The sequence below is a fragment of the Barbatula barbatula genome (genome assembly GCF_947034865.1).
Source record: "Barbatula barbatula genome assembly, chromosome: 24".
Lineage (NCBI taxonomy): Eukaryota > Metazoa > Chordata > Actinopteri > Cypriniformes > Nemacheilidae > Barbatula > Barbatula barbatula.
Genome location: NC_136787.1, coordinates 3,553,094 through 3,816,815, shown reverse-complemented (window position 1 = coordinate 3,816,815; position 263,722 = coordinate 3,553,094). Strand labels below are relative to the sequence as shown.

The window sequence follows — 263,722 nt, the reverse complement described above, 5'->3', positions numbered from 1 at the left end:
GATAATTTGTTGTGGCAAGCGCTACAGACGCATCTGTTTGCGAAAATGTGCTGTCAGGCGTTTAATGTATGCGGTTTGGACAAAGAGACTGGAGGAATGCAGCGAGCGCATGTTGCTCTGTGTGTATGCGTGCGTGAGCGCGCGCGCGCGTCTGTCCCCATGGCAGGCTACTCTCAATGCGTCTGTTGGGAAAGACCCTCCTTTGTGTTTAATCATTGGTTATAGCTAAGGCTCAGACTGCAACCCATTTCTCTTTGATTATTGGACACTGGTATAATATGTGTTTTACCAAATGTTTAATCTCATCTGACATCTTTGTACCCAAATTAACTGATAAAATACACGTTACATACATATCAGGTATACTGTAGGCTATGTTATTATTCTTAAATTATAAGTAGGCTACTCTAACAAACAACTTTTGGCCTAATTCAGTATTACTATTCAGTAATTCAACTCTTCGTTAAAATAGATCACTGTTTTATAATGCTTCAAATAAACATGAAAGGTTAAAAGGCTGTTTTGTAACAATGAAAATTGTAAAAAGCGCTATTTAAATAAAGTTGACTTGACTTAAAACACGTGCATTTGAGTATAGGGTACCATGGGGCTAAAGGCACATGTCCTTTTCACTACACCCATAATATGATTGCAGAAATATATCACAGCAGCACCCGGGGAGCAGGTAGGGGTAAGGTGCCTTGCTCAAGGGCACCTCAGTCGTTTCCTGCCGGCCCTGAGGATCGAACTGGCAACTTTCTGGTCACGAGTCCAACTCTCTTACCATTAGGCCACGACTGCCCTAATGGTGAGAGGTGAGACATCCAGATGACAGCTGGAGCTCCTCAGGGCTCAGTTCTTGCTCCTCTCCTCTTTTCTATATCTACCACCTCACTGGGTCCAATAATTAAGGTACACGGGTTCTCATACCATTTTAATGCAGATAACACGCATCTTTATTTATCTTTTCAGCCCCACCGTTTCTGCCCGTGTCTCTGCCTGCCTTCTGGACATCTCTTCTTGGATGAAAGAGCAACACCTCCAACTCAACCTCTTCAAATTAGAACTCCTGGTTATTCCGGTCCAGCCATTAGTTGAACACCACCTTACCATTCAGCTCGGATCCTCAACTATAACACCCACCAAGACTGCGAGGAACCTGGGGGTGATGTTCGACGACCAGCTGAAATTTACCTCTCACATCAGAGTAACCTCTCGAACTTGCAGGTATGTGCTCTACAACGTCAAGAAAATCAGGCAATTCCTGTCGGAGCATGTCTCTCAGCTGCTAGTTGAAGCTCTGGTCATATCAAGACTGGAATACTGCAATTCCCTACGGGCCGGCCTTCCAACCAATGCAGTCAAGCCCTTGTAAATGATCCAGAATGCAGCTGCACGTATAGTTTTTATTCAGCCTAAAAGAACCCATGTAACACATGGGTTTACAGAATTACAGAACAAATACAAAATATTTAAACCATTTGGTAAGTATTATAAAATGGCGCCTCCTGCCATAGGCTATTTGTCAAAGTTTTCTGACCGCAACGTTTACTTTAGACTTTACTTTCCCACAAGTTTACTTTATAGTTTTTTTAGATATAATGTTAATAATCTGGTAATTTATTGACAGTAAATTATATTTCTGTAAAAAACGGCTTCAGAAAACAAGCTGGCAGAAAGCCAAAAGGGGTGTTGTCTGCGCATAAACACCGCCTATAGACTGAAAAATAAATTTCTTAAAAAGTATTTTGGTATTGTTTTCCAGTACAAATGTTTAAGTCAAAGTGCATTTTCTTGATTAGCAAATGACCTTAGAAAATAAGTTTTGTGTTTAGAATAAAATATCAAATATCAGTGAATTTGTATTTAATAGAAGCATTTGCCAGCGTAGCAAGAAAATTTATATTGAATTCAGTGCGTAATACAAAGATAAAACTAAATTCAAGGTTTTGTACTTACCTCATTTGCATTTTGCTTTTGTTTTAAGCACAAATTCAGCAAATATTATATATTTTTTGTCCAAAACAATAAATGTTTTCTCTGGTTTTTTTACTCATCAGTTTGGTACTGGAAAACAAGACAAAAATTCTTGGTAAGACATGATTTTTTGCTGTGTAGACTACTGAGCTGCCACGCAAGCAGGAATCAACTAGCACCATGAGTGTGAAACAAAACACTGTTTAGACTAGACTCATCGATATTAAAAAAAGGCCCAGTGGCCCAAAGCCCAATTCAAAGTCAGACCAGTCTTTGGCCCCCTGAGCTCAAAGTCTAGCTACGCCTATGCCGTGATCATGTCAAAGATCAGCTGAAAATCATGCAGAGGAAAAAAAGTGCATGTTTTGGAAGTGCTAGAATATTTATTTATTTTTGTGCCATGTAGGTTATTTATAGGGAAATAAAACCAAAGGGCCCTTTTACCCCATGGAGCACTTTGCCCCGTTTTTATTGCTAAATCATCAATTCATTTTCATTTAACATGGACTGAATACATTAAACATGCAGGTCAACAAAGGCACAAAGATAAGATTAAAAACCCATCAATGTTATGTTTTTATCTTGGCCACAAACACTGGCACATCATTGAATATAATGTTTATATTGTAATATATAATTATTTTAGGGTTCAAGTACTAGTTATTTTTTAAGCATTTCTGTTTGGATGTAGGGTCCAATTTAGATGGTTTCAAAGCAACAACATAAACAAATGCTTATGTGCATGCCAGCTTTTGAGCCCCAAACTTAACTTTCAGTAAATTAAAAAGAATATGAATAATGTGATGTGATGTGGTTGTCCAGTATAAGAAGATAGTTTCCCGTCTCCGCAGAGATGGACAGTGGCGGTGCTGGATGAAACAGCAGGTGGGATGGCCTCCAAGCCGATGCCTGTAGTGCTGTGTCACAGGGACTGCCGTTGACTAGAACCTTCCCCCCTCTTCACAATTTTGGTTGTGATGGCAATTTTAGGTGTGCTGTTTTGCAGTGGTCTGTTTCATGGGCTGCCGGGCGGTACTCTACCCGCTCGGTTAACTGGCATGGGATAGAAAAATTCCTATATGCCCCTTGTTGACCTGGGCACAGGTCACACACAATCTTTCTTGATATCCTACCATCGGGAGGTGGCTGCTTTGCGTCGTAGTGAGGCTGTGTAGTTTGAAGTTTGCTGGTTGGAGCTGGCATCAAACTAAACATCTTCTGATGTGTTCTGTCGCTGCATACCGGGCAGTAGGCCACTTTGTGTGTTAGTGGCTGTGTTGCCATTGTGTCTGGCCCACGGTGCGTTGCAGGCATCACTTTAGCATTACCCCCCTTTGTTCCTGGAAAGCTGTAAACCATGGCGTTGTGGGATTACAGGAACAAACTAGTGGATGTTGCTTGTCAGACGCAGCAAGGTTGGACATCGTGAAAGGGAGGTGGTGGGGTTGAAAAGTGGTTTTAAACATCACATGTAAACATCACTGCTTAAATGAAGCTAAATTGTAGGCGGAGCCAGTGTGGGTGTTTGCAATGCGGGCTTCATAGAAGCGATGCTTGGGTTGGGCCAAGTCAAGTCAAGTCAGCTTTATTTATATAGAGCTTTTTACAATTTTCATTGTTACAAAGCAGCTGTACAAGAAAACATTGACTATAAGTAAAACATAAAAGGTTATGGAAGTCAAAACACAGGTCAAATATCAGACACACAATAAATTCCTATATGCAGTGTTAATTAAATAAGAATATCAAATTCTAGCAGCCCCCCCGGCCAGGCAAACAGTGCAAAACAGTATGCAAACGGTGGCGAGGAACCCAAAACTCCGTTGGAGGAGAAAAAAAACCTCAGAGGGAGACCAGGCCTAACCAGGGGATTCCAGTTCCCCTCTGGCAAAAACTGCAGCCTCTGCACAAGCTCGACAGTGCTTGCACAACAAGGCAAAATAAAAAACAAAGTTAGATTTAAAATTATCATTAATAATCTAATAGCGACTGAAGTTTTGTAGAGTCGCCACGTCCTTCGTCCAGCATTTGGGCGGGTGGGTTTTTGGTAACCACCGGTTGCCACTAAAAGCCTTTGTTTTCGCTGGGTACTATGAATGTCCTCTCACCTTTACCCGCAGAGGAGCATGTTGTGTTCCTTTGTAATGACACTAGATGTCTGGAACAGGTGTTGATGCTCGACTGGCTTATTGTTTGCTATGTTTCTTTCAAAGTGATGGCGTGTGAAACTTAGCTTGGCCTACTTTAAGTCTATGCAGGTAAGAAATTGTCTGATGGAGTTTTGTGAGCCACTGTGATTTGATGGTTCAATCAGGATAGCTGACACTTGTGTTGTGATGTTTGTGGCCCTGGCTTTAGAAGTGTTGCAGTGAGACAGGCTTGTCATTTTCCACAAAACCCCTTCTCTGGGCGAGCCGTTCCTCGCTGTTGTGTCATCGACCACGTGGCTTTGTGTGCGTGGGATCAGCGGTGTTTAGGCATTGGTTGTGCAAACATCACAGGTTGGTGGCAGGTCTCTTTGATTACCTTCTGTGTTCTGATGTGAATGGAACATCGCTGGGTGGCTTGTAAAGCACAGAGCAGCTCTTGTCATCTGGGTTCTCAGATGGAACTCCATTCAGCAAGGGTAAATCAGGCATGTGGTGGAGCGCAGGTGTGTACATGGCACCGTCTTGAGCGCTCATATACATAAGTGGGCAGTTCTTGTTTTTCACGAAGGTGATGTTTTGTGTAGCCCTGGATGCAGCTAGCTTGGGGTGTGTTGTCATGTGGTTATGTGAGTGGTGCCACATGGTTGACATTAGCTCTGCATCATCGTCTTTTGTGAAGAGAAGCTTTAGCACTTGCAGTTGTAGTTGATGGCAGGTGCAGGGTGCTGTCCATCTCCTTGGAGTGGTAATCCATGCTCTTTATAAAGACATTGTTCAAAATCTTTGGTAAATGTACTCACAGTATGCACGCTGCAAAAGATGACTTATTCCGTTCAAAATAGTGTGTGCAGGTGCTACAGTGTCATTTAATCACCAGAGTGTGAAGCTCTGGGCTGGTCTAGTCCAGTAGAAAGTTCTCGCACTTGACATGGCCCCCCATGGGGCAGTGAGAGTCGCTAAAACCAGGAAGAAGCAGATTCAGCATTGGTTATTCCATTTTCAAGTTAAAAAACACAGGTGTCCTGGGCCGTGGCCGTGGGAGCGGCGTGCGCACTTGACCGAAGAGGGAATGTCTGATGCTGCTGTTGAGAGCATGTGAGCAGTGTGAGGCTGATGTCTGGGTTGTCGGCTGGTTCAACCTTGAGACTGAGTTCTTGTGACCAGTTGAGAAGTAATACATGACTTTTGTGAACTAGCACTGCATTTCAGACAGAGTTGACTGGCTGGAAAGTAGAAATTCCCGTACTTGAGCCCAATTCTATTAAAGCTCAAAGTCTCTTAGAGGCGCAAAACAATTCAGCAGGTGTTTGCTGGTGAAGAGAGAGCGTGGGTCCATCTATGATATGTACATGGGGTGTACATACTCGTGGAGCTGCTGGTCAGGTGTGTGGCAACTTCTTGTTTCAGCCATACCTCAGTTGATGGCCGTCTTTGTGTCTCGGCCTGTTCTGGGTAGTCAGCCATCTGATGAGATGCGGTTTGGGTGCCATGCTCATCTTGTGTTAGGATAACTGTATCTGTGGTCGACAAGCAGGTTGCAGAGATCTGGACGTTTTTCTCAATAGGAGGGCATTCTGAAGGGTGGTTCGTTGCCACTTGTGGCCAAAAGAGTCTGATTTGGAATTTTTCCTGGTGAGGATTTGTACTCTGTAAGCCTTATGGCTGAGTTCCGCAGATAACAGGTGATCTTGGCGGAAAAAGGCTGTAGTGCTTGACTCGCAGTGTGATGCAGATTACTGAGGGCGGAAAGTTCTGCTTTAAAGTCTGCTTCCCCTTTGGCCCGTTCTGTTGTCTGCAAAGGTTTGGGTGCTGGCTGTAGCAGAGGTGTTGTAGCCGCTGTAATCCGCTTTGACAGATTCTGATTGCTGGCGCAGGATGCTGTGGTCCTCTAGCCGGGAGGTGATCCTAAGCAGGTGATCTGTCTTGTGTGGTCACACTGGGCAATGTTCATGCCTGAGAGTTTATGTTTTGCGGGTAGGCGTGTGTTGTTGCCTCCTGCAGTGTTCAGGGTGACAGTGTTTAGTGGTGACAACTGTCATGATTCTGGCCAGCTTGCTGGGGTCTGTGGGGCCAAGCAGGGTGTGTGTCTGCAGGTTCATCTGCATGGTTCCTGCCCCCTCTGTGTTGGCTGGCTAGTGAGGTGTGAACAGTGGGCTTTCGCCCCCCTTTATGCAGCTTTGGGCTTTCAGCTAGGGGCTGGCCTGTTGGTCAGGAGAGATTCTTTGGCTTTCTCCTGTCTGCTCACATTGTAGTCTGCAAGCATTTCAGTTCATTTTGGTGCCATTGCTGAGTAATGGCTTGGACTTCAGCATGGGCTGCTTGCAGATGGCCTTTACAGGCCTTGGCCGTGGCATTGTGTTGTTGTCTGCCTGGGCCATTATGAAGAGAGCTTCTGCATGTTGGAGTCTTTCTACCAGCTCCTTTCTGGCGTCTGCTCCGACGGCTCTCTGCGCTCAAGTCTGTGTGTTGCAAAGGACTCTTGTGGCTTTTTATCTCTTCCAGTAGCTCCTTGTCTCCTTCATCCGCTGGCATTTGCAGGTTCAGTTGGTTCTCGGGGGTTCTGCCCATGCTCCGGGCTCCTCGTTGGACGATCTGGACATGGTCACCGATGATCCTGGCTGTGCACTTCAGATGAGTTTGTCGGCTTTCTGTAGTTGTAGCTCTGGGTTGGATCGTGGTCCCTCTTGCCGGTTTTGGTCGTCCGACCAACTGCTTTCAGCGCAGTTGCCGTGTGCCACTCGTGGTCCCGGGCAGGAGTCCATCGCAGCGATTGGTCTCTGGCTGGTTTAGCAGGTGACAGGACTGGATGGTCTGGACATATTGAGACACAGGGGAAAAGAGAAAAGCACAGCAAGAGCAAGATGCAAGTCTGTACAGATCTAAGAGCTAAGAATGTGGGCTATGTGTTGCACGCTTAACTGAATTGGTCAGTTAGTGACGCAAACTAATGCTCAATATCCTAGCCGTGAAGGCGGGGCAGGATAATTGGTGTGGGTGAACACAGGAAAAACTATGCAGCTATTCGGTTCATCAACATAATTACCAAAAACTTTACTGATGTTCAGACAGGTTCAGTCTCTAATAAGAAAATAAAACCCCATAAGTGAAAAGAATGGGAGGTTAAGAAGGAATAGAGTCAGAGTCAGTTCAATCAAATGAAAGAGACTGTAAGCTGTACACAAGATAACGTTTTTGCCCAATGAAAGGGAAAAGTCACGCAGAGATGACAGGAGATGTGTTAGACACTTTAAGCCAAACTGACCTCTAGCGTTAGTAGAAGGTAATACATCTTATGCCGGACTTTCCGGTTTCCACGTTCCATGTGGAATTACACTTGCATTAACGTGTGATTGCTATGGCTACTAATGCAATTTGGTCACAGGTCTAATGGCTCGTGTCAGTTTACTGAACACGGGTACATGGCTTTTCAACATACACAACCAATAACACATAACACTACACTATGTCTGACTAACGGGATTTCTTCGCCGTCATGAAAGTTATTAGTGTACTTGGTCGGAATTCTTCATCGACCGTAAACTTGGTCAATATTTTTGTACATGGCTTTTCAACATACACAAACAATAACACTACACTATATCTGACTAACAGGATTTCTTCGCCGTCATGTAAGTTATTAGTGTACTTGGTCGGAATTCTTCATCGACCGTAAACTTGATCAAGATTTTTGTACACTTCCTTTCAACGATCGTCATCTACAGTTTTTACTGTATCCTCACGCCTTCGTTTACTCAAAGAGAAAACAAAAAAGCACGCATTAGTTAGCTAGGCTAATGGTTAAACTTCGGAAGCGGTGTTGTGAATGAGAGACATTGGAACACGCAATGCATCAATCTAACTTACACAACATTCGGCCGTACATGAAATAGGAAGGAAACTCGCTTCTCTATTTCCTTCGCGCTTAAAAAGGATTTCTTCGCTTAATTTAGGGCGGTAAAATAGTACTGAGACTCACTATAAAAGATTTCTTCGTTTTATAGGGTCAATTAAACTTCGGAAGCGGTGTAGTGATTGAGAGACATTGGAACACGCAATGCATCAATCTAAATTACACAACATACATGAAATAGGAAGGAAACTCGCTTCTCTATTTCCTTCACGCTAAAAAAGATTTCTTCTCTTAATTTAGGGCGGTAAAATAGTATTGAGACTCACTATAAAAGATTTCTTCGTTATATAGGGTCAAATTTGATTATGTGGTTACGGCTATCATTAACAGTAGGCTAAACTTCACCATTCATTCCTACACTCACACACCACAAAGTGCCATTTTAAAGAGTAATTAGTTTCAATAAACACGCATAGAAACATATATGAATAGCCACTGAGTCCCTCTCACAAAACAAGGTTTAAAACCGTGCCCGCACTCTCCACCATTATATGTAGTGGTTTTAGCTGAATGTTAAAATAATGACGAGCTTAGCTCACCAAATTAATTCTATCTCTAGTTATTTAAACATCAGTACAGTCAAGGAATTAGTTTAGCTCAATGTACAATATGTATTATAATCGTTATTAAATATACATATTTTACAGTCTCTGATTAGGAATGTACAGTATAACAATATTGGTATTCATTCGTCCAGCGAATGCATCAATTATTAATACACTTTACGTTATCTCATGGCCATAAGTTACGTTACTTCACTAAACAGAGGCTGGAGCAGGGGTAGCCTGGATCTAACACGGTTGAATTGACTTTGCGTTGTGAGCATTGATCACAGAAACCCATCACAGATGAATATATGGTTGTTTATTAAACTATATCTAAATGGTACACTTAACGATCGCAAATACAAACAAACTCACAACATGAATACACATATGGAGAGAGGAGAGATAGAAATGTGAGAAGAATAGATTGTGAGAGTAGCATGGAGAGTAGCATCTGAACACCAATAAAACATCTTTAACAGAGGCACAAACTTAACGCAGCTATTCTATGAATAGGACGGAATACTTGTGAGCTCTGTGCTGTATTTGTATCCGTAGCGTTTGGAGGGATGGCAAGGTTGCAATTGGTTTCAGGATGCGATCTCGATGGAAAAGTTCTGGCCTCGTGGCTCAGTGGTAGGCCGCAGTCCATTGTTCCTTCTCCCACCCCCCGATGGGGGTGAAGGCAATCTCCGAAGAGACTCCAAGAACTGGTTTCTGGTCGACGCAAGTCCAAAGGTGAAAAACAAGGAAGAGAGTGCGAGAAGTGAAGAGAGTGATCTCTTAGTTAAGTTGTGAGGAGGTCACGCCCTGTAGCTGTGACTGACCCAATCAGACGGTGTCACCTTTGGTGGGAAAGTAACTTTTCTTTGTCTGTGGAAGGTGATGGGGTCTTCTCATAAAACTTAGCTGAAATTCTTTTGATCTTGAAAAGTTCCTCTGGACAAACTACAAATGCAAACAGAGTCTTCTCATATCTCCTTTTGCTTGCTTTGAAGCTTAGGAGTAGTAAAAACCCCACGGAGAAGCAAAAGGGTTTGCCCTTTGTTGATGGCAATCAAGTGAGGGGGGGTTATGGTATTCCTCTCAATGATCCATACACTACACCACTTAGAAACTTTAAACACTATTACTGTGTGGAAGATGACATTGTTTCTTGTTGTCTTTCTGCTTAACCTTAAAACATCCACTTGACAAGGCCAGAATTGAGTGGCAATCTGTACACAGAGTGCCCAACCACTATTGGCGTAGATATTTGCTACAAACTCAGTACCCTGCATTAAGGGGTTGCCATGGTGATATAAAAGACAGAAACATACTGTAGGTATCCCTGAACATGCTCTAAATCCATGTGTAGACAGTTTGACTGAGCCAATAGATTGTAAATGAGCCTCTAGGGAAACCAACCCAGCCTGACAATAGGAACAGTCTGTAAGTTATTCTGTACCTTATTCTCAGAACTAAATTTACAATACAAACAGAAAAAAAAACAATTTTTCATGCAGTTAATTTTGTCATAATTTCTAGGGTAATTTGTTCCCAATTTTGTTCAGACCTTAGCTTGTGTTCCTTCTCTATACATCTACCAGATTTTCTTAAACACTTAGTAACCACCAATCCTGTAACTTCCGAATTTACATAATAGCAGGAAGCTTTGCAAATGCAAGCCCCACTAAAAAAGTCCAAGTAAAAGTGAAAATTGTCAAATGTAAATGGAAGTTCAGGGTAATACATATTTGTTCTGTTTGTTGCCACCAGTAGCCTAAACATTACTTCACCTTTAACTAGGGCCGATGGTAAAGTTTAATTTACACTGGTCCAGCAAATGCCAATCAGTGTGAATCCCCTATTAGCATTTGTTGCATTAATGTGAATGTTAAAATTTGCAATGTTGGTGTTTGCGTGTGAAAGTGAAGCACGTGGAAACATCTGACATCTCCTCTGCGCTGGACTGGGCTTCTTCAATGACCCTGCTAAGTTTCCTGGCCCCTGCTGAGCAGAACCGTGAGAAACAAGATAAACACAGATCCAAATATTCCTAAATAGCACACCACTGTGACATTTGTTATTATTATTCTAACCTGTAAGCCTAACCTCAGGCAAAATAATGTGCAATTAAAGGAGATGTGTCAACATTTTTTAACTAAATTTCATCTTGAAATGTTTGAATAAAATGTCAAGAAATGTTTTTCTTTCCTATTATGCTTTGTTTAAATATTTTAAATGTTATTGTAATATATGATAACATATGATGAGAAATCAGGCAAGAAACGGATCCACATGCAGTCAGACCTTTTAATAAAACAACGTAAAAAACCACGATATCCATGCAGTAGACAGGAATAAACACAGATAACACAAAACAACATAATTCACAATCACTTCAATATCCTCCACTGCTGAAGGCCTTGGGATGACAACTGCTCTTACCGACCTCATGGGTTTGTCTACCAAACTGGAAGCCAGCCTCAAATGTCCAGGGAAGGCCTTGCAACAATCATGATGACCGGAACCTCTGGTTTGGTGTTCATGACAACCGGAGACTCTGGAGTGTCACCCAGGATACCTGGGAACACCACTGTGTCGTCCATGGTGGCTAAAGACCTTGGTTTTGCTTTCATAATGTCTTTAGACTCTGGCGTGGTGGCCATCTTGAGTGCTGATGGCGGTTCTGGCGAGGCGGCCACCGTGTTGTTTGTTTGTAGCTCGCCTTGCATGCAAGTTTCCTAATATTTAAGTTGTATATTCGCTAACTAATATCTATATACTCAGTTAATAGAATATTTGACTCATCGTGCTCCACTTTTTCTGCGATCGTCTACGTTTAAAACTTTTTTTTTGAGACTCACCCATCACATCACAACACAACAAATGCGGTAAATCATGGCTTTCTCTCCTGTTATTGTGTCCTGCACCTCCTGCACCGTTTTTTTTCTCCAATCTTATACACGTACATTTATATTGGAGTTTTTGTTTCTTGCCACCGTTACTCACTGGGAGACTGCTGACACTGGCTCTGGCCTGCCATCTCAACAGCTTATTTGGGAAAACAAACGTTATGAAAACATTGTTTTTTTGAGCGATTTATGTATTTTCAAGGTCTGATTTATGTTGGACAAATCAGCATAAAGGGAGCACTACATACCTAACTTCTTCTAGTCTCCACAACTATTCTGTGTAGTGAACGGAGCTCAGGCATTGACCGGACAAGCATTTACCCTACCTCCACTTTGTACACGTCACGCTGTGAAAGAGGCCTATTGTGCGAGCTATCTCTTTAATACCGTGTGGTTTAGTTACATATTGACATTTTTGACACACCCACCAAACAAGAGAAAACGTATTTCAAACCCTGTTGCACACCATTTCCAGGAAACATGTCGTTCAAACCGTTGCACACCGGTTTGAGCTTGGAGGTGTCCAAGGTACAATACAAAACAGGAGAGAGGCAGACAGGATCATGACAGTTGTATTGGATTTAAATTTTAAATGATACAAGAGTTTAGAAAGGTGTTTTGGTCAAGGCACTGTAACTTCATTCAATTGAACACAGTAAAAAAGCTAAAAAATAGAAAAAGATCACCAACCAAACAATCAAGTACACTGGAAAAGAACTGTAACTGTATTACAGAATTGCAGCGGTGACTCCAGTAAATTAAAGTAACTGTGTAACCAAAGAAACTTGCTTAGTAAGGGAAAGTGTGCTATTTTACTGTACATTTAGTTCAATTTCATTTACTATTTATTTATTAATTTAGGGTTCAATTCAACAATATAAGACCCTAAAACATCACATTATTGACAAATACATTGCATAAATGTATATCTCTGCTCTTGTTTTCTTGTGTCTTGTTTTCTTAGAGCTGGACGAAGGACTCTACAAAAATCCAGCCGCTATTAGATTATTAATGATAATCTTAAATCAAACTATTTTTTATTTTGCCTTCTTGTACAAGCACTGTCGAGCTTGTGCAGAGGCATCAGCTTTTGCCAGAGGGGGAACAGGAATCCCCTGGTCAGGCCTGGTTTCCCTCTGAGGTTTATTTCTCATCCAATGGAGTTTTGGGTTCCTCGTCACCGTTTGCATACTGTTTTGCACTGTTTGCCTGGCCAAGGGGGGCTGCTAGAATTTTATAGTCTTATTTAGTTAACACTTCATATAGGAATTTATAGTGTGTCTGATATTTGACCTGTGTTTTGACTTGCGTAACCTTTTATGTTTTACTTATGGTCAATGTTTTCTTGTACAGCTGCTTTGTAACAAAGAACATTGAAAAAAGCGCTATATAAATAAAGCTGACTTGACTTAAACTGTATCACCTGCTTTAGTAAGATGTTACTAAGAATAAAGCTTTTGTTTAAATGATGGATATTGCTAAAGACTAACAGGGTGGAAAGTAATATTTAAAACTATAGCTAAAAACTATGTTTTATCTAAAAAAACAAGGAATATCTCAAAATAAAAAGATTTATTTAGAAATATCCTGTCAACATATATTGTAAAAGTACAAAACAATATAACATATCATACAATATAACATATCATAGTACATAGTGGACTATATGTATTACTATCAATCCAAGGCATATCTTTATCTGTGTTTATGTTCAAAACGTTGCTGCCAATTCAAACAAATAATCATCTAGTTGATATACAACCATCTTCATCCATATTATTTTTTTCTACCATGTTGCCTAATCGGCCTTCCTCTCACACAGAACGTGTGTGCCTGCGGTGAGAGCAAGCTGATACTAAAAATAACATCAACGGAGAAGGTAGCCATGGTAACATCAAAACGGATGCAATGGCGAGAACTGATCTTCAGAAAACAGGGCTGGATTGCTTCTCCCTCTCACTCTCTCTCTCCCTCTCTCTCTCTCTCTCTCTCTCTCTCTCTCTCTCTCTCTCTCTCTCTCTCTTACTCGCTCACTTACTCACTCACACACACACACACTCTCACACACCATGAATCCCGTTTTGTCACGGTGCAGGTCTGTGTTTTATAGTTTCTGCTTTTTCACACATGACCAGACAACAAGGTCACGAGTGCCTGTAAAGACAGCGCTGCATCTTCTCTCAGAAATATAGCAGCAGTGTTCTATTATTTTCTCATCTCAACAATAAAAAGCATTTGCACAGCCAGGCATTTTGTATGAATATGTATGTTCTGACTCTGGTTAAACATGTCAACAGCAATACATAATCCTAACGCGGTTAAGATCGAGTATCACAGGCAGTTTCTGCCAATCTCATATAAATCTTTAGTGCCAATACATTAGTATTCCATACATTGTATCTTCGAAGAGTATTTAGTTTGATAAACTTTATAAAAGAGAGATACAGCTGTACGATGATTTCTGGAAAAACACAAGCTACTAGAGGTGGGACTAGTGGGGAGAGTGGGATGGAACTGCAGCACGAGCAAGGAACACATCATCACATTAATCCCTTCCTGTTTTGTACATTATGCACGTAAACACCGATTGCCAACAAAAAACAGACGTATGACTTAGTTTGACTTACCGCATGCAGTTCAGTCCAGCGTTATATATCCACCATTTATATAACATCCATCTCACTGGAATGCCGTGAACAAACAGACACACCTTAACTTCACTATATCGCAAGATAGTGCCCATCTTGGCACAGTGCAGATAATCTTGATGGTACTAGCGGGCCTCTTTCAGAAACAAGTTGGAGTGCTGGGGGAGTCTATAAAGTACAGAAATACTGCGTCATACGTCCAACTAGTTTTTTAACAAGTTGACCATGTTAAATATGAGAAGCCAGCACGTTTAACAGTGTAAAGAAGTCAGAATGCATGACATGATACCCGATCTTTAATGTTTATTATAGCACATACCAAACTCATTTGGTTGTTGCGCTGTTATGTATACTGTGCTATTTGTTTAACACATGCATTCAGTAGTCAGGTGACCCACTACCAAAATGTGAAAATGTGAATTTTGGGCTGGATTTGACCTTTAGTGTCGACAGTGACAAATAATCTAAAGTAATATCAGCTGAAATTTTGAACACGCACAAATATAACATTGGTTTCTGCAGTTTGAATAACTACACAGCACTTGAAGTAAATGTCCACTCTTCTGAGGTCATACCTGTATGATAACTGCTCTTTTGCATTTCTGTTTAAAAATAATCAGCATACCGTAAGCGAAATGCTAGTATTCCATTCCAAATGTGCTACAGAATTGAACATGTTTTTCCATGATGCAACATGTATTTTAATAAATTGTAAAAATGTATCTCTGTCTGGACATCTGGGATTTCATTATGGATATAGGATTATGTTTTTTATAGATTAGTGCAGTGGTGCATGACATCAGGTCTAACAAGTGGATAGTAAAGTAGCACCACACACACACACACACACACACACCTTTCAAAGGTAGTTAGAATAGATGAAAACACAGTCAATGTGTGTTCATATTGAAAATCCCAAAATGAAGTGCACTTTGATTACCCGGATGATGCACTTATTATGTGAAAATATGAAGTGTGGAACTCTGCACACTTTCACTTTCAAAGCGAAGCTGATGGTGACTGAGTTCATTTTGTGCAAAACAGATACAAATTACATCTAAAGTACAATGTAATTCTAATACTCTAGATGGTAGGGAGCATAGTTTATAATATGTTAAAAACTTGTAAGTCGCTTTGGATAAAAGCGTCTGCCAAATGAATAAATGTAAATGTAAATGTAAATATGTAATTTGGGACACAACTTTACATCTTAAAGGTTCTTGTTGCCGATTCAGAAGAGAAATGGAGCCATAAAACAGGATAAGGAGTAGAAGATTGGAGATACACACACGGTGCTACTGTAAGTATTCTTAGGTGAGTGACACAATGAGCATGCAGACAATCCTTATACTCAAGGAAGTATTTGAAGACTGCTAGTCAAGTCAAGACCAGACAGCTTGTTGGTGTGTGATGCAAACTTTAATGGTTGACAAGGGAGAGTGCATGGACGGTGGCTTGATTGGAAAAAAGTGCAGGTGGAAAGCCTGCAGGATTATGGGAAATGTAGTTTTTGTAATATTCATTAATACGACTAATGTTCCGTATCACGAATTCTGAATAAACATATTTCATTAATCAACGTACAATTATGTAGTTATACTTAAAGTGACATTTATATTGTATATTACGGTTTTTTACATTTTATTGTAAAAATAAAAGCCAGTAAAAATGTTTGCACATCAATACGTCATAACATGTAAATACACCAAATATTTATTTCCAGTAGGTATAACTGACGTCCATTCCAAATGCATTTATGCATTTTCTTCTCTCGGTACCTACTGGAGCCTATTTAAAGGACCCACCGATCATAAGCAAGAAAAATAATTAATATTTTCTTCTTTTGATGATCTAAGAAGAATAATTTAGATGTTTAAAAGGATTAAAGCATCAAACATGGCTTACCATATTAAATGCTAAATTCTATGGTTGTTCTTTATAGATTACAGTAAGCTTTTTGACCTACAGCATTTTAGGAGTTAATTAAATGTACCGTACATGTAATCAGATGAATTCAGTGACCCATAGAACTTTTGGCTTTACTGTTCGGTCATATGAATTACGAGATAAATCGATTTGAATCTCTTGCGCTGCATATAAAGACACTGTAAATAAAATATTGTTATACATTTGTACATTTGTTAAGTTATTTTGCTGAACTTTAGTTTTTTGTCAATGTTTGACGGATGTGCTTAAATGGCATTGCTGTCGACTGCCTTTGGTCACTAAATAGTTCCTTTTGCTGGTGCGAATGCGTTTGGGAATATAGCCTCAGGGTAAACTTAGTTCACGAATGATAGCCCTCTTTACTCGTCCCGGGACTTTGTCCCTGAACTTATCCGTTGGAAAGTGCCTAAATACAACCCAAATTTTGGAAATGTCAGGGCGTTTTTTTAGTTTAAATAAAAATAAAAATAAAACACTTTCGAATCACATGAGCCAATATTCTATTCACAATATAACATGGAGAACATAAAAATGTTACACTTTGGTCCACTAAATTAGATCATTTAAGATTTGATGCCTTTTACAGGTCTTAAGAAAGGTGGGACGGGGGGGGGGCAACAAAGCGCTAAAAAAGAAAACATACAGCTGGAAGAACATAGCAACTAATTAAGTTAATTGACATCAGGTCTGTAACATGTTTAGCTATTAAAGATATGTCTTAGAGAAGCAGAGTCTCTCAGAAGTAAAGATGGGCAGAGGCTCTCCCATCTGTGAAAGAGTGCGTAAAAAGAGTGTGGAATAGAGTGTTCTTCAAAGTTAAATTCTCTGCATATCTCATCATCTACAGTGCATAACATCATCAAAAGGTTCAGAGAAACATGAGAAATCTCTGTGTATAAGGGACAAGGCCGAATACCTTGGTGGGATGCCTGTGGTCTCCGGTCACTCAGACGCAGTGTCGTAAAGTAACGAATTACAAATACTCAAATTCCTGTACTTAAGTAGTTTTTTTCAGGAAATGTACTTTTTTTAAGTAGTTTAAAATGGTGTACTTTAACTTGAGTACATATTAATTGCTGTATCGGCACTTTTACTGTGCTATTTTTCCTCACATTGTAATCGCTACTTTATATGTAAAATATTAATGTGATTGGCTAAAGAGGATTATCAGTCCCGTCACCCCGCCACTCTAAAAATCTTTATTGTTCTTCCTAAGAAATAATGTCACATACACCTTTGATGGCTTGGTTGAGTAAGTTAGCAGCCAGCTCCTCTACGTATATGACTGTTAATGCTAATCCAATGCAATTTAGGTTACAAATGTTTTGCATGCAGTATTTTGGGCTCTTATTCATGAATTTCTGCATTGTGGGGCCTAGTACACACGAATTGCATAAAGGGTGTTAACTGGAAAACTGTCTGTCATGATAGACAGACAGACAGAACAACACACTGAATGGCTACTTTGTCTGAGTTGTATCCAGTTCTTTACTTTATCATGAAGGTAAAGATGTGTTTTGTTAAAATTGGCTATTTTCTATATAAATCTCCAAATTTGATTATTAATTATACATAATTCATTAAATAACACCGCCTGAAAACTAACAAGTAACTAGTACTCGTTTTTGAGAAGAGTAATTTTTACTTTTACTCAACTACTTTAACACCAATACTTTTACTTGTAATTGAGTACAATATCAGCAATGATACAGTACTTGTACTTAAGTACAAATTTGCAGTACTCTTTCCACAACTGCTTAGACGACACTGCATCACATTGACATTACTAAATAGGACCAGGAATACTTCCAGAAACCACTGTCGGTGAACACAATCTGCCATGCCATCTGCAGATGCCACTAGCTCTATCGTGCAAAATGGAAGCCGTATGTGAACATGGTCCAGAAGCACCGTTGTGTCCTGTGGGCTCATTTGAAATCGACTGTTTCCAGGTGGAAAAGTGTCAGACAAGTCCGAATTTGACATTGCTGTGTCCTCCGGGCTAAAGAGGAGGAAGAACTTCCTGTGTGTTATGCACATTCAGTTCGAAAGTCAAAATCTCAAATGGAGGTGCATAAGTGCATACGGTATGGACAGCTTGCATGTTTTGGAAGGCACTTTGAATGCTGAAAGGTATATAAAGATGTTAGAGCAACGTATGCTCCCAGGCAACATCTATTTCAGGGACATCAATTTCAGGGAAGGCCTTGTGTTTTTCTGCAGGACACTGCAAAACAACTTACAGCAACTATTACTGTCAGGTACAGAAGGTAAGGACTCAAAATAATGGTTTAATGGCTAGGCAGAGACAGGGTCAGACAGGGGGTAGGTCGGTCGAGGTGCGAACAGAGTCCGAGTGGGTAATCCAAAGGGTAAACAACAGTCGAGGGTCAGTTGAGGTACAAACAGAGTCCAGAGGGAGAAGGCAAACACATAATCCTAAACAGCAGATCAGTCCAAAGTAATCCACAATACACACGAATACTGGAACTGGAACTGGAACTGGAACTGGAACTGGAACTGGAACTGGAACTGGAACTGGAACTGGAACTGGAACTGGAACTGGAACTGGAACTGGAAGAACGCACAGTTACCTAATCCAACAAGGCATGATGGCTAGGGTGATGTAGTAAATACAACGCAACAGCAACGAAGGAGAGAAACAGAGAGGAATATAAAGGGAGGAAAATAATGAGCAATAAGAAACAGCTGTGCGCTGTTGCCAAGCCGCATCAGCTGTGCACATGGAAAGGCGAGTGAGAAAGTGAAGGGAGATCAAACCCGGGACCTAACAATTACAACAGCATGGTTTCGTAGTAGAAGAGTCCAGGTGCTGAATTGGCCTCCCTGCAGTCCAGATCTTTCACCTATAGAGAACATTTGGTGCGTCATTAAATGAAAAATACGTCAAAGACGAACAAAAACTCTTCAGCAGCTGGAAACCTTTAACAGGCAAGAATGGGACCAAATTAAAACGCCAAAACCCACTTGTGACCTCGATGTCTTCAAACTGTTTCATAAAGCAGAGGAGATGCTACCATGGTAAACATGCCCCCATCTCAACTATTTTTAGACCTGTAGCAGGTGTCTCAATTTGAGTTCGTTTTGTGCATAAATTCGTAAAAAATATCTGTTTAAACATGCTTGTTCTCTGTTCAATTCTGAATAAAACATTGACTCATATGATTCTTCTAGTTTTAATTGTATTAAGATTTTGTACTAATAGGTGTAAGTATTGCAGAATAGGCCTTATCTTATAAAAACATGGAGATTTGGAAAAAATAAATATTGTGTTTTGTCTGGCGTAACAAAAGTGACTGTGTGAGTGTTTGTTTGAAGAAACAGAAAAACAAAGACATAAGCCAAACCCGAATAAGAGTGACCCATATGAGATTGTGACCCTCGGGGCTCTTTTCCAGAACCTGATGAACCTTTCCAAACATGAAGAATGACTGCGCTTACACTCAACGTCTGAGGCCTGAACCGATTTATCTAATTACAGTCAGCACGTAAATTCAAGACAGCACTCCTATTAATCTTCATTATGAGAAAATTCTAAGGAGGGGAAGACATGCTTCTGACAGAGATCCGAATAAACAGCTCTGTGACTCATCAGCACAAATGAACTGTGCTCCAAAGTCCAATAATACAGTCAGCACTGAATAAAGAGAAATCTGGAGCTGTGTGCAATTTCAAAGCAAGCATAATGTTCAAAACATGCTGAACATAATGATGGTATTCAGTTGAACATAATGCACAGTTAATGGGTGTATTCAACTGATGGTAGAATATTAGCACAGCTGTGCATCTAATATCTTGGTATTTTTGGTGGATGCTTCCATTAATTGTCTAGGGAAATTATTTGTATTGTTCTATGGCGTAAATTCTGTCTATTCCTATTGGAAATAGAAATGAGTGTGCAGTTACATTACCACATTTATCCTTGGTCAAATATTCAGTCTTTGCCATAAGACTTGTAACATTGAATATTCTTTTTGTGGTAAGACTGATCTGTTGATCTTAGTGTATCATGGACATGTTTAGTGGTGAAGATCAAATAGAAAAATTTATAGTCTCTGTAATAGTGGCATTTTCAAATTCTTTGCTGGAATGCTGTATTTTCTTTAGGTTTAATTATTCCAAACACTAGTTTTATTTAAAAAAATTAAGTATTACCATGTTTCTATACCAGACGAAACATGCAATAATATAAAACCAAATATTTCAATATTTCAATACTATTAAATATTATGGAAACGATACATTTTCGAATTTGTTGCGATGCCGCACAATGTAGATGCAATTTCTGAGTCAGTTTGATTCCTTCCAAGTTTAGATGCTGAACTTAAGAAAACCGTCAAGCCATGGGAACATTTTTGTTTTAAAATAGTCATTTTAGTTAAAATTTTTGATGCAACAAATGAATTCTAGCATATAAAAGCCACGGTCAGACTTCACTTTGAGCATGCGAAGATCATTCGGACGGTGGTACGAAAATGGGCGTGCGCGATTCCTTACTTTTTAACATTTCTGTACCGAGAGGTCACGCTGTGACGTTTTGATCTTCTATTCGTCTCACACACTCAACTGACGCAAATTTGGCAGGCCAGAGTTCACCCAACTCGAACTTTGCTAGGCAGGGAAATGCGAAATACCGTTGGGCAGACTTGCGTTTCCCGTTTGTCGCATTCGAATTGAATTCAACGGAGGGAAATGTCAAATGTGACTGCGGCTTTAGTCGTTTCAACACAGTGAAAACTATTGCTGCTGATTATTTATGAAAACCCCCTCTGTTGTAATGCCAAGTTTGCTTCCACTGAAAACTATCAATTTAATATTCTTAATATAGCTCTTTTCCTTTGTGGCCCTATAGATGTTTGTCAAAAGGCATTGTGCTTTGTGTATATACCCAGGCAGACCTTTGTATAAGGCAGTCAGGTTCATGGAACCTAGTTTACCGGACAATATTTCTTCACAGGTAAACATGCATGAATCACATTGTATGTCATAGATTTCATAATCATGCATTCGAAGTGTAAGTATACTTGAACATGTTAACAACACACACCTTTGACATTTGGAACTCTGTCTGACGGAACATTGTCTGAAGAATTCAAAGGAAATCATCTCCTCAAAATGGCACATAATAGCGGCTAAAATATGCCAGAAGATGAAATGTCCACCCCAGGGGCCTAACCTGAATCTATCAATGCAAACAAGCATGAACAGTCATCCAAAGAGAAACACTTTTGTGGTATTGTGAAAACCTGACAACTACCTCTGCCAGGCTGTGTGCCCTGCAGTGTCTGCCGGCATGCATCATTGCATCATCTGCATGCGGTAATTTCAGGAGGAATTGTTGACCAGATCTACAGGCTAACTTTTTAGTTATCAGATTTTTGACTTTTGAATTACAGTATGTGATTTGATAGCATGTCCTTTGAATTTATTAGAAAAACAATGTAACAGAACTTCTGAAAATAATAGCCTACATTTATAATTTCCTATCCAAACAGATCTGGGGCACTTTTGACTACCATTGTATTTTTTTCCTAATATGGTAGTCAATGGGGGCAAAATCTGTCTGGTTATAAGCTTTCCTCCAAATTCATCAGAACAAAGAATTGTGTATTGTGAATTGTGTATTGTGTGTTATGTATACAGATTTGGAACAACTCAAAGGTGAGTAAATGATGGCAGAATTTCCATTTTGGGGTGAAGAATCCCTTAAAATCAGCAGTAAATGTAGATGAAAATGTCACATCTTCAGTCTTGTCAGTGTCATTGGGCTAGAAAAGAATTGTACCATGGTCTGAATGTTTGATTTATGGCATTGCTTTGTTTATGAGACTTCTGGTCATTTTACAACCCTGAAATATGTAGCAATTACCTGAGCTCTCAGAATGCCTATTTGGCAAAGGTCTACTGGAACTGAATTGTAGTTCAGTTGTCTCATATAATCAGAATCAAATCTTGTCAGGCGTTAAATTGTAATTGCATCATTTGGTCACGTAAATTTATTTTGCATACATACGCTACTACTGAAGGGAGAGAAGTGGAAATCTAAATGACGAAAACATGTAGTATATGTGTTTTTTCAATTCTTTTTAGTATTGTTATTAACATCAATACAAATTTAGATTTTGGTTCCAGGGATTTGGTATTCTGTATCCAGCTAATACTCAAGGTTAACTTAATTCACATTGTAGTCACCACTATCTTTGGGTTTTACTTTAACCCAGTCTTTTTGATTCCAAAGGCGTCCCTATTTCACACAAACAATCTTTGCTGTCTGCTTTAATTTGGTAATGTGTCTCTTGTGTTATATCCTTCGACCTTCCCTTGGTGTTGTGTGATTCTGTACGCTCTGTAATTACAAAGAGGAAGCTGTTTGCTGTGATGGACTAGTTTTGATACAGTATATAACACATACGTCAGCTATTGATGAGTCACGTTTCTCAGCCTTTATGAGGAGCAACGAGGGTTTTCATTGATGGATTGCTAGTCTAATTACAGTTTGCACAACGCTAACTGTACATTCCTAACTAGTGTTGTCATAGCAATAACTGCGTTGTAGTTATAAAAACAGTGTAAATATAGTATATATAGTAAACAGAATATGAACTTAAAATTAAAAAAGCACTTTTTTCTTTTTTTTGGCATGAATGTTGACTTTTTGTAAAGTGCTACCTCTAGATTTATATCAAATTAAACAAAACCATTCATCAAAAATATGGAAGAGAACTGTATCTTGAATACAAAATCCGTGTTACAAAAAAGAGACAGTAAACCACTCAACCAAATTACAAGTGATTTATGGCCCTGCTAAGGTTTCATCTGGTCTTTTTTGCCAGCCTCACATCCTTTTTATGTTCATCATTATTAATTCATTCAGGGGTTATAATTCATTGTTTATCTCATCCTCTTTGTCTATTTAAAATACAGTTATATTTGTAAGAAACTACATTTATGGTAGTGTAGATTTGATTTAAATGTTTGCATTGTAATCTGCTTGTTGATATTTGAGTTAATGTCATGATTCTGCCGCATCATGTCATGTTTCTCTTGGTTTAGTGGCAGGATCATGAAAGAATCTCATGTTTTGTGTGGAGTCTAGTCTAGTCTAGTCTAGTCTAGTCTTGATGTCATCTTTAAAGTTAATTTTAGTCTTGTTTAAGTGTAGTTAGTCTTAGTCCAGTCATGTTATGTATCCATGTTCTGTTACCCCCATGTGGGTCTTTGTTTTATTATTTATTAAATTATCTGTTAACCCCTTACCCGCTGTCTGCGCTTGGGTCCTCTGTCCGTGTCTCACCCCACGATCATGACAGTTAAGGCACGAGATTGTATTAATTCCAATATTGTCCCAGCATTGACTATGTGAAGAGTTTGGTTCCAAAATGAGAGAATTTTTCATAAATCATGTTTTAATTGCGTTTTATTGTCTTATTCAGCTGTATTTTTACTTACTATGGCTCATAACAAAACAACAGCAGTTTGATTTTTTTTAAATTGGACTGCGTATTAAAAATGAGTTATCTCATTTTGAAACCAACCTCTTCATATGTCGCCTTCATTAAGGGTTAGCAATGTAAAGAAAATCCCCCAAATTCCAACAGTAAGTGTCTTATTTAACTTCTGAAAATAACAGGTTTACTAAATGTGCCTTGGGTACAGCTAAATTGTATATATGTCCCCTCCACCCCCATTTTCCATAATGCCCCAGCTGCGGTGAGGAGTCAGGTAATTCACATCTTATCATCTGTCCTTCAAATGAATATCAAGGGATTGAGAGGCCATGAGGTCAGCACCACTGTATGGTTATTCAACCAAAGGATTGCTGTTTGGAACCTTGAAGAGTCATTATTTTTCAACTCTGTGTGGTTCATGGTACTGATGCTTTGGCTGATGGAACATAGAACAGAATAGAGTACATAACTGAAAAATGATAAGACTGAACATTGTAATTCTTTATGCTAGCACTTTGTAAACACGTTGTAGCTACATACTGTGTAATCTGAAAACTGTATGTTTGCAAACACATACAAGAATGTTTGTAACCTCATTAGCATGTTTTGTGCAGTACCAAAGAGTGAGTCTTGGTGTGTCGAAGGTTTGTTACTTTATCAACAGGTTTATCAAGCAGTGGACAAAATATTTTACATTTCTTCAAAAGCTATGAGCAAAACAAAAAAGAAGTGCAAAAAAATACACTGTGCTTTGTAATGTACAGTGTAATTTAGGCAAAAACAAGGATAAGCATGTTTTATGCCCAATGCAGTGTTATTTTTTACTTTAGCTGTTTATTGGTGGCAACCGAGAGTATAAAACCATCTAGATTCATAAGACATAAAACATTTGATCTTTTGCTTGTCTCATGTAAAAAGCCAGTCTAAGATTTCTTAAAACAATTTGATAGATCCAGCTTGGCTTTTGAATTTTACAGTAGTTCCCGATTGATCCCAAAAGAACGGATAAAGTATGTAGTCAAAGAAAGCGCTAAATCCTCAATGACTGCAAGAGTAGATAACATCAGCAAACACTTCAGGATATGTTCACTTGGATTCGATGGCCCAAGGAAATAATGCATTTATTATACAGTAATAAAGCCCATTTGGGTCATTTGCAAAAGTATTCTTCTTGTTTTAAAGCCTTGGGTAAACTGAATGCACAGTTTAACAAGGAGATCAAGGCCTTAAAAATCCAAACCAAAAAGGAACAAAGAAAGAAATATAAAATACAAGATTGATCTCAAAACACACACACACACTTTAACCATAGATAAAGCCAGTCATTTTCAGTGCCTTTTGTATGTTTAGCTTGAAATATATTATCAGCTGTTTGGACAAATCGCATAGTAATTATTAACATAACTTAGTGATCTAATAATGACAAATCACTTAGTCATGCATGGGTACGGTGTGACTGATCTGAAACATTAGAAAATAACAAAATGTGTTTTTGATTCATGTGGTGATGCAAACGTATTCTGGGTGGTTGCCAGGATATTGCTATAGAATCACTAAGGTGATATCTGGTGATTCACAGCTATGCAGTCACCAATGAATTGTAAGAGACCTAATCGAAGATAGAATAGTCATGGTGCGAAATAAACCACAAAAGGAAAAATCTATGATGCATGGTTTTTGTCCTTTCCATTTTGTCCTTTCCATTTGCCATTAAAGCTGTTTAATATGAACACTTTAAATCACAGCTCTCAAATCACAAGGGCATCATAAAAACACCAACACATGAATATTCATGACGGCACAAGACTGAAGATGTGTACTTTGACAACAGATCTTTTCTAAAGGAAAAAGGGAGAAGGGGGAAGTTTAATTTCGTCTTTAAGCAGCACAAGCAGGCTATTGAAACAGCTGAATAACTAAGCCTGGGAATGTTCACCACCAGAAGCCTCATTTCCCAGCTTTTCCGAGCGGCCAGGATATGGGAAAGTTTTATTTACTAAAATCAGAGAGATAAAGGTTATAGCACAGATAGGAAGCCAAATCTCAATGGATCATTGGGGAGGTGAATCGCATTGATCAAGCTGGAAAATAAATCAATACTCATTTTCTCATTGTGTCCTGGGATATGTGAAAGCAGAGCCAGCAGGCAGCATATCTTCCCTATGACCTAAGAAAAAGGAGTCAACTGTTTCACTATAATCGCATATCAATTTACTGTATAACAGCAATGCCGAATATTAATTACATGTAAAAAGGAAAAGTTGGTTATTCCCATGTTGCTGAATCTTGAAGTTAAAACTGTATCATAATAAATAGCGTCAAATACGTTTGGTGATTATTACATTATAGATCATGATATGATATGATTCAGATTTAATTCATGTGGATGCTATAGACCACACTAAGCAATGACATTTTCATTCGCTTATTTATTAAATATTTTAATTGATATTTTAAGAAGACTTGGAATAGCAAATATAGTATGTTGTATGGACTAATGTCATTTTCTCCTTTTGAGAGGAAAGCATCTATAGCAGACCTGCAGTAAGATTCTTTAAAAAATATATTTGTGCTAAAATAATAGTGTTTGTTTTGGAACAATATGAGGATCAGTAAATGATCGCAGACTTTTAAAAAGTTTGTTTCAACTATTAGTTTAACAATCCGAAAACCCAACAAATAGTACAAGCCATAAATCTCTCTTTCATACATGTTAAATTAAAACAATACAATCTGATCTGATGTCTATTGAAAATTGATACTGATAGACGGTACAAGCACTTTGCATAATTCAGTTTGCAGGGCCATAGTTCAAAACAATTACACTGTTTAACAATTGTTAAGTCGCATTCATTAAAACGGATGGGGGAGGCCTCCCAAGACACTTACAGGCATTTATAGACTCTTATACTAATGCTTAGAACTGTGTGTGCATATATGTTTACATCTGGCGTCTAATGATAGCCCACTTAATTGTGTAATCTGTGTACATGTTAGCTTCTGTCTAAATAATACGGTCTATGTTTGTCTGCAGACACAAGAGGTACATTCCAAAACCGTTTTTAATAGGTCCAAATACAAACGGAAAATCCAATGGGTCAACTAACAACGTAACACATTCAATACCAGACAAAGAACAAAGTAACACAATGAATATATAGTCCACTGCTGATGGGGCTGATGACTGTCGGTTGCGGGGATTGCAGCCGAGACAAAGGTGGGGGAGCATGAAGGATCGTGGGAAGTGAAGTCCTTGGTTTTCTCTTTGGAACACTAGCATATTGTTTACTTACTGAGTACTGCACATTATAAAATGTATTGCATAATGCATTCTGGACATAATGAGTAGACAGAACACATTACATGCTTCATATGTCAAACTGTATAAACATTAAGTATTTATTCTGTTATAAATGATCAACTTGCATTCATCCTACATATTTAAAAAGCTAAGATCAATTTTTTTCTATTATGCAGGCAAAATATGTTCAAATTTGTGGTCATCCTAGAAATGAAAAGGCAAGTTGGCTCTATTGTATCGTGGAATACATTGTGCATATTTACTAACATATATTTTTTACAAAAACATGCATACTATTGCATTTGTGTCATACTAAAATAATACTATAGAATAAGTAAGAACAGTATAATAGTATGCAAATAGTATTTGTGTTTGCATTCAGCCTATGAATCTAAAGGCATGTGGTATGAAGCAATGTGTAAACACACACACACACACACACACACACACATCCTCTTTATTTAATGACAATTCCTCTGTTGCATTTTCCCATCTTTGTCACCATAGCAACGGAATCTACCGGGCTGACATTCCCGTCTCTAGGGGCCTGGCCTGGTTCTCCAGTTCACATGCGACACAGCTGTTTCATCCGTCAACAAAGCAATTATCACACAGGGTCAAAACAGGAATCTTTCCTCTAAATATCAGCCTTCACACCGTGGGAATGTGTTCTTATCTGGCTTCGTATGCACTGTGGGTAACTTCAGTGTGGTGTAGACACAGTTATGACACTAACAATTAGTATTAATGAAATTAGTCAAAGGATCATACCGCATTCATTTGAAATCTGTGAAGACACAACATTTGGTAACTCCCTCCCAAATAGGAAATCAATACATAACCTTTTGTTTTCTGCACTTTAAAGGTGCTGCATAACAATTTTTTGGAGGATCTATTTCCAGAAATGCAACAACATGTACCTAACTATGTCTTTATGGGGTGATTATAGACCTTAAATAATGAAGCGTTTTGTTTTTATTACCTTAGAATGAGCTAAGGTCTCCTTGCATGGAATTCGCCATGTTATTTCTTCAGAATCCCTAAACGGACAACCACTGTACAGAGCACGTTTAATAAATACATTATTTCCTTCAGGAAAGAAGTGAAAACATGACAACATTTTTGTTCTGTATCAGCCTCCGCAGTTCTTTAAAAGGCAACAGTGAGCCGTTGATTGCAATCTGCAAGCTCACCACTAGATGCCGTTAAATTTCTTAGAACCGGGCCTTTAAGTATACTACTATGTTCCAATTTAGATATTAGTTCTTGTTTCATACTCGACATATACATTTAATTCTACTTGTACTGGGACAAAATCATTGCTTCTTTTACACCTTACAAAAATATTAAAAAACAAATTGCGTTAAAATATTTAAGCAAAACTAAAAACAAAAAGTAACTAAACTGAGTCAAAACATTTACTTATATTCCCAAAGTATATCATTACGAAAGGTTTTTGAAGATAATCCACTAACAAAGCTCCTAAAACAATTTATGATTGTTTCCGCTTGTTTCAATACCAACTTGTGTAAAAACAGATGCAGTCACCTACATAATTCATAGTATTAATACTAAAATCAAACATTTTAAACAAACATGCAATCTAAAGACTAAAATAATATTTTTTTCTGTACAATACAGAAAATAAACATACTGTATGTTGAATAAGGAACTGATCATTATCTGTTAATTATCTAATGGTCTTGTATGCTTAGGGCTATCCTTGGGGGGCCAGTAGGGGTCGCTCTCCTTGAGCCCTCTATGTTATGCTTCCTCCAGACCCGTGGATGGCGCCTACGTCATGAACTCTGGTCTCTCCACTCCGGAAGGAGGCGCCATTGCCCGTGGACCATGGTCTGCACATCACCCTGATTTCCCTATTGCTCCTGTTTGACCCTTTATAGACACCCAGCAACATGGCTGAGGTTGACACAAATGTATTACTTAATAAATGTGTCTCATCCACACAAATTTGTGAACTTAGTAATTTCACATATAATTTTCTAAAATTGAAAGAAACTCAATGCATTGACAGTCTTATTTGTAAGACTGTATCGCTTATGATAAAAGTGTCTGCTAAATTAATACATATAAATATGAATGTAATATTGAGTGTGATAGTGAAATTGTATGCATTCAAAATTTTGACAAAATGTTAGACCTAAAAAAAATTGACAAGTGTGTAGATATATCAGAAACACCTTCTTGCAGAAACTTTATTTCTATTTCACTACGGCAGTTTCCATTGTTTTTTAATGTAAACATGCGCTTGTTTAGAGTAGTAAGCTCTCTCTCCCACTCTCTCTGTTTATATAGCAGGTCGCAACCAACTGATGCATGTGTTTACACACCGTGGTTACACTGAATGTGGTGCGATGCGACATGACCAAAGACAATATAGAGTGCATTAGAACCCATTACAATAAAAAACTGTGTCCACACTGGACAGCGGCGGCAACGCAATAATCCTGTTAGAACAAGTCGTGTCGTGTCCAGTGTTGATGCGTTATATGTTTCATAAGTCCATCTTATGCTGTGTTCACACCAAACGCAAGTTAAGCAATTTGCGTGAGTAAGTTATATACAAAGTCAATGCAAAGACCTGAATAGATGCGAACATGCGGCAAGCAATGCGAGCAGATGCAAAAAATTTCAACTTGAGTGACAAATTGGAGCGAAGCGCTCATTGACAGCCACTGCCATTGAAGTCACGCAATGTTTTTTGTGTCACTTGCACGGAAAAAAAATATTGCGAAAGGATACAAGTGGTGAAGGGATTGCCATGTTGATACTGGTGGAATATTGCATGACTCTCAGCCAATCAGATTCGAGAACAAGGAAGAACTGTTGTATAAATCAAAATAACTGATTAAACTGTAGTCATTGATTTTGTGTAGTTATTGATTTAGTCATTGAACCTGTGAGCTTTTTTGCATATTAGAATAAAACGTAGGATATATATAGGATATATGCCTTTTGACAAAGAATTTTGTAACATCTTAAACAAGTTTAGTGTTTTCTCGATTTCGTACCATACACTTCCTATTTTGATACTTGAACCTATATTGTAAAGATATTCCTCTTTAGCCACAAATGTATTATCTACAACTGAGATTCAAACGTTTGATTAATTACCAGGACTTTAACACAAAATTAAAGAATATTAAACACCCTGATAGTAAATCTTCCTCTGCTATGACAACATTTTCTACTCACTATCCAATACAGGACAATGACTGCTCAACCATGTTCATTTCTACACTCCCAGCTGTCAAATCCATTGCTGTCTTCCTCAGCAATGCTGTCAGAAATGGCCGCAGGCTGATAGAGTCATAGGTATCCAAGAGCTACTGATGAAAAGAAGATACATAGATCAGGTATAGGCTCATATCAAAGACTTTAAGCAAAGACTCTAAATTAAAGGTTGCCTGCCACATTGGGAGTTTTGTCACGAATACAATCTTACATTATGCTGACTGAGAAATGGTTCTCTGTGCCATAACAGGATCAAACATTAATATTCATATTTATTTGATCAAAATAACGCTAAAGTTAAAGTGATAACCAATAATAAATAAAAAAAATTCCGCAGAACACAAAAGAAGATATTTTGAAAAAAGTTAATAACCGAACGGTGTTGCCGCACAATTCTATTGTATGGACACAACACTTCTACTGTATGAACACAAAACTTCTTATGTATGGACACAAAACCACTGCGGGTGCCAGTTATTTTTTTTTAAATATCGTATTTTGTATTCTGTGGAAGAAAGAAAGTCATACAGGTTTGAAATGACAAGACGGTGAGAAATGGATGACAGAATTTTCATGTTTAGGTGAATTATCACTTTAATAGTAAAAGTTGTGGGCAATAAGTGGGACAAAAGTGATTGTGGGCAATAACACTAATTCTTTTGGTTACCTAAAACATAAGAAACAACGGATAGACACCAAAGGCTTGTTAGTTGAATAATATGACAAAAATAAGAAATAACAGACAGTCACCAAAGGTTTGTTAGTTGGATAATATGACATGAATTATTCAGAAATGGATTCAATAAACTGCATTTCAAACAATAAATAAATAAATAAAATACAGATTTAAGAGTAGCATTAAATGTGACAAATAAAATAACAAAATATTGAAAAAAGATTCAGTGGGAGAAAATGAATTGCATGCAATTGTTTTGTGCATGCATTTTCTTATTTTCATTGCTTGCGCGCACTCAAAATGATCTAACTGATCTGGCCTGTTGGAGTGAAAAAATCCACTGCCTGCTTGTGTGAATCTGGAAAGAAACAAATGTGACAGTTGGCCCAGAGAGATGTGTCACGTTAACAGAGCAGAGGCATTCTGTCTGTTTTTTTACGAGCTGTAAACCTCCTGAGATGCACAAACAAATAACTCTCTAAGCTGAATCTCTTTAATCAGTTTTTATTGTCAACATTTAACATTTCATGTTGTTTTCAACATTGCTGAGTTTTGGCATAAATATTGTATGTTGCCACAAGCAATTAACAAGCCTGTTGTATCACTCATAAATATGATCTTAATTTGCATAATCTTAATTTGCATAAAGCAGTACCTGTAGTCATTTGACATGTCACTGGAGTATTGTGAGTGGAGGGATGAGAGCGCATGTTATTTCTTAGAAATACTGCCCTCTGCTGTGGCATTGTTGAGCTTACAATTGAAGCGACGTTTTAAACATTAAGGACATTTCTGTCAAATAGGACTGTGTCCTTAGTTGTGCCTTGTAGCCTATAAGGCTACATAATTATAATATTAGGTCAAATAAGTAGTGTTCTTTTGTCGATGGAAATTATGAATTTCCTAAATTGTGTAATGAAATGTTGAATTATATTATAATAGGCCTATAAATATTTGTATTTATTTCTTTAACATGTTGCATGTTGTGCGTTACATTTTTGTTTTCTGAGTCTTATATAAGTCTACTTAGGCTACTATTATCATATACTGTTAAAGTACTATTATGTTTTAAACATCGTGACTGAAACTTTGCATTACTTCTCATGTTTTTTGCCTTCTTAAAATGGACCGCTTTTTGTATTCCCCAACTGAATATCGCTTTGGTTGAAATCAATTTTAATAGCTTTTTTTAATGCATTTTTTCATAACAGGATCAAACATTACAAATGAAATAGTATATAGCCAAGTAACAGTACATTTATTCATTTACAATTAATGCTATCTCATTTGATTTGAAGGCCAGATGAGCGTAAATGGTGTTTTCAGGATTCTTTCGCTCCAAATAAAAGTGGGGGCATTTAGTTGTTTATTTTAAGTCTGTCAAACAGTAACACGATGTGAATTGCTCTTTTTTGCCAACAGTAGGTAGCAATTCTCCAATGACCTTACATAGATCACAGATGAAGTGACATTGTAAACTGTGACCACTGACCGGCCCCTTTACAGCAGAGGAAAAATTCCAGAAAGAGCGATCAACAAAGCTAACATTGTATCAGCGTGAGATATCTGGTGCTCTTTACATGAACGGCTTTGTGCCTTACGCCCCCATTTTGAGTTTTTTTTTCTGTGTTTTGGGCTCTGTGTGAAGGCAATTTTGTGTAATTGCTACTGTGTTGTGTTGTGATGATCAGAAACATTTAAGCTAAACGGTCTCAAGGTCTGCCAAAAACAACTTCTGCCAATCACTGCCAAAAGGTAAGGTACACATTACTGATACTCCCGGTAAATTAAAACTGGTTTCAGGATCTTCTCGTTGAGCAAACATGTGAGATAGCTAGCTGGAAACTTCTACCATCATGGAATACCAAGGGTCATGTAACATTACAGCACTCACAGATAGTGGCATATCTCCAGACCTGCAAGAAGTGAGTAGCGTCTATATTAAGCTTCTTGATCTCATTAACTTTGGTTACTTTGACCACAATGTAATCCTTGTGCTGTTTTGTTTGTAGAATCTATTAGAGACAGATTAAACTAGAGCTGGTCATTTTGGCCATTTTGTTCTCAAGGTCCAAATCTTATTATTTAAATGTAGTCCTTTTATCCAAAAAGTGAGATCCAGACATTTGCTGAAGAAGAGCTACAATAGGTTCCGAATGTCAGAAGATCCTGGGACTGGTCGTAGGAAAGTACAGCAGTAATCCGTTACTGGTTTTGGGCTGTTAAGTATTAACCTCCTGGGAAAAATAAATTGTTTTGTAAAATAAATTAAAAGAAACTCCCACAGAACTATGGTGGTTTCACAGAAGAAAAATATATCACAGATGAGATCATTTTTAAGGTCTCAGCTACATCAATTAGATTAAGTGGCTGGCAAATAGAAACTTTTGTTGCGTCTCAGATGTTTTTACTGCAAACATAGAAACAGCTCATAAATATCTCCATTAGAGTTTAAGAGATACATTTTGTTGCTCAATATTCTTAATGTATTTTAATGCTTGTCTCATGTATCTTTCCTAAGCAATTTTGGGAGAAAGAAAATTGGCAAATATCTCCCGAGCTATAATTTATAAACCATGGCATTATGGAGACTTGTGGCAGATCTTTTTGAGCTAATAAACAAACTGCTTAGTTGGCCCCAGACAGTGAGATTCAGAGCATGGTCTGAAACGGTAACAGTTATGAGCCTGGTTAAATTCGGCAAAATTACAACCTGTTCTTGGCTCGGAATTTCCACCATGTGCTAAAAGAATGCGTGCAGAGGCGTTATAGCTCAGTCTCTTGTGTTACCAAGGCAGCGTGTGACGTGTTTGTGTTTACCTTCTTAAGATTTCTGTTATCAGCCCTGCGGTGGAAATGAACCATTTACGTACCGGCTGCCATGGATCGGAGAGAGTGGAACGATTAAGCAACGAGAACGATTAGGTGCGGTGGTGAAAAAGCGCTCTAAGATATTAACATTATCACAAACATCGAAGTGTGTGACACTCAAGAATGCAGAAAGCCTCTGTCGTGAACGTGGTGGAAGAACCCAATTGCAGCCAGCGTTGGTGAAGGGGTTAACAAGACTTTAATATATACACAAAACAGAAAACAAACACCCACGATGGGGTAACAAAACAAGAACAGGGGACACGATAAACTGATAAGAACTAAACACTTGACAAGAACACTAACTACAAAAACATACAAGGACTAAACAGAATACTCACAAAGACTATACTTAAAGGATTCTCATGCCGCGGGACCAATGAACAAGGCATCTATACGTGGAAACAAGTACAACAAACGAGCACAGGACAATGAACACGAGGATGTTTTAATGGGGAAACACAGGATAATTAACAAGGGGTAGGTGTAGGTAATGAAACACTAATGGGAAGGCTAACAAGACAAAAGGGTGGAAACACAGCCGAGACACGAGAAAGCACATGGCAAGTCAAAATCAAACCAACGCCATGTCTTTCTCACACAAAACCTAAGGCTATGCCATGGCTCCGCTGCAAGACCAAGAATAAGCATGACATGATAGCGGAATCATGACAGCCTCAACACTTCAGCTCAATGTGACCTTGCTATTGTCCCTTAAAAGACCACCTCACCACACAGCATTAGAGCACTATTCATAGATGTAAAAACTAGATGGTGCATTAGCATCTGTTTCTATGGGCCGCTATACGAAGGTCGTCCACCATATTGGAATGGTGCAAGCCCTTGCATTTATAATAATATATATGTTAAACTAACACATGACAACAAAGATAGGTTATCCCATTTTTCACAGCCATGGCTGTGCAGTGTTGGGCCATTCTTGTACACTGTGAGGGAAAGAGTGGACCGCTCCAAGACGGCGAACATGTCTAGGTGCCAGGAGCGCTTGAATGTAGCATCTAGTTATATATAAAGCCACACCTTTAGTGGAACTAAAATATCACAGAAATGGTATTTTGAACTTAAAATAAAGTTTACCGTGGGTGTCAAAAGAGCAAAACAACAAAGATAAGGGCAATTACACACAAAAATAAAAAAGATAAAAAAGATTACAGTTAAACTGCATACAGTAAATGAAAAAATAGGGTGGATTAAAGGAATTAACTTGGACTATAGTCATGTCATTGTACTCCTGTTGCCTTTAGTATAATTAGTTATTGTATAATTATTATAATAACTCAATATAATAAATGTAGAATATTAGCCATAAGTATTATTGATTGCAGATTTTCTTAATTTCCAGTGACACAATGACCTAATGCCCCCACAATGATAGTGAAAGTCTCAAAGACCAACATTCAATACAAAGAGATGAAGTTTACAGTAGGTTTTGGTGTAAAGTTAGAGGTTATAACTTATAGTTTGAGTATAAAATGAATCACGTCTATGGAAATTCCTTACAATGTATAAGTTTATGTCTTCATTTTTTTTACTCGTAAGTGTTTCCAGCCTCTCTACCAACGCCAAGCGTTACTCTATGTGGCACAATTGCTCCTTTTTTAGATCAACCAAGCAATCCTCTCTGTGTCAAATCACCACGTCTGTAATGTTTCTAGCATTATAGGGGACAATGTATAGTATAAGGAAGGTCAAATTCTCGGACACTCCTGTCTTGTTTTGGTTATACCAAACAATGTTTTGGTATTACTACATGGCTACCTACATCGTTGAATCTTAAACTAGTCTTTAAAAAACATATTGTATCTTTGTCACAGGGCATGAATGTGCATATGGATTCTATACGGTACATCAATGACACATAATTAAGGTTAATTACAGGTTATACGCAGTTACAGCATGTCAGATCTGATAAAAAATGTTATTGGTGGTTTGATATGCATATCATTAATTAGAATTACAGTAATATCACAGTCTTGTTTGAAGCAATAAAGCATATCCTCTTTCAATACAATAAGATGTAAAACAAATGTGACCCTCCCTCCTGTCTCTGCTTCTCTCGCTCACTCTCTCTTTCTCCCTTTCTCTCTCTCCTCCTGCAGGCTAGGCAGAGCTGTAGCAAGCTGCAAGCCTCTACCCAGCATCCATCTGAAATCTCAGGGAAAGGTGGAGATCCGTCATTCCCAAGCCGAAACAGTATTAGCAGTTGAGAGAACCGGAGACTAGGAAGGAGAGAAGAAGAGGGAGAAGACGCAGCCATGATGGGCACACCTCTCCGGAGGAAAGCCCCGGCATATGAGTGAGTACTTCCATTTTTTCCTCACCCTCCCTCTGATGGGTTGGACATCATGAACAGGTTGCCATGGCAACGGCAGCCAGGGCAGTGAGAGGATGATGATGCTGCAGCAGCTGTTGTCTGCAGTCATGGATTCCTCCATGTGTGTGTGTGTCCGTGTGTGTGTATTTGTGTGAAAGAGAGAGAAGCGAACATGCATGTAATGTGTCACATTGTTTTCGCCAATGTTTTGTACCTATAGTAAAGGTTCACATATAGTGTTGAAGAAGACATTGAATTAGGACAGCACACAGTAATAATGTTGACAGTAGGTCTACCGTTTATTTTGGGGTGTTGGCCCCTAATTCTGCAGCAAATGCAAAACAGCCCATGCAAGTGGGCTACTATTATGTCAGAATTTGGGTGCTATATTATATCAATAATGAGTGAAGACATGTCTAATATTTTACAAATAAAAATGGCTGACTGAAAATAAAAAGCCCCATTTTGATCGCCTGGTTTCCGTGCATTGTAAGTTAGGGTGATGCAGTACAAGGGGCAAGACATGTTGAAAGCCAATTGCCTTTAGATTACAGTTTGTTACAGTCATGAACCATACTACAGTAACAGTTACATACTGTACAGCACATACCTGTGGTATGTGGAAAAAGTATGAATTGTGCAACTCCAGTCTGTGAGTGGCATCCAGTTGTCTCCTCGGAAATCCAGTTTTGATTTAAATCCAGTTTTAATGTCTAAACAATAATGATTGTAATATTAATCATATTAATAGTAGGATTTATATCTATATGTACTTGTATATACAGTATATAGGAGCTTTATAAATGTGAATGGAAGCTCAAGTTAAATGTATGTTGATAAATATGTAAGGTGTATCTTACGGTATGTTGTAGGTAATATTTTAATATTACAATATTACATAAATTTTTACAGTATTTACTATATGCAGAATGATTTCATAGTCAACATTTGCCACTAGTCAGTGATAGGTACTTTTATCTTCAAATTTCTTACAGTATCAAGGCCACATTTTTAATGTGCACATCTGCACATTTTATTTTGTTCACTTGTATACTCAAAAATACTCAAATTCCATGCGTTTATCTTTGCAAAATAAAAAAAAATTATCTTTTAAAAAGCAGTTGAATATATCAGGACCGACTGCCAGCTTTGAGCGATATTCATAACTAAAATTTAAATAATATGACATTCTGTATGTCCAATAGACTAAACGCAATAGAAACTTCACACGTCTGCTTTTTCTATTCCTGAATATCAATCCAATAAATGTTTACCATGTAAATAATTAATAAATGACATACATTCTGTTTATAAACGTATTTTCGTTTACTCTAAATCCCTAAATGTAATGTTTTTGAGGGAATTGTGTAAACACCTTCAGGTATGGTATCTCTCAGCCAAATCCAGGTTGAAGTTAAAATACCTCAAATGACTGCATTGACTGACATTGGTCAGGTTGTCATATTTGCAGGTTGTCATATTTGCGATAATGCTGCAGTCTAGTTTGAAAGCGTGATCTTGAGAATAAAGAAGACCTGAAGCCATCACACCAAAGAATGCGTTTGGAGTACTGCAGCTGTCACATTCCAGACACATGCAAAATTAGCAACACGTATAGCAGGGCAACAGGCAGTCCTGCTGGATGAACACCACGTCTCAATCCTCTCGAATAATCACCACATTCATCTTAGCTGTAATGATATATACAACAGTTGTGTTTTCCATGCATCAAGATGATCGGGACAGCTTCGATTATAAAGCCTTACAACAACCGATGTAGTTTTTTTATACATTTACACATTCAAATTCAGCTGAATCAAAGAAAGCTACTGTAGATCACATTATTTGTGCTTCGTTTATCCGTACGTTTATCCACTTTTAAGTTATGTCTCTTTATACAGTAATTTAGAACTGATTCACAGTTGAAACTATTCAGAAATGTCCTCACATGGGGTCAAGTTAAGTCCCTAGAGTTTAATATTATAACCACAATTGGCAGCACACACACATTTGAAGTGTTTGTTCGGGAAAAAAAACAGAGCTGTGAAACACTCCAGAACAAACACAGTCATAAACACTATGGAAGATGGAGCAGAGTTTCTGAACATAACTTTTTTGGCTTCAGATAAATGGATTCTTCTCAAAACAAATCAAATCATTTGGAGACTTCTATAAACAGCCCCTCGGGTTGTAACTATACTAAATGCATCCACAAAAATCAATGGTTTGTCAGAAAGGGACAAATCCATCCAATGGGTTACTCTGAGGACTCTGTCACCTGAAGACTCTGGACAGCACTTATACTCCCATGTCTTTTCACACATTTAAGCTCTCTCGGTTACACACAGGGATTTTGCGCTATCGCTCTGGTTGTACACATATATATTTATATATATATATATATATATATATATACAGTATATATACTTATCTATACATACATTTGCAGCTGGTAAGGATGCGAAATACCCTGTTGGTTATTTGATTTATTCCAAGTGGGTGGAGCCTTTGATTTATAAGTGTATGTACTGTGTATATGGACTGTATATACCTATAGTGTATTTGTTTTCGTTGTTTTTTTGTAAATATGCTGGCTCATTTTTGTGACTCTTGGACACTGTAAATCAAAGTACACCTTTGCACTAACGCGCTATTGTGGCTGAGCCATCAATTTCATTTGTGAGGGAGCCAGCTTACGACACGCTTTATCATACTGAGGAATTGTTCATATTTGGCCCAACCATGGCTTGAAACAACCCTGCATTTTAGGCTGAAGTGTTACATCCTGCGAGGTCGATTGGTTGTTATCAAAAAATAAATAAGTTATTAGTTTCTTGCAACGATAGAGTAGCAGTTTATTGGCCAATATGATTTACTCTTTTTAAAGAAGTGCAAAGTCCTGATCACCTCCGCCTTAGTAAGGCATTGCAATTTATGAACTTTTGTAGGATTTGTAAAGCTGTGTATTACTTCATTTAAGGCAGCAAAATATTTGTACAGCAAAAACAAACGTATTTTAGACAGAAGGTTTGGCACCATTTAACTATCCAATACCACGCCTACAGTGTTATTGTTGACACTTCAGGTCCAGATTACTTGTCTCGGTATAAATTCTGTCTCTTTGTAATCTTCAATTGTCACTTTTGGTACAGGCATTTATACTATTGCAAACAATAAGACCTCAATGACAAAAAATCAGTTGAATACCCAACACGAAATAAGGACATGCATATGAAGTACTAAATTATTGAACATAACTGCAAGCACTAATGAACATTATTCACACATGGTCCAGTTTGTTGCTCTGAACACCTCCTCCTAATATCTTTGACAGAGGTTTGATCGAGCATGAATTTGTATAAGTGACATCCCAACACAGCACGTCTAACATCCTTTATGAAATATGCATACATGTCTAGCAAGTGAAGATACAAGAGATTATACAATACATTGTTGAGTTTTTTTGAATGAGGCAGCCAGCCTGTGAATGGTGTATTTCACTCCAAAAGCGTGTGAAGACCATTTCGCTATGCATTTATTTGGCATTCGATTCCCAGCGTTTGGACTCCCACATCTGGAAGGTATTACTGTGCCTCGCTGGCTCATTGGATGAGGTCACTGTGCCAGAGAAACAATGTTGCTTTTGTCTGTTATGTTGACTGATGACGTTACAGCCAATGCTAGAAATGGAAAAGTAAAGCGTGTGGCGAGGGAAGACGGCATCTACAAAAGCGCAGTATATTGCACTTTTGAGAGTGCTTTTAAAGTCTGGGACAAAGTGCTTACAAATTCTTAAAGTTGTTCATCAATGGCAATGATAATGTACTGATGAAAACAGACACCACCATAGGCCAATATACTGTATAAGGTATTTGGAAGTTTAACAAATCCATTAAAAGCCATGTGTCCTTTTGTAACAAATGAAGTTCTGTAACACAATGTTCTACAAGTTCTTGCACTGTAGTGTTAACGTGGAAATGTTTCACAGGGCTCTGTCAAATGATTTTTTATAACTTTTGTGGAGCTGGTTTAGTCACAAAGCTTCTGAAGTCTGCCGTCTGCAAGTGTTCTGTGTTTCGTGGCTTTCAGCCTATTTCCAGTAGTTGCGTTAGCTTCCAGGAATTTCCTCCATCTACTAATGTTTCGTGCTGCTGTAGGTTGTGTGATCCAACCACTAACGTTTATTATTCCAAAATGTCTGTGATGCTTCCATCACTCATTTCAGTATCATGCTCCCATTGTTTCTCAGTCCAATTCTTTAACATTCTTTTCTTATTTTACAGTAAATAGACATTACATTGTTTTTATGTGCATTATTTTTGGCTCACCTGAATGGTTTATTCACTTATCTGGTGCCAGTTAGCATCTGGTAATAATATACGTATTTCTAAAAAGTATAATGAATATTTAGTATCTGATTAAAATGCTTTCTTGACATACAGAATAATGTGTTGTATTTAATGTGCCATTGCATTAAATACATTTGCAGATGCACAAGTCACCTGAGATGAACCAAATACTCAAAACACATTACATTCCGTAATGTGAATGTAATTACATTTACATTCACATTACATTTCGTTGCACTGTACTTGTATGTGTGTAATGACAATAAATTGAATCCAATCCAATTGAATCCAATTCCCTGAGATCATTCCTAAATCTGACTTTTTCTGTTCTGTGATGACTTATTTGCATTTATTTACTTGATCAGGCAGCAATAACTTTGACCAGCAGACAGTCCTGTACACACACTGACCTGTCACAACATTTAGTCATAATCTCATTCGCTGCATTTCTTACAGTTCCCATGAGCTTGCATCTTGCAAACATTACAGAGAGTGTTAGCTCAGCCTTTACTCCATATAAGGATTTTTTGTATCCTTCCACAGGAGTTGAATGAGAGGTTGGATGGGGGAAAGGCAGCCGGACCCCCTATGTTCATATTCCCTGTTGCTCACTTTGGCTTTACAGGAGGAATGAATCAGAACTCTGGATGTTTAGTACAGCCTCTCAAAGCTGCTTTCCAAAAAAGACAGAGCCATATTTGCAGAGAGTGTTTCCAAACCAGACATGGTTCCAGTCAGCAACTTTTTACAGATGGTTCTCAGTTAATTTTGTATCATCCCTTTTAAAACATAAGTTACATGCATATCGACCCAATTTTTTTCACATAAAGATCACATCATGATTCAACTATAAGAACATTCCTAAAACAGAACTCTAACATTTAGATGGCACAGTTCAGTTTTTCAAGATCTTTTATTTATTGTATTACAAACCAGTATGGATTCCTATATGTTGAACGCAAAAAGACATGCTCTGAAGCATGTTTAACCATTACATTTTAAACTGTACCAAGGTCTTGAAATTACCATTAAAGTCATCTAGATTTGTGTAATCATATTTCAGTGTATTTCATCTATTTACATATAAACGATGTGATGGCTTTGTGGGGACCTTATTAAAATGTGGTTATTGGTTGATGCTTTAGAAAATAAAAGATTATTGGAGAAACCATTTCCTTACATTTTTCATACATTTTATAAATAGGAGAACCTCATCCCGCTACAGAGAAGCTTCTATCCAACAGGAAGGTCCTGTGGATAAAGTCTTTTTTAACCAAACCATAGACCCACAACGAAACCTTTAGGAAGGAATAGAGGATGCATAAATGCTGTTGATTTCAAACAGACACAAATCTAAAGGACACATTGGCAAATAAGATCTGAGAGCAACTTTTTTACTGCCTTTTGTATCCATCTTCATTGTAGATAAAAGACTAGCTTGTCGAATCTGGAAAACATCTCCTTTTGTGCCATGTAAAAAATGTATTCTGGGATAACAGAATATTATGAAGTTCTTTTTATGCACTCATTTTGATGTTGTAGGCTACTATTCTCTTAATTCCTTAGATATTGTTAAACAATAGCGAAACAACTGGCAGATGGAAGATTGCGATTAACAATCATGGAGCAGATTTCCTCTAAGCTTGCACTTGCTCATGTCCCCAGTGTGGGGCACACCTTTGTTTTCCATCCCAGCACGTACACGCACACGCGCGCACACACACACAGAGCAGCAGCAGTCACAGATAGATGTGACAATGTTATTCCTCCCTCCATACTGGCAGCTATGTCTACACGACTGTAGCTCTCTGCTAAACACAGGGGGCGGGTTTAAGACTGTCATCTGTCCATAATGCCCTCCTCTCGGCTGCGACGAAGAGGGGGAGATAGGTAGGAGGAGAGAGAAACAGAAAGAGAGAGAGAGTCTGGCAGACACATGGCTAGAGAATGAGAAGATCTTGACCTCAGTACACTGTGTCTGCTTTAGAGGACCAGGGTTGAGTGTGTGTGTGTCTGTTATTCTGCTCATCTACCACACCACACACACACAAGAACACTTGGAATTACCAGTCTCACCGTAACTGAGAATTCTGCCTTTGTTTTTCCAGGATGGCTGAAGCTGAACTTCATAAGGAAAGGCTACAAGCCCTGGCGGTAAGTTTTTGGCTATATTCCTCTACAGACATATTCTATTCGAAAGCATTTTCCAGGAACATGACTAAAGACCTTGTTAATATGCCCATAGCTATGCTCCCCTACAGTAAGAAAATGTAGGAGTTGGTCTACGTAATAAAAATTTGGCTTACAGTAAAAGGAACAGCTGTTGTGGCACTTTTAGTTTTTTGTAATTTGTTTGTTCTCACTGAAAGAAAATCTGACACGGATGAATCATCATATGAACCAAAGGGCAAGAATTTCAAATGTGAGACTACATTTGGCTCCAGGTCAACACTTCAGCATTTGACCAGCAGTGAGCAACAGATGGAAAACTATTTTAGCCACATTGCTAACATCTTTGGGATTCCACTCAAGAGACATACACATGTAGGACCACCAACTGTTGGTCAACACTTAGAAGTGCCCTCATGTACAATCATCTCATTTAGTTCTCGAGCACCTTTTTTTCTATTTTTCTGCTTATTTTACCAATTCAAAAATACCATAATACCATTCTTGACTCATCAGCACATTCATTTATTTTACTAGGGTGTCTATGGGTACCAAGTTTATTGCCGAACCTTAATCTCTAAGTAATAGATACCTCTAATTCACACACATCTAAACAATGAACAATGTTTCTTGGCGTTATAATTGTATCTGCTAATGCCTTTTGAATGAGTTTTGCCAAATGAAAGGTAATGGTTGAGACAGAGGGCCAGCAGGGCCTGCTTCGCTCAGACGGAGGATATATAAATAATTTAGGTTAGACAGAGTCTGCCAGCATCTCAAGCATTAGGGTATGACTGGTGATCATAACAAATGGGTATAATCTAAATAATGCTGTTTACTTTGGCTTTGAAAGCAGACGTTACCCTCCAATCACTCAAATTAAAGTTATTATACTGCAGTTTTCAAGCATTTTAGCAAACGTTCAGTGCTTTTAGCCCATCTGATAGTTGTGGCCAGAATACCAAAGGAAGTGATGTGTATATTGAGTAAAGTCACGCGCGGTAGTAGCAAAAGCTTGGTTTTGTGAATCACTCTTGCAGGATCATAATGACGTCAACCACATACCTATAACTGCAAATGCATTCAAATGCTTAAAACCCAATGAATAAGATTGCTGCTGGGACTAACAACAATGGTTTTTAGTGTGCCATGTGTTCAATATCACCCCAGACCAATTTAGAATAAAATACAACTGGGTGTTTTTGTTTCAAACCATTTAACTGTTAAGTGGATATGGCTATTACAAGGCATTTACGTAAATTTGCATCAAGTTACACCAAGTAATTACTTTCTGGCCATGTTTTCCCAAACAGTCAGTCAGACAAAGCATTGCATGCACTGTTACAAGCATGTCGGGCAGCACAGACATGGGGATTTTCCATTTCTTTGAAATATAACAGGTCACATTAATGAGCTGGTAAAACTTTATTGAGCAGTGTGTAGCTCAGTGGAAAGCTATTCATTATGGTTGCATGGGAAAACGTTCTTTGAAAAATGCTTGTCTTCTTTATCCCACCATGATTTAAACACTTATTCACAATCAATGTGATACGAAATCTAACAAAATTGTTATGCATTCTGAGGAAGTTGTCAGGGTGTTGCTATGAGTGTTTTTTTGCATGCGTTGGATGATTGCTACTGTATGTAGATTGCTACTGTATGTAGATAAAGATGTAGTTACTGGCCTACAAATCTCATTTTAGTAGCTTTGGCTCTGATCCCCATTTTCAATGTAGGTCTGGGTTTTCCAGCATAGGTCCAGCATCTAATCGAGACCAAACAGTGCCACTTCCATAGCATAAATAAACCAGAAAGGCTAGGAGCTATGATATATCCATAACTCAACAACAAACACTTCCCCTCATATCATATTTGGATAAAAGCGTCTGCCAAATGAATAAATGTAAATGTAATGTAAGTATCAGCTAGTGGATACCCCTGCCCATCTAAAGGGGCACTTTCAACCAGGCTCCCAACTGGAGTTGGCGTGACAGAGAAGAAGCCCACCATGGACCAGGAAAAACTCAATGTTCTAACATAAACAAAATGACATTTTGACAATGACATCTTCAAGGAAACTGTTGTGCTGTGCTAGTCATTTAGTAATAATAAAACAGATGCCTTGTGCTACTACAATCCGGGCAGCTTGGTGAGTACTTTATGTACTGTGTCTCATTAGAAAGCATTTTATTTAGACTTGCTCTCAAGAAAGAAAGCACCACAGAAGTTTGCCCGTGGATTTACAATTTAGGGTTTCTCGTTTCACTCGATCCAAAATCTGAATTTCTCAACCACATGTCCTATCTGGGCTTCTTTTGGTTCTAAATTACTCCAAAGCAGCACATCCCGTTTAAAGTTGACCCAGGGTTGTTGCACCTATCCACAAAGCTAATCACAGAATGAGTTGCATACCATTTACTGTACATTTATGACGGTACATTATTTTTTGCCATTAGGATGTAACAATATAAAAATTTCACTGAACGGTTATACCACAGTATAAAGTCCACGGTACCGTATTTGTTGCAATATTTAAAATGACAAGTGATGACTTGGAAATGTGCCATGAGCATCCTCTTTTCTTTATCCTCTAATCATAACTGTTGCTTAGAGGTGGTCAGATTGGTCAAATGACCTGAAAATCTCTTTTATAAAAGAAAATAATTGCACCAGATGGACCTTGCCAATGGTAACATCTATTATTTTTGCAACATTCTCTATGTCAGGCCCGGGAGACTCGTTTCATACAGTCATGTGACCACGGTGATATTGAGACAGTTTTGCTATTGCGATAACACAATATCGAGTTAATAATTCTCTCCTAAACCACTCTCTCAGAGTGTTACTGGTGGCTTGATCTAGCTACTATAGCTACAGGTTTCTGGTCCATATAACACTAAACCACACACTGCTGTGGAGCTGGAAAGCTGTTCAGTCCAAATATGTGGCTTTTCTTTCAAGCTCAAATGAGAGATGAGTTAGCGGGCTGCTAATTGGTGCTGGCTAAAAATGATTGTCTGTGGGCTGAGCTTGGGAGGACAGACTTTGTGCCTGCCCTGAGCTTTGACTTGCAGTACACAAATGAAATTTGGCTTTGAGTTTGCATATTTCAGAAAGGTGGGGTTTACTTCAGGTGGGTTTGGATTCCCATAGCTCTTGGGTGTAGGGGCCCAGCTGTAATTCTACCAAAGCATTAAATACTCAAATTGCTGTAACTAAATGCCCTTTTGCTAACTGACACTACAAAAATATTAAAGCAGACACACATCACTATCCATCAGCTAGGCTATATCTCTGTATGAAAGTATTTTAACTGAGGTTAAGGTAATAGTGTCTGCTAGGATAGCCCATTGTGGGATTTGAAGCTCCACTAGTTACCAGTCAATGTGACTGGTAAAGACCAGCTATCACATGATCTGTTAGCAATAACAACACTATTCGCGGTTTCATAAAACCTGAAAGCATTAACTACAAAGAAAAAGTAAAAGTATGCTTAAACAAATGTACATTGAATTAAAATGACTCTAAGCGATGCAGACAGTTATCAGTCGTGGATTCTGACGTGTTGTCCACACAACCTGCAATGTGATCATAATGAAAGTCTGGATATTCCAGCAGGAGGGAATGGTTGCACCGAAGAACAAAAACCCCAAATAACTCATGGGCACATGAGCATAGCTATGCACTCGTACTGTGTACCATATTTCTCTGTAAATATCATTGCAATGTGCACACAGTAGTAATTTACAATTGATATTACTATTTGGAATGCATACGTTTCATTAATACAGTATGGCACCCATGGGAGCTTGAGTTTGTGTGTTTGCAGTGCTCTATAAACAGGGAGCATGCTCACCAACTATAAAACACAAATTCATGGTTACATGCTATACACTAGTAGGCAAGTAATGCACAGAATCTTAACTAAATACTTTTGGAAGCAGGCCCTATACTGACTCCATACAAGCCATTATTCAAACTTGTTCTTGTTTTTATTACATAAGATTGAACTATTCATCGAGCAAATATAAATGGGTTGCATACGCAGCAAAAACCCACCAAACATTTCAAAGGCTTCCGTTCTCAAGGAGCCTCTGGGAAAACTGTGTCCAGTCTATTTTGGTCTTTCCACTGAGAAAAACACTTGCGACTCTTGATAAAGAGCCATCACCATCAGTAAAGACTTTCAAGCCTCAGCAGATAAGACATTCAATGAATACAGATGACAGACCGTAGCAAACTGTTTATGGTCATTGACATATCATAAGCTCTCAGAGGACATTTCTATTGGACAGGGTTTGCTCAATAGTGCGATCGGAAACAGCATTTCTCGATTCTCGGTTAAATATTTAATAATTGATTCTCTTTGCTTCTCAAATGATTCAGCTAAAACCCAATAGTAGGAAGTAAAACAAACACAATTGTTGTGGACATATAACCCCAAGGAGCTTATTTTAAAATAAATGCAGATAGCATTTCAGTATCAAGTAAAGCAATACAGATATTACATTTTTGTGATTTTACTTTCCTCCTGTGATTTGATTTATCTATGTCTTTTATACTGACTGTAATAAAACAAAAGTTGACATTTAATACGATCAATTTTATAGTTTGTCTTTGTTCACTGTCAGCATTGCTCTAGTTGGAGGCGTCATTTGTAGGAGTCAACGACACATAACAGCTCAGGTCACTGGTCACAGTGCCTTTGTTGTCTGTTAAATGACCTCTTGACAAAAGTTTTGTCCATACTATCTGCTCTGACTCACTGATTCCCAATAATATTTCATTTTGCATAACAAAGTATGTAGTTCATTGGAAAATTCCCTAATTTTTAGTAGGTTGTAATACAGTTGGGGCAGTTGTGGACTAGTGGTTAGAGAGTCGCTCTTGTAACCAGAAGGTCAGCAGTTTGATTCTCAGAGCAAGGCCCCTGCCCCTAACCATTTGCTACCAGTACGCTGCAGTGATAGCTGCCCACTGCTCCTTGTGTGTCCACGTCTTGCAGTTTGTGTGTTCACTATTTACTGGATGTGTTAAATGCAGAGGTCACATTTCACCTTTCGGTTAGCATAACTTACAAATTAGTCACTTTCACTTTACATTGGAATATACTGGACTTTCATGTCATATGTGAAAATGTAATATTGCTGTGTTGATAAATGAGTCTTTATTTCTGTCAGCAATCTGTGAGATAGCTGTATATCTGTCAGGATATTGTTGTTGGGATTCAAAAGTGCATGAAAATTTGCAATAGAAATCATGGTTGACTATTTATGTCTGCTGCCATATAGGATTAATTTGCTGTGAATTACGATGAAGTCCATTATTGTTCAATGCATAAACTATTCCATTTTTTCTTCCCATTAACATCAAACCCAATAGGTTAACATTAAAGGAAGACAATGTTTACTAGACTTAATCTGTTGGTTACTCTTAACTTACTTATGACTCAGCGCAAACTCTTTTAGTATATCTCAGGAGACCTCATTTGTTAGATTTAAGTACAAATGTAGCACCAAAAGAGATAAAGAAGGTATAGCTTTACTGCCATACAGATGTTTTCCATTTGGACTGGGGAACAAATCCATATTGTTTGACGGTCCCAAGAAGCCCGACGTCACATTATATTACCTGTGATTCATGTTTAACCTATGTCCACAATTATTTACAGATGCTACTCTCTGTCTGGAAATTAGCCACGCTTGTTACTTATGACCTCTGCATGAGCAATATTTCAAGATGTACTTTGAGCTATACATTACGTCTCTGTGGTGGGTAACGTGCTTTGCTGCCGTTCTATTTCTGTATGTTACTCTAAGCTTTGCTATGTGCCAGCATACATGGTGTGAAAGAGATCTGGCTTTAGGATGAGAGGGATGAGAGGGGCGTGGTGTGTCGTGCCGTTCTGTTACTGATGATGAATGTACTGTCAGTGTAATTACAGCCTTGCAAAACCAAAACACAGGAGATATTCCTTCCAGAGTTCCAAAGTTGTGCAGCACATCACAAAAACTTTAGACTTAACTAATAAAACTATAAAAGAAATGGCATCACAGACAAAAGTAAAGGATTATGAATTAAAATGAGTATATGTTTAAATTCCCCAATAAAAGTGATATAAAGATGTAACCACATATTTGCATTTCGGGTTAGGTTAGTATTTGGGGGGATGGAAACTGCAGAATGAAAATAATTAAGACCTCATCTGGATATTTTATGAATATTTTAATATATTTAGAAAATCATATTTTCCTAATATTATTTTATTAAAGCAATTAGGTACTTGGGACTAGTGCTTTTTTGTGAATAAGTCACAGCTGGAGGGGTTGCAGCAGGCACTCCACTTGACGCCTTGCCTTACAATGCCCTTCAGCCGTGGTGACTTATTCACAACAAAGCCGAATTACTATAGTTTTGATTTGAGTTTTATTTAGTTTTATAATTTTTTTCAATTAGCATGTTCATTTTTATAAAGTTTTAGCAATGTTGGTATATGCTTTTGTCATTTTATAATTCATTTGTTAATTTTATTTGTTGCTATATAAGATTAATACATTTTAGTTTTAGTTGTATTTTAGTTTTTGTAATTGTAGTGCTTTAAACTTATTTCAGTTTACTTTTGAGGCGACATTTCAATGTTTAATTTAGTTTCATTTATTTTCAGGTCAAAATTGTATTTGATGTTAATGAACAGAAGCATTTTCAAAGATTTCATTTGTAGCAAAAAAGCACAGGCTCTCGTACATAACCCAAGTGAGTGAAAGTGAAAGTGAAGTGAAAGTGACCTATTTGTCAGTTATGGAGAACCATACCTGAAATTTGCCCTCTGCATTTAACCCATCCAGAGAGTAGTGAACACACGTACACCCGGAGCAGTGGGCAGCTATCACTGCAGAGGGCACAAGGGCACCTCAGTCGTTACCTGCCGGCCCTGAGGATCGAACTGGCAACCTTCTGGTCATGAGTCCGACTCTCTAACCATTAGGCCACGACTGTAATAGCATACATGTAATAGTTAGATATTGTAGTTGAAAATACTGGTTAGATTTAAACAAAACTTAGTTCTAGAAGTGTCAATATATATTGTATTTTCTTATATATCCTAATGAGGCTCCACTGAGCTTGCATGTAAAATTCGGTTGCATCAATTACTGACAAATTCTACAAGAGTTCTTATTGGAGGCAAATTTGCACACATCTGGATAGCATATTATTTTTTCTTCCCTTGAAGTCACATGGGAGTGCATACGTACTGCACGAGTGTTCTGTGCTGGAATGTGCTCGTGAAACTGTGTTAAAGTGAGCTTAAACGTTTGCTAAAGAAGCTGGATAACCTTCACATGAGCTGGATGACCTTTAGATGTTATTATATATCATTCTGTACGTAAACAAAAACGAGATTTCCAGTGATGAGCAGGCAATAGCATTTCTATTGCCATGTTGTTGTTTTTTTGCTTAGGTGTTCTGTGTGGGCACTGGTAGGGCACTGCTATGCAGTTGCTAGGGTGTTATGTGTGGTTGCTTTATTGACTGCACGTTAAAAGTAAGTGATTGTACAGTAATTTTCTTCTTAACAAGTTACACAATTTTAAGGTTTAATTCATGTCCGGACAGTTCACACATCAAAATAAAATGTAATAAAGGTAATGCCTGCCTTAGAAAGCTTACACAATAACGACAAACAAGAAGCTGTTTGTCAAAGGAAATTACTGAAAATGAATTGAAACAAACCTTATGCATAACATTTGTTTAATATTTAGTATTATTATTTAGTGTTAATTTATTCAAATACTGTCATTGATGTTAAACAATATTTTATCATCTTTTTAGGAAAAACGAAAAAGACAAGCTGAAATAGAAGACAAAAGACGACAACTCGATGAACTTGTTCTGCAACTTCAACATTTCAAGGTAAAACTCATTTCATATCATAGGAAAGTTCAATTGACAAATATTCACATATTTGTTTTTCTCATGTTTTTTGGATATCAACGTGTCACATCCTCTCAAAATCACTCACATGAGAAAGCCTTAATAGTTTGGTTTTGATGCCAATCTGTGTGAACAATTGTCAGGGGACCATGTCTGACTGTAACCAGCAACACTTGCGTGTGTTATCAGAGAGCCGGGAGTTTGCCTCATTTATACAGAATTACTGTTAGAATTACTCACATTTTCTGGCAGTTAGTTTACACAAAAACAATTCTCATGAAAGAGATTCGTCCAGGCCCCAGGAGAAAAGTTTGCCTGAAGAAAAAAAGATCAACCAGCTACAGACTGTATTAGCAAATACGTATCTGTCATATCTTTAAAGTCGTGTGAACATGAGGATCGTAGAGAGCACAACTCCACATGAGGAATGAGACTTGTCTGTAAAAGACAGGAATACCCAAGAAGTAAAATGTTTATTTGTTTAATCGGAATCTTAAGCAATTTCTCATCGGAAAGTACTGCCACAATGCCTGGGATATATGACTTGATTTGTCCCTCGAAGTATTTTCTCGTAGAAGGATAGCATATGATGGGGTAAAGGCCCTGTAAAAAAGTTCCATGTGAGGAAGGAAGGAGGCGGGAACCGGGGAACATAAAACAACATTTTAGTAAATAAACAAACAATAAAACAAACTTAAAATACAAATGTCCAGGCCTGGTCCTCTCTCACACGTCCCTGTTGTCGCTCCTCCGTGAGAGATGCGAGACCGCTGCATGCACCTCGCGCCTTTCCCTCACGGCTCTCGTCCCGCCCCGCTCACCACAGGCCCATTCACACCGCTATACAGATTTTAATACAGAAATCTAATATGATAACTGTATTAGCATCAACACCGTGGATAATAATGCTATATTTATTTTAAACATGCGCTGCAGACTAACAGTTTACATGAACTATACATTTAAATCAAAATGATTTGAAGCATTATGTTTTCTTGCATGTGTCTCATTTTACTAGTTAAGATAACAAGTAACATGCAACATGTTGCTAACAAGTATTTATTATATTAGATAGAAGCTGCTGTGTTGTTCAGTACTTTTCATATTTTAGATAATGTATATCAGTATAACTCATTACAGTGCATTTTACCAAATGGTAAAAAAAACGTTTACTTATTAGAAAATATTGGAATAAAAAGAGCGTGTACAAGAGACATTTAAATTAGCACAGATAGATATGTACTAAATAAAATGTGTGGGACGATAACATTTATCAGTCATTGAGCATTATATAGTTGACTTCAGGATTCCACAATTTCAGAGTAATCCAGGCAGCCCAGTAATAAACTATAATAATGCTACCCATGCTGTATGCTAATATTATTATGAGAAATAAAAAGTCATAAAGGAGCGCTGCTTAGAGACTTTTGAGGCCAAGTATGTGGGTTGACTTGAAATCTAAGACTCTGTTTTTTGCCGCATACCTTCAGCAGCATTCCTGAGTTCATGTGGCTGACCCTCACAGAGGTGATGACTAGGCATAAGGGGTCTTCAGAGACCTCTTAGCTCACATACTGAAGACAGTTAAAACACAGCTTCTCCGCTTACATTCTTAACAGCTGTTCATGTTGAACAAGTTATAAACGTATTCAAGCAAGTTTACTTGAGAATGCGGCACATGTCGTTTATATTGTCCTGTTTGAATGTCAAACAATGGACCTACAATAGCATGCTAAGGGCAGCAAGCCACGGTCCACATGATAATGAGCTTGACTGTAGGATAAACTAAAATCCAGTTTTACGTAAAGTTGCACATATTTCGGATACATGTGCGCAGCGGCAGAAGCAGTTGTTAGTGTTTGTAAATTATAAAATGTCACCTGTCTGCTGAATATCATACTGTATGAAAACTGGACACAAGACCGGTTGGAACCATTGAGATTAAAAATGATTGCATATGGCCAACCAGAACAGTTTTTTTACAGTCTAAAGCCATGAGGGAGAGATGGCTTCTACAAGGGACAGCGGGGCCTCAAGAGGAAGATGACAGCTGCAGGAAACGGGTCGAGGAAGATGAACTTCACATCAAAAAACTAGAAGATATCATTCACAGGTACAATAATGAGTTCGCTAATCTGGAATAAGGTTTTAAACCATCATATGATGAAATCTCATTGTAAGTGCTTTAATGCTCTTGTAAACGGTTGGACTCCAGCAGTCTGCTTCGCTTGCTTTACATTCACTTGCTTAAACAAGTAAATACGTTTTTCTTGGTCAACTAGGATATTTATATTAGCACATTTAAAACAGCCACAGGGCTGACCAAAGTCCTTCACAAGAGAGTAGTACAAAACAGACTAAAACAAAGAACCAGAATAAAACACTAATACAATATAAGGAAATGAATAAAATTCTAATAGGCCAATGAGAACAGATGGGTTTTTAAAAGAGACTTAAAAATGGTCACAGTAGGGCACTTTGCAATTCCACCGGCAAGTCATTCCAGAGACAAAGACCAATTACTGAGATGGCACGGCCACCTCTACTCTTAAGTCTGGAATGTGGATTTAAAAGAAGGTTCTGGTCACCAGATCAGAAGGTTTTAATCTAGCTTCAGTAGTTTTATGCTGCTTTTACAACAGTATCCAATTGGTAATACTGTATGTTTACAGTTTACACATACTGTAACATCACATCAAAAACACTTTATTATTCATGGCGGGTCAGTAAAAGGCAATGTCACTTGTACATGTAATACCTCTTTCAGGATTTATAGTTTAGACAGAGACATAACAGTATTGATTTCAGGGACTTGCATTTAGTAACCTGTTAAATGGTTTTCATTCCAGGCTCCCGAAATTACACTTTTGTTTAAATGGAAACATCCATTTTCAGTTTTTCGTTTTCAGTTGAAGACAGTGTTGCGTTCAGTAAACTGCGTATAGACACTGGTGTGATTTCCACTAGCCTATATTGGGATCTGTTTTTCAGCTCTGCTTTGCTTTTAATCGTGAGAACTTCAAAGCTTTAAAACTCATCTGGTAGATGTATTTGATGTTCTGCGCACTCCATTTTTGAGTTCCTCATATGGAATACATTGTGAAACTCATTTGCATTTCCTATTCATTGCTCTTCTGCCACTAAACCGCGGATATTACCTTTCAGAATCTGTGTATGTTGTTTGGTAAATCTTTTTAGCGAGCATTTTGATGGTTTTAGCTATTCTCTATTGTCTACAGACCATGAGCAAACTGTCAATGTTGTATACGTCATGATAAATTGGTTCAATACACATGATAGGAAAATGTATAAAGGATTTATTACTTTTACATAACTAATTTTCTACTAGAATTTTAGAAAAAGGTGCATTTATAGTAGTATTTTGAAAGCCAGAGGCACCATTTGCACCAGATGGTGTATAGTCTAAACTAAGAAATCTTGCACAAACAAGAAAAAGCTGCAAACAACAGACCAACAAAACTTCTTCATGTCTATTCAATAAATGCACATTCTTTATAATCAATATAATTTTCATTGTCCACGACAAGACAAAGCAAAACATGGTAAACAAGATTAGGGGCAGACAAGAAAACATTACAAAAGGGTTGGGGTGACATAATAAAAACAACAAACAAGGGAGGGGGAACAACAAAGTTCATGGGGGAACACATGAGTCCATGGGGGGATGTCCATAGGGATAGGGATAAGGGGGAACAGTTCTTGTCCCTGGCGCTCGGAAGCGCGTAGTCCTGGGGGACTTAGCAGGAGCGCGGAGTCCCAGAGGCTCTGGGAGGGGCCGGCTGAGGAACGTGACTTGACGCCGGCTGGAAGGCCGGCTGAGGAACGTGACTTGACGGGACCACCGGACTTGACGGGACCACCGGACTTGACGGGACCACCGGACTTGACGGGACCACCGGACTCCGAGCCGCCCTCCGTTGCCTCTTCTTCTTCAGCCGAGCCACCCGCCTGGTGGTCGGCTGCAGGAACGACGAGAAGGGGATGGGCGGCTCGGGATTGGAGGCCTCTGACGAGGACCCCCTGGATTCCCGCCTTCCCCTCTTGCCACCAACGCTGGCTGCGGGAGGGGAGAATGGATGTGATGGATTGGAGGGCGTGGCGATGCCCATAACCCCGATCTGCAGGGCACGATCCTCTGGAACTGCGGACAGCGGAGATGAATAGCCAAGTTGGCCTGAGACCCTGAGCTCAGAGCGTGCGACGGCGCACCTCCACACATCCTCAAACTCCAACGGCCTCAGCGATCTCATCTCCGCTGGCGAAAGAGGGTCCCTCAGACTGGCGTTAAAAAGCACCGCTAGCTCCTCCTCCCCACGGACCATCTCCTCTGCGACATCCAGGAACCTGCCCAAATAACTTTCCAAGTCCATGCTCCCTTGTTGGACGCCGAAGAGGAGACGAGGTTTCCGGGACCGTGTCGTCATTGCTGCCTGCTGGGTTCAATATTGGCTCGTTCGTTCTGTCGTGAACGTGGTGGAAGAACCCAATTGCAGGCAGCGTTGGTGAAGGGGTTAACACACAGACTTTAATAAACAACAAAAAACACCCTCGATGGGGGAAACACTAACAAAACTAAGATACAAAATTGAAACCAAATACTTCCCACAAGGGGGGCAAACCTAAACAACTAGAAATAACAAACAAAGACCTAGGGTATCTACATACAAAGACCAAGAACATGACCGGGGAACATGGCAGGAGACAAGTACAGGGAACATGTACAATGAACGAGCACAAGACAATAGACATGAGGGCATCTTATAGGAAGACTAACAAAGGATAATTAACAAGGGTCAGGTGCGGGTACTGAACACTCAGGGAAGGTTAACGAGACAAAAGGGCGGGAAACACTGACGAGACACGAGAAAGCACATGGCAAGTCAGAATCAAAACAAAGCAATGTCTTTCTCACACAAAACCTAAGGCTATGCCATGACTCCGCTGCAAGACCAAGAATAAACATGACATGATAGCGGAATCATGACAGTTCATATGGCTAAGACTTCAGTTCGACTTCAGTGTGAAAATTGGTACCCGTGGAAGCTAATGTGGGTTATTTGAGGTTTAGTGTATTAGCACATGTTTTTAGTTGTTTTATTTGTTGAGGCCTGCAGCTCCATCTGGTTCGCCCACAGTCTGCTATGAGGCAAAATGTTTTAAAGATTCTTGATACAGTTAACATGTTAGAAACCAGCATGAGCTATGCTAGCCCAGTCATCTCAAGAAACACAAGTGTAGTATCTGAGAACTAACTGGTTTTGTACTGTAGGCATTAATGATGTTTCAGATGTTGAATATCTGAAGTGAGCTGTGTGGGAGTTATGGGAAGGAGTGTGCCACATTTTTTTAAAAGCTTACACGATTTATATTGTTGAATCTTTTCGTACTCACAATCTATTATGTAATTTTCAGTTACATTGTGGTTGAAATGTTAGGGTGGAATTACGTTATTGTGTTTATTTGCTCTTCGGTGATGTTGTGTGGAAAATGAATGTCTCATCTATTGTTTAGGACTAAGTCTCTGGACTGTATCTCCTAGAATGTCTTTTGGTTATATCAATATTATGGTATCATGTATACAATTAAAGGGTTCCTGGACTTTCTCTGTTTAGCGAGCATATATGAGGGATGATGCCAGGTATGGACCACAACAGAGGAAAAAGGGGTCGCTGTTATGAATGTGGATGGATCTATTTACATCCTGAATGCAACATTATACAGTTTACAACTGACCAACTAATGCAGAAAGGGGAAAAGGTTCACTGACTGTGGCATACTGACCACAAACCTTTTTCTCAGTTTGGCTAAATTTAATCGGACTCAATACATTTTACTTCCAGGTCAGGAGTCATGGTTCAAAATGTTGAAGAAAGATCAAGCAATAAAGAATGATGTTACATCCCCTACACCAGGTATATGAGGTGTTGCCATCAGGGAGGAGGTTTGGGTTACCTTCTTTTAAAACAATCAGGCCGTCATTTATTCCAACTAGCAACTAGTTGATGAACAAAAAGTTACTTGCAAGGACAGCACTTTAAATAGCACCATGCACTTTCTTTCCAGCTGAACTGGCACAGTACTTACAACTACTCTTTGTTATCCCAGCCATGTGTAGTGGGATTTGTGTTTTTCTTTCTTTTTTTTGTATGAATGTTGTGAATGTGTGGGGGTGGTTGGGGAAATTGATTTGTATTCCGTTTTTGTCTTTTGTAGAAGTGTATCAGACGTGCAGAACAATTTTCCGAAAGGAAACATCACATCATATCATATTTTTAAGGTTTCTCCTTGTAAGTAACAAAATAATATATTTTAAGAAATGTGCCTATGAAATGGAAGTCTATGGAGGGCACAAGATTATTTAGCAACATTCTTCAAAAGATGTATTTTTTTATCCTGCAGATGAAAGTAATAGAGGTTTAGAATGAAATGAGTCTGAGAAAAGGATAAGGATTACATTTGTGGGTAAACTATCACTTTAAACTTTCCAAGTGACACCAAGTTTATTCTACAGCATTTGAACCATGTGGGAGAAGGCTCAACCTATTTCTGTAGATTTGTTATTTTTTGAGACAGACATTTCTATCTCTCAACATTGGACTCTATTTTAGTAAATACAAATATGCAAATGCTCTCGCTTTTGGTCACTTACAAAAGCAAACGTCCTTGGGCTGTAAACTCCCATCTGTCATTGTAAGGGTAAATTAGCCAAATGGACCGGGCGATTGCTTCGAGCATTGAGAAGCCAGACTGCTTGTGGGTGGCAGGTGATGTTTCCTGGGTTGGGGGGAGATTTTCACAGAAGTCTTTCTGTAAGGACGTAGATGAAATAAGGGAATAGACCAGCCTCTGTGGCAGAGGTCTTAGTCTAAGGGAGTGGCTGGTGGCTATTTTCGTACCCTGCAGAAATGTTTTACCTTCGAAAAGCGGGTGTAGAAGACTAAAAAAGAATGCAGTGCTGTGCAACAAAATCATATTTTTAGGTAAAATAATATGTTGCTCATATTGACACCACCTTGTGCTGTAACCAATAATGACAACAATTTAAACATGCAACTTGTTGTAAATATCATCATTTTTAAAGTAATGCATCAATAGAACCATTGGGACAAAATGTTGCATCACATTAAAATAAACACGTTTCTCTGTTGTTGGAATGTATGTATAAAGTAACCATCCATGAATTGCGGTTATCATAGAGAAAACTCCATCCGCAGGATGTTAGTCTTATTTTATACACTTAGAAAAGTAGTCCCAAAGCTAAAACTTTACAGATCTTGCAACTAACTGTCGTAAAATTAGTTTGGCCAATCAGGCAGTTATCAGCCAATACTTGTTAAAACAGTGGAAAGACTTTACTTAAAGCCTTTAGGTATAATGCAAGAAACTACTTTATTTTCTGATTTATCTACACACCTGTGCGGCCGAACTGTTGTATAGATCCAATATGGCTCTCGTAGTCGTGTATATAGTGCTCTTATATCAGCATGGCTGTGATGGAGGATTAAACAGCCCCATAACACAGCGGAGGACGATCTCCGGAAACACAATCGCCTGCCGGGGCTGTTCGTGATTCCCGCACTGCAATCTTCTCTGTCTGCTCCAGTCACGAGCTGAATGGTAATGATGTGGCCCGCTGTCATATCTTTGCGCTGTCATACCCCTCAAGGCTTGTTTATGGACGATCAAAAAATTCTCCAGAGAGAGGTTGCAAGTAGCAAAATTTGCATTTATTTTTCATGCGAGAGCCGTTTATTTCCTTTTTAAATGACAGTGCAACTCTGCTGCTGTTTAGTTACACCGGCTAATCCATCATGGCTGACAAAAATGTAACGCATATGACGGTTTAAATACAGGTTAAAGTTTTAACCCACAATTTGTTAATCTATGTTTAAAATTAAGTTGTGCAACACAATTTTAATTAAAATAAAACTAGGATCAACAAACCCTAGATTAGCTCTAAACTCTGTTTACTTTAATCCTTGTTGGTGCAACCCACCCTAAGTCTTACTCAGTTGTACAGCTGGTGGTTTAACTTAACCGCAGTGCTTCTCCTCCAAAGGCAGACCTCTTGTATAAACGTGTCATTGGACAAAACATCCCAGCCAGAGCTTAAAGTAAATCTGAAACTACTGGGCTTTCCAGGAAAAATGTGGTGTTGACATGATACTCACATGGAGCTCCATACCGTACAATACTAACACATACATTGTTTATATAGGTGTGTGAGAAGTGTTCCTAATATGGTGAGGAGAGAGAGTAAAGTCTCTTGCACTGAAGTTAAAGAGGTGACATAAAAATAAACATTACATCAGAGAAGGAGATAAGACTGTCAGGCATTATGAGAGTAAAATCTGTTAACAAAGCATGTGACTGTGCTACTGAATAACTTGTTTTAACGTTGGCGTAAGAAGAGATATGCTGCTAGGGTATTTGAGTTACCACTCTTACCCATACCACAAACAGTGCAGCATGATACTGCAAAGGCTTTATATGACTTATTTTCTAATATTTAGGGTCACTTACACTTACTTATAATTTTTTCTTTGAATTTTGTGCAAGTTCGATTTACAGTAAAATGATATAATAACACAAATGTACGGAACTGTCTCTTAAAGCCATTTGAACTTGAGATATTTGTAACCACACAGGAAGCATTAAATCTTTGCATTGTCTTTGGAATGTGGGGGCTGTGGGGTCTGAGGTCTATGTTCTTGTGGTTAATGAACTGAATTGAGAGACATTATAGTCAACTGCTATGACCTCAAACCAGTTTCAGATTGATTCAGCTTTTGAAAGAAGGTCATGAAAATAATGTCACAGCTCAAATATATATTTTGTTCAATCAGAAGGTGATATTTGGCCTGGGACTGTTTCTCAAATGGTAGCAAAATCACCAATAGCTCATTCAGTCTAACAGTATGATGCAATTGTTAACGCACATGGGCAGGATGTGCGAGACGTAATTCAGGAAACGGTGGGTGTGAAGACTATGTGAGGTCACCCAGAGGCACGGACGAAGATCAACTCTTAAAAGCTGATGTGATTTGGAAAAAGAAATTAGGAGAAAAAGTCAGATCCTATTTTTGAAAGAGTCATGTAGCCTACACCCATGATGGCTTGCGGGCCCCATGTTTATTGGCTGCAACACATGGAAATAATTATGGAACTGTATGTGACGCTTTAAAAAACCCTCTGTTCTGTGGTGAACTGAACTATGATGTGATAAAGAACTGAAAAAGAGTTGATATTTAAATAAACTGCTATATCCGGCAGTAATTTAGATCAAACCGTTCTTTCACACTACCGTACAAACTCTTATTTTTGTTACTTGCACAAGGAAGTAAAGCCTTATCTGTTATTAAAGAAAATATATGGCAGTAGGCAGGACCTCAAAACAATCAAAACCTTGTGTGCTCACGTTATAGCTCACAACTATGTTCTGTTCATAGTTATGAATGATGCTGCTGTGACAGATTTTCTGTTTGATTCATTTCCTAATTTCGTGAAGCCATGTCAACATATAAGTCTCTTGACTCAGTATGTTAAGTGATACCTTTGGGGCCAATTTAATAGAATCAGTCCTCATAGCCATTGTTAATATTGAAACATGCATCCAACACTAGATGGCATAAGAGAATCAGGCTGCAGAAACAAATGAATTGGGAGTATTCGTGCTCACATGGTGGATACCTGTGAAACCCTTTTCTTTCCTGCTCAGTTGTCAGTTGGTGTGATTGGTTGCTGGTGTGTTTCCTTCATACTGGACCGCACCCCAGCTTGGAAACATTGCCTGACCTCTGGTGGGTGAGGGTGAATAAAATACTACTTATTTATGTCCCTTTAATAGCCGGTGTACTGCCTTTAACTTACACAAGTAAATAGAAACTTGTAAAAGTTGGGAATACAAATCATGGGTTATATTCCAAGAGTTCTTAAGTGGTTCTAAAGGCCTCAAACTTTCCATTCTCACACGAAAATAGTTAATGGCTCCAGGTGGCTTGGAATATAGTCCACAGATATATACGGATCTCTTAATGCATTTATGACCATCTGTTATTTTTGTTCCCATAAATAATGTGTGTTCTTTAGTTTAAGGAATGTTAGTCAGGAATCGTGGGAAGGCTCCTTCTCTTTTGTTATTGCAGACCATGTAACTTCAGTGATCCAAACAATAGCAGGAAATTCTCATGGGCGGAGGCAAAGTGAGTTCCTCAGACGGACGCTTCCTCATTGGCTGCCAGCATTCAGATTGAGTGAGAATGGAGTCCACTGGGAATATGCATGGGTTAATTGGCACTGAAGGGATATGTCTCATTCATTGCCAGAATGCGTGCACACGACTGAAAATTCCATGCTACGATTTTTCTCAATGGGCAGCACATATGTCCGGTTGAAGGAAACCCTGCAAGAACCATACAAAAAATTTCTAAACAGGAAACTTGGTCTTATATTTTAAATACGGTTTGTCGAGAAATAAAGAGTGTTGCTTGTACATTATACACATTGGATCTTGTTAAATAACTCTGTAAACCCAAAGCTCTGCTAAGTGCAAACTGAATAAAGTTTATTATCAATTGTGTTTTTCTAGATTGGAATCAGAAATCTGTCTTTTGGAAAATGAAGAGTCCCAGATTTCAGCTAAAGAGCAGATTCTACGAGAGAAACTGAGAGAAACAGAGAGATCTATCGAAGATCTGCAGAAGGTAATTTTTCCTCAATAATGAACATGAAGTACAAAAAGTATTTGGATAGTTCATCCCCACCTGAAAAGTCCAAATGAGCATCATTGCATAAGAGTAAAATAGGAATATCAGTCACTTATTAAAGAAGGATCCCAGAACACCTAACAAGCAAATATAAAAAAAAGAGTTCCGCGATTTCATTTGCCATAGTTTGTTTTCCATCCCTTATATCGCTTATCCCAGTTGGGGTAGTCAGAGTGCTGTAGCCTATCCTAGCTAACTCGGGCCGAGTCTGGGAAATGCCCTGCACATGTGGCCAGTCCATACTTTTTAGGGCCACTATAGAGTTACCAAAAGTAAAAAATTATTTATTCAAACAAATACAGCTTCATATATTATAACAAAACAGTGTCTAATTACAATGTGTTTTTATTTTTATTTCTACAGAGTCTTCAGAGTCAAGATGGAGGTACCGTATGCAAGTCACGTGTATAACGATTGTATCATCACATCTGAAAACACCATAGACAGTGCAGGCCAAGTTCATTAGTCTCCGATAACTTTCTCCGCATGGTACCAGAGGGGTTTTAGACATGCACATGCCCTCTGCCTTACAACCCTTTTTGTCAGATAGGGGGGTCCTTCCTAGCTCCACCTAGCTCTTGGCCCATTTCGCTCATGCCTCAGCTAGACTATTGATCGCTACACATACGGCAATGACTTTGCACTTTGTTTACCTTTATCCACCTATTCACAGGGAATCCCTCTAACCCACTCCACCATTGTTTTGCTCTAATTCACTTGCGGCGCTTTTGCTGTCTAAGCAATGAGCTGCTTCACAGAAAAAAGGATGAGAGGGAGAGAAACTCAGTTTAGTGAGGGGGATTGGAAGGGGAGGGAGTAAACGTGGTGGGCTTTTGAACGCAGGAAATCAGTTTTAGCTTCTCTTCTGCTTTCCACTGGACAGATGCTGTGAATTACAACTGCTCCCAGATCCCGGATTTTCCAGAATTGAACTCACAAACTCCAGTCTCTGCTTCAGGGGATAAACAACTCCCAAGAAAATCTGGTAGGTGCTTGTTGGGCACGTGGGAGGGGCTGGGGTGGTCACGAGTTTGGGTCATGGCCAAAAGCAGGCATGTTAAAGTAGATTACAGATGGTGCAGTTCAATTTAACAGAGAATTGACAAGATGATAGATCTAGCACTTTGTACACATCAATACACATGAGTATCTGGGCATCAGTTTCAAACACATTTTCAAAGGTTTTGGTGGGGGTCCTGCCTTTATTAAGCATGTGCCCATGCAAAGTTCAGAGTAACAAGCTTATAATAAGCCTGTAATGGGACTAAAATGAGTGAAATGATCACTGCATTGAACGTGTATTATCTAAAGTACACCTCTAGGTCATGTATCACTCCATAGTTTGAAAGAAAATATATGGTATAACAAAAGGTTGCAATGAAAAAAGGGGTGGAAAAAACTGCCACTCTTTAGATGTTCATACTTGTGCTGTTACTAGAATGACATGATCCTCAAGTATAAGTACTTAATTTTTTTATCTATGGTTTTAATCAGTGGTTCTTAGATGGTGGGCTATGACTGAGAATTGGGCCACTAGTCTAAGATCTACAGTAGTAGAAAAACATTAAATGTATGTTTTCTACCAGCAAGGACAGACATTTTGGTCAGAAAGATCCACTTGGTTTACATAACGGTGGTTGTTTCAGAAACAGCTTTAGATGCTTTGTATTGTGCCAAGCAGTAGCTATTCAATGAAAGCTGTTATAAACAATCACAATGATTGCACTTTGTAGTTCACTACTATAATTACTGGATTTCCATAAAATGAAGAAAAGAGTGCTTACTAAAATCAGCAATGTCTCCTCGACTAAGCTTACATCAAACTGCGGTTACTGGCAGTGCAAAGGGTAGGTTGAATTTGTTTTTGGCTCTGATTTTAATGCCAATATATGACAATGTATTGCATTTCATGGAGTACTGCATGGACATCACTCGAAACTGTCATTAATAACAAGCATGCCACATTTCAGTAATGCATGATAAACACTGAGTTGAAATTAACCCACAATCATTTGCACTTTTCCCCAAGCATTATACGCCATGGAGATTAACGTTGAAAAGGATCGGAAGACCGGTGCCACCAAGATTCTCTCCGCCTCAGCAGTCAGTCCACAGGAAGCCCATCAACGAGGCATCAAGGTCTACGATGACGGTCGCAAAGTTATCTACGAGGTGCGTTCTGCTGGATCAGCTACAATGGAGAACGGCATGCACCCCTGGAGCCCCAATGAAGTAGACAAATTAATGCAGCAAGCAGACCAGTCCCAGCAACGAAGCGATGGTGCTCGGGTCACTGTAACACCAGCTGAGCCACATCCAATACAACCGCAATTGAGTACCAAAGAGGTTGAGCAAGAAAATAAACAAATCTCTAGCAAAGTCCAACAAGGCTACGAAAGTGAGTTGACGGAGACTCCACAGGCCTCAGCCGAAAAACCAGTGACCATGATCTTTATGGGCTACCACAGTGTAGAAAATGAGGAGGAAACCAAGAAGCTGCTTGGTTTTGATGGCACCATCAAGGCAGAGATTGTCCTTATCGATGAAGATGATGAGAAATCTCTTCGCGAGAAGACCGTTACTGATATCTCCACCATTGATGGCAATGCTGCAGACCTCGTGTCAGGCCGGCCTCCTTCTGATACCACTGAACTGTCCTCAGAGGGCAAAGATGAAAGCTCGACCAAGGAACTGCCATCTACAGGTATTGAAAAGAAAAAACGCTGCCAGTGCTGTACTATCATGTGACCTTTGTCCCACAACTTCTCTTTCCTGGAGCCTTTTACCAAGGTTCTGCCCTTCCTAAAAACAATCCTCACCCTTTTACTAACAGCACCTTCTCCTATGTGATGTGAGAGAAATACCTTTCACTGTTTTCTTGGCCTGTTTTTCACAGATTGTCTGTTTCTCTTGCTGTATGGGTTTACGACTCAAACAGAATTATTTTAGAACAAGAAGGAAATGGTCTATAGTCCAACAAACTTTGCACCCCAAAAAAATATCATTTTCTATTCAAACTATCCAAACACACTGTCATTCACATTTGTGTTTCAGCAGATTCAAGGTATTTGATATGTTTTATGGGATTAAACCCATGATTTTGGCGTTGATTTTACCTCTTATGGAAGCTACAAAAATACAGAAAACAAATGTAAAAAAATTATGTTATTGAACGAAAAAATTAATAGAGGTCATCTTTAACCTACATGTGATAAAGGGTAGATACATTTATAGCTCTTCATTTTATTTTGTAGCATAGGTTTTTAATAAATATTTCAAACATCATACAATATAATTTAACTTCAGATTAGATCCATCCAAAGGATTTTTTGCATTTATTATCTTGTCGAGTAGCTTTATTTAAGATTTCAGATATCTCAATCAACGTCACAAGCTTTAAAGGGATAGTTCACCCGAGAATTAACATTCTGTCATGAATTACTCACTCTCTACTTGTTCCACACCAGTATACATTTCTTTGTTTGGTTAAACACGGAGAAAGATATTTGGGCGAATGCTTGTAACCAAACAGTTCTTGGACCCCATTGACTACCATAGTAGGAAAAATTACAAGGATAGTCAAAAGTGCCCCAGAACTGTTTGCTGTCCTACGTTCTTCAAAATATAAAGTACATTTTCTTACCATGGGAGTCAATGTTCCAAGCGATGTTTGGTTATAAGCATTCTTTGCTATATCTTTCTCTGTGTTCATCAGAACAAATAAATGTATACAGATTTCATCTCAAAGAACATCTCAAATGTGCGTAAATGATGACATAATTGATGTCTTTTTGGATGATGTATCCTTTTAACTGTCCGTGATTCCTTGATTTCCAAGACAAGATTTCTCCTACCCACCAAGAATGAAGACAAAGTTACAAAATCTCAGCACATTGAGAGACCTTTCAGTGCCTCTTTATTCTACTGTATGGTTCTTTTCTTGGCATTTATCATTTTTTTACCTACAAAAAAGAGTAAACAGGTAAAGGTTATTTTAGCTCATCACAAGGGGAGGTACAAACTAGATTGGACTGCCATCAGACCGGCTGAATTTATCAGACAGTCAGCACATAGAGCAAACTATTTTGAATTTGTTGGTAAGCAGGTATGCTAGGAAACTGCCATCTGTGCAAATACATTTAAAAAAGAATAAAAAGCCTTGCTATGGCACAGACAGGGTTTACTTTCAATTAAACAAGGTGCTAAAAACATTGAAATATATTTGCCATTTATGAGAAAAGTAAATGGCATATGTGCACACTCCATTGGTTGAGCCTTGTAGGAATGCTCATACAAAGCAATTCATCAATGGTGCCATAAAGCCACAGTCTTTATACTGTACATTTCAACCTACACATGGTTTATACTGTATATTGAGTAGATTAAGATTAATGAGATTTTGGATTATTTTTCCCCATTGAGCTGGGATAAGTACCTGTGGAAACACTATGATAGCCTATTAAACTACTGTACATGAGAAGTGCATAATCGCAATCAAGAAAGAAGTCAGAAAGATTAAAGTCGCATATTTAATATGCTTGTAGATAAAGAATGTACATACAGTATATGACACTCAGGAGTAGTGTGATCCACATTTTTGTATTGGAGTTTAAATCATAAAGCAATTTTAGTAGATGCACATTTTTGCATATTAACCCTTAAATACCATGCAGACTTCTTAGTGTAGTCTCAAAGGAAATATTTTAATTTTAAGTATTTTCTTTCATGAATACAAGCTGCCTTTCTGTGTCTGTCAGTCTTGTTAAAGCGGTCACATTACTGTGGAACTTGATTTTGTGCCATATCATATACTGTTTGCTTAAAGTATGATGTTCAGATGGGAAAAGTTAACACCAGTTTACAAAACCTAAAGGAACAACAGACTAAATGCAACTATTACATTTTAGAAATCTTAATTTGGCTCATTGAAGTTAAAGGGAATGTGGACTAGTCAAAACTATATACAGTAAATCTATATAATGTCCTAAAATTATATATATATATATATATATATATATGATAAATGCCGGTTTGTTGAGTAAATACGTTTATCATAGCTTTTTTAATAGCAAACACTTATTCATGACATTTGTCATCATACAAAATGTTATAGATAACTTTAACCTATTTGGAATTGGTTTATTGTGTGCATTCTTTCAGACCAGACCTTTGAGTGAAAATACGTGAATCTCCCATGAGCTGGTTTCGCAAGATAGAAATTTTGTATAACCAGTGCCAAAACAACACATGAAGATGGAACAGAATGGGGAGGGGATTTTTTTATATTTCAATATCGTTTTTTTAGGTTTACCTGAATATACACGACTTGCCACTGTATTCAGATTTTAAAATAATCTGACAATCTGGGTTTGTATTTACACAAGGCAGTTAGTCAAATGAATACGAAAAGGCAGTCCATAAAATGCATCGATACAGTAACTACATGTGACTTTAACATACACATAACGTAAACAACTCACCGATTATTGCTATTGTGTTATTGTCTATCAGGAATTTCAGCCTTTTACTGCCAAACTGCTGATTCAGTTTTAAACTTTTCTTGGTGATTCTGTTCTGCCATGAAAATACTGCTGCTTTAAAATTGAGATCCTGCTGTATTTTTGTAATCTTGATGTGTAATTTTTAATTGTTCCCATTGCTTTACCTTTTTAAATGATTATAACTTTCTCTTTCTGTGTATCATCTTCTATCTCACACACTCACTCGAGTTTGGACTGCCAGCAGCAATGCTGTAACATTGGCTTTAATTCATTTCTTTTTATTTCTTTGTATATTATAATTAGTCCAATAAACAGCATTTTGTCCAACATGTCTACCCTCCTTGTCTATGCTATGGTTCTTTCTCTAACTAATTTTCCATTGGGACATTTCTACTACCACTTTCCCTATGCATACTGTCATCCCTCACACATTTCTGGGCATCACTAACTCCAACGGGTCTGTTCTGCCTGTGTCACAAGCTACTCTATCCAGACATTAATGAGATATGCTGACATAGTCTACCACACTTCACAGACTGCATGAACAGCAAGTTTAACCCTCATCAAATCTGGTTTCCTGGCTCACAACTAAAGGCTGACACCACTGAGGATTTCTGAGTTTAATGCAGGTTTGTAAGAGTCATGTTTTGACTGGGTTAGGAAACACATTCGTTTAAGGAAATGTTCACCAAATAATGAAAATTCTGTCATAATTGAACAATGAAATGGAATAATTCTTAAAGACCCAATCTGAAAAGCCAGTGGTTACTGCAGAACTTTTGCTTGATAAAATCCTACTTAGATGATTTGAGCGAAATGGGTTCATTACAAATAGAACCTCACAAGTAATTGGTCAAACTGTCTTTTGTCAAACTGGTCCATTCATTGGACAATTCAACTTGTCAGTGGCAGCAACTTAGTACATATGCACTTACACACACCACATAAAATAATAATATTTACTCCAAAGATAGCATTTATCCAAATTGGGCAGAATTGAAAAACAAATACTTTTGCTTGGCTTTGTCTTGGTGGAGATTTTAAACTGTATTAATGATACTGAAACATTAACACCCCGAGTCTCAATCCTGAACTTTTGATAGGCCAGTTAGGGCTATAATATGTTATACTCTATTTTTAATATTATACCGTTCTTTTATACTTTTTTTACATGTTTGTAGTATTTTTTGTAGTATTGTTTATTGATTCAATTTGCAACCAAGTTATATTCTGGTCTCTACTGAATTTAAAATGAAAGCTTCCTACAAAGTATAAATTATGCTGTCGCCTACTAGTTACACATCTATTTACAGATGTTTGCATCTCCATTTCATTGTTAGAAACAAATTTCTTTATCTGCTGGAAATAAAAGCAATAGGATTATTATCGACAAAACTGCCTGCTCCTAACTCTATGACCATCCACTGACCTGTTTACAAACAGCAATGAGAGAACATGATAGAAACCAGACAGAGAACATGCTGACTAAAACTCTCTAAGCCCATTCACTGCTGTTTAACACAGCCACTCCATTTACCAACATAACTACAGTATTTAGACTGATTCTCAATAACATTCTTGAGTACTTTAGAAAAACAATATTCATAGTGTAAAAATAATAAATATGGTACGGTTTGTGTGTGCGCTCATGCGTGTGTGTTCCGGAAACACTTTATAACAACTATCATAAGTAAATCCTTAACAAACATTACATAATGCTTAAAATATCATTAGTTACTATATTCAAATGTAAGATGAAACATAAGATAATGTGTTTGTTAATATTTACTAATAAACTTATCAAACATGACATAATGATTAACAGATCATTATTTAATGCAAATTTAATTGCTTACAAATGTTATTAAACTTTTCATTCATATGATAATACAGATATTGAAAACCTACAAAAGATTTGAACAGATGTCAAAATAAAATCACTTTCATTGTCACATCAATATGTAGTGCAGACAAACAGTGCAAAGACTGTACAAAAAATACAATATACATTATACACATATGCACAGAATATACACAATATACACAAGATGTTATACAAAGATTGTTATACAATGTTTGAAAGCTTTTGTTATTGTGCAACACGTTTGCTTCAGATTGAGTACTGCAAAAACATGAACAAATAATTACTGAATAATTTGCTAAAATGTAAAAATAGTAGAAGTCAAACAAAGAACAAATATATGACCTTTACGGACTGTGAATTAATAAAAAAAGCCGTTAAATGATTAGATTGTGAAGTACTTACAATTACCAAGCAAGTTTTTAACACTATTTGTAAATGTAAACGTTTTTTTCATTATATATAAAGTATATAAAATAAACTTGTAATTATTGTATAATTTGAGTGTTCATCATATGAGCACTTTCAAGTCAAGTCAGCTTTATTTATATGGTGCTTTTTACAATTTTCATTGTTACAAAGCAGCTTTCAACAAGTTGGCATGATTTATTAGGGTCTTCATGAAATGTCTGTAACATATTTTGCTTAAAAACACTTGATGGCTCATAAATGATAATGGGTTACTGCGCTCCCCACCCCCTTCCATCCGGCGTGTCAACTTAACACACGTGTAGTACTGCCATGGCAATCATTTAGTTAAATTATATTTCCTGAACTCCTCCAAAATTAATTCGTTCTGAGACTAAAAAATCTGTCACAGCAAATCCTAGTTAGCCTAGTAATGCCCTCACGTTGTGCGTGTATGCTTGCCTAAAGTTCACGGAATGCGTACTTGCTGATCTCAGGGGAATTTTAGCGCTTGTCAAGTTATACACACGATTGTGGGTAGAACTTGAATAGAATAGAATATTCCTTCAATCATACACACGCATCATACACACATGTAATTTGGGTGCATTTCGAGTGTTTAGCTAAATTGAGAGCATGTTCTGTTCGCTGTTACAGATATTTTTTGCCTAAGGATGAATTATTTGAAACATTTAAATCAAAACTAACCACACAGTTCTCCCTTGTTCATTAGTATTTTAGTATAATATTAGCTTGCCGCTATGGAGTGATTTTAGTCTCATTAATTATTCACGCATAAAACAAGATACACACATGCGTAAACAGTTTTGCATGCATAAAACCTAATTTACGTGCACATAGTATATATTTACATTTACGAAAAGCAATTCACGTGCGTAAAACAAAAGTATTTTCTCACAAGGTATGTTTCGCAAACATACAACTGCGCACAAAAGTTTCGCAAGGTTAAAATGTACACGTTTGTATTGTTATGCGAATGTCCTAATCGTGACACGCGTGTGAATTGCCTTGGACGTGTGTGTGTGTTTTTTGAGACTCTCCTGGCAACGCAACCCCTACCACTTGGGTTGTTGTACTCTTTAGCCAATCAGATTCAAGCTTACCATTCAACCAATCACAACCCGCTGAGGGCGCAGGACTCAAGGAAAACGGCTGGAGGTATAATGCGAAGAGCATAGGCCCTAAGACTGAGCCCTGTGGTACACCGTACTGGACTTTCGATTTGCGTGATACCTCATTGTTTATTGCTACATATTGAAAACGGTCGCATAAATAAGATCTAAGCCATTTCAAAGCTATTTCCTTAATACCAACATCATTTTCGAGTCTATGTAGGAGCATGCTGTGGTCAATGGTGTCGAAGTTTAACACTGGCTTTGGCTGTTCTATTTAGCCTGTGACTGACTTAGCTTCCCTTGCTATCATATGCTAATGTTATCCTCCTATATTGACAATACATTTACGTCAATTAACCTGTTGATAAATGTATATCACATCTGTAGTTTTACCTCATTAAGTTGGTCTCGGTCCCTCTTAAGGAACAACTTTGAAGCAGGAGCGGAGCCAGACATTGTAGACATTGGGGGCTTAGCCCAAATCTATGGGCATGGTCCCCCAAGGAGATTTTTTCCCCATTTATGGTAGCTACATTACTATTTTATAAGTGTTCTTTGCTTTATCATTTTGAAACCATAACATAACAAATGTTAACAATTACATTTTCTCTTCTCTTACCTGAAAACAGGCTAAATATGTCTGCTGTAAACCTGTCACTATGTTACATAAAAAAGGTAGATTAGGAATTTGAAATAAACAGTATTACTAATCTTGAATCTTGAGGCCTGTTAAGTAGTTTGCATTTCTGAATCTTAACATTTAAAAGTTTTACTGTAACCCGTTGGCTTTGTTATGTTTGCCTTCTTACATCACACTGCACAGTTAGTCATCTCCGTTCTGCAATTCAAGTATGGTTTCTATTAAGCGCCTGCCTGTCTATTGACTGAAAGTTCGATCTTCCTCAGTCTGATTGGCTGAAATTCTGCTTGGTCACTGCAATTTGATTGGCTGGAATTTGGTAAACCCTGTTTTATCTCATTTGACTGGTCAACCTTTTGACATTGACGAGCGCTAGCCGCTACCGCTGCTGCAGCTGCACTCAAAAGTGCACAGAAATCATGAGAACAGCTAGTTACATGTAGGCAAAAAATTATTACTGTTATTATTTCTTTATATCCTAACAGTGGGCCGGTCCACATTGAGCAATGGCCCGCAGGCAGACTAATCAATCAGAGTGTTAACATTATTCATTAACCGATAATCTCTGCATCAGTTAACAGTATTCACACTATAAACAGACATTTTCACAGTAATAACAAAGTCACAATAATAATAATCGGGGCTTTGGAACAAACGTTCGTGGCTTGAGTCACCCCTCTGCTTTGAAGCTAATCCTGCTTGTTCAGTCTCAGGTTGATAAAGCACTCAGGCTTGAAGTGATTCGCTCAAACAAGCAGGTTGGGAATGAGCCCTTTAATATTTTGGGAACAGATTTGTACTCAAAATTGAACAAATCTGATAAATAAGCAAACATTTCTTTGATTATGTCCTTATTTGGAAAAGCACTCGAAAAATTTAGTCTATCAATTTTTTTATAAACAAACAAGGGAGAATCTATAGTAACATTTCACCTAAATCTTTCCAATTTGTCCTGGCTAGCAAAATAAATAAAAAGGCTCACATTTGTTTGTGTGAGGACTAGGCTTGGTGAAACTAAGCGTATATTTCAATGTGTGAGAGAAAGAGCCAAAGACAGCATAGATAATTAAGATATCATATGCACCACATTATCTTGACCTCTGACCTTCAGCCAGAATGGTGTGGGCTGCATTTAAAAACACATGCACAGTTTCCCCTGCACACATCTATATCTGATCCTTACTAGCGCCTCTGTTTCTGTCACACACATATCAAGTTATTTGTCAGTACCAATCTGATAGATAAACTATCATAGAAATGCTGTAAAGATATTTCAAACAATTATGTGACCGGTTAATGCTCTGAACATTTAAGAACAGCTGTTGTTGTAAAAATAAGTCATTTAAAAATAAATATCTAATAATTTTTGTTTAACATTTAGTGATACTGTATTTAATTGAAATACAATAATTTACCCTTAGTTTCTGACCAAAAAAATAAATATCTTCAAGATTCAAGGTTTTATTTGTCACATACACAGTTATATAGAGAATATACAACAAACAGTGAAACGCAACAGGAAAATATAAATAATATAAAGTTAAAGGTGTTGTATACTGCATATAGTCAATGATAAACTGTAATTATTTACATGAGCAGGAATGTGCAAACAGATAGTACCTCAAGGTGGTTACAAAAAACAATGCAGTTAGTGCTGTGTGCGAGGAGCAATGTCACTAAATTGGATGTTAAATGTTCTTAAAGCAGCCATAACTCTGTTTCTGCATATCTCATGTGAATCTTGAGTATTTACAGAATAGTACCGCACCCTTCAAATATCCATGGAGTCTTTAGTTTGATCACATTTATAAAAGACAGATACAGCTGTACGATTATTTCCAAAAACATGCCACGCATGTGGGGGTGAGGCGGCACAAAGCACGTGCATACACATTGCCAACCAAACACAGACATCCGTTTCACTCACAGCGTGCGGTTCAAGTCCGGTGTCGTATCAAAATCTGACTCCCCATGAGATTATGATAAAATACTACATCCTATATGTCAAACTTGTTTTCTGTTGACCTTATAAAGCATGAGAAGACAACACGTTTAACATTGTAAATAAGTCAGAATGCATGAAACACCATTGCACGGTCGATGAGTACGATGAGTGAGGTCAAATGATGTTAAGAGACTGAGTTTAGGAGCCTGATGGCCTGGGGAAAAAAGCTTATCCTGCGTCTTTCTGTTTTGGCCATAAGGCTACGGAAGTGCATGTAAAAAGACAGTTACCAGGGTGGTTAAAGTCTTTTATGATTTTTGCAGCACTGCTTTTGCTGTGTTTGAGGTAGACGTCCTTGCAGGCATGGTAGAGCAGACCCTGAGAGCGAAGCAGCTGGGCTTTGCAGTCTTGGCTGGAGATGTTCCCATACCACAACGAGATACACTGAGTTAAGACAGGATTGTTGGTGAATCCCTGACTTTCCTCAGCTGTCGCAGATGGTAGTCTTTGCCTGGCTTTGCCATTGTCTGAATGTGTGAAGTCCAAGTCAGGTCCTCAGAGATGTTTACACCGAGGTACTTGTAGCTGCTAGCCCTCTCCCGGGGGGTCCCTTTGATCATAAGAGGAGTATAGTTGCACTGTACGTTCAGAGAGAGACAGTTGTCCTGGCACCAAGATGTTAAATTCTCTACCTCATCCAAGTATGCGGTCTCGTTATTGTTGGAAATAAACCACCTTATCATCAGCAAATTTGATTACAGTAGTAGCTGTGAGTAGACACACAGTCATGTGTAGAGTAGAGGACTCAGGACGCAGCCCTGTGGTGCTCCTTCGCTCAGTGTGATGGAGTTGGAGGTGAACTGGCCTACTTTCACTAGCTGAGGTCTGCCAGTGAGAAAATCTTGGAGTTTGAAAGTTAGCTTTCTGACATGCTGATCGGCAGAGTCGCACTGCCGCGATTCCATTCAAAGCGGGCGTAGAAAGAGTTTAGCTCATCAGCCAGCGACGGATCTGCTCTCTCCTCTGCAGAGGATTTAGTTCCGAAGTCACAGATGGTCTTCAGTCCCTGCCACATGCGTCGGGGGTCGTTGAGTTGAAAGTGAGACTCCACTCGTTCCCTGTAGCAGAGTTTGGCATATTTAACGAGCCTAGTCAAAAGCTGCAGCAAAAACTGCTAAACGATGCAATAATTTTGTCATGACAGTAGGTTTAAATTGTTGATTAACTAAAGTGCTTTTGCAGATGTTGATTACCCACAGACCTTTCAGTGATGTACATTAGGTGCCATCCAGGCAATCCTATAGGACATACTTGGTCCTAAGTTATCTTGACATGTTTCCACCTGGTATATGATGGCTGTTTACTTTGTGATATTCGGTTGCAGGTGGTGAGAAGGCTCGTTCTGTATTGCTGACCACAGAAAATGGACTGTATCCTGCAGCAACTTCACGGTATTCAGACGCTCTGGTAGGTCAACATGGATCACATTCACAATGTCATCTGTTACAATCGTTTTATTTCACCCTTTAACCTCATTATAGTCTTTTCCTATGCCTAGACCTGAAACCATAACCAACATCTATTAAATTGAGAAACAAAAAACTAAAATTTATTGACAAATCAGTGTTTTCCTGTGGTGGAAATGACCCAGATTTACTGGGGGGGCTCTATTTGAAGACATATTTTATGTTGTTTTAATATCATTAATGCAGAAAATCCTACTTTATATTGTGTAAATGAAATTTGCATTGTGTTTGGGGGCTATTATGAATATAAAATATGAAGATTCTTTACATTTAGAAGTGGAACACTATGTTCCCCCTTGAATTCACTCCCTGGACTCTGTCCTCCTTCACTTTGCCCCCGGCCTTGATGTTGATGTGGAAACTAAATTGGTATTAATGCATGATGTGAGCCAGAAGGTTATTTATTGATTCAAGGATGAAAAAATACATTTGTGAATAAGTTGTTTGAATGTTCCTGAGCATGCTCTTCATGCGACACCTGTCGAATGCTTTGGAGATGACTTTGTGTTTGCTAAATCATTGGTCATCTTGACAATGTTCCCAATGTTGTTTCCTACCTCATTTATCTGCCATAACCAGAATCTCACTGCTATAATGATTAGTGGGACTTATTTACGATGCAACCTATGTCAGGTATTGTGAGATGTTGTTAATGACGAATTGACGTGCTATTAAGAAGTTATACCAATGCTTAAACAATTTTTTTAGGATTACAGAGAAAAACATTAATGTCTTTGTTATATTGCTGAGGTGGTATGTTTAATTTTCCAGACATGCATGAAGACATTCTTCAGATGCCTTGAAGTTTTTTACTTTTCCTCCTGGGTCCACAGCAGGACATTGTTGCTTAATTGTTCTAGAGAATGTGCAATGCAAAAAGCCCTGGCTTTCAACATTTCAGTGTTGACCCCCCTGCGTCTGTGTTTGGTAGAGTGGAAACAAAAGCAGGATGGGGCCAGATTGAATAGGAGAGCTGTAACCCGAGCAAAGCACTGAACTCATTGTGATCAGTTCCTCGATGTACTAGAAAGGGAGAGAAACGTCCACGCAGCTCCAGTGCTGCTTTAGTCATTCATTATTCAGCGGGCGCGTGCTGAGACGCAAGCTGGACGGCAGTAGAAGCCGGCCCGTAAAAACGCTCAATGTCAAAGTTGCTGCAGCAGCGCGTGCCTCTGAACGTGCAACACTGACGCAGGTACAGACGCTTCGCTCTCACAGCTTTGGTTGGCTCGGTAGCTGTTTCATCTTATAATCTACAGCTGGAGAATTGATAAGACACTTGATGCTGTTTGCTGGTGAGAGGTAACCGTTTCTTTTTCCATCATTATTAATATATGCTTGATGCACTTGATGCAGTACACTGTATGGTCTGTGTGAAAAATGTATATTTTGCTGACACTATTGTCATATAAACATAATGGTTCCGTAGTGTGTATTTTGTCTTTGAAGAGTCATATAGTCCATTGAGAACTGCAGTGGTCATATGTTTCCTGCAGCATTTGAATGTGTGCAAGTGACCTTTGCATTGATTGCAAGACTGCACCTGTTTTATAAGGTGAATAATATTCATATATAAAAAATGATTGTATCATGCATTTAAGCTGGCATGTTATTTTCACAAGAAATGACACAAATTTAGGTCTAAGTCTTGAAACTGTATGATGTAAGTTGCACATGTCAAATGAAACATTGCAAAATACAACTGAACTTGCTGTCATGCAACACATGTCATGTACTGTAATGTGTGCAGTTGTGATACACCTGACACTGATGTGAGTGTGTCGATAAATGACACTTTAGGGATTCTCCAAAGGAGATGTTGCATGTTATGGAATCATACTTAATAGTACTGCTTTCTATAAGGGCCCGGCAAATGAAACAGAATGATTTAATATATCAATAATCTCTCCGATTTGTACATAAAATACTAAACAAGAGGAATAAATGATATGCAAATTCTCACAGTCAACAATGATCTCAAGCGTACCAGTCTAGCATCAAAATCCTGGTAATTCAGAATTTCTGCTGTTTTTAAAACAAATAGGCTACTTTGCAATAATAATTATGTTTCAGAACCTTGCTGTGAAAAGTTGGTCTAAAACTTGGTCCCCTTTAGATTTTATTCAGTTAAGACCCATCCATCTAGACAGGTTTAGTGACATATAAAATAACCAACTACAGTTTGTTTGTTTGTTTTTGTTTACATGCAAATCTTCAAATCTTGCTAATTTGAAATCAATAATTGATAATTGAATATTGAAATCAACAGTGCATAGTGGCAATTCTGTTTGGAGGTTTTAATGACTAAAAAAACATTATGAAAAGGACTTTCGCCAAAAGTGGAAAAGTAATTTCTTAGATGTACAGAATCTGTATCAGAAGTCTTAGCTACCAAACTACAGTGTGTATGTTGCATAAGGCTTGGATTTTCCAATCAAAAATTCAATGGAAACATTTTAATTACTCACAATCTAATTGGTTATTTTTTATATCTCGTGACAAACTCACATTTGACAACCAGTCATGAGACTTTGATATTGTCTATGTGTTGCAGTAATAGGATTTTAAATCTTTTTTGGTACATAAAAGTGACAGATTCTTCATGTTTCCTGAATAAAGTAATACACAGAGATACACATGATTTCTATAATATTTGTGTAATGAGCAAGGCAGGACGAGAGCCGTGAGGAGCTCCGGGAGCATAAAAGGATGAGCGACAGGAGGGTACGACGAGAGAGGACCATCCCCTCCCCATTGTCTTATGCTTCCGGAGCTCCTCCGTGAGAGATGCGAAACCGGTGCACGCGCAATTCCCTCACGGCTCTCGTCCCGCCTGGCTCATTACACAAATTTTATTTTTGCTGATTCAGGTCTTACTATTGTTCTGAGCGGAAAGTCCTTACATGGTCTCTGCACGTAACATTGTTATCTGCTATAACTAGAGATAAAATTGCTCAAGAAGAGTGAGTTGACACTACTGACAGCTAATTGCCTCTAAAAGATGTGGATGTATTGATTAAAAGTGGCCTTCACTTTAAGTAACCACGACAGTTCAACTCACTTGTTCATTACTAAATGGGAATAGAGGAAAAACACACATAACACCCTTATCCTGTTCCTGACATTAGGCTAGGCAAAAAGGACCTCAGGAAAACCCATATCCTGAAACATGCATTTAAATTGACAAAATATTAAAGAGAAAGCTCTTTCTGAACACAGAACAATGTTTGCCAAATTCCATCAACCATAAAAAAGAAAGTTGTTTATGATGACTGAAAGCCAAGAATGCAAAAACAGAATAGTTATTGGGAATTGTGAAATCTCAACTTTAAATATGCTATTCCAAGAATTATAGTACTTTTGTGGAATTTAGATCAGCTGTCATTTTGAGACACTACAAAAGTGTGGTTTGGCTTTAGACCACACAACTACATATACCAATCACAAGACTGTTTACAACTAATGATCCATCCTTATCCTGTCGCTAGTACTGTAAGTGATACAAGAAAACAGCTATCTGCATAATAATCAACAGGTGTAATGGTGTTGTGTTTAGACATTATATCTTAATGGGAAGTAGAAAGGATGTTAGCGGCTTTTCGATTTCCCTGCTGTGTAATGGAGGGCTTGTCTGATAGATGTGAGCTCAGGGGTATCATTTACTCTGCAGTTAGAAACCAGGACAGTTGAACCCATGGGGTATATTCCACTTTGTTGTCCCTGTTGTCCACTGAAGTCTGTGGAACCAGATTACATTGTGTCTGTAGCTTTTACCCATTGTCCCAAGTATAATCAAGTCTGTGGCTGTGTTGACCGCTTTATTTTTCTCTCACCTGCCACTCAGGAAAAGTGTTGCATAACACTGTGTATCAGCGCTGTCTTTTCGGTCGTTGTCATTGGCAGCTGAGCAACTCAGTATCTGTCCTAGAAAAGCACCCACCTCTTTTTAAAAGATTAAAAACATTTAGTCATTGATGCCAGACTGTGAACTTTATATTGTGATTGTCTGTCCGAGCGGTCATTCTAAAAAAAGTCTACTTTCAAGCATTTAATTGTTCCAGAGACACTAGGTTCTTACAATCTAATATTACAATCATATTTTTCCAGAATTTCTTGTTACTCTAATGCAAAATATGTGACGTTTACACAATTGACGTGAGAACTGTGAAGAAGAATAAGGATAAAACTCTGTAATTAGAATGAGACTGCGAATGTAATGAGAATGCAAGAATATTTTTCACACGGCAACGTTGGTCGGGTTTTCATGAAATTCTATTTTTGTGAAGGTTTGAAATTTAAACTTTTGCATCTTAAAGCGGATGTAACACGCTCAGTTTCTGCCAATCTCATATTCATCTTGAGTACCTGTAGGGTACTATTGCATACTTCATATCTTGGAAGAGTCTTTAGTTTGATCACATTTAGTGTTTGTTTATGTTATATATCGCTCCTAAATGCTAAGGCAGAATTGAGTGGCAGTGAAGACACACACCATCTAAATAAAGCAGGTGATCAGAGGTTGGAAATAGGATTATGTGAAGCGGTGATTAAATGCCTGTTATTTATATTACACTCACAGCTTGCCTCACATGGACATACACAACTACTTGAGAGAATGGTTATGAGAATGTTAAATATGGTTCCATTGTCGAAGGCAGCCCTTGGACAAACAGCAGCTAACTGAGTTTGTGATGCTGTTATTGAGCATTTAAAGTTAATGAAAGTAGGTCGCCATCAGGAGCTGCATTCAGAAGTCAATAGGCCAGAGTGGCTGTCACACAAATAGGATTAATCCATATATGTGGCTGTTTTAACCAGGTCATGTCTAAAGCCACGTTACATAACATTTAATGGCATTGCAGGTGCATGCTTAAAGGGACATGCTTAAAGCTGTAGAGATAGTCAACTAAATTATTCAAATTAGCATCACTCATTTGTGTGAATTGCTATATCCTACGATCTCATTGGTATGTTTTGTTATGATTTAACTTTCCCCTGTGCCGTTATGTTGAGGGGCGAGGTAAGGGGAGCCTTTTATGGCGTGTTCAGCAAAATTTGCTTTTGCGGCTGTGATTAAAGGATTTGGGGTGAAGTAAGGTGTTGGTTAGCCACATCCTAAAATATTGTGACAGGAAAAGACAGTCGTGCTGAGTGACATTAAAAAAAGGTTGTGTTCACTGACACGAAAAAAATGGGAATATTCGTGTCCATGAACACGAATGAATAGATTACAAATTTCATGTCTATGCCACGAACTGCCGTGAGACTGTTGGTGGTATATCAGCTTAACCCTTCTTTTGTGTCTTAATAGCAAACCTGTAGATGCAAGTTAGTTTGTTTGCACCTTTGATAAAGGATAAAAGTAGTAAATAGCGCAGATTTTACGCTTCACTTTTACAGTCGAGTTAAAGGAGTAGTTCACCTTCAAAATGAAAATTCTGTCATCCTTTACTCTAAAGCTAATGGTTCACAGTGATATTTTAATGGAAACTGTTAGAATTTCTGTGATGGTTTCTATCCGATTTCTATTTTTTTAGCAAGAATACTAGACAGCATAGTTAAGGATACATTTACATTTTGACAAAAGGGGCAGGGGCTTGAGTCTCCTGGCCCCTCCCCTGTGCACACCACTAATTCTACATATGAAGCAGCCCTGCATGAAACACAAAAAGCAATCCTAATTTGGAAGTGAATGGGAGACCTGGCTGGCCAATGACTCCAAAGGAGTTTTTGATGTTGTTAAGCTACAGACAGAGCACACATAATGAATTAAAATAAACGAAATATTCTTCAAATATGTGTGTTTTGGGCATTGTTCCAATATAAATAATCTGCCAGATAACATCACACCAATATAATTCATCACATACCACTAGACTTACGAATGGCATTAAACATTGATTTAATGACACATCTATATAGTACAGCCATAAAATATTAACAAAATTTAACACAAATTAAACGTGATTAGCCACTTGATTTACACTGTTTTGTTCAGGAAAATAAAAGTGAACAATACTTATTTTATATTATATAGTATTTTTATCTGCTATTTTGGTTTGATTAAATAAAAAAAATGTTAATTTTTAGTGCACTTGTTTTGACACTGAAAAAATATACTTGTTAATGTATACGGTACAGTAATAGAAGTTTATGTTGAAGTGCCCATTTTTGGTCCTTTCGGCCCCTGACACCCCCCATCCCCCCATGTAGAATATTAGAGTTTGTTCTCTTACTGTTTTGGAATTTATACTGTAAGGATTATATATTTCACTTAAAAGGCAGCAGACTGTGTAAGCAAAAAAAGCAGGTGGATCGAAATGGTTTTGTAATAGAGCTTATTTTAGGCCAGTGTTCAATGCTGATGTGTCCTGCATGAGTGAAAAAAGGCCATTGTGTGGTCTGATAGAATCACGATGGACAATCACTGTGTTTTTCACACCTGCTGTCGAGATTAAAGTGAGATTCACTGTCAGCTATTATGAAGCAGCACAGATCAAAACCATGGCAACAGACATGCAGTATATGATGAGTGAAAGAGGAAGAGGTGCTGTGCATTGTGGGAAACAAATTACAATTTTCATTAGCTCACATCAAAGGCACGACATCCATTTTCAGTTCCTACATGTGAACAGTAAAATCTGCAGCGACAAAACAAACAAAATTTTAATTTTACAATAAACAATTCACAAAAAACGTCTTAACGTTAGTGTTTAACAGGCCACTTAAACATGTATTTTATTGCTAGGAGGGTCACATGCTGAGTGCAGCAAGAACCAAAAGTCCTGAGTGTGAACTAATGAGGAATCTTCCTCCCAATTTGCCAGTCCTCCTGTATGTTTCTGAAAAAGCTTTCATCCCAGTGAATCTGTTTGTACCGAGCGCTTAAATAAATAGCTTACCAAGTAAGGGATAATGTCCAGGCAGCCGGTTGTTATCGCAGAAATGAGCCCCGACAGTGTGATCAGGAACCGACATGAAGCGATAACAGCCGGCTGCTTGTACATTATCCCACTTATTACACGGCTACCTGCCACGTGAGAAAAAAAACTAGACAGATAATGTGAATTATAAATATTTTATTAGCTCATTTTAACCGAATGCAGACCTTCCGCGAGGAAAAGTCGTCTACTTTTGGTTTTAAAGTAAGAAATGACGTGTAAACGTCACGAACAGGCAAATTGGTTTTGTGTCATTCATTTGTAAATATAATGTCAAATATGTTATTAAAGACATATTTATAATACATTTTGGTGTAATACTAAACCGCCCCTCTCAAGATGATTTGCAGCACCCGGGTTACAGGGTGTTAATAGTTTTGAGAGGTTGTTCCCATGTGCTGTTGTTGTTCTGTTTCTGTGGAGCACAAAATATTTGAAAGTGTGCGCCATATTCTGCTAAAGCTATACAGCGTGTGAACAAACTCTTTAACACTGCAAGACCGCAAAGTTACACATAAAATCAAGTTACAGTACCAACAAGTTGCATCGATGTGTGTTTAACATTCATGAGTGGATACTTTCATTCTAGGCCGGCTTGCATCTTTAGAATCTCACACACAGTCTTTCTTTTCATATCTCCCCAGCATTGAGCCTTTTGTTGAGCTGCCTGTTTATAAAGAGAGCAAGAGAGAGCGAGACCCATGTTGCCATGGCTGCTCCCAGTGTAGAGTCCATCTTAGTGCGTATCCCCTTTAAATCAACAGACCCACAAGAAAAACTGCTGTCATGGTTTCATTTTGGATGATATTTTCAGCTTTTCTGGTAGGTAATAATTTTTTACTTTGAAAGCTCATATTAAAGAACCTTTGAATTATGTGTCGGTTTGTAGAGACCAATTATGTTGCTTCATCCACCATCTTGGACGGATTTGCCCACTTTGTAAGGGGTACATGCTCTCCTGTCGATTTGGCAGCTCAAAGGTTTTGAGTTCTAGTGAACATTATTTACTCTTTGTAATTTATGAATAGTTATTTATAAAACATGCTATATAATATTTGTGTAATGTACAGAGCACATTAATAGGCTAGACCTGATTTTGCCAAGTGCTAGATGTCCTCAGTTGACCTAAGTCAACATTTAAAAAATAAAACCTAAACCCACACCAAACACTAACCCCTTAAAACCAGAGGGGAAAACAATGGTCTAGAAGCACCTAATCCTGGTTGTAAGATTAAACTTTAAATAAACTCTTAACTTATTTCTAAAATCTGATTGGTTGATGTAAATGTTGCCCTAAGGACATCAAGCACTTGGCAAAATCAGGAGAGCCACATTAATAAAGCAAGAGGGATTATAGAATGATACATTAGGTCAGTAGCCTGTACTTTATGCATTAAATATATTTCCAGGGTTTTATCAATGTCCCATAGGCTGATGACAGTTTTATTTTTATACTGACAGAAATACTACAGTAAGCCTTTGTGCTTTTTTATACCACATGTTAGGCTTTAACATTCATATAGTTTATAAAAAATGCTTACAACATCCTATTCTTACAACTAAGCTTGATCATTCTATTATGACATATATTTTAGGGGCACAAATTTAAGTTTGTCATTGTGCCTTCCCAGCTTCAATGCATTGTACAAGAAATTGAATCTCCAGCCTCTTTGGAGTTTAAATGTAATAGCATAACTGCGGTGCTATCTTTTGGACCTTGTTTGGGTTGTTCAGGCTTTGTCCTTGGAATGGTTTGAGGTTTTTCCTGTCTGGCTTGGCCTCCTGCATTGTGCTGAAAGCACAAACAAATCAGCTGCTTCCTTTTGTTGAAGTTTGTTGTCCGTTTAAAAGAGTTTAAAAAATGTCTATGTTGCATAAGGTACGGCTTGACAAATAAAGCAAATTCTTGCTAATTCTAGGCCCACCAGTGGACGGAAAATATAACACTTTGTTTTTTGCAAAAGATAGCCTGAAAGTATGAATGATATTATATTGCCTCAGATTTAAATCTGTGGTCATGTCATGTTTTGTTATCGCATGGTGCTGTTAGAGGCATTTTATTCAACACTTTTAGTCAATGTGTCATATTTGAGGGAAGGGACAAAAGACCTATACTGTCGTGTAGCTTAGAGGATAGGTTGACATAGACAGTTAAGAGAGAGATGCCTATGGTTTTAACCAATTACATTAATTGGAAAGGGCGGTCTGTATTTATAGTATGGGGAAAAAGCTAGAAATTGTGTCAAAGCTTTGCAATATGTTTCTGGGTCACAAAATTCTAAAAATGTTTGGAGCACAGGGAAGATGAGTTCATCTGGAACTTGGTTCGTGAGGAAAGTATTAGTCATAAAGGCAAAAACAATCAAATGTACACTTCTGAAGTTTTGGACGACTCATTTTTAGTAACTTTTATGTTAAACTGTTTTGTGTTTTGCCAGTACCTTGTTATTTCTGTTAGTGTTAGTGTAATATTACAGCACTTTATTTTACAGTCCTGTTTCCCATGTACATACTGTGTACTTATTATAGTAAATATTATACCTGGGTAATACTTGAACCTACCTTTAAACCAAACCTTATCCCATGTAGTTACGCAGTACTTTCTTAGCTAAATACATAGTCAGTGCACTATAGGTACACATGCTGTAAAATAATGTGCAACCCCGAAAGGTATAAATTTGTGAAAATATGTATGTGATTTTCGTATTCAGCATGTTAAACTTAGTAAAAAATCAGTAAAAATAAAGTGAAACCAACTTTTTTAGAAATGTTTTACATTGTGCAATGCTTACAGAGAAATTGAGAATTTGTTGCTGGCACAACCACAGTCTGTTGACTGATCATTTGATGCCTGCTGGATATAACACTGACAAGCACCATCAGAAATCAACAGTTCCAATCTGGTCTTCTTACATAGGACGACATGCATCTAAAACCAAAGGCAGCTCTCCTCTCTTGCTTTTTCACTGTCCCATCAGTCAATGGCTTGGTATTTAACATTTTATGTACCATATAAGGGAGGATCACTAGTCGTGTTTTTCTAAAAATGTGTAACATTTGCTTGGTTGAAAAAATTAGCAATTGGGTTTTTATAAAATAAATAATTATTTTTATTATTTCAACTGCTCACCAACTGGATTGTGGAATATTGTATATAGTAAAGGATGTGCTGCCTTCAAATATTTGCCTGAAAATAATTGCAGACATGATGTGATGCAAAGTGTGGATTCAGGCTTGCTTTTTGCTTTCCTTACTCCATTTCCTACTCACTGAGGCACTATTTTTCAGCTTTCATATTAAGTACTTTGCGAGCATACTTCTTGATCTTGTCATCATCATTCCTTTCACTTTGACAGTTATAAAGTGCACTAAAAAAAACTTCACAGGCAAATGCATATTAGCAAATGAGATCCATATAATTGCTTCTGATGCTAAGCTTGTTTTCTGATCCTAAGCCCTATGGGAGGACGTTGCTTGAATGTGCACTGCTTAGATCTGCAGTAGTGTGGAATGTTACTCCCTGTGCGCAGGCTTCGTGTTTTTATAGAGGAGGCCTTGAGCCATAATTCGAAGAGGCGTAAACATCTAATGATGGAATGCTGTAGCAGTAATTGCCATTTTATTGAGGAGTCTTGTATATCGAGGAAGCTTTGACCATGTTGAAATACACAGCACCTTGGGAAGTTCTCTGCCTCGCTTTGGAAAAGATCCCAAGGGTAAGATATCTTTATTTCAGGTACTAGACTAGTGTCTGGGTGGTGAGCATTAGAGGTGGCTGGTGCAGACATGTTTGTTATAATAGCTTGTTTTTGTCTTGTTAACTGAGTGATGAAGAAGCTACAACACACAGCAACATGTGGGAAAACTACTATTTTGTTGAAGTTAGTAAATAAGTAGGTTATAAACTTAAATAACAACTTGTTACAAGTGAGAAAGTGGGTGTGTTTTGTTATTGTTGATGTTTACAGTGTTATTACTTCCTTTTCTTTAAACTATTTGTTTAAATCTGTATTTGCTGTCATCTATACTTTTGTCAGTGTTCTGTATAACATGATTTTTATATGTTAAGCAATTTGAATATCCAATGTCTACATGTTATTGATCAGAATAATGTGTAGATGTACAATTAGGTTCAAAATGCAGACCAGCTGTTCTTTTTCTAAACAACCATTTTGAAATTGCTGAAAACAAGGTTTACCACATTGCAGCAGTTTTTTAGAGAAGATGTGCTCTATATTTATGCTCCCAGAGGGCTCAGAAAGCAGGTTAACCAAAGGTTTGAGGATCACACTGCTATCGTACAAGGTTTGGTCCCACTTCGTACTAGGCGTCCCTGCTGTGTACTTACATTAGATAAAAAACATTAAAGAATTGAAACTTTCAAAAAGCTTTAAATAGATCATATTTGTTTGGGTGCCACATTGTGGTTAGGCCTAGTCCGCATGTACATGTGTATTTTTATAACGTTTTTCCTACTTTGTTTAAAAAAAATCGCATACACATGAAAACGCTAAAACATGTTATGAAACCCGGTCATGAACATGCCAAACCAACGCTAACCATAAAGCCGTGTTGGCCAATCAGAAGCCTGGAATCGGATGCCAAACAGAGGAGATTCTAAAAATCTTCAACATGGCAGATATAAGGCTTACGGGAATGTTTACGTGTGGACGAAGGGTGGTTTTCAAAATACCCGTATTTCTGTGAACATTAGTGTGATGTGGGGACAGGGTTTATAGCATGGCACCATCAATAACACTAGCTTCACTTTTAACCCAATTATAATACTAATATTAGTTTAGGATTATAGGTGTTTCCTGGATTTGGAAGGCTGTAACTGCATTTAGAAAAAATACAGCCCTTATTAGTTTGATAAAAGTGTGTTAATTACTACTTAATCAAATGTCAAGGAGGGTTTTTTGTGACATAAGGTAGCGCAAGGTAAACATCATCAATGGGCTGGGCAATGGTAGCAGGGGCGTTCAGGATGCAATGAGACCCACGGTACGTACCTAAGGTAGTGTATTGCATTATTTCGGTTTGGTTTGATGTTGTTTCATGCCTATTTTTGAGTCACATATAAAAATATGTCAGTGTTAATATTCAACTTTTTGTGTCCTTTTAATGAAAAAAGTCATAGTCTAGTTAGGATGTCATGAGGGTCAATAAATTATAACAGAATTGTCGTTTTCATGGGAACTATTCCTTTAAAATTTTGCTGTTGTAATATTATTTAACTATGCGGTAGAAATTGACCTTTTTCACGTTTCTGGGATTTGCTATAGCAAATAGCAAAAGAAACTTTCAACAAAATAAAAAAAGACTGAACTCTGAAGTCTGATAACAGCAGCCAAAAGAGAGAATGAGGTCCAATTTACGTGACTTCCATAGACACTGTATAAGAAACACCCTCGCATTGGCATAAACTATTTTATTTGTGTAATTTGATGCAAAGGTAATATAATACTTAGTATAGTGTTATGAACGTGCATACAAATAAAAATAAGGAAACTTTGGGAGATTTACAATGCTGATGACGGCTTGTGAAAACGGTCCATCTGTTGTAGCCAGTCAGGAATGGGCATTGATCAGTGCAGAAATTTCACAAAAGAACATTCGTTATCAACCGCTCTGATCACATTCAGTAAAGGTATTCGGTGCAAAATGTTTTTCTGCCAGACATGAAACATCTACAATGCTGTTGGTGTTACATTTTACTGGAAAATTTGACTTATTTTGATGTTACTGAAATGTCATTCGAAGTCGTTTTAGAGATGTCCGTTCAAATAAACACAAGCTGTAGAATTCATTCATTGGTTGTTCTCCTTTGACCTTTTTTGTGAGGTCGCAAGCCTGTAAGGGCCAGTGCACTTGACATCCCTTGAGTAACACATTATCCTTTAAGCCAATTCAGCTTTCACTCAACAGGACTGGTGCCATTATTAATGACCCTTAAGCCAGTTTACTTTCAGAACATAAAGCCAAGTTCAGCTCTATTACTTTTTTTTTAACTTTATGTCATGTGCTAAAGCTAGTAAATAAAAAAACTATGAGCTTTACTTACTTGGTGGCAACAACACGATTGTGCTTCCCTGATGAGACCATCCTTGGTTAGTTTAGGGTGTTGATGTTTCCCAGTTTTGGGCCAATGCACTTGACAATCTCCAGATGCACCTATTCTAACTGTCTTATCTTTGCCATAGATTACAGGTCATATTTTAGGCATGGTGTTGTTGAGCACAATATCCTGCCCTCTTAAAAATAAAGGTGTTTAAAGGGTTCTTCACAGTAAGACCACTTAAGAGCCTTTTTAGGTTCCACAAAGAACCATTCAGTTAAGAAACTTCTGAAGATCTAATTCTTTTTTTAAACAGAAAGGTTCTTTGGAAATTTAAAGGTTCTTTGTAGAACCGTTTAGACAAAAAGGGTTCTTCTATGGCATCATAAAGCACCTTTATTTTTAAATTCCCAGTAAGATGCCTTGGAACTCGCAGCATTATTTGATGTGTGGACGAAATCTCAACTGAAAAATGCAGAAACCACTTTTAAAATAACCTATAGCGTTTCATTAACGGTTTCATCAGCCTGGCATTTAACAGCATGATAGCCACAGTGGTGTGAAAATCTATTGAAAAGAATAGGAAGATCAGTGATACCTGTAATGTGTCATTTGAAGCTTGTTATTTACGTTGGTGAGTGACACTGGTGTCTGTCTTCTCCTTTAGTCATCAAGGCTGCGATGTCCGATCTCTTCCATGCAGCCTTGACATTGAACGCTTATATCTTCTAAATGGATTAGCATATCAGTTTATTGACATCCTTAAGGCTAACTTATTTCTTATAAAAGGAAAAAAACTTTCATATGGATTTCACTGGGGCTTTAAGAGCGGGTTTTCATTCTCCTCCTCACCACCTTGTCTTCAGATACATTGATGTTTTCAGTCTCTGCTTAACATTGTTTTAATGCTTTCTACTTTTATAGTGTTTTTGTAGTTTAGTAGTAGAACATATATTCGCAGAAAACACACATATGAAATTCATATGATGTCAAGTCAACCTTGAAGCCAGTTGTTTTTGTAGCAAACAAAGAGGAATTCATGATCTACTGTACCCTACTCCACCAACTGATTAAAAAAACACTCTAAAGGATTTCTAAACAAATTAAGAGCTTAGTGAGAGGGAAGATTATTAAATAAATATGATCAATGATCATATCAAAAGTATGTTTTTCCCATCCAAAGCTATTCAATTGTCTGGTACATTTGAAATAAAAGGCACATATGATATAGACTTTTATAATACTTTTTGATTCTTTGCTTCCTTATTGCTGAGAAACCAGTAGTTGTACCACAGAACAATGATGTGTTTGTAACAACAATAAGACAAGTCAATTCATCACAGAATCTAAATTTTGAGTGAAATGTTAGTTTAAAAGTAAAAACTTGCAAGAACATTCCTAAAGACAATGAAACTTATTCTGGTTTATTCCTACAGGTTCCGCAAGTGTGTCTTCAACCTTAACCACAAAAATCCTTCGTTTTTTGTTAACCAGTTCTGCATGATGCCATTAAAACAAATTCAGTTTATTTTTGAAGAAGCTGTTTATCCTTTGGCAAACATGTTAAATAACTTAATGTCACGCAATTTACTTTGAGCATGGAAAAGGCAGTTTAAAGGGATCGTTCACCCAAAAATACCAAAAGTTGTGTCATAATTTTCTTACCCACTTCTCACCATTTCAAACCAGTTTGACTTTCTGTGTTCTACAAAACACAAAAGCCGATATTTTGAAGAATGTTGGTTTCAAAGCAACGGCAGTACCCATTCACTTCTATTGTTTGGACAGAAAACCAATGCAAAAGGTTTCTCCGTTGTTCAGTTACGAACATTCTTCAAAGTATTGCCTTTGTGTTCTGCAGAAGATAGAAAGTCATAGCCTACAGTTTTGAAATGACAATAGGGTGAGTAAAATGATGACCGGATTTTCATTTTGGAGTGAACTCTAGGATTTGGTTAATTTTATTATTAATGTAAAACCAACCATTCTCTATTAGTTTTTGACATGTTCTTTGGAAACATAGATTATTTTGGCATGATTTCCAAAGGCTCTTTATCGTTCTTTAAAAAACTTTTTTTGTTCTCTTTGTGGTAGTTTTTTTAGCTGGCTTTTCTTTTCTACTTTACATTTTCAACCATTGAAAAACATAGATCTTCAAGTCTTTAAGATATTCTAAAAGTAGTAATTTTCAGGTCAGTCACATTTTTATTTATTACATTTGTGCTGAAATGCAATGTTTAATGAATCACTGTTTAACTGTTTAGACAATTTTTTATGATTGTATGCATAGTTCTTAGGCATTTTGTGCCAACTTGACTAAACATTTTCTGTCTTTTTTAAGTTTTTTTTGCAAGACAAATACAAAATGTTTTCTTTTAATTATAAAAAGGTATTTATTATGAATAAATATTGTATTAATAATAATCAAGATAACTACTTATTTTAATAATAAGCTTAGAGGTTAAATCAAGAATAGTACATCAAATGTAGCTTAGCAAAAGATTGTTGCTTTTTCAACACTGCACATTGCATGATACATTTTTATTATTCTTGATCCACATCGACAGACAGATTACGGAAAAAGGATGACACGCCCCTGCCTACTGGCATCAACATCCTCAAACAAAACACACTGACATTTTAGTTAATCCTTACAGATACCTCAAAATTCCTGGGCAGAATTTACAAACGGCACATGTCATATAACGTCTTATAATACATATAATATTTTCACGTGCATATATTTTACATAGTTTGGTTCTTTACTGTTGTAAATTGTTGCATCTGATGTTCCAGAAACAAGTCAAGACAAACAGTTTTAGTCAGTCTACTGAAATTGTATTATTTAATTGACATGAAGGTTATACTGCAGTCTTTGTTTGTCTCTGAATAGAAACAAGCATGTGGTGTTATTATTGGCACAAAGCACATACAGTATCTTAAAAAACCTTGTATGACTGTGAGGCGTTTCTCTCAACTGGATCTCCTTTGCTCTTATCTGTATTTTATTGTCTTCTCATTTAAAAGGCACTTCATTGCACAAGGACATAAGTCTTACTACAATGTCCTTTCACTAGGATTTTGTCAGGGACATACTGTGTTAACTCCTATTTTGAGATTTTAAGGAAAACCATAAGTAGACATCTATTTAATCTTCTATTTATAAATTGTGATAAAACAATGTGCATCGCAAGGACTGATAAGACACAGAGACATTACACGCTAGCTTTTATGAGTGAATTCCTGAAGAAGTTAACAGACTAGATGCTAAAAGAAAGTCACTTATTTATTCACAGTCAAATATTTCTATTGTAACTTGGTGCATAAATACAGAAATCTACTGATGCGCCGTCACAAGTACTGGCTATTTGACAACTGCTTTAAATCCGTCTCTTCCAGTCCAAATAAATTATTTGGAAACTATCTGATTTATAATATCATGTTGCTCTTTTGATTCCTGTGTTTTTAAGCCGAGGAAAAAAATGTTTGACTCAGACACATTGACTCAGAACTGGCCATCAAAAAACTATTATTTAACATGAACTGTATAACTTTATTTTGGGTACATTTCAAGGAAAATAAAATAACATAATTATTGTAATTTAAGAGTAAAGAAAATGAAGACACACTATGTAAGATTTAGATTATTCCCCCACCTTGATTCAAAGGGATTCATTGTGTGTGAAATCATAGAACATGCAGATAAAAAGCAAGATATTTATTCTGGGTTTTGACTCAGAGGGGTTCCACCCAAAGGACATATCTCCACCCAAAAGTACTGCGCCTTTCCTTGTAGGGTGTCTGCCGCCCATAAAGAAGAGTTTGGAGCGTGAGTGGGAAGGAAAGAGGGCGGCCAGGGGGCCGGCTCTGACAGAGGGTCTTTGTGTAAGCATGGACGTACAACACACCCACTCCTCTATTAAACCAAACTCCCCCTTGCCCGTGACATCATAGCCAATAGCTAGACGGAGCAAGAATTTTGACTCTGGGGGACTGAGAGAAGAGAGAGAGGCATTGTAGGAGAACAGACGGAAATGGTGCGGCCAGCAGTATGGGGTGAGTAAGGCATGGTGTTCTATCAAACACATACACGAGGAAGATGAAGGGAAATGAAGAGAAGTGGCCAGGAAAGAAACTTCATTGTGGTGTCCTGGGCAGGGGTCGAAGGTGTTGGAGCAAGACATTACAGATTTATTGGTGACGACAGGACAGTGCGGTCTTGAAACTTTGTGATATATTCAAGTTCTCTTACTAATATAAAAGATCACAAATTTTTGTGACCAGTCTCATTCACAATTTTGGAAAACTATGAAAAGGTAGGAAACTCACTATAATAGCCTAAACAGGATTGGTTTATTTACAGTATATTATGAATGGTTCTTGATTCAGTTGGAGTCAGTCAGAAGTGTACTGAGTTGTTGTTTCCTTCTCGTAGCTTAAAAGGGACTTTTTGTGATGGGTTTTTTCTAAAATTCTTTCAAAAAAATTTGATGAAAAATAATAATGTTACATGCCTTTTGCTCTTATTTTTGACAAACAACTGAAGCATTCTTGAGACCTTATTACTTTTCTTTACTGCTCCCCTTGTGAGTCTTGGAATTTTTTGTCTGCAGTGTTAGAGGTAATCTTGTTTCAGTAGTCTTTCATCACTGTGGTGTGGTGTGATGGGTCTGTCTGTAATGCCTGAAATACGAGCTGGAAAAAACATTTTCTTACAGTGAGTGGCCACAAAACTTAATTTTCACATGGAAGTCATATGCATCATTGTTGTTTTTTCACTAAGCTAAATATTTTTTTTAGGTTATAAGCAGTAGTTACTGTTTAAAATAATGATAAAACGTGTCTGGTCAAAAGTTAATGTGATTTATACTTTCTCAATCATTTAAAGCAAAGCTTTCACCACCTTTCAATCTAATGCAATGACATTCCTACCTTTTTAAATACTGCATTTAAAGACAAAGTAATGACCAAATGTTGCAAATGGCTTGTGTTCATTGCATCTGCGCAGCTAACCACTTCCAGATGCTATGAAAGCAACAACACGTGGAGCGTCACGTAAATAGAGACAGCAAGGTTTAGTTCATCTCATGCCAATAAACCAGTGAAAACACCATCTATCTTGTCTTTTGTAGGATTATATTCACATTTCATGCACACTGTTTAATTACATGAGGTATAGGGCTGTGTATCCTTCATCACTTGTATTAGTTGGCCGGTGCCTGGAGGACAGCTGAGCTATGCCGGGAATGTTAGAGGGGATTCAGATCATCCGCAAAAAGAGTGTGTGTGTGTCTGTCTGCCCTTCTTAGAACCTACTGATGTTCCTCAGACCTGACCACTGAGAGGCTGAGACTCTAGGGAATACAGATTTAATGTACAGCCAATACCGAGAAAGAGAACAAAAAGAAAAGTCCAGAGAAATGTGTTATTGCTCTTGCTTTTTCCAAATTCTAGAGACATACCAAAGGCGTGCCTTTGCCTTGAGTGTTTCCTAACATTTCTAAAACAGAACGATATAGAAAGACACATTTATTGACATAAAAATCACACAGATTCTACCTTTTATAGCCCAGAAAATAAGGGCAAAACAACATTTGCTTAAGATGTGAAAATCACCATTGATCCTCTATCAAATACTATCTTTCACACTTAAGCCAAGCTTAGAGCTATGTCCAAACTATTGCAATGTTTTAGTCCTCTATTCAGTGCTTCACATGGTTGTGTCCTCAATTCCCACCTGCTATTAATTGTATATTTACTAGTTCTATATATCTTCGCTGGTTTTTACACCCAGGGCATAAGGGTGGATCAACCATGATAAACATTCGGTGATGCTGATGGGCTTTTTGCATACCTCCATTAAGTATACAAATCTGCCCTTGTCTGGTTTTAATGGCACAAGGGAAACTCACATGATTTCCTAATGTCATTTGATGAGAGTTTAGACTGAAAACTTGTAAACACACCCTGAGGGGAAGGGTGGTCTGTGTGACTGAAGAAAGGGATTTTATTAAACACATGCCACATTAAAGACACCATGTGACACAGCCTGCTACTCATACCAGCACAAATAAGAAATACGATGGTTTGATTTGATTTTTAAACATGATGTTAATTTTTAGTCGAACTTTGAAAATCCACGAGTTTGAGCGTATGAACTTTTATTAAAAGCTTGAATGTGGGCATCTGTTGACCATTGAGGATTTCAGGTGGGTCCAGCTGCAGTATTTGGAAATCCCATTTGACTCTTTACAACTTTACCTGAAAGGCTGGTTGAACACTGTCGTACTTACATATTATATTTATCAAGCATATAATAGAAATCGTTTAACTGAGATCTATTCTAAAGAGCACATGCTTTAAGAGTAACAATGTTTCAATGGTTTTACATTATTTACATTTTTATGAAATAGTTTTACGAGTTTCAATAGTTTACTTTCTATGGCCATGGGCACCTGAAATAGTACATAAAAAAGATGTTTCAAATAATTCCTCTTTTAGGCTGTTCAGTGAAATAACATCTCTGTGCTTCACTCAGAGTCCTTTTATTATGCTTTTACATTTATGGCAAGTTATAATGCTCCTGCTGTTATTTTGTATAGCTTTCTGACAGGACCTTTCAGGAACTCTAACTAACAAACAACAGCAAACAATTGAAATTGCTCAAGGTGTGCACTCTCACATCTGAAGCATAAAAGCTGAGCTCTTGAAACCCCCACCGAGTGACAGTTTAATGTAGATTATTTCTGCAAACGTGAAGGACAGCCAAAAGAATTACTTTTGTTACTTTAGAGTTTTAGGTCTTATTTTGTTTTAGTGTCCACTATTGAGACAGTGTGTTTTGTATGATATTTACATATTAAGAGAAAATGTTTGCTCTGTAAAGTTTACTTTGTGCTCTGTGGTATGTACTTTATACAAGATTTGTTCTCCAAATAAGCGTAACCATCTCCTAAATGGTTAATAGATCAATGCAAGATCAATTCAAGATCCGTGGAATGGAGGCACCTTAGAATATAGAGTAAAGACATCATGCTAGTTTGCTATCAAACCCTGATATTTAATTGACTAATTCTTCGAAGGACTCTGCTGTGAATAACGTGTGAACAAAGTCTCTTATATGTGGTTTTGTTGAGTAGCTTTTCATTAAAGCAAACTAATGAAAACTGAAATAGACCTTTTCAGGTAAAGGTGAAAAGCATTTTACCGATTCACATGGCATAATTTCAAATTGTGATATTAATTTTTTATTGTTGTCATCATTTCATTATTCTTCACTATAGTGTATGAGGGTAGTATTTAGATGATAACCCTGTGTTTTTCTTTAGTTTAACTTGATTGGTGAGAAGACTTGAAACGGGGCCTTAAATGATTAACGCTTAGTATCATATAGCAGAGGTCAGAGTTTAACAAGTCCATTATCTCCTACCTCCAATCATTGTCTTGAACAGTATCTATTACTGAATGCATGATTGTCACATACAATATTTTTTTTACGATCCGCTCTCTAATGTACCACAGATTGTGGTAATGGAAAGAAAGACAGGCTGGACACAATGTTTATCATCTAGAAGAATAACTGCAATTTGTAATTCATAACTAATGTAATTTCTGCTTTTTTCTAGAAGTCCCCAGTACTCTCAGAGGATGACAGTAAGCTGAGAACAGTAAGAAGTCCGAAGACCGTGAGTTTTTTTGATTCTGTTAGTGTGATATCTGCCGAGAACAGCATGGAGCTTGATGCTCAAGCCGAGACCCAGCAAAGCTACATGAACCAGAATAGAGTGAGACTGGACAGCGAAGTTGCCCAAGAAATCCTCTACCTAGATGAGGTCCTTGAAGCAAACTGTTGTGAATCGGGAGCTGACATGAATTTAAACGGGACACGTACCCCTGAGATTCAGGCGATTAGAATTGACGGAAGTGGATCGTCTGTTCATACTTTTGACACATCAACCTTACAAAATCATGAAATTATTTTAGAAGGGAAAAAACCGACCACTTATGTTGATGATAACTTCAACACCAAACCCAATGGCCACGCAGCAATAATGGAAAACAACTGTGTAAGTTCACATGAGTCACCTAGGACCCCAGTCAAAAAAGAGGCACGTTTTGAGCTCCGACCATTTCATGAAGAAAAGAAACCATCAAAATTATTTGACCCTCCAACAGAGAAAGAAGTTAGGGTAAAGAAGATCAGACCCTCAGAGGAAATTGCAGAGCTAGAGAGAGAAAGGCTGGAACTCATTCGAGGTCAGGCAGTTAAGAAAAACCCAGGAATTGCTGCAAAATGGTGGAACCCACCTCAGGAAAAGACACTGGAGGAGGAGTTAGAGCCAGATCAGCTTGAGTCCCATCGAAGATATGAGGAGAGGAAGCAGAGGAGACCAGAAACCAACCGTGTGACAGAAGTGCCATCCAAACAAACAATCACATTTATCCAACCTGAAATAGGAAACAAGGAGGATGTTGTCATGGAGGAGATCGACTTTTCAGCAGCACGCAAGCAGTTTCTGCAGATGGAACATGCCAAGCAGCCTACAACCTCGAAGAGAAATGTTGCACCTCAGCTTTACTCTGCCAAACCTTTCTTCAAAACTCCTGAAGTTACGCATGTAGAGAGGCTATGTGGTTCTGTCACAGTTGCCAGTCAAGAGGGGATCACGTCATATGATGAAAGTCAATTTACTACAGTCAAAGCAGAAACTATTTACTGCTGCTCTGAAGAATCCGTCATACCACCCAAGGATAAATTTGCTCACAATGAATTGCAGGAAGATGATTTCACTTGTGCTCGAGCAGTTATGACTATTGTAAAGGAAGAAGATTCAGATCTGTGTCAACGCTCGTTCAACAGCTTCTACCATACAGAAGAAATAGATTCAGGATTAGATGACCTATCCCTAAGATCTCAGGACACCACTGTCCTTGAGACACTGTCCAATGATTTCAGCATGGACAACATAAGTGATAGTGGTGCATCAATTGAAACCATGAGTGCTTATTTGGAAAACTCTCTTGGGGAGTACTCTTTTCCCTCAACTCCGATGGTTACCACCCCAATCAATGGGAATTGTGAAAGTGCTATCAAATCTCCAGGTGAACATAGTGGAACTTATCAGGAAGATGGTTTGACAGAGGAAGAGCTAGAATACCATGCCGGTTTTCTTGTCCAAAATGCTATCCAGCAAGCCATTGCCCAGCAGAATGACAAGTGGGAACCGCTTGAAGCCACACAACAGTCGTCTCCCATCCCAGCGAAAGAGGAAAGTGTTCCGTTTCAACCACAACAGTTAAAGGAGAAATCTACTGTCACGCCACCTCCTAAAGTGCCATCCACCCTGGAAGAGAAAACCATCACTCCTCAAATGACAGTAGCTCATGCTGAACCAGTTATCCCAGTTAACACTTACAAGCCACCCAGTCCCTCTCCACCACCAAGTGAAAAACCTGAATTCAGTTATTTGAGTAAATACTCTGAGGCAGCACCAGTTATCCCAGTTAACACTTACAAGCCACCCAGTCCCTCTCCACCACCAAGTGAAAAACCTGAATTCAGTTATTTCAGTAAATACTCTGAGGCAGCGGAGCTCAGGAGCACTGCAGCTGTTACTCGGGCACAGGAAGTGGAAGTGACCTCAGGGCCATTCAAACTGCGCTCACGTAAACAAAGAACCCTCTCCATGATTGAAGAGGAGATTCGAGCGGCTCAGGAACGTGAGGAAGAGTTGAAAAGACAACGGCAGGTACAAGCCCTGCACCCGCCCCGTACACAGAAGCAGAAGTCCAGCAACCAACCAAGCAAGTTGGTCCTTACTGGGAAGACGGTTCCAGGTATGCTGAATTCACATGCATGTTACAAGGCAGCTGCTATTTGCATTTTACACAAAGTTTAAATAGCAGAAGCCATTTCTTAGCGACATGCTATTTACAGTAACCAAAAATAGCTGGATTGAGTAGAAATAGAAGTTAGATGCTATTTACTTGAAAATAGTGGCAGATAACGTTACTATTTGCACCTCAGTATTGTTGTGCATTAAACATTATGCAGTTATAACAGTGTAAATCATTATATTTATACAAATATAAAGCCCTACACCTACCCCTGACCTTAATCTAAAGCAAAACTTTGTGGAAAAAAAAGAGTTTTAAGTCTTAAATCAATTTTATTAAAACAAATGCCTTATTGGTCTGCAAGGTTATTGAAAAAGGTAAAAGAGCATGTTCAGCAAGAGGTGGATTAGAACAATGGTCTCCAATGTCAAGCTATGAAGACCTTACACCTTACGCCACTGGAGCTACTCTTTGAAATGGTGTCGTTCTGACACTTTCTCTATTCCAATCACATATTGGCGGAGCTAGTGCAAATAGTCTCTGCCTACAAGGCAGGCTATTTGTTCTCAGTGTAAATAGACACATATAGTCATTCTCAATACATTTTATTTAATTAAATTTAATGCAATTTAATTGCACTATAGCAAGCAGTGCTTTTTAAAAGGGTTTGAAGTAAACTGCTGCATAGTAGCCAGTAAGTTCATCTTTTTAGTACACACTAGCATTTAGACAACTTGACTGAAATTTTGCTCATGGTTTTTAAAACGGTTTAACTGAAGGAGTATGATTGAATGTTTAAATAATGAATATATGTAAGCAGCCAGCATGGATTCTAAAAAAACAGGATGAGACCTCAAGAAGCAACTTAATAAAGTGCCAAAAGAACATCTCTGCAAATTAAAGGCAAAGGGGGGCTTTCTGAAGATGCAAAAATATCGTTATGATTTATCTCCGATTTTATAATCGCACAATTTGCTAAGATACACAAGTGTTATTCCATAGTTTATGATTAGTTAACTATAATTCTAAATGTGGGGAAAATATCACACATATGTGTTTAATTGGCTTTCAGTTATAAGAAAGCCCTACAACTTTGTTTGTCATCATAAGAACTGGAATTGTGCCCATGAAATTCACGGAAGCAATCCAATAACATTGTTAATGTTTGATTCATGTTTAGGAAAAAATTATAAATTCTTATAATGGACACACAAATAGACTTAAAAGTATTATTTAGCATGGTACTACAGATATTAGCATAACTGGACAGTATTAATGTCATCATATAATTTCAGGTTTGGCAAACTGCAGAAGTTCATGTCTGCCCTCTATTGGTGTCATGGCAACTGCATAAGGACTAATTTATCAAAAAAGGGATTTGGGCTTATCTACTAAAGGACTGTTAAAGGAGTATGTTACTTTGTGCTATCATGTGATTGACATCTCCTTAATGATGTAATTCTTTACATAAAAAAGCATTGATTTTCAAACCTTATTGTCACAGACGATTGTTTAACCAACCTGGCACCTTCTTACATCTCTGGTATTCTGTCAGTGTATACTCCATCTAGATCTCTCAGATCTGAAACCCAAAACATACTTGCTATTGTAAGAACAAACTATAAACGAAAGGGTGACAGAGCTTTGTCCCGAGCCAAACTTTTATCTGGCGAAGTGTTTGCCCTAATGTTTAAGGCCCAACTAAAAGCCCACTAATTAAACTCATCCCGGGGGTCTGTAGGATGGGATTGGCATAGCTGTCAGTTGTTGGATAGCTTTTATGATGTCTTGTTTGTTTTATGTTTTTGAATGTGAGTGTTTGCTTTGTATTATTGTGAAGCACCCTGGGCAATGACTGTTGTGGTATGTGTGCTATATAAATACAGTAAAGAAAGAAAGAAAGTTGTCTGTCTTTCTGTGTCTAAATTATTTTTATATTTTCTTGTGTCTCTAGGTAAAATCGAGAAGGTTCGTACGGTGCCTCCAGCATCACCATGCTCTTCAGATAGCGCACTGCCCTCGCCATTGTCTGATCTGGGAAGTGATGATTCTGGAGGTCAGAGACCCAAGAACTTCATGGAGACACTAATGGAGGACTATGAGACGCACAAAGTGAAGCGTAGAGAGCAAGTGGAAGACAATAGCGTAAGTTTCTTACATAGATATGACGTAATGCATTGTCAGAGAAACGTTTTAAGGAAATGAATTGGTCTACCATCTACTGCATAGTCCTAATCATACTGTATCAATCTGAATTGACACAATCAAAACATGAATCTTCCCTTTTAGCATATACATTTGAGATCGGAATATGATTTATATAGCTAAAACCCAGTTAACGTGATCTGGTTCCCTTTTCACCTCATAAAAAATGGGAAAAAGAGGGACTTTCCAGCTCATGTAGAAAAAGAAACCATAAAGACTTGTGAAAACCCACCATCAAATGTCTGTTGAGGATACAGTGTTTTACATCAACCACAATATTTCCTGTTTTGCTTTCAGATGTCAAGAACACATTTCTTCTTAAAGGAATAGTTCACCCAAAAATTTAAACTCTGTCATGAATTACTTAACCTCCAATTGTTTCAAACCTGTATACATTTCTTTGTTCTGTTTAAGATGAATAAAGATATTTATTGGGGGACCAATGTGCCTCCTAAATTTCTTATTTTGTGTTCAACAAAAGTCATACTTTTTTCGTGCCTCAGAAATCTCAGTTTTTAACATTGGTTCAAATATCTTTCTTTGGGGTGGTTTCCCGGACAGAGTTTAAGACTAGTCCCAGACTAATTTAAACGTTAGAGGTGTTAGCGGTGTCTCGAAAACAACTTGCCCTGTCTTAGCCTAAAATATACAGTAGCAGTGCCATTGTTTTGTCTCAAGAAGCACAGTTATGTTTGTTAGCAATGTTTTTAATAATGTCTTAAATATGCTAATGCAACTAAGGCCTATTTTAAAATAATCCCTGTTCCTGAAACCATCCCTTTGTGTTCAACCAAACAGAGAAATGTATACAGATTTGGAACAACTTGAGGGCGAGTATATGACAGAATATTACATTTTGTGTGAACTATCCCTTTAAAGCTATTATTGGGAGAACAAATAAGAGAGCCTGTTTCAGCTATGCTGCACTGAAAATACTTCTGTGTTTATAATTGTATTCATTGATTATATTGAAGTTTTGGGGAAACAAAAGTCTATTGTTAACCACAAATGTTCTGTTTTTGGGGAAATTTGACCAGTAACAAGACATGAAATACCATCATTTTATACCTAAGAGGAGAGCGGCTGGTAAGGGTAGGAAATTGAAACACGCTCTAAGCTATAAATTCATAATTCAAGCGTTTCTGAACTTTTTCAAAAGGAAATCCTGAAAAAAACTTAAGACACGCATAAGACATAATAGAACCCATTTAGACACCGTTCAGACACAGTTGTAACTTGTAATGATCAACGCTTAACTAATATGATGTTTTCATGTTATATGGTTTTAAATATAAAAACAACAGTCCTCATAAGCTAAGGCTTTATGGAAGGTAATCTGTTTAACAGTTTTATTGTTCACTATAGCCAATGTTTCACGTTAACAAATTTTTCCCTTTTCCCTCTGGTCAGTACGTCCGCTCAGTTACAACTGAGGTACTTGCACAATGCTTGCTTTGAATTATATTGGACCCTCTTGTGTGTTTTTGCATGGTTATTTTTTGGTTGCATTTTAGCGGTGCCAAATATTTTGACATATAAAAAGTGTTCACAAGATTACAAATTTTGTATGTGCATCAATTCATTACATCATTCAATATGTATCATGCATATATGAATCTGCACTTTATGGTGTGTTCAAAGTATTTGCACCTTATAAGGTCTTGAGACCAACTAACTCAGAAGAGTGTGAATTATAAAAGGCATAGTTCACCTAAACATAAAAATTCTGTCATCATTATGGTTCAAGAACGTCACATAAACTACGTTGACCAAAGTATTGGAACGCTCCCTTCAACAGGTTTGATTCATTTAGTTATTTCAAAGAGCACAAATCCTAATGCTACAACATAAAATTAAATAATAGAATTGTGTGCTTCTGGTTTTATAGCAAGCATTTAGGCAAGGCCCTTCTCTATTCTTATTCCATGACACTGCCCCTGTGCACAAAGCAGGTTGAAAAATAAATGATTGGTGCCGTCTTGTGTGGAAGAACTTTACTGGTCTTTACCTGAAACCAGTTGAACACATTTGAGCCAAACATCAATGACTTGTACACAGGGGTACAGTCATTTCGAAACAGAAAATGGCTCTTGTTGCAACAAAACACAATTTTATTATGTTGTTTTACAGTATAATATAGTATAGCATTTATATATGTTTTGTTTGGGATTACTGGAATATATAAAAATTACATGAATGACATGAGGGTGAGTAAATTATGAAAGAATTTTCAGTTTTGAGTGAGCTATCCACACCATGACAGTGGAACTGTGAACATAAAATGTCCAATGTCCATTTGTCTTCCATTTGTCTGACAATCCACTCCAGTCAGAATACTTAATCCCTAATGTCTGTCTGTTTATTTTAATATTTGATATATTCATAATCGTCATTATATGAATAATATGAAGTTATTTGAGATGTTTGCATTGGACATTTAGGTTCATTGAAATAAGGCACAATAGCCTCTGTGAGTGTGACACTTGATGTAAGTGACTTCTTTTAAAAAAGCATGACTGTTACCATGTCCTGTTTATTATTATCTTTTTATTTATGATATCTGCTTTTGTGCTGTGCTTGTCCGTATTGTGGAATTATAATCTCTAACTAACTTGTTTTAAAAAATCAGGGTTCTTCTTAAAGGAAAGATATATCCAAAAGGGTCATACAAATCTTCTATTACAATACATTCACTATTAGGCTTAGTATTTTCTAATGGATATTTCTAATGGCCATATTTAGTTTGACGCGAATGGAAACAAGCCTGTGAGGTATAGATGAACCCTGGCCACTTTCTTAGACGTTTTAGCATTGTTTCGTTTCATAGACTTTTTTTAATTCTTTAAACGTTCTATTGTAATGGCTAAACCAATCACCTCTGAAAATCATCACATTATTTGAAACCGAACAGTGTTTGCAAGAAAATAAGACAATGGCGTTATGATCTCGATTTGAATGTCGACCACCGTAGAATGCTGTACACCGCACTAACTGCAGCCAAGAAAGTTATTTTCAAGATTTGGTATGAACCCACATTCCCGGCTGACAAAATGTGGCTCACAGAATTAAAGAAAATATTGCACAAGAATTAACAGAGCTAAAACAATTTAAGTGTTGGAAATGTAGTGATTTGTTTATTTATTTTTAAAGGTTTTTGGGGTTTTCTTTCTTCCTTGTTATAATGCACACCCTGCTTTGTATATAGTTCCATGTATGTGGATTATGTTCTTCAATAAACAAACAATACAAAAATTGAAAGGCAATTGCGACAACTTTCATAAAATTGATTGAGGAAATGAATTATAAATCCCAGGAATCTATTGGTAATTGAATCAAAAACAGTTGTAGAACATACATTTGAATTAAGTCATCCGTTTTAGCTAGTAGAACGTCTGTGCGGCTTATAATTAAAATTGCCAAATGTTGTAGCCAATTGCCGATGACCAAGAAAATTGTATTGACTTTGGCTATCCCTTACAGCATAATATCAAATTATATAGGGTATGGCATCTGTCCATAAAGCTCCATAAAGATCATGCTTAAAGCAAAATCTTGTTAGAAAAAGCATGTTAAAAGAAAGATTATTCTGCAATTTAATTTTTTTATCTTATATTTATTCATCTTTATATAAAAAGAACAATCAACAAACATGCATTATAGCAGTTCGCCAGAGCAAACTTAGACCTAAAACTTGTGAAAATGGTTTTGCCAAATCTTTGGTGAATTTTCATAGTTATAATAACAAGCTCATAAACTAGTTATTGCAGTTAAGAAACGCACACACATTGTTAAGTGTCTTTATTTTTGTCTTCAGGTCCTGGAGGCAACACGTGTCACTCGCAGAAAAAGTAACATGGCCCTCCGTTGGGAAGCTGGTGTGTATGCCAACCAGGAAGAAGCTGAGGAAGAGTAAAACACATTTCCGATTCTGCAGAGAGAAACCAATGGGAAAATGTGCAACAGGATTAACAAAAGTATTTATTCAACCGGAACTCAACCGCAACTGCAATTTACACCTTTCTGAAGCTTTGCTCTAAAAATGGATCTCATGATTGTTTATTTGTGGCCGATTGGGCATATTTTCCCTGAACAAAGACAATGAAACAAGAGATACTACACTGCTTTCCACTATACCAAGATGTCTTTTTTGGCATTGAAAGTTTGAATTAACATAAGTTATTCAATGTGGAAGTTACACTCCATTTAGGAGTCTACTTTTGAAGAAATCAAAATGTTATTGTGTCGCTATTAGGGATGTAACAATATTATCGCTATCGTGTTATCGCAATAGCAAAACTGTCTCCATATTATCGTGGTCACATGACTGTATGAAACGATAAGTCTTCCGGGTCTAGCAAAGAGAATTTTAGAAAAATTGTAGATGTTACCTTTGGCAAGGTCGATCTGGTGCCATTATTTTATTTTATAAAAGGGATTTTCAGGTCATTTGACCAATCTCATACTATAACTTATACCTCTAAGCAACAGTTATGATTAGAGGATGAAGAAATGAGGATGCTTATGGCATTTTTCCAAGTCATCACTTGTCATATTAAATATTGCAATAAATACTGTACTGTGGACTTTATACCGAGGTATTAGCGTACAGTGAGATTTTGATATTGTTACATCCCTAGTCGCTATGGACATTAAGAATGGGATATGACTTAGTTGCCTTTTAGTACGAGGAGAAGAGTGTTACATGATCCGATCTCAGGTGATTTTGTGAGATTCTTCACATTTCAACTCTGAGTATCTGGTTTAATCAGGATAGGTGCCATTTATCTGAGGTCAAAGGTAGGCCTGGTGTTCACATGAAAGAAGAAAAAATTCCCTTTGTAATAGGCAGTCATTGTGGACCAGAATGTTATTGCTGTGTTTGGCTTACAGTACGGCATAAGATGCAGTGTTGAATATTTAAAGACATTTTATGGTTGGTTACATGACGTAGGTTAGATTCTTTATGTTGGCAGATTGTGTGTATTGTACTTGTGCTCAGGTTTGATAAGAAGGGGTATTAGATGATGTAAGAGTCATGGGGAAAATAGAGGTGAATAATCCAGAAATTTAAGGAATAAACAGAATACATTACAGTATTTTGGGGAAAGTTGAGAAGAATAACTTAAATGGACAACTATTCATCTTACCAAAGTGTTGTTTCCAATCATTTTAAGTTAAAAAGCTTAATACATTGGCATTAAGCCTTTACAAGCGGAAGAGGAATATGCAGGTTTAGTAAATTACTTATATTTTACTTTGTCATTTCATTGATATGAACACAAATGTCGGACATATGGAATTGGTTTCTTATTATTCGCATTATTTTGGCATTTTGTTCAGTCCTAACCTGTTAAAGAACAAAAATAAGCATTAAAAGTATTAGGAAACAAAGAATAAACATCCATAGACAGTCAACTCAAAAGTGATGGACACACCAAGAATCGTGGAGAGTAATTATTTTATAAAAAGAATATTTAATTTTTGATCTCTACTTTTGCCTTTGCCTTGATGCTGATTAACCAATGAAGACAATCCCAGGAGCATCATGAGACAAATGTGGCTCAGTTCTTTTTTTGTACCTTCACGTAATATATATATAGGCTAGATATATATCACTACAGTATTTACTTGACTGCTGTATTTTTGGAGTATACACAACGTTTTTATAGCCTTTGATTTAGAGTGGCACACAGTAATGCTTAGCTCTTTTAAATGATCTTTGATTGCGGGCAAAAAAGACTAGAAACTATAATAGTTGCATTATTGTAACATTTGGGTGGCGTTTGAAGTTGAAGTACACCTGCAGAATAAATGTTTCTTTATTTAATGGATCTGTATAAAACAGACAAGTGTTGTTTTGTGTGGCTGTTTTACTCAGAGCAGGATATTGGATTTTTACTTGGATACTTTGACATGAGATATGAGATATGACTAGTTGGTGAGCAAATCATTTGCATTTTATAAGGGGGAAATATTTGTATTTGAGCAGGGAAATACAAAAAATATTTGTATTTGAGCACATAAAGTGCTCCTGCGCATGGAATATAGTTTTGGAAAATGTTTAGTACTATTACTGCACATTTATTCATATATTATATACAGTGTTGTGTGTATTTGAGAGCCAAGTATGCCATACTATATGCATTTTATTGATATTCATATTGACATTTGGTTTCAGGGGCTGTAGGCAACATTGCACAAGGAACTTAAAGTATTGTCCATAATGCTAACGGTTTTTGCATCATAAACCTTGCAGCAATCGAAATTTGGTTTCCTAAAGATGCTGTCCTTTGTACTATAATGTCTGCAAGTTGGTTATTTTTCAGAGTTGCGTTTGAGTTAAAGTCTATACAATAGGATAGAGGCTGACATTTCTTGAAATAAAGATACCAGAAGAGGAACTTTTGGAATTGGCACTCACTAGTTCGCAGTTGTCCAGTTCGCAGTTGCTAATGTGTAAAAGCACCATGGCAAAATTTCGGACATCTAATGGTAGAAGATTTGTCAATAAATTGAACACTAGATTCAATAGCTTTGAACTACAACATGAACTACAGTGCTGTTGACTTTAGCAGTGAAGCATTTTTGCCCAGTCCACGTTTCGTGTGCATGCAGCGGATTTAAATAGTGCATCTGCAATAGATCTGTCATTGTGGAGAAAGAATTTTAAAATGCCTTCAATTAAATCACAAAAGTATTGTTTTTCTACAGCTTGATAGCGTCACCAGCGTTTTTATTTATTTAATTTTTTTACTCTTAAAATGACACTAAAAATGTTTGTGTTCTGCTTCTGTTGTTTAAATAGTTCTGATTGCAAATGCTTCCTTAAAACAAAGATTTTTGAGTGATGATGCAATTCAGCTTCAAATGCCCTCTGTTGACACATAAACCACTTACATGTTCATATTCTGCTTATTGTTTTATAGTAAGTGTAGGTCTTGTTCTTGCACACGTATATAATTATTTTCTCATTAAAAAGAAAACATGTAAAATCGGCATTGCTTCCTTACCTCTTGGTGTATTGTAAAACAATAAAGCATTTGGTGTATTTTAGGGGTAATGTGTGCATGCATTTCAATTGTGTCTCCTCTTCCAGTTTGCCTGGTTTGTCTGGTTACATACACACAGGTACAGATTTGCATCACCTGTCTTTCCTGAAAGACTTGCTTTCACTTTCATTTTCTAAACGTCATTACTATTTTATAGGAAATGTTTGATGTATTACTTGGAAACCATCTAACCAATCAGAGACTGCTAGATATGTTTGTGCTTTGTGTGTGCGTGTCCGAAACATGAATAACCACTGACAGTACTTCAATGTGTAACTTCCCCATACCAGAATGACACGACGGACTGCACCCAAGCGCTCCATTTGATCTGGGCTGGCGACAAGGAGGAACGAGGCTTTTGTTGATTTTTTTATATGGTTTCGTGATTTTTTTATGTTTTCGATATGTCCTGTTCGGAACACATTGTGCCCATAATCTTCTGCGCCCAAGTGGCCAGCTCGTTTTTTGACACCGCTCTCCAAATGGTTGTCAAAGAGCGAAGTGCCACCAACTCCACAGACCCAGACAGCGAGCAGAAATCCATCACCAACTTCTACATGACCTTCAATATGATCAACAAATTCATACCTATTGTGCCTGCGCTCATCTTGGCAAAGGTTGGGGACAAAGGTTACAGAAAAGTGCCGATTGTTGTCCCTCTAGTTGGATACTTTATTTCCAGGGCTTTACTTCTGTTGGATATCGTAGTGGAATGGCCTCTTAATGTGTTGTACGCGGTGCCTGTGATTCATGGGCTCTGTGGTGGGTTTGCATCATACTGGGCAGGTGTGATGGCGCTGGTGTCTTTACGCGCGATTGAAGGAAAACGCTCTTTACACATCATGAGAACCGAGCTGGTATTTGGAATCGCCGGTTTCATCGGCAGCTTAGCTTCTGGACACTTATTTAATCTTTATACCGTTGATCTAAAACACGGAGTCATTTTGTCTGGATCGAGCGTGCTTCTTTACTTTGTATGTCTGATCTACGCTGTCTTTATTCTGCGGGTTGGTCATCTCACAGCGCTTGGAGACGAACAGGAAAGACGCGAGAGTGTCGGGATCATAAACCAAGATGCCCGCGATACGACAAATATAGTTTTGCTTTTCGTGGGTGGGATTTTGTATGACATAGCAGTGGCCGGGGGGGTGGAGATGCTGGCGGCGTATGTGCTGAAAGACCCCATGAACTGGGGTGCGACAATGGTGGGTTATGGAAACGCGGTTGGGTCCATCCTCTTCATTACCAGCTTCATTGGTGTAAAGGTGTTCACTAGATGTTCTTTTAAAGATGAGAGTATGATCATGATCGGGATGGTGTCATTTGCATCTGGGATTTACTTAATGGCATATGTGACCACAACTCCAATGTACTTTTTGGGTAAGAACTACATTTTCTGTCACTTATCTGTTTATTGCGTTCTAACTTTCTGGCGAATAAAAAAAGATTTATATATTTTATGGAATGATTTTATTAAAGTTATTTTCTGTAAATGCTTTAACATTCAAATATAGTCAGACTAAACACGAATAACAGAAGCACACCAATACAATTTATACAAAGTATAAAGGACTTTATTAGTACTTTATTTCCTCTACTTTGATCCTAAAGTATAACTTTTTTCTCCGTAGCTCGCTCTCTCACACTGTTTGCTCTGATTCCAATGCCCACCATTCGCTCTCTACTCTCCAAACAGGTCAAGGGAACTTCATATGGTAGGTCTTAACTCTTCGTTCTGTCAGTAGTAGATCAAATCATCCTAAAACAGTGTGTCTGCATATGACATTGCCAATGCTGGGTTGTAAATATGGACTTTTCTTATACCTTAACCACCAGTTAACTCTGTGTATGTTGCTGTGCAGTGAAGCCAAGTTCAAGTGGAGGAAATCACGTGAGAACATCAAACAAAAACAGAGAACTGAAAAAATGTGAACCTATTTAAGGCTGGAGACCATGAAAAGTCTATTTTCTAAAAACAATTTTCCAAGAACACTTGACAGAAACATGTTTAAATGCTCACTCTATATTTAAAGAAAAAAACTCTATTTTTTCCTTCCTTCTCTAGCATTAATTTCTCTTCTCATGCAGCAAAAACTCAATAGGTCACAGATACTTTTCCACACTCACAGAATGATTGGGTTATTTCAACCCAGTGTTGTGTCAAAAAGAGATGAACCCAATCATTGGACTGCCGAAGTAAAATAAGTTGTTTAACCCATTGTTGGGTCAAATGTAAATATTGTCTGGGGTAATTTATCCCAACTGCTGGGCTTATCCCTTTTTGACCCAAAGGCACAGCAAGAGCAGGGAATTTTCAAAACGAAAACAGTGTGCAGTACAAAAGTACAAATACAGTAGCCTACATAAATTACATAGAAAGTTCAGCCTGGTAATACCAAATCTGCTACTTTGCTACTACGAAGTCAGGCTAGCACGTTGTACATCATCAGAGTAAAAGAAAGTCATGGTAATGCATTGTTAAAGGTCAGTGTGTCATTTGAGGGACGATCTATTGATAGTAATGCTATATAATATTCATAGCTATGCCTTCAGAGGTGTTCAAAGAGCTAACGCAATAAAGCGTTATGTTTTTATTATCAACATACACCGCGGGTCCCCTTGTATGTAATTCGCCATGTTCTGTCAGCTGTGATAGTGTTTCGAAAGGGAGTGAGCGGTAGGTTGCAATTTGCATCCTTGCCGCTAGATATTACTGACTGCACCTTTAAACAAAAAGCTAACTAGGCCTAGAATAGCTAGCCGATACTAAACAGATTTCTGTGTGTTTTAGCCTGAAGATTGTCTGAGCTGATTTTAGATCAAATTAGACACATTTTTTAGGAGGAGCAGCAAAAACACAGAATCAGATAAACAGCGAAAAAAGAGATGGCGACACATTAAATACTGTCAGAATGAGTATGAAGCCAAAAGGAGATACAGACGTTTAGATACATTTTTACCAGTTTAAACATATTTGTAAAAAGATGTTATACTTCTGAACACTAAGTGGCAATGTATTTTAACTCGCCAGGTACCTTCAGGGCAGAGGTGTCCAAACTCTGTCCTGGGGCAACTGTCCTACAGAGTTTAGCAGCAACCTGCCTCAACACACCTGCCTGAAAGTTTCTAGCATGCTTTGTAAGACTATGACTTTAGTTAGGTTGGAGCTTAACTGTGCAGAAAAAGGAGAGTGCTCAAGTAGAAAACAGAAAACTATAGCATTTTATTGATGTATGTCTCATTTTTCTCCTATAGGTGTTACCTTTGTCATGCTTCAGTTGTCTTTCAAAGTTGCAAGCTTGGTCACCACACCCATCTATACTAAGATCTACCAGAGCACACTGGACACCTTACCTGGGTTTGTCTTCATACTGTCCAGCACATTCACTGTGCTTTCTATAATACCCATAAGGTGAGTCCTTTGAAACTGTTTTAAATATCACTAAAGTCTTAATATTTCCAAAGAAATAACTTTATTGATTTTGGCAAAGCATTGTAGGTTGTCGCTCAGCACGGCACAGCGGATACGAGAGAATTCAAGGGAACTGAAATCATCAGAAAAATACATGCGATTATGAAATGGATCATAGTTTTGTTTTATTTTTTGTGGACACACACTGTTCCATAAGAATATGTCTAATTCAGACGTGACATAAAGAGAGTGCAGTATATGAAAGGTTAACCTGGTTTTTACCTGTGCAGATATGACTACTTCCCTGTTCTATAATTTGACAGTTTCAAGAGGTGTCATTTTATCTGTCATGTTTGTTCTCATTTCCCCATAATAATCATATAACTATACCATCGTTCTATATGAAAAGTATCATGTGTCTCTTTTTCACACCTTTGTTCAGAGAACAAGTGAGAGAGCCCATAATGCCACACCTACACCAGGCACATTATTTAAAAACAAAACAAGTTTTTGTTTGGTTATTTTATAACAGTATACATATTTTTTGGTATCTAGAGTAGTTTGTTTGAGGAATTTGAGTTCCACAGATTTATATTTTTAAATAATGTTTTTTTTCGTGCTATGGAGTTAATGTAAGTTAATTTATTAAAGCAAAGACAGAAGAATGGTTTACAAGAATTTAGTACTGTTTATTGCACTTTTTTTAACAAGTAACAACACAATCTGTTGACAAAATGTTTGGGATTTACCACTTACATTTGCTCACATTATATTGTATAAACTGTATTTTATTGTAATAAACGGAATTATTTTTTGTACATTGGATTTAATTAAACAATTTTCTAGTATCTGGTGTGTGTTGCAACGGTTAAAATAAATGTAATAACTTAAGATTTTCTGTGAATAGTATATGATAAATTGATCTCCAGCATGTTTTTCATTTTACATTGAAAACATTTACATTGTAACGACTTACAAAGAGTTCAGGGAGCAATACGCGATATGTCATAAAAGAGCAATAGTACGATAGGTGCTAATACAAAGTTACTAGATTCAAGATCTGTCATGATCTTAAAACCCTTTTTCATATGAAGGCATCTGCCTGAATGTCTCACATTAATTTAAATGAGTAGGATTTAAACGGCTTATTTCATTACAAAACAAAAGTGTTCCAGATGGAAAACATTAGACCAAATAATAAAGTAGTGAATGTAAACACAGATTAGATGGATGCTCCTCCAACCAAACTAACCTTCAAAAACCGTCTCAGGTTGAGATTTTAATAAGTGTGAAAAAACATGTTTGCAGAAGCAAAGGGTGAAATGTTACATGTTTTTTTTCTTTTAGTTTCATCAGTGTTATTCCATTTTTGAGTTTACTTAAATGTCTCAGTACATTTACATTACATTTATTCATTTGGCAGACGCTAAAGCGACTTACAAGTAGTTTTTTACAGTGGCACATTACTGCAGAGCAATCAGGGGTAAGGTGTCTTGCTCAAGGGCACTTCAGTCATGACCTGCTGGCACTGAGATTAGAACCGGCAACCTTCAGACCACAAGCCCAACGCTCTAACCATTAGCCCACAACTGACCCACTGTAAGTCATCAGTAAGTGACTTTCATTATCTGAACAGTGTGCATCACTTTATTCATTAACTTGATACACACCAAGCTTTGCTTATTGCTGGTGAGATATTCAAAAAATATTTTGAAATAACATTTTGTTAAGTTTATTAAGCAAAAATATTTAAATAAACTTGTTTTTTTTTCATTCTCAACGCCATTTCAGCATCTCAGGCTATATTCATGGTGAGAAATAGTCAATCTATACACAACTTTATATACACAATTCTAGGTAACAGGTTATAAAACATGTAAGGGATAATCCATTAAACCATTAAAAATCTTTAGATGTCAAATTTTTTTAGATGTGGCGGGCAAGAATGACACGACCCGCTTCAAACATTGATTAAACTGATAAGAACTACCTGTGTTTTAAACCGTGTTAATGCGCAACTTCCAGCCAATCAGAATCCAGTATTCAAACAGACTATGGAACAAACAAAAATATAACCTCAGTTTGGAGTAATAGCTTGCAAGAACAAATAATTTGCCATCTACGGTGACTTGCCACTTGCCAAAGGGGATGTAGTAAGTACTGAATATTCAGAGTGCCCAAATATATGCTTCAGGCTTTTTTCCTTTTATTTAGTTTGAGGTGCTAAATATGGAACTATTATATTACTATTATAAAGTATTATATAAAGATCATTTTTAACGTAATGCTATTTTAAAATTCAGGTCATCATTCATACCATCATTAATCTATTCATAATAACTGTTATTTGGACCAGGACCGGACAGACTTTTTCACATTACAGTGTGTGTATAGGAAAACAAATACACTTAAAACTATAGAAACTAGAAAACATGATTGTTTTTATAAAAATTTGGGAATTAACATTTTATTGAACTTCCATCTTTCTGGCTGTCATGTAATTTCTTAATTTAAAGGCATAAATATATGCATCTCTACATTATACAAACCACGTGGACAGTAAGCAAACATGAAACTCAGGTTATGATGATTAAATAAAAAAGAACATGGCATTGAGCACTTATTTGCAGCAACGTTTCTGTCAACACTTATGTAAACGCAATTTAATTTGTTTCAATATAAACAGTATTTTACATTTTATACAGAAGAACGTGCATTACAACAACAAAACGTGATATATATGATTTAGTCAAATAAATCCATCAAATGAAATGTTAGAGAAATATCCAATGTGTTTGACAAACGAAACTTAAAGCCAATGTGACTTCAGTAAATAAAACTTGTAATCCATTGAAAAGTCAAATACAGACTTCCTTAATATGCTTATGTTAAGATGTTTTCCTGTTTTCTGAAATGGTACCATTTGTGACCCAGTCTGAAATGCAGCTAAAGTCTTATAGAAAAATTTCTGCGAAAAATCTAACCTTGATATCTTTAATATTGAAATAATATTGACGAGTGGGGCCATGTCAAAGATTGAAATCGTATAGTGAAATTAGTGGTTGAAATCAAACTAGATGATGCTATGCTATCTTAAAATTAGATTTTGAGACTTTAGCCTGGATTTTACAGACTCTGTCTCACATTGTTTTAAGAAACAATGCTGCTGCAGTAACCAGACCTACCACAACGTGGCATCACATTTCCAATCTGTGCTCTGCAGTTACCCTTTTGCTATAGGACACACCACAAGGCAAGAAATAATAGCCTACTTTCTTCCTGGTCTATTAAACTGGACATCATTTATAATGATTGGACGACTCACTTAAAATGACCAAATAGTGTTTAGACAGGATTTCAGAAAATGAAAAGAATGACCCGTGTTTGGTTTGGCAATTAATACAATAGAAAATTCTTCATTCATTGTTTACTTCTTTTTATCTTTAAACACAAAACATTCATAATGAATTTATGCAGAATGTTTAGTTTGCTCTTTTTCATTCAGTGAAAGTGGGTCTTGGGCTGCACATGGATGGCAGCTGAAAGGCACAATTAAGTAAATGCTGTATTTGTGCGTTTTATATTTCAATTGTTTTTGTTTGTCAGGTACTTTAATAGTCAAGAGTCTATTACATTTTATTTAATGCATTTTGGTCCATGTTTATATTAATCTACTCTATATTGTCTTGTGCAAAAATGCATTCACAATGTCTCCTGTATGTCTTCTACCTATAATTGTTTTTTTAAAGATCACATTTCCTTCTATTAATTGGCTAATAACTGTTGGACTGCCGTAAAGTAATTTTGCGGTTTGATGGCATAAACACTTCCTCACTTTCAGAAAAAGTCAGCTTGGACATTCTGCATTTTTCTTATGCTCTAATGCGAAAAGTTCGGAATTAGGATGAATAAAATGAAGAATTCGTTTTTGTATAAAACAATAAAAAAGAAATGTTTGAATGTGCCAGTAGGGGTCAATAGACAGTCTGTATCACACTCAAGGCGCTCTAATTTTGCATTTAAACATTAGAGGTGATCAATCCCCCTGAGATTCTGCTGACACTATCATTTCCCATAAACCAAATCAAACTAATCCCATGAAGACACGTAGTGTACAAACCATTACAATACACATTTTATCATAAATATTTAATGAGGTCAAGTATACCTAGCAAACATCCTTCATTTCAACTCTGTGACCTTAATTTAGAATGTATTAAGGGAGCTGCCATTTTAGGCAGGTGTGATGACAATGGACTCTATGCATGCGTGACTCCAAGGTCCCTCAGCAGTTTCCGGTTGGGGAGAGAAATGGAAAGCTTTGAAAATAGTTCAATTAAGGAGATGCTGTATATTGCGGCACACCGCAATTTGTATGTTATACAACATGTAAACTTATGAAAGTATTATTTCAAATACGGCATAACTTCTGTACACTGTGGTGTGTAGAGCATCTGCTACATTTCCTATTCCTTCTATTATAGTCTCCCCAACCGAAAAACTGCAGAGGGATCTTCCCGTAAACGCTGAAGTAACGTGTGCAAATAGCCCATGTCCAAGGATTCATCAGAAAAAGCAGATGTTGAACATGAAACTTTGAACTTCAGTTTTACATCTTTGGCAAGAGTAGTGTTGGGAAACCTTCTGCACACTCTTCAACAATTCTAAATAAAAAACGGAAATGTTTGTTCATTTGAAACAGGCAGCTTTGAAACAGGCATTTACAAAAGGATTATTGGCAAACATTTTGCTAAAAACTACAAATTTGAGGACGCCATAGACTTTTCCAGATCTCTAGCGTTGCTCTCAAACAGTTAAGAGTTCCCAGAACCGTGATTCTGCTGTTCCAGCCCAGGGTGGTGATGAAAAAACATTTTATATTGTCCTCCCACAAACAGCCAGAACAAGAGGTGCGTGGGATTTAACAAATAGCAACAATTTACAAAACGTAATTCTTGTAGCTTGGCCACCCCAGTAGCGTCCCATCCTTGGTAAATGCCCATTAACGTTGTAAATGTCCAAGGGCATGGTCATGACTTCTCAGCCTCAGCATTTGCAGAGTGAACAGATTGAAATACATGCTCAGTTCGTTTCACCTCTTGCTTCCTGTTTGTCTTGCAACAACGGAATCAGGGACTCCCACGCTGCAAGGCACTGTGGGATAGAAGGCCAACCAGAATGTCATAATTAAAGCCCTGTTCGTCCAAAATAATGCATACGGTTTTACAGCTAAATTTCACTTGTAATTTGTTTTAACAACTTATACAATTATACACTACACCTTTATTTATACAGCACAGTTTAAAAACAACCGAAGTTGACCTAAGTGACAATGCTATAAGACAATAAAAAGACATGTAATAAACAGGCACAATAAAACATAAAATAGCAGGCACAATAAAACATAAAATAGCATAGACATACACAAGCTGTAAGATGAGTGGCACTCCTAAAAATCGAAATCAAAGACATGTTGTCAAGGGACATCGAAAGCCAAAGAAAATAAGTAGGTCTTGAAGGTAGATTTAAGAACAGGCAGGGTTGGGGCAGTTCTAATTTGGGGGGAGTATTCCGGAGAATTGGGCCGGCAAAAGAAAAAGCAAGGTCGCCTCGTGTTTTTAGCCTAGTCCTTGGGACATGCAGCAGGTTAGAGTTTGAAGATCTAAGTTTTATCGTGTATAAGGCTGCAAAAGTTCACAGGTGCAGAGTTGTGAAGTGACTTAAAAACAAACAAGAGTATTTTAAAAACAATTCTGTACTTCACAGGAAGCCAATGAATTGAAATTAAAACCGGCGTAATAGACTTGTATTTGCGCTATCCGCTGAGAAGTCGAGCTGCTGCATTCTGGACTAACTGCAGGTGAGAAACACAAGACAACGGAGCACCAACATACAGAGAGTTACAATAGTCAAGCCTCGATGTAACAAATGCATGTATTGCTATTTCGAACATCTTTAAAGACAAGAATGGCTTTACTTTGGAGAGAAGCCTGATATGGCAAAAAAAGACTTATCTAAGCCAAACACCCAGGTTTCTAACACAGGAGGTAGTGTGCGGTGACCGAGATAAAGTATCAAAGTCATAGTCACTACATGACATACCATATTTATATCTGGTGTGGGTATCAAAATCTTTCCATTAGATTATGACTTTCCTGTTAAGAACACTGGACTCAGCAACTTCGCTTTAGAAATGTGAACTGTTGATGGTTATGGCCAATGTTAACGTCGCGCATAAATATAAAGCTCTTGGCCGTCTACATACATAAGATGATATAAATCAAATGTGCCTGCTGGCTGGAATTTAATGTCATCATCCCAGTAGATGTTGCACTCCAACTTCTTTTTATGTTGAGAAACAAAGTTGCTTTTTACGGTCTAGGTGAGAAACTGATGCCTGTGCGGCCCCTGTAATAATTTAAACACTGCTCTTTGACATTGGTTTTAAATGACATTAAAGTTTTAAAGTCTGTTTAAAAGCTTTCCATCTAACTTAAAGGCCTTTACATGAATAAGAGCGTGATTATATACTGTAATGCTAGATAGCGATGACAGAAAAAAAACTAATGTTGTGTTAAAAGCAGAGTAGGCAATCCTGTCCAGAAACGTTTTTTTGTCATGCTGGTTGGAAGTCTCTTAAGATCCTGATAGGAATCAATAAGTAAAGTGAAACATTGGTATTTTTATAATTATATATCGTCTGTGAAAGGCGTAGGGTCAAATAACGTTGTACCAATGGGCAATGATACGCCATGTGTACATGACATCATACATCATCAGCGCGCTCATGTGGGATGAGCAGGTACCTGGAGATGTTCTTTTTTTTAGTATTGTAATTCACTTTGTACTGTAATGCTTTCTCAACAGTGAATGTGACATGACTTCACTGGAACCGATCCAACAGCTTATGGTTTGTGTGCTATTTCTATCTACATAAAGCGCGACTCTCATTGCATGGAATTTGCCATGTTTTTTCTTCAGTAGCCCTAAACAGAAAACTTCTCTACATTTCGTAAACATGTTTTTTCCTTTCGGCAAAGAAGCAAAAACGTACTGATATTATCCTGTGTCAATTGACGTAGTCTCGAACGGGAGGGGGAGTGAACCTCGACACTAGATGCCGCTAAAATCTCCACATTGCTCCTTTAAGAATGCAATTATAATTCATTCCAAATGCAGGCGTCATGGGTGTTCAAATAATAAGGTCCCTTGCAACATAAAATGTCTTCATTTTAAGGCCTTCTGATATGTTCTATTGTTTTTCATTGACTATTATTATTATTATTATTTGTATTATTATTATTATTGTTCTTGTTCTTTGGATGTTTTCAGGGTTTTGGTGCACTAGAATGTTTAAAATCCTCATGAAATTGTCATTCTAATGGAAGCACATTACTGTAGCACACATTAGTGAAGCATTAAAGCTGAACCCAGAGTGGGTCACAAAAGCTTTCGTGAGTTTTCATTTTGGGTGAACTATAACTTGAACAAAAAACAGCACCTGGCCTTCTGCTTGCTGGCTTCTTCCATTTGGCAGAAGTTTGTCTGGAATTTTGCAGCGCTGTGTCAGTGTTTGGCATGACAGCAGAACTAAAATGAGAGAATCTCTCCAACCACATCTGAACTTTTTCAGAAAAAACAGCCATCCCAGCTAAACATCCAAGGTTCTTTATATACAAACCAGATGTTATGCAATGAAACACAAATACAAATGGATATTCAAAGCTGGGATCAGCTAAATAAAGAGATTAGGATTTCCTCTTTCTGCTTAATCTTTAACTCCAGTTCGCTGTCTCTTACCTTCTCATAGTACTGGATGTTTTTGTCGGCCATGCCCGTCAGCAGCTGTCTGAAGTCTTGTCGTTTGTTGTTCTGCCAGCGGTCCCAGTCAGCCTTCAGGTCGGCATTGAAGCACTCCACGCGATCCTGACATTTCTCTACATCAGTAGGCACCTGCAAGACAAATACTGTTACTGTCCTATCACAAAGTGAAAGCGGTGTTATTTGTGTGCTTTGGGTATTGACTTTGTGATTAGATTATTTACTAATGACAAAAACTCAGGACCAGGAACAGGGTATATGTCGAATGTCAAGTGACTAAACCGGTAAACAGGTCTCATCTGCTTGTTGGTAACAGTATGAACTGTCAGCATTCTCTGTAGATTTTTAAGGTAATCAGCTAACCAAGATAGCGGTTTTTTAGCCGTTAATGCTATTTTAATCATGAAAATGTCTCTGAAAAATAATAAAACTTATATATCAATCTGTTAATGTGATGGGCATCGGTTTTGATCATCTTGGTTGCTAATGTAAAGGCATTTTAAATAAAACGGCTCTAAGTAATGAAGTGCATACAAAAGACTTAAACCGGATGCCGTGACACTTGTTTTCCAGTTTCTGCGTATGACGTTCGCCATAAAAACCCATGATAACTTAATAGCCAAACCCCCCCAAAAATCGGTGTACTTTGCGGTACTATGCAGCGTAGCAGGATAGAAAACGCCTTCTTTGCAAAGGTGCAAGATGGATATTTAGGGTTTCGAGCACGAAGTGCTGAAAACCTATTGTTTTTGTAAGGATTTTTATTCTTCTTATTAGGGTTCGAGCCCGTAGGGCTAGAACCCTATTGTATTTGTCTGTTTTATTCTTCTTCTTCTTCTTCTTCTTTGTTATTATTCTGCCCTAAAACTGAATGGGCAGCCTAAACCGTAAGGCCGACAGAGCTGAGATTCGGTCAGATGGTAGTAGTCTTGCTCGCTACTCAGATACTCGGAGCCAGCCATGTTGGACCATAGGGGGCGCTACAGCGATGCTGAGCGTGTTTGCGTTCGTAACCCCTAAACCGTTTGGCGCACACCCAAGTGTTTTATATCATTGTAATCATTGGCTCAAAACTTAAAGAACCTATATCTCCGATTTCATTTCCGGTAGGCAAATTTTCCTGCTAATTTGCATTTTATGAAAACAAAAATGAACTAGTCCTGGATTTTTGCCCGATCGGAACCAAACCAACGCTGATGAATTCTGTGGAGTGTGAATGTAAATATTCATTGAAAGAAAGTTGAAATTTCGGCGATTCCGCGTCGCTAGGGGGCTCTAAAACATAAAAACCGGAAGTAGCCTATTTCACTAAAATGACCATAACTTGTGAACCGTTTGAGCTATCTTCACGGGGCTCAGTCCGGGGTCACAATAAAAAAGACTCTGTGTTTGGCCACTAGGTGGCGCTATAATAGCAAAGAACTCGAAAAGGGCTATAACTACGCAACCGTTTGCCCGATCGACTTATTATTTAGTATGGTGTGTCTTTGTGTCATGTACCATGACTGTATAAAAGGAATGAATTTTGAGCACTCATTAGACAGGGTTAACGGGGGCCGATCGAAACGACACTAGCTGGGCTTGTTCGACTCATGGTCCTGAAGATCTGTAAGAAATATGAACTCATTCGGCCACCGGAGGGCGAAGTAACGGTTTTAGAGTGCATAAACAATTGTATATCACGTGATTTTTGACATATACTCAAACTATTGTCATCATATGATAGCTCTCCTCATTCTGAACAACTTTGCCTCTGGAAACACTTCTGTCGATTGAACGGTTCGTGAGTTATCGCTGATGATGTCAAAAACCTACTTTCGCAAACTAGTCCTTGGTTTTTCGACCGATCGGATCCAAACCAATGCAGATAACATCTCTGGAGTGTGAATGTAAATAATTAAAGAAAAAAGTCGCTTAGGGGCGTAAACATTTTAAATAGAAGGAGCCTATTACATAAAAATGCCCATAACTCGAGCACTATTAGAGATATCATCATGGGGCTTGGAACAAATGTGTAGACCATCACTCCGAGATGACTTACAAAATACCGCGGCGTTTGGACACTAGGTGGCGCTATAACAGTAAAAATGGCAAAATTGACACATCTTTTGTTGCCTTAACAATTGTGTATCACGTGACATTTGACATTTACACAAACTATCGATATCATATGAAAGCTCTCATAATTCCAAACAAATTTGGCTCTTGAACCATTGATGTCGATCCAACAGTTTGTGAGTTATCTGTGATGATGTTAAGAAGCTGCTTTTGCGAACTTGTCCTAGGTTTTTCAAGCGTTTTCAAAATTTCCACCACCGTACAATTCTCTGGACTGTCTAGATCAATAACTATCAAAAACATGTTCAACTTTTTCATTTGCGTGACCATTACAGGGTCCTTTATTATATTCAAGTGAACGGTGTACCTGAAAGCTCGCTACTCCTTAACAAATAATCCAATTGACTTGCCATTAAGTACAATCATACATCTTATTACACTAAACAAGCATGTTAAATATGATGGTGATCGGACAAGGGATACGTTTCCTGTCTCACAGGAACAAGGTGTTAGACATATAATGCATTAAAGATTAAACGTTGCTTCATATTTACACATCTATAAATATAGAATATCTCTTGCTGGTGGTTTTGCTAAACATAACACACACCTTTATTATATACACCAGTTTAATTGCATGTAAACCAAAATAGCTACTCAGCAGTCACATGACAGCAACTTCAGGGTCATTTCTTAAATGGATGTGACCAAATGAACCTGAAAAGATGATTCCCCTCAAGTGTACTATATGTGCATATGTGTGTAATCATGCGTAGTGTCTATGAACCGTTGCTGACCGTATCTATCATTTTTCAGGCATTGGGAGTATCGTCCACTTGGGTGTTTTAGGATGATTCTGTATGCAAGCTGCTCCTTAGCATGTAATATAAAACTCTAATAAACGTTCTGGCAAAAATTTGATTTAAAATATTATAAAAGGTATATCTTTAAAGTCCTGTATTATCCCATTTTTGGAAGAACTGTAATATGTAAAAAGCAAAAGACATTGAAGTTGGGTGAAGCATAAAAGGTTGAAATGGCTCTAAAAGATGGTTGAATGCCAAATGAAAATGTGTATAATTTTTTTGTAATTTAGTTTGGTTCCATTAGCAGCGTGAACGTAACACATTTCACCTCTAAACGCAAGAATGCAGCATGTGTGTCACTCAAAAAACAATTCCCAGTTTCTTTCCTTAGTAGCAGTGGCGGTTCTACAATTGCACCCCGGGCGAGAACATCTTTGAGCGCAAAGTATATATGACATTGTTATAAAACAATTTGACAGAGTATTAACACTTAATGATATTTTACTGACATTCAATTTGTACCACTGGAAAAAAAGTGGTCAGAAAAAGATTCATGACAGTTATAATGGCCTCATGACAGCCAATGTCAAAACCAATATGACAGTTAACCCAGCTGTAGTGGCCTTAATTCATTTATCTTCTTATTGGTTATTTGTAATCACGTGTTTTGTTGTGTTCACTTCTGTTTCCTTTATATCCGGTGTGTTATATTGTTTGTCGTGGTTGGTAGGGGGTGAGCGATGGGATGGCCAACTTTCTGTTGACCGTACAAGTAAAATGTTTGTTCTGTCAAATAAAACAACTGTGACGCGTACAGAAGTGTCTCTAAGGCAATATGGTTTGATGCCGAAACACCAGCTAAGTAGTGTCTTACATTCAATTATTAATCTGCTATGTCATGTTTTTATGACAATTATGACAGGTTAAGATGTATTGGTTAATGTAAAGTTGTCAACAAAGACCTCAAACAAACAATATTTGCATGAAAAATGTCATAATTGAGCGAATGACACTTAATGACAGTTGTCATAAACATGCATAAAACCTTCATATTCATGACATGTGTGATGTAGCAAATAAATAGCAAAGGTTATGTTCGTCTTAGAAACTAGCTACAGATTGGAAAATTCTGTTTGCTCATTACGGGACCTTACATTAACCCAACTGATGGAAATAAATCATAATAACTGAACTTGTAACAGTTTTGTTGCAAAGCACAATATTATGGTGAAATTAGATCTCGTGTTTGTTGACTTAAAACCAAATTTGTTGTATAAGTGTTGTCGGTTCTACCTGCCCTGCGCGGGCCTCGAACCGGCGTCTGTCCGAATGAGAGTCGGGCGCTCTCACGACTAGGCTAAACACCGCAGCGTCTTTTGACACTGCAAAAAGGCTAATAACATGGATACAGTAATCATAACACAGAGAGAACATTATAGTTGCATACCTTTATCTTTTCAGCATGTGGGCGCCAATTTGCCAATTCCCCACACAATGAATGAATGATAGATAATAGATAACCGATTTGCGGCGGCCCAGAGTTTTTTTACTGCTCGTGCCGGTGCCGCCCCCCACATAAAAAAATGCCGCCCCGGGCGACTGCCCGGTTTGCCCGTGCCTAAAACCGCCACTGCTTAGTAGAGTCTACTTGAGGCTCCTACCAAATGCAAATCGTTCACAAAATAAAACGTTTAGAAGTTAATTCAATGAGTGTGTTGTGAAGATTGATCATTGAGGTTTCTTCTGGGCATTGGGTTTGTGGAAAACAATTCTAAGACTCTTGCTCTTATGTGAGAGCAAGTAACACGTAACTTACCGGTGTCTTTTTGTCCTCTCTGAACACAACTGCCTCCAGTTTTGTTTCATATTCAGCTTGGACCTGATCTCGTTTTTTGAGAACATTCTGAGTTGTTGAAAAAAAACAGTGGTTAGGAAGCATCTGATGGTAGCTTTGCAACATGCATACATAACATTTTTACTCTACATAACCTGTAACAAGCTGTGAATTTACCATGCTTAATGCCTTCTTTCATTTTGAGACCAAAATGTGTTCAAGTTGTTAAATATCTAGGTTTGTCTGAATTTAAACTACCTTCTGTCACTTTGAGAATAAGAAAATGTGTTTATTATTGTGCACTGTAGTTATAACACCAAAATGGAACCTATTAAGACTTGTTTCAATACATAAATTCTTACTCGGAAGTCTCTGAAACTACTGCAACAGCACAAATAATGACCACTGACACAAAAAACGCCAAAAACATGGTCAGCAACTGTTTATATTTCAATCAATTAAAATACATGTATGTATGATCTTAGAAATGTTGTTATGTCACAGTGATGAAGTAAAGACCATCATAATAGGCCCTGTATATTTTTAGATGTACAACAAAAGTGTGTAGGTGTACCTATAGGTTTAATTCAAGAACCAAAGAGATTGCATGGCATATGTTTGTTGAAATATTTATATATATTCCATTATTTTATGAAAGTCATTCATCAAAGCCCTGAATCCTGAGAAGAATTAGTAACAATTAATTCCTATAGGGAAAAAAATCTCTAAAGAATTTTTGATGTCTCAGCTCACCTTCATAGACTCAATATAGAGGACGTATTCTTTAAGCACAGGTAGGATGTCTTCGCTCATGTCCTCTGTGAGTTCCTCCAGCGCGCTGGTGCAGTTCGACACGCACCCTGCCACACCTTCCAGAGGTTCATGGAGGTCCTCCTCAACAGATGTCCAGGAGGTGTAGACGGGACTGTATTCCCTCAGTTCCATGAGGTACTCTATAGGAGATTCAGGCAAAGGCTGTTAAACTCCAAAACGAAAAAGTCAAATTCATATTGAGAACCAAGCTGTTTTGATGATAATTTATCAACCTTTCAAGACACAAAATCCAAGCGCTTTTCACCAGTCTATGATTCTCCTACATAACACTGTGCTTCATTTAAATATGACTAAATATGAATAATCTTTAATACAGAAGCAGTTTATTTATGACTTTTTTACCTGATTGCTCCTTGATAATTCTCTGTGCTATCCTATCAATGGTGCCCAGCTTCTGTGTGAACACGTCCAGATACTCGCCCATAGCTGCAAACTCCATCGGCCGCCCCCTCAGTTTATAACCACCTGTCACATATTTCACTGATTCCCCCATTTTAGTCAGCAGTGCCAGGCTCTGACGTTTATTCAAGTCCTAAAAAAACAAGTACATTAAACCAACCTCATGCGAAGAAAGCGCTTCCAGAAAAAGTTTTGCAGATCATAGACGAACGGCCATTCCCAACAGAAATCCAAACATCTAGATCTCAGTCCCAGGGTCATAAAAAGCTAGTAAGGGTTTGTTAAATCATTTCTAGCATTTGCATTCCGACACATTGCCAAATGAGCAAAATGCTGAGAAACTTAATTAGTAAGTGTGTGAGAAAGCCATTCATATTTTGATCTAAAGAGAAACTGAAACCCATATGAAGCCATATAAATAAAAAATGGTGACACATCTACAACTTTTTACATCAACATTTAACTTTTGTTTGTATGATCCACTAGAGAAGGGGTTCCCAAAGTGGGGGTGGTAAGGCTGCCAGGACGGGAGGGCGGGGTAGCAAGATGATTTACAGAAATCTTTTTTCTTATTATTAGAAATAGCATATGATCAATAAGTGTAACAAAATATAAAAATATGAGTCAAGTTAAAAATAAAACCTGGCAAATAAAAAGCAATCAGCCTTAGGAATTTCCTTGCCCTTGATCATGACCCCTGAGGGGATGACGTAAAAAAACGACATTAGCAACCGCATTGGGTTAAGTGCAGCAAGTACGTTTGCAGGCAGATTCTTTTTCAGGCTTTAAGTTTAGGATATTCTTATTTGTCAAAAGGAACGTCGATTAACATCGACCAAATAAAAATGAGGGAGGCCTCAGTTTGATGAATTTCGTCCATCTGTAATAGTTCATAGTTTATGTATAACAACAAAGCAAAGTAATGAGTAAATAACTATAAAATAATATGTGTTAGACTGTGCTCTTATGTTGTCACCATGCGCGTTTGGGTAGAATAGATGCATGTGCGCATTTGCGTGCAACGTTTGTATACTTTAAGCACCTACGAGGATAGTGGGGGTCTCGAGTAATGTGATGATAAACTAGTGTCCCATTTCGTCAAAACTCACGAAAAAGCAAGAAATTGCATTTTGAAAGCTGTACATTGTAGTGAACTAAAGAGAATTGTATAGTTTTATTTAATTAATTATAGGAATTTATAGTCTGTCTGATATTTGACCTGTGTTTGACTATTAGCAAAACGTATAAGGTTATGCAAGTCAAATGATTTCTTGTACGGCTGCTTTGTAACAATGAAAATTGTAAAAAGCGCTATAAAAATAAAGTTGACTTGACTTAAATACGCAAAAAAAATATATTACACACACGACTGCTTCGCTTCGGCAGACATTCATTAACCCGCTGGAGTGAAAATTACTGTTTGAAGCTTTTGGTGCTATTTGGAGCTTCTATAAGTCGGCCCATATACACAGAAATAAAGAATATTTTTATAAAACATTTCATCATTGTTTGACTGAAGAAATAAAGTCATAAACAGCTGATATGTAAATGGAGAGATTTTTAATTTTCAGGTGAACTAGTCATTTAAAGTATAAACTGGCCCTTCATAATTGTCTAATGGTGTTTAGGTTGTGTAAGAATATTAAAGCACCTTTGCTGAGAGAAATGCACTGAAGTGTTCATTAAAAGAGAGGACCGGATGGTCTGCTACACGTTTGAGGAACTTGTCCAGTGCCTTCCTTCTGGTCTCCACAAACTCCTCTGAAAAACGGTCCACAACTCCCTTCATAACAAACTTTTCCGGTAGGGGCTAAAAGATTACAAGAATGAAAAAACAAAAAGTAAAAAATGCTAACATATCTGTACAGATATGTACAGTAATGATTAAGTTTTGGTTAATACAGCACTTGGTATACAGATTTGGAAATTTAAGTAGAATTTATAGAGTCGAAATCATCAAGATCTACAACTAGTTTTTGTAACACAAACAAAGTAACACAAATAGCTTATAATTCAGCAGTCAGACTCTCCTCCATTACAGTAATGGCAGCAAAATGACTTTATCCGAGCTTAACGGGTTGTCACAGGCAAAGTATTTTGGTAATATAATACAAAATGTGGTAAAATCTCAAAGCAAAATGTTATTGCAGCTTCATCAGTGATTGTGGGAACAGCGCTGTAAAGAGACTTCCTCTACCTACTGGAATAAGGTGGGTGGGTTGACTGTCCTCTAGCTTGTTCCTAAGCCAGTCGAAGTCCTGATACCGTCGCCTTACGAAATACTCGGGCAAGTCAAACTCTGTTCTGGAGGTCTGCAGATCAAGCAAGAGCAAAAGTAGGTCAAATAGTAAAGAAACGGTGTTAGGATATATTTTGCACCACTAATTTTACGGTTTTAACTAAACCAAAACAACAGGAAAAAGCAACATAGATCATTATAACGACTTTTCAATGTCAACATGAATACAGATGATTACAAAATTGTATACTTTTAATGTAATTAAAAGTCGTTGTTTAGAGCAGCTCTTATTTGCGTACATTTACACTGAACCAAAGCAGTACGAGAGGCGCCTTTGAAACAGAGTCTGAGGACGCACCTGACAAATTAGTGAGTTTGTCAGGCTGGTTGGGATGATGAAACCGAAAGAACAATGTTTTGATGAGGAAATGACTTAGTTGATCCAAAGAAAATTTCCAGGAGGACATACGGTATTGATAAAATGTATGTGTAAAGTCTTTGGACAAAAGCGGACAGTGTGCATTATAAATAAAACGAGTTGCACATCTTTAAAATCTCTAAATTTAATGATAAAGATGCAAATAAACAGGATTAAGATGCAAATAAACAGAGTTAAGGCAAACTTTAAAATACATCCACAGGCACATCTCCAACTGAAATCCGTGAAGAGGTTAAATAATGAGTATTGAAGACTTTATTCTAAGTGAATGTAAATGTCTGACTTTAATTGAGAAGATGAAACCGGAAGCAGAAAGACCTTTTAAATGTAACACAACAACATGAATTATATGAATAATGTTGAGACGGATTTTGCCATCTGACCTTTGTACACACTCTGTAGGTGATGTATGTCTCCATAGTGGAGACATGTTTCTTGGGGTCATCCACAGTCACAAACAAGTCACGTGTCTCTCCGTCCAAATCTTCATCCAGCTGCAGTCGGTTTAATAGTGAAGAAGAGGAGGCAGGGCTTGATGTGTCTACTGGGGTACCATTGGGCAGGTTCAGGTCCTAGGGTGCAAGGCAGAACATTTTGAGTAAATTGACCAAAACCTTGATATTTACAAACAAGGTAACAAACATAAACACACATAAAAACCACTAGATCATACCATAAAGTATAAAAATACAGCCTTAAAAGTATTGCTTATTTTTTTTATTCATTTACAAATCACTTTAAACGTTTAAAATGTGTTCAAACAGCATAAAGTGAGAATATGGTCACACTTTAGAATAGGGATCAATTCTCACTATTAACTACTACTTTTGCCTCAATAAACTCCTAATAAGGTAGATTTTAAGTGTAGGATTAAGGGATGTAGAAAAAGGTAATGCAATCGAAAAAGGTATTAATGTGCTTTTTACATACTAATATACAACCAATATGCGTGTTAATAAGCAAGTAGTTAATGATTAATTTGTGTACTGTATAACCGAAAATAAAATGCTAATAAACTACTTTTATTGTAGCTGCACTACATAACTTTTGCACTGGGTATCATTTTCAGTGTGATAAATAAACCAAAGTATTATCAACCTCTCTCATAACTCAACCTGTAATACCAACCTGCTTCTCGTTTAATATAGGCCAATAAAACCCTGGTTGACTAACTTCATAAATACGGTGTGACATTCTATAACATGACGGCAATATCAGTTCCTTAGGTGCAACATTAACAACAGTAAATAAACTAATATAATTCCTAAAACAATCATTTGATTAGCCGAATATATTTTCTGGCAGAATCAATACAGAATTGTTTGAAAATATGATTTAAAGAGCTATTTTAAGTATTGTCAGATTAAAATGATTTTATTTACAATAATGATACTGTGGCACTATTATAGCAGGCTGTAAAAATGATTTGCTTGACAAATGTGGAGATTATTACTATACACTACATACTTGCTAAACATTTATGCGTTTGTTTACTTAATTTTTTAGAATGTATAATATTGAGCATTTAGCCATTTTTCAGTTCCAACATTCAGGAAAATGACTGCTTTTTCCTGATCACATGCCCAGACGCTTCAGAGTACCAAGACACGTTTTTTGCGGTCTTGCAAAAATGAGAGTTAGTGCACAATCACAACCCCTGTTTCTTTAGCAAAAACATTCAAATGAATCTTGTAAGTGCCTTTATGACATACAACATATGCACAACTTTCCTATTCGCCCCATTACGCTTTGCGTGAATGATGGGACTAACTTCTGGTGTGTTTCTGCCGTATATTTCAAGTCATTCGTTTATAGCAACATATGAACTTACACACCAACAGCACTTATAAACTACATCAGCATATACTGTCCACTACATTATAGAGGAATGGGATGATGATTTTAATACGTGACGGCAGATATTTAGCAACTTTATTGATTCAGTTGTGCTGACAGTAAATAGCAAATTGAAAATCATAGAGGGTGTTCAATATCTTTGACATTGTGTGGCAAAACATTATTCTTTTGTATTTAAAAGCAAACTGCAAAGCGGAATTTGGGCTGCGTGTACATATCAAAAAGCTGCTATATCGTCGGCTGGCCGTTTAGAAGACGATAAGTGGAAGAAATACCTACTTTCCAACAAACATATCGGCTGAGAAATCTAGTCCATATGATGTGGTACACGTCAGTACAGCAAATAGTACAGTAAAGTACACGTCAGTACAGCAGTACAGTAAAGAATCCTTGCAAATCCAGCTTCTCATGTCTCATGTTTTTATAAAAGACCATACAGTGTATTGTTGATTACATTAATCTATTTAAACTCCTTTGTTATCTATTTACTCCCTTGTTATCTATTTGTTGGAGATAAGCGGTCCACATTTCGAAGTTCGTCTTTTAAAAACTGTCAAGTCTCTCACAGGACCAGCCTGTCTTAACTTTAGGGCTGTGTGTGAAGTGCTCTTTTTGTAAGAGTCGAAAGTGCAGCCACGAACAGCAGATCTTGCTCATTTAAATCACAGTCTCATTTTCTGCCGTCATAAATGATTCAATGTTGCAATACATTACTTCGGTCGATGTTCCTGAAGTTTCACCCATACTCGTTGTTACAGCAGCACCCCCATATTCATTGCCATTTACCTTCACTATTAGAATAAGCAAACCTGATTTCAGCAACATTTGTCAAGACTTGGAATGATTTCAGTTAGAGACAAAAAAACAATGTGCTTTTAATAATATTGTGATCAAACCTGAAGAAAGCCATTAAACATTAAAGACTGAAAGTGTCTCTCGTTTCTCTGAGCAATGGTTTCATCACAAAGCTATCAACAGACCATGCAGTATAATGGATGTATTTGGACAACTGCATTAGATAAAAATATTGTCAATACCAAAATAGTTTATTTTAATTTTGAACTATTACTACACAACAGCAAGCTTAAATTTGACATGGGAAAAAAATCTACAGAAAATAATAAATGTAATGGCTAGAAAAACGCAGTGGTAAAAATGGCTCTTTTGTATCATACAAAACACAATAAACAATACACTCAGGCAGCAGCTCAGTGTGTTGCCTTGTACCAAGTTGAACACATGTCTATTGTGAGGCTCAAGTTGTTTAGTACACATAATACTCTATTTATGATACCATAAACATTTCTCGATATGATTTTAATGTATATTTTGATTTATTTCCATAATAAGTAAACGTTCACTGTAATGTCGCAATTTATCCTTTGTAACAGTTAATAATTGCAAACAATCCTGCAATGTTTTTATTTATTTTAAATTGTATGGTTACGCACTTTTGGCTGATGCTTCCGTACAAGTCAAATTCATCTTCATTTTGTTTATTTTGCGATTTTTGTGTACTCAAAATTACTAATGTATGGAGGCAGAGAGAGTGTCTGTTACCTTTGTGGCAATTGCTGAAGTGTCAATGTGATACTAGAGCTGAATTATTTACAATAATATCATGTGTAGTTACAAAGAAAATATTGGGTACTGAACCAGTGGTGGAAGACTACTTTTGTAGCGGCATTCTGGATCATCTGTAGAGGTTTGGTTATTAAAGATGGAAATCCAACCAGTAGAGCATGGCAATAGTCCAGTCTGGACAGGACAAGAGCCTGGACAAGGACTTGAATAGCAGAAGGTGATGGTCCTTCATCCAGAGCGAAATGTCACTCAGGCATGCTGAAATGCGTGCAGAAACAGTAGGATTGTCAGGCTGAAATGACAGGTGGAGTTGTGTATCATCCGAATGACAGAACTTGGGGATGTCATGTATGAGGAAAAGAAAACGATGCAAGCGCTGAGCCCAGAGGCACCCCTGTATCGAGATGTTGGGACTCAGAGACCTCAACTCTCCAGGATACTCTAAATTACCTACCTGAGAGGCAAGACTGGAACCATAGTAGCACTTTTTCAGAGACACCCATAGCATTGAGGGTCGACAGGAAGATGTGCTGGTTAACGGTAGATCCAGTAGGATGAGGCTACTCTTGCCAGTCTCAGGTTCCATATACCCTATCTGTGTTCCAAGGGCCAGGGTAAAAGTAAATTTATATTCATGATGTCACTGACCCAGGAAAAAGTTCATTGTAGTCCCAATGAGCAATTAATTCTAGTCTAGGGTAGGTGATGTCAACCAAATTGGCATCGGACGATGTCTACAGTAGATGATGACATCCCCATGCGGCGTTATAAAGGGAAGTGCATCTAGGCATGAAGTGGCCGAGACACAGATTATTTTATACAGCGCGAGCTGGGCAGTTATAAATGCAGGCGTGTGTCATCTGCACTGCGCAAGCTTCACAGTAATTAAGTGAGGCTTGATTGTAGGGATATTCTGCTGTTAAATTCAATAAAATTATATAGTGAGGTAGGGCTGAGCGATTCATAGAAATCGTATCGCAATGGCGATGCGAGATGCTGTGATTTACTAATTGCGAGACTCTGCATTTTATGTTACAGTTCCGCCGGCTGCTCCGCCTTGGGAGGTTCATACTCCGCTGTTATCATTGTTTTGATATGTACCCTTACTTGTTTTGTTTGATGCATAGAGAAATCGAAAGTGAAACTACAAGGGCCTTCTCCAGAACGACTCTGCATAATGGTATTGTCGTTTTTAATACAGCAAGACCGACCTACCATAGTAATATTACTTAATCAAACAAGAAAAAACTAAACACGCCATTGAACACAATAGCAGCATGCCTTCCAACATGGCGGAACATTCGACATGGCGTGACATTGATTGAAAAAGCTCGCGCAAGTCTGGCTCCGCGTTTCAAACAAATATTAATTATTTGGAAATGTTTTGGGAACAACAGAGGGAACACAAGCTTGTGAGACAAGATTGTGAGACATGTTTGCGCTATTTCCCTGACAGTTAACACATCAACTGCTCTCTCAAAAAGTCTATTTTGTCTTTAAACCTAAAACATAACTTCTTTAGACTTGTGGCTTTGGGATCATTGAAGTTCTAGCATGTGTGGCATTTATCATTAGTGCTTTTTATTATATTTTTATTCCATTGTACTAATTAAGTTTTTTTGACAGGTGAAGCTCAGAAATGCTTAAATGCTAAAAATGCTTTTCCCGGCACAGGCGTTCAATTTACACCTACACATTACATTCGCGAAAGGGTGTTGAATTTTTGTGTACAATAAAAATAAAATTGGAATACCCAACACTGCTGCTACTAGAAGCATTTAAGTAAATAATTACGTTTACATTTTGCATCATGATCTAAAAGGTTTAATAAGGTTAAAAAATAATTATCTACAAACTTGTATTGCTTCACGAATCTGGGAGAGATCAAGACCGGTTATGCACGGAAGCTTTTGTCAAAAAGTGGGGCAATTTTAACAGTTAAAACTCTGCCAGGACTGCCTGGTGCTTCAGATTCGCAGCCTGCAAGTATATTTTCATTTTAAAAGACTTTGTTACGGACTAACGCAAGTTAAGTTAAATGTTGTTGTTTCTTTGTGTGATCTGCAAATGCAGACACGTGCGCAACGTGGAAAAAAGACAACATAGGTCCTAGTAATCAGTAATTATGTTCCAACTAGAGGCAACAAATGTCATGTTTATAATGGGGTCTATTGTCTTTGATTAGTCGCGATGAGACATGGCGTAACACTGGTTGATCAAGAAGGGCCGACGCACTCGTGGTATTTATTGTTTACCATTCCCTGCTGTAATGCGAGCTTGTTTCTATCTCACACAAACTCTGTATGATGTATATGGTTGTTTGTTTATAGTCAATTACTTAGTCACAGTTGTATCGGCTTGATCTTCATTTTCCGGATCAGATTCAGGCTCGAATTGAGTGATTCATAGTGAACTGGCCAATCCTAGCACACCTCGCTTTTCAGAGCGATGAGCTTTGTAAAATATCAGCACGTGTCAGAGAGTCAGAGCAAAGAGGATACAAACATGCACGGATTCGTTTTAGCTGCGTCAAATGACCCCTTTAAATTAATCGATTTGCTAGGAAGTCAAAGGCTAACATTTTCCTCCAGAACTTAACAAAACACATCATTACTATCACCCATAAAATACTATCTACACCATTACACATTACTCCAACAACCAAATTAATTAAGTAAAAAGTGCCCCTGGTTTAACTAACAGATGGTCAATAGTTTTACTGTACTCATAAAATACATATAAAAATTGCATTTACTCTGTACAGAAAAGCATTCCATGACAAATATCACTGTATGTACTCGATACCTGGCCTTAATAAATCTTCTCAATAATTTAAATGACTGTGTCTAAATAAAATCCTACTTCCTACATATTTTCTTCTGTGAATAACTAGACATCACTAGTAATAGACTAAGACTGAGCATCACATACAGAAGACACGGTTGTGGAAAAACCTGTTGAAAAAAATTCTAATGGTTTGTAATGGAAACACAACCTTGTTTGATCATAAAATCGTTACATCATTTCTTTTTGTAATGAATGTAATGATTGTCTACTGGTTCCCATCCTCCAGATAACATCCCACCAATAGCACCCAACAGCCTATCTGTTACCATTCAAACAATTCCCATTACACCCATTAAATTAATTAGTATTTTTATGGTGGTTAAAGTGATGCACGAACCCTTGTTGCCCAATTCGAGCCTCACTATAGGGTTCTCGGTGATAGGTTTACCTTCTCTCGTGGGTTGCTGGTGTTCAGTGTGTCGGGGCTGCAGCTCCGCGCAGACACCTCCGCGGACAGCGGGTGGCAGATGTCCTGGAGAGATTTCTGCCCGGATGAGGGGAGAGATCTTGGGGTACCAGTGCTCATCACGCAGGGAAAGAGCGCCGATGGCGACAATTCGCGCAGGTGTTTAATTTCACTGCCGCACCAACTGAAGCAGCAAACATTTGTCAGCTGACCGTCAGCGCGCAGCCGCGAAATTTACACTTGGTCAGCTGACTCTCAACAAAGCCGCACACTTCCGGAACCCAAACGTTCAATAACCCATAATAAAAGTCTCTAAATTGCGTCTTACGTTTTCTTTTCCGTTTTATAAACACTTTTTTGTTTTGTTTTACATACTGTATTGTGAGACGATTGCAGAAATTCCATGACACACTAAGAAACATGGACAGCGGCAGTTATATCACAGGATATTCTAGAATGCTTTAAATTAATAAATATAATAAGAACGGATTATATTATTATTGAAATGTAATACAAACATCTTTCAAAAGATAAAGCAAAATAGGATCACTCTAGCCTGTCTTGTTGCATGGATGTGTTTTGTGAACGTATTATGTACACGTCATTAACAGTGTTACCAGAGGGGGGCACCAATGCTCTTACTGAAAGTCTTTATCTATACAGCAGAAGAACTTTTGCATTAAAGTCTAATTTAAACTTTGTGGTACAGGGATATTCAATAGTGCGTAAGGATAGAGGTAAAGGAAATGGAGGTGGAGGTGGAGTGATAACTTTTATCAAGCAACGTGTGACATTTCAGAAGATAAGTGTAAATGAAGAACTCGAGTGAGTGGTTGTAGGGGTGAAAGTGATCCTTATCTTATCAAATGTAGTATTGGGATGGAGATGGATGAATGTCATGAGGAATTCATGCATAGGTGGAGATTTAAAAAGGCAAATTGGGAAGAGTTCAAAGTTAAGTCAAGTCAATTCAGCTTTATTTATATAGCTCTTTTTACAATTTTCATTGTTACAAAGCAGCTGTACGAGAAAACATTGACTATAAGTAAAACATAAAAGGTTATGCAAGTCAAAACACGGGTCAAATATCAGACACACAATAAATTCCTATATGCAGTGTTAATTAAATAAAACTATAAAATTCTAGCAGCCCCCCCGGCCAGGCAAACAGTGCAAAACTGTATGCAAACGGTGTCGAGAAACCCAAAACTCCATTGGAGGAGAATAAAACCTCAGAGGGAAACCAGGCCTAACCAGGGGATTCCAGTTCCTCTCTGGCAAAAGCTGCAGCCTCTGCACAAGCTCGAAAGTGCTTGCACAACAAGCCAAAATAAAAAAGTTAGATTTAAAATGATCATTAATAATCTAATAGCGACTGAAGTTTTGTAGAGTCGCCACGTCCTTCGTCCAGCTCTATCATCACAGCATTTGTCAGATCTGGGTATGGACTGCGCCCTGCCCGCTCCGGTAACCTTGGACTGCGTCCTGCCCGCGCTAGTAACCTTGGAACAATGAGACAAGACTGGCTGAGAGTAGAGTACTGTTCTGCACTCTTTGATGCAACAAATGCATCAGTTGTTATTGGAAGTGTTATGTGTTAACAAAGAGTTGTGTGAAATCAAAATGGCAGGCATGGAAGTAAAAGTAGGGGATATAGATGAGCTGAATAATAAAATAAGTATGATTCTTTGTGGTACAGCTTATGAAACTATAGGGGAAAATAAAAATATGAGGAAGAAAAAGGCTGTACCCTGGTGGACAGATGGATGAAGTGAAGTAAATAGAACTAGAAATAAAGCATTAAAAGAGTGAAATGGACATACTCATTTGATAATTTAATAGCATATAAAAGAGCACAGGCAGTAGTGAGAAGAGGATTTTTTGTGATGGAATTGGCGAGAGTACTGACATTAGTCAATTGTGGAATATGATTAAAAAGATGGGAGGGTTCCAAACGGAAAGGAGATAAGTGTGACATAACTAATGAAGAAAAAGCGGAGGAGTTAGCAGAAGCTTTTATAAAGAGTAACATAGTACATAGTAGAGTACATAGTAACAGTAACATATTAGAAGATATGAGAATGCGGAGAGACCAAAGTATGAGTGAGAATCCTTACTGATCCAAAGAATGCCTGACAGTGGCTTATTGGATAAAGATTTCACCATTTATGAGTTGAAACAGGCACTGCAAGGGGTTAGGCAAACCTCCCTATAGGGAAAGACGATATATGTGTTATGAAATGATAAAACACCTTTCAGATGTGTCCCTGTGTGTTATTGAACAGGTTTTTATTAAGGTATTGGTTCTTTAGCCACTAGTTATTGGCCAATCGCATTGACAGCACTTGTGTAAATTAATGGAAAGAACGGTGGTAGCCAGGTTAAAGTATTCAATAGAAAAGGATTGTATTCTATGCCCTCCTCAAAGGGGTTTCAGAAAAGGACGAAATACTATGGACTCCGTTTTACGTTTACAATCAGATATCAGAAAGGCAATGGTGAATAAAGAGGTACTAGTTGGAGTGTTCTTTGATGTGGAGAAGGCTTATGACATGCTATGGAGAGAGGGGCTTCTTATTAAGTTAGATAGGATGGGCATTAGGGGGGAAATGTATAATTGGATAATGGATTTTTTACTCAATAGGACTATTCAAGTTAGGGTTGGTACCAGTTATTCCAGGACGTATACTATTGATAATGGAACACCACAAGGTAGTGTATGTAGCCCAGATATATTAAATATCATGATTAATGATATATTTTCAAAAGTTGGACATAGCATTGGTAAATCTCTGTATGCAGATGACGGTGCTTTGTGGAAAAGAGGAAGAAATTTGGCACATTTGGAGCATTTAGAACGTCCACAATTTCAGCCTTGCAGGTTGAAATCGCAGAAATGCCTTTAGAAATCCACAGAACTAAACTAAAATTGGCATACTGATGCTCTTTAAGTGGACACACAGATTCTCATCCAGTTAAGGATGTGTTTAGAGAATGTTGGGAGCATGACTATACTAGTTTTAATCGTTTTGGGTGTAATGGTGATAAAGATGCAAAGGATATAGATGGTATTGTCATGAGAAATACGATAGTCACGTCAATAATACCCCCTTGGTTGTACAGAATGCCTTGTGTGGATCTCCAAATGAACTCTGTAAAGAATGATAAAAACAGGTGTTTATCTTTGGAAGTAGCAGTGCACAATTATTTGAACCAGAAGTATAATGATAGTGTCCAGATATACACAGATGGGTCCAAAAATAATCCTGCTAAGTGATGAGGAGAAAGCGGAAATTAACAAAAAAAAATAGAAAGAAAGAAAGGAAATGAGGGGGAGGCTGTTAGAAGATCATCCGGCTATAAGGAGGAAAAGAAGAGGAATGCAAGATATAACATATGTATTTTCGATTTCACAATTAAAGCGAGCACTAAAGAGCTCAAATGACTCTACACCTTGGCAAGATGGAGTTAGTCATGTGATGTTAAAGAAACTAAGTGAGGAAGCACTTCTAGAAGTGTATTATAAGATATGGGAAGAAGGAATTCTACCGCAGAGCTGGAAGGAGGCTTTGGTTATTCCTATAAAAAACAGGTAAAGAATGTATTCCTTTGAATTATAGACCAATAGTCTTGACTTCAGATTTATGTAAACTACTGGAAAAAATTATTACAGAGCGGCTAAGGAATCAAATGGAGAAGATAAATGATTTCTCTCCATATCAAAGTAAGTTAAGATGTGGAAGAGGAACAATGGATTAAATCATGAATTTGGAGTCAGACATAAGGAAAGCGTTCATAAAAAAAGAATCGGTGGTAGCAGTTTTTTTCCGATGTTGAGAAAGCTTTGTTGATAAAGTTGGATCAGATAGGAATAGGTGGAAGATTATATAACTGGATTAAATTATTTTTTAAAGAAAGGTATATACAAGTAAAGAATGGAGAATATGTATCAAGAAAAGGGAAAAGTAATAACGGAACCCCTCAAGGAAGCGTTGGAAGTCCTATTTTGTTTATTATTATGATAAATTATGTATGTGCTTCCTTGGATAGAAGCATAAATAGATCACTGTTTGCAGATGATGAAGCTTTGTGGTCAAGAGGCAGGAACATGGACTATATTATTTAGAAAATGCAAACAGTTATATAAGGTTGGAAGTTGGTCATATAAGTGGGGATTTCGATTATCTGTAGAGAAAACCAAGTACATTATCTTTACAAATAAAAAAACAAGAATAGAATAAAAAATAAGCTCTATAATAAAAAATTGGAGCAAGTCAAATTAATTTGGTGGTTTGTTTATAGTATTACATGGAATATGCATATCAGTAAGATGGAGGATAAATGTAAATTGAGATGTATTTCAGGATGTGAATGGGGGGCAGATAAAATGGGACTAATACCTATCTATAAAACAATGATAAGAGCAATAATAGATTATGGATGCATGGCGTATGGGTCAGCATCAAAGACACAGTTAGGGAAATTAGAAAGGATCCAGGCAAAGGCATTGAGAATATGTTGTGGAGGTTACCCATCCACACCAATCTCAGGGTTACAGGTTGAGGTGGGGGAGATGCCAGTGCAACTACGAAGGAAACAATTGGGATTGAACTATTGGACAACCTTAAAAGGTCAGAAGGATGATCACCCGGCGAAAAGTAGAATTGACAGAAGAAAACAATAGGATAAAATACTAGCACTATGAGCAGATGCCTCTAAAGATCCTCAGAATGGTCAGGTGGGAGTTGCATATGTTATTCCAAGATTGGATGAAGGGGGGGTAAGAATATCAGATCATCTCTCAGTGTTTACAGCAGAACTAATGGTGATCGTGATAGCAGTAAGATGGATAAATGAAATGGGAGTGAGCAAATCTTTAATATGCTCAGATTCAAGTTCAGCCTTGTTGTGCATAGATGCACAGAGGTCTGACACAAGACAAGATATAGTATTAGAAGTTATGGAAATTTTATATATGATGGAACAGACAAATAAGGTAGTTCACTTTCTCAGGGTACCAGCCCATAAAGGAGTATCCGGGAATGAGGAAATAAGACAAACTAGCAAAACAAGAAATGGCAAAAGATATCATAGACATGGATTTAATTTACAGCAAAGGAGAAATAAAATCAATTATAAAAGGAGATATAATTAAAAACTGGCAATCATTCTGGGATAATGAACAAAAGGGTAGATTTCAATTCATTCAGTTCAACCAGTGGTAGGGAAAGGTAGGAGCTCCAATGGCAGTAGGAAGGAGGAACACACTATATCTAGATTAAGGTTAGGTCATACAGGTCGTAATTCAAATTTGCAATTAATAGGAAAACATCCTATAGGTTTGTGTGAATTGTGTGGAGTCAATGAAACAGTGGAACATGTCATTGTACATTGTAATATAGAGAATTAATAAAATTTCTAAGGGATTCTCAGTTGATTCATAGAATGTAATTGTTTTTTATTATTATTTTATTTATGCTGGGAAGGATCTGGGCTTTTGACGGGGGGGGCTGAACACGCAGCAACATTGCAAGCACGGGTCCTGACTAGTAGGGATAAAGGTTTCTGATTCATTGCCACAGTAGATGGCGGTAATGCTCTGTTAAAGACGGCGATCCGCCAAATAAAAAACTAAAGAAGAAGAAGCATCGCATCTATGCGTGTTACAGCATGGAGATACACGCACTCACACGAGGTATGTAACATGCAGATAAAATGTGTAGCCTATTTATATCAGTAAAGCTTGTTAGGGACGCTAATATTCTAAAAGTTGGCTGTAATTTGATGTTATGCTTATATTTACTTGTTAAATTATAGGCTACGTTTTAAACTTTTTTGAAGGTTACAGAGTTCGATTGACCCTTTGATTAAACACACTACCCATCTGACCCTGATCTAGGGGCAAGATTATTCACTCTTTTATGAGGGTCCATTTTACATATGTTCTGTGAAGTTTTTCAAAAGCTATGCTATCTTAACTTCTGTATTCCGCTTCTATCTTTTTCAGCCGAAGACTCGAGCGTGGGATGCATGTGTGAACGATTCGTCCCAGTTTAATCGACAAATGTCGTATTTCTTTTCTAAGTGTAATTCATATTGTTGATTATTTGTAAGAATAAAAAATAAACGTTTTTATGTGTTTTGTGATTGACGTGTTTGTGTAAAAGTAAATTATTTGTTAGAGGTTGGTTTTTTTTCACAGTCACATTGACTGGAAGCGTTAGTGTATTAGGATTTATATGAAAGATTTAAAAAAAAAATTAATCCAGAATTATCCTTTGTTGTACTGCCTCGTGTGTACCATTGTCGCTGCCAGTAGCGCCCTCCCCAGTACAGGGCGCTGTTTACATACTAGAGCTTGTTTTATGTGCCCAAGGGACAGATTTTATTATCGTTGTTAATCAACTCACACGGTTTTGGTGTAATAGAACAAACAAGTAGATGCAGATAAAAAATAGACAAGAGAGGTACTCCAAAAGGCAATGTATAACGTTACAATGGTTATTGATGCAGGCTATTGTAGGACATGGACAATTAGCGCGCGTTTTTATTTCTATTATCCTCAATTTAGTTTGAAGGTAATTTCGTTTTATTTGGTACATATTTATAGTTCTTGCACCCGACGTTATTAGCCCCTCTGAGAAGCTGTAACAATATAAACTCCTTAATGTTCGGCAGGTTTCCATTACCCTTCAAAACGCACAAATTGAAATAGAGCATTGAATATACGACCAATGGAAACACGTCAATTTCGCAAAAGCTCCCGCGTATCGCATGAGTTGTGTTTTACATTTATATTTTGGCATATCTGCAATCCCCTGGGCTCGAACCCACAACCTTGCGTTGTGTGTGTTTTCAGGAAATAAAGGCGTATTCTGCAAAACAGCAATGGAAACACTTTTTGTGGTATTTACAACTAACGTGGCGTATAAAGCAGAACATTTGATGAGAAGGATGTAAGTAATATCTTATATGATGGCCCAAATGCAGGAAACCGAGTGAGTGCAGTGTGGAGCTTTATTAGGAATATGAAAATGTATAATGAAATATAGACATTTCTCTTGACTCTAAATTCACAGTAGTAGGATATATGCACTTGTGTTTGTTGCAACCTGAAATAAAATGTACAAAGAAGAAGTACGGCCAAAATAACTTATCAAGAATCAAAAGAATCGCATAACATCATTTAATGGATATGTAATCATTCTGCGATATTTAATCGATATTAAAACATCGATTACACGTTGCGCAAATCTGTACAGTAAGCTTGGCTAGTTTCAATCAGTTAAAATCTAGAGGTTTCTGTAAGGTTTGACACTGCAAGACTTTTGCTCAGATTTTCAGTTTGCAGATTTTTCTCTGCAAAACTTCTGAAAGTGTTTGATGTCTAGTTTTTTAAAAATCTATTCAGACTTTAAAAGTCGTGTAGTGTATTCCAGCCTTTAATGACATTAAAAAGGAAACAAAGGATTAAAGCAAAAAAGGTAAAACAAGCTTGTATTATAATTTATTAAACACTATACTAAATAAATATTTACAGTGTAGCTGTAAGTTCCATTATGGAGCATGATCGTAAATGTAACACGTTTTAAAGTTACATTAGACTTATCTGCTGTGTGATCTTCAGTGGAATTTAACATCTTAAATAGTATGATTATGGACGTCATTCAAAGACCTTGTATTAGTAAACAAGTATTTGAGGAACAAATCTTTCTGAAATATTTGCACAGAAAACTTGAATGATGGTTGTGAAAATAAGATATGACCTGTATTGAACTGATTGGTGTCACTATCAATAAAAAGTAAATATTTCAAGTTATGTCTTTCTTGGGGTATCACAGTAAGGTACGTTCTCTAGCAGGAGGCTCTTCCGTGGCCGTAACACTACAAAAATATAAGCAACAATCATTAGGCAAAAACAGTTATCAGCCCTTAAAATGTCAAATTACACACAAATTACTTACACACTTTATTTTCCTCCACATGCACTGCTTGTATTACATTTTCACGAAGGATGGTCTCTACTGATCGGGCCATTTTAAGCATCTAAGAGAAAGGTAAGGTCAGGGAAAGGTCAGTAACACCGTGATCCAACACACTAGCTTGATATACATATAACCGGGACATACCTCTTTAATATTTTCATCTGATGTTTCACTTTTGTTTCTTTTGAATTCTTCGTTTATTTTTAACCTAGCAGCTTTGCATTCAAACAAGTTAGATTAGATATTAACGAAGACTGAAATAATTAAAATATCATTATAAACATACGTTTTTTTACAAACAAACGATCAAATCTGCATAGTATAAACATTAGATATCGAAGAGTAGTTTTAATGAGTACAAAATATAAGTACTTAATATAACAAACGTTAAAGTAATATATAAACAAATAAATCAAATAAAACCGAAATAATTAAACAGTTCTTTGTTTTTGTAGCATCTCCGTAAAATGCGTTGAAACTGGGGGTTGAATTTAATATTACAGGATACCTGTCATAGCTCTGTTGTCATCTTTAAATACATCTTTTCGTGTTTTGTGTAGATCTTTGAACACCCGAAGCACCTTAAGATAGAAATAAAAATGTCGTATTTGATCTCATTCTTTATTAATAACCACGTTTTACTTCAAACTGTGCTAGCAAAATTAAATACCACAAAAATCACAATCTATTATCTAAATGAAACAGCATAAATAAACAAAAATTCGGCAGATTCTCACCTTCATGCGTGACCCCATCTTGTGCTTCTTATTCGTCAAAGTTTATTTAATATGCTGCCGCACACAGCGCCACCTGCTAGACTGGAAGTGCACAGCTTTCTTATTCAAGTATACCCAAAAAGATGCAGGGAAAATAAAGAAAATATATTTCTTGTGCGCCATTCTTATATTTCCAGTTAAACCAAATACATAAACAAGTTCAGTTGTACATTTTGAATATTCTCTTTGAAACAACTGAATACTGGTGCTAAAAAATATTTTTTTATTAGATTAGATTAGATTAAACTTTATTGTCATTACACATATACAGTGTACAGTGTAACGAAAGGTAGCAAGTGCAGGATATAGAGTTTAAATAAATACAGAAATCAATATTGAGAAAATATTATACAGTGGGCATGGACTATGAAAATATTTTACAGTAGGTATGTTCTTATAAAAATATGACAGTAGGTTTGTACTATGAACAATATATACAGATGGCTATATACTATGAACATCAACACTATGAACATTAATGTACAGGTGGCTATGAACAGATAATAATTTAGACTAAACAATAGTGCAAGTGACTTAACTGTGCATAAATTATTGACATTAGCTATTAAAGTTGCAATGCAATAGGTGAGTTAATGCAGTTGTTGAAGTTACAGTGCAGTGGATGAGTTAATACTGTTATTAAAGTTATGGTGCAGTATACGAGTTAATGCAGTTAATAAGTTGCAGTCCAGAAGATGAGTAGTCTTTATTAGTCTCCAGTGATATATCTTGAAGAATATAAAAAGTGGTTTCATATTTTCAGTCATCATTTAAAACATTTACAATGATCAATGCATTTAAAAAGCTATGCAGTAATACCATACACTAAATTATTAAAATATGATCTGGAATTTCAGGGTTATTCTGATGTCTAAATATTTCAGAAGCTAAGTTCTTTGGGCTTTTCCCAAGGAAATTCCTCTCGTCCAAAGTGTCCATAGCAGGCTGTTTTCTGGTAGATTGGTTTCTTCAAATCAAGCTCCCTGTAAAATGTTATTTAATGTAATATGAAGCAATAGATTGTAAAATCGTAAGTGAGTGCGTGTGTGTGTTATATTCCACATTTTCCTTCACAATCGATTTTTTTTATTCACAAATCACAATTACTTAAAGGGATACTTCACCTGAAAATGTAAGTTCTGTCACCATTTACTCACCTTCAAGTTCCAAATCTGTATAAATGTCTTTGTTCTGATGAACAGATATTTGGAAGAATGCTTATAACCAGACATATTTTGCCCCCCATTGACTACTATAGTAGGAAAAAATACTATGGTAGTCAAAAGTTGCCCAGAGCTGTTGCTGTCCTTATTCTTCAAAATATCGAATTATAAAGTATTTTTCCTACTATGGTAGTCAATGGGTGTCAAGATCTGTTTGGTTATTAGCATTCTTCCAAATATCTTTCTCTGTGTTCATCAGAACAAAGAAATGTATAGAGATTTGGAACAACTCGAAAGTGAGTAAATGACGACAAATTTTTCATTTTTGGGTGAAGAATCCCTTTAATTAAAACAAATATTATTGTAAGTACAACACCTTATTTTTCTTTTGAAGAACAGAGAGATGCACAAACTTTTTGCTCACACTCTTATCACAGGATTGGTTAAGCAATTAAAGGAAATGGTCTCCACTGACTTTTCATAGTAGAAACATGGAAATCACTATGGTCAAGTCAATGTGGACCATTTTTAGGTGATTTATTCATTTAAGTGAATAAACATTTCACTTACTTGACGATGACCCCAGGCCTCAGGTCGAAATTATTCTTAACAATCTCTAAAAGTTGGTTTTCATCTCGCGTTGACGTCCCATAATGAAAAATAGACACAGACAAAGGGTGACTAATACCAATAGCATATGAGACCTATAAAAAGCAACAAATGTTACAACATTAGCATAAATGTAATTAAAAAACAAAGCCTACGATTCCTGCGAATTACTTCATTCAAGTTTTACTTCTATGTCTCATAATACCAACAGCTTATTTAAGATATCAATAAGTCTTACCTGAACCAAAACTCTCCGACACAGCTTGGCTTTGACAAGTGATTTGGCCACCCAGCGGGCAGCATAAGCACCAGAGCGGTCCACCTTTGAGTAATCTTTACCAGAAAAAGCTCCACCGCCATGCCCACCCCATCCACCATACGTGTCAACAATGATCTTTCTTCCTGTGAGACCAGCATCACCCTGAAAAAAATAAGAATTCACTTGTTAAACTAATGAAAATAATGTAACATTTTGAGTATTTGCCAGGCCATTGCTATGGGGTTGCTAAGTAAGGTAGATAAGAATTTTAGCAAAACCTTAAGTATAGAAACAATAGTAATATAGATGACACCACTATTAATTTAGTGATTCATCTAATAATTCAGATTAGCACTGAGGGTCTCTGTTTTCTTACTTGTGGACCACCCATAAGGAACTTTCCACTAGGAAGAAGGTGATAAACTGTCTTGTCATCCAGGAATTTGGCGGGGATGACTGCCTTTACAACCTTTTCCATTAGCTTTTGACGAATTTCAGCCAGCGTGATGTCAGGTGTGTGCTGAACGGAGATGACCAGTGTATGAATGCGGAGAGGCTCCATGGCACCCACGTTGTCACGATATTCCACAGTCACCTATGCAGTACCAGTGCCTTTGTTAATAATTAAAAACATCATAATCTGGCGAGTTTCCAGCCCTGTATACAGAGATAACCAGATGTTGGAGAACTATGTAAGATGATTAGTCATGTAGTCATCAACCTTTCACCTGAGTCTTTGAATCTGGGAGGATCCAAGGACAAACTCCAGTCTTTGAAAGCTCCTTCATTTTGGCATTTAATTGGTGTGCTAGCATGATGGTGAGAGGCATACACTCTTCTGTTTCATCAGTCGCATAACCGAACATTAAACCCTGTTGGAAAATAGTGTCAAGTCAACTTTATTTATATAGCGCTTTTTATTGTTAACAATTTTCATTGTTACAAAGCAGCTGTACAAGAAAACATATTGAATTATTGACTATAAGCAAAACATATAAGGTTATGCAAGTCAAAACAAAAAAGGTGAAAACACAGAAGACAGACACAGACACACAGATTCAGCCACACCCACACACGAAACACTCCACACACACCACGCACAAACACACAAAAACACACACACAAACACGCACATAGACAGACACGCAGACACACACGCACAGGGCCTTCACCTAGAACCACACACCCAAGATAAGGAGAAGGAAACACAGGTCAAATATCAGACAGACTATAAATTCCTATATGCAGTGTTAATTAAATAAAACTATAAAGTTCTAGCAGCCCCCCGGCCAGTCAAACACTGCAAAAGAGAATGCAAACGGTGGCGAGGAACCCAAAACTCCCTTGGAGGAGAAAACCTCAGAGGGGAACCAGGCCTAACCAGGGGATTCCAGTTCCCCTCTGGCAAAAGCTGAAAGACAAATCAGCTTTTGACAAATAAAACCTATCCAACTTAGATGTTTGTAAATGGAGAAACATTTTGAAAAGTAAGAGACACAATATAAATACTGCATTTAAATGAATTAAGGAGTGCTTTGATATGACTATTGCAAAAAACATTAATAAAATACAAGTTCAACAATAACAAAAGTAAAAATACAAACAAAAAGTAGTGAATATGTCCACAAAATAAAGAAAAAGAAAAATATAAAGCATATTTCATCACACCTTACATTGCTGACAAATAATATATTTTAAAAATGATATAAGTTTGAAATAAAACTTTAAACACAATATAGTGACCTGATCGCCAGCACCAATGTCTTCCATATCTCTGCCTTCAAACACACAGTCACTGATTTCCACACACTGTGGCTGCAGTGACACAAGCACATTGCAGGTCTTGTAGTCAAACCCTGGAGAAAGTACATGAAATAAAGATGGTCCAATGTGTTTCTTTAATCATCACACCTTATCGCACTAAATTAAGTAGCTAAAGAGTAACAAAAAGCTCTTTATGACTTAAAACCGCTGACATAGGTATAATATGATGGGTAAAGATAGTTGTTACCCTTGGATGAGTCATCATATCCAATACTCTTGATAGTGTCTCTGACCACTTTCTGTAGATCTACTACGGCCTTTGATGTCACCTCACCACACAAAAGGATCATACCAGTCTTGGACACACACTCTGTTTCAAAAAGGGTTAAATTAAACCAGATGAAACACAATTATAACAATGTATTACAAGTTGATATATGTCTCAGAGAAAGGATGTGTAAATCAACAAAATTTAGCTTTCCAACATTTCCAAAATCTCATCATACCACAAGCTACTTTGGAGTCGGGGTCTTGGGCCAGGTAAGCATCCAAAACAGCATCACTGATCTGATCGCACATTTTATCTGTTGTATAGAAAACAACATTGTTATTAAGATTAAGAAGGTGATTCCTTCATTATCAATGCAACTACCTATATGTGTAGACATGTCTAATAAAACTGTTTAGCATTATACAGTGCTTAACAAATGTATCAGTCCACCACCACCACCCAATGTTAAGTTTGTGGCACAGCTGCCCTAAACTAACAGGACTTAAGTTATGTCAAGTCAGCTTTATTTATATAGCGCTTTTTACAAGATTTAAGATTATCATTAAGATTTTCGCCACGTCCTTTGTCCAGCTCTATCATCACAGCATTTGTCAGATCTGGGCATGGACTGCGTCCTGCCCGCTCTGGTAACCTTGGAACAATGAGACAAGACTGGCTGAGAGTAGAGTACTGTCCTGCACTCTTTGATGCAACAAATGCATCAGTTGTTATTGGAAATGTTCCTGGTTACGGTTGATCTGACTAGTGCAGCCTAAACCTTCGGAATATATATATTATGATAGTGTAGTGTATGCAAGATTAAAAAGATGCGTTTTTAGTCTAGATTTAAATTGACAGAGTGTGTCTGCCTCCCGGAAAGTGCAGGGAAGACTGTTCCAAAGTTTAGGCGCTAGATAGGAAAAGGATCTGCCGCCTGCACTTGATTTTGAAATTCTAGGTATTACCAACTGACCTGACGCCTGAGAGCGTAGTGCATGTGAAAGACTGTAATACAAGCACTGTAATACGTGAGAAGTTCACTTAAGTAGTGAGGAGCTAAACCACGCAGGGCTTTATAGGCAATAAGCAAGATTTTAAAGTTAATGCGATGCTTTATAGGTAACCTTTAGTCATAGTAGTAGCTTATTTCTAATGCTCAAATACAGTTATTGTTGCTATGACTTTTCAAATTTACTTTAAAGCCCTTTATGTTTTTATATTTAGATGCTTATTTCCAGTCAATACCATAAACAGTACGTTTTTTGCTTGAATAAAGACTATTTATATGTTTTAGTTTAATAAACTATCTAATAAAATGTTTACAAATTCTTGACAAATAAATTGCATTTGAATAAATAACCACATTCCCGACATGATGAAAACACTTATAGAGACATGTTATGTTAACATAACAATTTTGTCTATTAACCTATTAAAGCAATGTTTTACTCACCTGAATGCCCTTCTCCAACAGACTCAGATGTGAATAGGAAAGTTTTTCCTGATTTATTATAAGAAGGATTCATGGTGAACGCAAAGTGAACAAAACTACTTAAAATGCAACCAACTGAGCGTCTATGGTTATTATGGCTGCTGTATAAAGAACGTTTATGGGCGTGGCCTTAGAACCATTACTCTATTCACTTTTATGGCAGCTGTAAGTGGAATGAGAAAGCCCAGGAAGTAGTTATAGTGTTGCAGTTATAGAAAAGACCAGCGGAGGCACAGAATGAATGTTCCATCTAAAGAACCCGCATCCATCTTGAGTGCTAAAATTAAACCATATAAATATATCGCGTTTAAACACGCCACTGTTTCAATACACAGGTGTCAATGTGATAGTGAAGCACGCATACTGCGATGCTCTGGAGAACCAGAGTCGTTTATCACGATTAGGATTTGTTGTGAATGGAAGAAAATCACTGTATTAAACATTTATTTTTTATGAAAACTCCAGTAACCCAGTGCTTGCAATCCAGAGGAGAAGATGGGCCTTCAACGCCCGACCATGAACGGAAATCACCGTCATATCGAAAAAGCAAGTCAGATTTTCCGTCCACAAAGTGCCTCCGTGGCACCGGAAGTTACGGTGTTGTTTCATGATGGGAACTGTAGTTTTAAAGCTTCCGCTAGTTGGGACAAAATACAAATCCCCCTAGTCTTGCGCTAATCTAATCTACATTAAAAATGACTTTTGCATATTTGTATTTGTTTATTATATAGAACAAATGGTATATGTACATTATTTATATTTGGTCACTGCTGTGTCCAAATATAGCCTGTATAATTCCTCAACACCTCCTGTTAATGATCCATATAGCGTTACACCTAGGGTGTGAACAATACTGAAGGTTTTATGAACTAAAAGGAATAGTTGAACGTCATCTTTATTCATGAAAACATTCATCTTTTATTCAATGGAATTTTACACTGCAATAGTCTATTTGTCGTGTCCAGCAGAAACTTATTATTTCAGATCCAAATGTATAATACATTTCTAAAAAGGGGTGTTGTCAGACAGCTTCACAATGAAACCCTTTGTCCAAATCCTGTTTAAAGCCCTGCAGCTGTTTGACACCTTCGGAATAACAGGTAGTGTAATAACTCCCAGCTCAGCTCTACCTTTGTTAGCAAGCCAGATCAGAAAACATTGTTCTTTGCCCATTGTAGTCTATATAAGCAGAGGTCTGCCTTACGTCAAGTCATGTAAAGTAGATGGTGGGTTGGACCAATGTAAAAGACTCATAAAGAGCCAATAGGAAGTATTGTTCTCTTAGGATGTGGTTAATGTGCAACCTAACTGGGAGGGGAAGGTCTGTTTGCAAATGAGTTCTGCAATATTCCATCCTGTTTCTACGTGCTTCTAGCTAACACGAATGAGAAGTTGGGTTTTCAAACTTTATTTTCAAGCAATGGTTATAGTCTTGGGGTAAACTTATAAGAGCAGCAAGAGGGACATTTTTGAACCTGGGAACGTATTGAACAGCACCAGTATGGTAAGTACAGGAAAGTTTGAGCTGTTTATTTAAATGGTTAACGTTATTTGTTCAAAGGTTGGACAAACCTGTTGGGATGTTAAGCTATTAGTGTTCAATAGGTCGCATACAGTAGTGTATCAACAAAGACACAACATGCATGATAGAATGTTTTCCACAGGTCATGACAACATTATCTGCTGTATAGCTTGATCAAGATCTTTGGACTCGGTCGCATATGATTGTTAGTCAGGAAGTCCATGGCTTCCAAGGAAGAGGTGTCAAATGGGACAAAAATGTGTGTGTGTGTGTTTGGATGCGTATATATATACTACATATGAAGAGTTTGAGATAACTCAGTTTTTAAAGCTTTTCAAAAATCATGTTTCTTTATTGTGCATTCCAATTAATATCAATCAAAGTGCAGTAGCTTTGTTTTGAGTTATGCCATAATAACTAACTCAAAAAATACAGCTAACACAATAAAAACATGATAACATAATAAAACACATAATTTTGGAACCAAACTCTTCATATATACTGTATATAAAACAGAAATATTACCCATTGAAACATTTCTGACCCTGCCATATAGTTATGTACATTCAGTTAAATGGGTTGTACCATGTAGCCTAATAACAGTGTACTTACCCAACAAATACAGATAACTACGTTTACATAATATGGGCTAGGTTCAGGACTACTAGTCATTACAGATAAAGTACATTTAATTTACATTTACAGAAGGAGTGATACTTTTCAAGTGATAATGGTAAATGTTTTGTAAAGTTGTGCCCAAAAGTTCCTTTGTTTATAATCTCCCATAGGCGGACTACAACACTGAAACAGGACCTACAAAACTCAATCAAGTTCAAGATCAAGTTAATGATGTTAAAGTGATTCTCAAAGACAACATCAACAAAGTTCTGGAGCGAGGAGAAAGGTTGGATGACCTGATCGGCAAAACAGACGACCTTCAAGCCACGGTAAGCCTTTTAAGACCATCTCAAGAGCAGTCCTTTTTTTAAAACAAATACAAACATACCAAATATCTTTGTAAATGTTGATCTTTGAAAATGTAAGAAGAACTTTTAAGGTTTTTACTAGGTTTGCAGTTCATTAGAGCAATGGCAAAATATGTTCAGCAAAATCTTACTTTGACATAACAACATTATATTTCTGTAATTATCTGCCTTTGTTTAGGCTGACTCGTTTCAAAAGACTTCATCGCGAGTTGCCAGAAAGATGTGGTGGAAAAACACCAAGATGATGATTATAATTGGTGTGGTAGTGCTTGCAATTATTGTGTTAATAATTCTGCTTGCAACAGGAGTGATTCCCTCATAATCCATTTAGATCATATAAATGTATATTCCCTTGTAAAGTATATTTAGATTTCCTTTTTATTGTGAAATGTTGTCTTTTGCTGCTTTGGCATAAAATACATTTCAAGTAACATTCTTTATAAATCTGGTAAGAGATAGTAGTGTACATATGTTTTTTCAGATTTGTATCAAGTGGGAAAATTCACAATTTCTCTAAACCACAGCACGATTAATTATAGATTAAAAGTAAATGTTTCAGTGTAGTATTTAACACGTGACTTGACGTTTTCACATCAAGACTAAGCCATTTCAATAATTTTTGTATAAAAGAACCAAGGGAAACCGTATAAAGTCTGAATCCTCTGAGAGGAGTTTTGAGTCTTGGGTATAGTTTGAATGTTGCAATTTCCTATGACAATGTGACTTGTCATGTGAGTCATGTGACTCCTGAACTTCTAACTACTGACAAATAACTTTGTACTTATAACGCTAACTTTATACTTGACTAAATGCATTTGTGGGGTTTCTATTCATTTAAAGAATTCTCTATTCGTTTAAAGATCAAGATATTGTTAGAAAAGGCTGTATGACAGAAATTAGTATATTACTGTAAAAGGGGATTGAAACTATCATCTTGGCATCTTATGTTATTGATATCATTTAACAATTAAAATGCAGATTGATACATTTATGTGCCTGACAGCAAATACATGGACTAATCTCCATCAGATATTGACCTTGTTTTAAATGAAGCAACATAAAGGATGAATAAATGATAACATGTTTGGGTCATTTATTTTTTTAATCAATGAAGAAGAGTTGACTGACTTTAAGCTGATATACTTTATTTCATCCATTGTACTATTCAATGGCTTACATAACTCTGTAGCAAAATACTGAAATATGAAATGAATATTAAATGGCCTAAATGCTGTACGCTGTATGCTGTTAGCAATAAATTCATATTTTGTTTACAAATAACTGTTAAATTATGTGGTTTCTATGAATCCCTTCACTGATTTAGATTAGATAAACTACCATAAACTCTGGAACAACAAAGTAGAAAAACAAATTCAGCAAAAAAAGGGTTCATGATCGAACACCTCAATGTCATTTCTGGTTTGAACGAACTGGAAAATGATTGGCAACCTAAGACTAATTCTCATGACTGTGCATGTCATAATAAATGTAGTAATGTGTTGACCAACTCCGTTTTGAACATGTCTTGACATCTTGCTTCCTCCTTTCTGTCTTGGCCTTCATGTGTCTCACACTCTGAAAAACAAAAAAGAAAAGATTAATCATGTTTTAGAAAAACAAAACTATATAAAATGTAAAGGAATCCCATTTCTTAATAATTTTAATACAGAGGCAAGAAATTACTAAAATAGAATGTACAAAAAAAAACAAGATAAGTCAATTAGCTAAAAAACTTTGTTGTGCAATCAGCATAATAATTTGAAAACCGAGTTCATAACATTTAAGGCAACACCTTCAATTGATTGAAAATTAAAACACAAAAGGAAAGCATTACAAGCGAAGTTCCCATAGACAATATGTCCCTTTCAAGATTTTAAAAGGTTGAAAAAGAGAATTTGTTAGATGAAATTAACATTGTTTACAGGTAAAGCTTTGTCCACCGCTGTCAGTAGAAAATCACACAATACAAATGTAAAAAAGCACTTCTCCAGCGCAGCGGCATCCAAGTACAAACCAGCTTTTAGCTCATGGACTACAGGATATTACAGCTACTCGAGCTACAAATAAGGGAAAGTAAGCAATTACAGGTAAGATTAGAATTGCATATTACCACTGGAGAAAGTCCTGAGAAAGCCGTATCCTTCAAAAAGTAAACAGTTAATAAATTAATTAAATTTTTCAATATTTAACCATTACTTGAAGGCGCCTGTAAAAAATGGCAGTAAATTATAACGCATTGCTACATAAAACCAATCCCAATAAGTTTAAAAAGGAACATTTAAAAAAACAAAGGTTAAAGCTTGATGTGTCCTTTTTATGTTTTTGTTGCTGTAGTTGTTGTTTGTTTACAATTCGTATACAGGATGTTGGAAGACCATACCAAATGGGAGCATTCGAGAGCGTACGCCTCTCGTACCCTGTCCGCATTGAGCGGGCCTGAGAATCGTGAAGTCAGCTCATGGCCTGCAAGAAGTCCCCGCTGGCAGGTACAAACAAGGTATATGTCAGAGTTAGGAGACAACAATCTTCTGTTTTCTTTCGTTGTAAATCCATATTTTCTGGTACCCATTTAGCAGTACTGTACCTGTTAATTTTTACAGTTACATAATGGCAAGAAACAGCCAAAAGCCAGCTGTTACATTACTGCCAAAAGACCAAAGTCTCTATGTTACCACTATTGTAAAGCACTTCAGGGTGCTGTGAAACTTTAAAGAAAAACAAAAAAATTAAGCAACGTACATTACAGTACTTTATCTACTAAAATGGCTTATATTAAGCAGCGATATGACATACCTGAATGTTAATCACGCCGTAAATATGTTAATATGGCTTGTAACTGTTTTGATGGCCACCTCGCCTTGGGGATTTGCCGTAACCGCTCTCCTGATCTAGAGGTAGGAGCACAAACACAAACAATGCAAACATCTACAGTTAAATATGTTGTCGTATGCCATGTTGAGAATATCTCTGAGTAATGTGAATTTTAAGAAGTTGTTTAATTAAAGAAAAGACAAAACACACCCTCTAAAATGCAATAAGGCGAAATGGAATTCATCTCGTACTTTGACGTAATACTTGCAAGATACTTACGTTAATAGTACTCATTTTGCAAAATACTGTACTCTGTAAATATGGTAAGAGACAAAAATTTGTGCAGTAAATGAATGAATGTTTGAAAATGGTTTATTATTTTTTTAGACCGCCCAGTGGGCAGTGATAAATTTTTGCATGGCCTACAGATTTACAGTTCTTTTCCAATGGATTCAAGGCACTTTGACAATGTGTTTCAAGCTAAGACATCCCTTTCTATTTAGCACCATAGTTATTATAATACATATGTACAAAATAGCTTTGTGCAAGCAAGCCTTCCCTGTGAGACATAAGCAATTAAAGCAATAATCTAGAGTTCTATGCATAGGCATGTATGATACAAGCATGTGCATTCTGCGCAGAAATTTTAGTGCACAATCGTCATAGTCCCGGAAGAGTACCAACAATCCACGATACAATATATCCTTAGTTTTTCATCTGCGTTCACAAACAGTATTACATACTGCTGTAGTCACCATAGCCGTAGTAGTTGTTGTAACCCGAGTAATCATAGCCCCCGTATCCACCATAGCCTTGATTGTTGTAGCCATAGTTTCCGTAATTTCCATAACCTTGATTCCAGTAATTCCCATATCCCTGGTTCCAATTCTGATTGGGACCTGTAACAAACACCATACTTTCATCACAACTTTGTATAATACCTTAGCAGTTAGAAAAGGAACTTTCATACCATGAATTTGGTATGAAATTATGCCTACCCCACAAATACTTATTGGAACTTATGGTAATATACATGTAGACATATATTATATAACAGCTACCCTGAAGTACTGTGTAGAGTATAGTCAAGAGTAAAGTCATTTATACTTAAGTAATTTGTCAGTAATGAGCAAAAAAGCCATGATTGTAATCGAGTATTTGGCTTTGTTTTATGGTCTTCATACAGTGTACTCAATCCCTGTGATAATATTGAATACTGTGGTCAAAGCTTCATCAGCTATCAAGAATGTACTACAGCCGCATGCCTATAGAGGGTATGCACGTGACGTCACCTTCCCACGTGAACACACCAAAACAAGCTCCCTTGAGTGGCAAAACACTCTCAATATTAGGGACGTCAATGCATACCCTCTATATACAGGGCTTTCTTTGATTAGCATTTCATATTAAAGAGAGAATAAGGCTCAGCCCATACCGCCTCTCCCTCGAGATCTGGATGAGTAGCCCACTCTTCCGCCCCACTGCTGCTGCTGCTGGTACTGCTCCTTTGACATGGCCACTTTGACCTCACACTGCGGACAAATTTACAACCATTCAGAACGCCATCACAGACCAAAACCAGTATTGACCCTTATGATATTTTTAGGAGAATTAATCCTCCACAAAAATCTCATTAATGTAATGCAAAAGAATATAATAAAATATATATTCAATTCTATATATCATCAGAGTGCATCACTGACTAAAAATACGAGCACATGTTAGTTGTAGCTGTGGAATCATTTATCACTTCTACCTAGAGCTATACACATTCAATGTTTTCTGCAATTTCCTGTAACTTGGAAAAGATTCCATTTGCAATGAATTTCAGGTCGTAAATAGCAAGAGAGCATTTATACTGCTCTGAAAAACACTGTACCTTGCTTAGACCGATGTTATGGTATTTTTTCTCCATAATTTTCTTTACTGGTTCTTCCTCTTTAAACGTTATGAAACAGAAACCACGCCTTTTATTTGTCTTGTTCTCCATTGGAAGCTCAATGGACTCCACCTAGAAGAAAGCCACAGATGAAACACACATCTCAATTAAACAAACATAAATATTGTTGTGTTCATCTCATTCATTAACACCACACACTAGTGCATCATAGACGTAATTTGCTGGTGGGACATTTACATTTAGGCATTTAGCAGACGCTTTTGTCCGAAGCGACTTACACAATTGAGGAAACAATGAAAGCGATACATTTTAAGAGGGCAACAATAATACAAGAATGTCCCCACATGTCTCCATGCCGATCACAGAAAGAAATGTTAGAATAAAGAAACACTTGCGGAAGGTGCGTATTTGCGGTCGATCACATGTTGTCTACATTTAAAATAACGAACTTGAGCACGTAAAAGACAGAACGTTGTATTTGAATTTGATGCAAACCTAAATCAAATGAAAAAGGTTGTAACTATAGTTTTATATAAAAAATATTTTTAAGCAAAACACAATATTGAAAGTCCATTAATAATATTATTGGCATAGAAAAGTTATGTGTTATACAGCAATTAACTTAAGCAAAATAACATGTGAAAATAAAAATGAGCATTTTAAATTTTCCATCTGTTTCCTCATGCATGATAAATCCTGCTCGTCACTGCTGTCCTTCTGAAACCTTGTATCTTTATATTTCTGATCTTTTGCCAAAGATCATTATTATTGTTTATCAGTTATATATTTGTAAAACCCAGTGACAAAGTATTAAAAAGTGCTTGTTAAGTATGATAACAGAGTATTTCATTATTTTTAAAGTACAGTGTTATTTCAAGTTCCTGAAAAACTATGAGGAATATGCACAGTTATTTATGATATTTTCTTTAAGTATTGTTGTCTCGCTCATTTTAATATAATTACAAACATGAATATAACGTCTTCAATCCTAAAATAAATAAATTATGGTTTTGTATATTGATTGTTGAGTTTAACATCTAAGTGAGTTTGTGGTAGACCAGTCATGCTTTTCCAGCTATGCTTCAAAATATGAATAAAAAAATGTATTGACCCTAAAAATCTTTTACCAGCCTAGGGGTCTCAAGAGCAGGCAATATGGGTTGTTAAGTTAGTTGAGATAAACAGCCGTACATTGGTTAGCTGACATGAACATTTCCTTCTCCACAGGGTTGCTTTACGTTGTGTTTTGGTAAGCCTGTGTTTTCCAAAGGGGAGGGGTCTGTCTTTGTCCCCACCACTTTTTAAAACAAAGTTACACCACTGGACGACTTAAATCTTTTTTTTAAGACACAAACAAAAATACACTTTTTCTATACCTCTCCAAAAGCATCAAAATATTCTCTAATCTTCTCTTCTGGAGTATCTGGGGAAAGACCTCCTACAAATATCTTCTTCACAGGCTCTTTGGACTTCATGGCTTTAGCCCTCTTAGGGTCAATCACTTTTCCATTAAGTTTGTGCTCCTTTTGTGTGATCACCTTTGACAGGAAGCAAGTGTATTAGGAATGGATATCATCAGTTAATGGCTTCATTTCAAAAACCATATTAAATTTTTACAATTTATATAAAATTTTACATAGGCAGAAACAAGTCAAGCACACAGTAGATTTATTTCACCATTAAAACATGGTTTAATATCTTGACTTATTTAATTGGATTGATGCGAAAACACTGTACCTTTTCCACACTTTCAACATCTTTAAACAGAACAAAGCCAAATCCTCTTGATCGGCCTGTCAGAGGATCCAATTTTAGGGTACAGTCGACCACCTCTCCAAACTTGGTGAAGTAATCTTTCAAGTCTTTCTTAGTTGTGTCCCAACTCAACCCTCCAACAAACATTTTGCTGTAAAAAAAAGACAAGAGAATACACGTGTTATGTGTGAAGTAAATCATAATACTAACTAGTCTTATAAGCATAAAGGGCCTCATTTAAGAAATCGCATAGGAATCTATTTTTACATTTGTTATACTAAATGAAAAAACCTTTTCAGTTATCAAAAGGGTAACGAGTACACAGACCATCACCCTATCTCAAAACTTGCATACACAAACTGAGATCTGTCGTGAGATTTGATCGTAGCATCCGCTCATGCCATGTTTTGCGTGGAACAGACCATGCGTCCAGTTTTCGGTCGTACATTCGTTTCATAAATGAGGCCCAATGTGATTTCTGATGACATTTACATTTATTCATTTGGCAGACGCTTTTATCCAAAGCGACTTACAAGTAGTTTTATACAGTGGCACATTACTGCAGAGCAATCAGGGGCAAGGTGCCTTCCTCAAGGGCCCTTCAGTCATGACCTGCTGGCACTGAGATTAGAACCGTCAACCTTCTGATCACAAGCCCAACGCTCTAACCATTAGGCCACAGCCTAAAATAAGACACCTAGCTTTTCCTATATCTTGTAGGTAGGTACGTATAAATATTTATAATACTAAACATTCATTTGTCAGCATGATTTAAATATAAATAGTTTTAAAGAAAACAAAAGCTCAGAAAATTACGCAGGGCAAACATTTTGGGAAACTATGGGATTTGTGTTAGCTCTAAAAACAAAACAATGTAAAGAACAAATGAACTATATCTGTGATTCTAATAAAAAATCATGATCAAGTTAAGTGTTAGCTTCACTTTAGGCTAACTGCCTTATGATATACAGTGGATTAAGAAAGTATTAATTCGGTTGCTGTTCTGTGTTAAACTACTTTAAATTACTTTTTGACATGAATCTACACTCCATACACCATAATGACAACAGATTAGATAAGAACTTGGAAAATGTAAAAAAAAATTACATTGCAGAAGTATTCATATCTTTAACTTAATACTTGGTTAAAGCACCTTTACAGCCTCAAGTCTTTCAGGGTATGATCTGACGAACTTTACACATCTGCATTTGCCAATTTTCTGCCATTCTTCTCTAAAGAACTTCTAAATAGCTTAACACTTTAAGGGGTATGAATACCTTCTCAAGCCACTGTACAATGTGTAACATTGAAACAACCCACTGAACAAATAAACAAACGTATTCAGAAGACGTTACGACATTTGTATTTGAATGGCAAATGTGTTTGGCAAAGTGGGAATCTAAAGCAGCTGCAACCTCCTCAATGTTCACACGCAGCTTTGGGTGTAATCGATTACTATGTAACTAATTACTGTAACTTAATTACTTGACACATTGAAACTACTACTATTACTTGAATACACACCTTTTCGTTTTAGTTCATAACTCTACTCCCATAAGAACAAATCATATTTTTCCCCATTGACTCTTTGGCTTACACTATGCCCGGAAGGTACCAAGAAAGAACTGTAAAACTGCTTATATCTTTTGAAAATGTTTCTTATTGTCAAAGAACTGATCTGTTTGATTCTGTAATCACCAACTTCCTGTTCACCATATTTATATAATTATATTGAAAGCTGTTTATAAAACTCCTTGACCATTTCATAATTTGCATAGTTGTTCAGCAGGTAAGTCGTTCAGCAGAGATGTTCGGTTGTGACGTATTTGTTTTTTACTTTTACTCGTGTACATTTTTCAAGTATTTGTCCATTATGAGTGCATTTACTATTTTAAATTATTGCTCTACATTATAAAGCATATATCATTATGTTCTGTCAACTTTCATAAATACGTTAAAGTTTTGTTCACTACAATAAAATACATGCAATTCTACATTGATCAAGAAAAAGTAGGAAAAACTGGTATGGGCCCACCCCTAATTTAAACACCAACAGTTTAAAATGCGCAGCACGCCCTTTCGGTTTTATATTCTCGGTTTAACATTTTTATACGGTGCCAAACATGCCCCCAAAGACACTTTTTTGCAATCTAATTGTGCTAATTTACCTTGTTTCATAAATCTGTCCCCCGGTAGGCTGAGGAAGCACTATACATTTGATCAATTCCGTTAATGTGGGCTCTGTACCTACAAAGCAGACCCTAAAATGTAAAACTGATTTGCAAAAAAATACTATGTATGAACTACTCACACGGATACAAATGATAAAAAAATGGAAAGAACGCAAGGTTGCCACTTCTCAAGCATTTGGTGTAAGACTTGCTTTAAGGTTCACAATCTCACTCTGTCTGCCCAAATAAATCATATGTTAAATATCAAAGTCAAAGTAAATTATAGACAGCATAATAACAAAATTGTTCATATACGATTGTCTTTCTGTCAGAATTGGGCATAATCGGTGTATATTGATCTTGTGCTGTTATATCTTTTAATATAGCGTCAAGCGTGTTTTATTATGGCATCTTCCACTCCATGTGCTGCTTCTCTACCAATACAGCTGCCTTTGACTTAATAACCCAGCTACAACAAACAGGCTTTATTCTTCTCCCGCCCTCCCTATGCTTCTTAAAGTCACCATTCAATTAAAAATGATAATACTCATTTTCTTACACAGCGTTTTTGTTAAGATAATTTGCAGTTGTAATCTTTAATCAAAAACATAAAGCTCCTCTCCCCCTCTAAACAACAACTCTTCATGACGTCATGCTTCAAAAAGAGGTAGGACTATACTGACTGTCCAATGGGTACCGATGGTGTAGCAGGACAATCTACAATAACCAATCAATTAGCGGAGGGTGACATGAAGTTCCGCCCTACTTTATTTCAAATTTCAGAAGCCATTTCACTCGGATGTACATCACGTTATGGAAAAGAAAATCATAGAATATTGAAATGAGTATCCATAAAGTTTATGGATCGTCTTCTATTTTTGGTGACAATTCAAAAAGTAGATCAATGCACAAAAAGGGCTGATATTACCCGCAACCCACCGTGAGAGGGCGGAGTTTATTTGCACTACACAGAATTAATCAATTAAATGCATGATGCGGAACTGAATCAATAATATAAACAAAACAGGGTTTGCTACGTACTATTCAAAGACAAAACAGTACCTACTATTAGGGCATAGTATAAGTAGGCGAATATGGATGCAGGGAATTATATTGCATCACTCTGCAGTTGCTAGTCGCTCATGGTGTGAATGGGGCGTTTGGTTCACAACTGCCCCGTAGCTCAAGCAGCAAACATAATTTGTAAAAACAGAGACGTGTGAGAAGCACATTTTTTAGCCGACAGCATTAATCGATCCAAATTATTACTTGCGGTTAGCGGTTCAATGATTAGCGATCAGTAACTAGTCCTGACTGAAAACTCGTTGCTCGTTTAGATAAAAATGCTGTTTCATATAACTTGCTGTACCATGCATTTTTCTAATACTTTTATTTGTTATTGAATAAACTTACATTTTGCCTCGTCAATCACTCCACCATTCATGTTTATAAATCAGCATTTTGCTTGTGTGTACTATTGTATACATGCATGCTCAGCAGGCAAGCCCCTTGGTATTCTGGGCCCCCGTCTTAATTTTAGTCTGGGCCCTGTGATCGTGTTCCCCCCGAACACGTCAGGCTGTGGACACGTTCCGGGAGCGTCCTTAAAATCGTTCTAACCTGCCTCCCCCTTACGGCCCCTGATGCTCACTATCAAGAACTCACTTGTTCTCCCAGTTAAGTGTACTGGTGATTTGAGAACCCTTGTCTCACAGTATTATGTCTGCTGTTCAGAACACATCAGCACGTCTTAGTTCAGTGTACCATGGAGCTTTTAATAAAGAGTTGGCAAAATACAGATCATAAACACTAGAATATTGGCTTGTTTCGAATGACTGCAGAGCAAGTCTGAAAGAGACTAACTTTGGGATTACACAAAAACGGTTTAATGCAATTTGGAGAGGTGGTTTCAAAGTTAGATTTGTTGATGAACCGGACACAACTGAGCTCTGCTATCAAAACCCTTTTTATTACGTTTAACAGCAATGTATTGATGTAATAACATATGAAAATGTCACATTTCCTGATCATTTTAACTTTATAGCTGAAACTAAATATGGTGTGATGTTTATCAATTGTATCTTTGAAGACATAATAACAATGCAAACATGCTAAGAGTTATTTGCAAAAGTCAAACCAAATTTTCTAAAATTTAACCATGGTTAAGGCCTACTTTAGTCTATGTTTTTGGTAAAAATCTCTCATCATTTTCTTAAGGGTAGGTATAAGTTCATATTTTCATGAGAAATAGAATCATCTTCTGTTTACATCTTTAATTCTTTCAAGGGACCTCACAGAATAAGGTGCTTTTTTTGCTTTATTTGCCCACCGCAAGCTTCTCCGTATTAGTCGGAACCTGATAGGATGCCGATAATTGAGGCTCAATGTAGTCAGACTCATTGAGAAACACTGTTACCGATGTAACATAACTAGTAATTCATTGCTTGATATGTTTCCCCAATACAGTAATAAATATTGATCAGTCCCGTCGTCCTTGAAGGGGTTAACTCACTGACTGCGGCAATGAACAACCTGTGGTGCTCATTCGTTTGAATGAAAAGCATTAACTGCGTTATTTACACTATTAAATGAACTAATCCAACGGGGGAAACATAAACAATTACAAAAACAGTCAATAGTTGTACAAGAAAATGAGGTGTAAATCGTGATTATTTGCTGAAGTCGTCATATAAACATTGCAACAACTCACCCCTCATCTTCCTCATTTTTACTGGCATCTATCTTAGACCCTTCCGTTTCTCCCTGCCCTCCGTCATCCGTTCCAGCGATCCCCGTGATCTGCTCTTCACCCAGAGCCTCCCCATCATCTTCCTCCATGTTCTTCGTCATCATCAACGGGTCTTCGCCTAGAGTCTGATCCTCCGACATAACTGACGAGCTACCGGCAAAAATGAACGCAGGCACGGAATAGTTTACACTTGTATGGGTTGGAATAATAAAACTGATGTTAATTTAGCTTCAGAATAGTCGTTCCTTCTGTTTCTGTTTGTACGGCTGTCGATAGCAACGGAGAGCTCTCACAAAATGGCGGAGGCGGAAGTTGAACGTAATTGCGTCAGCTTTGAAACGCCGTGACGTAACTAGTGTCCTTTGGCTATCACTCAAAACGTAGTAAACTGACCAAACAGCATTTTAGGCATCCTACTCATCTTAACGAAAATATTAACCAAGTCCCCAAACCATATGAAAAAACGACAACAACTTTTTTCCCATTTTTAATCCCTTTATCCAAAAACTGCAGGAAAAAACTAAAATACAAAAAAAATGACACTTTCCTACTGAACATTTAAGAACACATCAGCACAAAACCTACAGATTCTATATGAATAAAGCACAGAATAAGGCAAACTTAGAAACAAAACACTGCACTATTTACAAGGTTGGACACAGGATTTGTCTCAAGAGGACCAAATATCATTTTTATAGTTGTTTAAGGACAGGAATCCACAAGCTGCCTCCAGGGAACAAAGTCAAAAGCTCAAGTCAGCCTGCCGACCTACAAGAGAAAAAAACACCATGATTTATTCTGATTTACAACAGTAAAAAAGCACGTCCATGTTTGTTAAACTTCTTGAGCTGTTGATTTTAAACTAGGAAAATCACCATTAAAAATTAAAGATCATATGTGGATAATCATATTTAGATTCACAGAATACAGCTTATAAGCCAGCAAAAGCTTTGACTCCATGAGGTTAGTTGATAAACACCTTCAAGGAGCCACTCCCAATGCTTTCTCTTTAAAATTTAGAGATGTGATTTATATATACAGCCAATATTTTGCATCTGTCTAACACAGATTTCATCAGCTTTTAATGGCTTCAAACCCAACTTTACATATGATCTTGAAAACCTATGTTTAAGGACAAGACTTGTAGTGTACCCATTTGAAGTTCTCTATGGGCTCTAAAGACAAAAATCAAGCATTATGAGTTTATACAATTTACAAGGGAGGTGACGTTTTAAGGAAGAAACCAACAAAAATCAAAATCATTGATGCTCCACAACTGAAATACAAGAGCACTTAAATTGAAAAAGAGAGGACAACAAAGCAGTTATCAATCACTTTTAGGTTACATTAATAAATACCTGTAAAAAACACATTTTTAAATGTTAAAGAAAACCGACAACTTAAGGAAAATGGGGGAATCTCCTTTGACTTTTTTTTTACGCTGGTACAGGAAGTTTGAAGAGACCATACCACTGGACAGCGTTTTCTTGTGCATGCCGTGCTCTCTGCCCGCTATGTGCGACGCCCAGAGAATGTCGTGGTCAGGGGACACACGGCCTGCAATGAAGTCCCCGCTGGCAGGTACAAACAAGGTACAATAATCAGAATTAGGGAAAGAAAAGAAAAATAAGGAGAGGCGTCCTTACTCTGTACCCCTTAGCAGTACTTTACCTGTTACCATTGCTATCAAGTCTCTATGTTATTCCTTTATGACCACCTGTTAAAAGTAGGAGGAGAAGGAAACCTACAGAAAAACACTTACGTTTTTCTGTCATGCTAAAAAGGCAAAATGGCTACACAAACATTTGCAATTAAAGATCTATAGACATGTTTAACTGTAGTGCAATAATATGCATATCCCTTTTACCATTAGGATACTAGGTGTCTATTGATCTTTAACATTGAAGTTGGATCGAAGTGCAGCAAAGATATAACCTTACCATTAATATGAACGTAAAGTCGCTATGTCAATATGGTTGGTAGCTATTCTGATGGTTTCCACCATCCCGTGAGGCCTTGCCATAACTGCTCTGTTGACCTAAAAATAATGGGATAAGATTAAGCACATCAGTCCTCAACCTGACCCTCCAAACACTACTTAAATACTAGGTTGAGTGAAAACTCAAGTTCGAGGTAAAACACTGCGTGTTCATAGTTTGTTACCTGAATAAAAACAGGTTTGATGGCACAAACATTTAAAATTATTTTGTCCCCTTAAGTTAGTTACTGCCATGGCCTCACCCTGCATATTATTATTTATAAATGTCAGCTTACCATTGTAATCATCATAGCCTTGTCCATATCCATAATTCTGATAATTATACCCAGAATAGTCATAGCCAGTATATCCATTATAGCCTTGGTTGTATCCGTTTCCATAGCCTCCATAGTTCTGGCCATAGTAGTTGTTGTATCCTTGATTGTAGCCTTGACTCTGACCTGCTCAGGGAGAGTTGAAAATAACCACAATTTGTTTTAGTACATCTGGATGGAAAAGCCTGCCAGAGACAGCAGAAATCATATGCATACCTCCTCTACCTCGGCCTCTGAAGCCTCCTCGCCCTCCCCCAAACCCCCGGTTTCCTCTGTTTTGCTGCTGCCTGTACACTTCTTTGGGTTGAGCAACTTTGATTTCACACTGAAAATAAATAGTAAATAAAAAGTCAATATTACCTGGATTACGTTTTTATGATCCTCTTATTCATAATTTGGAAGTATGTTTTGCAAAGTGAATCTGACTTCAACTTCAGTAGCAAAAGCACTTTGAAAGATCATAAGTTGATTATGTGTCGTTTGTGTGTTTTGTTTGACTTCCAATTTAAAACAAGAAAATACAACACAAACGTTCAAAATGCTACTCAAATGTACATGTACATGTACATGTGGTGTTTTAAATAAAATAATTAAATGATTGCTTGTGTGGATATAGTGAATGATGTTAAACGTGCCGTATTTTAACTACAAGTTTACCTTTTGATGTAGCCAAACAGTGTGGCATTTTACATAAATAACATTAAGATGCAAGACATAATTAAATAACATAAAATCAGACAACATTTGTTATGTGCGTGAACATACCTTTCCTGATCCAATTTCATGGTATCTGTTCTCCAGAAGTTTCTCAACTGGCTCCTCTGAAGCATATGTTATAAAGCAGAAACCTCGCCTTTCGTTTGTTTTTGTGTCTGTGGGCAGCTCAATGTTTTCAATCTTGCAAGAGAGATAGAAAAAAAACACACAAATAAGCATGGTGAAATAGAAATAATTAGGAAGTCATACCTGTCCCGAAGTTCAAATGTTTCTGAAGGACTTACTTCTCCATAAGCTCCAAAGTATTCCCGGATCTGATCTTCAGAAGTGTCCGGACTTAAACCGCCAATAAACACTTTCTTGGGGGGCTCCTTACCCTGAATTGCCTTGGCTCTTTTGGGATCGATTAGTTTCCCATCCAGCTTGTGTTCTGGGATCTCTAACACCTACAAAAGCATACCAAGAACATTTTTTAAACATGATGTAAACACAAAATGATGATATAACCATAATAGCGTCCAGAACATTTACCTTATCAACACTCTCAGCATCTCTGAAGAGCACAAATCCAAAGCCCCTGGAGCGTCCAGTCATAGGATCTGTTTTAATAGTGCAGTCCAAGACTTCCCCAAACTTCGATAGATAATCAGAAAGGTCTTTCTTGCTGGTGTCCCAGCTGAGCCCACCAATAAACATTTTCCTGCAAACATGCATTAATAAGTTTGTTCCCTGAGATAGAATCCATGACCTTTGCACACAATGTTCCACCAAATAAGCAGGTCTTATGGAAGACTTAAACGTATGGATGGTTTCCACTAATATTTGAATGAAACAGTTAAAGGACTAACGCTAGTGCACTTCAAAAAAAAAATATTCCTACTAATGAAAGTCAATGGAGGCAAATTTTGAAGTGAACTAACGGTACTCCAATAACACCAGCTTTAAAAACATGTATTTTGACACATAACAGTACGGTAACCACTGTGCGTTTTTACACCGTTAACGTTACTGCTGTATTCCCACTTCTATTACCATCGTGTTCAAATGATACACTTTGTAAAGGGTAAAGCATCATCAGAAAAACTATTCGAGTGACCTAACGTTACGTCTGAGCCATTTGGTGCCAAAATGCTAGCTAGCTTGCTATGGCAAAAGTGTGCTGGTTCACAGACAACAGGGTAACGTCATAGTTTAAACAGAATTACAACAATATGATATATTAACCCGATTAAAAATTTGTATGAGAGGTTCATTTTAGCCCATTCATATATATTTGAAATTAACAGCGTATGAGTTTTAACATCTGAAGGCCTCTCTCTCTCTCTCTCTCTCTCTCTCTCTCTCTCTCTCCCCCTCTCATCTCAACACTTACCCGTCATCCTGCTGGTTTTTACTAGCATTTATTTTCGATCCCTCAGGAAACTCATCTGTGCTGAAGTCGGTCTGCTCTTCGGTCAGCATTCTGTGGTAGCTGCAAATAGATCGAATGTGGAAAGTGCAAGACCGTATTTCAGCGACTTTAAAAGGTCGGACAAATAAAGTGCCGCGTCTAACAAAATGGCGGAGGGAGATCAGTCAGTGACGCAAACTGCCTGCCCTGAAATGAAGAAGAAAAGCACAGTTCTTTGTTGTTTGGGCGGCCCGGTATCCAAAGTGTTGCACTGCTGCCATCTTTCGGATTAGCCTCTTGCTATGTACATTTCTTTCATATTCTCCTCCACGCGAGGTCAATTTTTCCTTCTTCTTGTCTGGTTCAACGCCACTCTAGTACATCGTTTATCTCTGTCCCCATTTATACTTTTCATATGGTAAATTGAAGCATAGTGGTCTGAAATGTGTTCATGCGATTTGGTTAATGCATTGTGGCAATTCAATGTAAAAGGTTTTACGTTTTCAATTTCATGTGTAAGACACTTTCTTAAAAAAGTTTTAAATATATTTTAAACACTGTAATCATAAAATATTAAAAAACATGAAATAAAGCATTCTATGATAATTGTCTCTTTCAACGGCTCGTCAGCTAGCAATGTTGCCAGATATACAAATTCCCTATTCACATATTGTTAATTTTTATGCAGTGTATGCATCGATATAGAAGAAAAGTGTAGAAAACTATAAACAGTACTATAATAGTATATACAAACAGAACGTACAAGCTGGGCTGTAATCGATTACCGATAACGTGGGGGATTTATGGGCGTATGGCTTTGGCAACCTCACATCTGCCCCATGTGTTAGCTCACCGCTAGCCTCGATGCTATTATTGTGCTCATCTGACACTGTCAAATACAACACAAGACTTTAAATAACATCTGTATCGTTTGTCATTAATAAAAAATGGCAGCGATCTCAATTCCAGAAAATATAAGAGCTTTTCTGCTGGACATTGAAGGAACCACGACGCCCATCACGTTTGTTAAGGTAAATGCTAGATACTGGAAAAAAATAAATAAACACGTATCATATCAGATTCACGATATGCTTGAAAACCAGTTCAATCGTTTATTTCGCTTTTGCAGGACATATTATTTCCCTACATAAGAGAGAATCTGGAGGATTATCTGACTGCACATTGGGAGGAAGATGAATGCAAACAGGACGTCCATCTGCTCAAAAAACAGGTCAACATCAAAACAGAGTATTGTGAGCCTTTTCTTTTAAAGTTATCTTCACGTCGCTTATGCTGACATAACCACAAATACTCATTCAAAGCCTATGCTTTGTTTTCTTTAAATTGTTACTAAGCCTTACTGTAGGTGCACAATTGCATTAACCAAGAACAAACCTTGAAACCTTAATACAAATAAATATAATTAGCTGTAGAGATCAGTGGCAGAGCCTAAATAAACATTTTAGGGGTCCCATTTTGAAAATGAAGGGGCCACTATACATCCATACATACATACATACACACACACACACACACACACATATATATATATGAAGAGTTTGGTTCCAAAATTCATGTTTTTTTATCATGTAATCATGTTTTTATTTTATTTGGGTTATTATGGCTAAAATCAAACCAAATTCAGAAGCATTCCAGTTTGCTTGTTTGATGTTACTACACGTCAGGTGAAGTTAATCTGTGGCATATTCAACACAATTCAATTTGAACATTAAGTGCGATTTTACAAAAAGTGTGTTTACAATTATATAAAACAATATAGCGCAACAATGGTGCTGCCTAGCGTGGCGCTTCCGTGTGCGACCCCTTAAGAGCTTTAACACTTCTACTAGAATCGGCCCATTGTTTGTTCTAAAAGCTGTATCAGCTCAAAAATCAGTGCATTCATTTTGGTATCATGGTTTATGTCTACTTAATAACATGGTATTACTAATTTACTATGTTTTTTGGACATAGTTATGCTATCTCTTGAAGACATACCAATACAATGATGTATGTCACAGATCCATGGCATTGCCATGCATATATAACAAAATTGTGATGGACCTTGCAGTATGCTTGGTTAATCTATGTATGGTTCACTCAATAAAACACATGTCTATTTACAGGCTGAAGAAGACCTGCGGCAAAATAAAGCATGTCGTGTTCATGCAGTTGACCAGACTGTACACACAGATGAGGAGAAGGCAATCCGTGAGGTTGTGGATAACGTGCTCTGGCTGATGGCTGCAGACAGAAAAACTACTGCACTCAAACAGTTGCAAGGCCACATGTGGAGAGCAGCCTATCTGATGGGGAAAATTAAAGGCGAGTAAGTAACATAATCTGTTTTAACACATACAGCCCATGTATGCCGGAGTGATAAAGAATAGACTCTTTGCATTAGATTAGGGCCAAGTATAATTTAAGTAAACTGGATTGTAAAATACTTACGTTATGGCTGTGGTCAGACTAAACTATGTTGTTGCAAATTCTGACCAGTCTTTGAAGAAACTGCTCAACGGGATCGTGTCTTTTTGATAAAGCGATCTAATAGAATCTGATGAATAAAAAAATCTAATAAATTGGTGGATTGTAAGAAGTCAATTTATTTCCAAAGCCTTTAAAAGTAATGCAGTTAAAATGGGGAAATGTGAATAATTGTGTAGCAGAACGATTTAAGCTGCCCCCAAATGTATTCTGTGTGCCCCCAATTCAGTGTTCCAGTAATAGACACGAGAGATGATAATATTTTGGGGTTTTTTTTGTTTGCAGGGTGTACCCAGACGTGGTACCAGCCATCAGACAGTGGAGGCATCATGGTTTGCAGATCTACATCTACTCCTCAGGAAGTGTGGAGGCACAGAAGCTACTGTTCGGCTATTCTGTTGAAGACGATCTATTAGATGTAAGCCTGATGTATTCACACTGATAGTGATTTGCAGTGACAACGTTTATGTAAATAAAAAAACAAAACATTTATTTAAATGAGCAGCAATGCAATGCTGTGACTAGCAATAGAAAGGAAGACAGTGGAGATCAAGTTTTGGCAAGACGTTTCTATTATTATGAGCAGTAACTTTAGAACTGTTAATTTCAATCGATTTTGCTTGATAATCATTATTGTACCTCACTTATCGTTGTTAATGATATGATGTATTATGCCCTGCTAAAATGTATATACAAACATTTTCGCTTCAAACTTCAAATATGATGTTATCAGTGAGTGCTTTTCCACCCTCACGCCAAACCGTTCTCGTTGCTTAATCGTTCCACTCCGTGCCAATCCAGCTGGTACGTAAATGGTTTCATTTGCCACCGTAAGGCTGATAACGGACTTTTTTTACAACGTAAATGCAAATGCATTACTCACTGCCTCGGTAACTAGGGTGACCATCACCCAACAAACCAAATGTGGGACAGGTTATCCGTTTGTGTGGGCCACCACTGAAAGGTAGTGTAAAACTGTGTTTTCATACCGTTATTATATCACTTTTATGTTTTTTTCAAATTATTAGCTCAGAATTATTAGAATTATTTTTATTTAACTACAACATGATTAAGGCATAGATCAAATGTTATATAACATAAAACAGTTTTAATGGCAATTAAACTAAAGGTTAAGTGTCTCTTAAAATTTTGAGCACAGAAGGAAGCTCTTTGAAGATCTTCTCAAAAAGAGAAAACTAAAAGAATAATGAAAAGGATTACCTTTTAAAATGTAGTATTTTATTTGCAAATAACTGTTGTTCATTACTCTTAACCACAACCTCTAAGCTGAACACAGTTTCAAAGCCACACAACTGACGATGTTTTAGGGACTTTTTATCCGGCAAGTTGACATGGGAGGTACCTGATCTACTGACAGATGTCACAGCCTCTTGATGACTGAAATCACTGCCATTTTCTCACACATTGGATAAAAGTCAGGCTTTAAAAAATTGTTGCGTTTTTATGAGCTCTTTGGACACTGGTATGCTCTGGGGTGCTGCTTTTGACACAGCGCTGTTAAATAGTTAAATAAACACTGGCGAAACGTCGCATGTGCGTTTCGGGTTAAAGAATGTGTTTCTTAATGTGACAACTAAAAGGATGCAGGACATTTTGCAAGAGACTAAGCTATGACAGCGATATCGTTTTCATTTTACTTGGCACCCCCAGCTCCAGCTGTTAACCAGCTAAGTTCCCTTTTTTCCTACTTTAATAACGCACTATTTTGGCTACAGAGAGAAAGTGTTATCTAGACCACTGACAAGTGACTAATCCTGAGTGGTGACGTCATCTATCAGCACGATTAAATTCGGGGCCATGAACAGTTTGTAATCGCACGGTGCCGAACCAGGCTCACGTGGAAACAAACCCTTTACCGCTTCAGACCGTGTTTAGAATGGTTCGGTGCCATGGTTGGAAAGCTCTCAGTGTGAATTAGTCAGTATAAGTATCAAACCTATTTGCTTGATGTAAAAACTTATGTGCTTTGACTTCTAAAATTGACACTTTGTAAATGTCTGTCTTAGCTGTTTGATGGTCACTTTGACACTAACATTGGTGCCAAAGTTGAAAGCAAAAGCTATGAAAACATTGCAGAGAAGATTGGCTGCCAACCAGAGGAGATCATGTTCTTAACCGATGTCACACGAGGTGGGTTTACAAAGATGCCTTAATTATTTTTGGTTTAAATTGTTTTATTTATTAAGAGTTGACATGCAATATATATTTTGTAAATACCAACTTTGTATGCAGAGACAAATGTGACCCTGCCTGTGAAACCCAAGTTATTTATTTTCTACATCAAATTATTCTACACTATGTAAAGAACAACCTGTGAAATGATAACCTTGATATCTCTAATCAAACTCTCAGCACTTTTCCAACATCAAGCCATTGGTTCTCATTGCCTAATTGTTCATTTCAGGCGGGAACGGTTTCGTTTTCCACCATGGGGCGATAACAGAACTTTTTATATATATACTGTATACTGTGTAGCCATACACATTTGGCTGTTCTGTTCATACTGGTGGAGTCCCAGCTTCCTTTAGACAAAATACCGGAATAGCCATACAGTAACCCACTGTCTATTTGGTTATTCATAGGTGGGAGTATGTGTTTGTCAGACCACTGACAGATGGGAAGGTGTCCAGGAAATATCTTTTGTAAACCTAGCGGCGCAGAAATGACCCATTTCAGCTTTAAGTGATTTGACCATACTTTGTGGGCAGCCGACTGTCTGAAATCTATATTCTAATGTCTCCCTTACAGAGGCAAAGGCAGCAGAGGATGCTGGGGTGAATGTGGCAGTAGTAGTACGACCTGGTAACATGGAGTTAACTGAAGATGAAAGGAAGAATTATAGGATCATCACATCTTTCAACCAGTTGGAACTGAGTGCAAATGTTTGACAAAATGAACTTTGATTATGACATTGGGTTATTAGTGAAAGCCTAATTTGGTGTAATGATTATTTGTTCTACTGAACTTAAACCCCAAGTTTTCCAGGTGCTTGTATTTTTTACACTGAAATCCAACTTAGCATTGTAGTGTATCTACATTGATGAAACGTTTTATGTGGAACATTAATATGTAGCATGTGACATAATTATGTTTGGATACTTTGTCTATACCCTCCATATTTGTTATGTACATTGTTAGTATTGGATGTAATTGTATCTTTCCAAATACATACAAACGTACTGTCCTTATTAAATGTTAAATACACCAAAAGTAGTCCTAAAGAAGACTTCATGCACTTTATCTCTTTTGAAAGCACACAATATCACATTTATCAGATTTTTGCACTGGGTCTTTTGCAATTACTCGAAGTAAAGATGTCAACTTTGTCAACCAAACAGAAGGCCTCAAGAACAACCGGATGCACAGAGGAGAACTTAAGGCAGATAACTCGGGTGAGGATGCAGAATAGCTAAACAGGACGGCAAGATCGAGAGTGCCTGCAATCTCCAATTCACTTAAGAGAGGTGATTGCTTTAGAAAAAACATTGTTAAGTAGTGTCCACGCTGCAGCTTCTCTGAAACGAGTATCAATGTTGACACCTTGTCTAGTTGGATCGATGCATGCCATTTTATCAACGGTCAGTAGTTTTGGAACCTGATGTTCCGAATATGGTAAGATGCGTTAAATTTCCGTGCAGTATTCGGCCAATCACTACACACTAGTGAACTGGCCAATCATAGCACACCTTGCTTTTTTCAGAGCATTGAGCTTTGTAAAATATCAGTGCGTTTCAGAGAGGCGGAGCAAAGAAGACACACAAACATGCACGGTATATGGAAAATACAGCGTTCGTAAACCTTAAATCAAGTATACACATTGTATGACATCTACATGTCTTATAAAGATGTTAATAGAATTATTCTATAATTCTAAATAATTGCATCTAATTTCTCGTCTCCATTAAAGTATTACTGGATCTCAGTTTATAAATTCAAAGATTTGATTTCTCATCAGCACTTAAACTTCAGGTACATAATGAAATGTATTTCAAAATTATCTTTCTTTCTTAAAACTCTGTCTATAAGCCTCCTCTAAATTACTGCGTGGTCTTTAAATCACAATTTGTTATTGGTCTTTCAATATGGGCCTTTTACAGCTCATGTAACAGCTGGATAGCCTTCAGGGAACAAAGTCAAACCCAAAAAGAAAATTGATATGTTTTAATGTATTACAATAAAAGAGGTATATTACATGACATCAGTTATTCGTGTACTGAAAAGCAAATTCTTCAAATTTATGTTAACTGTACAATTAAAATATATTTTTATACAATGCCATACAATGCTAATTCCGTTTGTGCAAAAACAAATTGGGTTTACATTCTTAAGGAACGTACAGTAGTACAGGAAGGTACAAAAAGTGGTAGTACAATACAGCCACAACCTGTGAAAAAAGCATGGTACACATGGTAAAATAACAGTAACAAAAATCTCAACAAAACTACACTTTGTGACAAAAAGATATTTCAGTATAAAAATAGTACATAAACGTTTTCATACTTGAATGAAATAAATGCTGTTTGATGCACACATTAATTTGGTCTGCTTCATAACCTTGCACTTTATAAATTTACGCAGATCTATGACTATGAATAATCTGTGAACCATTAACAATGTCTTCATGGTGTTGCCTACTAACTCTAGTTTACTTGCAAGAGGTTGATTCAACTTTTATGTTTCCTATGTTGAAGTTTGTTCTATAGACTGTCACGTCTATAGCAATAGCAACCTGAATAGCAACCTGAAGATTCTCAAAGAAATCTTAATTTCATCCTCTATTTTTGTATCAAAGCACTATATCACAGAACAGATTTTTGGTGATTAAATCCTATACTGTAAACTATAAAATGTTTTTTACTGTCTTTAAACTATCATATATGCTTTCAAATCAAAGAAAATAATTTAAATCCTTCAACAAAAATGATTTATTTTGCCAAAAAAGGTGAACCTGTATTTATATTTGCTAATTTTATAAGCAACCTTGGTATTTGATTTCCAAAGCAGTGTCACTTTGTGCGTTTTATGACTTTGTTGCTTTCAGAAAGTCTATACATTCAGAACAGTCATCCAGAGTTCTTTCTGGAGAAGTAACATTCCATTAACATGCATGACTGATAAACGTGCAAACATAGGAAGTAGAGGACTCAACAGGTATTACCAAAGAAAGATTATAGGTGGTCAGATTGGTATTCTGAGACCTCAGAGAAACTTTCAGACATTCTAACTGGAGGTTCCTGGTTCTCACTACACACCATCTCAAAATGGCAGTGACGGAACTCAATGGCAAATGTGCTCAGGTATGTCAGGAAAAACATAACCAAGGCCCATTGTGCCCGGGCAGCATGCATGTGTAGCCGCTGTGCCATTAGAGCAAAATCTGTAATTTGTGGTCAAGGAAGCAATAAAAACTGGGAAATTTATAACAGGTAGCTAGATTATTATTTTCATTTTAATTAAGGATATTTCACCCATACAACTAAATTACCTTATGTTTTACTCACACTCAAGGCATCCTATTTTTATATAACTTTCTTCTTTCAGAAAAATGCAGTCAGACTTATAATACCACGTATCTGGGGTCTTCCAAGCTTTATAATGGGAGTGAACATTGGATGATATTTTGAAGGTCCAAAAAGTGGATCCCAAAATATAACCAAATATTTTTATTCTATGAACCTTTTTGAAGAACCTGTGATTTTGCTGCATCCACTCACAAAAATAAAGTTTGATATATTATATGGCTGTTAGCATTTTACAGAATATCTTCATGGAACATGATTTTTTCTTAATATCCTACTGATTTTTGGTATAAAAGAAAAATCTACCATTTTGACCCATAAAACATACTGTTGTCTATTGCGACTTATGACTTTTTTTGTGGTCCATGGTCACATACACGTACAGACAGACACACATTGGTAATATCAACCCTACTATGGTCACATACACGTACAGACAGACACACATTGGTAATATCAAACCTACTACCTGGCTGAAATGTTTGTTCTAAAGCCGCCAGTTTACAATGTTACTTTGTTCTTACCTGCACCTGAAATTATTAACAAATAATTTTTGTACAGTCAGACGATGTCAATTTTCACATTGCTTTAGTTCAGTGAAGGTACACTGTAAGGAAGAAGGATACAAAGCACCATGCAAGAAGTGACAGCTACGGACAGCAGGAAGCGGGGAATTCCAGCTCGTTTGCCTTCATTTCGCAAGTTGACCTTTAGGGTCATGAAGGACTGGACCCAGCAGAATAGTGTGCCAAGACCAAAGGTCATGGATGTGCCAATATTATGCAGCTTCTCATCATTTGCCAGCTAAATAAAAATATTTCAGATTGACCTAGATGTTTAGTTTATAATATAATATTAATTTATGTATTGGTGTACTGTACTCTATGTACCACTTGAAAAAATACATACCTGAAAATTCCCAACTAGAGTCATGCCGAAGCAGGCAAGGGACAAAGCCACCAAACTGCCAATGTTGAGCCAGGGCTTATGCAGTCTAGCTTTCAGCTGCAGATATCTCAGCACTCCAAGAATAAATCCTTGAGCCCAAATGACCATGAGATAATTTATTTAGACACCTGACAATTGCCTTGGCACCACCTTAAAGGTATAGTTCACCCAAAATTTTTAATTATGTCATCATTTATTCACCCAACAGATCGCATCCCCCATTTATTGCTTTATCACTTTAAATTTGACACGTCTAAAGACCGCTGACATTGTTGACATGACTGCTTGATAGGCGTCGCTGCGGTGACCTGACTTCAGCTAAAAAATGGAGAATAAACCTCCACTCGCAGTCGGGAAGAGGAAGCTTCTACTTTTTAGAGGGGTTATTTTCTCTCTATTTATCGTTCCACTATATTTATCAACTCCATGTCGGGGCTTTTGTATTCCTTGCGTAAATTATTATCAGGCCTGGTTCTGTGGTGCTAGAGATCTCGATGAAGATGACCGACAGCTTTTTAGTCATTATAAAGTGAGAGCTCGTTTTGCGGTTTCTGTTCTATATATAATCCATTCAGAATGTGATAAAACTTGTTTTTCATACTGCTAAAACCAACTGCCACATACACGCTACCAAGTTTCAAGAATTAAATCGCCATTATAAATAGTTCTGATTTTGTATATATAGTATATTGCGAGAATAACCCCCACCCCCACCAAAAAAGTCTTATGGTGGGGACCCCCATAAGACTTGATTCAATTCGAGCACTGGGAGGGGGGGGTACTGACAGTCTTCCAAATATCTTCTTTTGTGTTTAGCAGAACAACAAAATGTAAAAATGTTTAGAACAATCTGAGGGTGAGTAAATGATGACAACATTTGCAATTTTTGGGTGAACTATCTCTTTTAAGTGTTTGACCATTTTTACCTCAACAACCAATACTATCCACCATATTATCTGGCTTCATCTAGCAATTTTCAAATACAGTAAATAATACAAATATATACAAATGTAAAGTCTGTTAATAAAAGCTCATGGTCGTCAATTTTGCAATTTCAAAGGATCAGTTCATGCTCCACTTTGGCTATGTAGCATGCATATGAAAAATAAAAACTGATATATACATATTGCGATTTATAACTTCCAATAACTTCTTTAGCATAATCCATGCTACAAATTCATACCTACAAAGGCCGCCATGTTCATGACTTGACTAAAAACGCAGCTTGCAGGGGGGGCATTGCCTGCAATGCTAAACATAATACAAATGATATAATGTTAATAATAAATAAAGCAAAAAGCATTTCATGATAACATTTGTGAAGATGTACCTGATATACGGAGGAGGCTTTGATTCTGTCCTTTGATAGACAAAAATCAGTTTGAATTAGATTATTCAATAATAATATTACTTTTATTATGGAAACTAATATTAAATCATTTAATTTCCCAACAAACATAGGTAAATTTCACTTACTTGTACTCAGAACTTAGTGGGGTTATTTTTTCATCCTCTACAGCAATAAAATACCTGTTTTAAACATTACAATTCATTTATTTGTCAAAAATATAATAGCTATAAAAGCCATTGTACTACATGTAAGTAAATTGGACTACGAATGCTCACACAACCCAAAGGCCGGCAGCTGTAAAGAGAGAGAACATGAGGGGCAGGAACATCCACATACTGCAATTCTTCATTTCTCCTTTTCAATAGTTTTTCTGCAATATGACAAACATCACATTTAGAGAAAAATACCATTTATCTTTTCTCCACAAATCTGTTAACACCACCAGCGACTTTGTCCTTATGTTTCAACCGTCTCTTATTTTCTTGTGCTAGTATTTTTCTAGGCATTTCAAGTTTTAGTTGCCAGATTTAAGGGGGTTGCACACCGGATGCGGAAGCACCGAGCCGAGGAGCACCATTGTTTGTAAAAAGAACATATTGTTTTCTATCAGTGCACACACTGGCGCCGGCAGAACGCCACAACTCTATAGACGTGCCACTCACATAATTTAACATTGAATTAAATGTTTTTTGACTGAAATCATCTTTAATCTACAAACTGACTTCACCATAAGCTACAAGATGCATTTATCTGTTTGGGAATAGCTTTTTTTTGTAAGGGTAGTTATAGAAGAGGAGTTACTTTAATTTCCTTTTTTTATGACAGGTTTTAAACATCACATTTTATTTTCATTATAAAAATTGGTCACCTCTTTGATGTTTGTCTCCATAAAGTTTCACTATTAGATTCAGCACACTTTATTCTGGAACAGAAAAATATAATCAGTATACAATTCAAATGATCATAGAAGAAAAAACTTGTCAAAAACATACCTGGAACAAGGAAAAATCATCAACGTATGATTCAGTGGATTATGACACACTCATACAAATCAAAAATTATTTTTTATGTCTATACATCTATATGACAGCACAATCAAACGCTACCAACAAGCTAAACTACACAACCATCCATGGAAGAACACATTTAAGATACATGCATAGATAAATCGGTGTTTGTTCAGCTTCGGTGCATTCAGACTGAAGCCAACAAGCGTGACAAGATTAAAAACCGGATGAGATTACCACATAAACAAAATGCCTAAAGAAAGGTTCTGGCCTTTAGTATTATATTTTCATAAAACAAGCTAAACTGAAACAAAATTTTGTGAAGTTGACTAAAACCATTTTGACATATTAAACTTGACATATAAAACAACATAGCAACATACGATATAAATCAAATAAGAACATTGATCAAATTATGTAATAATAAAATAAAAATTAGCGAAATCTGTCCCCTCTAAACTTCATAAAATTTTCTAGAAAAAAAAGAAAGTATGGATGCAGTTTACCAATAAACTGTGCAACTGAGAAAGAAAGTGAGCATTCATAGTTTCCATGTGACGTAATGCCCCTTTCGTTCAATAGGATGCACAAACGAACGAGGAGACAAGCCTGGAATATGCTTCTACAAGAGTTCCGTATGAGAAATAAAGCCCACAAAGGAGGAATTTTTGGGTTGGTGCCATTAACAATACCTCTGTCCACAGGAAGGGCAAACAATGGCAACGGTCAAAGTACATTCGTATTTTCACCTCATGTAAACACTGGATGTACCAATCACTGTGAATAATTGAATAATTCCATTCACGTGTAATTAGGCAGCAACCTTTTTTCCAAATACATACTGCTTGTTATCAAATAGATCAACTTCACTGGTCAAGTCAAGTCATTTTTATTTATATAGCGCTTTTGACAATTTTCATTGTTACAAAGCAGCTGTACAAGAAAACATTGACTATAAGCAAAACATATAAGGTTATGCAAGTCAAACTGCACACACATATGGAGCTGCTCGGAGAGTTGGATGGACGTTCTAATGATTTTTTCCAGTCCGGCTGAATCATCAAAACTGGCGAGGTGGATTTGCAACTTCTGGTTTAATCCATGTCAATAAGCTGTGATCAGAGCAGGTTCATTCCACCCACTCACAGAGGCTAGTGTGCGAAACCTGATGGCTAAATCAGAGACAGATGAAGTTCCTTGACGAAGGGAATATAATTGTGCGAGATTGAGCCCACTGTAGAGCTTTCCCTATGAGAAGTGAGATTACAAAGGAAACCATGGATGCTTCGGTGGGGTAACAATGGGAGTTATGCTGTAAATAGAGGGTGCACTGGAGAAGGAATCTGTTACACTTCCGCCAGACCAAAGTAGGGAGATGGTGAGACCATGAGACTGGCTGAGACAGTAGACGAAGTGTGGATGTTGATGGTGTGAGGGACTGGCAGCGGTGTGGTTGAATGCATTCATGATCTTCTGAAATGGATCCGGTGCACTCATGATTGCGGTGGTCTGGTCTTCTGTCACAGAACCACTCGTAGGCGTGAGATGGAATGAACAATGAGTTTATTAACAGACATGTAAGTAAACAAGTACAGTAGGTAAATATATAGATAAATGGAATGGCGACTGTACTAATATTGTCCTTTGATTTCAGGAGATTGTGATTGATGGGCCTTAGTTCCAGGTGTGCTGTGAGATGACGTTGATGGCGTGGCAGGCGTGACCAATGACTTGGGAAGAGACGTGGAAGAGACGTGGAAGAGACGTGGAAGAGACTTGGAAGAGACTTGGAAGAGACTTGGAAGAGACTTGGAAGGGACTTGGAAGAGACTTGTCCATTCATTGTCAAGACCAGACCTCGACTGAGTGAAGTGAGGTGTTGTTTATACTGTGACAGATGAGGCTGGTGACAAGGTGCAGGTACATCTGATTATAACTCTGGAGACTGTGAGTGGAGTGAGGGAGTAAGGTGAGAGCCTGGTGATTCCATGACAGACCCAGTGTTAATGTAATTACATTAATATTTTTGCAAAAATTCAGATATATACAATTATATAGTAGTTAGGCTAATCTCTAATGATCACAAAAAATCCATGGACTTAATCCATTATTTATTCCCATGAACAGACTATTGTATACTGTGTACAGGAAAGGATTAAAAAACTGACCAGTCTCAAGATTTAATTAAAAATGGCTGGTGTGTTGAAGTCTAGGAAAACATAATTACTCCTCAGTTGCTTAAATAGCATTTAGGGTTAATAGTCAGGGCTGCGGAGTACTGAAATACACCACTTCAACGTAATTTAGTTACCTATTTTACGTACAAAATTTGAGTAACTGTATTTCATTACAGTTATTTTTAAATGGGCTGTAATCAAATTACAGTTATATCCAAAAAGTATTTTAGATTACCAAAGTGATTACTTGGAATTTTAATGTTATTTATTTAATTTAAACATTAATATAAACTGTAATAGGCAATTAAAGAGTTCATATTTTGTGATTTTTAAGGTTCTACATTGGTATATGGAGTGTCCAAGTTTAGGTTCATGCACGTGAAAACACTTTCATTTTATAATAATAGGCAGTTATAATTACCTCACTTCTTCACTGACTCTCAAATGACTCGTTCGGCAAGGCTACTGTGATCTGATTGGTCAGATGGTCTAGTCTGCTGTGACTGGTCTACCCTGTGAAATCTAAAACGGAACTAAAATTTGAACAACAGACAAATCTTTTGCGTGATTCAGAGTCGACCCCCTTTTTCCCAAGCCAATATGTTTGTTATTCGTTCCATTTCAGCTTTACAACTGGGCAGATTGCGTACATTCACACACAATAACAATACACACGGCCTGAAATGTCATTTTGATGACATTGTAATAGTTATTCTTTAATGTAAACACCAATCTGTGATTCTGACTGGGACAATCTGCCAAAGCATCCTGAACTACTTGCCACATAAAAAAATTTACATACCCTCAAATCTTTATTTGTTACCTGAATGACCAACGAATGTTTTCATGTTTTGTGGTAGTTGTTTGTGAGTGTCTTGTTTAAGTATTTTTTTAAGTAATTGCGACGTTTTGTCTCACAGTTTTGACTTTTTCCTAACAATTGTGACTTTATATCTCCGAATTCTGACTTATTTCTTAGAATTGTGAGGCATACACTCACAATTGTTGACTAAAATGTCCAATGAGGAAAAACTGTAAAACTGCTGTTGTTTAAAATAATATGCAGAGGAAAGCCAAGTACTCCTTATTAGTATTCCAAAGTATTTAGATAAATTACAAAATTTGTGTAATCTAACAAAATACGTTACAGATTACTTTTTAAAGCATTTTGTTATCTGTAGTGAAATACATTTTAAAAGTAACCTTCCCAGACATTTTAGTAGTACAGTAGGTTTTTAGGAGTAAAATGCGTGCGTGCATGTGTGTGCACGCGCGCTCTTGATACTCAGTATACAGCTCCAGGTTCTGAAATGAGACACCCTAATTTCCACCCATTTCAAAGTTTGTTGACATGTACATGATTTTAACATCAAAACACCTGTCTGACAATATGTTTACAGTATGTTTTATAACAGCCCATTTTGTTATAGAAAAGAGATCATTCCAGTTATGCTAATTTACAGCGGCTAATCTTTAGTAGCCTATATTGTGTGGGCTTTCTTTTCGTATCCACAAGATTCACGAAGCAAACCTCGATATATGCTCATCGCGTTTTATTGATGCCCATCATTTTTTGGCCGGCTGTGTAAATGAGTCCTCGTTTTGTTTTCTTTCGCCGGGGACAAAACTGAAACAGTGCGCCTGTCATATTAAACCACGCTGAGAATAAACATCTTACCTTGTAGACATACACTCTTTCGTCCCGTATACTTCACATTGTGACTTTACACAGACATCGTCAAGTCATGTAGGCGACAGGCTGATAGTCAAAACACCGGACAGGCATACTTTAATATCGCGCAGACATTATTTGCATATCATACGTGACGTGAGGTGAAGCGTTTCTAAATAAAGGGGGCGGGGTCTCGTTGTAGGCTACTTGATGGTGAGGGAGCGGAGAACAGAGCAGCGTTTAAACAAACATATATTTAACTCTCAAAAACATTGCTGTAAATCACTGAACCGTTTTTAAAAATGTTCTCACAACATGTGATTTGCTCTTTCTAAATGAATACTTTTATGAGTCCACTGTGTAGCAGAAGGGCTGTGTGTTTTTTCTTCTATAAATGAAAAATAATATCATCATGCTTTGCTTTAAGAATTCTCTTTGAAGAAAGGAAGAGTGGATAAAGGAGATCATTTTGCCTTCCTCTTAAGATTGTTTTACATGTTAAATTGCCAGACATATTTGCAAAAATGTTTTGGTATTTTGGTATGAGAAACCATGAACGGATAACAGGTTCTTATGGTTCACTGTGTGTAAAGGCCGCAGAGCTGATATTTCATGAAGAATATTAAACGTTTATAAAGAATATTGAAGTTTTTCTGCTAGTGCATGCGGATGACTACATAACCAGACAAAGATGATAGTTGATGATGATAAATGAGATGTTCATTGACCTAACATAACTGAAAATAACTGTCTAATTATAACCCATTTTAAAACAGAAAGATTATTGATTTCATAGCATTTCACGAAATGGACACACATAAAAAACACCACACATTTTATCTGGAGGTTCTTACCTACCACAGCGCTTATGTAATTACAATATATCAGAACGGTATGTAACTTAGTCAGTAAGCATGTTAAATAACAGGTATCCAACCCAACACTCCATTCCAGCCAAACAGAGGTTCAGAACAGGAAAATATATAATTGACATAAATATTAGCAATAATATTGTAAAATATAGTTAATAGCATTACTAACTGTAAACAAAAAACAAAAGCTCTGTGATCAACAAAAGTTACGTGATTCCTACACATTTTGACCATCATGACAAATGAAGACAATTTCTCCATCAAATCTTAACAAACATTACATGAGACTATATATTTTGTTAAGCACAGACCTGAGTGCGGGACCAGGAAACCAGAGGTGCTAAAACGCATACTTTTTTCTGGGGTGTGGCAAATTTACACCATAACTGCCGAACTCAAGTTTAAAATGTCAAAAGATGGTGCTACAGACCACTTCACTAGTGCTGGCACCCAATAAACCATTCATGGCAATATTATTTATGTTTATGTTAGAAAGATTGTCATAAGTAAAAATATGAATTAGATTGAATCGGATTTATTAGTCTGTATAATAATACATCTGAATCTGTTTATTATTCTTTTATTTGAACTCCACCCTCTTTGCAAGTCTGTTTAAGACCCTCCTCTCCAGTGAACCTCTGTCAAAACATTTATACAGGACTGATATGAGATCTCCTGCGCCTCACAATGATAGTTTAGTTTAGCCATGGGAGAGAATCAGATGAGTTTCTCTGTCACTCTGGTATTTTTGAATGAAAATGATATCGAGCAAAATCTGCTGGATTCTACAGACTGTCAACATCAGAAACATACACTTCATGTCAGCAGAGAGCTGGATGATCCTTCGTTCACCATTAATGACGGTAATAATATTTGTCTACATTGTCATTCTATTTACAAAAAATCCTTAGATGTGTTTCTATCTGTATGTGTCGACAGAAATAATGTAACTTCGAAAGTGTCTTTTATAGCTATGAAACTTAATGGAGCTTTTGTCTGAGATGCTTACTGTATACACACTATATGAGCATTGAGCTATATAAAAAAAAGTTGGATGATGAAGAGAGGTTTTACAACTAGGAGAAATGTTTCAATATATTTTAAAAGCGCTGACTTGACCTTACTTTCAAGTGTCAGTACAGTTTAAAACATCTTTTGAAATTTGAATTTGGTTACATTGTCAGACCTAAATCTAGATATTTAAGCAATGTTTTTAGCGTTCCTTTGGGAAGTCCCTTTTTTATCTAAGTAGCCTACTTCTCTTACACTTGAGTCATACAGGATTATGAGGTAACTTTTCATTCTCTATACTCTTGTCTTAATAAAATTAAAACCAAAAGTGAAACCGTTTCCCAATTACAGTTTAGAACCATTATTAAGGAACTAAGTGTGACACTTCAACTCCATTGAATTGCCGTATAAAGCAACTTCTGCCATGGCTCTTTGCATAGAAATGTTGAAAGACAAATGAAGACTCTTTATTCAGGTGTGAGACACGTTTTCTTGTATCTCATTGTGTGGTCTGACCGCACAGACAGGTCAATATAATTTACTGCACTGCTGTGCAAACTCCATGAGTGACGAGGCTGTTAGGTTCCTTGGGCTCTAGCGTATTCTGCACCAGACATTGTTTTCTTTGACATGGTACACTAATCCTGGCCGCCAGCACTTTCTGCCTGTTGCCGCACAAAATCAGATAGCAGTGTTCTGTTATGTTATACCTCGCATAGCAGCTTAGCTGAACCAAAATGAATGTGTATGGTAATGAATTTAATTACAAAACATACAAACTGTACACGGTTCAGTGATGGTCACAAAACTATTTTCAACTTCAATCAAAGAATAATATAGGTAGTGGAAAAAATTTACAAAGATTCCAACATTTTGCCACCTTTCTATCCTTCCAAATCTGCCCTTTTTATAAAACATTAAATGCTCTCTCTGTTCCTTCGCAAATTATGAAAGCATGGCCACATGGCTTCATTATCTAAAAAGGCAAAACAAATAGTTTTTTACTAAAAAGGTTTCTTTTCATCACAGCTTTCAGATTTCATCCACAAACAGTATATTTAAAATATAACACGTCATGCCAGGATTAGCATTTAACATCAGAAAAATGGCATAAGTTCTTGCACACTTAGGTTTAGGAGAGTAAATTATTATTTTTTATTGTTTGAATCATTTCTTTAATTTTGAAATAGCTTCCACATTTTATTCATACGATCTTGTAGGTGATGGGGTTTGTGTTCTAAAATTCTCAATCACATGGGAGACAGAGTGTTGTCGTGTGGGCACCCGCTCATTTCTAATAACATTGGGCTGTTTCAGTATACTTCTTTGCTTCACAACTCAGTCAGGTGAGTTCCTGTGTTTTTATGCTTTCATTTTTAGAAGACATTATCATAATTTCAAGTTTTTCAATTTTCAAGTTTTGTGTTTTTATCCAGCAATATGAATCTTTCTTAACTTGCCTTTCAGATGCATTGCTTAAACATCTTGCTTGCATTACTAATCCAAAATCAAAGAGCAGATTTTGTTTACTTTCCATTAAGAAATGTAAAGTATTTTAAGCACATGTGTTTTACATCTGTGTTTAACTACTCATGGAGATTTTGGAAAAGTGCTCATCATCAAGCATTCCCTCCCACAATTCTTCCCCGAAAATAACTGAAATGCTATAGGCCGTGTTCATGCTATAAGGGCACTCAAGCTTCATTTGCCAAATTCTGATATACCAGAAAACTCTCTGCAGAATGAATACTTTCTTCAGAGTTGACAAGGAGAACCATGAGTTCTTTCAGCCACTGCCATGTCTCTTCAAGTGGCACGTAGGAAGGTGTTTTCTTTTGTGGTCTTCCCAGAAAGTTCTTTGGTCAACTTCCAAGCATTTTGAATCTCTTGACTGTGGTTGGGTTTACCGATGCAAACCTTCTCATGGACTCTTGTAGGGTGCATTGACCTGTCCAAATGGTTCTCAATAAGCAAATATTTTATTTGACTTATTTATGTGTGGTGCTGGACTGCTGAGGTCTCCTCTCTCTGCATCTGTTGAAGCTGGTAGTGGTAAATGTATGCAGGTCCACCATACTCCATGAAGACTGGTCGTCAAACAAGCTGGTCAGAAATGATAGCTTGCCAAGAATTTGCTCTTTTCACATTTTGATTTCTTAAGTTATTATTTGACCTACAATCGACAAGAATTCAGCCAGTCTTTTAGGGTATGAAATCGTCATCCCTCCTACTGTTTAGATGGTTGGGGTGGAAAGTAACAAAAGCTTTTCCCTGTTTAGGTGTTGAGACTTGATGTTAGCTGCACCCAGTTATGAATCAATTTATGAATGCAGCTCGAAAGGTTTGTCCTTCACCAAGAAAATACTTTCCCACTGGGTGCTACAACTACAAGCAATAGTGACATATGACTATACTTATTCCTAAAAAAGTTTTCCTTGAATCTGTTGTCATGGCTAGAATTTTAGAGTGCATGATTTAATCAGTTTTGTGGGAAATAGATGCATTGAGAAATGTACTGGTTTCATTCCCTAAACATTCCCTTTCCACTCCTTGCAAAAAAGGAGGGAGAGGCCTTTACACTGGCTGGCTTTGTGTACTCTAACTGACATGATGGAACCCTACAAGATACAAGATGATAACAAGTTCAAATGCGATGTATATGCAAGCAATTCTACCCTTCTGCACAGAATTTCAAAACTTCCACAGAAGGCTAAGGTCATGGAATGACCTCAGGAGAAACCAGTCTCTGTTTCACCAGAGAACAGAAGATTCATCCGCACTACAGTACTTCCAGGTAAAGATTTGTGTGAACCTTGAATTCATTTATTTCCCTTTTATGTGATCAATATATGTTCTTTATCTTAGTAAAAAGTGAGATATTTTCGGTTTCCCCTGCAGTTCTATAGCTGTCTGTCACAACAGCAGAACAAGCTACAGGATTATCACAGAACTGCAACATTCCAAAAAGCCATTTTGCTCAACGACGTTGACTTCAAAGATAAAGTATGTGCTTATATTGTTTTGTCAGTTCAGTTGTGAATAGATTACAGCACGTTACTGGTTATGACAACTATGTTTAATCTCGCACTAAATACTGAAAACTAGTTATGCTCCCCCTGTCCAAAAAATGACCCCTGAAAGGTTTCTACAAATTACTCATTTATTAAGATTGCAACAATTGCCAGCTTTACCCCGCCCTTCTGACTCTCCCCTCTTTAGATTAGATTAGATTCAACTTTATTGTCATTACACATATACAAGTACAGTGTAACGAAATGTAGTTTAGGTCTAACCAGAAGTGCAGTTAGCAAGTGCAGGATATACAGTTAGAATAAATACAGAATGCAATATGACAGAATATAATACAGTGGGCATGGATTATAAAAATATTTTGCAGCAGGAATGTTCTATGAAAATATGACAGAAGGTATATACTATGAACAATATATACAGATGGCTATATACTATGAACATCAATGTACAGGTGGATATGAACAGATAATAATTTAGACTAAAATAGTGCAAGTGACTCTTGTAACGCATCCTCACGATTGTCCTCTCAAACACACAAAATAATAAAAAAGTCTTATTGCTTACTGCACTATATAGCCATATGTAATATCCCCCCAACAAACAGGCAAACGGCAAAACACAAAACAAGCAAACCTCAGATCTGAGGTTGTCATAATTCATACATGAAAGGGTTAAGGGTTATTTTATTAGTGACTTAAACCTATTAAGCAGTGCTTTTTTAAATCCTGTTCATTCGTTTTTCTTTTTTGTAGGTGGTCCTAGATGTGGGTTGTGGAACAGGAATATTGTCTTTTTTTGCTGTCCAAGCTGGGGCTAGGAGAGTATACGCGGTGGAGGCCAGTTCTGTGGCCAAATATGCAGAAGTATGTACAATCCTTTCCTTATTTCATTCCATTTCACCTTTATATTGCTTTCTGAAATAAAAAATGTATTCAAAAGGGAACATTCTGTACTCAGAGTTGTCTAAACAATGTAAGTGAATAAGGACAAAATGCACTGTTATATAGTAAAGTATAATATAACATAATAAAGATGTCAATATAAAATAATAAAGTTGTTTTTTGATCAATATTTTACCCCATCAAACCTCCTCTTCACTTCCGCATATTCAACACATAAAGTAGCATCACTGATTTGAGCACAAAATACTTGTATAATACAACTAGACTTTTATGACACTGTAACAGTGGTTTGTGTTGATCCTTTTTTAAACTCAACATTAGTGGAAAAGATCTGTCTGAAAATTCTGAATAAAACCTTTTTTTGTGTTACACAGAAGAATGAAGCTCCTACCATTTTGGAACTGTAAGGAATTGTGTGGCATCTGAAACAAAGAGGTAACACTTTACAATAGGGTTCCAATTCAGTAGTTAGTTGATACATTATCTAACATGAAATAACAATGAAATATATATTTGTACAGCATTTCTTATTTTGTGTTTTTTTAGTTAATACTAAAAAAAACAATTGTTCATTGTTGTTCATGTTAACAGATAAAACTTTTGAAATTTGTAGAATTTTTTTGTAAATGTAGAAATGCATGTACTAGGATCAATATATGCTGTAGAAGTATTTAATTGTTATTTTAAGAAAACTAATGTAGTTAACTAATGTTAACAGATAGAACCTTGTTGTAAATTGTTACCAACCTTTTATCCAAAAATCTATTACAACGAGCTTTCAGTTAATAGTGAGGTCACATGTAATTCTTGGCCACTGTTAGATATAATAGCATAATAAATCCCTTACTCTATCCATATTTCCTCATTCATATATGAGTCCATATTTAGTTGGCTAAAGCTCAGGGCTGTGGGTTTTGTGACAAAATGCTGAGATGAAGTCAACCTTACCGGAAATTTTTGACAGGGTTTCAAGAACTTCAAGAGAAGGCTGTTTCCTGCATGTCAGGAATGCATGACCATTCCATTTTGGGTACTAAATTACTTGAAGACATATTTGGCCAGAACATGAAATGAACAAATAGGTAAAAATAATGCTAACTTAACAGACATGCTTAGTATTAATCTACATTAAACGTTTTTAAGCTACTATCTATATAAACACAAAGTCTTTAATGTTTTAACACCGGAGCTTTAATTGTAAAATTAGATGTTTTTCTTTGTTTCAAGTAATACAGACCTCTTGTTTCCTGTGTTCTTTTTTTTCACATGTTAGAGGAGCTATCGTAAATTTGGGAAATACAAACACATATAAACACTTGATTAAGGCTATTTATTTATTTATTCTTGAACTAAAAAGGCTGTTTTTAATAATTGTATAAATGTTTCACGTCATCTGCAGAGACAGTACTTATTATTTAAACATGCAGCCAAAATACATTTTGTTCTATTGATACCAGGCTAAAATACATTTTTTCAAGCAATATACAAATCACAAAAAAAATAAAATGGCAGACCTTAGCCTACAATCCACAGTATGGCAGTATGGGGATTCCATATTTTCTACACCATACTCCTTCTAAACGAAATGTGCACTCTAAAGTTTTTTAAACTGTAAACAGTGGCCTAAACTTTGGTTAGCAACCTATTTCGTGAGAGTCCAATTTGTCTCACTTCTTTAATTAATAAAACTACTCTTATTGGTTAAGATCAACTAAGTAGGGAAACTTACTAATTAATTACTATTATTAACTTACTATTAATTCATTCTCATATCTTTAGATTCTGGTAAGAAGCAACAACATGTCTGACAGAATCACCATTTTGTCAGGGAAGATTGAGGAGGTTTCCTGCCCTGAGAATGTGGATGTTATCATCTCAGAGCCAATAGGCTACATGCTTCTCCATGAAAGGATGCTAGAGAGCTATCTACATGCTAAAACCTGGTTGAAACCCAAAGGTTTGTCCAGCAATACCCGAAAACCATAAGACACTGATAGGTTTACAGTACATACTTATCAATGCTTAATTTTAGTCTTTTGATATGGGTCATATGCAGATGGTTTTTATTGTTGTGCAAGATGTTTATATGGAATCCCATGGCCATTTCACCCCACATCCAAAACGTACCCCTAACCCCAACATAAATACTGGCAAATGCAAAGAGTTTTAGGCTATTTATTAGTTTTAAATGGGGAAAATGCAAGTTTTGCATAGAAGAGTGCCAGGCAGTTGACAGCAAAAGCAAAGGGAGTGATCTGTGAATTAAGAACAACAAAAAAATTCAAAGACAGACATTTTTTATATCATTGAAATAACATACAAGCATGTATTATAAGACCAGGGCTTTTAACAAAACACATTTGGCTTCAAAATGTGATTTCATGTGAACATTCATATTTTTTTTAATCATTGGCTAGGAATGATGTTCCCAACCAACAGTGACATCCACTTTGCGCCTTTCACTGATGAACAACTTTACATGGAACACCATGCCCGCTCCAGTTTCTGGTAAAAGTATTCAACATCATCAGCCTTGAATGTTCATGGGGTTATTGGGGTGACATGACACAATCAGCTACAAGTCACAGCCAATCACAACTGTGTTATCGTCTGTTTGCCTGCACAGCATCCTAAACTTCTGTCCTTGTTCATGTTTGATGTTTACTATCCATTAGGGAAAGGATTTTTAGGTCCGTTACGTTTTAAGCGTGCATCAGACCAAGTCGTGTTGAGGATGACAAATATTTATGATAATATACATATTTTTCGTTTTATTATTGTTGTGTTAAGGTCCCTTAAAAATGTATTTACTAACCTTAGAATTGAGACAACTGACAAATATGCTTGTACAAATGAGCGTGTACAAATTAGTATAACTTGAATATAACTTTACCTAATGTTTCTTCAACCTACTGTGGTACTGTGAAAGATGTTATTAGTATTACTACAGATGATAAGGACAAAGGATTTTTTACTACCATTATTTAAAATATTCAATGAAGTATTTTTATAGAATAAGTCATGTAAGTTTGTGTGCAAACATAAAAACCAAATTTTTTCTTTTAAACTCCTGAATGCTGGCCTGTTCAATTCAATTATACTGTAAGTGAATTACACTTTCTTCCTTGGACAACACAACGATATAAAAGAACCCATTAAAAGAACGATGCAGCACATCCAGTGTGAACCGCATCACTGGTGTAAACACAATGTTACTAAGAACATGATTAGAATTGTTTTATCTGGGATGACTGACATTACTCCACAAATACTTTTGAAAGAGCTTAACTATTGAACCAGGGACTTTCTTTTGAAAAGGTCTACACGATCATGTCTGCACATAAGAACCTGTGAATCCCGCATGCATAACAGACTTATTCATGATGGTTTATTTTACATTGGCCCACAGGGCGTTGTGGTTTGCTGGAATGGAAAGACAGTAATCTCCCCACCACCCACAGCTCATGCTGTACTTGCACTGTGCCGTGACCATGCTGAAGCCAAGCAGCTTCCCGGTACTGTTAAATGCTCTGGTTCAGTCCAAACTCATAGCACTGTTGTCGTCTATCTGTCTGAGCTGTTAAACCACACTGACTGTGATATGTGTGTGTGTGAGCAAACTACATGTCAATAAGATGGCTCGTCCTGTCAAAGTGGCTGGTTCTGAAAAAACAGCATCCATATAAATTACCTGGCACATCACAATAAAACAACGAGAAATAAAAAAAGCATTTTCCATAAGTAAATATTCTGACGATAGCTTGGTTTATGTTTTTGGTGACAGCATGTGTTTGGTCGAAAAACTATGGAGTATTTGCCAAAAACTAAACTGAACAGAATGTCATATTTATTAAGTAATTCATAGCCTTTTTAAGACATTATTTTAGATCGTTTGCAATGTAGAGAAACAGGTATTTATGGGATGTGAGTGAATGGGGAAAGGATCTGTGATCTGTCCATGAATCAAATCAAGGTGCCCTGATGTGCTAATGTACAACATTGTCAGTGTACAATTATAATATAATTATAGTAATAAAACACACAATGAACAAGATAAATTAGGACAGAACGGCTGCAACTGGGCTGGGTTATTTGTAACCCATAGTTGGGTCAAAAACCGACGAACACGAACCCAACTCGTTGGGTTAAATTAAAGGTATAGTTCACCCAAAAAAATGAACATTCTGTCATGAATTACTCACTCTCTAGTTGTTCCAAACCTGCATATATTTCTTTGTTTGGTTTAACGCAGAGAAGGTATTTGGATGAATGCTTGTAACCAAACAGTTATCGGACCCCATTGACTAACATAGTAGGAATTACAATAGTAGTAAAAGTGCCCCAGAACTGTTTGCTGTCCTAATTCTCTAAATATGGTAGTCACTATGGTCCAAGAACTGTTTGGTTATAAGCATTCCTCCAAATATCTTTCTCTGTTCATCAGAACAAATCATTTTTTACAGATCTGGAATAACTCGAAGGTGAGCAAATGTTCATATTTGACCCAACTATGGGTTGAAACAACCCGGCATGGGAATTTTAAACCCAACAGTTGAGTCCCTGCCTTTTTTGAGCTATGGACTGAAAATAACCCAGGTTTTTAGAGTGTACTTTTCCAAGACAAATACGTTTTTTTCTTTCTCATAACTCACTGCCAACATTTTTTGTCCCTCATCTTCATTTCTACGGCACAAGTTATTCCCCACGAAATGCATTCGCTCTAAAAAATGCTGTGTTATTTCCCACATTTTAATGCTGCAGTATGTGGGTAATTGACAGACTGATATGCAAATGTGTCATGTGTGACGGCAAAATATTTCAAAACACTTACAATGAGGATAGATCTCTCTTAGGCTATTGTATTTGACGAATATACATACTTACAATGTATTAACAATGGGATATTAACAGTTTGCTTTCAAAATTTAGCCATATCACACATAGGACACAAACGATTTATTCGTCAACTACCCAAACTAATAATACAAATTCTCAGCTTTTTATGAAATTATTGCAAGTACTATGCGTACATTCTTTAAATTAAAACAGAATCAAGCCCCATGCCGTCAAAGATAATAATTGATAAATTTTGTAACTATCCAGCTTAAACTTTACATTGGCTTGTTATTATGTACGTAAAGTGAGACCTTGAGACAGAGCCTTAAAAGCGTGCTAATACAAAGACTACATACGTTATTTCTACTACAACAACTTCACCCAACTGCATCGAGTTTGCCATCAAAAATGTGCTGAAGCCTTGACTTTCAGGACAGGGAGCTGCTAATTATAAACCATGCAAATATGGTATATTCTCTTTATTGGTTACTTTTTGGAAAGTTAATTTTATTATGGTTTGCTTATATTTTGGAACACAGTGTATATTTCATAAAAATCCTATTCCACATAGCTGTATATTAAACATCACACGTGTCGTAATTTTTTGTGAACATTCAATCAAAGTTATTTTGATCATTAAGTTTGTATATTAGTGGACATTACAAGACCTGTTAAACTGTGATTTATTGAAATTCACTTTTCAACTGGTTTTGCTTTTAAGATTTAAGATTTTCTTATGTGTAAACCTGACACAATACCAAACAAACTTGTAACATATGGATAGGTTTCCTTCCTTTTTATACTTTTAGGAACAGACCGGTGAGCCATCTTTGGTAACCCACCAGTTGCTTTAAGCGATTCTCATGTCTGAAGCAACAAACGATATTGAAAAGAGGAATTAGAAGGATAAACTGTATTTACTGAGAAAAGTGTTTAAACGTAGATAAAATGTGATTTTAAAAGGACCCAGAGCAGTTTCTATGGTGTGAACTTGGGTGGACTTCATTCATTTGCTGTGGACGAGTTCTTCAGGCAGCCAATAGTTGTGAGTTAATGTTTTTTAGACGTTCATCCAACTGCATGAATCCTGATGTTTGCCTGTTAATAACTGCATGTTTGCCTGATAATGCTGTTTTGAAAGAAAATCAAGTTTTTACTGCATTTTAGGACACATTTGAAGCACACATTCTCATGGCCAGGTCTGTGAAGTACAGTATCAGCTTTCTGGAGGCAAACGAGGAAGATTTACATCGGTAAAGACAATTTAAGAATATACTTGTTGCATGTGCCCAAATATATTGTAGATCAAACAGTAAAACCCAAAGCTGTTTGATTATTAACATTCTATGTATTTTACATTTCTAGGATGGAAATTCCTTTTGTCTTTAAAATGCTACAGACAGGATTGATTCATGGGCTTGCATTCTGGTTTGATGTGGCCTTTGTTGGGTCAAGGTGAATACATTTACATATAGCATGTATTGTTTATACTGTGTGTGTATATACATACATATATATATATATATATATATATATATATATATATATATATATATATATACACTGTATGTGTGGTGTGTGTGTGTGTGTGTGTGTGTGTGTTTATACTGTAAATGTATTTTTTGTACAGAACAACAGTATGGCTGTCTACTGCCCCTAGTGAACCTCTGACTCACTGGTATCAGGTGCGATGTCTTCTGCAGACACCTCTTTTTGCCAAAATGGGACAGACATTATCTGGACATGTTCAGCTAATAGCCAACAAAAGGTAAGTGAACCACATTTGGTATCACAGTTATTTTATTGTCTTGCTGTGTATTTATGTTGTTTTTTTACAGACAGAGCTATGACATTCATATAACCGCTGTGGTTGATCAGTCTGGCTTTAAATCTGGGAACACACTGGATTTAAAAAATCTTTTTTTCCGGTAAGCACTCACACAAGAGGTGTTTAAAATCCAAGCATGCCCCCTACTGCTTAAATATTACTGCCTCTAATTAATAATGTATTCCAGATAGTCCTTAGAACTAAGCATATGTTTTCATCAAATGTCACTTTGAAAGTGCTCAGTAACAATCTTATGGAATTGAAAACACTGGTGCTGCAATAACAATAAATTATCCTTCTTAGTTGTTGGAATACGATGAGTTAAGTTCAATTTTACAGTGCAGTGAACTCTTAAATAAACCCATTTAACATATAATATCTTATGTTAAAGTTAAAATAATACAGGTTACAACTTTTTTTCAGGTATGCTTGAATCATGAGGAATATCACTCACAGTTATTTGTGACACCAGAAAAACATTCTATATTATTTACATGTATTATGGCCTACATCGGGAAGCTGTTACTTCTTTTTTTGTGTAGAAATGCAATCTAAAGGAAATAGACGTATTATTGCCGAAAATAGCTCCAACCGCTTTTTTGAATGACATTAAAACTTTTTGAGATCGACCTATCACCCATGGATGCACACCCACAGAATTATGGGGTATCAAAGCCAGTAAAAGACACAATACCACATTGTCTGGCATTGGTCAACAAAATTGCCACACTCAACTTCATTAATCGAATCAGTGTTGATATGTCATATATGGTGGGCATGCACAAACACCCATTACAATGTTCTTTTACTTGCCAGTGTACCACAGCATTGCTGAATGCCTTCTTTTGCTAGCCTTGCAACTCCCCCATGCACCTCCGTACTCTGAGTACTCTTCAACTCTTTATTTCTCATTAACACTTGTCAAATTAGATATGGTCCATTTCATATGATCATACATGTGTTCCTGTAGCAGATATATGCCTGTGCATATTTGTGTTTGATGTGCCTGCATTTGCTTTTTGTTCCTTCACCTCCCTATTCAACATTACTTTTAAGGTTATATCTTACTCTGTGTATGTTCAATGTCTTGATTTTGTTTGTTTTTGTACAGCTGCTTTGATGCAATTGACTCGACTTGTTCTTACAGAACTAGAAGTTCGCATTATGTCTCTTTAAATAAAAGCTTCTGCCCCACAATATTCTCATATGCAAATTCATTTAAAAACATCAAAGACACTGGTCCTAATGTACCATAAGGGATAAAATGCACCAGCATGTACCTTAGTGGTACCAATAAGAGCATAGTAGCACCTCAATGAACTTTTAAAAAGTGTTCTACCTGAGTGCTTGGATCTGCACTTTGAATTTTCTGTGATCAAACAAGGTTAGTCAATAGGGTTGGTTACCAACATTCCTCAAAATATCTTCTTTTGTGTTCTGCACAAGAAAGTCACATGGGTTTGGAATGACATGAGAGTGAGTAAATGATTAAAGAATTAAATGTTTTGGGTGATGAACTGTATGCCTTAACATACACATCACATATGCCTGGTGGATTTATTTTTATATGTGTCTCAGGTGATCCTAAATTTGAGTAAACATTGGCATATTCAGTTTATATCAGTTGAATAAACTATAAAACGAATTGGAGAAAGGATTCAGACACGTGAAATTGGATATCTAAATACAACAGTTCTTTCTATTTCCAAAATCTAATTGGCTGAGAGCCATGTAAAATCCCACCCGCCACTAACGTAAGGTAAGTCAGACTTCTGAAAGTGAAACTGAAAGTTAAACACGCACATTGGCAGTGTCTTTTATGCCTCGTTCAGACCGCCAACGACTAGCAGCATCGCTGGACTAAGGACGCGGCGACTATACAAGATTTCAGCCGCTATAATGATAATCTTAAATCTAAAATGTTTTTTATTTTGCCTTGTGCAAGCACTGTCGAGCTTGTGCAGCGGCTGCAGCTTTTGCCAGAGGGGAACTGGAATCCCCTGGTTAGGCCTGGTTTCCCTCTGAGGTTTTTTTTCTCCTCCAATGGAATTTTGGGTTCCTCGACACCGTTTGCCTGGCCGGGGGGGGGGGCTGCTAGAATTTTATAGTTTATAATTTTATATAACACTGCATATAGGAATTTATAGTCTGTCTGATATTTGACCTGTATTTTGACTTTCATAACATTTTGTTTTGCTTATAGTCAATATGTTTTCTTGTACAGCTGCTTTGTCAAGTTAAGTTTATTTATTTAGCGCTTTTTACACAAATGTTTGTTACAAAGTCGTTGTCTGAATGAGGCCTTAAGAGCAATTGATAGTGCTCAAGAATGGTTTAAAAAAATTACAGTGTGGGACGCTAGGGTCTCGAGACATGCTTTACTGTAAATAAGTGTTAAAACCTTGTGCCTCTGGCCTAATCACAGCAATGCTGATATAAAGCACTATCACACTCCTCAAACAATATTGCATTAGTACATGCAGCTATGATATGATAAGAGTTCAAAGTAATAGGTAGTCCGTAATTTACCATTGCAACCACTCATTAATTTCACTATATAACACCAGACCAGATTAAAGTTCTTACCAATTTATTAAGTTTTAAAATAAAACAAATTTAGCCATAAAAAGCCTAACCAGCCATTGCAGTTTTCATTTTCTTAAAGAGTCTGAACTGTAAAACAGTTGTTAACTATTCAGACAGTACAGAAATATTTTATTAAAAAGAGGTTGAGCATGCCTCAAAACATATGCAGCCATATGCACATCTCTTTCGCAAAATGGAATTATAGGCAGAAAATGCTGGCTGTGATCGTGTGGTAAACTAAAAAGAATTTTTTTTATTGATTACAAAAACAAGACTTTCCCTTTTTTGCAGACTGACCTTACTTTTTTCTGACAACAAACGTTGCTCTAAAATTCTGCAAACTAGATAGAATTTCTTAACATCAGAAGTATGATTTCATTATTATTATCAAAGATGGTGGAAATCTTTTTAAGACTCATTTAACAGACATTTAGTGGTGACATTCAATAAAGACAGGCAGCATTATGCTAACTTTTAACAGGTTTCCAAATTTTCATTGTTACAAGCACCAAATAAAGTAAATCTAAGGTTTGAATAAATATCAATTATTGAAAAGTCTTTTGCTTGTTATCTTGTCATATTAAACCTCATATTAAGTTATGACTTGGATTGAATTTAAAACAACAGAGATTTCATGATAATTGTAAACAATCAATCCTATGAATTAAAACATGAAAAATAGACTTACAGAGTTGAGTTTTATGCATCTTGCACTTAATACAGTTATCTCGCCGCTCAGTCTGTTCTTCACTTAAAGCATAAAACATGCATTTAATTTAGCAAAGAAATAAAAAGGGAAAGGCCCTATTGCACTGTGCTCTGTCATGATTATCAAAATATAACAATTAATATACCTATGACAAAGAAAAAAGGATAAACAAATAAAAAGAAACAACCCGCGATACACACTCCGATATCCCAGACCTATTCGACTGGCAAAATATATGCACAACTGGTCCTTGTCAGCTGATGGCTTAAGATTTAGGAGAATACTGGTTTGTGTGGATGTCATTATCCTTTGAGAGGATATCAAACCCCCAGTTTGTTGGCCTGTGTGAGCACCACCTTCAGAACTGGCATAAAGGCGGAGGTTTCACTAAAGTTGCTGTTGCTGACGATGTGCGTGTGGATGTTGAGTCCGTCGGTGTAGGAGCGGCTCTCAATGCTGCGTGCCATATTGTGAAGGCCACCTAGAATAGCTGGAGATAGCTGAAGAAAGGAAACCCCATCTGAGTTTAAGTCTCAATCATAGTAATCTTAGTGCAAAACAAAGCAGGCAAATTCATAAATTCAAGAATGCCGTGTAGGCAACAAAAAACATCTTTGTGTTCTACAAAAGAAACAGGTTGTGGTGAGGAGGGCGGGACCGGTGGCGTGAGTGATAGTTGGAAACAGCTGTGCGCAAACCGGTCCCGCCTCACGACTCTTGTCCCGCCTTCCCCACCACACAGGTATTACTAACAATATGTATTTTCAGATACCACAGAGAAAAAATTTATATAATATAAATTCTGCTAAGGGTTAAGTCAATCAGCATTTATTAGAAAATATCTCTATATTGATCAACTAATTTTAAGACACATACCTGCTTACTCTGCATTGAAAACAGACTGTTGCATTCACATCATCAGACAATTATTTTTACAGTTACTGTCGCTCATGTACATCTTGCGTAACATTTGACATACTGTACATATTTTATGGAGATAGTGTTGCTAATGTATATCTTTTGGATTTTTTTTTAAATAGTATTATGTAATATAGAAAACATGGTATTAGCCTATGTATTATATGCACATTTATTTGTATGATTACATATCACTCTAAATTAGCTGAAAACGTTTGAAATATTACATTTATTCATTTGGCAGACTCTTTAATCCAGAGCGATTTACAAATAGGAGAGCATAGTTTACTATTCTTACAGTATTTTTACAAGTTTCTTTTGTGGCCTAAATAACATGCTATTTAGAGACTGACATGTCTGCCTCTTTCAAAATTTTGAAGTTGTTTTTATTGTCTCATATAATACAAATCTTTTATTTAAATTATGAAAATGCATATACCATTGTAATAGTGAAAATAACTACTGATGAAAAAACGGAACTGTTGTTCCATTATTACCCCCAGCAGATTTTAATATACACCCGATGAAATCATAATTCATAATTATAACAGTAAAATACTCACTGTCTGTTCTCTCAATTTGTCATATAGATACTCGAGCCTCTTGTGAGCGTCGTCCAACTTTCTCTTGGTTTGCTAGCAGGAAGACAGAAAAACTCATTGTGAATTCTTGGAATCCCTGTGAACTATTTGGTGGCATACCATTGTATTTGATTACAGTGAAAAATAATAACTAATGTAAGAAATAAAAAAGATGAAAACCTTTGAAGGGCAAAACTACAACAAACTGAAAGTATTGCATTTAATAATGTTTAATAATGTTTCCTGTGAACAAACCGGGTCTAAAGCTGCAGCCAAGCACTTGTGGATCAGAGCCTCAAATGTGGTTTTCAGAACCATGTGCTCCTCGGGTATTGGCTTCTTGGTGATCTTCTCTGTAGGTATGGACTTAAGTGAAATAAGACCACAAGATTACAAGACAGTTAAATTAACACATTTCAACCAATAATTTCTTATATACAGTTGGTTTATATTTGATTATACCATGGTCTGTCTGAATACTCGAGTCTGATGGTTGGAAGGTGTGCATTAAAACTGTTTAATGCAAAGGTAGTTCCAATCAGTTTGATCAACGTTAGAAATGAATGTGCTGCCAGGGCTCACTGAAACAGCACAGAAACTTGTTGCCATCACCGTTGACTCGCAAGTCTGGAAGGCTTGAAGTGCAATCCTATCGCTCTACTCTCCTAGTGCTAGAACTAACAAGCCGTAACTGATGAAAATAACCATCATCGTCACCTGTCTGATCAATAATTGCACTGTAAACATCAACCTAACCTAAACCGAAGATCTTTAACTTGCTTTTAACTTGGCAAATGACCATGGTAAGCGGGGTTAAACTTCTCAGTCAGGTGGTTCTTCGCCTCCATGTCGTACATTAAAATACTTTAATGCATGGCTTGCCATGGATTATCCCTTAATTATTAAATAATACCTTTATGACATCTCCAATTGGTGCTCCAGGTGCACCATCCATGTTCACCAGGGGCATGTTGGGATTTCTGGATGGGGGGCCCAGTGGATGCTGTTGAATGGGAGCGAAGTTGCCAGGGGCCGCAGGCTGATCTGGAACCTGCGGTAGATGTGTCTGCATAGTAGGGGCTACCGGGGACAAAGGATCCCCCAGAGGGGTCATAATAGGTGCTGTGATGGGAGCGGGGGGTGTGTAGTTATCTGGAATCTGTGGAGTGAAACAGAGGAAGTTTCCTTAAAATCAGAACAGACATGCGCATCAGCAAAAGGATAATTCAAATACATTTTTGGGATTGGTCATTTGGATTAATTCAGTGATGGCTGTATGTGTTTTTTGGAGTTCCACAAAAGGTGATATAATTTTATATAAAAGTTGTTTGTGTTCAACTGAAGAAAGGAAGTCATCTGGGATGTTTAAATTAGACTGTTTTCATTTTTTGTCATTTCTTTTGATAAAACTCACCTTTTTCTTCTTGGGTACTCTATGGAGAGTGGGAGGATCATTCCATCCGTTCTGGGGTCCTGACGCAGAACAGAAAGCAGATCATATCAATATGTATCTCGATTTGTGACTGCACAGTCCAACCAAACTTCATAATATAATCCAAGGTAAACAGTAAACATTTATTGATTGAAATCAATTAATACAGCCATTACTGAACATTACATCATACTGATTGTTTGTATGTTCATTATTATACCCGTTAGAAATTAAATGATGGCATTATGCTCTCTGTTAGTGCAAATGAGTCTTAATAGCATGTATTTTGGACAGCTAAAGAAAATATATTATTTTAAGTTCAAACATAAAAAAAGTTGATAAAGCCTCAGAGAGGTTCTAAACATGAAAGTACCCATTAGAGTGTTTTCAACTACAACAAATGCATACTACGCAAAAAAACTGTTGGAGTTTCCCATTCAGACGCAGGAGAGTATTTATATTCATTAGGATTGACTAACATTTGGGCTCATCACTTTTCGTTTTTTGCGCTTTGTCAGTTAATGAGCCACAGAAATTTGCGCCGTCATGCTAATATTCATTGTTAAGTAAAGCTGGTTTATAAATTCATGACATTTATATTCTCAATTGTAATGAAAAGAAATTACTTTTGCCCAAATTATAATATAATAATTATTGTGCAATTTACGTTTAGCATGTAACAACCTAATTAGTGTCTGATTAGTTTTTGCAATTATTAATTCATAATTAATTAAGTGCTGGACAATTACGGTCCATTATATATGATTATTGTAACTCTATATATATTCACCATCCAACAACCAGGACGTATCTTGGTTTAATCCTCCTGTAAACAAACAACAGCAAATTCTAGAGAATTTTTTTATAGTCACACGACTAATATGTAACCACACTGAACAAATGGACCGAAGTTGATTTCGTGCAAGCTGCAGTCATATTTTCATACGCCATGTTTTTAAACAAACGCTTGCTCATAAATGAGGAATAATCCTTTGTTTTGAGTTATCATGCAGACCTGTTCTCTGGGAGGCTGGAATCAGGGCAGGTTCAGTCTCAGTACCTGAAGCTCTCCGTACAGGAGGAAGGTAATCTGTGGGCGACCCCGGCCCACCATGCTCGAAAGAGACTCCAGAAGACAGAGGAGGAGAGAAAGGCTGACCTCCTTGTACGGGAGGAGCCCCAGAAATCATAGGCGGAGGTGCCGACTGAGGGGCAGAAGGCAAGATCTGTGGAGGACGGACAGTAGCGGCAGAGGAGGAAGGTGGAGGAGGAAGAGAGGAAGCCGTAGGAGAGGAGTATTGGAGGGGTTGATAGATGGATGGTGCCCCAGTGGCGGGTGTGAACCGCTGAACTTGGGGGTAATCTAGAGTTCATGAGGACAACAGAGAACAGGCATATGCAGTTAGTTCTTTATTCATTCTCTACAAACCAGGTGAGCTGCTTACATAAGCAACATCCAAAATGAAATCATACTGAAGTGATCAGGCACCCTGAACCGGTGGAAAAACAGAAACAAATTGCAAATGTCTTGCAAAAAAAAGCATAAGGAAGACTAACAATGTATCTTGAATGATTCGTTCAGCGTTTCATCTGTCTTCATCTGTCTAATGACAGTACAATACTCTCATATTGTATTCTGTATTTATTCTAACTAAATATATCCTGCACTTGCTAACTGCACTTCTGGTTAGACCTAAACTACATTTCGTTACACTGTACTTGTATATGTGTAATGACAATAAAGTTGAATCTAATCTAATCTAATCCTTTCTGTCAGCCTACTCAGATCTGATTGGTGAGATGGTCTAGTCTGCTGTGATTGGTCTACCACGTGCAGTGTCGCAAATGGAACGTAGGCGGGCATTACACAGGCATTAGTGATGCAAATCTGACCCGGAACTGAAATTAGTAGTGCTGTATACGTAGAGATTTGGTATCGTATCAGCGCTTCGTCCGCACAGATCTCCTGTTTTGGTAGCCTGACTCCGCTATTTTTTTAAACCGGGTGTCCAGGTCACAGAATGGATCAATCTGAAAATGTCACCCTTGCGATTTTGTGCGTACAACCAAACCATTTAAATTCTCTGAAATTATGTCATCACCCCAGCGCCCAAAGTTGCTTCAAATCTTCTTCCCTGTTTTAGTATATCTCTGTGTGGCCAAATTACAGCGCCACACACTGGTTTGGCATCATTTTGAGTCAGTTTTGTGGTTCCTGTGTACGCACGATTTCTTGAGACGACGCCGTAAAAAAAAAAAAAAAGATTGGATAAGGAAAGCTCTGGCTTCGTGTGGACGCATTTTCAATTTGTCTCTCTAACGAATTAAATGAGCTCCACAACCCGAAGCGTTACAGACCGATATTGTGTCCTACCTTACAAAGCTACATGCCAGTGCACTTCAGTGGGTCTTTAAATGTTGCCTTTTATGACAGCTCACTTGGTTTTTGAATGGAACAACAGGGTTATTTAACAGTATGAACACGAGAATAACAATCAACAATCAAACATTCAACAGCAAAGTAAAATGATGTTAAAGGGATAGTTCACCCAAAAATGAAAATGTATGTTCTCATTTACTCCCCCTCAAGTTCTAAACCTGTATAAATGTCTTTGTTCTGCTGAACACAAAGGAAGATCGAGTGTGTGTTAAAATGTCGGTAAACAAACAGATTTCAACCCCCTTTTACTGCCATAATAGGAAAATACTATACTATGCCATAATAGGAAAATAAATACTATGGTAGTCAATAGGGGATGAGAACTGTTTGGTTACTGACATTCTTCCAAATATCATCCTTTGTGTTTAGCAGAATAGTTAATAAAGGTTTAAACAATCTGAGGGTAAGTAAATTAAGACAGTGAACTATCCCTTTAACAGAGTTAGCATGCATTTCATTTCTATAAATTTCAAGTGTTCATGCAAAAACTGTAAGGCAGCCAGCAGCCAAAATTCATGCATTTCTGAACATTTTGCAAAGACTGTGTCATTTTTGTACAAACTAGAATAGCAAAAATATTTGATTTGTCAAGTTGTTAGGATGTTCCAGTTATGACATGAGTGTATGCTTAAGGCCCATGTTACAAGACCCTATCGCAAAATATGTGATATTCTGGTTTCTTCTTTAATATAAATCTATCAGATTTTGTATCCCATATGCCTGACATTAGAAAACAAAGTCTGATCATTAGAAAAAATTGTGCACTTCTCAAAAATGTCCACAATTTATGATATTATTCATGTCCCAATGGTTACGTGCTAGGGACATTATTTAGGGTTTTTAAGAAAGCAAAGTATAAAAATATGAATAGTGATGATTCTCTATGCATTCACCATTACTGATTGTTTTCAACAGGATTTCCACTCATCCGACCTTGGCTGCTTTCCATCACCATATATCATTGTTTTACCCTTTTTTTAGCTCAGCTTTACGAAAAATGTATCTTCTGACTAATGGTAGAAATAGAGAAAACTACAGGGGATGGCTTAAACTGCTTAGACAAGTCTTACTGTGTGTTCACATAGAGCACGAATGAGGCGTCAAAAACGCACTATTCGCGAGTAGTTGGACACTTGAACATTTTGTGTTTACTCGGTTCATTCGCGCGTGAAGTTCGCTTCATTCAGCGTCAAATTCGCGTCATGGGAGGGGCTTTCTGGCAAGCGGCTCCCGTTTATTGCGAAATGGATCCTGATTGGTTAACACGGCGCGAATTTTCGCCAAAGTTCAGATTTCTCAACTCGCGCGGCGAACGCTCAATTGGCGCGTTTCGCGCCGCCTCAGTCACGCCATTCGCGCCGCAAGCGCGTCTATCGCGTTTTTGCATTGACTTAACATGTAAATCACTCGCGCTTGACGCCTCATTCGCGCTCTATGTGAACACACCTTTAGACGGTAGTCATCTAATTATTTTAAGACTGGTCATAACTTCAGTTACAAAAAGATGAAATGTAATACTGATTAGTCACCAACTATTCTCACAGACTAGGAATTAGTTCTAGGACGCAGCCTGGGCCCAGTTAATACAATTCTATGAAGTGTAGAGTCTGAGAGTTTCTTAGCCTACTTACTCTGGTACTGCTGAGAGTACATGAAGGGAGTGGAGGCAGGTACAGCTGCACTCACTGGAGACTGAAGACCAAATGATGGAGGTAAAGGCTCAGTCTAAAAGAACAGGGACAGAGAACAATTAACACGTATTTAAAGTGTCCTTTATCATTTAAGTTGATATGAAAGCTTGATGCACTCCTCCAAGCTGACACCAACACATGTAATATACTGTATATTACATATTTGTAAATTCTAACTGGCATCAGAGATAACCTGTATAATAAGGTTGGTTAAGGATCATATCCACCACACGCCCATCTGACACATTTCTTAGTAATATATGGAAACTATGTGCAGAATCGAACAAGCAGGTCAATCTGTGATCTAAAGGCTGAACAAGATGTTTCATGGGGTAAACCTTGCACTACTTTGATTTTATTAGAGGAACTGAAGAGATTTGATTATTGGATTTGGATGTGATCAGCCAAGGAGAAAAAGAAGGAAAACTGCACACAGCCTTGCCTACTTGACTTCTTTTTTGAAAAGAAGAGTTCTTAAAAGAATAGCAGCCGGCAAAGTTCAAAGATAGCATTTTTGCACGAAGGCCACTTGGAGAGACAGGCTTCATAGGCAGCGTAACAGAAGTCTAACCCTTGAATGAGAAACAGAGAATGTCTTTGCAATAACTTATCACATATTTAAAAACTACAATACTAATTTCTCACTAGAAAATTAAACTTAAATGTATACAAAACTATGCTCCAATGGGCGTTTCAGCCGGCATTACATTTTTTCAAGTTTGAGCATTCTCGACCAATCATATTCCATGCATGTTGTCATGGAAACGACAAGTCTCTGTCATTGGATAGCTGTGAAAAAGGTGTATGATGTAGAGTTTTTCTTCAGAAAAGTTGAACTTTTTTCAAACCCAAAGAGTCAGAAAAGACGCTGGCGCTAAAAAAAAAAAATCACTCAGGACTTTTTTGAAAACACGGTGTACTAGCAGCTTCAAAAAATATGTTAAGTGTGAACACGGCCTTAGTGTGTGCATTCAGTAGAGACTTAAACGCATTTGTATTTAGACACTGCTGACTAGATCGGCCATTTGTATAGTTTCAAGCCATTAAATCGCAGAATGGCCTCTAGAATTCGCAGAATTTTGGTCTCTATAACATTGTTTAGATATACAATGTTAAAGCATATCATATAGACGTCTCAACTTTCAGACTCAGGATTTCTGTATACGTTACAAAACGCTGTTCAGTTCCCCACTTAATAAAAAATGACACCACGTGCTTTGAGTACCAAAACAGTGTTTGACGTCTATTTTTCATGGACTCTCTGGAAACAAATATAACTCGCAAAAATATGCTCTGAATTAAGCGTTTTCGCTCTCGGAAAAAGCGAGGATAATGCAAAAACGGTTTAGCGTTTCAACAGAGGTGCAGTGGTGCTCGTGTAGTACGTTAAGTTTGTTTTTGTAAGTGAGAGCGGAGCGGGCACAGCTCAGTCTGTACCTGCGGGCCTGCAGCGGGCACTAGTGGATGAGGGACACTGGGCAGAGCTGTTGGGGTTTGGTTACTCCAGGATGTGACAGTAGAGGCGGGTCTACCCTGAATACAAACACAAACACACACGCTCGTATTCGCCGCTGGATGGGGGGTTATAAGACTGAAAGGAATGGGAAGTGTAAAGCCCGCAGATGACGATCTAGGTGGTTTGCTCTAAAAATATATACATATTATGAAATAAGATGTTCTGACGTTAATAAACTGTCCCTGGACAAAGTAATACATTTCTCAAATTCAAAAAAGAAACCATTGAAATTGAAAAATGGGTAACACCATGCATAAACACCACCAGCAATTTTACTGCTAAAGGTTGTAAGGTGGGTGTATTGTTTGGCATAGTGGACGTCGGCCTGTACAACAAGCCATGGAAGTTTTATCCAAAATACGAAGAATTTAACCCCAACATAATGTAATTTTATTAACAAGATCAGTTTTTTCTCACCGCATCTAGTGCGTCTCGTACCTGGTGGTAATACTGAGGTGGTCCGGACGGAGCAGCGGGCTGTGGAGGTTGGACTGGTGTATATGTCTGCACAGCAGCAGGAGCCACTTGTTGCACATTCTGCATTACAGCTGAATTCACTGCAGCTACAGCCGACTGCTGACCCAGAGCTCTACTCAGACGCTCTCGCAACTCCTGTACAGCAACCTACAGAGAAATGAGATTTACAAAACGGAAATTGTAAAGAAAAGGCATTCAACATCTGCATGAATCGGATGATTTACTTTTATCCGATCTGTGAAACGACAAATGATACAATCAATTTACACAAACAGTAAACATATGCTTACCTGTTGTGTGTCGGTTGGGAGGTAAGATATGGCAGTCTCTAAACTGCCCTGTGAAGCAAGCAGACTGGCATACTGATTCATCTTCTCTGCCAGCACTGCACCCATATCCGGTGCAATCCCACCCTGAGCCTTCTGAACAGCTCTCTGCAGGACCACCACCTTCTCAACCAGCTCCTAAAGACACATGGGACGACAATATTGCTAAATCCACAGTTCATTGGGATATGAGTGCATACCATTATCATGTACATAATGTGCACATAAATTACCTAGTCGTTGTCACAAATATACCTTGGCTGGCACTGCTACAAACACCTCATTCTTGAATCTGCTGTCACAAATACTTGAAACTGACTGAATGTCAAATGTTGCAGTAATGCACAGCTCAGTTATTTAATTTCATGTCTATTAACCACATTTAGATTTAAATTTAATTTTTTTCAGTAATCTTTAAAGGGGGTGCAAAGCTATTCCATACATTCTTGCAGACTTATTTACACGGTTACAAGTGTTGGATTCTCAGGCTAAACATGAGCAAAGTGTCAAAAAACTAGTTGGACGTATAAAATTCCCTCCCTCAGCTTTCGTAGAAGTTCTGCAAAGTTTTTTTAAACCAAAAAATACCGTGTGAAACAGAGGTTCTTATAATCCCATTATGGGAAATTTCCCCTGGAACAGTGCATGTGCACACATAAACCAGAAAGAGAGCAAAAGAAAGAGGACAGCCATCAATGTGCATCGTTTAGATGTACAAGTGTGTTTGATTGTTCACTGCATTTCGGTGAAGAATGTTCTATAAACAGTGGATTTAACGCTGGATTTGCAGATGGTTTGATACTGATAGATGGAGTGGTCCCAGCGCTAAAAGATGCCAGTCATTAACCGCACAAGGATAATTTAAACTCGAATAATGTCTGTGCTTTATTGGCAATCGATGTGAATGTGCATAATTTAAACAATACGAACGTATATTGAATCAACAGTTATGCAGGGATAATGTGATTGTAATGTATTGTGGAGTTTGTAGAGATGCTGCAGTTTTGGGTTCCTCGTCCCCGTTTGCCTGACGGGTTGGGTGCGGCTGCTGACAACCGATTTAGAATTAAAAATTTCCGTGTTTATTAATATAACTTTAAAATGTAACATTCTGTTTAATTTATTTATTATTACATATAGGAATTTATAGCCAGTATAATATTTGACCTGTACTTCTCTCTCATTTATCTTAAATGTGTGATAACCACGCTGTGTGTGTGTGTGTGTGTGTGTGTGCGCATGCTTACCTGTTTTTTGCGCGTGTGGAGTTGTGTTTTATGTATAAAGTGTGTGCTAATACTACTCTATAGGTATAAGATTAACATGAGATTGGGAGAAACTGCATGTGTTAACTCCGCTTTAAATAACCATACAGTCTAAAATAGCAAAAGAACCAGAAAGACGACATGGCCAAGCAAAACCCTACAGGTGGTTAGGAAGGCCGACCACCCTGTTAGGGTTTATTTTTGCTATATTAAGTGACCATGGGTCAGTTTCCCAGACAGGGATTAAATTAAACCAGGACTAGGTTTTAGTTAAATTAGGACAGAAGTGCAGAATGTCTACCGTGTCAAGATCAATTGTTTAATATATTTGTAAATCCTACTATACTATGTAATTTAAGCAAGTACACAGAATATGTCATACTTGTACTCTTTTCAAATAAGAATTCCACCATTCTCTAGGACTGTGCGATTAATCATAAATATATATTTTTATTTTGGGGTCCAATAAAAAGTGGATTGCAATCATAATTAACCTTTGAATCTTTGTTCAATGGTGTTTTGTAATGATGTCTCACCTGAAGAGATAAGGGGCTGCTTGACTCTTGAGCTTTGGCCCAGTATGCTACCAGTTGCTCTACTGTGCCTGCGCAGATGTAGCAGAGACACGCCTGAGCCTGCAGTTCTGGGTCTTCAGTGGCCTCCAGCCTGGAGCCAAGCAGACCTGCATTGGCAACAAATCACATTTACGCTTAAATGTATGTTTTAAAGGCTCAGGAATATCAAGTGGTCTCATATCTTGAAGAACTGTTGCAGCAATTGTTCGCCACTTTCCTATTGGAACACTCAATGGTTCCAAAATATGTGACATTATCATGTACAAAGACATGACATTGTTACACTAAAAGAGTACATAACTATTAAATACACCTTATCAAGTATATAAATAGTCAATGTTGGACTCACTGCAGAGAGATGAGAACTCTTCTTGGTTGGCGTAGGTCACGACTGCAGCTAAAGCTTCCTTCCAGTTTTGAAGCTCACAGGTCTTCAGAATGTCCAACCAGTCTTTCATCACCACTGCACTAATCAGCTACAATGCAAAAACATGTATTTGGCAAATCTTTCAGTGACTGCGACTACACATGCACCACAGCAGCGGCCATTGTTGCGTTTACTCAACTATGATGATTTCTGCTTTGCCAACAAGGAAGTAAGAAGAGAGAAGCAGGTTCTCTGTCCCAACCTCTCTTAAAAGGATCCTTGGGTAAAGAGCAATGCTTGGCTTAATATATGAACAATGGCATTGTTGTTGTTTTTTTTCGCAATTATAAAGTCAGTGTAACTGTCACAGTATACATTTTTTTAATAAATAAGCCTTTACGTCTAAATTTGTGATGTCAAATGGTTGCAACCTTAACTTGTTTTCTTTCGCAACAGCAAAGCACACACGTTTTCCATATATAACAGTAAAATATGACACGTAAAACATAAGATCAGATATAAACACACAAGGACAGGAGGTGGCGGTATGTCCTCTTGACACAAGCCAGCCTGCAGTCATAAAAGAACGCCTTCAGTATCAGTAAGCGGCTGTTCAACGTAAGCGTGAATTAAATCATTGTTTTAAGACATTTTAGACTATTTAAGACATCAGCATCCACCATAATCGTATAATTTATATTCTCATTATTGTGTTTATCAGTATACATTATGAGAATATACTGATAAACACAATAAGAAGATGCTTGTTGTTTGGTTATTTATTCTGTATTAGCCCTCACGTGAATATTAGCCCCCGTCAGCTAATGACCGAGGGAGAGAAGACAATAAAGTTAGGCTATCAACAAGTTAAAATCTGGATAAAATGCATTGTATAATGGCTAAAACATCATGTATAGAATACATTCGAAATTATTTTGTAATTAATATGCATGTGCGCAGTGCAGTGTGTGCAACCAGTTTACGTCATTGAGGAAAATCAAAAAATTATATACTTTTTAAACATAAATAGGCCTATATGTCTTGCGCTGCCTCCGAGTGCCTCCATGTAGCACGTCCACAACTTCACATACTATGTAGTCACGTTTTTAAGGACATGCGAAAGTTCCGACCCAATTTTTACAAGTATGGTGAAAGAAGACTGTACAAAAGTTCTTGGATGTTGAATGACACTTACTGACATTAATGTTTATAAATGGTCAGTTCGTATGCATATCAGGGATGTTAAATTATTTTAAAATCGCGCATAATCTTTCAAACGTGGATGTGCATCCTGGAGGCACTCCGAGGCAGAGCATGCCATATATTTATGTTTATAAAGTAAATGATTTTTTTGTTTGCATTGAAAAATGAATAATTGTTGTTTTGCTAGATAACACCCTTATTCATCGGCTGGTGTCGTGTATAGCCTTTTAAAGCTGCGATGAAACTGATTTAGACATTAACCTACAGCCCCCCGCTCAAGTCCATTATATGGAGAAGGACCCTGGAAAGCTTTCCTCAAAAGTCTCAATTTTTTTTTTCGACAGAAGAAATAAACACATGGATGGCTTGTATGACATGTGTGAATTCTCCTGAAATTTTTATTTCAACGTGAACTTCTCCTTAAAATCTGTTGTTTGAAGCTGTATTAAAGGCAAACGGTGGTCAAACACCTCATTTACGGATATAACTAATTTCCTCTGTCTTCATATAATATCCAATTCTTATTTTTTACAAGACAAAAAAACCATTATATTTCTTAGAAGAAAAAATAATATTTAACTTTAAAATAGTTTAAGGAATGGTAGTCTTTTCCATCTGTCATAATCAACGTTAAGTACAGAAGATACAGTATTGAAACGCAGCACTGGAACATCAGTGGTTTTATATAGTCTCACCTTTGAAATTTTGTTCTGAGTTTTGGTGAAGTATTTTTTCTGAGTCTTCACCAGAAGCTCTGGACCACCAGCAATAGCCAGAATGATGCTGTCTGCCATACGGTTGTCATGGAGACATAGACTTACAGCAGCTTCATAGTCTCCAATGAGCAGCGCTTGGGTGATCAGTCCATCAATATCTGTTGCCCAAACAAAATAAGAAACTAGATTCACTATCTTTATTATTTTACTTAATCACAATGTAGTATATCAGTGTGTGGAGTCCATATATTTACAAAGAAAACTTGCCCTTGCTAACTTTGAGGTTCACGGCATCCTTGGAGGGTAAAGTGGAATCTTCAATGATAGACGTCTTCTCAACAACAGGTTCTTCCTCATCAACAGGTTCTTCCTCATCAACAGGAATCTCATCTAGGTCAGATATTTCTTCTGCAGGGGCTTCTGCATTTTCCGCTGCAGAGCTATTCTTTTCAAGCTAGGATTAATACAAAATAATATTACGTCTTGTATTTCAATACATTAATACATTTGTCAGACGCTTTTAACCAAAGCGACTTACATTGCATTGTACTATACATTTGTTTCTAAGTATGTGCAATCCCTGGGATTGAACCCATGACCTTGCTAGCACAAAGCTCTTACCACTGAGCTACAGGAAAGCTTCTTGTATTTCAATATGCTGAGAAACTATCACACAGTTCAATACAATCATAGTATCATTTCATATATATCAATAATATATTTGTACAGCTGCTAGATGTTCAGCACAGGTTTTCCCATTGTTTCTTTAAATTATTAAAACCCTGTAATGAGTGGAAGGGTTTTCAGCAGAAAGTAAACAAGATATCCAAACACAACTATACTTTTTTGGTATATCAGTAAGAAAAAAAAGTTAAATATTGTGCTGTAGGTTTATGCTGTTGCTAAGAAGAAGAGGAGGAAGTCTGTGAAAGAAACCAAAGGCAAACAAAAAATGTTTTGCCTTATGTTGCTGTGATTCCCAATGACCGCATATAAACAGAAGTGTTCTGTATAAGATCACTATAAGAAGTCATTCTAGTCCTTTCAACATTTAAAGGCAGAATAACATCTAAAATACTTTGATAATTGCAATTACCGCATTTGCTCCGTCAGATTTGCAGTTTCCATCCAATGCTGATGCGATCTAAAAACCACAAATGATTAAGTCATCCACTCAGACATTACACAAGTAATTCAAATGGAGCGGTTTCCCGGACAGGGGCAAAACAAGAGCACTGAATGATGATATGTCAGTGCAAGCTGTTTTCAGTTTAGACCGCTCTAACATTTATTTTGTCTAGGACTAGTCGTAATCCCTGTCCGGTAAACCGCCCCATAATGTCCAATACATGTGAAAATATATAAGGAAAAATACCTTTAGGGCTAGTTCCTCCTTCTTGTATCCCAAAAGTTCCAGATATTTCCCTCGTGCACCATCTTCAAAATTGACCTAAGAATATAAATGTTTATTGGTCACATTTTATGCAGAAGCGGGAAAGGCAAAATTGAATAAGTATTTTGGGGTCTAACCTTTAGAAAAGACCACACAGTCTTATCGAATATATTCTGGGCAGCATCAATCTTTGTCTGGCAGTACTCCAGAAAGTTTCCTGAAGTCAGGGTGGTCTGAAGTGTGTTTGAGCGCTTAATGAAATCTGTTTCCGTCACGACTTTACAGATATGAACAATACGTCCAGAACCTTGCTGGGTTTGCTGCGCTGTTTGGTTGATGTTGTCCAAAGTGACCAGTTTTCCACCAAACTGTTCAAAAAAAAAGTAAAAAACTCGGTTGGACAAGTGCTCTACAGCATTTTATAATGTCTAGTATTTAGTCAAAATATGTAGTAGGCTTGGAAACACTTACAGCAAATGATGCCCCCATTGGTCTTCGGATCCATTTAGGGGGTTTCTTCAGAGGTGTGAATGTTTTTTGGCTGTTAGTGGGCTGAGGCAGCTGTAACGGAGGCAGCGTTTTACCCGTGCCAAAAGGATCCATATTTCCAAATGAGCTACTTAACTATAGACAGAAAGAACATCATGACCAATTGAACCAACTCAACGTTTGTTCCAAACATGTGTGCAGATGATCACCTGATCAGCTTGTGCATTAATGGCATTATCATTGCTTCCTCCCATAATGGAATAGATGCTAATGTGTCCATCGAAGGCCGCAGCAGACAGCACAGCAGGGTTTCTGGGGCACCACTGGATGTCAAAGCACCACTGAGCACTGGTGGGCAGCTCATACAGGATCTGGCATCAAACAAGATTTAGAAGATATTATTATCAAATACTTGATACTAATATGTAATACAACTTTAATGTTGCAACGGCGGTACCCAAGTTTCACATTCAGGGTGCAAAGTCTTTCATATTTTCAGGGTTTTCACTTTATCTTTTTTTAACTCTAGTTACCATGAAAGCATGATATTCCTCACACAGTAATATTGTAAATGTTTACCTCAGCCGTGTTGGGATTCCAGCAAAGAATCCTGTTGTCTTTCCCACAGCTCAGGAGGAGCTCTGGATCTGCTACGCTCCACGCTATGGACAGCACACCTCTACACATACACAAACAAAATTAGTAACATTCCTAGGGAGTATGGCTATCTGATGATAAACTTATGAAATTACCGTCTACCTTGTGTGGTTCTCCAGCACTTTCAGAGGAGAGGTGGCAAAGCGCAGATCCCACATTTGGATGACGGGCATTCGGTCGTCCTCAGAGGCCAGAACCAGCTGAGTGGCCACCTCTGGGTTCCATGCCAGATCGGAGCAATGCATCTAAACCGCAAAAAACACTCGTAAAACATCACATCATGACTAAAATACGTTTGTTTAATGGATCAGTTAGTGGCTGACTTGTTGAACTGTCATAATAAATGGTAACACCACAGTCCTTTAATATTACACTTACATTTATGCATTTGGCAGACGCTTTAATCCAGAGTATGTATGTTCCCTGGAAATCCAACCAACATCCTTTGCGCTTCTAACAAAATGCTCTAACCACTGAGCCACAAGAACACTGTGGCTGCGTCCAAAATCGCATACTGTGACAGTACGTACTGAATTTGAATCAGTACCTACACATCGGCCGTTGCAACAGTACGAGAGCCGTGAGGGAACAGTGACGCGACTGATAATGAGTCCATACAATAGTATATACACAATATTGCAATGTACTTTGGTAAGGTATTTATTACAACTTAGTATATAAATAGGATTGCAATGTACTTAGTTGTAATAAATACTACAGTAGTACCATTTAAAAAAACAGATGGTTATATGGTATACCACAGTAACTTTTAATTATCTGTTGTTAATATTATGTGTTGTGAAACAATAAGCAAAACCAGACAGAAAATTAAGTGCAGAATAAATTTAAACATGGTAAAATGTTGTCTGATGGTACTACACTCTTATTGGTTACATAGTCACATAAAATTGTACCAAATATGTGATGAACACAAAAGGGGGTAAACCAGCACTTTGTGGATGCCTGGTGCTCAAATTCTGCCTCGGGTGCTTCATTTTCTGTGCATGCAAAAAAAAAAGACAATTGATTCCACAAACCCTGTTGCTGTGATCGCTGACTTTGATAATCAAGTCGTTCTTTCTGAGATCCCAGACTGAGGCTTTTCCACTGGGGCTGGCAGAGGCCAGGATGTGCTGAACCTGTTTGTTCCATGCAATACAGCTGATGTCCTCTGGGGGCTAAAAGAACAGACAACAGAAAACCTATGATGCTTCAGCATTTTCCTTGAGGGCCAGATTCTAAAAGTATAAATGGGATGCGGACCATTTTTTTTACCAAAATCCAAATTTCTTCTGTAATTTTGTATTTCTGTTATTTATTGCATTTTGCTCCTTTTATACTGTTTTTGTTGCTGTTACTTTTAGATCATATAATAAAACACGCAGTCAGATATTGCATGTATCTTTTTATGATATTTAATTAAAAGGACTATTGTCTTTTTATTTGTATTTTATATTCCTTGATGCATTAGTTTACCCAAAGATAAAATTGCTGTTAATTCACTCACCCCCAGTCCATTCAAGATGTGGGTGGCATTGTTTTTTCAAGAAGATATTTATGAATATATTTGGTTGAAGTAATTAAACTTAAATCAATGAAAGTCAAAAACGCTAATATTTTCTGCACAAAAGTAATCCCTACCCCTTGTGACGTTAAACTGGCATCTTATAAAAAGAATCAGTTGATCTGTGCAAAACTGAACGCTATAACCACATCTTCAGGTGAATTCCAATCGCACTCATGTGCCCCTCGCTCTTAAAAGGGCAGATCCTTTGTAGTGCGAGTTCAAGAGGGAGATGAACAGTTGTTTTCGTAAACAGTTGTTTTCGTAGCCGTTTAATCAAATTTAGCCGTTTAAATCAAACATAGGTAATGAATGCTGGACTAAAAACAACACAGTTCACGTGGTGTCCCCTTCCTGCAGTAACTTGCAGGAAGGTGCAAGACACGCAAGACGGGTTTTGGAACGCGACCTATCACGTGCGCAAACGGACTGCCTGTGTGGATTGCCGATTATAATGTTGCAAATAAGATACATTTTACAGACCAAACAAATAGCTTCATAAGACGTCAGTATTTTTATGAATATTACTTTTGTATTGAATGTAGCAGCGTTTTGGAGTTTAAAGATGTGGCGTCTCAGGGCGAGCATTTCTTAAAGCACACCACTCTTAAAAGTCTCTTCACTTATTTGAAATTTGAAGGCGGGTCAGGTAAAGATGATTGGCAGGCCGCCAGTTGACTAGCCCTGCGTCTGCCGTATGTGGTTGTTTGGATTCATAGCTCGGCTTTGGTCTTTATGTATTGTTCTTCAGGTGACATGCTTGTCAGGTCTATAGTGGAAGTAAAAATAAGGCTTTGTAAAGCAGTTGAACAGAAGAGCCACTGAAGATTCGAGAAAGCAATGGGTGCTTGCATATGCAAAGGGTACCACTGGTGGTTGCTAAGCCATTGGTAGGTGGCTTCTAGTGTGTCCTCGAAGTTCCTAACTTCCAAACTCCAAGTAGAAACAACATTCTGATTCCTAGATATTACAAGTCTATTGATATTTTTTTTTACAAAATTATACACCTGCAAACTATTTTATTAAGTTTATAAACAAAAAAGCATGCATGATCACCCTTGTGCATGTAAAAAATGTGCAAAGCATTCAAACGAAACTAAAAGTTAAAAAAGTGGTGATATTTACCTGTGTTTTGGGTCCTGGAGCCATTGGGGAGTTGAAGCTGTTCAAATCCCAAATGTAGATTTCTGACTCATTTCCTCCAGAGGCCACAAGGTTGGGCTAAAATAAAAAAGTTTGGTCTTATAAATTTATCATAAATCGAGTTATTTAAAAAAAGGAATTCTTGTGCACATTTGGAGAGTTCAGAAAAGAGCTTTGATAGTAGGATTACCTGAAACGAGTTGACATCGAGCGCTCTCACTGGCCCTGTGTGTTTCTCGCTCTGGGAAATGATGACCTCACTATCACCAGCGATGATTTTTGAGGCATCATAGAGAATGATGTCTCCATTCTCCCCTCCAGCAATTATAACTCCTGATGGCAATCCCTGGGATTCAATGCCGTGCGGCCCCCAGACCAGTTTATGGTATCTAGATTAAATAGAGTTATTGCGACATCTTATATAAATGGTGCTATACCACATATACATATTCATATATATATGTATATATATGTACACACACAGTAGTCATATCATGCAACATATATTATGATATAGTCATAATGGTGCTCTTCCTTGATGTATTAAAAGTTCCACTATGATTCTACTAAACAGCTCCATAGACAAAGGATTTTCTAGGGTTTGATATGGAATAAGGGGCGAGTAAAATACTTAATTTTAGTTATTTGTAAATTGTATTGTTTAAAACACACATATTGTAACAGGACTATACTTTTAAAGGTGAATTGTAACTAATATAAAGTGATTAAAACTGATAAATGACTTTTCTCTTACACCCCTACACAACAAAACACAAAGCCTCTGTCAATTAAATAAATATTTTTTAAAGGGAAAGTTTGCCTCAAATCAAAATTGAGTTATTTTATATTTTAGGTGACATCCAAGAGATTTTCAGGCCTCCTCATAGACATCATAATTATAGTTGTTGTCAAGGTCCAGAAAAACACTATAGTTAAACTGGTCCATATACTTATAGTATGCGAATACTTTATGTGCGAAAAACAAAGTAAAAAAATGATTGATTAATATATTCTCCTCTGTCTTGCGGCAGGGGCAAGCTCTCCTGTCTTGTCAGTCTATGGTGCACACTCACGAGAGTACTTTGGCGCATTTTGTTTGAGAATATATTGATTAAAGTAGCTATTTTGGTTTGTTTTCGCACAAAGTATTCTCGTTGCTTCACAAAAAATTCAGTTGAGCCACTATGAGTGGATGGACCAATTTAACAATGTCTTTAGTACTTTTATGGACCTTGACAACAACTACAACCATGATGTCTATGAGGAGGCCTTAAAACCTGTAATCTTTATCTTTATTTGTGATACGAAGATGCCGGGTGGTCTTTAAACATATTGAACGTCATGTGGGTGAGTAAAAAATAACTTAATTTTGAGGTGAACTTTACCTTTAAAAGTTAAAATAGCCAAAACAACATTTTTTAAATCTATTTTGGTTGTCAAGGTTAAAGACCTACCAAAAACAACATTTGCTTGGGAGCAATATGCATACCGTGACAATGTAAATCATTAGCATAAAGTAAGATATGATCTCAGTACCTGTGTGGAGACGAAAAAGAGCCACATGACTTCATGGCCAAAGTGGGCTCAGCCAGATCCAATTCAAAGATCTCCAGTGATGCATTGGTGCTGAAGGTGGCATCTAGCTGCTGTGCTGAGGTACCTGAACAGCGATTTTTTTCATAAATAAGACAAATAAACATTATATTCTTAAATAAATACACAAACAATTGCCTATTTTCCAAGTTTCTCAAATGCACTATGATTGGAAACGTCTTATAACTAATAACAGTTACCTGCTGCCAGATATATGGGATGCTGTTGCTCCGGACTCCAGGCCTGAATGGCTGTTCGGTTAATTTCCTTTAGCTTCATGCTATGATAAAATGGCATTAGAGATATGATTCACTCAACATAGGTAAAACATAAGCAACTTTAACATATACCATAACTGACTCTTTCCAATGTTACAGGCAGTGTAGTGGAAAAAAATCATTACATACCAGTTATGTGCTTGGTTTACTTTGATAACAGTGCATTCAAGATATACTTTGTAAAAACATTATTTTGATATATTTAATATTGACTGACTATATGGCCATTTCAATCATTAAAATCAAAGGAAAATGAACGGCTGAAATCAAAGTTCAATGCTCCTGTATGTCCTGATACTAAAATTAAAACAATGAATGAAAACACGTGCATATACAATTACAGTAAACTACACACATAGCTTTCATAATTTTTCATTTTTGTAACTTTACAAATATACAGATGATCTAGGATAATCTTATAAATATGATATGTGTGTGTATTATATATTATTTATAATTCTGATGACACTAAACAAACCTGACAGTGTTACAGCAGAAAAGCAACTTAGTGTATGTGACATGAAAGCCAACACAAACAGTATTATATTAATAGAAAATAATTTAAAACACATAAACACTAAAATAACATTAAGGCTCTTGCACCATTGAAGTAACTCCTCTGGCAAATTATAAGACTTTTAAAAAAAAGCACTGGTTTGCATATGAAGTGAAGAGATTTTGTTTTACAAAATCAACACGTTTTTAGTGAATTTAAAGAACCTGTGTTATCTATTAAGATCCATATAATAACGTAGCAAGAGGCTAATGCAGCTATCAACAGCATGATTTGTAGAGTTAAAAAGTGTTTACCTTGTTATTTTGTTACTCCTCCAGTCATGCACAGACTTATTCACGCATATAAACGGATATTAAAGTGAACCAGTGGACTGTTTTTATGATATCACTGGGTACGTTGCGAACCGGCTACAGATGGACGGAATTCCACGTCCCCACTGCTGTCCATCAACGTGGCACAACAAGCCCCGCCCAGTGTTGTGACGACTTCCGGCATCGTCCGGAGGCGACGGAACGAATTCCGGTGCGCAGGTTTGTTGTTGTGTAAGTGTGTTTTGTTTCTATGGCGTAGGTGTGACGCTTCGTGCAGTTTGAAGAATTGTACTTGCGATTATACCTTATCCACGTCAAAGGGTTTATTGTTTTAAATCATAAACACGTGGGCATATTTACTGGACATATATTCTGTTTCAAATGAAAATACGGACACAGTAATCAATATGCATACTTGATAACAGTGGTCGTATTTAATGGTGTTACATGGTACAAACAGTATTGTTGTATTGCCATGACGTAAAACACAGTACATGTCCAAAAATATGGTCATACCTTTTTATCTACGTTTACTAACAGCATTTTAGCACCATGTATGTCTCAAAAACAAGTATTTTTGTAGCACTTTTCACAAATATACATTGTTAAATAGCTGGTTTACAAATGCACATCTAAAAGGAAGCAGAAAAAATATAAGAACACTATTTAGAGATAAGGAAAATAAAAATAAATTATAATTAAAAAGGAAAATTAGGCTATAGAATGTAAACTAATTTAAAAGCAAATACATTTACATTTAGTTATTTAGCAGATGCTTTTATCCAAAGCGACTTACAAAGAGTTCGGGGAGCGACTTTCATGTCAAATACATGAATGTAAAATAATATTTGTGAAAAAGATCTGGGCTGTGTTTTCCCAAAAGCCTATGTTGATCGTAGCTCCATTGGTGACAATAAGATCAACTTAAGGTTACGATGCTTTTGGGAAACTCAGCCCAGAACGTTACATTTATTCAAATTCAGCACTATTTTCAAATGATGTGTCTTAATGAAGAGTTCATTTGCATGTTTTTTATTGTACATTGCAATTCATATCAATTCATAACTGCAGTTGTTTTGATTAAGCAATAATAACTCCAACAAATACAGCAAATGAACACAATAAAAACATGATTTTGTGACAATGATTTTTGAAATAATAAAAGAAGTTATCTGTTTTTGCAAACAAACTCTTCATATATAAATGGTCACATTGACATTTACTTATGGCTTTGTTTAAAATTTCAGTTTAGCCTTATTACTATCAATGACACCCTAAAAAGGTTTTATACAGTCAAACCAACATTTGTTCAGACACGGATAACATTTCCCACATTATCACAGTTCATTGGCTATAATTTAGAAAATTATATAAAACCGATACGTTCCGATACCTAATCCATACGTAATGGATTAGGTTGACTAGCTGTCAGCAGTTCAATTTAAGTACAAAATTAGATAAAACCAATTTAGGGCAACCAATAACCAAGCAATGCTTAATTTTGTTCAGGGTTAGGAAGAATGTTGCATTAACAATAAGAAAAAACACTGAAGCAAAACCTGGTCAGATCAAAGTGTCTGAATAATTTGGTTGGACATTTTTATCAAATAGTAAAGTATTTTTGCATATAATATGTCGCAGGCTACTTAATTTTTCTATTTTCACTGATATAATTAAAATTTTTCTATTTTCTAACAATAGTGTCCTGCTCCCACTAGTTAAATCTGGTGTCTGATACATTTTTGGTTTGACTGTACTGTATATTTTAAGGTGTAGCAATTTTGAAAGTGGTAAAAATTATTAATGTTTTTTAGACTGCAGTTTCTTGGACCAAAATTTGTCAGACTGTTTATTCATTAATGATAGAATAGGAAGTTGAACAGTTTGATGAGCCAGTGGGTATTTTGAGAGGCACTTGTAACTGTAATTCACTACATTATATGATTTACTATATTATATTATAAAACATAATATCATACAATACATGTTTTTTTTTACCTTTAAATACATTAAAAGTGTAGTACTCACTTATTATAACTCCGGTACAGAGTATGTACAGATACTTGAAAATGTGCTTGACAGTCAAAATCTGTAAGTATTTTTAATGGAATTTAATTATATCAGAAAAATGCTAAATGAATGCAGGTTTCCTTGTGGACCCCACTCTATTCAATACATATTGACCATCAATCCGTTGTAGATTTCTTGTGTAAACATAAGCCTTACAAGGTTGATGTGATAACATCTTAACTTGGGTCATTATAAAATATCATGCTGTAATTTACAAGTTAACTGATACAGTTTTCAAATATTGTAGCATACCATGCCTCGAAACTATATTAGAAAAACTGACTGGGGCTCAGCAACCTATGAGGAACTGGAGAAAGCTTTTGTCGAAGTCAAGCTTGGGAAATCCATCAGAACAGTGGCAAAAGAGAGAAATATTGGCAGGTCAACCCTGCAGAGGTACATGAAAAAGGCAGAAGGAAACCGGGAAAAAACTGCAGGGTACAGAGGAACAGCAGAAGCGCAGAGGATCTTTTCAAAGGAGTTAGAAGAGGAACTGTCAGAAAACATAAAGACGCTAGCAGAACGCCTCCATGCTGTTACTCCAAAGAAATGCCGTCAAATGGCCTTCGAATTGGCCCAAAAGTATAACGTTCCTGTGCCAAACAACTGGGGAGAGCAGAGATTGGCAGGTGGGTAGGACATCTTGATTTAGCGAATCAAGCGACTGATCTTACGTTGCTCATTGTCCTTTATTTTAATAGGCCGAGATTGGTGCAGTAGTTTCATAGCCCGCCACAACCTCTACTGCCATATAACTGAAGCAACACCTTTGGCAAGTCGTGGAGAGGTGAAGGAACTATTTGACAAAAATAATAGCTTTTATTCGGTGTACCACAGTCTTCAAAAAACATTTTTAATTCCAGATAAAATTGCTATTTTTTTGTGTCATCTTTAGACAATTGTTTATAATATCCAGAAATCACAAACAACTTAAAACATCTATTTAAATTTTGAGCTCAATCATTTATATATTTACTGTCTACATTTTCCAGGTCATCTGTTTTAGTTTTGTCGACAATGATGAAATGAAGAAAGATATCAGAGAGGAGAATGACGTTGTTGTCCCGCTTCATGAAGTTTTGGAGGATGAGAGTGCTGACATTTGTGATTCGAGTCAAGACATGTTAAACAGTGACTTGTTTCTTACATAATATTTTTAGGATTGCCTAAAAAACCTTTTAAAAAGTTTTGATCAACAACCTTTTTCTTCTTGTTTTCTTTTTTTAAATAAATAATAATAGGTAGGTCCCTGCAATATGAAGTTGTGGGTTTTATACTATGTATAAAACAATTATGTACTTATGTGTTGGTTATTTGTTCTTTCATTTGAAATGTATACTCTCCTAATCTAAACCCACATCTTGAGCTAAATCTACCAAAACGCCTGTACACAACGAGTAAAATGTAGATATGTATTGACATTTGAGCAAAACCCCAAATGTTAGTGTGTAATCATTGTTATTAATCTTAATTTAGTTAACCATAACTTTCCCCTCCTCTACAGTGAAACATATACAGTATAGCCAGGAGCATTTGCATTTACTCGCTTTAAGATGCTATAGGATTAACAAAATCTGTTCAACATGAATGTTGTATTTAAAATATTTCATATGTTAATTTTGTGGCTTATTGCACAAGGATATTAAATTAAATGTTAATTTATGATACCACAACTAGGTGAATTTTTTTCTGTGGTTTGAATTTTAATTGTCATGCCATTATATACAGCTAATACACAGTTGTCTCTTTCTACCTGCAGAGCTTTTGTGGTGACAGTGAGTTTAATTCGTTTTCATCTGAAAGTCACTTTTTGCCTATTCTTACACGGTAAATTACCGTCCGGTTTATTATTCCAGCAAGCATACCTGCAATTTACTCACTAGGTTAAAGGAGCAATGTGGAGATTCTTGCGGCATCTAGTGGGAGACAATTCAACCAACGGAAGCACTAGAGTGGCTGAACAGAACTTAAATGTCGTCGCGTTTTCTCTTCTTTTCCGAAGGCGATAACGTTTTTACGAAACATGCTCTTTATAGCAGTTTGTCCGTTCAGAGTTTAGATGGGGAATTTCATGCAAGGTGACACGCATCATTATGTAAGATGTTTATACACCTCTGAAATCCTAGTTATGTATAATATATTGCATTTTTGTCAATAGATACTCTAAAATACGAAACAATGGACTGGACCTTTAAAAATGTGAAGGAAAAGAATAAAGAAAAAATATATAATAATACTAAAATAACCTTTGAAAAAGTACAGTGTCAAATTAGCTTTAAGACATCCTAAGGTTTTTAAACAAATCAAAAATGAGTTCTGCAAAACACAAAAAATATATTTTGAAGAATGTTGGTAAACATTGGCTCCATTATCTTCCATTGTATGGCCAGAAAACCATTGAGACTTTATTTTAAATATTTTGTTTTTTGTTCAGCAGTTTGAAGTTATAGCTGCACTCGGTTACATTATGCCATTAATATTTTCCCTGTTTATTACATTCCTCTGTTGTCTGAAATCAATCACAAAATTAGACCTAAACAATTTCTACAAATACAATTTCCAATACTATAATCCCTATTTTTCATAAGCATTTACTCAGTAGCTTTTAATCAACATCACTGAGTACAGCTGTGACATGTCAGAGGGGACTTGTTTCTCCAGAGGTTTTTCTTTCTCCATTTATTTATGATTGGAGTTCCTCTCCACAGGGCCATGTTTGCTTGCTCACCGGGAGACTGCATTTATTAGATCGTATTTACTAGAATTATCTTGCTTGTTCTATATACAACATGCACTGTGCTTGACCTTTTCTGTGTTTTTCTTATGTTCTCCTTTAAAGCTGCTTTGGCACAATGCACATTGTGAATAGCGCTGTATAAATCAAAATTAATTTATTGAATTGATTTGTTTGGAGGTACTGAATGAAAATCAGTACCTCCAAATCCGAGGCCATGGTCCTCAGTCGGAAAAGGGTGGCTTGCCCACTTCAGGTTGGTTGAGAGTTCCTTCCTCAAGTGGAGGAGTTTAAGTATCTCGGGGTCTTGTTCACGAGTGAGGGAAGGATGGAACGGGAAATTGACAGACGGATCGGTGCAGCTTCTGCAGTAATGCGGTCGATGTACCGGTCCGTCGTGGTGAAGAAAGAGCTGAGCCGCAAGGCGAATTTACCGGTCAATCTACGTTCCTACTCTCACCTATGGTCATGAGCTTTGGGTCATGACCGTAAGGACAAGATCCCGGATACAGGCGGCTGAAATAAGCTTCCTCCGCAGGGTGGCTGGGCGATCCCTTAGAGATAGGGTGAGAAGCTCGGTCACCCGGGAGGAGCTCGGAGTAGAGCCGCTGCTCCTCCACATCGAGAGGGGTCAGCTGAGGTGGCTTGGGCATCTGTTACGGATGCCTACTGGACGCCTTCCCGGAAAGGTGTTCCGGGCCCGTCCGACCGGGAGGAGACCCCGGGGAAGACCTAGGACACGCTGGTGGGACTATGTCTCCCGGCTGGCCTGGGAACGCCTCGGTGTCCCCCCGGAAGAGCTGGAGGAAGTGTCTAGGGTGAGGGATGTCTGGGCATCTCTGCTTAGACTGCTGCCCCCGCGACCCGGCCCCGGATAAGCGGTAGAAGATGGATGGATGGATGAATTTGTTCTACAGAAGAAAGTCACACATGTTTTATACAGCAGTGTTGGTTGCAGTGGATTATGTAACAAATTATAGTTATTTTCCATGAAAAAGTAAAGTCAGACTATAACATTGTTGTAGTTTTTAAGTGATTCAATTACAGTTACTGATTATGTACTTACAACACATAATTTATACGTATACCATTCTAAAATTAGGCAAGTTTGTGTTAAAAAGGTAGTTAGAAGTGTGTTAGAAACCAGCCCATTTAATTGAAATTCATATAAAGCTTAACTAAAGTGGCCAAAGAGGATGTCCAGTTTGCCATATGTTCAAATAAACGGTTGAAAATACAAAACAAATGTATATTGGTGTTTCATGCTTATGGAGTAAACTAAGCATGATCAAAGTTTATTGAGTCTATGAGAATAAATATCCTTAAGTTTAGTGTTTTGTCCATACGCCCTACAGTTCATATCATGAGGGTTTTATTCAATCTGAAGGGAGCACATATTATACACATTTGACTTCAGGGCATCACTTTTGGTCACCTAAGTATGTATTGAAAAAGTAATGTATTATTGTACTGTGACCTATAAGCGGCGCTGTTGCTACGGTTTTCAGTTTGGTTTAATCGCTCTGAGGGAGTGTCAAGCCCCAGCGTTCTTGTCCAATACAACTGTCATTTACAAGCGGTTAAAGACAGGAAAGAGAAAGATAATCTATGGTACTGAAATGGCAGTGATGTGTGTATGTTGCTGAAGAGGATTTTATTTGATTTTTACCGTACGCAGTGTCGTTTCGTTTACCGCATTGATCAGCTGATCGAGCCGCGTATCAGCATCAGCATCACCGATCATCGGTAAGACAGCTTTTTCTACAAACTATTTATTTAAACCAATTTCGTTTCAAAATAATGCACTTTATATCTAATACAATTTACATCTGCTTATTTGTTTTTATTCTTATTGTTATAACAGGAGGCTTTATCCTATAGATTGATTTCAGTTGCATCTTTTGGTGATTGGTGCAATGCATTGTTATGTCTGTAAAATACATAGTATTTATGAATACAGTTATAAAATGATGTGATCTTTTATTAATAAAGACTGTCATAATGGTAATGTGTTGGTGGGAGGTTATTCGGGATGGGAGCCAATAGCAAACCATTAAATCTTAAGGGTATAAGGGCACATAAAGGAAATATGTAATGGATTCATAATCATAAACAGCTGATGGTTTATAAATGTTTTTGTAATGGAAACCATTAGAACCTGTATTGTTTTCTTTAGCAGGGATATATGCGGGTATTGCAGAACATTTTGAAAAGCTTTGTCAGTGCAATTTCCAGCAAATCGGTGGCTAGGTAGCACACTGATGTGTAGACTATACCTGTATTTTCATAACACTGGTGTTGGTGCCGTTGAGCTGTACTGTCTGTCACAGTGCATTGTGTACATAGACACAGCCTTGCAAAAATTCATTTGAAACTGGAGTACTAGAGTACTCCGCATGTAAACCTTTTAAACACGGGTGTGATATCTTAAAGGGATAGTCAATCCAAACCCAGACTTACTCCACAGCAACACATCAATGCCCGATTTTATATATGTGTCCCACCTGCCCACTGGCACATAATATGTACAGTAAGTCAAAAACAGAAATGCACAAAGTACTGGTATATTGTGATTATATACTGCAAATGTTTTATATTCATATTTGATTGTATTTCACCATTGTATTGTATACAATCTCTCTGTCATCATCTGAACCTGATGAATTCTGTGAAGTTTCTGTAACAAAGAGAACAATATGAGAGATAGTCAATCTATGTTGGAATAAATGTACATTTACGCATTTGGCAGATGCTTTGATCCAAAGCGACATACATTGCATTGTATTATACATTTGTTTTTCTATGTGCAATCCCCTGGGATCGAGCCCGTGACCTTAGCCTTGCTATTGGCATGCTCTAACTACTTAGCCACAGGAAAGTTATAAACCATTGTCTTATTTTGCTACGATGAGAAGTCTCCATTCATTTTAATATAACCCTGTAAATGTATATTTTCTGTTGCCAGAAAACTTCTGAGTGAGCCTAGCTCTTTGTCATATACAGACGTGCTAAAATTTGTTGGTACCCCTCCACAAAAAATTAAGAATGCACAATTTTCTCTGAAATAACTTGAAACTGACAAAAGTTATTGGCATTAACCATTGTTTATTCCATATTTAATAGAAATCAGACTTTGCTTTTGATTTTTTTCTTCAAAATAATATTGTAAACAATAAATCGAATTGAAATGTCATGGACTAAAATGATGGGACCCCTATCCTAATATTTTGTTGCACAACCTTTAGAGGCAATCACTGCCAGCAAACGTTTTCTGTAGCTCTCAATGAGACTTCTGCACCTGTTAACAGGTAGTTTGTCCCACTTTTCCTGAGCAAACTGCTCCGGCTGTCTCAGGTTTGATGGGTGCCTTTTCCAGACTGCAAGTTTCAGCTCCTTCCATAGATGTTCAATAGGATTCAGATCAGGACTCACAGAAGGCCACTTCAGAATAGTCCAATGTTTGGACCTTATCCATTCTTGGGTGATTTTATCTGTGTGTTTAGAGTCATTATCCTGTTGAAGGACCCATGACCTGCAACTGAGACAGAGATTTGTGACACTGGGCAGTAAGTCTCGCTCCAGAATGGCTTAATAATCTTGAGATTTCATTGTGCTCTGCACAGGTTCAAGGCACCCTGTGCCAGATGCAGGAAAGCAGCCCTTAAACAAAACTGAGCCTCTTCCATTGTTTCACTGAAGGTATGGTGTTCACTTCTTTGAAAGCTTGATTTTTTCGTCTGTGAACATAGAGCTGATGTGACTTGCCAAAAAGCTCCAGTTTTTACTCATCTGTCCAAAGGACATTATCAGACAACTTTTTCCTTTGTTTTCTCTGGTCAATGTTCTGTGTGGGGCACACAATGATACCAAACAGGACAGTGACTACTTTTCTCAGTTGAAATAGGCTGAATGACTGATGACAAAATTGGATGCATGTGTGATACTAATTTAAGAAACAAATTAGTTTGAAATATTACTATAATCCAATGATGTATTATATTTTCTAAGCGGCACAAACAAATGTGTCCAGGCCATTTTAGAATATCTTTGTAGAAGATATCTCTTTCCACAAGGCATGCAAGTATATATGATACAGTAGCTTTTAATTTCATCGCTCTTTAGGAGGAATGAAGCATTATTTCAATGAGCTGTAAGGGTACCAACAAATTTGAGCACGTCTGTATATCCACAAATGATCTTTATTATGTGCTCAGCATAGAAATCTGGCCAAAAACTAATTTGTTGAGAGATTGGATCATTGTTATTCAAGACAAAAGAAGTGTGCATTCTGGCATAGTTCTAAGACGGTAAAAAGTTTTTTGCTCAAGCCATCACATATTCTATGTGCGTGTGCGGTTAAGATAGGTGTTGTAGTAAATACTGCATAATGCTTAGGAACGTCCTGATCTAATCTAAACTCCATATGTTTTCTCTTTAATCCTCCCATGCCCAAGACTCTAGTTTGTGCGATGGTCAGAAATTCCTTTTGTAATTTTATCTAGGCACTTGGCCCTGACAGTTACAGCTTTAATTCAATATCGGCTTCTGCTCCAAGCAGGCCTTTACTTCATAACATGATAAAGTATCCATTTGAGCCTTATTTCATGTTATCATTCTGCTTCTTTTTCAATTAACAAGTGAGTACAGAAAAATCTGTTTAAAAATCTCCTCACCGTACTCCAAAGTACCGCTTATACAGTATTTATTATAATAATGATGTATTTTGAGTCGGGTTAGATTTCACATACCTATAGATACGTAAAGTAACTTTAAATTATATGTATCAAAAAGAGATGGCAATGGTGAGGCAGACATTACAGCTTTAATAGGCTAAGTTTAAACTGCATCAGTGCAATGAAAAAATTAGTATTCATTGAATCAGTCAGAATCTTCGAAAATAGAAGAAAGAATCAGGACTACTGTTCCTAGTGAACAAGAGCAGGAAGTGAAAGAACAGATTGAATGTAGTGATAGTAAGAAAAACAAAAAACTGCTTAGTCTACATTTGGCAACATTGGCAAAGAGGAGTGTGCTCTGTGCAGATGGCCAGTCTGTTTTTACTGGCCTGTATAATCAACAGTGTACTGCCATAGAATTTTCTCTGCAGTGGACCCGACACATACAGTGTCCATATAAAGTGACTGAATAATAGCATCTTAAGTGTTCAAGAGCTGCATGACTTCTGTCCAGTTAGACAGGAAAGGATATTTGTGATGCCAATATTTTTATACTACATTAAAGTTTTATTTCTACAATATTTGAATTCGTGGTATTAAACAAAGCAATCGTTTTCTGAATTTGTTATTATTCCCCCTGTGTGTATCTGTGGGTCATTGATTCAGTCGTGCACCCCACAACCCCCACCATACACCCATGCACTTTCTCACCACTACTTCAGCTAGTGGCTACTGTGGCGACAAGCCCAAGGATGGAGGAATTGAAAGCTAGCCCCCAACAACAAGCAAAGCAATTGTGTCAAGCACTCAATGAACTCAGAAAAGTGCAGCTGGGTGTCCTTTACAAATAACTCCATCGTCCATTTTTGCAGTGTTGCAATATTGGCTTTTTTGTGTAATCTGAGACATAAATCTAGGAATAAAAATGTTGTTATTTATTGTCCTTCAGTAAAGTTCTGTTAATCAGAAAGAGCTGTTGATACAAACCCGAAATTAGTACTTTTTTACTAAAATTCAAGGTGATATTTAGGTTTTTTCTAATAATAGTAGCATATGCTCTGCCCAGTGTCATCCACACAAATGGATCATACTTAACTCATTACACAGTTTTTTTCTGGAAGGCGGTATTTCTCCTCCCCTGCATTACGTGGCCATATAAATGTTTGCATATGAGCCTCCAGTGTGTTTGGAGAGTTAGGGCAGGCATGCGTGGGAGGAGCTTACCTGATGCGTACATGAGGATGATGTGAGTGAGCAGTGAAGTGAATGAATGCCATTCGCCCACTGATGCGTAACTGAGTGAGGGACAAAGGCCACAGTCAGAGCTCAAGGCTCCTTGCTCACACCCGGGGCTGCAAAGCCCGCCTCCTTTCAATTCATCACAAAAGCAGGCTGGGGTTGGTGAGTAAAGATTTTTGTAAATTGCTTATTAAAGATTCTAGATTCTAATAATCAATTGTACATATCACAGTATATCTTCCTTTCAGGAAATAAACCTGTGAGAATGCTACAAATATAAGATAATTCAGTGAATTAAAGGATGCTACATATAATTTGTTTATTATCTTTAGAATTCTAAAGGAATCAAAGTCAAAGTATTTGATATTATTGATAACAAATGAATAACGAAAGTCTATAAAATCAGCTTAAAGTTACTTCACACATACAGTAAAGACAAATCTGTATTCTAATTCAGAAGAGTGATGATTGAGGCCATTGTAAATTAGTTCACATACTATATGCATCCCTGTGATGCACGTCAGCAGTTTTCTTTAGTTTGGCAAAATGTGATGTTGCTCAGCAGCTGTAAACAACAAAACTTCTCCTTGCATTGTGCTTTACCAACACCCCTTACTATCAACGTTGATTCCCGCAACATATTTTCACATTATTTCATGTTTTTTATTGTTCTCATTGTTTGCCATGCGAATATGCATATAAGAGTACTGCATTCTCTACTGCTGGACACATTTCTGTTGTCTTCTGGTATACAGTATCCTCTGTAATAGTGGGAGCAAGTCTTGAGTTTGCTTCTGAAGGGTATGAAGTATGAACCCCTTACAAAAAAGGCTTTGATGCTGAAAAACTTTTTTAATGGGCTTGCCGCTTTTTGTGGTGGACCACTAATGAAGTGACTTACCAATCTGTCACCCTGCCCAGGAAAATCAAACTCCTTAAGATTTTCTTTTTCGTGATGGTTTTTGCTGTAGTTTGGTTGCTGTTTGCATGGTTAATGGTATGTGTTTTTTACTATGCCCTGTAAAAAATGTCTGGGAAATGCCAAAAATACGCCATTAGGTGAGCAACAAGCATCCTTTCCATTTTTCGTATTGGAAAGTCACTCTATTCTTCAAATATACTCTATATTTATAGCAGATATTTTGTTATTTACCTGTTTCAAAGGCTTTTATGCATTTTCTTACGCTTGTTACTAAGATGTTGAAATTGATAAAATACTATTTTCTGTGACAACCCATCACTGATATGAATTGGCTGTTTTCAGAACTAATTGTCCATTAGCAAAGATGAAAGCATAATTTTGGGATGAATTTGGAGGAATACGATCGCTAACCGGCTGTTATACTTAACCTCCTTAGACAACATCTAGTGAAAAGGAAAGTTGATAGTAACTTGATTGATTGATTTTCAACATCTTCTTGCGATAAATGTCTTTGCGGTCTGCAGTCTTATGTCTTTAAAAGTAATTTAGGGTCAAGTCCAGAATAAGGCAGACCTAGTTCATCTTGGAATGATCTCATATCCTTTCTCTTGATTATTCCAAGATGAGAGAAACTGTGGAGAAACCAGACACTGTCACATCAATGAAGAAATCAAAGAATATTGAAACGAATGTATAATTATAGCAGCGGAAGATATTGCACAGAAAAAAAGCTTCATCCTAGCATTCATTTCCATACATTTGGCTTGTGTACTGAGAGTGTCTGTTCTTAGCACAGGATGTGCCTCTAAGCTGCATGTGTCCACCACCTTTCATACTTTCATATGAAAAGCACATTTTCAAATCTAAAATAAACTGTTCCCCAGTTCACAGTTTGTCTTCTGCATTATAATGCAACGACAAAAATGGGAAACGTGAAATTACACAGAAGTTATAAAAGCATGAGTGCTGGATATGTGTTTTTTAAGGTTTTATTGACAGGTTTATGGAAACTCTAAAAATGTGTCTACATATAATTTTGTATGTATTCCTATCAATATTATTAATTTGTAAATAAGCAACTATGAAAACGTTTAATAAGGGTCTCTCTATATCTGGATAATTCATTTGTTGATTTCTGTGTTTGTGTGTCCTTATGAGCTCTAATCAGCATATTGTCTAAATGATCTGACAGTGTCCCTCTGCGTCCTGCAGGTCTGGGTGTTTGTTCAATAGAGTAAGCTGTCTGGATCTCTGCCAGCCTTGTTCTTCCTGGATCGTGAACACAGACAGACACATCACCTCAGTCTGCTTAGCTCCACCCTCATCACAGACTGGACTGTTGAGATCTCAGACCACGTATTCTACGAGTACCGAGACCCCCAGAGCCCCTCTGGGCAAAAGGGCTCAGTCACACTGTTTGACTGCTAGTCATGAGTGAATTCTGGTTGTGCTTCAACTGCTGTATCGGTGAGCAGCCGCAACCGGTAAGAGGAATAATTGAGTGTTTATAACACCAAATCAGTGCTCTAGACCAGTGGTTTCTTTTCATTGTAAGGCTCCCTTTGTGTGGGTCACGTTGCTTTGTGGCCCCCCAAATAAAGACATGATCTTAAACTTAGAATTGTAATTAAAGCAAAGACATTTATTCAATTATACAATGCTGGAACATCAATTATTTAGTTTGGTGGTATTATTTTTATGATGTTAATGATACATTTCTTTATTTCATAAAATTCCACAAAAACCACAACCCCCAGTTTAAGAACCACTGCTCTAGACTCCACACCACTAAATCAGTAAGAAGCTATTTCGCTGTTTTTGAAGCACCTTTGTATGTGTCTGGTACCTGCTTGGTAAATTAATATACACAGCTGTCTTAACTTAAAATATTGGTCTACCTTATGAGTTAACTTACAGTATAATCTATTTCTGTTTATATTTTATAATGTTAATGCAATAATCGACAGTTTCAAAAGATACTGTTGCTGTATGAAATAAAAATGCAAATGAAATGGTCCAACATAACCGCCCTGACAGAGGCTCACTGATGTTATGACATAACCAAATTATTTTCTAAATACAAAATCTAGTGTCATGCAGTTTTCGTCCGATTGAGAAGTATTTTAAGTGCCTTGGAAGTCAGTCTGATATCAGTTTACTCATACAGTGTGTTTTAATGAATTGGCTAACTGGGCTTTTGTAATAAAACACTAGACAATGATGGTGTTAAGGAGTGTTAGGATGTTGTTATTCAAAGTCGTGGTTTCACAAACAATAACAGCTAATTAATTTCGACATTATTAAAGAGGAGTGATTCACCCAGTGGATATCCTAAGGTTCTAAAGAAGGACATTTGACTTGACAAATTTGGTTACAATACTGGCTTTTTGAGTTAAGTGTACAGGCATTCATATGTTAATCTCTTTGGTTATTGTGTCATGTTTGGGTTTATTTGGTTAATAGAATCTATGCACGATCACTTCCGCATTTTGCCTCTGTCTGATCAGTTACACAGCTCACAGGGAACAATGACGTTTTCACTCAAGATGCACCTAGGATTATGGTCAATGACTATAAAATGTGTTCTATTATAGGCAAACACCGAATATTCGGCAACCGAAAATATTCGGTCGTAAATAGCAAAAAAGCATGACGTGGGATATAACTTGCCAGGCCGGAATTCATTTCTGAATGAAAGCGTCTTTACCGCCGCACCCGACATCCTTTCACATCTTACAGTGGTCGCAAGTTATATTGTATTATATTGAAAAGCAAGACAAAATATAAAAAGCACACTTTGTCCATTCAATTTATACAATAGTGAAAAAAATGGCTAAATAAATAGAAAAAATATGAAAAGCCATGTTTGGTGTTCCGCCATCGGCCGAGTGTTTCATTTTTGTTCGGATTCGAATTTCAAGAATTTTCATTTCAGTGCCTCCCTAGTCTAGCTGCTTTCAATAGGTCAAGAATAGTAACCAGGACTAAAACATTCAATTATTTGCTGAAATTAAAAGCAGTTGGACCTGATGGTGATCCTCACAACTTCCATAGGAACCAGGAGTCCTTGGACGCTGAAATGTTGCACAGAATCTGGCTTCCTGATTTTTATTTTGTACCTGATTTCAAAGCCAGGGGAAATACACAAAGCAAAGATTATACACTCTTCTAAATGTTAACTGTGTTGACAATACATTAATCTTAAACGTTGTATTAAGAAAATCTGCTTATAATGTAGGGGATTTCTCCCAACACTGTGTTTATATTTATCTAAGGTAAAAAAACACTGGGAAAACTTAACATTTACAGTACACCTCATACAAAGGTGTAAAAAATAGGTAGGTCACACTATTATTGGATTGTTCAACAAAACAACTTACCGTAGTCTGATATGAAATCGCTAGGAAACATCCACATTTCAGTATTCTATGTATTTCAAGAAATTGCAGTGATTCATTATGTCTTTCTGTAAAAATAAATCTCCTCTTATTCATGCTCAATCTGTTTGTATAATCAAACGCACAAAAACTTTTTCCATTCTGGATAGAGTGCAGATAGCGGTAAGCACTTTTCAGTCTTTCTGCCACTGAGTGGGCGTGACAGCGGGTAAGACAGCGGTTAGGGTTAACAGATAATTTAATAAATAATAAAACAAAGACCCACGTGGGGGTAACAGAACAAAACAGGGATACAATAACAGGACAGGACAGGACTAACTACACTTAAACAAGACTTAAATTAACTTTTGACATGAACTACAAATAACTAAACTAGAGTACAAGACACAAGAACTCACCACACAAACCACAACGAACCAGCACAAGACAGAAGACACAAGGGCATTAAATAAGGGAGCAAATCAAGAGGGAAACTATACTAAGAGAAACATGACATGATGCATCAGAATCATGACAGAAGCCTCTCCTTAAGGAGCAGCAACCTGATGCTCCTCAAGGCACAAACAAGACCAGACAGACTGTGACAATGGCTACATAACACAATAAATCAAAATTGGGAAACAAGAGTGCAAGGGAAAGGGGCACACAAGAGTCCAAAGGGAAGGCCAAACAAGGGCAGACACGGACAGGATAGCCGGCAGACACGGACAGGATGCACTGGGCTGGAATGGCCGCATACACCGGGCTGGAATGGCCGCATGTACCGGGCGGAAATGCCCGGCTCCGCCGAGTGGGAAAACCCGGGTCCACCAGGCGGGAATGACTGGCTCCGCCGGGCGGGAGTGCCCAGCTCCACCGGGCGGAAATGCCCGGCTGCACCGACCTGGAATGCCCGGCTGGGGATCTTTGGTGGCCACAGGATTCCGGCGGCTTCGACCCTGGAGGGAAGACCGGCAGTCTCGGCCCTGGAAGGGAGTCTGGCGGCTCCGACTCAGGAAGGGAGTCCGGCGGTCTTGACCCTGGAAGGGAGTCCGGCAGCCTCTAACCCTGGAGGGGAACTTCGACCGCTGCCACATTGATCCCTCTGTCTGCTGGGTCATGTTATGTATCCATGTTTTGTTATGTTACCCCCACGTGGGTCTTTGTTTTATTATTTATTAAATTATCTGTTAACCCCTACCCGCTGTCTGCACCTGGGTCCTCTCTCTGTGTCTCACCCCACGTTCATGACACTGTGCTCCAACCGGCTTCTTCGAACTTTGTCCTGCTCGACCTGTCACCTTTGTCACACACTAATATCACTGTGGGACATTGAATGCAGTGAAGGATAAATCTATGCTGTCTTCCAAAATTGATCAGATTCAGACATTAAAGGAAACATTGGAGGTGCTTTGAGGCATTCCTGCCTCGAATTTTATAGCATTCGGACGCAAGCCATTGGTTTGTAAAGATTGCAAAGTCAGTGACTTCCCATGTTTTTTATTGTACAATATGCAATCTAGATCAGGCTACTTTGAAACTCTGTTGGAGTAAAAAATCTGTTTTAGAACAGAATTACATTTCCGAACAATTTTGCATTGGTTTTTAAACTGTTGCTTGATATAACACTATTAATTCATGTACATTGAATCTCATTCAGAAATGTAGAAAATTTAATTAAAATAGGCCACTTTTTCCCTGAGGCAACGAGTGTGTTTTCTGTTTTTGAGCTGTCACCTTTGCTATGATGAATGATGAAACCCTCATACAGACTGAAAACCAGCACCTGACTAAAGTGTAGAGACAGTCTAAGCCTGAACAATTATGGAAGATACTTGGAAAAACAACCCTGTAACTGAAATTACCTTCCTCTGTGATAAATATTCATAATCATAATTACCCCGAACAAAATTATACGCAACACTCTTGTTTTTTGACCCCATTTTTCATAAGCTGAACTGAAAGATCTAATGATGGATATTGGCAGGATCGGGAACACGCTGTCATATATGCTGATCCAGAGCATTTTGAACATGCTCAATGGGTGACATGTCCGGTGAGTATGCTGGCCATGCAAGAAATCTGATGTTTTTAGCTTCCAGGAATTGTGTACAGATCCTTGCAACATGGGGCTGTGCATTATCATACTGCAACATGAGATGATGGTCGTGGCTGAATGGGACAACAATGGGCCTCAGGATCTCGTCATGGCATCTCTGTGCTTTCAAATGCTGTCAATAAAAGGCACCTGTGTTTGTTGTCCATAACATACACCTGCCCATACCATAACCCCACCGTCACCATGGGCTACTCGATCCAGAACATTGACATCAGCAAACCGCTTACCCCCACAACGCCATGTCTGCAATCTGCCCTGTACAGTGAACACCAGGATTCATCCGTGAAGAGAACATCTCTCCAAAGTGCCAGACACCATCGAATTTGAGCATTTAGTTACGACGATGAACTGCACTCGGGCTGAAACCTCGATGAGGACGACGAGCCTGCAGATGATCTTCCCTGAGACGGTTTCTGACTGTTTGTGCAGAAATTATTAGCTTAAGCAAACTGATTGTTGCAGCAGCTGTCCCGGTGACTGGTCTCAGACGACCTTGGAGGTGAAGATTCTGGATGTGGAGGTCCTGGGCTGGTGTGGTTACATGTGGCCTGCGGTTGAGAGGCCGGTTGGATATACTGCCAAATTCTCTGAATTCACTGGCTACAGCACTGGTGGACATTCCTGCAATCTCCCTCAAAACTTGCGACATCTGTGGCATTGTGCTGTGTGATAAGTCTGCACATTTAAGAGTGGCCTTTTATCGTGGTCAGCCTACGGCATTAATATATAATGCAATAATCATTCTGTCTGATAAGCTTTTTTATATGTCACACCTGTGAGGTGGATGGATTATCTCAGCAAAGGAGAAGTTCTCACTAACACAGATTTAGACAGATTTGGGAACAATATTTGAGAGAAATAGGCCTTTTGTGTACATAGAAAAAGTCTTAGATCTTTGAGTTCAGCTCATGAAAAAATGGGGGAGTTGCATTTGTAATTTCTTTCAGTGTACATCAATCATGTCATAATCTGCAGCAAAATTGAAAAAGTGAAAACAATTAAAGCTGTGAGGCAGACCGGTCTTCCGGTTTCAAGTGTTTGTGATATAAGTACAAAAAATGTATTCCCCAAAGTCATATTGAACATGTTTAATAACATTTGAGTAAAATATTTTGAGGCTGTTGATAAGATGTTGATGGTCGATGAACATACATGACAATAAAAAACATGTACATGTTCAGTGTGTACTGTAGTATGTCCGGATGCATGCATACTGCATCAACACACATATTAGATTGAATGTACTGTTCTAATTGTAGGTACAGCATAAATAAATGATACGAGTAACTTAATAAAACATGTACACAAACGGATCCATTTTCCCTTATAGGATCTCGTCATGGTATTTTACTGGAATAAACTCGCCAATTTACTGGAATGAATCAGACTTTCTACACTAGTTTAGTAGACTATGTTTGATTATCGCATAAACTTGCTCAGTTGTATCTTTGACCTTTGGCCAGTGGTACCACTACCTCCTCGATAGTTGGTAGTTTACACAAAGCTTGAGTGAGACAGGGCTTTGGCAGTGTAGTAAATCATCTTTTAATGCTTTGTGAGCTAGAGAATAAGAGATGCAGTGTACTGAATGAAAGGCCTTGCGGTCGAGTAAAGTTTAGAATGATCTGTTTGTGGTCATTATTTTTATTTGTCTGTTGTTAAAGCAACATTATACTTTCTGTAATGCAATGGAGGGCAAAACCACCCTTTTCACAGTGGCTTTGTTTTGAAAATGGTGGTGACAGAGATGACAAAAACAATAATTTTATCAATTATAACTCATATTAACTCATTGTGAATATTTATCATATATAGTGGGGTAGTCCATTGGCTGCTCTGCTTTTCGATTGCAGATCTCACAGTATGTGGTTCCCAAACTGTCATTTGGGGAAGGTCACTGGCTGTTGAGGTGCATTACAATTAGAAACAGCTTATTACTATGACAAAAAAATGTCAGTTGTTCATTGGTTTACGCCTTTTTGTGCTTGGACACTGGATGCACAGGCAAGCGCCTCGAGTGCAGATGATGCATGCATTCTTATACTGGCCGCGGTCTTCCGAAAATCCCCTTTTCGGCGTGAGAAATACACGGTGTGGCGTGTGAGCGGGTGAACTGGTTGAATTGTGTGTGTCTCACGCCCAATGCGTGAGACTTGAGAACCCTGATTATACACTAGAGCAATCCTGGTCCTCGCGACCCCCGCTCTGCATATTTTACACGTTTCTCTATCCGTCTCAGAGGTTTGTTCCCATAAGTGCACTACGAGGTGGACATCAATGGATATTTTGCCATGATTCCAGTTCGTAAGGAGTGTATATGTTCCATCTAAAGGGCATTTAAGCACACAGGACGTGACAATTCAAATATCATAATTACGGTTAAATAACCCTTTTGCTGCAGGCAGTCGCGTAGCGCAAATCTGTGCTCTTAACCTTCAGCTGATTTCCTGTGTGCAGGGAATAGAGAGCAGTGAACATAGGGAACATGTTAATCGAAACACAGTTCTTTCATGGGGCTCTCCTCTATCGAGCTGGTGATTTTAATCAGGTGTGCTGAACAAGAGAGAAATGCAAAATATGCAGAGCGGGAAGTCGAGAGGACCATGATTGAGAACCGCTGCACTAGAGCATAATTTGTAAATATTTTTACGGTTTAACATAATCTTTATGAATTTGTTTGATCTCAGTGACGAAGTCACCTTAGCCGCCTCCGCTGGGGAAGCAGCACACACATATAAGGCAGTTTTCATTACAATCTCATTCATATGTTTTCATTCAATCTTCTTTTGATGACTGTTTTTCAGGGTGTAATGATACACCAATGGACTAGTTGCACAAGATGGCGCCGATTAACTTTTAGGGTGCCATTTTGGGCATGCTTTTTTCCGGTCGCATAACACTGGGAAACGGAGCATTGTTGGCCTGCAAGTATGAGCATTTTTTATATAAAAACAAGAAAGAGTACTTTGTCAACCCTTGGGTGTCAGAAGCACAAAAGAATGTGGGTGGATCCCTCCCCCAGACAAAAATTTGAGTGTGTAAAAACGACATCACTTTCAAAATATTGAGAAAATTGCCTTTACAGTTGTCCAACGGAGGGGATGTAGCAAACCGTTGTTTTAATGCTCTCTATTGGCATACCTGTCATGAATCTGCCTTCATGTCATGTCTATTCTTGGTCTTGAGGCAGATTCATGACAAAGCCTTGTGTTTTATGTGAGAGAGAGATGTTGGCTATCGGCTTTCTATGCTCTCTCTCTGGTCCGTGTCTTTGTTCCCGCCATCTCGTTTCCTCGTTAACCTTCCCTGAGTGTGTCATTACCCGCACCTGACCCTTGTCAATTATCCTCTGTTTGTTTCCCCTATAAAACATCCTCGTGTTCATTGTCCTGTGCTCGTTCATTGTATACTGTACCCTATAGTTTGTACCTTGTGCGTATATGCTGTGTCTAGTTAATGCCAAATATCTTGTTCTTGTTCATTGTAGTTTGGTGAGTCAGTCTAGTCTTGTCCTTAGTGTTTTATTTTCCTAGGTTAGTTAGTCCGTGTCCTGTTTGTAATTATTAGTTATCTTGTCTTGTTTTACCCCCTTGTGGGTTTTTGTTTTTAGTTATTAATAAATCTTTGTTAACCCCATCATCCCCGTGTTTTGCTGCCTGCAATTGGGTTCTCCTTCCACAACTCCTGACAGAATGAACGAGCCACAACAGAACCCAGCAGGCAAGATGGAGGCAAGGCGAGCGACCCAGGCTCATCGCCTACTCCGTCTACGCCAGGGCCACTCAGATGTGTTGGAGTTTGCGGACCGCTTTTTTGAGGTGGCAGGGGAGATGGTCCACAGTGAGCAGGAACAGATGGTCCTGTTCAATGGCGGCCTCAACCAACCTCTAGCGGGGTGGGAGATGCGAATGCTGAGACCGCTTGGCTTCACTGACCTTATCAGGTATGCCATGAACCGGCCGGAGCCCAGGGTCTCAGTCCAGCCCAGTTTCCCCCCCCCGCTGGCCGCCATCCCCGAGGGCCGTACCCTGCGACTCGGGGCTGTGGGCCTCTCCTCACCCTCTGCACCCTTCGACTCTTCCAGCACGGAGCTAGTCATGCTCCCCACCGCTTCTCCGCAACCGGCTACACCCACCGTGAGCCGGTCGAAGAAGAAGAAGAAGCCGAGGAGGGGTGTAATCTCCAGCCCGAACTTCCAGCCGGAGGAGAACACCGGGACTCAGCCCAAATATTTTTTGGGGGGGCGTCATACGGGCAGGAGGGCCCCGTCCAGCGGGCCTCCTGATGTCCCGTCAAGTCCGGTGGTCCCGTCAAGTCCGGTGGTCCCGTCAAGTCCGGTGGTCCCAAGTCCGGTGGTCCCAAGTCCGGTGGTCCCAAGTCCGGTGGTCCCAAGTCCGGTGGTCCCAAGTCCGGTGGTCCCAAGTCCGGTGGTCCCAAGTCCGGTGGTCCCAAGTCCGGTGGTCCCAAGTCCGGTGGTCCCAAGTCCGGTGGTCCCAAGTCCGGTGGTCCCAAGTCCGGTGGTCCCAAGTCCGGTGGTCCCAAGTCCGGTGGTCCCAAGTCCGGTGGTCCCAAGTCCACCCACCCCAGTTTCAAGTCCTGCCCAGCCGGCCTTCCAGCCGGCGTCAAGTCCTGCCCAGCCGGCCTTCCAGCCGGCGTCAAGTCCTGCCCAGCCGGCCTTCCAGCCGGCGTCAAGTCCTGCCCAGCCGGCCTTCCAGCCGGCGTCAAGTCCTGCCCAGCCGGCCTTCCAGCCGGCGTCAAGTCCTGCCCAGCCGGCCTTCCAGCCGGCGTCAAGTCCTGCCCAGCCGGCCTTCCAGCCGGCGTCAAGTCCTGCCCTGCCGGCCTTCCAGCCGGCGTCAAGTCCTGCCCTGCCGGCCTTCCAGCCGGCGCCAAGTCCTGCACCAAGTCCTGCCCTGCCGGCCTTCCAGCCGGTGGCTCAGCCGGCCTTCCAGCCGGTCTTCCAGCCGGTGGCTCATCCGGCCTTCCAGCCGGCCTTCCAGCATGTGGCTCAGCCGGCCTTCCAGCCGGTACCCAGTCCGGCACTTATGCCGGGAACAAGAACAGTTCTCCCGAGGACTTCTTCCATCAAGTCCCCGGGGACTCCACGCTCTCGAGCGCCCCCGGGAACTAGGACTGTTCCCCCTTGTCCCACTGGACTTCCCCCCATGAACTTTGTTGTTCCCCCTCCCCCCCTCCCTTGTTTGTTATTTTTATTATTTCATCCCAACCCTTTTGTAATGTATTCGTGTCTGCCCTTGATCTTGTTTAGTATGTTTTGCCTTGTCTTGTGTTCCCAGTCTGCCTTGTCTTGTTAGTCTACCCCTTGATGAACACCTGGAGGTGTTCATTAAAGGGGGGGCTTCTGTCATGAATCTGCCTTCATGTCATGTCTATTCTTGGTCTTGAGGCAGATTCATGACAAAGCCTTGTGTTTTATGTGAGAGAGAGATGTTGGCTATCGGCTTTCTATGCTCTCTCTCTGGTCCGTGTCTTTGTTCCCGCCATCTCGTTTCCTCGTTAACCTTCCCTGAGTGTGTCATTACCCGCACCTGACCCTTGTCAATTATCCTCTGTTTGTTTCCCCTATAAAACATCCTCGTGTTCATTGTCCTGTGCTCGTTCATTGTATACTGTACCCTATAGTTTGTACCTTGTGCGTATATGCTGTGTCTAGTTAATGCCAAATATCTTGTTCTTGTTCATTGTAGTTTGGTGAGTCAGTCTAGTCTTGTCCTTAGTGTTTTATTTTCCTAGGTTAGTTAGTCCGTGTCCTGTTTGTAATTATTAGTTATCTTGTCTTGTTTTACCCCCTTGTGGGTTTTTGTTTTTAGTTATTAATAAATCTTTGTTAACCCCATCATCCCCGTGTTTTGCTGCCTGCAATTGGGTTCTCCTTCCACAACTCCTGACACATACCGCTGTAATGACATTGTGGAGTGTAGAAAGTGGAAATTCTAAGCTTTACATACGTAGATACCAAACTTGACTGGGTAGTTCCCGAAAAGCGGACAGCAGCAAGCGAAGTTTATAGGCGTGTTTCAAAATATCTTAATGGAACATGATCTTTACTTAATATTTACTTAATGATTTTTAATGGTAATAATAATTGTTGGCTATTTCTACAGATATACCCGTGCTACTTATGACTGGTTTTGTGGTCATATTTACCAATCAATACATTGCAAATCAATGGTAAAACAGAGACTAGTGTGGCAAGTTCATATTTATATTTAAACATGATGGTACACCGATGACATTGAATGGTTCTCTTATTCCTTTAATTTGTCTATATTATGCAGGGGCTTAAACTAAGGTAACCTGGATTACTTGCAGTAGCCAGGTGTTATTACCCAACCAGGGAAGGTGAACAGTTACATTAAACTGTACAAGTGTACTTCTACAGGTATCTGTTGATTTTATTTCTTTTAAGTCGTAAAACAAAATTTGAACAAAACAAGATCAATTCTATAATACAGAAGAGATCTGCACACTGGTCTTTTCCTCAAACATTAAAGGAAAATAACATTATGTGGATCTCTTCAGTGGATCTCCATTTTTAAACTTATTTCTTGGCCTTTTTATTGCTTTACATGGACATGACAGTGGAGAAAGAGATGTGGATGTGCTAAACCTTAACTATTATTGTGGACAAACCAAGAATTCCCCACATTCCAGCATCCCGATAGCACATTAGATAGCACATTCCGTTACTTCTCCCCACCCCACTAACTTGCCGGATCTGCCATGCCCCCTTATTCTGGTTCCTCGGAATTGACCAATTAAGCACTGAATATACCTCTAACATTTAAATTAGTATGGGACTAGACTTCAGCCCTGTCCGGGAAACCACCCCACAATAATAATAGTTTAATCTTGGCTGAATACATGGCTTCATTGTCACTAGAAATAACAGAATCATGTGCATCATGCTTTGTCTTATTCTACTGCAGCAGGTAGTGTAGTAGATCATCTGGGTATTCCTGGCATACAGAAATAGTGTGCACATGTATAACAAGTTTAATAAAAGGAAGGAATGAAGCGGGAACCGGCGAACGTAAAAATACTTTTAATTAAATAAACAAACAATAAAACACCACATTAAGTCGAGTCCTGGTCCTCTCTCACTGACGGTCCGGTCGCGCGTCCTCTTATGCTCCTAATCTCCTCCGTGATACGAGGTCGGTGCACGTACGGCCTCGAATCCCTGCTCTCGTCCCGCCTACCTCACTACAACTGTATATTATAAAAGCAGATGTTAGTGTGTCATTCATTACTGATTTCTCCTATTCAACTTGTAGCTCATAGCTTTCAGATTTTTAGTATTACAGGAAAAGGAAAATTTTAATTATTCTTAAAATTGTTTTGATGTATATTCCTTCTTTGTTAAAGCGATAGTTCAGTAGCCTACAGAATGAAAATTATGTCATTAATTACTCAAATCGGTCCACAACCGTAAGATCTTCGTTCATCTTCAGAACACAAATTAATATCGTTTTGATGAGATCCAAGAGCTTCCTGACCACCCCATAGACAGCAACGCAACATACACTCAAAGTGCAGAATGTTAGTAAAGACATACGTCACATGCTCTCGTGGACGTCTGTTGGAGATGCGTTGGAAGAGAGTAAATTTGTTAAGAAAAGTCCTTATTTTAGTTTTATTACGCACAAAAAGTAATCATAAAATGCACTGTTGTCACACAGCCTTTTTTAACAATGTCTTTACTAACTTTTCTGCGATTTAAATGTACATTGCATTGCTGTTTATTGGGGGCTCAGAAAGGTCTTGGACTTCATCAAAACTTGAAGAAGAAAGGTCTTACGGTTGTGGAAACGACTCGAGGGTGAGTAACTACTGTCAGAATTTCCATTCTGTAGTGAACTATCCCTTAAGATGTGTTTTTAGTTGTTTGTGTCTTTTGTCTACAGAAGAGGCGAAGACGTATCGATAGGAGTATGATTGGCGAGCCAACTAATTTTGTGCATACGGCCCATGTGGGCTCTGGGGATCTCTTCAGTGGCATAAACTCAGTAAGTAAAGCTGAAATGCTTGAGCTATAATCTCTTAAATCAGATGGCATTTGGTACTCGTTTCATTTGTTTTTACAAGCATGATATGATTATAAAAACCCTTTCAAACTACTAAAATATTAGAGGTGGTTTCTCGCACAGGGATTAATACTAGTCCTAGACTAGCTGTCCAAACTGAAAACAGCTATATATAAATGGCTTACTCCATCAATTTGAATGTAAAAAAGCATTTTTGTTAAAAGTCTTAAAAGTCTTTATTAATCTAAAAACCTCAAAATAGGTCCTGCTTTGTTTTTAGTGACACTGCCAGAATCAAAATTGCAATTACATGAAATATCAATCGCTACTCCAAGGCGCAAATTATGTAAAAAATATTGAATGTTTTAAAAAAACATTTGTATTGGGTGAGACTACGCAAAAATGCCTGAGACAAATCTTACCGTGCTATAGGGTAAAGACAAAGTAGGAAGACAGAGTAATCATTTACTTGTAACAATAAACATCACATTTCAAGTAAAAGATCCAGGGTCTCTTTTCCCTTCAAGCTACCATAGAATGAACCAAAAACTTAAAGCGATAGTTTCGAAAGCGATTCCAAAAATGAAACTTCTGTCACCATTTACTCCCCCTCATGTTGTTTCAAATGTTTTTTTTTTGTTCTGCTGAACACAAAAGAAGACATTTGGAAGGATGTTAGTAACAAAACAGATCTTATCCCCATTCACTCCCATACTATTAATTTTCCCTGCTATGGCAGTAAATAGTGGATAAGATCTGTTTGGTTACTAATATTCTTCCAAATACCTTCCTTTATGTTCAGCAGAACAAAGAAATATATACATAATTCTTTGTTTGTGTAACTCTGTTATAGGCCCATTCAATTATTTGTGGATGTGTGTGATCTGTATTCTATTATAAAAAAAGATTTTACCCACTGTAATAAAGTTCGTAAGAAGGGAAGGAAGGAGGCGGGAACCGGCGAACATTTAAACACGGAAACTTTAATTCAATAAACAATAAACAATAAACACTGAATAAACCGGCAGCCACCTCACGGTAGACTGCCGGCCATAAAACATACACACACTAAACATATGTCCGGGCCCGGTCCTCTCTCGTCAACAGTCCTGCCGAACATCCTTTTAAGCTCCCAATCTCCTCCGTGATAAGATGCGGGACCGGTGCGCGCACAGCTGCTTCCACTTATCACTCACGCCACCGGCCCCGCATCACGGCTCTCGTCCCGCCTTCCTCACCACATACCCCCATCACCCCTTACAGGCCGGGGGGCACCACCGAGACTGTACCTACTCCCCCCCCGGGGAGCCAGTCTCGGAGTCCGCGGCGCCTGGGGGTATGCACCGGCGAGACGAAAGAACGGAGACGGGAGCCCCCGGAGCGACAGGGACGAGAGAGGGGAGAGAGGAAAAGAAAAAAAAATTGTCCGGTTCCCTGACAAGCTGTCGCTCGGTCCTCAGCCAGCCGAGAAACTCTTCCTCGCGGTGCCATGCGATGGTACTGGACGCTCGGTGGACGGCTCGATCCTCCTCCGCCCCCTGGCGGCCGGCGATGGCCCTCCAGCTGAGGGCAGCTGGTCCTCCGTTCCCTGCTCCTCCCCATCATGGCGGCTGGCAGCAGGCTCGGCCCACGGCGAACGGGCCTTGGCTCCCTCCTGGACGGCAGCCACCCCACCTCGACCCAGGAGCACGGCAGCGAGGTCCTCGTCCCATCCGACTTCTTGATCCAGCACCACCGCCTCGGGCAGCCACTCGCGGACTTCCCCCGTCCGCGCTGCCCGAACTCCTCAGCACCGCGATCACCCTCGGCAGCGAGGGCTCTCTGACAGCATGTCCCTCCTTCCTCCCGGGTTTCGGCACCAGTGTAATAAAGTTCGTAAGAAGGGAAGGAAGGAGGCGGGAACCGGCGAACATTTAAACACGGAAACTTTAATTCAATAAACAATAAACAATAAACACTGAATAAACCGGCAGCCACCTCACGGTAGACTGCCGGCCATAAAACATACACACACTAAACATATGTCCGGGCCCGGTCCTCTCTCGTCAACAGTCCTGCCGAACATCCTTTTAAGCTCCCAATCTCCTCCGTGATAAGATGCGGGACCGGTGCGCGCACAGCTGCTTCCACTTATCACTCACGCCACCGGCCCCGCATCACGGCTCTCGTCCCGCCTTCCTCACCACACCCACATTTGTCCCCAAGGTTGTTTTAGGATTAAGCCGATTTTGTTATATGTTTATGTATTGTTTTCAGGTGCATTCAATTCAGAACCAAATGCAGTCAAAGGGGGGGTATGGAGGTGATGTCACACCTGTAAACATGCAGATACAACTGGTGGACACAAAAGCAGGATAAAATATCTCCTTGGCAGGGGTAAGTTAAATGTTGACAGCAATAACAAATAATGTTCATATGTTTAAAGTTCTGTAAAATCAGGGTTTTTTGCCAACTTCTTGCTATGTACCCTGTGTTTCAGTCCTGGTAAAGATTATAAAAAGCCTATATGGTACAGTTAAACCTATGATTTAATCTACCCAGCATGTGCATGTTCAGCATGTAAGCCAATACTCATTAAGGATACTGAAACCCATACACCTGGTATTAAGATCCATTCAGGGTGAACTGATCACAACTGTGCAGTGCAAAACACACACTTCTAAACCTTTTAATCTACTGGACTTTCCTAAATAAACTTTGCCCGTTTCAAATGGCTTGTAAAGAAAAAAAAAGCACATTTACAAATACATTTATGTATTTTATTGCTGTACCAGCAGGAAAGCATGATCAAAGGAGTTTAAAAAAGATGCCAACTTTAGATTGTAGAAGCTTTTTACAATATTAGAATAAAGATTGACATTTAATAGATTTGATATAATAGCTATGCAATTCTATGTTTTCTTTTTAAAACCTTTTTTAAGACATATAAAACTTGCATATAATTTCTTGAGCCTTCAAATGAAAAAGTGTTAAAGATCATGAGAAAAATATGAGATCTCCACTGCAAAGAATAACATGCAGTCCTGGAACAGGTCAAAGAGATAGCAACTAAGGGCCAGATTTACTAAATCAAACGCCTCTTTTGGCGTAAGAAAACTACTGTCTGTATTTACTAAAGACACACAGTGAAAGCGTGGACACAACGTGGTTTTTGTGACGGACCTTATTGCATATGCATTTGTAGGTGTTTCCTTTTCAGACGCAAACTTTATGAGAGGAGAGTATTTTAAACAATCACGCAACACAAGCTACAAAGGTTTGCGTTCGTCATTGTATATTGTCATTACTTGAGGCTTTTTTATTTAACGCCCCCAAAAAGCATATCTTAAACCCTGTGCTAATGTGCTCTTGGTAGATTATGTTAGTCATTATGGGGAAAATATATTGCGCCTGTGTTTTTTAATGTGGGTCTACTTAGTAAATCGCCAACAGAAACAGTCTTGCTATGTTGTGCTATGTGGCCAGTGCTTATTTACTATTTGCAAATAATCACTCTGTTTCTCTCTGTGATGCTTATCTCTTTTCATTTCCCCAGGGTTCTGTCATGTGGTATTTCTGCTCACCAGTACCCTAGTAAGATATTGCCATGAGAATTGAATGGCAATTTCCCACCTCATTCTTACACAGCAAACACTTGGACAGTTGTGCAAACAGTAAAGAGGTTGTCCTTGCAGTCGGACAGCAGGTACTCACAGTGCTTCAGTGTTGTCCAATACTGCTCCATAACACATGCTCGCATGTCCCTCGAAGCCTAGTAGCCTAGAAGTGCAAAGTGTGTCTCTGTTTTTTCTGTGGTTTGTTTGCCGTAAACAGTTGCTCTTTCATTGTTCAAATTTGTTTGAGTTTTATATTTAAGTTTAATCGTCAGAGTCGACAACAATGTCTGTATAAGAAGTGGCTAGATGCAGTCATGTGATGCCAAACTGCTCAGTGCAATGGAACGAGAAGAAGTATTTTGTTACAGCACAGGGACAATTAATGCTTTTTTAGGAATGTGTGATGTTTACATTGTTCCAATTTGCTTCCCTTATGTTGTTATGTTTTTGTGGTTTCTATGAATAAAATCAAGGGGATCGTATTAGTTACTTGTAGGTGTTCATATGTAAAGTGTGACTTTAGCCCAAGCCTGTCCTAAAACTTTAAGTAAAAAAATGTAAACAGTGGTGGATTTAGGCATGGCCGACGTGGGTAGGGAGTGGTACGAGGTGGCCAAGAAAAAAAAATGTGCATTCGTTTTTTACCGTTCATTTGCACGACACGCCAGTCATTTCAATGGGACTCGGACAGTGCGCCCGTGTGTTGAACTTTATGCCGCACTGCACTGTCCAATAAGCACACATGACATCAAATACACAGAGAAAGCACATCAAAACAAAACTGCTCCGTATTCTTTCGAATAGCTCTCGTTGTACAATCATGATGTCATATGCTGTAACACAGAGATGTGTTATGTCCTTAACTGAACACAAAATGTGTTGTTTTTAACAAGTGAACCTGCAACGAACAGTACTGTATTTCAGTGCAGTTCAAATCCTATCAGATGTGCAATATGTCCCAGGAACACCTCAGAAGTCTTACTGTCATCAAATTTAACATGCATTGCTGTACATATTCTTAAAATGGTGCAGGTCAGGGATTTGGACAACTTTTACTGTTTAGTTTTAAAACGAAATGTATTGTGTGTGCTTAACTAATTATTTATGGGTGTTTTTCAAAAGTTAAAGCAAATGCAAAATGTCGTTCCTCACAAAGGAAGATATTTGGAAGAATGTCAGTAATCAAACGGATCTCATCCCCAATTTACTCCCATAGAAGGGAAACTAAATATGGGAGTCAATCCTCCATACCATAGTATTAATTTTACATTCACGCATTTGGCAGACGCTTTAATCCAAAGCAATTTACATTGCATTATACTATACATTCTGTTCTAAGTATGTGCAATCCCTGGGATTGGACCCAAAACCTTGGCACAGAGCTACAGGAAAGAGGGTGAACCCTCCAAACTTCTGCTATGGGATTATGACTTGTAGTTTTCTAAATAATGTCAGATTAATTAGATTAATTTATTGTCATTGAATTTATTGATGTAATAGTAGCACTTAACAGTAAGATTGTTAACATTGGGTTTCTAACATAAACTAATAATGAACTATAATTTTACAGTTTTGTTTTTGTAATTTTTGCTTATTTATAATTAACTTTGGGTTATGCATTTACAAATGTTAACAAATACAACTTGATAATAAAGTTTGACGAATGTAACTGATGTTACTGTGTCAGTCCTAAACGTATACAAATGAATTGCTGTAAAAAATCTCAATTCAATTGTTTTGTTGAGTTAAATGGATGTTTACTCACCCTCAAGGCATCCTAACTGAATATGGTTTTCTTCTTGAATGATAATGCAGTCAGAGTTATAATACCAGACATCAATTTACTTCCCAGTGGTAGACGGGTTGTGAACTTTTTAAGCGCCAAAAAGTGCATCCATCAATCAAATAACTGCTTGACACGGGTCTGTGGTCTTAAAAAAGCTCTTGTGAAGCGAATCGATGTGTTTGTTTAAGCGAAATATCTGTCTAACATCTGTTATCAGGTTTAATGTTGAAATGCAGGAGTTGCATTTTATCAATTGCTCTCCTGCCTTCTGTGTCATTGTAATGTACATCTGTAACTTGATGGAAAGAGACTCAAACTATAGATGCTGAACAGTTATTATGTAAAAAAAGACAATTTAGTTTAGACGCTGTAATGGACTCTATTGATGTAGCTATAAATACGCATATGTTTTGGTAAATAAAGGAATAAGATTTGCGGTGTGACAACATTTAACTTTTAATTAAAATTTAACTACAAACTCAGATTAGATGGAATACTGCCTCCGTTCATCTTCGGAACATAAATTAAGTTTTCTTCTGTTTTTTTACTGCCCCATAGACATCAACATAAACGACATTGCAGAAAGTAAGTAAAGAAATCGTTGAAGTGTCTATTTCAATCTAGTCGCGAGTTGGAGATCTTGAATCTTTGACCATCGTGCTTTTTCTTAGTTGCATTTAAAAGTTTTATTTTTTTACATCTAATTTTCCTTTGTAAATATATCACATCCACTGAATAAAACCAAAAAAATTATATTGATTTAAAATAATTAAAATGTAATTCTCTCTCCAGATTATATACCGAATCCCTCGCTCTACCAACCTGGTTCATTTAAAGATTTAAACGAAATCCTAAATAAAGAATGTCCTACATTCTCTCCAGTCTCGTCATTTTGCCCCGCACCTCTCGTTCTTAGTTTCCTAAGCTTTCCTCCTGTGTCTCATTACCCACACCTGCCCATTGTTATCTCCTTTGTTAGTCTCCCTATTTAATGCCCTCTTGTCTATTGTCTTGTGCTCGTTCGTTGTACATGTTTCCTTGCGTTACCTTGTCCTAGAAGCCTCAAGTATATTCTAGTCTTAGTGTTTGATAGTTGAGTTCTTGTTGAGTGTTTAGTAATCAGTTTATCGTGTTTGTTATTGTGTACTCTGTTTTGTTACCCTCTCGTGGGTTTTTGTTTTGTTCTTGTTTTATTATTTATTAAAGTCCTTGTTAACCCCTTCATCCCCGTTTTGCTGCCTGCACTTGGGTTCTTCCTACCACGACCGTGACAATTGTTTCAGACCACATCTACTCTGCCTTTGTTTATCATGCATGGATTCAGTACTAGGGAATCAAATTATGTGTTGATATCAAACACATTTTTGTACCCATATTATTTTGCACTGTGTCAATGGTATATTTCCAAATTTGTTTTGTTAAATAAATATTTGTACTGATTACTGATTTAAACACATTTTTGTCCTGTAGAAAGTATTTGAGAAAATGAATAAGTAACTGAACTTTACAGTACAGCACATAGCTATGTGTAATAGTGAAAGTAAGAGCATTTCCATCAACACAGTGAACTGAGAACTTACAGGATCTGGAATAAACAGCTGTGACAGCAAGAAGACCACTTGTGAGACTATGCTAGCGAGCATAATGTTTGCACTGTTGAGCTATTGGAAAAGGTCATGTGGCCTAATAAGTCCATATTTATCAAGCAATGGGAATTTCTGAATCAGAAGAGAAGTGCCTGAAGCAATGCACCCATCATGCATAGTGCCCACTGTACAAGCCTTTGAAGGGTTGCTTTAAAGGCACAATATGTACAGTAGGGTTTTTTTAATATCCAAAAACCACTAGTAGTAAAAAATGAAGCGGTTACCTACTACCAGGGTCAGAAATTGACTTCCACTAGGGTGCAAAATGTGACCCCTTAAAGTGATTTCCATGGGCATTACATAACGTTGTAAGATTAATGTAATTTAATTTTCATTTAAAGTGTATGCATTTAATATGTACGAAATAAAGATAAAAACAAAGTTCAGAGCTGATGCTCATATCTTTGAGTTGAGTCAGCAGAGCATATCACATGTCCTAAATATTAATGTAAATTTTTTAAAAGACTTTAAAAACACAAAAACAGGCTTTTCGGGAGAGACAACAGGCATTAAGAGACCACTGAGCTGTGGAGCAAACACAGCGGACAGTTCGGGCCAGGATAGTAGTCACGACCACTTGGATGGAAAGGAAGAGTCAGTAACAAGGCAAATGCTGTGGGTTCCTGGGTCTCAAGCAGCCTGGAAGAGTTGCAGTCTCTGGCAGAGATACACCCGACGTGATGACCCACACACGGAGAGATGAAACCCAATGGAGTGAGATCCACTGTGGGTGCTGTGAGCCGGAGAACCTGGAGTGTCAGTAGGGTAACTGCAAAAAGCAGGGTGTCGTGATCCCGATCATTCCTGGTTTTGTTGTCTCATGTGGGTGTGTTTTTTGCTGGGTGTGGGGGGCTCACAAGGTTGTTTTGACAGCTCGCCATGTGCTCTGTGTCTGTGTGACTCACGCCGCCCCTGTGTTCTCCCATTCATCCTTTTCTCTCTCACCGGTTTCTTATTACCTCATCACCCTCGCACCTGTAGCCGCTCTCAGCTTATTATTAGTCAATGATCAAAAAACAAAAACTCCTCAACATAGCCCCAACCCTCGCTCCTAGGTTTAAAATGAGGATAACAAAACTGCTGTTTCAGAACAGAATAAAAGATGAGCCATCAAAGCTAACAGCAGTTAAGGTAAATCTATCTATACATCTAATGTGTATTAAGATGTACAAAATGATCTATATTGTTTAATTAGTTGTCTAAATTATTTCAAGGGGCCGAGTTTGTAACCTGGATCTACTGGCCTGATGACATTAACTCTAGCCAGCAGGCATAATTGATATAACGTCTTATGTATGTAGACGGCCAAGATTTATAAACATTTAGAAAAACACTTTATGCAACGTTAACATTGGTCGAATTCTTTTACATAACCATCAACAGTTCACATTTCTAAAGTGAAAGTTGCTGAGTCCAGTATTCTTAACAGGGCAGTCATAATCTAACGGAAAGATTTTGATACCCACACCAGATATAAATAAACCCGATCACATCACGTTGGCTCTTTTATAAAATATTGTTTGGACATCTGGATGCTTCAGTGTGACTGCTTCTGGTAGGCTATGTCATGTAGCGATACAGCTGCTGTGTTGTTAAACGTGCCTTTATTTATAGAGCTACAATGCTGACTTGGCCAAACACATACATTACATAAAAAATACTTTTAAATAGTGTGTATTTCCTGTGTTATCCAATGTGATTACATTGGTTTGAATACAGCGCAACTGTAACATTAAACTAAATAATTAATAAATGATTATGTCACTTAGCACTGCGTGTGTGCTTCATGTGTAGTGATGTAGGCCTACTATGCATGTAAATGTAAATAACGAGGTAGACAATATGTTGTGATGTTTTTGAAAGAGGCAGAATGCAGTAGTCAGAGCTAAGACCGAGCTGTCTTTAAATGTTATTTACTTTACGCTATTGTTGTGTCATGTGGTAACACTCGTTCGTAAGGTTTTCTGAGCTTTCTGTGGCTGTTGCAAAAATTATTTGAGAAACTACATTTTTAACCGTAAACAGAAATGTTCTCTAACATGGTAAAAATACAACACGGAAGTGCGGAGCATCAAACAGGATGTTACTTGCGGAAATTGGCGGCTTCCATGGAAACGTCAAGATAAAGGTGAGTAGACTAAAACCAACCCCTACTTTGGCCTAAATAGTCTGTCATTCTTTCTTTCTATTGAAGTGGAACACACCTACAGTATCCCTATACACTTGTCCACTAGCTAAGCCAAAAAACTGAAGTAATAGCCCATTGGTCCAGTCTCTGATTGTAGGCTATAAAGATAATAAACACTTTCCTGCAGCTGGCTGAAGTTATTTATTTACGATGGTGCTTTTTTCTCATTTTAAATATATACTCATCCAAAAGAGTGGAAAAGTTGTGGCTGACTTACTGTAAAAACAAATCCTGGTTGCCATAAAATATTGTTTTGATTTTTTATCAATTGAAACAGACTTTTTAATTATGACAAGTCATTAACTTGTAAAAATTGTAAAAAATTTACAGTGAAAAAAAACACTTCATATATATACTTTATGCCTAGGGCCTCCAAATATTTAGAACCGAAATTAGAATTAGTATGTCCCAAATCGTAGTCCGCTGAAATTAGTAATCTTAAAGTACCCAGATGGTCTTTGTTTCAGAAAATTCGAAGTGTAGAATGGCTGATATTACCCACAACTCACAGCGAGTAGGCGTAGTTTAGTGACACTATAAGGCAGTGTTTCTCCAACTGTGGAGCAGGATCTCTATTAATTACTTTATTATTGACCATACACTCAAAACAAAACAATGACATTTAAATGTAAGCCTTACATTTATCTGCACCAGCAGAGAAAACCAAGACAGTGGACCTAAAGTTTATTACCCTTTTGTTTTTGGCTATCGGGGACAGCTGGGGCTCGGACCCCTTCCCTACCTCCAAAGTGGGGAATGGCAGAAAACGTTTGAGAAACACTGCTATAAGGCATTAATAAAATGGAATAATAGAGATGCCTCACTGAATAAATAAATGTAGATATCTCATAGAATCTGTATATACATATCATACACCCTACAGTGCAATAAATGTGTGCAATACTTTCCCTCAGACATTTCACATATATAAACTCATAACTTGTATATTTTAATATGTCACACTGCACTTTCAACTTTGTGTGCTTAACTTTTATTTTTATTCTGTACTTTCGTTGCCTTTGTTGATTGTTACTTGTCTTGTAACCTTACTTGTGTACTGGAAGCTTCTGTAACCAAGACAAATTCCTCGTGTGTGTAAGCACACCTGGCAATAAAGCTTGTTCTGATTCTGATTCTGATTCTAAATGTAAGGATACAGTAAACATTGCATAAAAATTAACATGTGAAAAACTACTTAGATGCAAAGAAGGGGTGTATTTTGTCTGTCTTGACTGTTAACAATCAGTGTCGTCTCTAGACAACAGCAGCCTCTTCTGTATCATGTTAGTATGTCCCAGTGCATGCATACTGTTTTGCAGTACATACTAAAGACATAGTATAAATAGGTGAATTGGGACTGCGTCCTCCCGTGGTCGCATTCGAAGACTGAATACGTCATCAATGCTCTCATTTCAGAAAAGCAAGCAAGACACTCCGTTTGCGACCTTGTTCCACAGGAATTCGGCGGATGCATGAGGTGTATCCTTCAATGTGGAAGAAGAAAGAAGGCCGGGCAAGATGGCGGACCGGGTGCATTGCATGATTTGAGCCCTCTAGGCCTGTCCCAGATATTAACAATATTTTGCTATCCAAATTGCCATATTGTGCTCCTTTTGAAACTACAAACAACAGTGTATTTTAAATCACCGAAATAGATTGTGCACAGTGTCGTCGAAGAATAAGAATCTGGGTAACATATCCCGCAGCATCAACGCAACTGACGACCACAAGTATGCTGTTAGGATGGAAGTAGTTTCCACCGAAAAAACTAAAAGAAAAGATCCGTTCTCACCAGTAAAGATCACACCAACAGCTAAAAGGCAGGCAACGGGGCCAGAAGGGAATGAAGGTATGAATGCGGTCCTGGATGCAATAAAGCGACTAACTGATAAGGTGGATTCACTAGGCACCCAGCTGCAACAGAACTCCATCATGTTGTCTAGCATAGCTAAGGCTGTCAAGTTCAACGCGGCAGAAATTAAAGATTGCAAAATGCAGTTACAATCGACAGTTTGAGATGTAAAGGCTGTTAAGAAAGACAACGCAGAGCTGGAAAAGCAGTTTGGAAAGGCAGTTTGGATGGTTTCATCTACATTTAATTCTAACTGAAGGGACATTGCCTATTTTAGCTTTTTCTCACTTCTCTTAAAAAGCTTAGTCTGTTGGACTTTAATATTTACTGACGGTTTGTTTGTTAGTTTGTTTGTTATGAATATTTTTTTTCATGTATTTCACTCAATGCTAGGGGCTTAAGAGAGAACAATATTAATCAATATTTTTGTTTTGTAAGGTGAAAAAGCACACTTATTTTAAATGAAGAAACTCATTAAAAACCAGAGGATGAAAAGTTTTGCGTAAACCAATGGGGTGAAAAAATGATCTTTGACCATGGGTCGAATAGATCAGCAGGTGTGGCCATTTTGTTCTGTAACTCACCTGGTAAAGTATTGACTAGATCTAGATTTAGCAATAATGTCCACTTTCGAGAATTTTTGGTTAATCTCAGTTTTTTCTATAAACTTTATCAGCGATTGTTGTATGTCAGCAGCTCCCCTCACAGATCACGATGTTATTAAATTGAGCTTTAACCCTCCCGGTGTTAGCCAACAGAATAAAGGGTATTGGACATTCAATTCTAGTTTATTAAAAAGCCAATCATTTAATGAAGGTATTAAGGCCACAGTTTCTAATGTGATGTCTAATAATTCGATAGTATCCTATATTTCCAAATGGGAATTTCTTAAATTTAAAATTAGAGAATATTCGGTTAATTTAGGAAAAACAATCAATAGAAGTAACAGATTAACTGAAATGAACATTATTAAAGATATAAATATTTTTTAAAGTAAAAGTTCACCTACTGATAATGATAAACAGAAACTACAAAATTTTCTAAACAAGCTGATGAAATGTGTCTTCGTAAAGCGAAAGGAGTTTTTATCAGGTCCAGAGCCAAATGTATTGAGGATGGGGAAAGAAGTAACTCTACCTTCTGTCGTTTAGAAAAATGAAGGCAAGAGAAACTTTCAATTAAAGCCTTATCGCTCTAGGGCCAAGTAATTACTGATCAAGCTTCAATCACTAAGGAAGTTGTTTCTTTCTACGGCAATCTATATTCCTCAACATTTTCCCTGAACGATTAAATATTGTTTTTCAACCATATTAAAGATCTTATTCCCCAGATAGATGATGAAGATGTAGCGCTGTGTGATGCTGATATTCATACCTGTCAACATTGAGATTTGAAAATAAGGGAAATTTTATAACCAACACCACCGTCTCTCATTTTTTTAATGTATTTTATTATGACACAATTCTTTACAGAACACAATTTTAAAAAATCTCTCGTTGGGAGACTAAAGTGCAGAACTTAAGACAGTTAAGTAGAACAAATACAGTAAAGTAAATACAAATAATATAAAATAAATTAAGCGAAGGCATTACAGTCCTAAAGGAATGTCAAAGTTGTTCACATTCATACATTGTCCTCAGTCTTCAAATATTCTTAAAATAAAGTTACATGGAAGCTTAACAAATTATAATGACAATTTTTAATACATCTTCACATAGAGAGTAAATATTATCACCGGAATCTTTCAGGAGTTTCAAAGAAGCAAAGTGATCCCTCAATTCAATTTTAAACACCACTGAGGAAGGATTTTTATTTTGTCATTTACATGGATATGTTCGTCCATCCTCGGGATGCTGCTGTTCTTCTTTCCCCCAAAATATACTTCGCGGGAAAATCCCGCCCTGCAGCCGATTCTAAAGATTTTATTGGTCATGTGAATCACAGTACTGATTGGCTACACCAAGCACTGATCCCTAAACCTACCCGTCATTATAAGCCTAACCAATTGTAACGGGGGATTTAGCCAGTCATGTGGGGAAAATTAACTATGACTGCTCTGGAAGTTTGGACAACGAAAGGATCTTGGTCCTCGCTCCCCAAACGTTTTAGCCTCGTTACACACTAATGTGTGTATGTTGTTTCTTACTTTATTGTGTGAGAAATCTAAAGATTGACAAGGGTAGGCTTCAGGTATGATAATGTCACACGGTGGCTTCCTGAAGAGAAATTGCATATGTAAGAACACAGTGTGTTATGCTCCTCCCTCCCCAGATCTAATAAAGTAAGCGAGACTTCCCCACTCCCCAGCAGCCCTCAATGAAAAGATACACTGTAAATAAGAGCAAAAAAAAACAATTAAAACAAATTTATTCTTTTAGATTTCTTATGATTGGTTATGTCTTCTGTCTAAATAAAGAATAAAATAAAGTCATTTACAGTCTTTGTGTTGTCTTTTGAATTCACAGCCACACTTTTAACACTGAAGTTGTAAACTTTTTTTACTTGTGGTATAACAAATCCCTTATAGAACTTCAATTTGTCAATGTCAATTTGTATACCCACAAACTATCACTTTTCCAAAAGATCACCTTCAAACAATCACCTTTGAAAACAACAAACATAAACATACCATCAAATTTCCCATCTGAATAACACTTTTAAAGGTTTACTCACAGTTCACCGTTTATCAGTTCAGTCACTGAAAAATAAAGGAGAACAGTTCGTAGAACGATGAATTCGAGTGCGTTGTCTGGACGTGGGGTGCGTTGCAATAAACTGAAGATCCCTTATTGAAGTGTGCAAGTTCAAAAATACACTCACTTTTGTCTAATCTGTTTCACAGACAAACTATCTCAAAAGAAAATCAACTTGCAGATGAATCAAACGGAGATGTCACTTGAATGGCAGGGTAAAAACAATCTTCACTCTGGAATCAGCAGAAAAAGTTATGTCTCTTCCTTAAGTGCGTACTGTGTACTAGTTACTACAGCGATCTCAATCTCACGTGCTCTGACTCGTGCGGGAAATTAATTACACGTGAACAGTCCAATTGAGCTATTAACTCGACCACACGTGTCGATCAAAACACAAAAAGTGCAAAACGACATGTAACGAGGGTCTGGATAGCAAAAATCAAACGGGGTTTGCACTTTAAACGTACTCACAGCTTTCGTGGTTTTCACAATATGTCACTGCGTTACTCTCACAGCCAACACATAATGGAACAAAACTGCCTTACGCAAAATCAAATGCGAGTCACTGTTCACACGTTCACTTAGTGCTGTCTGCTGTCGCTCTTTACTCAAAGCCTCGATAATCTTTAATTAAAACAACTTTATCGAGCAAGCTTCACAATCGCGACACGGCACTCTCTTCTTTGTCAGACACACATACCGCGCTCTCCTTCGTCTCACCCCGCTACATTCACCGCACGCGCCAAGAAAATAGACCGCTCGCCAAAATAAGAGTACCCTAAAAAATATATTCAAAATGATTACCATTACATTCCCCCCTGCTAAACCCTGCCATGCCATTGACATCTCCAATTGGCTCACATCTGAAACACAAAACAATACATTTAGGTAGTGCAATACAAATATTCAACCTTTTAAACAGATAAACACTTTTCAACTTTAAACAGATTCGTCATTAAAATCTCAATTAAATTCTTTACACGTTTCATGACTTTTTAACCACATAGTCATCTCTGTATCTGAAAGGTAAATTACCACGGGTTTTCCTCTGCGAACGCCTAAGCTCAGGTAAGTCTTGACAATCAACCTCAGAAACATCAGCATCATCTGAAACATTTTGTAACTCAATTTCTCTGGCTACATTTTCAGGTTCTTGCACTATATCCCCTTCTAGATCTACATCATCTGCTCCAACCTGACCCACCCCTTCATCTCGGTTAAGTCTAAGTGGAGTGACTGGAACACAAATAAGATCTGGGAATTCGGATTCAGAATCTGACTGGTCTGTGGCTTGTTTTCTGGATGTACAAGGTGCAGTAGGTGAAAACAAAGGAAATGTGCAGTGCCTAATCTGATCTCTGTGTACTACTCTAGCTGTCCCCCCTCTCTCAGGTCTGATAGTGAATACAGGGATGTCTGGATGATTCTGCTTTACTACTATGTAAGTTGTGTGCTCCCACTTGTCTTGGATTTTGTTCCTGCCTCTGTGTCTGTGATTGCGAACCAAAACGCGGTCACCAGGCCTTACAAGCGCTCCAGCAGACTTGCGGTCATACACCCTCTTGCGTCTCTTCGCAGTCTCTTGATTGACTTCACTTGCAACTTTTACTGCAGTTTTCAGTCTCTCGTGATGATTCCTCACCCATTCATCCAGGTTTTCAGCATCACTTTCCTCTAAATCCTTTCCACCCAACACATCCAGCGGAAGGCGTGCATCTCTCCCGAACATCAAATAAAAGGGGGAATATCCCGTGGATGAGTGAACATGGTTGTTGTACGCCATCACCAGTTCTGGTAGATGAGTCTTCCAGTCTCTTTTTCTTTCAGGGGTCAGCGTTCTTAGCATATCGTGCATGGTACGGTTGAACCTCTCGCATCGTGAGTTTCCTTGAGGGTGGTACGGACTTGTACGACTCTTTCCAATACTGTACACTTTACAGAGTTCCTTGATCACATGTGCCTCAAAACATCTTCCTTGGTCTGAGTGTAAACGGGCAGGACATCCGTAGTAAACAAACCAATGTTTGATGAGGGCCTTAGCAGTAGTACTTGCTGTTTGGTTCTTTGTTGGAACAGCAACAGTAAATCGGGTGAACATGTCCGTCAGTACCAGCACATTCTCATATCCTCCAGATGACATCTCCAGCTGGGTGTAGTCCATTGCCAGAACCTCTAATGGAGCGGTAACGTTACTGCATGTCATTGGGGCTCTGATTCTTGGAAAGACATCCTTTGCAAGTGTACATCGCTTACACTGTCCCGTCCATCCTTGAACATCTCTAGACATGTTGGGCCAATAGTAACTCCTTCTCATTAACGTTAGGGTACTTCTTTCACCAAAATGACCTCCGTGCTCGTGCTGACAGACGTAAACTACTCGCCGCAAGGGATCCGGAACAACCAGCTGGCTAATCTTTTCTCCATCTCTTGGGTCATAAATACATCTAAACAACACTCCACGATTCAGCTGAAGACGGTCAAAGTCTCTGAAGAGTTTCTTCAACTCTTGAGTCATACTACGTTGTCCTGCTGAGCCTGGTCTTTTGTTTCTAGAGACGGCGTCATATACCGGACCTATCACAGGGTCATCCTTTTGCAGTTTCATGATCTCATCCCAGCTGTAACCACTCACTACTTCCCTGACCGATGCTTGAACAGCTAGCTGAACTCCAACTTCGTCCTTCTTGATCTCTTGAGCTGGCCACAAACATGCGTGCACCTCCTGAGAACTGATTCGGATAAAATCCTTTTCGGTGTCATCTCGTTCGGGTTCTTCCTTGGCAGGTAACCTCGACAGGGCATCAGCATTTGTGTTCAGTCGACCCGGCTTGTACAGAACTTCGAAATTGAACTCTGCCAACTGCGCCGCCCAGCGCTGCTCGACAGCCCCGAGATTGGCCGTCCCCAGATACCGCAGAGGATTGTGATCAGTCACCACCGTGAACTTAGAAAACATGAGGTACTCTTTAAACTTTTCTGTTACAGCCCATTTAAGTGCCAGTAGTTCCAGTTTAAACGCACTGTAATTCTTATCATTTCTCTCTGACCCTCTTAGACCCCTGCTTGCAAAGGCGATAACTCTCTCAACTCCCCCCTGCTTTTGGCCTAACACAGCTCCGAGGCCCTGGCGGCTTCCATCAGTAGTGAGGATGAATGGGACACTAAAACTGGGGTATGCAAGCACCGGTGGAGACATCAGACACTGTTTCAGCTTTTCAAATGCAGCTTGGCACTCGCTACTCCAGAAGAATGGTTCACTAGGCTTCCTTTTGGTCTTACCGCCCATCAGTGCATGCAATGGTTTTGCTGTTTGAGCAAAGTTTGGTACGAATCGCCTGTAATAGCTTGTGAATCCAATTAACTGTCTCACTTCTGTTACACTCTTGGGTACCGGCCACGTATCTAGGGCACTCACTTTTTCATCATCAACCTTGATTCCTTCTGAGGAGATTAAATGACCCAGAAATTTCACTTCAGATCGCAGGAGGAAGCATTTGCTCGGTTTCAACTTTAATCCGTGCTGTCGTAGTCGACCAAGGATGAGCTCTAGTCGTTCACAGTGGCTCTGGAAATCTCTGGAAAACACGATGATATCATCAAGGTAAATCAAGAGCACATCGAATGTTAGGTCACCAAGTACCACCCCCATAAGCCGCTGGAAGGTGGCCGGAGCGTTGCACAGCCCGAATGGCATACGTGTCCATTCATAAAGTCCAAATGGAGTAGTGACGGCTGTCTTCTCACAGTCTTTTTCACTTACAGCAACTTGGAAATAGCCGGCAGTCAGATCTAGTGTGGAGAAGAGCTGAGCATTCCCCAGAGCATCTAGGGACTCTTCCACTCTTGGAAGTGGATATGCATCTTTGCATGTGACTTGGTTTAATCTCCTGTAGTCACAGCAGAAACGTACACTGCCATCCTTCTTTTTGACGATCACAGCTGGTGACGCCCACGGACTTGAACTTTTCTTAAGTATGCCTTGGCACACAAGATCTTGGACATGCCTTCTGAATTCCTGAAACACTTGTGGTGGTACTCGTCTGTGTCTCTGTTTGATTGGAGGAGCATCACCAGTGGGGATGTCATGCTTCACTGCTTGTGTGTACCCATAGTCATTGTCGCTCTTTGAAAATACGTCTCTGTATTTTGTTAACAACTTCCTTAGTTCTTCGTTCTGTGTGGGTGTAAGGCTTCCAATGTTTACCTGGACAGGTACTGGAAATTCTTCAGAAACTTCATCTGCTTGAATGTGTATCACCTGTTTGACATGCAGTGTTTCATTCTTCTCTTCAAACTCCAGCATCTCTTTAGGTAACACCTCATGTGGTTTGGATACAACTGCCACTCTGCATCTTGGGGTAAGTCTGATAGCTTTCTCACTTGAGTTCATAACACGCACAGGAACTTTACCACCCTCTGTTCTTGTTAACACGTTGGCTACTAGTAGACCATTGGGCAAACTCGTTTCAGCTGTGGGCTCAACCAGTACTGGACACTTCAGTTTAGGAGGTACCCTACAGCGACCTTCGAATACTCTTTCGCTCCGCGGAGGAATTGTGATGGCCTTCTTCCCACCCACTTTGACAAATCCAATCTTCCCATCATGACTCAGATTTTCAGCTTTATCGACACTGGCTAGCACTCGTCTAATCATTGCTTCCTGCTGTTGCCCCCTCTTGTTAATCTTCTTTACACCTTTTCCTGTTATCAACAATGACTTCAGCTCACTGATGATATTCATCCCAATGATCCCAGAAAGCCCTCTTATCTCTTTGGCCTCTGGGCTGGTGTCCGTCAGCACAAAGATACACTTCCCTGGGAGAATTTTCCCCATGCATTCCACATCAGCATGTAAACACCCTAGGACAGGAATGTCGAGCCCATTTGCTGCAGTTAGCCTCACCCAATTGGCAGATGACAGTTTCAGTTCTTGCTCTCCGAAGTGCCTTTTGAAATGAGACTCCGTAATCGTTGAAACTTCCGAACCCGTGTCGAGTAAGCAGTCAGTCTTTACACCAGCAATCTTGACATCAACTGTTAGGCAATCTCCAAAAGCTCCTTCTTTGAGGGATTCAGTTGCTTCATCCGTCCATTCAGCAGTACGGCTTCTTATCACTGATGGCCCTGAGCTCGCTGCCGATGTACCAGCTGGCGCATTAGCTGTATTCGTGTCAGCTGTCCTCGCAGAATGTCGAGACTGGTCAGTTACATTAGCGGCATCTGTGCCTTGTGGACAACGTCTGCTTGTATGTCCCGGTTCCCCACATGAATAACAAATGTACCGTCCATCGCTGTCTTTCAGGGGTTGTCGTTTAGGGCGGGCCTGCTGTGTTTGAATCCTACTGTTGCTATGCACTACCTGATAAAGCTCTTCTTGACGGACAGAAATCCTTTGTATGGCCTCATGCAGCTTTTCGAGAGTCAGTGTAGACGAAGCTTGTCCTGCATCAGCATTTACTACTCGAACGCGAGGGCTGGATTTGAAAGTGCTTGACATTTGTGTCTCCTCTTCTTCAGACCATGTGATCGCATCTTGCATTACCTGAACAAAGGTCAGAGTTGTGTCTTCTTTTACTCGTCTCTTCATCTCCCGCCTCAGGAGATCATCCCGAAGACCGAGAACAAGTTGTTCTTTTAACACGCTTTCAGCATCAGGGACTCGGTTTGGCTCTCTAGACTGAACTTTGCTTAGTCTTTCCTGCAAATCATATGCATACGAGCGTATCGTCTCCCCTGGCATCTGCTTCCGTTCATAGAAGTCTTTAAGTCTAGTTCCAACAGGCACTTTGTCTCCGTACGTCTCCAGCAAGACTTTAAAGATGTTTTCTGCAGAGCCTTCCGTTTCACCCAGCATAAACTTCACAGTCGCTTTAGCTTCACACTTGAGATGCTGTTTCGCCAACTCCACTCGGTCTTCCGCTGGCACTCTCATCACCTGGAAAGCAGATTTCATCGATGACACCCATTCTTCGATGCTCGGTTCACCTGGTTTTGCGGGGGAGCCGCTGAATTCTGGAAGTTTTCTGTCTCGTGGAATATAGACGGCAGCTGGAGGTGCTCGTGAGGCGGTTTGTTGCTCAATGACTGTTCTTGCTAGAGACAAGGCTTCCCTTTGTTCCGACCTGGCTTGGTCAAGCGCCCCTGTCTGTTCTGCAAATCTTCTTTGCATTTCTTCCATCTGCCTTCTCAGTTCGTCGAGCTCTGCCATTCTTCAGCTTGTAGGCCTGGGACTCGTGAGACAAAAAAAAAATGATTAAACTGCCTAATTCGATCCTGTTCGTGACGCCAAATGTAACGGGGGATTTAGCCCGTCATGTGGGGAAAATTAACTATGACTGCTCTGGAAGTTTGGACAACGAAAGGATCTTGGTCCTCGCTCCCCAAACGTTTTAGCCTCGTTACACACTAATGTGTGTATGTTGTTTCTTACTTTATTGTGTGAGAAATCTAAAGATTGACAAGGGTAGGCTTCAGGTATGATAATGTCACACGGTGGCTTCCTGAAGAGAAATTGCATATGTAAGAACACAGTGTGTTATGCTCCTCCCTCCCCAGATCTAATAAAGTAAGCGAGACTTCCCCACTCCCCAGCAGCCCTCAATGAAAAGATACACTGTAAATAAGAGCAAAAAAAACAATTAAAACAAATTTATTCTTTTAGATTTCTTATGATTGGTTATGTCTTCTGTCTAAATAAAGAATAAAATAAAGTCATTTACAGTCTTTGTGTTGTCTTTTGAATTCACAGCCACACTTTTAACACTGAAGTTGTAAACTTTTTTTACTTGTGGTATAACAAATCCCTTATAGAACTTCAATTTGTCAATGTCAATTTGTATACCCACAAACTATCACTTTTCCAAAAGATCACCTT

General features: G+C 37.7%; 14 protein-coding genes across 43 annotated transcripts; 7 read left to right on the top strand and 7 right to left on the bottom strand.

Moving 5' to 3' along the window:
* Positions 1 to 32,222: 32,222 nt before the first annotated feature.
* palm2akap2 (PALM2 and AKAP2 fusion) lies at positions 32,223 to 106,272 on the top strand. Of its 2 annotated transcripts, XM_079448409.1 has the most exons (13): positions 32,223 to 32,700; positions 35,767 to 35,963; positions 42,439 to 42,484; positions 50,330 to 50,410; positions 52,417 to 52,544; positions 61,041 to 61,155; positions 61,582 to 61,603; positions 62,102 to 62,203; positions 63,248 to 63,922; positions 74,094 to 74,176; positions 94,860 to 97,071; positions 99,026 to 99,216; positions 103,091 to 106,272. In XM_079448409.1, the coding sequence occupies exons 2-13, from the start codon at positions 35,923 to 35,925 to the stop codon at positions 103,187 to 103,189; spliced, it is 3,795 nt and encodes a 1,264-aa protein (XP_079304535.1). In that variant the 5' UTR covers positions 32,223 to 32,700; positions 35,767 to 35,922; the 3' UTR covers positions 103,190 to 106,272. The 2 variants fall into 2 exon arrangements, with proteins under 2 accessions (XP_079304535.1, XP_079304536.1); XM_079448410.1 differs by lacking the exons at positions 32,223 to 32,700; positions 35,767 to 35,963; positions 42,439 to 42,484; ... (5 more) ...; positions 63,248 to 63,922; positions 74,094 to 74,176 and adding an exon at positions 84,646 to 84,892.
* A 306-nt stretch (positions 106,273 to 106,578) lies between these two features.
* On the top strand, positions 106,579 to 110,626 carry slc46a2 (solute carrier family 46 member 2). Of its 2 annotated transcripts, none has more exons than XM_079449163.1 (4): positions 106,579 to 107,705; positions 107,957 to 108,040; positions 109,581 to 109,737; positions 109,817 to 110,626. In XM_079449163.1, the coding sequence occupies exons 1-4, from the start codon at positions 106,730 to 106,732 to the stop codon at positions 109,872 to 109,874; spliced, it is 1,275 nt and encodes a 424-aa protein (XP_079305289.1). In that variant the 5' UTR covers positions 106,579 to 106,729; the 3' UTR covers positions 109,875 to 110,626. The 2 variants fall into 2 exon arrangements, with proteins under 2 accessions (XP_079305289.1, XP_079305288.1); XM_079449162.1 differs by having other exon boundaries at positions 106,600 to 107,705; positions 109,825 to 110,626.
* A 1,536-nt stretch (positions 110,627 to 112,162) lies between these two features.
* snx30 (sorting nexin family member 30) lies at positions 112,163 to 133,140 on the bottom strand. 2 transcript variants are annotated; one of them, XM_079449166.1, is made up of 10 exons: positions 132,844 to 133,140; positions 126,551 to 126,739; positions 125,691 to 125,801; positions 125,141 to 125,299; positions 123,433 to 123,622; positions 123,010 to 123,209; positions 122,239 to 122,325; positions 117,538 to 117,690; positions 117,239 to 117,282; positions 112,198 to 114,891 (listed from the first exon to the last, which is right to left on the bottom strand). In XM_079449166.1, exons 1-10 carry the CDS (start codon positions 132,979 to 132,981, stop codon positions 114,867 to 114,869), a joined length of 1,296 nt encoding a protein of 431 aa, XP_079305292.1. In that variant the 5' UTR covers positions 132,982 to 133,140; the 3' UTR covers positions 112,198 to 114,866. The 2 variants fall into 2 exon arrangements, with proteins under 2 accessions (XP_079305291.1, XP_079305292.1); XM_079449165.1 differs by lacking the exon at positions 117,239 to 117,282 and having other exon boundaries at positions 112,163 to 114,891.
* Positions 133,141 to 139,861: 6,721 nt separating this feature from the next.
* lyrm7 (LYR motif containing 7) lies at positions 139,862 to 141,663 on the bottom strand. Its single transcript, XM_079447989.1, has 5 exons — positions 141,584 to 141,663; positions 141,355 to 141,427; positions 140,991 to 141,061; positions 140,826 to 140,907; positions 139,862 to 140,745 (listed from the first exon to the last, which is right to left on the bottom strand). The coding sequence occupies exons 1-5, from the start codon at positions 141,599 to 141,601 to the stop codon at positions 140,678 to 140,680; spliced, it is 312 nt and encodes a 103-aa protein (XP_079304115.1). The 5' UTR covers positions 141,602 to 141,663; the 3' UTR covers positions 139,862 to 140,677.
* Positions 141,664 to 142,313: 650 nt separating this feature from the next.
* Positions 142,314 to 147,715, bottom strand: mat2al (methionine adenosyltransferase II, alpha-like). 2 transcript variants are annotated; one of them, XM_079449237.1, is made up of 9 exons: positions 147,142 to 147,715; positions 145,924 to 146,001; positions 145,665 to 145,787; positions 145,397 to 145,509; positions 144,382 to 144,525; positions 144,030 to 144,248; positions 143,633 to 143,815; positions 143,356 to 143,489; positions 142,314 to 142,605 (listed from the first exon to the last, which is right to left on the bottom strand). In XM_079449237.1, exons 1-9 carry the CDS (start codon positions 147,212 to 147,214, stop codon positions 142,503 to 142,505), a joined length of 1,170 nt encoding a protein of 389 aa, XP_079305363.1. In that variant the 5' UTR covers positions 147,215 to 147,715; the 3' UTR covers positions 142,314 to 142,502. The 2 variants fall into 2 exon arrangements, with proteins under 2 accessions (XP_079305363.1, XP_079305364.1); XM_079449238.1 differs by having other exon boundaries at positions 142,314 to 142,350; positions 147,142 to 147,266.
* A 646-nt stretch (positions 147,716 to 148,361) lies between these two features.
* Positions 148,362 to 150,010, top strand: LOC306889872 (vesicle-associated membrane protein 8; the record flags this gene model as incomplete). The annotated part of the gene is made up of 3 exons (XM_079449236.1): positions 148,362 to 148,684; positions 149,491 to 149,649; positions 149,867 to 150,010. Exons 1-3 carry the CDS (start codon positions 148,682 to 148,684, stop codon positions 150,008 to 150,010), a joined length of 306 nt encoding a protein of 101 aa, XP_079305362.1. The 5' UTR covers positions 148,362 to 148,681.
* hnrnpd (heterogeneous nuclear ribonucleoprotein D) lies at positions 149,030 to 161,419 on the bottom strand. 5 transcript variants are annotated; one of them, XR_013786232.1, is made up of 9 exons: positions 161,036 to 161,419; positions 156,137 to 156,305; positions 155,776 to 155,937; positions 154,379 to 154,510; positions 153,935 to 154,031; positions 153,255 to 153,398; positions 152,482 to 152,576; positions 151,799 to 152,167; positions 149,030 to 151,263 (listed from the first exon to the last, which is right to left on the bottom strand). XR_013786232.1 is itself a non-coding variant. In XM_079449229.1 (8 exons), the coding sequence occupies exons 1-7, from the start codon at positions 161,212 to 161,214 to the stop codon at positions 152,509 to 152,511; spliced, it is 951 nt and encodes a 316-aa protein (XP_079305355.1). In that variant the 5' UTR covers positions 161,215 to 161,419; the 3' UTR covers positions 150,056 to 152,167; positions 152,482 to 152,508. The 5 variants fall into 5 exon arrangements, 2 of the variants coding, with proteins under 2 accessions (XP_079305355.1, XP_079305354.1); XR_013786233.1 differs by having other exon boundaries at positions 150,768 to 151,263; positions 152,069 to 152,167; XR_013786234.1 differs by having other exon boundaries at positions 151,175 to 151,263; positions 152,069 to 152,167; positions 153,243 to 153,398.
* A 3-nt stretch (positions 161,420 to 161,422) lies between these two features.
* hnrnpdl (heterogeneous nuclear ribonucleoprotein D-like) lies at positions 161,423 to 166,269 on the bottom strand. Of its 7 annotated transcripts, none has more exons than XR_013786235.1 (9): positions 165,477 to 165,870; positions 164,636 to 164,804; positions 164,389 to 164,550; positions 164,153 to 164,284; positions 163,604 to 163,712; positions 163,349 to 163,513; positions 163,015 to 163,112; positions 162,545 to 162,648; positions 161,485 to 161,842 (listed from the first exon to the last, which is right to left on the bottom strand). XR_013786235.1 is itself a non-coding variant. In XM_079449230.1 (8 exons), exons 1-7 carry the CDS (start codon positions 165,563 to 165,565, stop codon positions 163,042 to 163,044), a joined length of 897 nt encoding a protein of 298 aa, XP_079305356.1. In that variant the 5' UTR covers positions 165,566 to 166,269; the 3' UTR covers positions 161,423 to 161,842; positions 163,015 to 163,041. The 7 variants fall into 7 exon arrangements, 4 of the variants coding, with proteins under 4 accessions (XP_079305356.1, XP_079305359.1, XP_079305357.1 ...); XR_013786236.1 differs by having other exon boundaries at positions 161,555 to 161,842; positions 163,613 to 163,712; XM_079449230.1 differs by lacking the exon at positions 162,545 to 162,648 and having other exon boundaries at positions 161,423 to 161,842; positions 165,477 to 166,269.
* Positions 165,743 to 171,220, top strand: enoph1 (enolase-phosphatase 1). 2 transcript variants are annotated; one of them, XM_079449234.1, is made up of 6 exons: positions 165,743 to 166,525; positions 166,624 to 166,725; positions 167,621 to 167,823; positions 168,267 to 168,399; positions 170,009 to 170,132; positions 170,751 to 171,220. In XM_079449234.1, the coding sequence occupies exons 1-6, from the start codon at positions 166,442 to 166,444 to the stop codon at positions 170,888 to 170,890; spliced, it is 786 nt and encodes a 261-aa protein (XP_079305360.1). In that variant the 5' UTR covers positions 165,743 to 166,441; the 3' UTR covers positions 170,891 to 171,220. The 2 variants fall into 2 exon arrangements, with proteins under 2 accessions (XP_079305360.1, XP_079305361.1); XM_079449235.1 differs by having other exon boundaries at positions 166,393 to 166,525; positions 166,624 to 166,747.
* A 922-nt stretch (positions 171,221 to 172,142) lies between these two features.
* On the bottom strand, positions 172,143 to 180,891 carry tmem150c (transmembrane protein 150C). 6 transcript variants are annotated; one of them, XM_079448907.1, is made up of 10 exons: positions 180,683 to 180,853; positions 176,689 to 176,742; positions 176,096 to 176,190; positions 175,946 to 175,999; positions 175,800 to 175,829; positions 175,653 to 175,720; positions 174,431 to 174,558; positions 174,148 to 174,325; positions 173,161 to 173,379; positions 172,149 to 172,386 (listed from the first exon to the last, which is right to left on the bottom strand). In XM_079448907.1, the coding sequence occupies exons 3-9, from the start codon at positions 176,167 to 176,169 to the stop codon at positions 173,171 to 173,173; spliced, it is 741 nt and encodes a 246-aa protein (XP_079305033.1). In that variant the 5' UTR covers positions 176,170 to 176,190; positions 176,689 to 176,742; positions 180,683 to 180,853; the 3' UTR covers positions 172,149 to 172,386; positions 173,161 to 173,170. The 6 variants fall into 6 exon arrangements, with proteins under 6 accessions (XP_079305030.1, XP_079305033.1, XP_079305035.1 ...); XM_079448909.1 differs by lacking the exon at positions 180,683 to 180,853 and adding an exon at positions 177,334 to 177,482; XM_079448908.1 differs by lacking the exon at positions 180,683 to 180,853 and adding an exon at positions 176,813 to 177,021 and having other exon boundaries at positions 172,150 to 172,386.
* Positions 180,892 to 182,210: 1,319 nt separating this feature from the next.
* Positions 182,211 to 194,356, top strand: carm1l (coactivator-associated arginine methyltransferase 1, like; the record flags this gene model as incomplete). 2 transcript variants are annotated; one of them, XM_079447984.1, is made up of 13 exons in its annotated part: positions 182,211 to 182,411; positions 183,780 to 183,905; positions 185,247 to 185,353; positions 185,458 to 185,562; positions 186,345 to 186,455; positions 188,274 to 188,451; positions 188,912 to 189,002; positions 192,294 to 192,375; positions 192,498 to 192,583; positions 192,696 to 192,785; positions 192,961 to 193,098; positions 193,169 to 193,258; positions 193,582 to 194,356. In XM_079447984.1, exons 1-13 carry the CDS (start codon positions 182,255 to 182,257, stop codon positions 193,589 to 193,591), a joined length of 1,371 nt encoding a protein of 456 aa, XP_079304110.1. In that variant the 5' UTR covers positions 182,211 to 182,254. The 2 variants fall into 2 exon arrangements, with proteins under 2 accessions (XP_079304110.1, XP_079304111.1); XM_079447985.1 differs by lacking the exon at positions 193,582 to 194,356 and having other exon boundaries at positions 182,232 to 182,411; positions 193,169 to 193,262.
* Positions 194,357 to 195,726: 1,370 nt separating this feature from the next.
* On the bottom strand, positions 195,727 to 218,122 carry sec31a (SEC31 homolog A, COPII coat complex component). Of its 6 annotated transcripts, XM_079448177.1 has the most exons (28): positions 217,888 to 218,074; positions 217,000 to 217,079; positions 216,743 to 216,866; positions 215,397 to 215,595; positions 215,189 to 215,284; positions 213,537 to 213,677; positions 212,602 to 212,744; positions 212,422 to 212,521; positions 212,052 to 212,213; positions 211,825 to 211,977; positions 211,491 to 211,721; positions 211,336 to 211,410; positions 211,057 to 211,104; positions 210,228 to 210,414; positions 209,940 to 210,118; positions 208,024 to 208,150; positions 207,636 to 207,781; positions 205,799 to 205,972; positions 205,470 to 205,655; positions 204,953 to 205,048; positions 203,456 to 203,549; positions 200,400 to 200,747; positions 200,175 to 200,210; positions 199,367 to 199,425; positions 198,866 to 199,111; positions 198,208 to 198,318; positions 197,935 to 198,006; positions 195,727 to 196,953 (listed from the first exon to the last, which is right to left on the bottom strand). In XM_079448177.1, the coding sequence occupies exons 2-28, from the start codon at positions 217,076 to 217,078 to the stop codon at positions 196,774 to 196,776; spliced, it is 3,792 nt and encodes a 1,263-aa protein (XP_079304303.1). In that variant the 5' UTR covers position 217,079; positions 217,888 to 218,074; the 3' UTR covers positions 195,727 to 196,773. The 6 variants fall into 6 exon arrangements, with proteins under 6 accessions (XP_079304303.1, XP_079304304.1, XP_079304305.1 ...); XM_079448178.1 differs by lacking the exon at positions 200,175 to 200,210 and having other exon boundaries at positions 217,888 to 218,122; XM_079448179.1 differs by lacking the exon at positions 200,175 to 200,210 and having other exon boundaries at positions 200,445 to 200,747.
* Positions 217,973 to 221,732, top strand: LOC306889355 (uncharacterized protein; the record flags this gene model as incomplete). Of its 3 annotated transcripts, none has more annotated exons than XM_079448183.1 (4): positions 217,973 to 218,116; positions 220,223 to 220,604; positions 220,677 to 220,762; positions 220,968 to 221,732. In XM_079448183.1, the coding sequence occupies 4 exons, from the start codon at positions 217,973 to 217,975 to the stop codon at positions 221,124 to 221,126; spliced, it is 771 nt and encodes a 256-aa protein (XP_079304309.1). In that variant the 3' UTR covers positions 221,127 to 221,732. The 3 variants fall into 3 exon arrangements, with proteins under 3 accessions (XP_079304309.1, XP_079304311.1, XP_079304310.1); XM_079448185.1 differs by having other exon boundaries at positions 218,000 to 218,124; positions 220,968 to 221,646; XM_079448184.1 differs by having other exon boundaries at positions 218,000 to 218,136; positions 220,968 to 221,646.
* Positions 221,733 to 224,268: 2,536 nt separating this feature from the next.
* cdc42se2 (CDC42 small effector 2) lies at positions 224,269 to 248,355 on the top strand. Of its 2 annotated transcripts, none has more exons than XM_079448175.1 (5): positions 224,269 to 224,455; positions 230,759 to 231,030; positions 242,968 to 243,069; positions 245,344 to 245,463; positions 246,623 to 248,355. In XM_079448175.1, exons 2-4 carry the CDS (start codon positions 230,977 to 230,979, stop codon positions 245,443 to 245,445), a joined length of 258 nt encoding a protein of 85 aa, XP_079304301.1. In that variant the 5' UTR covers positions 224,269 to 224,455; positions 230,759 to 230,976; the 3' UTR covers positions 245,446 to 245,463; positions 246,623 to 248,355. The 2 variants fall into 2 exon arrangements, with proteins under 2 accessions (XP_079304301.1, XP_079304302.1); XM_079448176.1 differs by lacking the exon at positions 224,269 to 224,455 and adding an exon at positions 228,707 to 228,786 and having other exon boundaries at positions 246,623 to 248,354.
* The last annotated feature ends 15,367 nt before the right edge of the window (positions 248,356 to 263,722 follow it).

Bases quoted from the DNA above. Each gene is read 5' to 3' on its own strand.
- lyrm7 (XM_079447989.1), bottom strand. The intron at 141,062-141,354 runs GTATCCTGTAAT...TTGAATGCAAAG, and splicing joins TGACAACAGAGCTATGACAG to CTGCTAGGTTAAAAATAAAC. The intron at 140,908-140,990 runs GTATGTCCCGGT...CCTTTCTCTTAG, and splicing joins CAGATGAAAATATTAAAGAG to ATGCTTAAAATGGCCCGATC.
- sec31a (XM_079448177.1), bottom strand. From the start codon at position 217,078: ATGAAGCTAAAGGAAATTAACCGAACAGCCATTCAGGCCTGGAGTCCG. The intron at 211,722-211,824 runs GTAAGTGTTTCC...TTTTTTGAACAG, and splicing joins CAATGGGGGCATCATTTGCT to TTTGGTGGAAAACTGGTCAC. The intron at 205,049-205,469 runs GTACGAGACGCA...GTTTGTATTCAG, and splicing joins CACCTCAGTATTACCACCAG to GGTAGACCCGCCTCTACTGT.
- slc46a2 (XM_079449162.1), top strand. From the start codon at position 106,730: ATGTCCTGTTCGGAACACATTGTGCCCATAATCTTCTGCGCCCAAGTG. The intron at 108,041-109,580 runs GTAGGTCTTAAC...TTTCTCCTATAG, and splicing joins GGTCAAGGGAACTTCATATG to GTGTTACCTTTGTCATGCTT. The intron at 109,738-109,824 runs GTGAGTCCTTTG...AAAGCATTGTAG, and splicing joins CTTTCTATAATACCCATAAG to GTTGTCGCTCAGCACGGCAC.
- enoph1 (XM_079449234.1), top strand. From the start codon at position 166,442: ATGGCAGCGATCTCAATTCCAGAAAATATAAGAGCTTTTCTGCTGGAC. The intron at 166,726-167,620 runs GTCAACATCAAA...GTCTATTTACAG, and splicing joins TCCATCTGCTCAAAAAACAG to GCTGAAGAAGACCTGCGGCA. The intron at 170,133-170,750 runs GTGGGTTTACAA...TCTCCCTTACAG, and splicing joins CTTAACCGATGTCACACGAG to AGGCAAAGGCAGCAGAGGAT.
- palm2akap2 (XM_079448409.1), top strand. From the start codon at position 35,923: ATGATGGGCACACCTCTCCGGAGGAAAGCCCCGGCATATGA. The intron at 50,411-52,416 runs GTAAAACTCATT...GTTTTTTTACAG, and splicing joins TGCAACTTCAACATTTCAAG to TCTAAAGCCATGAGGGAGAG. The intron at 97,072-99,025 runs GTATGCTGAATT...TTGTGTCTCTAG, and splicing joins TACTGGGAAGACGGTTCCAG to GTAAAATCGAGAAGGTTCGT.
- hnrnpdl (XM_079449230.1), bottom strand. From the start codon at position 165,565: ATGCTGACCGAAGAGCAGACCGACTTCAGCACAGATGAGTTTCCTGAG. The intron at 163,713-164,152 runs GTATGTTCACGC...ATTTATTTTCAG, and splicing joins ATGAAATTGGATCAGGAAAG to TGTGAAATCAAAGTTGCTCA. The intron at 163,514-163,603 runs GTATGCATATGA...CTCCCTGAGCAG, and splicing joins CAGAGGCCGAGGTAGAGGAG to GTCAGAGTCAAGGCTACAAT.
- tmem150c (XM_079448904.1), bottom strand. From the start codon at position 176,169: ATGAAGAATTGCAGTATGTGGATGTTCCTGCCCCTCATGTTCTCTCTC. The intron at 176,000-176,095 runs GTGAGCATTCGT...TGTTTAAAACAG, and splicing joins GCTGCCGGCCTTTGGGTTGT to GTATTTTATTGCTGTAGAGG. The intron at 173,380-174,147 runs GTATCCTTCTTC...CACAAATTACAG, and splicing joins CACTTCTTGCATGGTGCTTT to ATTTTGCTCTAATGGCACAG.
- cdc42se2 (XM_079448175.1), top strand. From the start codon at position 230,977: ATGAGTGAATTCTGGTTGTGCTTCAACTGCTGTATCGGTGAGCAGCCG. The intron at 231,031-242,967 runs GTAAGAGGAATA...TTTTGTCTACAG, and splicing joins TCGGTGAGCAGCCGCAACCG to AAGAGGCGAAGACGTATCGA. The intron at 243,070-245,343 runs GTAAGTAAAGCT...TATTGTTTTCAG, and splicing joins TCTTCAGTGGCATAAACTCA to GTGCATTCAATTCAGAACCA.
- snx30 (XM_079449165.1), bottom strand. From the start codon at position 132,981: ATGAGCACTGGTACCCCAAGATCTCTCCCCTCATCCGGGCAGAAATCT. The intron at 123,210-123,432 runs GTAAAAAAGTCA...AATCTCCTATAG, and splicing joins AATTATCAAGGAGCAATCAG to AGTACCTCATGGAACTGAGG. The intron at 122,326-123,009 runs GTGAGCTGAGAC...TCAACAACTCAG, and splicing joins TCTATATTGAGTCTATGAAG to AATGTTCTCAAAAAACGAGA.
- hnrnpd (XM_079449228.1), bottom strand. From the start codon at position 161,214: ATGTCGGAGGATCAGACTCTAGGCGAAGACCCGTTGATGATGACGAAG. The intron at 154,032-154,378 runs GTACAGTGTTTT...ATTTGTCCGCAG, and splicing joins ATAACATCGGTCTAAGCAAG to TGTGAGGTCAAAGTGGCCAT. The intron at 152,577-153,242 runs GTATGTAATACT...TCCTACCTCTAG, and splicing joins CGGCTATGGTGACTACAGCA to ATCAGGAGAGCGGTTACGGC.
- mat2al (XM_079449237.1), bottom strand. From the start codon at position 147,214: ATGAATCCTTCTTATAATAAATCAGGAAAAACTTTCCTATTCACATCT. The intron at 145,510-145,664 runs GTAACAACTATC...TACTTTCTCCAG, and splicing joins ATATGATGACTCATCCAAGG to GGTTTGACTACAAGACCTGC. The intron at 144,526-145,396 runs GTCACTATATTG...ATTTTCCAACAG, and splicing joins ACATTGGTGCTGGCGATCAG to GGTTTAATGTTCGGTTATGC.